Source organism: Equus asinus, chromosome 5, assembly GCF_041296235.1.
Source record: "Equus asinus isolate D_3611 breed Donkey chromosome 5, EquAss-T2T_v2, whole genome shotgun sequence".
Taxonomy (NCBI): domain Eukaryota; kingdom Metazoa; phylum Chordata; class Mammalia; order Perissodactyla; family Equidae; genus Equus; species Equus asinus.
In genome coordinates, this window is record NC_091794.1 from 59,201,886 (window position 1) to 59,490,243 (window position 288,358).

At 42.3% G+C, this 288,358-nt stretch overlaps 3 protein-coding genes and 1 pseudogene across 16 annotated transcripts in view; 3 read left to right on the forward strand and 1 right to left on the reverse strand.

Annotated features, from left to right (window-relative positions):
* Window positions 1–2,496: 2,496 nt before the first annotated feature.
* Window positions 2,497–215,094, forward strand: VEPH1 (ventricular zone expressed PH domain containing 1). 14 transcript variants are annotated; one of them, XM_014861910.3, is made up of 14 exons: window positions 2,497–2,831; window positions 10,432–10,725; window positions 44,472–44,687; window positions 53,589–53,763; window positions 77,697–77,863; window positions 89,092–89,301; window positions 111,119–111,339; window positions 126,207–126,416; window positions 127,278–127,675; window positions 162,714–162,853; window positions 165,878–166,012; window positions 191,039–191,156; window positions 208,215–208,351; window positions 212,381–215,094. In XM_014861910.3, the coding sequence occupies exons 2-14, from the start codon at window positions 10,588–10,590 to the stop codon at window positions 212,615–212,617; spliced, it is 2,502 nt and encodes an 833-aa protein (XP_014717396.2). In that variant the 5' UTR covers window positions 2,497–2,831; window positions 10,432–10,587; the 3' UTR covers window positions 212,618–215,094. The 14 variants fall into 14 exon arrangements, 13 of the variants coding, with proteins under 13 accessions (XP_014717396.2, XP_044626925.1, XP_044626924.2 ...); XM_014861912.3 differs by having other exon boundaries at window positions 2,500–2,633; XM_014861911.3 differs by lacking the exon at window positions 2,497–2,831 and adding an exon at window positions 6,518–6,657.
* Window positions 60,206–70,470, reverse strand: PTX3 (pentraxin 3). The gene is made up of 3 exons (XM_044770992.2): window positions 70,113–70,470; window positions 69,298–69,657; window positions 60,206–65,526 (listed from the first exon to the last, which is right to left on the reverse strand). Exons 1-3 carry the CDS (start codon window positions 70,240–70,242, stop codon window positions 64,913–64,915), a joined length of 1,104 nt encoding a protein of 367 aa, XP_044626927.2. The 5' UTR covers window positions 70,243–70,470; the 3' UTR covers window positions 60,206–64,912.
* LOC106844465 (PRELI domain-containing protein 1, mitochondrial pseudogene) lies at window positions 103,124–104,045 on the forward strand (annotated as a pseudogene).
* Window positions 215,095–281,612: 66,518 nt separating the features above from the next.
* Window positions 281,613–288,358, forward strand: part of CCNL1 (cyclin L1) — a 20,080-nt gene continuing 13,334 nt past the window's right edge. The window contains exon 1 of the mRNA XM_014861903.3: window positions 281,613–288,358. This exon is cut by the window's right edge and continues 512 nt beyond it. The gene's annotated coding sequence lies outside the window, so the exon portion shown is untranslated.

Genomic DNA, 288,358 nt, shown 5'->3' on the forward strand with positions numbered 1-288,358 from the left:
TCCGGCACACCAAAGAGAAGTCATTGTTGTTAACCTCTCACTGTGCCTAACTTATAAATTAAACTTTGTCATAGGTATGTATGTTTAGGAAAAAAACATAGTATATGTAAAGTTCGGTACTGTCCGCAGTTTCGGGCATTTACCAGGGGTCTTAGAACACATACCCTGTGGATAAGGGAGACTACTGTCTTCTGTTTGTGAGAAGCAAGTTGCAATTCCCACCTACATTCAAGGGGAGAAATTACACAAGGGTTTGAATCAGAAAATGGATCTTTGAGGGTCAGCTTAGAATCTACCCACCACAGACCATAAAGGACGCTGAGCACAGAATGGACAGGACCCAGGATGTGACATGTCCCTTGGATGTGAGGGGATGTGAGGGGGGTGGTGCGTCCTCTAATGGACTCTTGCAAAGCTGGGAGGCTGAACACAAAAATGGTGTACCTGCAGCAGTGGCAGTGGTTTCAGGCAAGAAAAATTCTTTATAGAAAGTGAAATCATCCAGGAATTCTCAGTGTTTAAATGGAATTTACCCGTTTAAAGTTGCTTTAGAATTTGTCTATTTTCTGTAAAGGAAGCATCTTAGTCTGACTTTGTGGTTAGAGAAAATGTTCTTCATTTCAAGTTTGCCAAGGGGTCGGGGGAGGAGTGGTGGCAGTTGTGCAGGGACAGAGGGAAAAAAATAAAGATGGGCAATATTCCTTGAAACTAATTACCCAAAAGGATTTATGAAAATTGCGCATGGATGGAAGGACTCTGTAGTCAGGTTTATTGAGGTCAAACTGTAAGTGGTAGAAAGCCCAGACAAGTCCAGGTGGTTAAAGTGGAAGTACCTGGGGAGGTAAGCAGGCAGTTGGTTAAGAGGAATCAATCTGGAAAGTCCCACTTTCAGGTCCACTGAATACCCACATTCTTTCCCAGGCCTCTCCCGCCTCCCTCTGCTGGTCGTCTATGGAAGCCTGTGGTTAGAGAAAATGTCCTTCATTTCAAGCACACCAAGGGGTGGGGGGAGGAGTGGAGGGGGTTATGCAGGAACAGAGGGAAAAATCATGAAATAAAGATGGGGCAATATTCTGTGAAACTAATTACCCAAAGGAATTTATGAAAACTGTGCATGGATGGATGTCATAGTTGGTGCCTAATGAATCCCCTAGTCTACTTCCTTTGCAAGAAGCTATGCTGTGGGGACCCGGAAGAGACCTCCCTCAAACCTGGGTTCACCTGATTCTGTCAGGTAGAACTTTTTCAATGGCAGAAAACCCAGCCTAAAATCACTTAAGCTATTAAGGAAGTGGCTTACAGTGGGGGGTACATCTTGTCAAGTTTAGGGGCAACTGGTTTAACGCACCCAGATGAAGTCACTAAGATTCGTTTTCTTGGTGGCAAGATGGCAAGAGCAACTAAACTGTGCATCTTCTTGTTGTCAGGTCCAGCAGGAAAGACTCTGTGCCCCCAAAGCCAAACATGCATCTTTGTCATGACTCTCATTCAGCTGGAAGGGTTCACACACCTCCCCTAAATTAATCGCTGTGGTCAGGGAAATGCAATTTCTCTGATTGGCTAAGATCTAACCTGTTTATGAGAGTCAACTCTGCCCAAAGGACAGGGTTTCCCACGGGAAATTTGGGTACAGTTTTACCAGAAGCAGGATAAGTGGCTGTTGGGCAGTAAACAGAGGACAGAGTCCTCCTCCCGCCATGCGTATACCTTTTAATGGAACCAGCGATTTGTTTATATGGCAGCATGACTGCCCGTGACATGGAAATATTTATATTTCCGGTTGTGCACCTCACACCTTACTCTCCCCACTGCACTAGCCCACCACACTCACAAACTTAGTTTGACTGAAAGAACAAGTATTCTTGCTAGAAGAGCCTCAGAAATATTCCATCACTTTATGGGTAGGCAAACTCTCAGATCAATAAGGGGAGAAAGCCCATGTCACACACATAACAGGGGAGAGAAGAGCCTGCAGATACAACAGTCCACTGGGCACACCAATTAATTTATGCATTAGAGGTTTGAGGAACATTCTCCTCAGAAGAGAGAGATGTGAGGAGGTGAGGAGTGATTGCAAGGGACCCCCTGGGTCTTAGGCCTGAGAGCAGGAGCTCCATATTTGGATGGTGAAAGGAAGTGAGTGAGCACTTTGGAGCGACACAAGAAAGAGCAGTGCTGGCTTGGAACAATGCCCTGCTCCAGCCGGCACGCTTCATTCGGTTGTTCAGTATTTCACTAGCAATTCCCGAAGCATAGTCAGACTTCCTGCTCCTTCCCACCAGCCACTTTGCTTCCCTTGTTGTATTTTTCTTCTATTATATTTGGCTTAAATACTATCTCATTCCACCATTTCGCTCTCTCCGTCCCTCCCAAGCCTTTTCGCTGATGCCTGCCTGATAAAAGGCCCCACATCTGATATTAACCTAAATCTCCCTTGATTACTTAAAGTGAGTTATTCATTAACAGAACCTAAATGACTGGTTGTTAGGCAAATCTAGTTCTTTCAAATGACTGATCTGCTCAGAGAAGTTTCTGTAAATCTCCTGTAGAAATAAGCAGAGCTTTGTGCCACTTGTGAGCTCGAAGCAGAAGTTTGGGAGAGGGAGAAGATACTATTTTGCCCATTCTGCAGGGTGAGTCCGGGGGAGGGAACCAAGTGTACCTCGGGCTTGACAAGCTGCACGGGGAAGTGCAGCTGTTGCCACAGGGCAGAGTCGGCAGAGGCTGCCAGGCTACCTCTGAGCGTGGTCGTGGGTTCCAGCCAACTTGCTCCAAACATCAAGCATTTTGCCTTCTGTTTCCTATGACGCCAGAGTTTCCAGTGCTAAGAGGTATGGCTATCTTCTTTCCTGTTCTTTTGTTCAGCAAAAACAAAAGCTAATTAAAGTAAATGTCAGAAGCTAGAGTGAGGCAAGGAGTGGCTGCGGGAGTAGGGCAGAGAAACTTCCAGGGGCTGGCTGATTATGCAGACAAAGTGCATTTGGGAGTTGTGTGTCTAGCCATGTATGCGTGTTTTTCACTTATTAGGGTAAAAAGCCACCTCTCTGTGGGTTATTAAAATATGTCTCTAGGCCTCAGGAACAGAAAAGTATGCTCCTAGATTCACAGAATGTGCATTCTTGTTTTGCTCCATAATAGTCTAGGCTCATTTCTGTGTCATACTTTTGTTTACCTCAAGAAACATTTTGCAACCAGGAAAGAAACTGGCTCTGACTATATGGTTTTCAAAGAAAATTCAACAGCATCATTTCAGTCCTGGGGTTGGCCAGTCAGCATTACCGTTTTAAAAATTGTCATTTTTAACTTGGATATTTCAGCTATCTTACAAATCATAATTGGATCTAACCACTCTTTTGTTCTTTTGAATACATACATAAATTGCTATAAGATCATGGTATGTATATATGTTTTCAATTTAAAGAATAGAAAAAATACTTAAGACATTACTTGAATTGGTCATACAGTTGTTTAATATATGGAATTCATATGTAAATAAAGATACATGTAACAATGAATTTTCCTTGTAATTTGAGAGTTTGGGTATGTTTTCTGGAGAAACAAACCCACAAAATTTGAATTAATTTTTTTTTAGCAAGATTTGTATCAATTCCAGAGCAAACATGACCTGAAAAGTCAGAATTCACAGGTGAAAATGCACACACCATGACATGATGGCAGGTCAAAATCCTCGGTGTAGAAAGACTGCTAGGCTTGAAGATGTTTCCCTCATTCCTGGTGAAGAAAAACATTTCCTATCTATTTGTGTTTCAATAAGTTGCAATATGTATTCAAAATTAAATGGTTTTGGAGCTCTTGCCTAAAGAGGTCACCAAACCTATTTCTGGTCTGCGCTTAGGGTAGTAAGCCTGCTCCGCGGTTAGGCTGTAGGGGCTCCAGCAGAAGCATCGGGCTGAGCCCTTGAGCGTTGTTTGGAACAACCCAGCCTCAGAGCCGTTCAGCAGAAGCAAAGTGTGGCAATGCGTCCCTCGGAGGGACCACGAGAAGCCGGGGGAACAATAGACATCTTGTGGGAAGGGCTGAAATGTATGCGGCCAATTCCCATGGGAACGCCTGTAGTTCCTTCACACTGTGTGAAAAAGATGCTCCTTGAAAAGAATCTTTAATCCTTTCTTTCAAGGGAAAATCTATCTGAGAACTTTATTGAAAGTTTCTAGAACCTAAATGGGTCTAAGATAGTCAGTGTGCATTTTTAATACAGATGAATAAAATGAGAATTCTTTGATGCACCGTAGTGTTGTTCAAAGCATAATGTAAATAAATATTACCATTCTAGAATTTTCTGAAGTGAAGAAACTAGAGACTCTCCTAACCTGGAGTTGGAAAGCTAGAGGATAATTTTCTCAGAATAAATTGGCCTCCTGTGTTAATAATGTTTATTGAAATCCCCCCAAAGAGCTTCAGCTTTTTCCACAGGTGCTATGGGGTAATAGCGGGGTGACTAAGTCCTCAGGTCTGTGTGCATTTTCATTTAGCAGAATCTACTGATGTGGAATAGAGCAAACCAGCAATGTTTTATTAGTGCCCACTGACTGTAGGTCACCTTGAAAAGTTGTAAGGAACATTACGCTCTGGTGCCCTGGAGAGAGTTATCCACGCCCTCCTCGCTAACAAGCATGGAGTGAGCACCACTCTCACAGGAAACTCAGGTATTTCCATTACCCAGCCAACTGAGTCTGAGACACACTGCCTTCCATTCGACTTCCACTCTGTGAAAATGCTCACTGCCGCTGTTTAGGCATGAGGCGGGTCGCACTGCAGTGAGACCGTCCCTTAAAAATCCAGAGACACATTCAAGACAGTGTATGAACTCCCCAGATTTAAGATTTGAGCAGAGTACAACCAGGATATAAATATGACACAAATGGAAAACACCTAGGTCTCTTTAATGCTGTGAACTCAATGTTAGGTGGCAGTATAGTAGTATGTTAGCTTTTAAAAAGTATAGCATGGGAACTTGTTAACAGAAGAATGACCTATAAGAAGAATGATATCATTAGGGATGTAATTGCTCTCCTTCCTGTCTGGTTGCTTTATGCCAGGCTCTGTGTTAAATGCTTTACGTAATCTTATCAAACCTCCCAACAACCCATATCGCAATTCTCAGGTGCAAGTAAGGAACCTGAGGCTCAGAGGGGCCAGTTAATCTGCCCAGGTTTACACTGCAGGTGACGGCGTGGCTGACCCCAGTTGGCTCCAAGATCCCGCACTCTTAGCACTCTGCTCTTCTTCCTGGATTCCCAATGTCCAATTCTGGACCCTACACTCTAAAAATGTGAGAAAATTGGATAAAACTAGTGATAAGAGCCGTTAATAATAAATAGAGGATGAAAAAGATGAAAGACTAACAAAATATAGTCTCTTCTATTAAAAGAGGAGACTTTTATCAGTATCTATAAGCCAGAAAATTACTAATGAAAGAATACACCTATTCGTGGATGACTGGCTTTTCCATTTTTATAAAGGAGACTTCAAGGGAACATCTCATATACAGATGGTGTAAAACCGATTTATCACCAGGCATCTAAGAAGATTTATGAGATCATTCTCCTGGAGCATATGACCTGGCTCAGTAGCAGGTGTGGGGTCCCCTGACCACACACCTTTGTGGGGCAGGATCCCCAGGGAGGGGGTGACATTCATAGTGTCTACGTCATAGTGATCAAGCAGAGGAATTTTTCCAAAGCACAGCTTCCCAGACAGCAGATATATAACCTGATGGGCAATCAAACTTCTACGGGAACAGACAAATAAGGGGTAGAGAATAATACAGTATAAAACTTTTTTTTAACGTGCCATTAATTACTGAAACAGCAAGGGAGAGTTCTAGTACCTTTTTCTCCTCTGAAGTGTCAATAGATTAAGCAGAATAAACATTTTCTCTAGTATTGCTGCAACATTTTAAAGTACAAATCTGACATATCTAGTTCCAGTGGATTTTCATGAATAACCTCCCAGCAAATAAAGTGGAAAAAAAGAGTGTATGCATTTTTGTTGAGTAAGTTTGTTCCATTTATAAGCAACTTCCTGCATCCTCAAACTTTTGATGATATTAACTAGAAGCAGAGCAAGAGGATCACTTCTTCAAGAGCTGTGACCCACACTGGACAAACGCTCAGTGTTTCAAACTGTGTGTGTGACATCTTGAGAGGGAGGGAGTGTTAATTAGGCCGCAGTTCTCTCTTCTCTGGGCTTTGTGAAATGGCTCCCAATAGCCACCCCGTTCACCTGCTCCAGTTCCTGTTGAAACCGTTTCCTCTGTGGGTTTTTTTTCTCCATTCTTCCCAGGGAAAGTATAGATTTTCACGAACACAGGGAGTTTTGTTTTCTCTGTTAAAAACAACTCTGCTTTACTGGAGCAGGCTTTATGTTTCGCCCCAGGAAACAGAGCATTTCACTCAGAGGTGACTCTCCACTGGGTGAGGTGCAGCCTGTCACCTGACCAGCTCTGGAGCTGCTGGTGGCATCAGGCTGCATTCCTTGAATTCTTCCACCCGGCTCCGAAATGAACAACTTCAGGTTCACTGAGCTGAGTGGATTCCACGGGCTGTGCCCTCGGAGTCCGCTGCCGGATCTCCCGCCCAGTCTCCAGACACACAGCTGAGTAACAGCAAGCGCGCCTGTGAGGAGTGGCACCAGGTAAAGCGAGTGTGGGGACTGCTGGGGCTCCCTGAGATGCGTCACGCTTGGTGTAGACTCGTTTCTCTTTTTGTGGTGTCTGTTTCTCTGTACTGAAACCTGACTTGTCGACCAATACCTACTTAAAAAATATGCTCCGAATAATGAGAATGTGTGCTTCCGATTAAGGTCCCTTAAGGGTTAGGGAAAGAAATTATGAGTGTGAAAGTTGGGAGTAAGAAGGAATTTTATAAGCCAGTTTTTGCAATACAGAAAGTACGAGATTTGGAGGCTGACCTACTTGGATGTGAATCTTGGCTCTTGGGTGTAACCTTAACCTCGCCAGTCCTGTTTCCTCTTTGGTGAAAATAGCTACCTGCAGGGTTGACGGCAGAACTAAGAGAAGAAAGCATCTAGCATAGAGCTTGGTGCGTGGAAAGCATCTGAGTGTGCGCGCATATATGCATGTGTGTGTATAGGTGTGTTTGTGTTTACGGTGGGTATTTCTGTGTACATGCGTGTAGGCCACAGGGCTATGACTTTCATGCGGGTGGGGAGTTTCTCTGAAGATGACATACAATTTGCTCTGGCTCTGACCTTCTCTGCTGCTGCAAATAGACCACCAGCAGGAGAAGCTAGACACCTGAGCAAAACATCGACCAGAGCTGCTGAAAAATGAATAACGTGCCTTGCTGATCCTCATCCAGAAAAGGGCAGTAAACTGCAGCATGGGGGCTCTCTTCCACGAGAACTGATGAGAAGGGAGACAGCTCAACGATTAGCACACACGCTCATGTATACCAGTATACACAGCCCTGAGAGGGCTTTGCCTGGGAGACCAGCTGCCTTCAATCCTGACTCTGGACTTTCTCTCCAGCTGCCCCTGGGCTGGTTATTTTGCTTGGTGAACATCAGTTTCTCATGGCATGGCATTGTCGTGAGAATTAAGTGACTCGATTGTTGGGAAGCACTTGGGGTAGTGCCGGACACGTGGCAAACACCCACTAAACATCAGCTCTTGGTGTCCTTGTTTTGCAGAGGGTCCTTTTACATGTTATCAACTTCGATCTTCAAAACAGCCTGATGCGATGGACTGGGCGTGCATTAGCCCCATTTTGCAGATGAGGAACTAAGGCTCAGGGAAGAGAAAAGCATGAACCAAAGGTCCCAGAGCTGCTGAGTGGCTGGGCTGGGTCTTGAATCTGGGTCCTCAGACAAGCAGCTGACTTAGTATGTACTCCTCACACGTGCATTGAATGAAATGTACTCTAAAAGGCCCAGCTCAAACAGCATGTCCCCTGCAAAACCATTGTACCGTCTTCCCCCAGACTTCCTTTTACAGTACCTAGGAGACTTTTCTCTGGTCATCCTTGAATTGTGGAATGTTTGGCACAAGTCTCATCTCTCCCGCCCCCACCCCCGGACATATGAAAGTTTTCACTTACGGCTGTGTGTTGAACAATCATGTTTTGCACACACTGGACACTCAAGAGTAACAGCTGAAGTTGGAAGCATGACTGTGGGGCTCCTCCCCAGGTGTCGTGTAAGTGTGGAGAGTAAAGAAGGAGCCCGGAAAAGCCTGGGGGGCTTCTCCCCACCAGAGTATTCTGCTCCTTCTCAGAGCTCTAGCTCTGGAATGTCTGGGGTGGCTGAATCTGCCTAAGGAAGTGTCAGATACTGGCCAACAAGCTGACGAGGTGAAGTCATTTCCATTCACTGTCTTCTTTTCCTGAATATTATTTCACTGAGACTCTGTCACTGCAAATGTCTGAGGGGAAGACAAAGTGTTAAGGGGAAAATTCAGGAAAGCATTGCCCTAATTTGTCTTATAGATATTGCAGTTCACCCTTCCACATTTGCCAGGGTGCAAACTACTCTGTAGGACCCTCACTCTGCTCTCTCCACACCCCCTGAAGCCTTCCCCACTTCTCTCCTTCTGTCCTCTTCCTCTAAGCTTCTCCTTACTGTGGTTCTCCTGCTCTCAGGTTGGCCTAAGTCCCAGGGCATAGCTGGGCAAGGATGCAGGTCAGCGAAGGAGGGAAGAGGAATTCATTTTCTTGCTTTATGACCCTGCCTGTGTCTTCACCCTCTAGTGTTAACAAGGCTCTGAGGGCCTTTACTCCTAGGAGTAGCCTCACTTGGAATCCACACGCTGTAGTGGTTATGAACTTGGAGCCTAGCACTGGACTCTGGCTCCAAACCCCAGCTATCCAGTTTACTAGCTGTGTGGCCTGAGCAAGTTAGTAATGCCTCAGGTTCCTCACCTGCGAAGTGGGGATGAAATAACCTCACACAGTTATCATGAGGGCTAAATGAGTTAGTATTTGTAAAGTATCAGCACAGTGCCTGGCACACAGACAAGCATACGTAAGTGTCAGGCGTTATTTTTCTAAAGCTGGTGAATAGCACCAAAGTTGCGTGTGGGTTATACTATCCTTGGAATCCCTTCCATGGCCCACAGATTGCACCATTTGGAATGCTACTGATAGCTTATTTCGTTGAGGGCCTGGTGAGGGATTTGGCTTGTGTTTGACACCATACTGCATGGAGAGCATGTACCTTTGAACTGTAAAATTGCATTCAGCACAGAAAGGCATTCCCACGCGATCCCTCAGAGAGGAAGACTGCCCAAGGAGGCAGCAGAGCCCCTCTCCCTTTTCACACTTGTTCTTGGAAACACATTCAGGGTGAACTGCTGGACAGAATCGCCTCTCGCTTGTATTAAATGACTCTTGCTCTCACTGTCTGCGTACATGGCTGCATTTGTAAGTTACCTGCCTGTATGTAATGACTCCACTCCACTGTTAACCGTGGCAGAAGACCAGTGGCCTGAAATCAGGAGAACAGCACTGCCACAGCTACCATGGGGCCTTGGGGAAGTCATTGAATCTCCTTGGCCATTAACTGATTGCTAAGGTCTCTACCAGTGCAAATGGTCTGTGGTTTTATTAGCCCAGAAGGGAGCTGATGAAAATAATCAGATATTTAATTTGTGCCAGTGCCCTACTCTCTGTGGACCGCTAATTGAGTAAGAAGTACAGCGGGACTTCATTATTTCAACTGTGGGAATGGGGAGATTGCCTCACCCGCAGCCCTTCCTCTTCAGCCTGCATTGCACTGCTATCACTTGCAAGTTCAGTGTTCAAGTTCAAGTTCACACTCACGTTCAGTAGAGAGTATCTGGCTTCATACTCCTAGGCAGAGTCCTTTGTTTCACTGCTACTCGTTTAGAGAGTACGTAAGAATAAGGCGAGTATTGAGATCACCTTCTGGACAGAGGGTCGGGGCAGCTTCTGTTGTCAGTATGGGAAAGAAACCCCGCCAAGAAGGTGAGCGCCGGTCTCCACACCCAGAGAAAAGAGGACACCAGGCAGCGGGTCCAAAAGATGTTTCTTGTGTTTCTTCTTTCCTTTCATTGCCCTTTTTTGTTTGGTTTTCATGGGAATCTGTTTGGGGAAAATCTGGCAAGTGTTGGGCCTGTTTGTTGCTTGTCCACTTGTTTCCTTGTGGCACGGAGAGAAGGACAAGGATATGGAAAGAAGAAAACTAAGTGTGGGATTTAAGCTGCTTTTTAAGGCTCAGATTAAATTCTGGAGAAACCTAATAATTTTTGACAAGACTTTTTGAGACAAAAATAAGGAAAGAGCTCGTTTGAAGATCATCAAGCCGGGATCTGTTACTCTACATACATTTCCAAATGTCTCCTTTTTTTTTTCTCTGCCGGGCCCCAAGTTCACAGTCTGAGCTCACGCCATCCTGCTAATGGCTATATTTTGTCATTTGTTTCTCTTACAGAGAGTGTCAAAGAAGACCTGAAAGTCTGGAGAAAAATGACATTTCAAGGAATACGGCGTATACCTCCTGCTACGTGTTTTTGTCCTATTAACCTCTGATGACGGAAACATACGGCCCCGGGCCTACAGAAAGTCAAGGATTACCACATTCCTCATCATGCATCAACTGTTCAGGCTGGTCTTAGGACAAAAAAATCTTTCACGAGCTGGAGACCTCTTCTCCTTAGATGACTCTGAGATTGAAGACAGCCTGACAGAAGCTTTGGAGCAAATTAAAATAATTAGCTCATCTTCAGTAAGTAAACAAGTTTTTAGACTAGATCTTTAAAATCACCTATTCTAGAGCCAAATGCTTGTACATATCTTGGGGGAAAGGATCCTTGGAGGGGAAAGGGAAGGGACGACTAATATTGGTTTCTCAACTCTGCTCTGTGGTTTAGTTTGGCGTCTAAGAAATAACACCAGGGAAGTCACTGACTTAGGGGCAGCTAGGCTCACTCACAGAGGCCAGAACTCTAGAAATTGCAGGCCAGGGTGGAATTCTCACAAAAAGCTTATCTAAGGGCTGTTTCTGCATCCTTGAAATAACATGGAGAGGTGAGGGGGCGTATCTGGGGAACAGCAGACCTGCCAAGCTGCACAACAGCGTCAGTGAATGAAGCAGGGTGTGCTGTGGAGGCTGAATAATGAAAGAAGGAAGGATGACACCTCCTGCCATGCAGGGAATATGAGACAAGGACAAGGATCACTCTGCTGCCAGAAGTGACAGTTGCCCAGGGCTTAAAAACGTGGACTGTCTGCTTCTATATCTTCTCTGTTTTATTTATCTTTCCTCCACTCCTTTTTTGGCCACTCTCCTTATTTAACTTAACTCACCCATTATTAGCCACCAGTGTGATCAGACAAATTTAAAATCTCCAACACCCCTCCCCCTCTTCTGCTCTCCTCAGTGTTGGGATAATATATTCTGAAAGCACTCCCAAAGAGGGTGGACGTGGAGTGCCCTGCATGGTTTGATGTTGACCTTCTTGGTCATGCTTTGACCCTCCCTAAGATTGGTCCCATTTCAAAGGCCAAGGCCACCAAGCATCCTCTGGCATCCTCTCAGCTCAATAGCGTTTGCCAGCGCTTGACACAAACACCCACTGGGCGGAGGAAAGAGAGGTAACTTGAGCCATAAAATACTGCATTAGCAAATGTGTGCCTATTTCAGAGATAACAGCTTTCTTCCATGTTCTAATGAAGAGATGTTTAAAAGGCATACTAGCAACCAATGTGGCTTCCTCCTCGAGCCTGTCAGCGTGTTCTCTTGTTGGCTGCCATTAACACGCCAAATCCTCCCACTGCCCAACCACTCTTCTCTGCCCAGGTAATGTCTTTGACAGCAACTACGTGTCCACATTTTTTCCAGAACATGAATCAACTTTATCTGACTCAAAATACAAAGTATTCCTGGTACATTTCCACTTTCTGGGTAGGATTTGTGTGCTATTTTCAGCAGCCCAATCCTTCACACTCCTCTGGAAATAAATTGGCTGAACATGCCACTGTTTTTCATTTAATCTAGTAGAAAATCTTTCTCTAAGTTCCCTGAAGCCTATTTCCACTAGAGGTCACTAGTGTCAGTGATTTCTTTTGTTTCCTTCATCAATTGCTTGGTCTCACAGATGTCAAATTCAGAATTTTAGGACTGGTGAGTTCTGTGTCCCCACTTTTTTTTTCTTGAGGAAGATTAGCCCTGAGCTACCATCTGTGCCAATCTTCCTCTACTTTGTATGTGGGATGCCTCCACAGCATGGCCGATGAGTGGAGCAGGTCTGCACCCGGGATGCAAACCCACGAACCCTGGGCCACCAAGGCAGAGCACATGGAGCTTTAACCACTTGGCCATGGGGCTGGTCCCGTATGTCCTCACTTTTAACCATTAAGGCTGGCAGGTCCCTTGTCATCAGGAGCCTTGTCCATCCTTTAAGCCCTCTGATCAGCATCCCCCAGGCCAGGTCTGGAGAGCCAGCAGTTCTCCTGTTCTTTCAGCTGCTAACTTCTTTTTTTTTTTCATTTTTTTTAAAGATTGGCACCTGAGCTAACAACTGTTGCCAATCTTCTCTTTTCTTGTTTTCTTCTCCCCAAAGACCCCCGGTACATAGTTGTATATTTTTAGTTGTGGGTCCTTCTAGTTGTGGCATGTGGGACGCCACCTCAGTGTGGCCTGATGAGTGGTGCCACGTCCACGCCCAGGATCCGAACCAGCAAACCCCGGACCACTGAGGCAGAGCACACGAATTTAACTGCTCAGTCACAGGGCCGGCCCCTCTACTAACTTCTATCACATCTCACTTCTTCCACTTCTGCCAGTAACCAGGGCATAGAGCACATGGGTGGTAGAATAAAAAGAATCATTTTTTAAGGGGCTCATGCACATCAACCTAATTTTTAAATTTGCTCCTCAATTCTAGTTGTAAACTTCTCTCTGTGTGGAGTTCCCTCTCACTCTCCATTCCTCTAAAGGCCGGCTCAAGTTTCATTATTCCTGGAATGATTTCTCGTGGTTCTAGCTCTTAGTGATTACTTCTTTCTAAAAAGACATAATTGCCGTTTTGCATTATACTCTGTCATTATAGAAAATTATCGATTCGTATAACCTCAAGTGCCATCTCTACATTACAGAATCCCAAATCTGTGTTTCGAGCTTTTACATCTCTCCCTAAGCTCCAAGTCTACACTAGTTGATGTCGATCACCTCAAACGCAATATATCTAAATTGAAAGTGATCACGTTTCTTCGGTTATACTATCATTTTCCTAGAGCTCCTCATTTGAGACTGAAGTCGCTCTTGGCCCCTCTCCGTCCCTCTCTCCTTCCCCTGTGCATTCTGTAGACATTGCCTGAGAGCTGCCTCCTCCTCTGCTCCTTCTGTCCCCATTCTGCTGCTGTCACCCGGGCTCAGGCCCGCAAAACAATTGATCTCCGTGCTTTTGGTCTTGACTTTCTCTAGTTCAATCTACCAATAGTTACCAGATTAAACTTCCCAGACCAGGTTTTATTACATGTCTCTCAATTGTGCAAAACCTGTCCAGGAGGCTTCAATGCCCGTGACATTCAATGACCGTGACATTCAATGACCAGTGCCAGCGACTGGTCCATGGAACCAGCATGCGTACTTACTCATGGCTACTTCCCCCTTCCTGTGTCACCTCCTTTCCTTATGACCAGGACCAACTCTTCCTTTCAGTCCTTTCCTAATGACCCTGAATCTTAGTTATCAATTCCACTTCTTAATTTCTCTTTGGAAACATAGAACTGAAGGGACCTTCTAAATCATCTGTTCAAACTTCCTTCCAGCACAGAAATACCTTTTATAGGATTCCTGACAAATAGGTATCTTCTCCTTCTGCATTCACAATGATGAAAATGTAGTAGATTTCTGATATTTTCTCCTGCTTCTCAATTTTCCTTTGATAGATTTCCCCTTTTCATTGCCTGAAGCCTTGATGGGGCCTTCAGTTAAGGTTCCCTACCTTGCCCTTGCCAGGGGAGTGGGGAGGGAAGGAGTGGGGACACCTGCCCCAAGCCATGCTAATCAGAATTTCTTTCCCAGTAATTCTAGGAAAGAAACCAGCAGAGGGTGATTTATCATGTTGATGGTGCCCCCAAAGCAGCAGGCTTTTGGTTGCTGCCCCTCCACCACCATAGCCGCCTCAGTCACTGCCCATCTAAGGCCAGGTCCTTCAGCTTTTCCTTCCAATCTGTGAGCCACCTCATACCTTTCAATTAGTCTTTTATGTTTTGCTACAGTTATCCAGACTCTTTCTGTTATTTATGTCCAGAGAATCCTAACTGACAGAGAGAGAGCTGTTCCACTGTTGGAAGTTCAAATTGTTCGCTTGCGCCTCCTTTTGGCCGGATGAAATCTCTCTCTTTGTGTTTTCTGTTTATTGTGCTTTGTTTTGTTCTTTGCCCCAACAATCAGAAGAATGTGACCTCTATTCCTACAAGAAGAACTTTAAACATACGAAGACAGTGTTGTCAGTCTCACCTCTGGCTTCTCTCTTCTCAGCTAAACATCCTTAGTGTCCTTATGTTTCTCATGACAAAGAAGGGGCCTTTGGCAGGGAAAGAAGACACCACATCACATTTCCAGTCTCAGGTCTGGAAACTCAGTTCTGTCAGTGCGTGGGAAATGCTACCCAAATCATGCTAGCCAAAAGTAAGACTCAAAAATATAAATTAGGATGCTGACTTATTGATCTACGATGAAGATTATAATTTATAACTGTCAGAAGTCTTGTGTGCTCCATGCTGTTCTTTCCAAGTCTATTTACCCAATCTTTCTCTAGACAAAAAATATGATTATTGATTAGCTTTCATCCTCCTCTACTACAATCACACTCCTGCTCTACCTCCCTGAGATTACATTTAACTCACCTACAGGGTCACCTGTGTGCAGATAGTATCTTGGAGTAGCCCTGTAGCAGGCTAATCCCACTTGTATAAGTGGATTTTTTTGGTTTAATCTTCAAAGGGCAAGCTTGTCTCCAGGTTCTCGGAGGAGCTTCATTGTAGCTCCCAATTACTGCCCACATTCTTAACATTCTGGTTACCCTCGGGGAATCTTCCTAATTTATTATTGTAATTTACCATTGCCCAGTACTTGAACCAATTGCTTGCAACAATTGCTGATACTAGTCAGATACTCTGTTTCTAAAATTTCTTGTCAACAGTAACATCACAGGGTTGGCCACATTTATCCTGTGATGACCTAAGACCTACAAGTTGAATCAATACTTGTAATAACATAACTTGATAAAAGGCCTAAGTGTATTATGTCACATTTTAAACCATTGAGATAATATTCTTGTCTTTAGGCCCTCATATTCATACCTTTTAAAAGCCATAATTCTATCTAATGTATTAGTAATCATTCCCAGCTTTGTAGAATCTGAAAATTCAGTAAGAAAACCTCCAATCTTTCCCCCAAAGTCATTCACAAAATAATTGTACCTTACCAGATTCCACTCTGCAGTCCATGCCTTCTTTTTCTACCAGTTACTCCAAAACATGGCTGGAAAATGTTTTGTCACTAGGTTTGGTTTGACAATGTCATTTCTCACTCAAAATCCTCTCCCAGTTGCTAAATGTGCCTTTCAGTTTTGCCTTTTCATTTCAAGTCCTTTCTAGACCACAGCTACCTGACAGTCATTTCTCTGCTCCCTTGGCTCTCCTTCCAGACTCCTCCAGCTGAGATTGTCTCCCTATCCTCTCATCTTCCTCCCACACTCTCAGCTCCAGCTTTCCCGTGATGTTCACTCATGCCTAATTGACCTACCCACCTTCCAGTTCTTTTTAAGATTTTTTTAACAATAAAAAATATTAAGCATACAAAAATCACTCAATTTAACAATTACATAAAATTGAAATCACCTGCATGTCTCTCTCTAATCCACTTCCCCTCTTTTCCTCCCAAAGGTAACCAGGATCCTGATTGTGGTGTTTATCCATGCATGATTTTATTCTTTGCTACATATGCATGGTTCAAAATTACTTATAGCATTTCGTGCTTTTAAACTTTACTTAAGTGCTGTCCTAAGGCTCAATATTATGTCTTTGAGGTTTAGCTATGTTGGTACATGAAGTTCCAATTCATTTGTTTTCGGTGGAATAGAGTATTCCGTTACAAGACTGGGCCACAATTGGTTTGTCTAGTCTTCTTTTGATAGACATTTACTATTTAAACAGTGCTGCAGTGAACATTCTTATAATTAGCAATTCTGGCAAATGTGCTAGTATTTCTAGTGTCTACAACTAGAACGAAACAACTGGTTTGGGAGTTTGGTATACATTCGACTCTCTGATATACCGCCAAACGGGTCTCCAATGTGGTCACACCAAATTGCACTCCCGTCGTCTACATACACGAGTCCCAGTGGCTTTATATCCTCACCAATGCTTACTTTTATTAGATTTTTTAAGTTTTTGTCAATCTGAGTGAAGCAGTATCTGATTGTTATTTAAATTTGCACCCTCATTATTAGGGACGCCGACCAGACCATTTTTTCATATGTTTATTTGCTATTTGCCGTTTGGGTTTCCTCTTCAGTAAAGCGCTTGTTGATGGTTTGGGGTTTTTTCCCTTTTGTTCTCTTTCTATTTTTCTAATGATTTTTTAACAAAGTCTTTCCTTATTAAGTTGAAGGAGTTTTTGTCTAGTCTTGTACTAAATGGTTGTCACCTCTGCGTGTCACAGATCTCTTACTCCGAATGTCGCTTGCCTCTCCCTTTTACTATAATAAGTCTTGATATCTGGTGAGACCAGTATCCCCAAACTCCTTCTTTAAAATTGCCTTGATTTGCTTTAGTTCTTTAACAATTTTATATTAAGCTTCTCAAGTTTCGTGAATAATTCTGTCAGTATCCTGACTGGAATTTCATGATATCTATACATGAATTTGAAGAAAATTAACATCTTTATAGTACTATCTTCTTATCTGTAGATGTTGTATGTCTATCCATTTATTTAGATCCTCTTAAATGTCTTTCAATAACGTTTTATGACTTTTTTTCCTAAGGATCTTAAGAGTCTTGTACATCTTCCTTTTTTTAGTTTGTAAGTATTTTATATTTTTTAGCTGAGATTATAAATGGCATCCTTTTTTAAAATTGTATTTTCCAACCATTTTTTTCAAGTGATTATAACAGAAATGACACATATAGTGATCTTATATCAGTAAACCCACTCAACTCTCTTATTAATCTTAATAATTGTTTATAAATTTTTCCACTTATTTGACAAATATATTAGGCACCTACTATGTGCCAGACACTGTACTGGATGCTGGGGATACAGGAGTGAGCAAAATAGACCAAAAAATCTCTGCCATCAGCCATTTAATTGGATGAGAACAGAGAATAAAATAATCGAGGGAAATCTGTCGTCTATTACAAGAGGGTAAGTAAGTGTTTTGTAGAAAATAAAAGAGGATGAGGATGGCGCATTGGAGTCTTGAAATCGTGCATTGAACAGAGAAGGGAGCACAGACTGAGAAGCTGAAGTTTAAGCAAAACTTGAAGGAGATGAGGGAGCAATACCTGTGGATACCTGGAAGAAATCATTTCAGGCGGAAGAGGTATTAGGGACAAAGGCCCTGAGGGCACCCTGGGAGGCCTGTGTGGCTGAAGCAGAGAGCAAGGCAGGAAGCTCATGGGACAACAGGTCAGAAGGAGTTGGAGGCTGGATCACGTAGGGCCTTGGGTAGCCATTGGAGTGTTTCAACCAGTGAAATAACATGATCTGACTTTCCATTTCTTGTTTTGAGAAGAGTCTGTGTGAAGGCACAGGTGGAATCAGGGAGGCCGATTAAAAGGCTACTGCATAATCCAGATAATAAGCCACGGAGACGGTAACTGTCATGGCACCATGAAGGTGGTGAGAAGGTGCAGATTCTGGATGTATTTTGAAGGTGGAACCAACAGGATTTGCTGATGTGGGTGTGACATGTAAAGAGAGAGAGAGAAAGGAGATTCAATGATTTTTGGTCTGAAAAACTAGAATATTGAAGTTGTCATTAGGTAAGATAGAGAAGACTGACGGAAGCACGGTTTTGGAGAGGAGGAGTAGGAAGGAATCAAGAGTTTTGCTGTAGACGTGAAGTCTGAGATGTTAGACGTCTGAGTAGAGATGTCGTGCAGATAGTTGGATATATGGGTCTGGAGTTGAGGAGAGAGGTCTAGGCTGCACATTCTCATTTTGGAACTCATCAGCCTTGAGACTGAATGAGATCACCAAGGGAGTGAATAGAGACAGAAAACAAGAAAGTCCAAAGCCTGAGCCCAGTGCTCAAATGTCGAGGCGATGAAAACAGACCAGTAAAGTAAACTAAGAGAAACTTCCAGTGAAGGAGGGAGAAAGTCAGCAGAGTGTGCCATCATGAAAGCCAAGTGGAGAAACTGTGTCAAGGACAGAGCAATGTCTAATGATGAGGACTGAGAATTGACCATTAGATTCAGGCACTTGAAGGTCACTGTGACTTGACAAAGGCAGTATCATTGGATAGATAGGGGTGAAAGCTGAGTTGGAGTCAGTTTAAGACAGAATAGGCAAAGATTTGAGGAAAATGAGCAGTAACAACTGTGCATTTTCCTACAAAGGGGAGCAGAGAAGTGGGGTGCTAATGAGAATTAGCAAGTCAGGAAAGAATTTTTTTAAATAAGAGAAACACATTCTTTGGAGTTTTTTATGTATATCATCATTATCTTAAAATAAAGACGGGGTTTTGCTGCTTCCTTTCCAATCTTGATGCTTTTATTTGATTTCTCTGTCTCCTTGTCCTGACTAACTCTCCAGAACCATGTCCAGTGGGATAGGAGAGCAGGCAGCCTTTTCTCATTCTTTAAAGGGAGATTTCTGCCTTTTTAATCTAAGTATAATGTTTTCTCCAGGCTTTTGGTTAATACCTTTTATCAGATTAAGGAGATTCCCTTTTGTTCCTGTTTTTGTAAGAATTGTTTAATTTTATCAGCAGCTTTTTCTGCTCTTTTAAGATAATCCTTTCTTCCCTTTTAATCTGTTAATGTGATGATTTGCAGTAATACATTTTTAAAATATAAAACCATTATTGCATTCTTGGGATAAAATAAAATTTGTCATTTATTTTAATACATTTCCTGATTTGGTTTGCTGTTTTTAAAGGAGTCTTGGAACGTAGAGATTGGCCTCTAATTGTCCTTTCTTCCGCTGTCTTTACCTAGTTTTGGTATCAAGTTATACACACCAGTCTCATAAACTGAGTTGGGAAATGTTTCCACATTTCTATTATCTACAAGAGTTTTATAAGGTTGAGATGATCTGTTCCTTGATTTCATGGAAAGCTGTAAACCTTCTGGGTACAATGAGTTTTTTTGTTTTGAGTACTTTTTTAAGTAGATCTTTAAACCACCGATTCAATTTCTTTGAAGAAAACTGGAAGAGTTTCACTTTAGTCACTTCTAGTAAAACATATTTTGTAGGAAATTATATATTTTATCTGAGTTTTCAGATTTATTGGCATAAAATTGTATTTTTTTTGTGTTCTGCTGCGTCTGTATTTAAATGCTCTTTTTCACTGATATTTTCTTTTATGAATATTTTCAGAGCTTTGTCTTTTTTTAAAAACTTAGTTTATGAATCATCCATATAGGATCTTTCTTTCTATCTCATTAATTTCTTTTTTAATGTTTACTATTTTCCTTTTGTTTTTTCTCTGGCTGTATTCTGCTATTTATTTTTCTAATCCCCTCAGTTGTATGACTAATTATTGATGTTTTTTACTTTCTTATTTTCTAATATAAGCATTTAAGATCATAAGTTTCTTGCTAAGTACCATGTAGCTTAATCCCACAAGTTTTTGAGATACAGTATTTTCATTAGGAATTCTAAATACTTTCTTAGTTTATTGTGATTTCCTCTTTGACTCATTAAGTGATTTAGAAGTTTGCATTTTAATTTCCCAAAGAATTTTTGTAATTATTTTGCTGTTAAGTTAAAATTTAACTGCACTGTAGTCAGAAAAGGTGAACTGCATGATACTGATGGCATGGAAGTGGCTGAGACTTGCTGTACAGCACAGGTTAAGGCTCTTCTGTGCAAGTGGTAGAGCTCACAGTTGTGTGGTGCTTGCTGCCTACCGGGAGCTGTTTTAAGAGCTTATCACGTGTTACTATATTTATTCCTTTCAATGAGCTTTTGAGATAAGTGTACTAATACTGTCTCCATTTTATAGATGAAGAAACTGAGGCACAGAGAGGTTAATAATTTAACTTGTCCAAGATTATATAGCTAATAAAGGGTAGAGCCAAGAATTAAGCCCAGAGAGTTTAGCTTCAAAAACTGTCCTTAGCCACCACACTATGCCGCCTCTTTAGATGTTTCGTATGTGCTCAAGTGTATGAGGTGTAGGATATTAGGTGTTTTGATTACAGAACTCTTGTTAATTATATTGGTCAAATTTCCTATATCCTCAATAGATTTGTGTTTGCTTGAAATGTCAATTTCTAAGAGAGGTGTTTTAAATGTTCCCGCTATAATATTGGATTTGTCAATTTCTCCTTGTAATTTTGTCAAGATTGCTTTATAAATCTGGAGACTTTTTTATTATATACATGCAAGTTTAATATTGTCACTTTTTCCTTGGGGAACTTTTCCTCTTATTGTTACATACTGAACTTCTTTGTTTTAATAAGCTTTGTTCTTCTTCTTTAGAGTAGTAGTTGCCTATTTTCTCTTTTTCTATTTTTTACATTTTATCTTTCCATGTCCTTGTAAGACTTAGATGTAATTTGTAAACACCAACTAAATAGATTTTTAACTATTGCAAATTGAAAATCTCTGTCTTTTAGTTGGTAAATTTTGTCAATTAATATTTTAATATATACTAAATTTATGTCAATTTCTGTTGTCTTTCTCTGTCTGTGATAAATGATATATTTGGATGTATTTCTCCATTTTATTTTGTGCTATATTTCCTGATTTTTAAAAATTTTCTATCTTCTTTTCGGCAATTTTTTTAGACTTGCAAATTTATTTATTTATTTTATTGCAGTAACATTGGTTTGTAACACTATAAATTTCAGGTGTACATCTTATATTTCAATTTCTGTGTAGATTAGATCACAGTCAGCACCCAGAGACTAATTACAATCCATCACCACACACCTGTGCCATCACCCCTTTCGCCCTCCTCCCTCCCCCCTTGCCCTCTGGTGACCACCAATCCAGTCTCTGACTCTATATGTTTGTTTGTTGTTGTTTTTATCTCCTATTTATGAGTGACATTATACGGGATTTGACTTTCTCCCTCTGACTTATTTTGCTTAGCGCAATACCCTCAAGGTCCATCCATGTTGTCACAAATGGCCAGATTTCATTGTTTTTTTATGGCTGAGTAGTATTCCATTGTGTGTATATACCACATATTCTTTATTATTTGTCCCTTGATGGGCACCTAGGTGGCTTCCAAGTCTTGGCTATTGTGAATAATGCTGCACTGAACATAGGGGTGCATGTATCTTTACACATTCGTGTTTTCATGTCCTTTGGATAAAGCATGTTTTCAAGTACCATGTCTGACCTGACAAGAGAAACAATAGAAAAGGTAAACAAGAGGGACTACATCAAACTAAAAACCTTCTGCACAGCAAAAGAAACCATCCACAAAACAAAAGACAATGCAACAATTGGGAGAAGATATTTACAAACCATATATCAGATAAGGGGTTAATATCCAAAATATATAAAGAACTCATACATCTCAACAGCAAAAAACTAACAACCCAATTAAAAAATGGGCAAAAGATCTGAACAGAGATTTCTCCAAAGAAGATATACAGATGGTCAATAGGCACATGAAAAGATGCTCAACATCATTAGCTATCAGGGAAATGCAAATCAAAACTACAATGAGGTATCACCTCACTCCCGTCAGAATGGCTATAATTAACAAGACAGGAAACAACAACAAGTGTTGGAGAGGATGTGGGGAGAAAGGAACCCTCGTACACTGCTGGTGGGAGTGCAAACTGGTACAGCCACTATGGAAAACAGTATCGAGATTCCTCAAAAAATTAGGAACCAAACTACCATATAATCCAGCTATTCTGCAACTTTTTAATTAATGGAATCTCTATCACTTCATTTTCCACCTCTATTGGCTCTGTTGGTTTGCAAGTTACACATTCTATTTCTATTCTTTTAGTAGTTACCTTTAAAATGTTAGCAAATATATTCACCATATTTTATTAATTCTAAGACATTTTTTACCTAGTTATATCTCTGAAACAAGTATATATTTTATAATTGATTGCCTTCTTGCAGTTGCCATTGGCCAGGCATTAGGCATAACATAGCTGCCATTGCTTGCATATGCGTGAACTTGCCATAGCTTTTCGTGTTGCTACTATTCCAACCGAATTAGGCGCATTATTGTTACTACTAATGTTGAGTTAAATATTCTTTTAAAATGTTTTCAAAAATTCTACATATAAGGTGGCACTGAAACAAAAACATCTTAGCAGTGCAGAAAGGCATGGAAAGAGAGTACCTGAGTAAAGATTTTATATTAGTGAGCCAAATATTCATCTGTGGGGCAGTAATAAAAATTCCACCTTTTCAACTTAAAAAGAACATACTTTTTTGTTACTGAGATATTGGTAAAAGATTGTGTATTACACTACAGTAAGTAATGCAACTGAAAGCAGGTGAAATGGACAATTGCCTTAGAACAGATGAAAGAAATTTCAAAGAAATGAGAGGCTGTACCATGAATTCATGTCTTACGTAACATTTCCTTTAAGGCATGGTGTAACTCATATTTACATTGGCAGTCTTTTCTCTTTCTTTTTTTTCTTTTTTTTTTTTGAGGAAGATTAGCCCTGAGCTAACATCTGCCGCCAATCCTCCTCTTTTTGCTGAGGAAGACTGGCCCTGAGCTAACATCCATGCCCATCTTCCTCTACTTTATGTGTGGGACGCCTGCCACAGCATGGCTTGCCAAGCGGTGCCATGTCTGCACCCGGGATCCAAACTGGCGAACCCAGGCCGCCAAAGCAGAACATGCACACTAAACCGCTGTGCCACCCAGCTGGCCCTTACATATTAATCTTAAAGCAGCACTTTTATCCCACCTTGTTTAACACCCTTGAAACAATTCTTTAAAATTACAGATTTGTTTCTGAGTTCATAATAGTTTATAACATTGTGAAATTTCAGTTGTGCATTGTTATTTGTCCATCACCACATAAGAGCTCCCCTTCACCCCGTGTGCCCACCTCCCAGCCCCCTTCCCCCTGGTAACCACTGAACTGTTCTCTTTGTCCATGTGTTTGTTTGTCTTCCACATATGAGTGAAATCATACAGTGTTTGTCTTTGGCTTATTTCACTTAACATACTACCTTCAAGGTCCGTCCATGTTGTTGCAAATGGGACGATTTTGTCTTTTTTATGGCTGAGTAGTATTCCATTGTGTAAATGTACCACATCTTCTTTATCCAGTCATCAGTTGGTGGGCACTTAGGTTGCTTCCATGTCTTAGCTATTGTGAATAATGCTGCAATGAACACAGGAGTGCCTAAGTCTCTTTGGATAGTTGATTTCAAGTTCCTTGGATAAATAACCAGTAGTGGGATGGCTGGGTCATATGGTAGCTCTATTTTTAATTTTTTGAGAAATCTCCATACTCTTTCCCATAGTGGCTGCACCAGTTTGCATTCCCACCAGCAGTGTATGAGGGTTCCCTTCTCTCCACACCCTCTCCAACATTTGTTATTTTTTATCTTGGTGAATACAGCCATTTTAATGGGTATAAGGTGATACCTTGGTGCAGTTTTGACTTGCATTTCCCTGATGGCTAGTGATGTTGAACATCCTTTCATGTGCCTATTGCCCATCTGTATATCTTCTTTGGAGAAATGTCTGTTCAGATCCTCTGCCCATTTTTTGATCGGATTGTTTGTTTTGTTGTTGTTCAGTTGTATGAGTTCTTTATATATTATGGAGATTAACTCCTTATGGGATATATGATTTGAAAATATCTTCTCCCAATTACTGGGTTGTCTTTTAAAACAAAAACAAATCAAAACAGAACCCAGTTTCCTTTGCCTTGAAGAAGCTCTTTAGTCTAATGAAGTCCCACTTTTTTCTTTTTTCTTTTATTTCCCTTGTCTGAGAAGACACGGTATTCAAAAAGCTTGTTTTAAGACCAATGACAAAGAGTGTACTATCTATATTTTCTTCTAGAAGTTTTATGATTTCAGATCTTACCTTAAAGTCATTGATCCATTTTGAGTTTGTTTTTGTCTATGGCAAAAGATAATGGTCTACTTTCATTCTTTTGCATTCTTCTGTCTGTCCAGTTTTCCCAACACCATTTATGGACGAGAATTTCCTTTCTCCATTGTATGTTATTAGCACCTTTGTTGAAGATTCGCTGTCAATGATATTGAACCTGTAGTGAGTTCACTCACCCATTACACATCAAGCCAATCTCTGACACCAGGGGTAGTGGAAGAAAGTAGGAATTTTGCTATTGCACAGCACTGAGCAAGGAGAGAGGGCAGCTAATGCTGAAATCCCAACTCCCTGAACAGCTAAAATGAAGGGTTTTTATTTGGGGTTTTAGGTAGGGGAGGGGGTGCATGTGGCCTTGCTGGTCAGCAGCTTTCCCACCAGCCTGTATCTCCTTGAGGGGAGGAGATAGTGAATCTAGGTGCTTGTCCTTGGCAGTGTCTGTCTTCAGGGAGGACAGTGGATTCTGGAGCCAGGAAGCCAGGGAGTAAGCAGGGAAAGAGTGTTTTGGTTTTAACCTCATATATGCTGGGTTTAATGTAGGGAAACTGATATCAGGGTTGGTATCATCCATAGGTGTGTGGTTTTATTTCTGGGCTTTCAATTCTGTTCCACTGATCTGTGTGTCTGTTTTTGTACCAGTACCATGCTGTTTTGATTACTATAGCTTTGTAGTACATTTTGAAGTCAGGGATTGTGATGCCTCCAACTTTGTTCTTTTTCCTCAGGATTGCTTTAGCTATTTGCAGTCTTTTGTCACCCCACAAGAATTTTAGGATTCTTTGTCTATTTCTGTGAAAGATGTCATTGGGATTCTGATTGGGATTGCATTGAACCTGTAGATTGCTTTGTGTAGTGTGCATTTTAACTATGCTTATTCTTCTGATCTATGTGCAGCGAATATCTTCCCATTTCTCTATGTCACCATCGATTTCTTTCACTAATGTCTTATAGTTTTCATTGCACAGGTCTTTCACCTCCTTGGTTAAATTTATTCCCAGATATTTTATTCTTTTAGTTGCAATTGTAAATGGTACTATATTCTTGAGTTCTCTTTCTGTTACTTCATTATTAGAGTATAGAAATGCAACTGACCTTTGTAAGTTGATTTTGTACCCTGAAACTCTACTGTAGTTGTTGATTGTTTCTAATAGTTTTCTGATGGATTCTTTAGGGTTTTCTATATATAAGATCATGCTATCTGCAATAGAGAGACAAACGCAGGCTCAGAATGAAAGGACAGAAGATTATACTCCAAGCTAATGGCAAACAAGAGAATACAGGTATTGCCATAATTATATCAGACAAAGTAGACTTCAAGATAAAACAGATAAAGAGAGAAAAAGAGGGGCAGTATATAATGATAAAAGGGATACTCCACCAAGAAGAATAACACTTATAAATATCTATGCACCCAACACTGGAGCACCAAAGTACATAAAGCAACTATTAACAAACCTAAAAGGAGATATTAACAACAACACAATAATAGTAGGGGACCTCAACACTCCACTCACATCTTCCATCCCTTCATTCTGAGCCTGTGTTTGTCGTTGGAGCTGAAATGTGTTTCCTTGAGGCAGAATATTTTTGGGCATTGTTTTCTTACTCCAGCCTGCCACTCCATGTCTTTTTATTAGAGAATTTAATCCATTTACATTTATTTAGAGTGATTATTGATACATGAGGGCTTAATGCTGCCATTTTATCACTCTTTTTCCAGTTCTCCTGCATTTCCTTTATTTCTCATCCCATGTATTTTGGACTACCAATTCAGTTAGGTAGTTTTCTATGCTGGTTTTCTTAGTTTTCTCCTTATTTATTATTTATGTCTCTGTTCTACTTATTTGTTTAGCGGTTACCATGAGGTTTGTCTGTGAAATCTTGTAGATGAGATAGTCCATTTTCTGATAACCTCTTATTTCTTTAAAGTAAGCTGATTCAATCCCTTTCTTCTTCCCCTCCTAAGTTGTTTTGGTCACATCTTATTCCATCTTGTGTTGTGAGTTTGTGATTAAAATGACAAGATTATATTTATTTTTGATGTTTTCCTTCCCTTTATCTTTAACGTTTGACTTGAGTGTTTGCTACCCTGTTCTGATGACTAGCTACATTTTTCTCATTTTGTCTACCTATTTATCTCCTTACTCAGGGCTTTCTAACCCCTTTCTTCTTTTTTTTTCAGGTGTGAGGGCCTTCTTGAGGATTTCTTGTGTGTGCATGTGGTGGGGGGGGGGCGGTGTGTGGTGATGAACACCCTTAGCTTTTGTTTATCTGTGAAAGTTTTTATTTCTCCATCATATCTGAAGGATATTTTGGCTGGATAGAGTATTCTTGGCTGTAAGTTTTTGTCTTTCAAAGCTTTGAATATACCATTCCACTCTATCCTACTGAGAGATCTGCTGAAAGCCTGATAGAGGTTCTTTTGTAAGTTATTTTTTTCTGTCTTGCTGTCCTCAGTATTTTTTCTTTGTCATTGACTTTTGCCAGCTTCACTGCTATATGCCTTGCAGTAGGTCTGTTTACACTGATATAATTAGGAGATCTGTTGGCCTCTTTCACTTGCATTTCCAGCTTCCTACCCAAGTTTGGGAAGTTCTCTGGTATTATTTCTTTGAACAAGCTTTCTTCTCCATTCTCCTTCTCTTCTCCCTCTGGGATAGCTATAATCCTTATGTTGCATTTCCTAATTGAGTTGTACATTTCTCAGAGAATTACTTCATTTCTTTTTTGTCTTAATTCTCTTTTTTCCTCCGTCTGAAGCATTTCTATATTTCTGTCCTCAATATTGCTGATTCATTGCTCCATGATATCAACTCTATTGTTTAGGTGATCCATATTCTTCTTTTTCTTATCCATTGTGTTTTTCATCTGCAATATTTCTGATTGGTTTTTCTTTATAGTTTCAACCTCTTTTGTGAAGTAGGCCCTGAATTCATTGAACTGTCTATCTGAAATTTCTTGTAACGCATTGAGTGTTTTTATGATAGCTATTTTGAATTCTCTGGCATTTAGAGTATAGATTTCTGTGCCTTCAGGATTGACTTCTAAGTACTTGTCATTTTCCTTCTAGTCTGGAGATTTAATATATTTTTTCATACTGCTAGACAGCATGGATTTGTGCTGCTGCTCTGTGGTAGTATTTGATTGCCACTTCAACTTGCCACCACTGGGTGGGGGTCAAGAGCTGAGTATTCTGAGCCCAATGTGATCTGTGGTACAGCTCCCAGGTGCTGAACCAGGGCACTAGGTGGGGGTGGGGTGATTTCATCCTCCTGCATGATGTTGGGGGCTTCTCTCTCTGACCTTGCTATCTGCTCTCCTGGGGTGTTAGCTTGATGAAGGCACCCCCACAATAGCTAGTCACCTCCGTGTGGGGATTTCCCCCAGGCTGTGAGGGACCTCAGAGGGCAATGGTGTTCCCATGGAGGGCAGCCCCTCTCCTCTTTCCTCTCAGAGCAGGGTGCAGTCACTGGGTCATTGCCCTTTGGGGAGGAAGAGAAGATTTCTCTTAGCTCATTCCACTTCCTCAGGGGAAGGGCTCCAGCACCTCCACCTTCCAACCTATGGCTGTGTGGGTCTCTCAGGTGTCTGTTGTGTTGTGTTGATGTCCTCTGTTGGAATATGAATGTCCTTTGCATTGTATCTTAGAGGGGAGAGTTTACTGGGAGAGTTCAGTCTGCCATGATGCTGACATCACTCCCCTAAAATTACTGACTTTTTAAAAATTCAGCCAATGCTTACTTTGAGTACCCTAATATTTCTGTTTCTTTTCTCACCATTCCTTTTTTATTCTCTTCCTCTCTGTTTTTCTTCTGAATGTAAGTTCTTACTTTACGAAGTAAACATTTTAAAAGTCCCTCCAGCGAAGGTCTGATAGTGATAAATTCTCTCAATGTTCATTTTTCTGAAAAAGTCCTTATTTTGCATGATAATTATATGGATATAGATTTCTAGATTGGCAGTCTTTTTACTTCTCAGTGATCTATGCTATTGCTGTTATGAAATCTGCTTTCAGTTTAATTTTCATTTCTTTATACCTAATCTACTTTTTCTCTGTTTTAATATTTTCACTGTCTTTAGTGTTCTATGGTTTCACTATTATCTGTCTAAATGTGATTTTATTTGCTTATTCCTACTTAATCCTCGTTGTGTTTTCTGAGTTTGAGTTTTATGCATTTTATGAATTTTGGAAAGTTCTTAAATATTATATCAAATATTGCCTTTTCCATCTAATCTCTCCTTCTGAAAATCCTATTTATTCGCTCATTTATGCATTCCACAAATATTTTTTGAATACCTACTATCTTCCAGCAATATTCTAGGCATTGGAAATATAATAGAAAACAAAGCAGACAAAAATTATTGCCCTCATATCCTTCACAGTCTTTCCTATTTTATCCTTCATGTCTCTCTTTTTAATTGAGGTATAATTCACATATATCCTTATATTAGTTTCAGGCGTACAATATAATGATTTGATACTTGTACATTTTGCAAAATGATCACCACTATAAGTCTACTTAGCATCTGTCACCGTACAGAGTTACACATATTTTTCCTTGTGAGGACACCTAATAATTCTATATTGCATATTTGAAAGTTGCTAAGAGGGTAGATCTTAAAGGTTCTCATCACAAGAAAAAAATTGTAACTCCATGCCTCTTAATCTTTTGTATTTTCCATCACTGTGTGACACATTATTTCTTCATTTCCTCAGCTCCATGTTCTAATCCATTGAGTCTTTTTGGATCAGAATTTGGTTTCCATCCAAATTTCATTTAGTTTCCATTCCAAGTTTTGTTTGGTTCTTTTTAACATCTTTCTGGTACTTTTTAAAGTGACTTGGTCTTTGTTCATAAAAAGAATTTTCCTTTATACATTGAATCATTTTGAACATGTAATTTGAGGTCAATAATTCCACTACTTGAAGTTTTTGAATATCTAATCTGGTCTAAGTTTCATCTACTGACATGTGCTCATATTGGCATATTTCCTTGAGCGTTTTATAATTTTGGATTTTTGAGTTCAGTTTAAGTAGGATTTTACATGTGTGAATACTGAATGGCTTGGGTTGAGTGTTTCTCCCCTCAAAATAGTTTATGTTTGCTTCTGCTGGGAACCCCACTGGTATTATCAGCTCTGGGAACACTTTTGTTGTTGCTGCTGCTAGTGTCTTGACTTTGGAGATTCTTGGAATGATAAAATAAACGAGATTATGTATATACATATATGCTTTTAAAAGTGGAAAGGGTGATATAAATATAAAGGATTATTAGTATGGATTCCAATCTAGAATGTGACTATAAGAAAGGAGTGACTGTGTGGTCTTTTTGTGTTGTTCATTAAGTGGTTGTGTAATAAATGCGTAAAAATTGTAACCACACAAGGAAATATTTGTGACTCAGTTTAAGTTAGAAACCCGAGGCTGGCTTTTAGGGTTCTGGTATCCTTAAGAGAAATAATAAAAATAATAATAGCTAACCTTTATCTGCACATTCTAAGTGTCAGACACTGTTGTAAATCCTTTCCCTATGTTAGTTCATTTAATCCTCACAAGTCATGGGAGGTAGATATTAGTAATATCTCAATTTTAAGGATTAGGCAATGGAGGTCCAGAAAGATGAGTGACTGCCCACGATTGCAGAGCAGATAAGAGCAGAATGTGGCCTTGAGCATGGGCAGTCTGACCCAAGAGTCCATGCTCTTAACCACTCTGCTATGCTGTCTCTAAAGGAAAAGAGAGAGAAATGATCCATCCTCTGCCTTATAACTTCTCTCTTCTTCTCTCCCAAACTTCCACTCCCATGCCACATCTGCTCTTCCCACCACTAACTCCTGTATTTCAGATGTTCCACATTCCCTGAAGACTGTTTAGCACAGAGAATAGTGACTGAAAGTTTAACAGACATTGATGTGGAGGTGTAGTGCCTGTGGCTAAGTGGGAGTTCTTTCTACATCCTGATAACGAGACCAGGAGCAGCGTGGTGTGTGGCGTTTTCATTGTCCTAAACCCCCGTTTTGGCTTCCCTACCACGTTAGGATAAATTACTTTAAAATTGACAATGACCAGGTCACAGTGAGAATGAATCTCTAAACCAGCTTGATGGGTTTGCTATTAAATAAATCTGGTCCTTAGAAGTTATTCATTTTAATATGCCTGGGTACTGACCCAACAGTGAGCTCAAACCTAAACACACGTGTGCACATGTATACATTTCACAAGAATATGGTGTTTCCTGGAATGTGAATCAGGGAAACCCTAATTACAAAGCTGATCCCTCACCAAAAAGCTTTAAACTATTTAACTACATCATTAAAAGAACTGGAAAAAATTTTTTTTTATCTTTTTGAATTTTTGTTGAAGAAAGCAGTGAACTGCTTATTCACGTTTTACCCCTTTTTAGAAGAAGTCTCCTCTTTAGAGAATAAGTTTTCCTTCATGTTATACATAAGTATTTGAATATATAAAATTTTTTCAAGTTGAAAAATCTCTTTCTCTTTTAGTAAAGTGGTATGGAGTAAGAAATTACTGGCTTCAAGAGGTTCACAATACTATCAAAGTTCACACCTGCTGCACTGATAACTAACATTTGAACCCAATCTGAAATGCCTATTCCAAGGGAGAAACAAAACATTGGGTGAGGCCATTCCTTTTTATCAAACAGTTTCAGGAGGTTGACTTGGCCATGAATCAGCAGCTGAGAAAATAAGTGCCTTTGTCTTAGAGGGGGATTGGGGCAGCGTACTGTAGCATCCACTACAGTTCACCCCGGCACCATTCCAATCCCTTTGTTTTATATAATAATTTCATCTCATATGGAAGCAGCTTCTGTGAGATGCTGATTTATCTCTTTTCCTGAAGAAAATTAGAAGAAGGTTAGTGAGAGGATATATTATCTGTACCACTCCAGCTGGTGTCAAGCCAGCAATTGGTGCTCATTATCTCCATGGTAAGCTGAATAATGGTCCCCCACAAATGTCTACATCCTAAACCCTGGCACCTGTGAATTTTATCTTACATGGAAAAAGGGATTTTTCAGATGTAATGTAGTTAAAAATCTTGACTGGGGATGTTATCCTGTATTATCTGAGTGGGTCCAATATAATCACAAGGGTCCTTATAATAGGGAGGCAAGAAGGTCAAAGGCAGAAGAAGGAGACAGGATGAGGAAGGCAGAGGTTGGTGATGCATTTGGAAGATGGAGGCTCCTAGAGGCCATGAGCCAAGAAATGCAGGTAACCTCTAGAAGTTAGAAAAGGTGAGGAATTGGATTCTCCCCTCAGAGCCTTCAGAGGAACAAGCCCTGCTGACACATTGACTTTAGCCAGTGAGACTAATTTTTGATTTTTGACCTCCAGAACTAGAAGAAAATTAATTTGTCATGACAAATTCTTGAGTCACTAAGAATGTGGTAATTTGTTACAACAGCAGCAAGAAGGCTAACAGAGTCTCCCTCCCTACCGCCTAGTCTAGATTTCTTTCATCTGTAGCTGGCACCTCTGCTGATTTAAGTTGCATTCTACTTGAGTGACTCAGATGCATCTTCCCGAGGGATCTGCATCCCTCCTCTCCATGTCCTTCTTAGGTTATGACTGCTCCATTGTCCACTTATCATCAAAATTGGGCAGGGCAGTGCCTAGAGATGCCCCCATTGTGTAACAGCAGCCCCACCATCTTCTGATGATATGGTCAATTACCCTTTCCAGGATGGGGACTCCTTTTGTTTTCTGCTGGTCTCTTGACATGGGAACCTGAAGTGACTGGGTTCCCAGGCTCATGTATTCTACCCAAAGCAAATTCAACACCATGTAATGGTCATTTCTTTAGTATGTATATTGCCTCTTGGAGGATGGTGGCCCATCCTCATAGAATATTAGATTGTACTCCTTCGAGAGCCTGTTCTGTTGATCTATTAGTCCAGCAGTTTCAGAGTGGGGGAGGAGAGGCCAAGGTAGGTGATAGGACCAGTGAATCCCATGATCATGTGCCCACTTGCTGGACCTCCTTTGCTGTAAAGTGGTTCTTTGGTCAGATGTAATGTTGTTTAGGATCCTGTGTCATCAGGTCACGTACTTTGTGATTCCTCAAATAGTGGTCCACACTTAGGCCCTGTGGGCAGGAAAGGCAACCCAAACCCAGCTTACATGTAAACTCTACTTAATGTAATTGATGTCTCTCCCAGGATGGAAAAGATCTAATGTAAATAACTTGTCACCAAATGATTGATGGGTTTCCTTGAAGGATGTGCCATTTTAGGGGCTCAGCATTGACCTCTGTTGCCAGCAGATTGCACATTTAGGCAAAGACAATCATAACAAGATGAACCTTGGTGAATAGGAGCTTACGGTGTTGGGCAGTGCTTAGCTTCTATCCCACCAAGGTTACTCCATTTATGCACCCATTGGATCACACTGTGGTGGCTATGACAAAGGCTTGACCGATGTCATCTGGCTGAGTCATTCTATCTAATTGTATTTTTTAGTGCCTCTTCCATGGTGAATGCTCTCATTGGCATTAGCATAGAATGAAAACTATACTTATACTTTGTGCCCAATACCATGTGTCTAGCCATGTACTTCTTATTCAGAGTTCCTTTTCTCCAATCACTCGATCTTTCTTCTTGTAGGCCCTTGGCCGTTCAGCCAAGCCATCTGCCACTGGTCATGATGCTTAGCTCTTACCTGTACATTCCTCTTTCCATACAAAGTTAATGACCAGGTGCACAGACTGGAGCACTGCCCACTGGGGGAATTTTTCCCTCACAACTCTCTTTCAGGGCCACCTCTAAGTAAGTCTATATTGTAACAGTAGTCAAATTTTGACCTTTACTCACATACTGAGCCAACCCATCAGTAAACCAAGTTCAGTCATTTTCCTCCTCTGTCAATGGATCATAAGGGAACCTCCCATATGGCCATAGGTGTGTCCCAGGGTAAGATGTCATTTCTACAGTAGTAGATGACTTAGGGATCTGGGCAACCTGTTCACACAGTTTATTTGTGTCCTCTGTCCTTGCCTGTGTCTGATCCAAGATGTACTACTTTCTAGTAAAATAATTCAACTCTGAAAGGTAATAAAAAACCAACATCATAATATAAAGTAATATGACATATCTAAGACCAAATATACATATCATATCATTTCACGTAAACAGTCAAAACTCACCTGTTAAAAGAAAAAGACATTTAGATTGGATCAAAAGGCAAAATCTAGCAAACAAGAGACATACGTTCAATAAAATGGTTTACAAAGTGTACAAATAAAAAGATAAAAAATTTTAAAAAGATTTACTTCGCCAATTAAAAATACATGTTAATAATTCAAATTAAAGCAAATCCTTTTGATATTTACAGTAACACTGTACCACATATTCAAACCTAATATAAAGGCTATTTTTTTGAACCATGCCAAATTACCAAGCAAAGAACGGGAAATGACACTTTGAGATAGGAAATCAACGCTGATCCAAGATTAATCTTCTTTGCTGAAAATTCTGAGAAGCAGTTTGTACACACATTTGCTAAAACAAGGCTCTCTGTTCTCAAATGAAGATCTGTGAAGTCTGCATGGAGCCCCACCATTCTTCAATTGCTGTTTGTGACAGAATGGTTTGGAATCGTATGATGATCAAGTACTACCTCCTGATTTTTCTATAACCTGTATACTAGGTATACCATTGGCTATTAAGAAGTATCAAAGGGGCCATCCTGGTGGCATAGCAGTTAAGTTCTCATGCTCCTTCAGTGGCCCAGGGTTGCCAGTTCGGATCCTGGGCATGGACCTACACACTGCTCATCAAGCTATGCTGTGGCAGGCATCCCACATATAAAATAGAGGAAGATAGACACAGATGTTAGCTCAGGGCCAATCTTCCTCAAAAAAAAGAAAGCATTGAGAGTGACGTCAGCATCATGGTGGAGTTAAGTTGCCTGGGATTCTCTCCCCTCCAGCATACAATGAAAAGGGGCATCCGTACTCCACAGAGGATATCCTAACACAACACAAAAACGTCAGAGAGACACACAGCCACATGACAGAGGACGGAGAGGCTGGAGACCCCCTCAGAGGAGCTGGAATGTGATAAGAGAGACCTTCTCTCCCCCTCCAAAGACTGTGATCCAAAACCACAGGAGGATCCATGAGGGAAAGAACAGGTGAGGGGAAGTTCATTCACGGGAACATCAAGGACCCCCAAGGGCCCACGCAGCCTAGAGGGAAGACCTCTACCAGGGTGAGAGCTTTTGCGGGGGAGTGACCTCATCAAGCCAACACCCCAGGAGACCAGATAGTGAGAGCTGATCGAGAAAGCCTGGAGTGCACACAGGAGAAAGCACCCCTTCCCCCACCAGTCCCACACCACTCCAGTGCCTGGGATCTCTGCTGAAGGTGGTGGGCTCAGAATACGTGGCTCTTGACTCCCACCCAGTGGTGATAGGCAGTAACTGGAACCAAATAATATCAGGATGCATAAGATCCAAGCCACCTCCTCTAGCAACATAAAAAATTTTATCAAATCTCCAGACCAGAGAGAAAATGACAAGTACTCAGAATTCAGTCCTGAGGACACAGAAATATGTAATCTAAATGACAATGAATTCAAAATAGCTATCATCAAAAAACTCAACGAGGTAAAAGAGAATGTAGAGAAACAATTCAACGAGTTCAGGAGCTACTTCACAAAAGAGATTGAAAATATAAAGAAGATTGAAAATATAAAGAAGAATCAATCAGAACTATTAGAGATGAAAGACACAATGGAAGAGATAAAACAAAATACAGATTCCCTGAACGCTCGAGTGGACATCGTAGAGGAGTGTATCAGCATAATCAAAGATAGACATGTTGAAATGCTCCAGACAGAGGAGGAGAGAGAACTAAGACTAAAAAGAAATGAAGAAAGTCTCTGAGAAATGTCTGACTTAATGAGGAAATGCAACATAAGAATTATAGGTATTCAAGAAGAAGAGAAGGAGAATGGAGTAGAAAGTTTGTCCAAATAAATAATAGCAGAGAACTTCCAAAACCTAGGGAAAGAGAGAGAAATCCGTGTGGAAAAGACTTCCAGATCTCCTAGATATGTCAATGTAAAAAGACCTACTGCAAGGCATATAGTAGTAAAACTGGCAAAAAATGAATGACAAAGAAAGAATACTAAGGGCAGTAAGGCAGAAGAATATAACCTACAAACGAACCCCTATCCGGCTTTCAGGAGATTTCTCAGCAGAAACCGTACAAGCTAAGAGAGAATGGAATGACATATTCGAATCTTTAAAAGACAAATATTTTCAGCCAAAAATACTCTATCCAGCAAAAATATCCTTCAAATATGATAAAGAAATAAAAACTTTCCCAGACAAACAAAATCTAAGGGCGTTCATAGCCACAAGACCCCCCCACCCTTAAAGAAATCCTCAAGAAGGCCCTCATACCTGAAAAAAAAAAAGCGAGGGAGAAGGGGGTCACAAAGCATGGAGTAAGGAGCTAAATAGGTAGACAGACACAGAATAGGATAGCAAATACTCAAGTATAGCATTAAAGATAAAGGGAAGGAAAACACCAAAAACAAAGATAATCTTGTCATTTTAACCACATACTCACAACCCAAGATGGGATCAGATCTGAGAAAAACAACTTAGGAGGGGAAGAGGAAAGGAATTGAATTGGTTTAGACTAAGGAAATAAGAGGCCATCAGAAAATGGACTATCTTATACACAAGATTCTGAATACAAACCTCATGGTAACCACTAAACAAAAAAGCAGAACAGAGACACAAATAATAAATAAGGAGAAAACAAAGAAACACATCATAAAACTACATAATTCAATGGATAGACCAAAACACACAGGACGAGAAACAAAGGATATGCAGGAGAACCGGAAAACGAGTGATAAAATGACAGCATTAAGCACTCATACATCGACAATCACCCTAAATGTAAATGGATTGAATTCTCCAATAAGAAGACACAGAGTGGCAAGATGGATTAAAGAACAAGACCCAACAATATGCTTCCTCTAGGAAACACATCTCAGCTCCAATGACAAACACAGGCTCAGAGTGAAGGGATGGAGGACGATACTCTAAGCTAATGGCAAACAAAAGAAAGCAGGTGTTGCAATACTTATATCAGACAAAGTAAACTGCAAGATAAGACAGGTAAAGAGAGACAAAGAGGGACAGTATATAATGATCAAAGGGACACTCCATCAAGAAGAAGTAACACTTATAAATATCTATGCACCCAACACAGGAGCACCAAAGTACATAAAGCAACTATTAACAAATCTAAAAGAAGATATTGATAATAACACAGTAATAGTAGGGGACCTCAACACTCCACTCACATCAATGGATTTATCATCCAGACAGAAAATCAACAAGGAAACAGTGGAATTAAATGAAAAGCTTAACCAGTTGGACTTAATAGACATATACAGAACACTCCATCCAAAACAGCAGAATACACATTCTTCTCAAGTGCGCATGGAACATTCTCAAGGATAGACCATATGTTGGGAAACAAGGCAAGCCTCGATAAATGTAATAAAATTGAAACAATAACAAGCATCGTTTCTGATCACAATGCTATAAAGCTAGAAATTAATTAGAAGAAAAGAAAGGGACAAAGATGTGGAGACTAAACAACATGCTACTGAAGTAGCAATGGATCATTGAAGAAATTAAAGGAGAAATCAAAAAATAACTGGAGACAAATGAAAATAATACCATACCATACCATACCATACCAACTCATATGGGATGCAGCAAAAGCCAAATCACAAGGGAAATTCATTGCAATACAGGCACACCTTAACAAATGAGAAAAATTCCAAATAGGCAATCTCAAATTACACCTAACTGAATTAGAAATAGAAGAACAAACAAGGCCCAATGTCAGCAGAAGGAGAGAAGTAATAAAAATCAGAGCAGAAATAAATGCTATTGAAACAAAAAAAGGCAGTAGAAAGGATCAATGATACAAAAGCTGGTTCTTTGAGAAGATAAATAAAATTGACAAATGCTTAGCCAGACTGGCAAAGAAAAAAAGAGAGAAAGCTCAGATAAGCAAAATTAGAAATGAAAGAGTAGAAATAACAACAGATTCCACAGAAATACAACACATTATAAGAGAATACTATGAAAAACTATATGCCAACAAAATGGATAATCTAGAGGAAATGGATAAATTCTTAGACTCTTACAACCTCCCAAAGCTGAATCAAGAAGAAACAGAGAATCTGAGTAGACCAATTACAAGGAAAAAGATTGAAACAGTAATCAAAAGCATCCCAAAGAATAAAACCCCAGGACCAGACAGCTTCCTTGGGTAATTCTACTAAACTCTCAGAGACGACTTAATACCTCTCCTTCTCAAGCTATTCGGAAAAATTAGGGAGGACGGAACACTTCCTAACACATTCTACGAGGCCAGCATCACTCTGATACCAAAGCCTGACAAGGACAGCACAAAAAAAGGAAAACCACAGGCCAATATCGCTGATAAACATAGATGCAAAAATCCTCAACAAAATTTTGGCAAACTGAATACAGCAATACATCAAAAGAATCATACATCATGATCAAGTGGGATTCATACCAGGGACACAGGGATGGTTCAACATCCGCAAATCAATCAATGTGATATACCACATCAACAAAATGAGGAATAAAAACCACATAATCATCTCAATAGATGCAGAGAAACCATTTGACAAGATCCAACATCCAGTCATGATAAAAACTCTTAACAAAACGGGAGTAGGAGGAAATTACCTTAACATAATAAAGGCCATATATGACAAACCCACAGCCAACATCATACTCAATGGGCAAAAATTGAACGCCATCCCCCTGAGAACACGAATAAGACAAGGATGCTCGCTATCACCACTCTTATTCAACATAGTACTGGAGGTTTTGGCCAGAGCAACTAGGCAAGAAAAAGGAATAAAAGGAATCCAAATAGGGAGTGAAGAAGTGAAACTCTCACTGTTTGCAGATGACATGATCTTATATATAGAAAACCCCAAAGAATCCATCGGAAAACTAATAGAAATAATTAACAGCTAGAGTGAAGTTGCAGGAAACAAAATCAACTTACAAAAATCAGTTGCTTTTCTATACTCTAATAACGAACTTACAGAAAGAGAACGCAAGAATACAGTTCCATTTACAATTGCAACTAAAAGAATAAAGTACCTATGAATAAATTTAACCAAGGAGGTGAAGGACTTATACAATGAAAACTGTAAGACATTACTGGAAAAAGCTGATAATGATATAGAGATGGAAAGAGATTCCATGCACATGGATTAGAAGAATAAACATAGTTAAAATGTCTATACTACCCAAAGCAATCTACAGATTCAATGCAATCCCAATCAGAAGCCCAATGACATTCTTCCTGGTAATAGAACAAAGAACCCTAAAATTCATATGGGGCAACCAAAGACCCAGAATTTCTAAGTCAATACTGAGAAAAAAGAACAAAGCTGGAGGTATCACAATCCGTGACTTCAAAATGTACTACAAAGCCATAGTGATCAAAATGGCATGGTACTGACACAAAAACAGGCACACAGATCCATGGTACCGAACTGAAAGCCCAGAAATAAAACCACACACCTATGGACAGCTAATCTTCAACAAAGGTGCCAAGAACATACAATGGAGAAAAGATAGTCTCTTCAATAAACGGTGTTGGGAAAACTGGACAGCCACATGCAAAAGAATGAAAGTAGACCATTATCTCAAGCCATACACAAAAATAAACTCAAAGTGGATCAAAGACTTGAAGGTAAGTCCTGAAACCATAAAACTCCTGGAAGATAATATGGGTGGTACACTCTTTGACATTGAACTAAAAAGGATCTTTTGAATATCATGTCTTCTCAGACAAGGGAAACAAAAGAAAAAATAAACAAGTGGGAATTCATCAGACTAGAGAGCTTCTGCAAGGCAAAAGAAACTAGGATCAAAACAAAGAGACAACACACCAATTGGGAGAAAATATTTGTAAATCATATATCAGACAAGGGATTAAACTCCATAATATATAAGGAACTCACACAACTGAACAATAAAAAAACAAACAGCCTGATCAAAAAATGGGCAGAGGATGTGAACAGACATTTTTCCAAAAAAAATATACAGATGGCCAATAAACACATGAAAAGGTGTTCAACATCACTAATCATCAGGGAAAGTCAAATCAAAACTACGCTAAGATACCATCTTATAAGGGCTTAAAATGGCTATCATCACTGACTAAAAATAAATATTGGAGAGGGTATGGAGAAAAGAGAACCCTCATAAACTGCTGGAGGGAATGCACACTGGTGCAGCCACTGTGTAAAACAGTATGGAGATTCCTCAAAAAACTAAAAATAGAACTACCGTATGACCCAGCTATCCCACTACTGGGTATCTACTGAAACAACTTAAAATCAACAATCGAAAGTAACACATGCACCCCTATGTTCATTGTAGCTCTATTCACAATAGCCAAGACTTGGAAACAATCCAACTGCCCATTGACTGATGATTGGATAAAGAAGATGTGGTGTCCATATACAATGGAATACTACTCAGCCATAAAAAAGACAAATTCATCCTATTTGCAACAACATGGAAGGACCTTGAGGGAATTATGCTAAGTGAAATAAGCCATGCTGAGAAAGACAAACACCAGATGATTTCACTCATATGTGGAATATGAACAAAGACATGGACAAAGAAAACAGTTCAGTGGTTACCAGGGGAAGGGGGCGGGGGGTGGGCACAGGGGGTGAAGGGGAGCACAGTCAAGAAATAATGTACAACTGAAATCTCACATTGGTGTAAACTATTATGAACTCAATAAAAAAAAAGCATTGAATAATGACTACTAAGTTGTTTTATACAAAGTTATATAAACAAGCTTAACAGCCATTCATTTGATGTAACATAGGCTGTAAAAGGAATTTTAAAAATAAGAATAAAATGGGCAGATGATTCTAGACAAATGTGATAAATGCAAACCAAAGAACCAGGGATCATGATCTTTCTATCAGACAAGGAAAACTTCATGCCATAAAGCATTTAATGAGACAAAGAAAGGCACTTTTTATGATAAAGATTCTGTTCACAAGTTATAAAGCTCCAGAATATCTAGGTATCAAATTACATAGCAACAATATTCAAAAAACAAAAACTCCAGGAGATACCAGGAAAAACAGATAAGACACATTAGTTGCAGGAAATTTTAATTTACTTCTTTTGGGGCATGCGCACTAAAGTAAAAAAAATTAGTAAGATTGTAGATAATCTCTTCCAAAATCTTTTTATGAAATTATCATAAAATTGATATGTAACCTGACAGACATAAAGATCAATCCCTCTAATACTGATGCAAAAATTTTAAATAAAATATTAATAAACCAAATCCAGCAGCACATTAAAAAATTAATTTCCCAAGATCCAATGGGATATATTCCAGGAATGCAAAGATAACTAACATCAGAAAATTGTTTTCTATAATTTATCTTATTAATAGATTTAAGGGAAAAAATAATGTGATATATCTATAAATGCTAAAAAGGCATTTAATGAAATTCATCATCCATTCTGGACTAAAAATAAATTTAATAAAATAGAAATAGATTGGTACTTCCTTAACATTATAAAATATATCTATTTCACACCAAAAAACCATCATAATGCTTACTAGAGAAATTCTAGGAGTGTTTTTATTAAAGTCAGGAACTATATAAAAGACTTTCTAGTATACTATGCTTATTTTACATTTTTCTAGAGATGCTAGCCAAAGCAATTAATAAGAGAATAAAATTAGCAACACAGGGTTTTGAAAGGAAGAGGTAAAATTATCGTCTCTTGTAAATAATGTGATAACATACCTGGAAAACCCAAGAGTATCATGAAAACATGCTCACGGTAAAATAATTCAGTGTAGTGGTAGGGTGTTAAATTAGTGTGCAGAAACTGGTAGATTTCATATAGTGGCGTTAGTGCCAATAACCAGTTGGTAGAAATAATGGCCAAGAAGGACCAAGTTAGAATGTCAACAAATAGATAAAATACCTAGATATATAAAAAATCTGCATAAAGAAATGTGCGTGCTCTAGATTAAGGAATCTTTAAAATCTTTCTGAGGGACACAAAAGTGGACTTGAAAAGTAGAACGGCGAGCAATGTTCTTGCACAGGAAACTCAGCATCATAAACATGCCAGTTATCCCAAAGTTAATTAAAATAGCTTAAGAAAAAAGCCATCACAAATTGTCTTTTGAAACTAGACAAGCTGTGCCTATAGCTCCTGTGTAGTAATGATAATAATAGAATAGAGTAATTACAACTAGGAAAAAAACTAAAAAAGAAGAGTAAGGAAAAGAGACCCGTCTAGCAGATACTAAAACACTTCCACTTACGGGAGCTTGTCCTATGCGTGAGCCCTATAAGTGTAAAGTAACTTGCACATGAGGTTGGTCATTGCAGCATTTTTTGTAATTCCAAAGATGGGAAACTGTCTAAATCTTCATCAAAAGGGGACAAATTAAATATCCCATAGTACATCCTTACATTGGAATACTATTCTGCCATAAAAGGAAGTGGGGAAAACTCTTTATATGTTAGTGGAATGATCTTCATGATTCAGTGTGAAGTGAAAAAGCAGGATGCAGATTTTTGTGTCTGTTATGCTACCATCTGTGTGTAAAGTAAGTAGGTCGGAGTATGTCTGTTTATGTCTGTGTATGTATGTATATCAGGTATTTCTACAGGTAGGCACATACGCTTACTTGAATGTGTATGAGCAATCTTTGGAAGGATACACAAGAAAGTAATAGCTTGGCTCTTTGTGGGAGAGTAATAAGCAGGGGGGAAGGGAGATTCTATGTCCCATTTTTTAAATTAAATTTTAAATTAAGATTCATAAATATATTTTTTCAAATAAATAATTTTGAAAATTATTGCGAAGGAAAACTTCTTTCCTTGAGGAATGTCTATTCAATTAAAACTGATGAACCATTACTGAACGTCAACTATGTACCAGGTACTATTAATGTTCCAGAAGGAATGTGCTGCACCATTTCTTCCTTTCCTTGGAGTCCAGAAAGCTTAGAAAAAAATCTTATGGATCAATCACATTAACCATCTTAGCACTTACAGTTGGAATACAGGCTTCCTTCTGTCAATGACATTGGTTCTCTGTTCCATCTACCTTTGTGTATATTCCCTTTATTACGTAAAAGTAACCAATATGATATTTCTTCATATCTGAAGATGATGTCATTAAAAGTAACTGCTATTTACAAGGAGAGTTGTGGCCAAAGATAGTGATTTTAGCCCGAGAGTGTTCTCTGTTATTTTTCTCCCCAAATGATGGTTTTAACTTTTCATTGCTGCAGAGACTTTTGGAAGAGTCAGCATCATTTTTTGCACTTCATAGTCTGGTTTTTCTCTATGGTTTGGTTCTACAAGAATCTACTTGCTGCAGAGCAGGATTTTATTCTGGCACAAGTAAAAATTCTGCTGCACTGAAATAAAGAATACACTCATCAACAAAGGAGGAAGATAAAGAAAATACGCTAAAACAATCCACCAAACCAAGTGGTGCTCATTCTAGGACTGCGAGGATGGATAACATCTGGAAATTTCATCCCGTGTGGTAACAACATTTCACATCCACAAGCCAGCTAAGAAAAAAATGCTTGGTTATCTCCATAGGTGCCAAGAGGGCATTTAAAAAAATTAAAATGAATATGGAAACTTTCAAATTATGAAGAAAATGATGTGTCCTATATGATTTAATACTTTATAGTATTTTTTGCTTTGGACCACAGAATTTTATATCAAAAATCAGGAACTAAAACCAGGAAAAAAATCAGCATTCTTGCTTTTATCACTTTTATGTGAAAAGCTTAGGAAATTCTAGTCGACACAATAAGCCATGTAAAGATATGTAAAAATGTATAGATAAAGAGATGTAAAATGTATAGATACAATGCAGAAATCTTTCCAGAAAACCCAAGAAAATGATCTGAAAAATTATCATAATTAAGAAGAGCTGAGCTAAACAGCTGGATACAAAATAAATACAAAAATGCTATAAGTTGACTTAATCAGCAATAAGAAAAAGTTGTGATGAGGAAAAACAAATTTTGTTAACAACACTACCAGAGAGAAAATACACTAGGAAACACCTTTAAAAGTTCATGGAGCTTGGGGCCAGCCCCGTGGCCGAGTGGTTAAGTTCGCTCGCTCCACTGCTGGGGCCCAAGGTTTTGCCTGTTCGGATCCTGGGCGCAGACACGGCACCGCTCCTCAGGCCACGTTGAGGCGGCGTCCCACATGCCACAACTAGAAGGACCTGCAACTAAGATATACAGCTATGTAGCGGAGGCATTTGGGGAGATAAAGCAGAAAAAAACCAAGATTGTCAACAGTTGTTAGCTCGGGTGCCAATCTTTAAAAAAAAAAAAAGTTCATGGAGCTTATATGAAAATACTGACAAATTAATATTGTAAAGAATTGAGAAATGGAACAAGCAAACAGAAAAGACAGACCTGAAATGGAACCTGGTGTGTATAAAACAGTTCCTAGGAAATGAGCTATTCCATAAGCATTGGGGGTGAAAATTAGATTAGCTGTTTAGTAGAAAATGTACCTTTACTTATTTGCATAAATACCAGATAGATTTAGAGCTAAGTGAGTGGTTAAAAGATTAATTTTTAAAGTACCAAATATTAAATGTTTTGTCAAGTTTTTTTTAAATCTAGAAAAAATGCAGGTGAATTTTTACTACACCTTTGAATAAGGAAACCTCGAAGTTAAGAAACAAGCCATTAAAGGCATCACACAGAAAGAAAGGAGCGTGTGTAGATGGCTACTTGCGTGAGCTTGGAGCACCCCTGTCAGGCAGGGGGCTGAGGAGAGAGGAGCCAACTTTTCACTGCAAGCCCTTCTTGTGTATCTTTTGTATTTTTGTACCATGTCCAGGTATTATCTTTTTAAAAAAATAAATAATTTTGACAAATTTCCAATTTAAAAAAGAAAAAGCAATGAAATCTCAAAAGATTGACAGATTTGGCTATCTAAAAACTTAGCGTGTCAGTGAATAGCAGCAAAAAAACTAAAAGTCATGAAACTAAAAGTCTGTATTCTGTCGGTCCTTTGAGGGCTAACTTCCAGAGTGTTGTTTAACATGAAGGTTTTCTTTCAAACAGGATTACCAGACCAACAGCAATGACCAGGCAGTGGTTGAGATCTGTGTCACGCGAATCACGACAGCCATCAGAGAGACAGAATCGATTGAAAGGCACGCCAAAGCCCTGGTGGGGCTCTGGGACTCCTGCTTAGAGCACAACCTGAGACCCTCTGGGAAGGACGAAGACACCCCTCATGCAAAAATTGCTTCTGACATCATGAGTTGCATTTTGCAGGTACGTCAGTGTTCAGCATCCCGCGATCTGGTGCTGGTTTGGCAGCTTAGGTGAACACGTGGTATCTCTGAACCAAAAGCCAATGTTTCTGTAGCGTTTAGGTACTGTAAAAAGACACCACACACCATCAACAGCTAAGCCCGACAAGGTTCTGCCGAGCCCCTATCATATGTAAGACCCACCATGGGGAATTCAAAGGAATACCAGAGCAGGCTCTAGTCTATTTGGAGAGATAAGACATGTACATAAAGAAAGCTAACAGTGAAGTAATGTACACCAAGATCCAGATGAGGAAGACTGGAAAAGTCAGAAAAGGAGACCTCTTTCACCCCAGGAGACCGAAGAGGGGCTGGAGTATGAACTGAGGGGCAACGAGCTTGGACTATGTGGAGAGAAGTGACTAGGTCATTTTTAAGTGTATTTCTATATGTATTGTGAATTTTGCATGATAATAATATTTACCTGTTCTGACCGTGTTTAAATTTCTTTCTCTGGTATAAACATAAATTTGGAGTTTTGGCTCAGCCACAAACCAATTATATAAGATTGAAATGTTGGGTGAGTCTCTTAACTCGCTAAGCCACAGTTTTCTCCTTGTAAAATGCAGATGAAATGATATTGTCTATCATAAATTTTATGAACCAGCAGAGATTGGTGATGTTAATAGGTATTTTTCAAAAAAGGAATTCAGTGGTCAGATAAGCGGGGAAACATTGAATTCAATGTTTCCCTTTTGAGCTGTCATAGTGTTTCATAGCATGTTAAAGGCTCTGAAAAGTCCTGCAATGAAGAAAGCTGATTAACTTTGTTGGGTACAGCATGTTCAATATGATTTGACCATGGAACTTCCTTTCCCCTCCTTACCCCTAAAACATTTATGACCGTCTCTCAGAACTATGGTTTCACTGAGCAAAGTTCAGGAAATTCTGGTTATGTTTAAGTGTTGAGCACTGTCTGGCAGCTAACATTAGTTCCTTTCTCCAGCGTCTTTCTTTTTCTCTCTCACAGTTGTCTGTGCTTGACAGGAGCATATTCCATTTTATCTAACCAGCTAGCAACCGGTCGAGTGAAAAGACTCAGCACACGCTATCACGCTGCTTCTCCTTTGTCTCCAGGGTCAGGGATGGGAGGGCAGGAAATGGGGATTTGAATATGTTATTGACATATATCAGAAACAGATTATTTCCCTCCCAAGTGCCACTCCACAGACATTGAGACAGAAACTCCCAAATCAGCCAGACTCTCCGGCTCCCACTGTGATTTCAAAACCGCTGGTCTGGACTCCACAGCTGCACTCTCCAAGAGAAATAGGGTAAAGCTGCAAACACGAGCCACATACGTAATTTTAAATTTTCTAGTAACCACGTTAAAAAGAAGTCAAAAGAAACAGATGAAATTGATTCGATGATATATTTTCCATAACCCAATATATCCAAAATATTACTATTTCTACATGTAATCAATATAAAAATTGGAGATATTTTACTTCTTCGCGGGCAGAGTCTCATAAAGCTGGCGTGTGCTTAGCGCATCTTACTTTGGAGTCGTCACGTTTCTGGAGCTCAGGAGCTTCACGTGGGTAGCGGCTCCTGCGTTAGCTCAGTTCCACAGTCAGGAAGACTTTCCGACGGAGCTTGCCTTTGGAAGGGGTTCTGAGCAATGAGCAGGAATTTCACCAGATGGGGAAGGGCGAGCCGGAGGCATTCCCAGCAGACAAAAGAAGCTCATACAAAAGTCCAGATTTGGGAAATAAGACCAAGGTCAGAGAATTATAAGCAGGCTGCTCTTCAAAAATGCCCCAAATTCTAACATAAAGAGAGAGTTCATTCTGGGTAAGGCATTCTGTCTTCTACTTCAAAGGGGTGGAGGGAGCGAATGCAAACAGTGAACTTCTTGCTGATCAATGACTCCATGGAAATGAGTTCGTAAGATTATTGAGCTCAGGGCCCGAAGACAAGCTCTGATGTTTAGGGAAGGGACAGAGAAAAGGGCTAAGGGTTAGGCCTCCTGGTTGAGAGGGATAAGTGAGTCACAGAAGTGGTCGACTCCAGCCTGTAGGGCCAGTGTGGGCACAAGGTGTCCGGGGTGCGCTCTCCGAGGAGGCAGAAGGTATTATAGAGGGAGGCAGAGAGCCCTAAAGACACACTTGCCTTTCAGAAAAGTTCAGTGGTTTGTCCAGCCACCCCTAGGGATGTGGTCCCAGAAACTCGGCCCTAGGGACCAAAGGCAAGGCTGCAGTCGCAGCTTTGGCATTTAGCTGTTATCAAATTTGAAGGGGAACTTTTCGGCCTGCAGTGAACATTGAAAAGCTGATTTTGTCCTGTTTGTAATGGTTCTTGTGGGAATCATACAGAAATCCAGATGACTCATATTCTGCTTTACTTTTTCAATAAAACAAAACAGCAGATCGACTTTAAAGTCAACCACTTAGTGTTTTCAGCTTTTACACACACACACAAGAGGGTGATTCCCCCTCCAGCCACGCCGCCTTCCAGATAAGCAGCCCCAGCATTGCGCTATCTAATCAGGCAAGGGCCCACAGGTCTTCTTCCCGCATCCTTGGCCATTGTACTTGATCTTTTCTTCTAGCCACTTCACTGTCATTTCAAGCTAAATGTGTTCACACACATACACACACAAAAAAACCTGTCTTTTTTTCCCCCAAAATTTCTTTTTTCAACCTACACTCAAACCCACTTCAGATGACCATTCCTATTCCACTTTTAATTAGTAATTATATTGAATTCTTTCTTTTCTTGGTTCCTAAATTTATGAACTTTCCACATTTACTTTAAAATAACTTCTGACATTCCAGAGTTCACTGTCTCTGCTTTTCTCTGCATGAAATCAGTACATGTGTGTTGCACGCGCCTGTGAGTTCTGGTTTCTTTTGCCTTAGGTGATATGCTTCTACCAACCCAGCCCGTGTCCTTAGACCTCCTGTCATCTATGAAACAAAAGATGAAGCAGATAATCGCTCAGATCACTGCCAGTGTGGAATCCTGACTCCCTGAGGAGATGCTGAGAGACAGGAGAGCAGAGCTTTCAAGCTTGAGGGCCTTGGGGTCGGATGCTCTTGGTCTTATACAAATGAGAGATTGGCAAATTATTTTCTCTCTCTGAGCCTATGTTCTGCCATCTGTAAAAGTGGCGTAACAATACTCGCTGCTCATGAAGAACATCTTTTGTTATAAAAGCAATCTCCATTTGTTGTCTAGCCACTATCTGGAAGTATTTCAAACTACAGCTTCCTCTGAGCAGGTTTCTAAATGGAGTTGGACAATGCCTATTTCTTTGCCTCTCGAAAAATCTTGAAAGGGAAGGTACCCCCCACAAGTCACATTACATTCTAGGATAAATCCAAACCTGGAGAGGGTTGAAAAAGTAAAAATGCACCTCAAGGAGGTTGTAATCATTGACATAGCTGATGTGACAGAATGAAATTCCCGAGACTTGACAGGCCAGCCAGTGCCTGGGTTTGTCCTCATTCTACCAATTGCGGCACTTACTGCCTCTTCCTCAACCAGATGGCTCAGCAGAGCCCTTGCCAGGCGAGCTCTGTATTTACTCTCTTCCCCCGTCTCTGCTCACTCTGTTGATGAAGAGGGAGAGAGCCCAAGGGGGTTGTTTGCGGGGAGAAGGGAAGAATAGAAATAATCCCCAAATCCACTATTGGGAAATCAAAAAGCATCTATTTTTCCTTCTTTATAGAAGGACCCGCTGTCCTTTCACCCTGATTCCACACTTCATTTTTCTTCACTCCTCTTCCCCAGTTAATGCTGTATGAAGATTCAAAGTGTGTCCCTGGCTGGCATTGCATGCAAAGTGCCTTGGACAGTTTTGAGAACGCTTCCTTCACAACCCTTAGAGGCAGGACTGGTTATGTTGCTCTAGAAGTTTATTCAATGGGCAATCCCAGCTCTACCATTTACTAGCAGTGTGATCTCGGGCAAGTTAATGTTTCTGTGTCTTAATTTCCTCATCTGTAAAATGCAGATGATACAAGTAGCTGCCTCATCAGTTTGTTGTGAGGATTAGATGAAAGATATTAAATAACAGACGTGAAATATTTAGGACATGATACACGCTGCATGAGTGTTAACTCAGGTTGGTGTCACCATCATCTGCAGAAACTCTCAAGTAGCACTCAACACTTTCTAACACGCTGTTTATTTCATTATTTATTTTAGCCATTGTTCATTTCTTGTCTCCCCCTCCCCAAAATAGAAGCCCTGCTTTATTCACTGATGTAGTCCCAGCACCTAGAATAGTGACTGGCACAAAGGAGGCGCTCAAAATAATACTTATTGAACGAATGAACAAACGAACATATGATCGGCTCAGACGACCAAATGACATCGTGACTGCCCTTTGGCTTCAGCACCTGCCGCACTTCTCCCTAGAGCAGACCTGTACTTACTGCTCAGTTAATGCCACACGAGACAGTGGCAGGAAATGAGAGGAGAGTGGGACACCCCCAGGTTCCTGAGACCCACTCGTCCCCTGTCAGAAAATACACTGGGAGAGCGTAGGCGTGGGTGCCATTTCGATTTTCTAGAGAGCCATGCTGCTGAGAGCCAAGCATTTTATATGTAAATCCAAAATTAGATTATCTGATTGACGATGCAGAATAAAAAATCATAGAATGCCTATTTTAATAAATAACATTTAATATTTCTTGATATTACTTTCACGGCTCTTAGTTGAATTCAAAGCCTGAGAGCCGAAGAGCCTTTAGTTGCTGTCACCTCAGATTTGCATCTCTTTTACTTAGTTTTATTCTTTTCAGTTTTAAAACACTGGGAAACTTTCCCAAAGTGCATTTTCAAAAGGCAAATCTCCACCAAAAGCTCAAATTGGTGCTAATCTAGTTAAGAAATATAATTCTTGGCATCCATGGAACAAAGCCCTCTTGTTGGGCTTCTACAGCTGGATATAACTGTCCCCGTGAGCAAGTCTTTATTTCCACCCTGTACTTCACTGAATTCGCGCCCTGAGCACTGAATTGTGTGTGACATGACACGCATACCAGCATGCTCGCGCCTGCACTGAGCGGCAAGATCGTCACAAGCTCTGGCGTGGCCGCTGCCGTTAGAGTGGTGAATTTGTACGAGGGATCAGACGGCTTTCTCTGCACGTGTACCGTCAGCAGCCCTGTGATCCAAACAATCCTAGAGATAAAACAGTTTCATGGGGCTGAGATCTACGGCATTAGCAACTCCTTTTGCTTCACTTGAGAGCGAAGCTCAGTCATTGGAAGGAGGTGGTATGGTCCCTGTCAAGTCTGTGTGACCCATGTCTGTCCAGCCTCACCTTGGCCTCCCAGCCCCTGTTCATCCTGCTGCTGTCAGCGGTGCCCATGGCTTCCTGCTGCACCAGGAACATCCAGACACTGTTTGGAGACTGAGAGCCTCTGGTGGCCTCTCCTTGGTGCTTATATGAATCATTTGCTCTTTGCTTAATGTTTCGCTTCTCCTGTCATTTGAGAGATTTCCAGATAACATATGTGGGAGCAAAACAGAAAAACTGAGTGTGTTAAAATTTTGTTTTGTTTTTTTGAGGAAGACCAGCCCTGAGCTAACATCCGTGCCCATCTTCCTCTATTTTATGTGTAGGACGCCTGCACAGCATGGCTTAATAAGCAGTGCCATGTCCGCACCTGGGATCCGGGCCGGCGAACCCCGGGCCCCGAAGCGGAACGTGCAAACTTAACCGGTGCACCACTGGGCCGGCCCCTTTTGTTTTTTTTTTAATAATGACATTATACATATTTTTTTATTTTATACATTTCACTTGGAGCCACACTCCAAAAACTTTAACTCTTTGGAGTTAGTCTTTCAAGTTAAGTCTTTAACTCCAAAGACTGTCCACTCTTTTTTCTAGAACATCTAGAATTACTGTAAGAATAATAAGATCAAATTGGTTAAGACAGTCCATTCTTTAATTGTTGCTGGCAAGTGTTAGCTCACATTCAAGGTTTAAAACCACCAGTCTCTGGGAATACTGATACTCGCTGATCTCTCACTGTGCCTATCTGTGCTCACAATGAGCAGGAACACTGGAAGTTACTTCCCAATGCCACCCCCTGTGCTTTCTCAGCAAGTTACAGTCAAATGTCCTTGCACACGCACTTCTCTAATGGAAGATGTGTGCTTCTCTAGCTGCAAGTTGTTCTTGGCTAACGACTCAGAGTAGACAAAGTAGATTGGGCATGAAGCTCTTTGTCAGAAAGCTCTGAGAATTGCGTGATTGTATTCCACTCTCAAAACCAGGGCTCTCGCCAGCCATGCCAGGGACTGGCTCCTGATAGCCTAATAACGTGAAAGGGGTGCCCTATGTGTGACCTAGGGAAGACCCTCACGGTGGATGAGTAAATTGGCGTGCCTGATTATACACCAGGCTTTTGGAAATCCCTTGGTGGGAGTTAGCCTCAGTGGATCCAAACAATTCTATATGGCTGACCAAGCACATGCCATGACTTCTAAAGCTGAAGGGAGGGGAGAAGCCAGCCTCCCAGGGAGCCTCATGGTTCATCATATCAGTAATAACCCAGTCCAATCACCCCAATTAAATTCACCAAGAGGTGAGCAACTCTCGATAAAAGTGAAGCCTGGTATCAGAGAAGTCTGGCTGCAGGCCATGGTCCTGATAGTTAGATGGTGCTAAGAATTCTAAGAAGAATAGGACAGAGACCCAGTGAGTGTAACTGCTATATAAGCACATGATTTGTCACCAGGGAGAAGGGTCAGAGCTTTCAACATGGCTGACTTAAGGGTAGGATATCAGGTCACTTAACAACGGGGATACGTTCTGAGAAATACGTAGTTAGGCAATTTCATCATTGTGTGAACATCATAGAGTGTCCTTATGCAAACCAGCATGGTACAGCATACTACACACCTAGGGCTTATGGTACTAGTCTTACGGGACCACATCATATAAGCGGTCCATAGTTGACTGAAAGATTTTTGAGGTGCATGGCTGTACCGATTTTCTCTGCTCAGGAGTTGGATCAACCCTTGAGTCTGGAAAATGGATGGACTACATGAATGGATTAAGGATTTAAACGGTCTGTTTTTCTTTCTAGGGACTGGGCGGAAAAAAGCTTAAGCATGAGAGACTTAACTGGCTCACTTAGAAAAGTTTAGGGATGTAGCTGGCCTCAGGGACAGCCTAATGCATGGGATTCAAATGGTGTCTCCAGGACCTGGTTTCTCTCAGCTTATCTCTCAGATAGATCCATGTGGCACTGAATCTCATGCAGATTCTCTCCCCCTGAGATCAAAAGATGGCAGCAGATACTCTTGATCTTCCACCCTCGATACTTTGAATTCAGCAGGAGAAAGACTCACTTTCAGAGCTCTTTAATGCCTCCTTAATTATAATCGGATAACTTGCCCATCCCTGAACCTATCATTTGGACTGGGGGTGGGGGGGGGGGTGTGATTCTCTGATTGGTCAATGTCTAAGTCATTTGACTACTCTTGAAGGCAAGGGTGGAAATGCCTTCTTTAGAAGTAGGTGGGATCACGGCCTTGGACGTTGGACTCTGCTAAGGAGTACGTAATAACTCACCTACCCGAGAAACTAGCTCTGAAAATGGAGGACACTGGAGCGTCAGGCCCATACCCGGTCTGTTGCTGGCAGTGGATGAGGCAAGTGAGATGGATGGGAGAAGGTGGAGCCCCCGTCCGCTTCCCCCTTCCCACCACATTATGTTCCCAATGACAGTTATAACAATAGATTTACATTTTCTTCACTGGTTATTCAATTGGATAGATGTTTATTGAACACTTCCCATAAACCCAGAATTATAGGAGGTCTTAAAAGGGATAATCTATGGGTGGAAAGATATAAGTACTTTTCACATGAACAGTTAGAGAAAAACCACCACTTTTTATTTCTAATAAAATGAAGTCAGCTCCCTAAACACATTGAGCACTGTGCCACCCTTGCTCTGTAGGTACCCTAAGGAGTGAGGTTGATGATCAGAGTGGTTGATGATAGTGAAGACGTACCATTCAGTTTTATGGAAACAATTTGTATTTTCCAAATATTATTCCCTAATTAGATAAGTAAAAGCCAATTGCATTATTTTTTGTGTAAGATATTGATGTTCAGTCTCAAAGTAAATCAAAAAGAGAATTATTTTAGGATCCAGAATTCCTTTAGTTTTTAGTCTGAAGTTCATTCATTTGATTCTTCTGCATCTCATTTGCTGAAACTTTAGTTTTTAAGATACAGTCAGAAAGCAACTTGTTCTACAGTCCTGGGGTTGTTTTCTCAAGCATAAATCTGACGAGTTATTCCTCTCATCAGTCCTGCCTGAACACCCTGAAGGTCAATTCCAACTCCTTAGCATGGCATGCCAGACCCTCACAGTCATACGCCTGTTTACTTCTCCAGTCCCTTCTCTCACCTCCCTTCTCCACCTTTCCCGACATGTACCACACTCCAGCTACTGAACTATTTGCAGTCTCCCAGATGCACAAGCTGTCTCTTACCGCTGACATGGGCTTTTCCTTCTGTCTGCCCCTTGCCTTGCCATCACGCAGCCATCTCCTGTTCATCTGCTGTGTCTCAGCTAAGACATCACCTCCTCCAGGAAGTCTCTCTGGACAGCCCCAAGACTGGATTAGGCGTTCCTTCTTTGCTCCCTTAGCACCCTGCACTTTGCCATCATGGCCCTCACCAGCCTATGCTTTTAACTGCCCGTTTGCCTGCAAGTCTCCTAACAAGACAGAGAGTTCCCAGAGATGCCAAATACCAAGGAAAGTAGGTGGGTCTGTGTTTTTACAGCTGCACTGTGGGAGTTCAGCTTACTAAATATTTTTTTGATAAATGAATAAATGAATGAGTAATGAGCCACTTATTGTTTGTTGTTTTCTTCTATTTCCTCAGAATTACGATCGGCCCCCTGTGATGGCATTAGCCATCCCCATCGCAGTGAAATTCCTCCACAGAGGCAACAAGGAGCTGTGCAGGAACATGTCCAACTACCTGTCTCTGGTTGCAATTACCAAGGCAGATCTCCTGGCCGATCACACAGAGGTTATAGTCAAGAGCATACTCCAAGGTACGATGCAAAGGCTGAGCTGGGGGACAAGTTTTAGGAGCCATTTTAAAGTAGTTTCATGAAGCGGTTATGGTTTGTGGGAAATGAGACCTGGTTTATTGAGAGGCACGTTAGATTCTCAGCTTTACCGTTAGTCAACTTATGAACGTGGGTAAAGTTACCTGGGCTGGCTGAGTCTTTCTTCACTGGGCAGGTAAGTTATTTGGACTCATTAGATGGGTTGTAAGCTTCCTTCGAGTTCTACTCGTCTCAGTTTGGTGTTGCCCACGCTTGGTTACCCTGTCCAACTACTGATTGTGGAGAGCCGTCTGTCTGTACCGCGGGGAGTGCGGCCCTCCACTCTCAGTGGCAGAGGGAAAACCGCTTCTTCCTTTGGGTTCCAAAAGCGAAACATGTTAGGTAAAATACAGCAGAGAACCTGTAAAGACTTCGTAAATGTGAATGTGATTTGGGACTGATTTATAGTTGTGTTAAATACTGCCATTAAAAATCAAGTCGGGGCACCTCTGTTAATTATTGCACATTTGAATGAAAGAGCAAGTTAGTCTGCTCAAAATATTTGCCCTGTCTTGTATTTTTTCCTCTTGTTTTAGATCTATCAGAAACCATGTTTTATGGATTTTGGATCAGAGAACAATATATGATATTATTTGATAAGCACCCAAATGTCCCTCATTAATAAAAATGCACGAGATCCATGAGTATCTTAGCCTACATTTTACTGACACCGCCCGACATGTCAAGTTGAGCATCAATGCTCTGTGCTCCCAGACCAAGTATTTCTTAGAGTCTCTGTGGGTGTCCTGCACGTGCTCTCTTCCTGAGGCGTCCAGATCCGTCCACAAGCCCAGGCTGCTACTTTCTCCACGCTTCCTGGCATGGCATGCTGCGGTGTGATCACTCCACCACCCTGAGCCCGGCAAATTCTGTGGCTGCCATCATGGAGGTTCCAGGAATGGACTCCTCTCCACACTGCTCTGCCGCGGATGGCAGCCTCTGTCTCTTTGTGCTGCTCCGCCTGAGCCTTCAAGAGCCACCAGTCCTCAGTCCACTACCCCATGTGGCAGCCTGTGGCAGGATGGGGAGAAGAGCTGTCTTTCTCCTCGGTGTCACACTTCGGTAGAGAGGCTCAAGAGCGGGGCTGCTTGGCTCCCAGTGCAAAACTGCATCACTGAGTTTGCAATAAAACACATCATTCTGTTTTATCTAAAAGTCTCTCTTCCCTGGGCTCCACTAACTACCTAAGAGTCAGGCTAGTGGCAAATTAGTCCTCCAGTTCTCAAAATGGCTATGGCCTACCCAGGACTAAGGTTTTATTCACTGTACCAGACACTCCCAAGGAGGAGTTTTTAGCACCACCACCCCCTGGACATCTGACCAGCCACCCAGTGGTCTGCCACGTGCCAGGAAATGTCTGAATCTCAGCCACGACAGTGGAAGTCCATCACTCTGCCTGTGCTCCCCTCTAAAGGTTTGTCATTGATATTAGCAGTCAGTTTCATTCATTTCTCATTTTCTTTGGCTACAGGATTAAATTCTAATTTCACTTTATTCGTGCAATTAAATTTGCTAAAAGTCCAGGAAAGCAATTATGCTTTTTTCACCACCTTGGCTAGATATTTGGAACAGATTTTATAGGAATTACAAACACAACACACATTTTAAAACTATGATAGTTAGACTTGCAAGTAACTGAATTACGAAAAAAAAAATTGAATTGTCTCTTTGCAGCTGCCAAGAACTTAGCTCACGTGTTTTTTTTTTGGAAATGCACTCTCAGTGACAAAGAAATCTTTTGAAGCACAAAATAGACTTTCCGAATTCACTGCAGGCATTTGAAATAAACAAACGATTTGGTTTATTTGATCTGGCACTATGAAAATTACCATAAAATAAATGATAATTTGACCTATAAAAGTTTGGGGCTACATATTTCAGGGTTTAGATTTTTAGGACTGATGTGTCTGTAAAACTCCACAATCACCTACATGAGTCCATCAAACTTAGAGCTGCAAAGCAGAAAGGATCTTGCTGTCTCCAATTAGTAAGTTTCCTGCTCTGCAAATCTGACATATATCCTCTGCCAGACAGCCTTAGGAGGCATCACTGGGATTCCTTTTTCTTTACCTACAGTTTTCTCCTCTTTAGATCTTCCTCCTTGACTTATATTATCCTAATTGTCATTCTCCCATTTTCTACTACTATAGATATGCTAAAGTAGTTCAGTTATTTGATTTCATCTAAGTTTTTACAAGCCTAGAATTATAAAATTGTAGAATCTTATTGGGACATTAAATTGGGATATTAAACATGATTTAGCTCGGTTACCCAGGCAACACTTGAATCCTCACTAGATGGTCATCCATTCAATGATAACAATAATAATTATAATAACTACAATGACTACAATTTTTTTCATGCTCTCTTTATGCCAAATACTGCGTTAAGCACTTTATCCCAATTATGTCATTTAATCCTCACAAAATTCCATAACACAAGTCCTATTATTATTCCATTTTACCAATTAGTAGTATTTTAAGTAAGAGAAACTGTAGGTATAAGTGGCTTGATGATGATGATGACAAAGGAAAGGAAATGGAAGATAAGAAGGAGGAGGAGGAGAAGAAGAACAATAACAAAAAAAAGAAGAGGAGGAGGAGGAAGAACACCTCGTTGGAACACATGACTGAAAAGTATATGAGAATATCAGACTTCCCACAGAGCTTGATTCAGGACTCAATGGTGATCCCAACAAATTACTCACCTCTGCTTCCTGTAGATTGGTTTCACTTTCCTGTTCCATGTTATGGGCCTCTGCTGCTTCCAGCTCACATTACCATGAAGACCAGTTGAGCAAAAGGAGCTCCATATCCAGCCTCGTCTCTGTTTGACATGACACGGGCCACATGCCCATTTCTAAACCAATCCATGATTGTTGCCAGAGGATACAGTACCTCAGTTGGCCAGGCTTCTGGCATGAGCTACCCTCAAAGCCAAAGATGGGAGTCAATTGCAGCAGAACCACATGGATGGGGAGTAGATCCCCAAAAGAAACCCAGGGCTGTTGCCAACATTGATGTAAATGAACAGTGGATACCAAAAAGCAGCCTTATGTAAGTATTTACTTTTATCTCTTCACAATTTCTTCTTAAGAGATTCAGCCCATTACTTTGGCATGCCAAGATCTTACTGGATAATGATGCTCCATCGCAATGTATCAGCAGTTCTTCCAAGGTTCTTGTCATCTGTAAATTTTAGGAACAGAATCACTCTAACTTCATTTTAAAACACTAATGAAAAAGTAGACCGCGTGGGGCCAGGCAAGCCTTGTGGTGTACCAGTGGTGACCACCCCTTACACTTGGTTGGTATTATTCCATTGATCATATTTTTTCATTTGTGTTATACATGTCTGTCCCTGATTCCAAACCAAATGCCTCATTTATGCTTCTAAATCAATCATGAGAGACTTTGTCAAATGAGCTTATGTGTCTATCCCTGAAGTTCAGTAGTTCCAAGCCAATTTTTTGCTACTTCTCATTATTAATGATTAGATATGAACATTTACTTTTACATTAAATGTAAATACAAATTCATTTTATTCAAATTGGCTAGACTCCATTTGTCTGCTTCGTATTCTCTGAACTCTCCCAGTGAGAAGGAAATTGTGAAAGGGTCTTCCATTTGGAGAAAGGATTAAACACCTGAGCAGAGTATCCCCTTGATTTGAACTTGAGAGCAAAGGGGTTAGAAAACCTGACTATCCCTACATCAAATAGTATTTTAAAATCAACCTACCAAAAACAAAACAAAAACTGCCTTACATCATTTTACAGGCAAATGAGAACAAATGTACAAGGAATAATTACAATCTTATCTAAACTTTTTCAGATAATTAAAAAAGAAGTACATTCTCCAACTAATCTTACAAGGCTAATACAGCCATGATATCAACACCAGGCAAGGACAATATAAGAAAAGAAAACATAGGCCCATCTTAATTATGAACATAGAGGCACAAATCACAAATAAAAATTTTAGCAAAATGACTCTAGAAATGCTTAAAGAAAACAATAGTTAACATTTTCTGAGTGCTAACTCTGTACCAGGTACTAGTTTTTCAACTCATATAACTCTCCCAACATCTTATGAGGGAGAAACTATTGTTATCCTCATTTTATAAAATTCATAATGGCTAAGTTGAATTTATCCCAGGAATGCAAGGATGGCTTAATATTCAAAATGTAATTCCTCACAGTAAAAGACTAAAGCAGAAAAAAGTCATGTGATCACTAAAAGCATCTCATGAAATTCAGTACTCATTCATGAAAAAAAATTTTTTTGAAAACTAGGAATTTTGAGGAGCTTCCTTAAACTTATTAGGAGGAGATATATATATATATATATAAAGAGCATTTATATGTAATGGTGAAACATTAGAAGCATAAAGTCTGGAATGAGGCAAGAATGCCACTATGTCTACTTCTATTTACTGTGGCACTATATAATTCTGATTATAAGAATCAGAAGGGAAGTGACAAAACAATCATTATTTCTAAAAAATATGATTACCTATAGTAGAAAATCCAAATACTCTCTAGTCAATTCTTGAACATAATAGGAGAAATTTTAGTAAAGTTCCTGGAAGTGAGATCAATTTACAGAAAACGGTTGTTTTCCTATACACCAGCAATGATAAATTGAAATGTAATATTGAAAATATTAAAGTAGCAAAATACAAGATATCTAGAGAAAAAGATGTGTGCGAATTTTGAGAATAAAACAATTTTTTTGAAAGTAATTAAAAAAAGATAAGCAAATGGAGCAATAAATCATGTTCATGGATGTAGCAAAGATGTCAGTTTTCTCTAAATTAATCTATAAATTCAATGAAATTTTAATAAAATGCCAACAAAGATGTCCAAGAAAGAAGACAAGCTGACTTTAAAATCACAAGTAAGATAAGGTGGAACACAGAGCCAAAATAATTTTGCAGAAAGAGAAGATGCGAGTTGTTGGAGAGGAGGGGGAGGTAATAATTTCCATACCAGACATCAAGTTGTTGTAAAATCATAGCAATTAAAAAGGAGTGGCACTGGGACAAGAACAGCCAAACAGCCTGTGGAATAGAATAGAGAGGCAAGAAATAAGTCCTTGCATACATGTAATTGCGTATATGGTGGAGAATCTTTGCAACGGATAAGAATGGATCATTCAATAAGTGGTTCTGGGACAACTGTCTTTATCAGAACATGCATAGATTAACTTCATGTGGAATAAAGACCTAACCATAAAAAGCAAAACTTTAAATATCTTCTTTTGTAAAATGCAAAGTCTGTTCATGATTTTAAAAAGTGTCTCAGGGGCCAGCCCCGTGGCCAAGTGGTTAAGTTCGCAAGCTCTACTTCAGCAGCCCAGGGTTCGGATCCTGGGCGTGGACATGGCACCGCTCATTAGACCATGTTGAGGCGGTGTTCCACATGCCACAACTAGCAGGATCCATAACTAGAATATACAACTATGTACTGGGAGGGATTTGGGGAGAAAAAAAGCAGGAAAAAAAAAAAAGAAGATTGGCAACAGTTGTCAGCTTGGGCGCCAATCTTTAAAAAAAAAGAATGAAGTGTCTCAGCAAAGCAGCAATAGAAGTCAACATCCTTAATCTAATAAAAGATATCTACCAAAAAACCTACAACTAAAATTATACTTAATGGGGGAAATGTTGAATGCTTCCCCTTGAGTTAAAAAATAAGACAAGAATGTCACTTGGATAATGAATTTGTTTTCTGTTTAAATCATATCAGAGGTAATTTAATATTTTGTACCAGAACCTTTTCAGAGCAGGAGGGCTGTTTTTCAGTGGTGCTGAGTAGTTCTCCGATTTGTTCTCTGCCGTGTGAAGATGCTCTGTAGAATGCGTCCAGTGCTGCGATATAAAAGCGTCCCTAATGCTTAGTGCAGTGTGAGTTAGCACATCTTTCGGCTGAGAAGTTTACAGTATTATTGAAAATCCTTAAAAGGAGGGTATCTGCGCCTGGGAGGGGTTGCTTGAGGGCTTGTGGGGAGCCCCTCTCCAGATTTGGGTTTGGAACTCTGTGCTACAATTCACAGCACCGCTGTCAGAGCTAAAGCAGCGATGTGCCTTCCTCTGCATTTCTGAATCAGTGCTCAGGATAAGGAAATACGTCTCTCCATCGATATGCCTTTACATAGTCCTCTGGCACAGGTAACAGGATGACCTCAAAAGATTTGAAAGTTAAGTCGAAAGTCTTTGGAAAGAAAATGTGGTATTGTCTCAGCAAGAGTCCAAATTCCTTTTCGATTTACTGGCAAAGCCTAGAAAAGACTGTCTACTTAATTATGATAAATTCACCTCATTTCTTTCTTGATGTGAGACAAAATTTAAACCACTGATTGGTGAGCTGTCTCAGAAAAAATGGAGATAGAAAATTGACCCCCATTTGTTATGGCAGCAGTAATATGTACCACATAGGGTGGATGCGAGGCTTAAATAGATAAAGCAGCTACACTTCACACAAGGCGGGGCCCGTAGTTCATCGTGGTTTCTACAATTCTTCTTAATATCATCATCGTCATCATCGTCGTTGTGGCCATCATCACCATTGTCATCATCACTAATTGAGTATCACATGCCATGTGCCAGGCCCATATGAAAATACTGAGGGCAGAACCATACCTATTTGTGGAGTTTCATAATCCCTGGGAGATACTTGGTCGTTAAAAATTCATGATACAACTATTCTTTTTTTAAAATTGTTTTTGTATCTTTTTTTTCCGTTTCTTTTTTTAAAGATTGGCCCCTGAGCTAACATCTGTTGCCAATCTTCTTTTTCTTCTTCTTCTTCTTCTCCCCAAAGCCCTCCCAGTACATAGTTGTATATTCCAGCTGTAGGTCCCTCCGGTTGTGGCGTGTGGGATGCCGCCTCACATGGCTTGAGGAGCCGTGCCATGTCTGCGCCCAGGATCTGAAACTGTGAAACCCCGAGCCACTGAAGCAGAGTGTGTGAACTTAACCACTTGGCCACAGGCCTGCCCCATGGTACAAGTATTCTTAAAGGAAAAGATTGTAAGTCTGCCATACTACAGGCTGTTGAGAAAGAATTTGTTAATCAAGTATTCCAGGAAACGGGCTCCTAAGAAATCTTATTAAGAATATTCAACCTGAATATTAACACACACAAGGAAGTGTTGAATGTAGTGTTGTGAAAAGTCAACCCAAATGTGGATCAAGAAGTAGAGACACATCTTGAAACAGGAAAGCACCTCTTCTGACTTGCTCCCCAAGTCTTGGGTCAAATGCCTGCCCGGGTTTGCACCTGCTTGACTCCACCAGCAGATGTTGCTGTGAAGTAGAGTAAGGCCTGTCCGGATATGAACACACAGAGCTGGGTTCTGGGAATGGCTTACCCACAATGTAAGGGAATCTTCATGGTTGTTTATTTGTTTGTATTTTTGTTTACTTATTTTTCTATTTAACCCACTGGGAACAACTTGGAAAAACATTTTTAATATTAACTATTTTATTTCAAATATTATTGTACAGTTTAGAAAGCTCTTTTTATACACTGTTTTTATGTCATCTTCATAATAACCCGTCAGCAAGGAAAGCAAGTCCTATTAGAGCTAATTTCTTTGCTAATTTGAAATTCATAGTTGGCAGGCCCAAAGTCTTATAGTTAGTAGGTGATGGTGTGAGGACTTGAATGCTGGATTTCTGACCCCAAGCCCAGGAAGCTTTCCTCTACACTCTAGATTTATAAAACATTCAGATTTGCATGCAAGGGTCAGCAATCTAAATTTTCAAGTTCACCGAATCCAGGAATATATAAGTGAATGTGTACAATTACTTTGACCAAGATTTTTAACTTTACGAGTATTATTTCTTAAGTGGCTAAAAGATAGTTCTGGAAACATTTGGCCTTAGTAAGCTTCTTAGCAAGCTTTCAATATAAAATTTAACAAGAGAGGTAATAAAAATCAATTATAATTTCTTTGTTTTCAGATCCAATTCTTTGTTGAAGCGAAGTTAATTAAGTAATTGTAAATACCAAGCTCTAAAATTCTACAGTATGAACTTAGTAGTCAAATGTTCTTGATATTTTTTAAAGTAATTAATACTTAATTACAAGCCAATCTATATTGTAATAGACAAGGAAAACATCAACTCTGTTTCGTTCATATACTATCACTGCAGAAACATTGCTCTCCTGACACATAAGTATGTACTAGTGTGACAAGTTGATAAACTGTCACAATTTGCCTGGAACTGAAGGGCTTCCCAGGACACAGGACTTTGAGTGTTAAGGCCGAGATGGCCCTATGAGAACCAGGACAGCTGGTCCTTCCAGCACACATGTGCCACTGTATATATACATGTATACGAAGTGTTATGCATTAGTTCCACACATATTTTTCCTCCTAATAACCTGAGTCACGTTGCACACTAATTGTCCTATGCCACAACATTGCAATGCCCTCACTGGCTATTCTTGTGAATGAAACTCTTTGCCAATGTGCTAAAGTAAGCCAACTTGCTGATATTTCTTTTTAGATATTTTATTTCTGTTTTACACATTTCTTACTTCCTCCTTTTGCTGGCACTATGTATTCTAAAGCTCACTAAATGCTACTAGTTAGTAAAAAGAAAAGTCAGATAGCTAACTTCCTGAGAATTTGTAAAAAGTATTTTCTAAGTATAGACAATGAGTGTTTTGAGGGAATAAAGTACATGGTTTCTTTAATTAAAAAAAATTCTCTACTGGATTGGCATTAGATTAGGTGGACAACCAATAGTGGATTAAAGAAGAGAGCAGTATATTTTTCTCTCACGTAAAAGAAGGCCAGGGCAGGGAGCCCAGGGCTGGCAAGGCAGCTTCACAACATCGGAGACACAGGCTTTTTCAATATTGTTCTATTTCATCTCATGGTCTAAGATGGCTGCTGAAATTCCCGTCATTACTATATTCCAATCAGTTGGAAGGAGGATGGGAAAGGCAATCATCTCCAATATTTCAGCGTCAGCCAGGACTTAGTCACATGGCCACGCCTAGCTGCAACTGATGCTGGAAAGTATAGTGCTCTGGAGTGGCCATATATGCCATTAAAACTAGAATTCTGTTCCTTAGGAAAAGAGGGAGAGTAGATATCAAGGAACAGTTAGAAGTCTCTGGAACACTTCTCCAGACTTACTTCTGTAGCAGATGAAATTTCTAGTTTTGCAACCCATGAATTACTTTATTTTCTTCTGTTTCTTCTCTGCCCTCAACATGCAATTCCTGTAAAAAAAAAAAATTTCAAAGTTCCCTTACATTTAACGCCGTCAATGTATGAGTTCACATATATTTTGGCCTGCCTTATCTTGGGTCTCTTGAACAGATCTAATTCATGCTGAAATGTGGAAAGGAATTGAAAGCATGCTTAATCTCCCCTTAAGGTTTGTCCAGTATTTCTTCTTCCAGCTAAGCATTCAGGCTGTGCCCACAATGGCTAAACAGGGCCTTGCACACAACCGCTGTGCCTGCAACTTTGAATTATGTCATCTCCAAGGGGCTGAGACTGGCCCAGCAGCTCAGAACTGTGAACGATTTTCTTAGAGACTCATCAGTCAGGTTTTGTGGGTCTCACGAGTGGGATGAAGCTATAGTGATATCACGAGCATCCTCAAAGGCTCCTAGATACATGGAATTTTATTGCTGAAAGGCACTAAAAATCCAACCCCCTCCCTTTCCTGAGAAGACCCAAGGGAGTTAAGTAACTTGTCTAAGGACACACAACTAGTTAGTTACAAAATGTGGTTTGGTAATTACTCCTGGCCCTGTTCTCCAAACCTCACGAGGAGATGACCTGTGGTTGTTCAGGCCCCATCTTTAGGCGGACACACCACCTCTACGGTTGTACGATATCTCCACTGATGTTCACAAGTGGCTCTGTGCTGTTCCCTCAGGCCTGCACAGCCAGTACAGGGGAGAACACTGGTGTGGCGGAGAGTTACCTCCCGTCTGCAGGGTGAACGAGGTTGGCCGTCCTCTCCTTCCTGCAGAAGGAAGAGAATGGGGTGTGCTTTCAGGGCAGGAGGCCTTGTTTCTTTTCCAGATTCTTAGATCGCCCAAATAACAGTCCTAAGCCACCTCTTGCAGGTGCCACATGTATCTGGGAACCTTTGCAAATTCATTTGTTTTCCATGTTCCACAGCACAGACAGTTGTGGATGCTCGTAGAATCATCACATTGGAAGAGATCTAGAAATCATTATTTACTCAATTCCTTGATTTCTCAGTTGAGAAAACTAAAATCCAGGGAGATGAGTTGACTTAGCCAAGATCATATTTCTTGCTTATGATTTACAGGATCCTAAAGCTTAAACAACTCCATAGTTTGTCTCTAACAATGTTGACTATTACTATTTACATAATAGATTAGTATCTGAAAACTAATTGCCTGCTTTAGATGAAAAAAGAAAAGTGTGGATTTGCTCCAAAACATCTTTTAAATTTAAATTTAGACGACACGGGCTAGTTTTAGAAAATATTTTATTTACAGTAGGGCTTTACAAAAATAGTCTTAATAAAATTAATACAAAACCATTTTACAATATAACTTATATAACTATCTTCTCAAAAAAGTGACATTCGATTATAACATATAAACTACATTTGTATTTGTTACGTCAGATTGTAGTATAAATATGTTTTATCCTCATTTTTTTGTAATAAGGTACATACCAGTAACAATGAACAATGGACGACAAATGTTATTTTATTATTCTTCCAATGTAAAATTTATCTCTGGCCAAAACAAAAATAACCAGAGAAAAGTAAAACAATTGTCCTTCTGTTCAACAATAGAGTCCTTTTTAATTATTTGAGAGTTTATCTGACAAAGACACAGCATTCATCTGAAAGCACCATGGCATAAGGTCTAGTAACAATATCCCCAAAAGGCTTCTCCAGCGTCTTCCCTTCAACTGTGTATTCAATGTTTTTCCAAGACAAATAAAAAATGGATCTTAACTCTCTCCTTCATTAGTCTCAAGCATTCTTAATACGCACTGAGGTTTCTTAGACCTTCCCAACTGGCATATGTTGAAAATGTGAGTTTCCTTCTTTGGCTTCAAGCAGAGTTTCACAACACTTATGAAACATACTGAGCTCCTCCGTGTGGCTGAATCTCTGTGACTCCCCACCCAACAACATTTCCCCGGATGTGACAAGACTCTGCTCCTCCGGTCTCCCTTATCTCTTCATTGCTGAGAACATGATCCCAGATATTGAAGCCTGTGAGTCTTCCAGAAAAGGCTAATGTTTCATCAAAGCCACCACCCACACAGCAGCCGTTCTTTTCTTGGCCGATCTGCAGGATTCCTCCCTCGGGGACAACATGACCTGTGGCCATCTCGACAGTGGAAGCCACCAGTTCACCGTCTACCCACAAGGACGTGCGCCCTTTCTCTGAATTCCAGGTGCTGCACAGATGGGTCCACCTCCCCAGGGAAACCACAGTATCAGCGACCAGCTTGTTCTCCTCTCCACCCACCACAAACACTATGGACTGGGAGCTGAGGTACAGCTGGATCTCATATGGATTCCTCTTTGTGCCATAGGAAAACAGGATGGTTTTGTTTAATACATCTGTGGCTTTGACCCAAATGCAGGCACTAAAAGACTCAAGCCTCAGTGGTCTCGCCGGATGCACGCTTCCAAAAATCTTCTTGGAACGCATTGGGAATAAAACCGCTGTTTCACAACCTAGAGTAGCAAGAAAGTAAGAAGAATATGAGAGAAAATATAAATTCATTCAGAAATGATTCTGGCATTTAGGCATTTTAATGACTACAATTGAAAATTATAGGCAGCATCACATTATGACTTGAGGGCCCCCAAGTATGCTCTCTGCAGAGCATAAGCAAAGCACACAGGAACAAGGAAGCCAGCGGTCTTAACCAGCGAGCAGCTAAATGGAGAAGAAGGCAGGCAGAGGAGCCAGGCTGTCCAAACCCACAACAGAATGACAACCGCGTTTTAATAACTACTGCCCCCTCCAAATAGCTTATTTTCTTTGTTACAGCTTTTTAAAAATGTTGAATGATGCATTAACTTTAAACAATGACACTGTAATTTCCAAGAACTTAGAGCCAAACTTGTTTCCATCTCCTTGACTTCACCAAACTCCTAGAACAAAAAATCTGTGAATGCAATGGACCTAGCTCACCCCATTTAGCCATTGCCAACATGCAGTTTTAAACAAAACTCGAGGACAGGCATGTTGTTGCTGAACACATTTTAACATAGCACATGTTCTCAGATGTTTGTAAACTCTGCAGTTTATAGAACACCACTTGTGAAGGACGACAGTGTGTAATAATGATGACTAACTCCCATCAAGTACTAACTATGTGCCAGATACTGCTCTAGTCACTTCAGATGTCATTTTAATCCTCCTACCAACCCTAAAAGATAGTCTTCATAGTCCCATTTTGTGGATGAGAAAACTGAGGCATAAAGCCCTAAGTCATTTGGCTATGCTTATATAGCTGGGAAGGGGTGAAACTGGGCGTTGAGATTGGGCACACTGGCTGCAGAGGCCACATCCTTAGCCAGCACACTGCCTTGCTTCTTAATGGTAGAAGAAACCTCGGGTTTGGCTAGAAGAGCTGAAATTCAGTTTGTTTTACTACTAGTAAGCTGTGCAGCTTTTCATGAGTCCCATAATCTCTCTGAGCTTTACAGCTATCTGTAAAAGCCTCTTCCCTTCTCCTTCTAATGCTCTGCAACTCTGTAAGCAACAGGTCTGCAGCCCTCAAGAAGAGCTGCATAGACCAAGCATAGGCTTAAACACTCTTACTTTGTCCATATGTTTATAAATACTATTTAAGCAGTAATAAAAAACCTTTAAGGAAGAGTGAATGCTTCCAAGGGGCCTGGTGGAGAACATATTTCTGCTGAAGAGCAGTTAGAAGGAGACTTTCAAACTTGGGGGTTGGGAGCTCAGTAAACTCCCACCTCAGTGCATCTCCAGGTCACGTGTCCAGTCAAGGAGCTGGAGATGCTGAAGTGAAGGCCTTCCAGGTGTCTCTGGGAAACGATGTGATAAAACCTTTAACAAGTGAGCTGTGCTTTATGCTAACCTCATGTATGTATGAAAGATCAGATAAAGAATTTTTTTAAAAAATCTAAGTTAGGGCTAAGTATTCACTTTATAACAACCTAAAAAAGATTTGCCGTAAGATAGCTTTGAAAAGCAAACTCCCGGAGCATTTAAAGACTAACTGCTGAATAGACAGAACTTGCAGGAACCAACACCCATGCAGAGTGCAGTGAAGTAACGTAAACACCAGCAAGGGGCTGAGGGCAGGCTCTGTCCTGAGAAACTGAGATGTGGACCTTATCCTTTAGAAATAGACAAAGAAATATTGAGATTCAGAAAATCCTCTAAAAGAAGTTACAATACCAAAGCTCAAAATTGGCCCCATCACGCTTTGTTATTAACTTTTTCACTGAATAATTTGAATTTTTGAAGATTCTTTAAAATTAATTTTTAAAGAGGCATTGATTCTTTTTCTCAAATGAAATTGGTAGGTTCATTTAAATCAACAAACTGGGTTAATTAAATCAAACGAAGGTCATGGAACAAAAGATCAGCATATACATGGGCATTGAAAAATTCTCGGTAACGTCCAGTAAAGTCGAGTTCAAGAAGGTGCCTACTGCAATCTACTATAGTGATGCCCTGTTTCAGTAAGCCCAGCGGTCAGCACTGCATTCCAACCATCCCTCGCTGGCCGCGCTGGCCTCTTGGAGACTCAGCTTCCTCTGGAGGCTGCACTGGCTCTGTGAGTTCATAGAGGGGAACTGCATGCTGGTGGGGTTTTTGTGGCTTCTTTTGGGGACCAGTGATTCTCTTGATATTTCTTTAAAATATGAGAACTTTCTCATGAAATAACTTTTAACTAATAGGTTTTTCTGATTATATTATCAAAGACCAAACAAAATTCCAACCAGGTTCTTAGGAGGCCGACCAGAGAATGATTAGGAATCCCTCAGGAGCCAAGCTGGCAGGAAACAAGGGAGGGGAAAGCAAAGCATGTGGGGAAAGTACTACTCGAGGTAATAAGAAATTAACATTTTAGAATTCAGAAATGCACCCTTCTTCTGCTCTAACTAGTATGCAGAAGTGATGATGAAAATTAGCATAATGCTACAGTTGTTTTGTTATATGTAAAATGATTATACATGGTTTGCAAAAGACAAGAAATTCCATCCATTAAAATAGCCACAGAATTATAATTTGCCTCTTTGTCACTTACACTGTGGATCTATTGTATATTTGGTTTATGCTTTTCCCCCTGTGAAGCCCTACTTAATATTTAAGAAACTATGCTCTGCACTGATAAACAGTCCTCAAATCTTTAGAAAAAACTGACATTCCAGTCTGACTCCTGTAATTCTAAGTGAAACACGCTCTCACACCTGCTATGATTCTCCCTCCCACCCCGTGCAGTAAGAGCTGTTGTACTGGAAACATAAGGAAGCATGGCATTGCTTGCACTTGTTTTCTGTTTATGAGATTTTCAGGAAAAGTATAAGCTATATTTTCCTACCTAGGACACTGATTTTCTAATATAAACCATAAATGACCGTTGCATCACCATTTCTTAGAAAGTTTGCCCTATAATGGAGTGTCACTTGGCTCTAAATCTTCTCTTTGTTTTTTAATATCTTTAAAATGTATTATTTCCGGCCCACACGTGTTTGGAGATTCAAATAGCATCATATGAACTTTGACAAGATGCAGCTAGTTGGAAGGGCCTCTCTCCTGTTTGGCCCTGATCCTCCCATCCCCGGGGTGGCCCAGATACCAACTGGCTCCTACACCTGACTGTTCCCCTTTGGATCCCGCAGCCACCGGTTAATCCCAAGCCGCACATCCTCCGCCCTCCTCTCTCACGCTAATTCAACAGACCTCTGGGGGCTGGGGGATCCCTCAGGAATAACACCAACCCTCGGAGATATCAGATCCATCCCAGGTCTCTTGCTCAGAAACAGCAGGGAGGAGGGGCCGGCCCGGGGACTGGAAAACGTCCCTAAAAGTTAGTCTGGGCCTGAAATAGCCCGGGGAACCAGAGCTCCCCCCAAAAGAGAGACAGGCTAAAATTAGAAGAAGTGGAAATCCCTAACGGAGGGAAGCAGGACAGTGAGAGAGGTCACGGTTATGATCGGTCAAGGGAGCTCCTGCAATGCCTGGTAGGATCGGGTGTCAGTCAGGGTCAGGGGCCCTTGACGTCTATTTCAAGACTATGATGGTGACGTCCACGGCTATCTTCTGGGATGTCTCGGGGCTGGAGGAGACCTTTTAAAGCCAGTTTTCCTGCCTAGCGTGATGCGTCTGAGCTCTGTGACCTTGCGTGGAGAAGCGGAGGTCCGCGCGCCCGTTTCCCCCGGGAAGGCTTCCCCCAGGGGACTGCGGGCCGCGGCGTCCCGCAGAGCGCGCTCGAGAACAAAGCCGCGGGGGCTCCTCACCTGCGGGCAGCCAGCGCGGGGCCGCCCGGGCCTGCAGGGCGCGCAGGTCGGCGCGCGTCTGCCGCAGCTCCTCGAGCGCCGCGCCCTCCAGGCGCGCCAGCCGCCGGCCCGCGTCCCGGCTCTCCTGCTGCAGCTCGGCCAGCGCGCGGGCCAGCCCGGCCTCCGCGGGGGCGGCGGGCGCGCACGGCCCCGCCAGGCGGCCGGCCATCCGGCCCAGCTCCTCCCGCAGCCTCTGCAGCTCGCCGCGCAGCACGTCGTCCGTGGCCTGCAGCAGCATGCCCTCCCGCATCTGCGAGTTCTCCAGCATGGTGAAGAGCTTGTCCCACTCGGAGTCCTCCCGGCGGCAGTCGCACGGCGTGGCTAGAGCGCGGGACACACACACGTTACCGACCCGCCCAGGCCTTCCTTGGGTGCTCTTTGTAAAAAGCTGACCTCCCTCGGCGGCCCCAGGTTACAGCCCATCCCCAGCAACCCCCTTCCCTTTAAGGACACCTCCGAAAAACAGTGTGTAAATATCTTGAGAATGACAGAAACCACTCATGCAGGTATATATTAAGTTGAACTCTATGAAATTGCCATTCATGTAGCTCAGAGCAGGCAAATATCGGCGATTTCATACGGTTCAACCCATTGTGTATCTGTGATAGAAATAACTTTTTGAAACCTCCCCCTTTCCTAAAGGGCTTCTCTCTTTTGCAAAATAAACTATAATTTTTAGCTTATTTCATTGGCTATAAAGTATATGCATAATATTTAGACCCAAAGAGGTGGATATGTAATTGGGGTTAGCAGAGAAACAGTTAAAATGAACTTACGGTCCTCGGTGGGATGGAGTCCATTGTCTATTTCGTTGTCCAAGTTCACATACATGAGCTCATAATCGTCCGAGTTCTCGGCCGACACTACAGACCAGAGAACACAAAACAGAATCGCAGGGAGATGCATTGCCGGAGAGAGACGAAGCTCTTGCCACAACCGGCGGTAGGAACGAGGCCAGAGGCTCTCCAGGGAGCGGAGAAGGAGCGCGGACTCTGAGAGGCAGGAGGCGAGAGCCCTTAATAAATGCTGGGAGAGTCTGAATGGGGATGAATGAGTAATGCCGGTGGCACTGCGGCAACGGGAGTTCCCTGAATTTGGGGGAGGGGGCTGGCGGGGACAGGGAGGGAGATGCGCACGTTGCACAATAGTGAAAAGCAAAGGTTTACACAGCAGATTAATTGGAGGAGGGTCAGAGGGGAAAGAGGGGGGAAACCAGGGCTGGGAGTGTCCCCTGAGGACCGGCTGTTGTAACTTGAATTGGTAGCCCTCAGGGATGAAAGGGCGGGAGGCGGGTTAGGGAGAGAAATAGTTCAGCAAGCATAGAAGTGTGAAGCAAGAGCATCGTTTCAGCATTTTGTGTGTGCCTTTATTTCACAACCCGTTATGTACAGAAAACTTTTTTTCCCTTTTCACTTGCACACAGTTTTATAGGTCTAAGCTGAGCAAGGTACTCGGTGATTCCAAGACAAACTATTCTATGGCTCCAGAAGCCAAGTCCATTCTGAGTTATTTGATCGTGAATCCTTCTGGAATTGCAACTATACTTTTACAAACATGTATTTTTTAATGACAAACAATATGGCAAAACTGGCAAACCTAGAATAAGAAAGAGCTGGGGGACAGGAGTAAACTGATTTTAGATACGCTTCTTTTCATAACCTGGTATTATATGAAAATTATATTATTTCACCAGGCTTAGAATCAAAGATCATATTTTTAAGTAAATTTAGGGTAAATTCTGCCAATATATGGGGTCTGTTTAAACTGAAAACTTTCTGGCACAAAACACCTAGAATTGTGTCTACATAATAATAATAATAAAAACTTTAAATATACAAATGAGTTCCCGGTAAAGTAAGGGAAATTGTCCAGGTGCCAAAGACAGAGAGGGAGCTGAGACAGAAGGTGAGCCCCAGAGCTGCAGCTGGGGCTCCCTTGGAGGGGGTAGGAGTGGAGGTTATCAGGGCTGTGACAACCACCAAGTGGGGGCTAAGCTTAGGCCAGGTGAGGAGGTGGAAGTGAGACTGGCACGTAAAGCTGGACCCTTAGAGTTACCTCCTGCATCTCAGCAGGCACAGCTGCACTCTCTGCCCAGCTCAGGAAAGTGAGAAGTCAGCACGTCCCTGTGACTGAACTCCACAGGGTCCCTGAGAGTTTGTGACTTGAGGCCTGCCCTCACACATGTTTGAGATTCAAATGTATATCGTCTGCCACAGTAAAAATAAACTCACAATGAAAAGTACGTAAATGTAAGAGGAAACAACTCACCATAAATGAGAATCAGCAGAAACCAAAAAGGACTAGACACTCCTCCCTAAAGAACTTCATTTATTTAAAATGTCAGCTAGAAATTAGAAAATAAATGTGTTTAAAATTATTTAAGATCAGCAAGAAGGAATTGGAAACATGAAAAAAAGAAGACATTGTCAAAAGAAAAAGACTAGGCAGATTTTTTAAAGAACCAAATATAACTTCTGGAATTTTTTAAAACGTTAATTAAAATGTTTAAAAACCCTCAAGGAATGGGTTAAACGGCAAAGTAGGCAAAGCTGAAGAGAATGTTAAGGAACTGGAAGAAAGATCTAAGGAAATAATCCAAAATGTACTCCTTAAGTTCAGTAAAGTATTCTAAAATCCTTTCATTGTTCAGGGGGTGATAGAGAAATTAATTAATTTTGCTTTGTTAGTTCAAGAATGTTTATCTTTTAAAGCACAACCACCAAAACCAAAAGGAAATAGAACATCCAAATAGAGGAATTTAAAAAGAATTTAAAAAAAAACCTTGATCTGATCAATAGAAAGCAGTGAAGGAAAGAAGAAAAGCATAGACAAAGATAAATAAAAAGCCCAACATAATGTAGTAAAAATAAATCCAAATATACCAATAATCACCATCAGTATTAATGAAACAAACTTTCCAGCTAAGAGACCAAGGTTGACAATAGGTATATCTTTCAAATTGCAAGCTATATGTCACTTATAAGCACCACATATAAAAAATGAGAATATAGAAATGTTGAAAGTAAAACATGTAAGAAAGCAGGGATGGAGCAGGGAAAGTATACCAAAAATATAGCATAGCCATATTAATATCAGTCAAAAATAGACGTTAAGGCAAAAAGAATAATTAAATTATGATTTAAAAAAACCACTTTGCCAGGAAGATATCTCAGAATTATCTAGCAACATAGTTTCAAAAACTATATATCAAAGATGGACAGAATTATAAGGAGAAATTGACAAATCCATAGTCATGGAGGTCAGATTTTAGCATACCTCTCTCATAACTGATAAGTCCACTTTTGTCATAAGTGATCATTCAAATGCTAAAAAAAAAACTGCTGAAAAATACAGAAACTTAAACTACATCATTTAAAGTTCAATATAATGAAATAGGTAAAGCATTGTCCAGAAGGTTTGATAAGCAAATTCTGCCAAACATTCAAGGAACACATCATCCCCATCTTATGCAAACTGCTTCTGAGAATAGAGGGTGCAGGAACGTGCTACATTCTTTTCATGTGTCCAGCAAGTATGATACCAAAAAGAGACAAGGACAGTACAAGAAAGGACAAGTGCAGGCCAGTCTCATTTAAGAACATAGATGCAAAAGCTACAAATCAGATACCAGCCAAATGAACCCTGCCATATATGTACAAAAACACATCATAACCAAGGTGAGTTTTTTCCAAAACTGCAAGATTGATTAAACGTTAGAATATCTATTAATTGATTATATTAATTGATTACATTTATTATATTACATCATATGGTTATGTCAACAGATGCAGAAAAATCATTTAATAAAATTCAACACTCATTCATGTTCAAACTAGGAAACAGACAGGAACTTTAATAAACGTAAATACCAAAAATCTGTAGACACATAGTCTAATAATGGTGAATTCTTAGAAACATACTCTTTAAAAACAGGAATAACAAAAGGATTCCCATGAACACTGGTTCTATTCATCAAACTATTAGGGGTCCCAGCCAGTAAAGCAGGACAAGAAAGGAACATAAAGAATAAAGATGGACAGAAAGAAACAAAGCTGTTACCAATTTTTACAATTTGATTACTTATATACAGAAACTCTAAGAGACTCTAAAGACATTGTTAATAAGAGAATTGAAGAAATTTTGCTGGATGAAAGATCAACATACAAAAATTAATTGCTTTCTTAATACCAGCAGACAAATTGAAAATATCTTAAAAGAAAAAACCCTCCATTTACAATAACAACAACAAATATGGAATACCTAGGGATCAGTTTAATAAAAGATGCATATGGCACAGCTGATATCACAAATCTTTATTGAAAGGAGTAAAAAAAACTACACAGATGGAAGGTTATGTCATGTTCTTGAATGGGAACACTCAGTTTCACAGAGATGTCAGTTATCCTAAATTAGTCTATATATTCAATGTGAAAAAACAGAATCCTAACCCAGTTTTTCAAGAAAGTTTACAAAGTAAAGGTAAAATTAATATAAAGAAGCCAAGAGGAATTTGAAGTAGAAGGTGAAGAAATTTTCCCTATGAGACATAATGATTTATTATAAAGTTATTATAATGGAGAAAATGTATAATTGGTAAACATATAAGTACCCAGAAACAGACCCAGACGTGTGGGAAGCCTTGTAAATGCAAGAGTTACTACAAATCAGAAGGGGAACAATTGACTACTCAATAAATGGAGCTGGGACAATTGTTAATACACACACAAAAAATTATTTATTTATTTATTTATTTATTTATTTAAGGCAGATTAGCCCTAAGCTAACATCTGCTGCCAATCCTCCTCTTTTTTGCTGAGGAAGACTGGCCCTGGGCTAACATCTATGCCCATCTTCCTCTAATTTACATGTGGGACACCTGCCACAGTATGGCTTGACAAGTGGTTCTAGGTCCACATCCGGGATGCAAACCGGTGAACCCCAGGCCCTGAAGCAGAGCATGTGAACTTAACAGCTGTACCACCAGGCTGGCCCCCAAAATATTTATTTAGATCCCTTCCTCATATGTACAAAAAGTAAATTCCAGATGGATTAAAGGCAAATATGAAAAACAAAACCGTAATGCTTTTAGGAGAAAATATAGAACAATATTTTTATGAACTTGGGATAAGGAAAGATTTTTCAATAACAAAAAAATCACAAACCATAAAGTAAAGAAATTTTAAAAATCAACTACATTAGAATTGCAACTTCAAAATTTTTAAACAAAAAATTAGTGTCCAGAATAAATAAGGAAATTCTACAAATCAATAAGAAAACCCAAGCATCGAAATCAAAAATAGGCAAAGGATATGAATGGCCCAATCATGGGATAGGAAATGACCTGTAAACATGTAAAAAGGGTACTGGGCCACTCAAATAATTAAGGAAATGAAAATTAAAATGAAAAAATCAGATATCATCTCACACCCCATCAGCTGGCAAAAACCGATGTCCGTGAAGACCAAAGGTTAGCAAGGATGTGGAGGGTGCTGGTGGGTGTATAAATTATTGTAATCATGGTGGTAGGCAGAATAGTGCCCCAACCAAAGATGTCCAGGTCTTTATCCCCATAACCTGTGGACATGTTATGCTTCATTGCATTGAAGATAGAATTAAGGCTGCTGTATAAGATATGGAGTTAATTCTAGATTATCCAGACAGGCCCAATGTAATCACAAGAGTCCTTAAAAGTGGAAGGGAGAGGTGGAAGAGAGCATCAGAGGAGGAGACGTGACACCAGAAGCAGGCTCAGAGAGATGCCATGTTGCTGACTGCAGAAGATGGAGGAAGGGAACCCTAAGCCAGTGTCTCTAGAAGCTAGAAAAGTCAAGGAAACGGACTCCCTTCTACAGCCTCTGGGAAGAAACCTAGCCCTTCCGATGCCTGGATTTTAGCCCAGTGAGACTCATGTTGGACTTTTGAACTATAGAAATATAAAGTAGTAAATTTGTGTTACTTTGGAGCACTACGTTTTTGGTAATTTCTTATGGCAGCTATAAAAAACTAATACATCCACTTTGCAAAGAAACTTGGAACATCTAGAAACTTAACTCTCAGAAACATAACCACTGCTTTGCTACTTAATTATGCAGTCCAGGGACCATCAGCACCGCCTGAGAGCTGGTTGGAAATTCAGATTCTCCACTTCTACCCTCAACCTGCGGAGGCAATAGCTAACAAGACGCTCAGGTGGTTTCAAAGCACATGAAGTGCAGAAGCAGCGCCCTCGGGAATGTCTCCCATTTATGCGCAAAGAAATAGGTATAAAAACGCAGCACTATTGGTGAAAGCAAATAATAGTCATAATAATAAGAAGAAAGATTTTAGCCGTAAAATTTTATGGTCTTTCAGCCATAGAGTGTATGAATAAATTGTTGCATAGTTATACAATGGAATATCATACAGCTGTGAGAATAAACAAAGAAGAGCTTCTTGGAGATAAAACTTCAACAAAATGTTGAATGGGAAAAAAAACTTTGTGGCAAAGAGATATGTACAGTATGATACTATTGATATAAAATTTTAAAGCATACAAAACAGCACTATGAAATGCTTTTTGGTATGTACACATGCAATCGAAGTGTAAAAACATTCATGAAGATGATAAGTACCAACTTCAGGATGGTAGTTGCCCCGAGGGAGAAAAGGAAACGCATGGGATGGAAAACAGTTACGGCACAAGGTTGAATTTTGACAAAGCTGGTTGGTGGGCACAGCAGTGTTCCTTATATTATTGCCTACATTTGTCTAATGGCTTGAAATATTTCATAATTAAGAAGAATACATTAGTTTACAAATAGAATTTATACGATTTCTATGCTGAAGCGTCTTCATCAATTTCTAACTCAAAAAAAGTTCTTAGCATTTATTCTTGTATTATTTGATCGGAATTAGTCAGCTAAAAATGACTAATCTGGAGTTTTCCCCTTCAAGCCTCCCAGGGCATTAGTGAATATTGCGCCAAAAAGCCTTATGCCAGTTTGCTGTCTTCAGTTTCAACAACAGGCCCATTTATCATGACCTTCTCCAGCAATTGCTCAGTATGTCTACATAATCTAGTTCTGTGATCTAATGCATTCTGTACTGACTGGGCATTACGCTTAAAATTCCTGATCATTTAAGGAAAAGCGCTTAGTAAAAATAAACAGAAAACAAACAAACAAAATAAAACAATGTTTTCAGATGAACACAACATTTTTTTAAAAGAAAACCTTGAGTATATCCAATACCTTATACTCTGTGGGCATATGTCTAAAATCTGTTTGAGACTGACTCTACCGACCCACATGTGGAAAAAGCAATTCCATTATTTATTGTCACCCAAATACATTCAATTCGATCCAGAATCTCCTTTCATTAAATTTACTCACTGATACTCTGAAATTGCTGGCCCTCTTTCCTTAATCCTTATATCTAAGTGGCCTTTACATATGGACATGTCCCCACCATTTAATAAGGGTCTGTGTACATGTTTTCATTGCATATTTGATTCTTTCTGTGTGTACCTTCTATATACAAAGCCAGATTCAAAGTAAATTGAGGCAAGAAAATTCTTTTTCCAGAAATCCCTAGAAACCACTTTTCCTGAGACCTTTAAGTACTTGAGAGGATTTTGAGAAAAAGTCCACACCATAAAGCGATAAGCACATGTTCCCCATATGTTTGCAGAGAAGTCCCTGTAGCTTATGTAGTATTTTTTCTTTAGATTTTGCCATTTTTAATCCAGTTGTCCATACATGTCTTTGAGACAAATCACGTGTGACAAACAAACTGAGTCTAAACTGCGCTTGAAATAGTGCAGAAATTGGGGCTTTAGATTTGCATTGCTACTTTTCTAACTATTCATAAAAATACGGCACACTTTCCATATGTCGTCTGTCTAAATCATGCCTCGGTATCTCTCAGGAACGTGACTGCATTCCTCTGCGCTATTTTTTTTTGGTTCAGTTGCACTTAGATTCACGCTCATGGCACTGGTTACTTTTCATTTAAAACAGCATCCAAACTTTGTTTCTCGTCAGGAATTCTTTATCAGAACTGTTTCCTTCTCAAGGGTGTGGTCTGGTTACTGTCAAATGTTCCTCTTTCCTCATGGGGCATTACTCAGGAAAAATTTTCATTAGATAATAGTACTGATTGTATCATAAAATATTCCCTTTCGCGGAATCAGTTTAAGTCACGCGTTAATGATCTTTCAGAATAAGTCATCATAAGGTACTGCGTTATTTTTAGCAGAAATCTTGACCATCAGTCTGTGCTATTTAATGTGTAAGTGCAAAGTTTATTGCGTTGACAATAACGGTATTTCTATTGCTCACAGGCTGACAAAGTCATCATTCCTTTTGTTGTTCCCTCAATAGGTAATGCCATGTTGTTGAGGGTGTTACCTGCTGTGTATGAAAAGCAGCCTCAAGCGATTAACAGACGCCTGACGGAACTCCTGGCCTTGATGTCTCGGCTGGAACAACCAGAACAGTACCATCTTCTACGGCTTTTGCACGTAGCAGCAAAGACAAAGCAACCGGAGGTAGAGTACATTGTATACATGACGGTCCACACAACCAGGCACGTTTCTGGGTCTGTGACAGGATGTGTGCCTAAGGGTTCCTGTCTCATGAGTCTATACACACCCAGCTTTAGATGAAAGCGCTCATCCACTTTTTCTAGAATCATAAAAGTGAGGAGGTAATGGCAGAAGCTGGGTACTGTCTTAGGGTTCTCCAGAGAAACATAACCAATAGGATGTGTGTGTGTGTGTGTGTGTGTGTGTGTATTTATATAATTTATTATGCGGAACTGGCTTATGCATTTATGGAGGCTGAGAAGTCCCACAGTCTGCCATCTGTAAGCTGAGGACCTGGGGGAGCGAGCGGTGTAGTTCTGGTCCGAGCCTGAAGGCCTAAGGACAAGGAGAAATGATGGTGTGAGTTCTAGTCCACGTCCAAAAGCCTGAGAACCGGAGGGCTGGTTCTGTAAGTCCCAGTCCGAGGGGAGGAGGGGACCGATGTCCTCAGCTCAAGCAGTCATATCAGGCCCTCAGTAAATGGGATGCAGCCCTCCCACACTGGGGAGGCGACCTGCTTTACTCATTCTATCAATTTAAATGCCAATCTCATCTGGAAACACTCTCACAGACACACCTAAAATAATGTTTAATCAAATATCTGGGCACCCACTGACCCAGTGAGAGTGACACATAAAATCGACCATCACAGGTACAAACACAGCAAATGTGCAAATCCATAGCCATTGTAGGATAGTGTCAGTGAAAGTTTAGTGTGGCCATGCAGTCCTAGGGATCTACGGTTTCTCAGACAGGACCAAAGAAAAGACCTACATATGCCTTGATTTATGGGGAAATGAGCCTGTAGTGAGAGTAAAGTCTCTTTTTCTAGATAGTGAATTAGCTGTTTTTTGGATTCAAGTAAAAGATCGTAATTAGAATGTTTGTGATTATCAGTAACAGAACACACAACCCACAGTGGTTTAAACAATACAAGGAATCTATTAGCTAATGTATTGGGAAAAAACCTTCAGATCAGGCTTGATCCAGGGGCTCAAATCATGTGAACAGAACAGCTTCTCTATCTCCATTTTCAGATTTGATTTCTAGGTTTTAGCTTCCATTTTCTGCAAGCTTTCTCATTGCGGACTCCAGATGGGTGCTAGGGGCTCTCTAGGCATTATGCTTCTCCTACCTCAACTACCACCACCAAAACTCAAGTGGAAGTCCTGATATTCTCTGTTAAGGACACATGCTCTACCCCTGGAGATTCTCCTGAACTCCAAGAATATTCAGATAGAAACTAGAGGTCTGCTAGGAAGGGAGAAGTAGAAATGGACTCTGGAGAGTACCAACATGTGTGCACAGTGAAGATTAATGGTCAACCCAAGGTTCAATCAATTATGATTGTATCTCTGCTCCAGTTCCTGATAAAATCAATATCTACTACTTGAAAAACCAGTTAACACTAAGGTGAAGACTGGAACATTTGCATTCAACATTAGAAGTGTTCAAAGAAAGGAAGGAAAGAATGGTCACGTGCATAATGAAGCACAGTAGACTGCAAGCTCTTGGTGGTAAGGCACGATTTCTTCTTTGCCTCTGGATCCCACACCTTGGCATAGTATCTGACAGCACTGAATAAAATTCATAAAACCAAACCGAACTAAACAGAGTGATAAGTGTTCTACAAGTGGTATAAACACAGAGAGAGGGGCAATGAATTCTGTCTTGGGAGAAATAGGTGCCATGCATACCCACAAAGGGAGCAGCATTCAGACATTGAAGATTCCAAAGGTTTGTGCCAGGTGGAGCAGAGGAGCAAAGGGCCTTCGGGAAATGGAGACAGGGCTACGAGTCCTGGACACTGGAGAGCAGGCTTGAGCCCCACCCTGGAGATTTCCATTCAATATGTCTAGGGTGGGCCCCCTCCCCACATGCTGCCTTTTTACAAGTTCTCGGGAGATGCTGCCCCTGCTGCTTCCGGGCCCACACTTGGGATAGCAAGGCTGGAGGTCGGGCAGAGGTCTGGGGATGTCCGTGTCATCTGTTTTGTGTAGAATGACTGTGCAACTATGGAAGTTTAGAGGAAATAGGGAGGGTTAAAAAAATCCAGTAAGAATAAAAAGATTGAAGATGTGAGAGAAAATATTAGCTAGAACAGGGTGCACGAGTTAATTAGGGAATGAATTCCAGAGCACACCTGGGGGCATCAATGTCAGAAAAGACGAAGGGTAGAGAGGATGAGCAAAGCTGCAGGGCAGTGTGGGTGGGAGTGGAGTGGAGAGTTCACTGGGTCACCTAAACGGAGGCTCAGGGTGAGGGGCACGGATGAAGCGGCGCACTCATTTCCTGTGCTGCTGTAAAGTTATCACAGACTTAGTGATTTAAAGCCACACGAGTCCATTACCTTACAGTCCTGGAGGTTAGAAGTCCAAAAGGGGTCAGAAGAGCTGCATTCCGTCTGGAGACTCCAGAGGAGAATCTTTCCTGCCTTTTCCAGCTTCTAGAGGCTGCCTGCACTCCTTGGCTCATGGCGGCATGACTCTCACCTCTGCTTTTCACATCACATCTCCTTCTCTGACTCTCACCCTCCTCCCTCTTCTGAGGACCCTGTGGTTGCACTGGGGCCAGTCAGATGACCCAGGATTATCTCTCCATCACAAGACCCTTAACTTAATCCATGCACAAAGTCCCTTTTCCATGTAAGGCAACATATTCACAGGTTTAGAGGTTAGGATGTGGACATCGTTCAGGATCATTATTCTGCCTACCACAGATAGAGTCTGGGACCAGGTGTTACAGGGAGTAAGGAGGGGTGACTAAAGGCCAAACTTGGTTTCATAAAGGAGGCGGCTGGCATGCCGTTTTATCCGCAGCCTGAGAGCAAGAGAAAAACAAACAGTTTTTGAGAAGACAGGTTCAATAAGAGTTCAAGGGGATCTGGAGAGAGTAACTGAATTCAACTTATTTCCCATGGGGTGAAGGCTGGGCATGACAGTAAATGAAACCAAGAGGAGGCTTACTTATAGAAAGGGGGGGGGAAAGGACTTGGGTTCACCCCATCCAAAAAGGCAGGGTCGGAAAGTGAGGGTGGCATCGTGTGTGGCATTCAAAGAGGTCCCATCAGACCCCTGGCTACAGCCCTTCTGTGGCTGCCCAGAGATTCAGAAAGGGCTTATGAGACCATTTAAAACCAGGCCCTGACCACTGCCTGGCCTCCTAGAGTCTCTTTAACCCCAGCACCTCCAACAACTATAGAGTCCCAGGAACCAAGAGATGGGCATTCTCTCTCTCAGGGCACAGTTTTTATATATATACTGTGTTCTCCACCTGGAATTTTCTTCCCTCACTACTACAGCCCTTTCTGGGTGGTCTCTTTCTGGTCCTGGTCCTTTACACAGCTGCTTAGATGTCGCTTTCTTGCTGGGAATCTTGTTTGACTCTTTCCTTTCCCCTAATCTCTGCCGCAGCAAATTTCACCCTGTAATGCATCTGCCTCTACTGTTCTCTCTCCGTCTGGACCACCTTAGCTGTGATGCGAATGCTCGGGATATGAGGACCATCTTATTCGCCACTGTATCTCCAGTGCCTCGCACAGTACCTGGCACACAGAAGTCATTCCAGGAATATTTCTTAACCCAGATGAGTTACTGCTAGTGCCTAAATTTATCATTCACAAAGGACTTTTTTTTTTTGAGGAAGATTCGCCCTGAGCTAACATCCATTGCTAATCTTCCTGCCTTTTTTTTTTTTTTTTTGCTTGAGGAAGATTAGCCCCAAGTTAACATCTGTGCCAGTCTTCCTCTATTTTGTATGTGGGATGCTGCCACCGCATGGTTGATGAAGGAGTGGGTCCACGCCCAGGATCCAGACACGCAAACTCCAGCGGCTGAAGCAGAGGGTGTGGAACTGTAACCACTCTGCCACAGAACCAGCCCCTACAAAAGACTTTTTCTTTAACATCTAATATCTTATTTAATCCCGCATATAACTCTATGATGTGTTATTTTTTTCTTCATTTACATCAGTCAATATAGATGCTCTGAGAGGTTAACTTGCCCCCATCACATGGGTAGTAAGAGGTAAGTGACGGTCCAGGACTCTGACTCCCCACCCCCTCCTCTCTTGGCCTTGAGAGGTAACCAAGCAGGCTCCGCTCGAGAAGGCCACAGTGGGAGCAGTGTTCTCAGCTGGTTACAGGAGGCAGGGGAGGGTGGACAAGGGGCGCTAATAGTGGCCAAGCTCACTCCAGGTACCAGACACTGTGGGGGAGTCCTACAGACATTATCTCCCTGTTCCCTGCAACAAGCTTCTCATTTTGTAAACAGAGAAGTTGAAGTTTGGAGAGGTTAAGAACAGGGCTGGTACCAATGAGTGACTTGGTGAGGTAGCTTTCCATGCCCCCTCCTCTTTATCAGCCCCTCCACTTTTCCTATGGGCAGTGTCCATGTCTCCTACTGGCTATATAGTCACACTGCCCTTCTTAAGACTGCCATTTACAAAAGACCTGGGGCTGATACTGGTTGGATAACTTTCTCAAAGGCATACAGGGGAGGCCAAGCTACATTGTAAACCCAGTCTAATTCCAGCCAATGAGATGTTTTGACCTCAACACACTGAACAGTTGAGGCTGCGGCTAGTGAAGCAAATGGGAGTGCCAGAGGACACAGTGGAAGGTGGCAGTCAGAAAGGTGAGCTAGACAAGAGGAGGAGGAGACTTGAACTGAATGAGGAGGAGAGGGCGAAAGCAGATTCCTGTAGGTACTGTGGTTGCTGAGTGTGGATCCCAGAAGGAAAAAGCAAGGGGTTAGGAAGCACCCATAGTGATGTGAACAGACCCTACCTGTCCCAGGATCCTAACCAATGGGAAGAAGTTGTGACGGGGGGAACTGCCCAACCTTTTGTTTTCCATCAGCGCTTCCTTCGTGTTAAAGTAGCTTCCTTTGTGTTAAAGTTTGCCTCCTTCAGCTCTTTAGCTCTTCATGAGCTCACACCTGGTTACTGAGTCATGCGGGCAGTGAGCAAGAGAAATGCCTGACTCACCTCCTCTCTCTCACGTTCATCAACCAGACAGCGGGCAAGGGGAATGGGAGGAAGGATGGAGAAAGGGTTTACTGAGAGAGGGAAGTGAAATCTGGGGCAACAATCAGAAATGCAGACTGAGGCTTTCAATTTAAGTCCAGTTGATTTAATTTCAGATGAAATAAGAAGGTAAATAATGAGGTTTTTGACCCTGTGAAATTTGGGTTAAAGTGGAGCTTTTATTTCTGCTGTGCTCCGTACTTGGAGGTAAACTGTGCAGGTTCTCCATGAGAGCCTTATAGAGGAATGTTTCACACTTTCTTGAATGCCCTCCTCACCACCCTTCTTCTGTGACCAGTGAAGCCTGGCTCTCCAGGGCTGGAGGGTCAACAGTTGGCCCTTGAAAAAAGATTTTCTGTGTGTAAAGCTAACTAGTCCATGAGATTGCAAAGATGGCATAGCTTCAACATCCATACATCTGCGAACTTCAGATGTGGTTGGTCGGGCAGTTGGGTCCTCTTTCTCCATCATTGCCCTCTGGGTGTCTCTCTCTAAGGAAACTAACCTTCCTAGATGGAGAGGGGCAGTTCCTGGCTGGTGATTCACGGCTGGAACCTCCAGAGAATCCTCAGGGTCCATTTAAGGGAAAGACTGGGTGGTCAATTTTCCAAGTGGCCTTCTGGGGCTAAATCTGTATTCTTGGCTGCCATAAACCGTGCTGTAGTCTAGCCAACAAAAGATGGAAAGGAATAGAATTTAGTAACACATGTGAGCACATCTGTTATTATCCCCAGGACATGGGCTTCTAGCCCTGACCATGCAGAGATGAGTGGCAGAAAGTGGCAAGTTGAGCCCTCTGCTGATTAATGTCTGGACCCGGAAGAGCTGCTTTTGTGGTCGAGTCCCTAGAGAAGAGAGTCCTTTTCCAGGATTTTCTCTGAGCAGCACAGAGCATTCCTGTTCACAGACCTAATCTTATAGCCGCTAACACAGCATCACCAGGCTGACAATACTCACAGGTCACTTTTGGTATTTGTTTAAAATAAGAAGCCATTTGAAGAACATTAAGGAGATGGAGTGAAAGAATATATAGACTGTTCTAAAACAGTCTTTGGAGCAGAACCATGGTTTTCAGAATGTTTATTTTTTCAGTATGAGTAAGTAGTAAATGAAAAGAGTGGTAGTTATTTTACAGATTTTTGGAGATTAATAGAGATTGTTAGTGCTAACCAAATTCATTGAAAGAGAAAATTGGCCTGAGGACCATTTTAAGAGGCAGCGCACACACACCCATGTACACACCCACGCACACAATAGGTCTACCTTTTATTCTATACATAAGAATTTAAAAGTCACTCGCTGCCAATCAAGTTATGGTGCTGTGTTTTCAGATGGCCCTACCCTCAAGGTGCCCATGGCCTCAGTTGATGAGATGTGTCTACAAAACTTCAGTTCAATGACGAGATGCTAAACCTGTCAGCAGACTGCTAGGGGAGCCCAGCAAAGGCAGTGATTGATTCTGCTCAGGAAGGACCAGGAAAGCCAAGGATAGGACCTGTCCCTGGGCTACTTGCTTTAGAGGGCTCTGGTTTGGGCCTCCTCTACCTGCACCCCCAGTTCCCATCCACTCCCTTGCTGACTAAACATAGTCTAGGTAACTGGGACCTTAGAACCCCTTTCCTATATGTCTCATCCTGCTCCCAGTGCTTGTACAGCCTGGTCCCCGGATCTGTTCTCCCAGGGACAGGCCACGTCAACAGTGTGACTCCGTAGGCCTAGGGGGTGGCCTTCATGAGCTTGCATATGTGGGCTGGGGTATTCACACACATTCATATGAGATTCCTTGCAGGGCAAAGCCAGGGGTAGAAAGAGAAGGGAGGGGCAAGGAATGGGGGCTAGGGGCATTTCTCTCTGTTCCCTCTACAGAGGCCAAGAACTCTAAATTCAAATCAAGCCTCTCAGGTTGTTATGAAGGTGTATGTCAGGCAGGAGGATAGGACATTTTGTGTAGCTGCTAGATATCTGGGCGTGTGGTCTGGGGGCCTCCATCTGTACTCTAGCCCAGGTCCTGCATGTGTTAGCGTGGGCTGGAGGGAAGGCTTCCCAGAAGTAGAGATATTTGAGATCAACTTTTTTTGTTGTTTTTTTTAAAGACTGGCACCTGAGCTAACATCTGTTGCCAATGTTTTTTATGTTTTTTTCTTCTTCTCCCCAAAGCTCCCCAGTATATAGTTGTGTATTCTAGTTGTAGGTCCTTCTGGCTCTGCTCTGTGGGATGCCACCCCAGCACGGCCTGACGAGCAGTGCTAGGTCCACACCCAGGATCCAAACCGGGGAAACTCTAGGCCACTGAAGCGGAGCGCACGAACTCAACCACTCAGCCACGGGGCCAGCCCCTCAGCTTTGAAAGTATAAGAGTCTTCTCCATGTTCAAGCCACTCGGGGTGGTCAGTGGCCTGTTGCTGGGTCAGGGGGTTAATGGGGAAGAGGCAGCAGATAAGCCTGTCCATGAAGGCCCTGGAATGCCATGGCGTTGGGATCCCGGCCGCGGGCCATGGGGAACTCTGAAGGTCTGTAAGAGGATTGCTGTGATCAGTTGCGTTTTAGGACAAAGCCTCTGGTGGTAGTGAGGAGGCTGAACAGAAGGGAGAGAGGCTTGAGGCCGGTGTGGAAGCTTGTCCAGGGGGCTTATGGCCTGAACAAAGGCTGTGTCAGCTTGTTCTCTGCCAGCTGTGTTGTCTTAGTGGCTACTCTGCTGTCAGCAAAGGCAAGGCTTTCCCTGAGACATGAAGCAGCTCCCAGTGAGGTACCTGAAGAGACCAGCCAAAGGAAATGCCCTGTGTTTGGGAAATAAAATTCCTCCTCATCCAAGACTAATCCATCTAAGGCCCAAAGCGCCACTTCCCTTCCATGTGAATGGCAAACTTCAAGGCATGTCTCTCTTTTCTATCACCATCATCATAAACTGTGGGTTACCAGGAAATCACAGCAAAATAATCAACTTTTGTTTAATTGGTAAAATTGTTATTAGTTTGCTTACATTATTCAGGGCTTCTCTTCTTTTTGGTCTTTCCAAGGATTCAGCTGTACCCAGGCATGTATATTTGCCTTGAGCCGGCTAGCTTTCTCTCTCTTTCTATCCTTCTTTCTTTGTTTCTTCCTTTGTTTCTTTCTTTCTTTGTTTCTTCCTTTGTTTGTTTCTTTCTTTGTTTCTTCCTTTGTTTGTTTCTTTCTTTGTTTCTCTCTCTCTGTTTCTCTCTTTTCTTTCTCCCACCCTCCCTCCCTCCCTCTCTCTCTCTTTCTTTCTCTCTTTGCCTTTTTTATTTTTCTTATAGGGCAACAAATACAACACACTCTTGTGCGGCTTGAGATGTATGGCTGGAGTTTAAATAAAAAAATTAAATTGGCATGACTAGAGGCACATGTCACAGAGACCTCAGTGTTCCAGAAATAGGACATGAAGAGTAAGGACTGAGAAATGGAATTTTATAGAATGGGGTAGGAAACGTGTAAGCATTTTCCATTTCTAAAAGCCTCAGGTTAGGTATGCTGCCCCAACCCGGAGCAGCTGGCTGACACTTCTGCCAGATGTGCCAGGGATCTCACGGCTTCTCCTGAAGGACACACAAGTGCCCTCCATGCACAGGCAGCACTTATCAGACTGTTCATTCATATATGCCATTTACCAGAAACGAGCACTAGCTTTTCCTCCACGAGTACAGGATATGAATATGAAGTCCATTTATGTGTAGGATAATTTTAGCTATCTCAAAATTGTCTTCTTTTATGTCCCTGTTATGTTGTAGATGGCACACGCAGTATCCGTGTTTAAACATTATGTGCAACTGTTCAGCAGCTCTGCGCTGGAGTGCTGCCTGTAAATCAGATTTGCTCCCCTCTAGAATCATTTAGATTTGCCTTCTTTTGCTTTGTTCCTCAAATTTTTATTGACTCCCCTCCTGGCGAGGCTCTGTGCTACACACTGGATATACAATGGGGTACAAATTAGAACTGATATTTGACCTTGCAGAGCTTTCAGTCCAGCCTGCAAGACAGACATCTAGACCAGCAATAAGAAAGGAGCCAGGGAAGGACCTGCTCAGAGCCACATAGGGTCTGATGGGCACTTCAGCAGGGCCCTGGACTGGAGGGGGTGGAGGGCATGGGGGAGTCAGACAAGGCTTTTAATGGAAGTAGCAGCTAATCTGAGACCTCAGAAAGATTAGGAGTTAATTAGTCCAGCAAAGTAGGGACAACAAAAGTTCCCACAAGAGAGAATCAGAGTATAATCCCAGATACAAGAGAAAATTTAGCAGGTCAAGAAAATTTTCTAAAAATTCAACATGGCTGAAGCGTGGCATGCCATAGAATTTGGATAGAGGGAGAGTAGACTAGCTGGGCAAGGAGATAAGTCTGGAAAGATGGATAGGAGTCAGTTCAGAAAACGTATGTTAAGCCTCTATCTTGAGAGCACTGGCAAATTAGTGAAGCATTTTAAGCAGGGCAGGGTGACCATTGCGGCCACAGGGTGGAGAAGGGACTGGGTGAGCGGGACTGAAGGCGCGGAGAACAGGATGATGGGGTCAGCGGCGGCAGTGAGATGTTCCTGCCGAGAGACAGCTCCCCTGACTGCAGCCTGAATGAGAGCCCTGGGACAGTCTCTCACAGCACCCAGGATTTTCCCTACATGGCGATTATTATCACTTATAATTATGCATTTCTGTTGTGATTGTTTCACTGAATGTCTCCTTTACTAAACAGTGAATTCGTTATGCCATGAGGCAGGAACCCGTCAGACTTGTTGGCAGCTATAACCCCAGTACCTAGAACAGTAGCTTGCTGGTGGGAAGGACCCCGTGAACATTTGTGAGTGAGTGAATGGATAGACGAATGGAAATGGAGGGCAGTCCACCAATCCGTGAGGCACTTGGAAGGTGGAATCCATAGGACTTGGTTGTTGCTCAGACGAGGCTGCTACTAAGGGAAAAAGAGTAGTCAGAAATGATTCCCAGATTTCTGGCTCAAGTCGCCAGGCAGATAACAGTGTCCTTCACGGAGAAAGGAGAGCCTTGGGGCCAGGGAAGGTGGTGGGAGAAGCAGATTTCTGGCAGAGGATGGATTATGAGTTCAGCAGGTTGAGCTGTGCATCAGATTCAGTTTTAATACTAGAAGCCACATTTCAAGTCTACCTTACCAAAAAAGTAACAAATCAAAAAAGCAAACCAACAACAAACACAAGAAACAAGCATAGTAGAAATATGGATGGGGAGATAGCTTTTACTTTTACTGTTCAGTTTCCCACGGATTGCCCTTTCTAATTCTTTTATTTCAGCAGACAAAACAATTCAATAAATAGTCAATATTCAACATGTCTTTTCCACAAAAAAGTCACATATTCTTTAATATAAATTATTGTATCCTTATATTCATAAAAGCACTAAAAATCAAGAAAATATTAGAGTAGTGTGAATATGGTGGAAGTCATCCTACTTTAAAAATGTTCTTTATGTTATTTATTACATTTTTGTGATCAAAATGGAAAATTGAAGAAAATGTGGGAGCTCTTTCCTGATTTCTTATTTTTATTATTAAATATTTCCAAACCATATTTCTCCAATTTTAAGACGATTAAAATCAAGAAGGATCTCTTACATGCTTATGTTGACCTTCAAATTACAGCTCTGACGGTGGTTTGGAGGAAATGGAACATCAAGGTCAAAACTTGATATATGAATAGGAGCACCTAAGCATTTTGTAAACTAGCAGAGTCCAGGTTTTAAAAAGAAACAGAAAAGAAAGTAAAGCTGCTGAAATTTTACTGTAAATTTTAAATTCCAAACTTGGGAGTTTTTCCCCAGGTTTATTGAGATGTAATTGACATACATCACTGGATAAGTTAAAGGTGTACAGCATCATGATTTGACTTACATATATTGTGAAATGAATATCACAAGAAGTTTAGTTAGCATCCATCATCTCATGTAGATACAACTAAAAAGTTTAAAAACGAAAAAAATGTCTTGCCGTGTGGTGAGAACTCTTAGGAGTTACTCTCTTAACTTTCACATATATCATATATGAGAGATTTACTTGAGTTCCAATAAGGGTAATAATATCAGAATGTGTTGAGTTCAGATTTAATTTAATCAAAAACATTAGATTGCTTTTGATTTAATGAAAGTTCCTCTTTGTTTCTCTTTGTTTCCTCCTCGGCTTTCTTTTTGTAGATGGTTCAGAAGTGTGTTCCTTTTCTAATCGGGCATTTGCAGGATTCGACCCATACTGATGTCATCTTGAGCATCCTCACAGAGATAGCAGGCTACGCGCCAGAGGCTCTGAACAGTTCCCTTCCGGTGCTGAAGGAGATGGCTGAGAGACGCCCCTACCTCATTGGACAAATGGCAAGAATCTATGGAGCTGTTGGGCATGTAGATGAAGTAAGTTTTGCCTTTTTTCTCTCCGTTTCTCTAAATTCCATCGCACTTAATCCACTGGAGCTCTAGAACCTACAGATTTGTCCTAGGACTTCCGAGGACTCTCATTTCTCTTCCAAACCTTTTTCGCCGCCAGCAGCCTGTAAGGTGAAGGGCATGTTGTGGCAGGGTTACATGGAAGATTCAGGAAGCGAGGCTTTCATTGCTGGAGTGTCACGAGGAAGGGAAAGGGTTGAAATGGAGAGAGCAATATGACATACTCAAGACTGCTTCGTAATAAGAACAATCAATAAAAGAGTTTCATCTCATTTCTGGTTGCAACTCTGCTTAACCCAGGAGACCATCAGTCAGCACGGAATGAGCTCTCAGAGACTGCCTAGTAACGAGAGCCCGTGGCTGGCCTGTTAATAATGCCTGCACTCAGTATGTGTGGAGCCCTCTGGATGATGTGAGTTGGGAGAGGGAAATAACCCGTCACGGGTGTTTAAAGGTCCTAGCCTAAATATTTGCATAATGGGATCTTCCAGCAGAGCAACAGGATGCTCTCAGTTTGTGAGGGTCAAGTGACTAAGAAAGATGTTCCAGAAATGCAAGTTCTGAAGGCACGTGTGTCTGATTGATGATTTTATATTGAGATTTAGGATTTTTATTTTTTTTAAATAAAAGCAAGTCTCTCATTGAGGGGTGAAGCTTTTGCCTTCACCCACTTACATATAATTAGCTATAAGATAAATATAAAATCGTACAACTCTTAAAAGCAATTTTGTAATTCATCAAACTCAACTCCTCAATCCCACGTAGGAGAAAATTGAAAACTGGAAAGGTTAAGTGACTTACCCAGACTCAGACTGGGTTAGTTGGTGACACAGTTGGAATTAGGTCTTTGGTATCTTGGCACTCTTTTCAAATTTTGTCTAAAAAATGGGTCTTTGGTTCTGTTTCGTTTCATTTCTGCTGAGAGTTGTGGAGAGCCGTGAATCCTGGCTTCCTCCTGGTGGAGGGCCTTTCTCCTCCTAGAAGCGGGTGGGAGCTGAGCTCCCCAGCAGCCTGCAGGTCAACGGGAGGTGGGTCTTGTCAGAGGATTACTTGGTACGGCCGTGCTGCTTACTATGATCCCTTTCTACTCGCTGCTGACAGTATGTCTCACGCCTGCTGCCACAGCTGCCTCTGGTCACGCTTTCCGTGCCCGCCCCCTCTGCTGCCAGGAGAACCTGCTGCTGAGCCCAAGAGCTTTGAGGCCAACTTCAGCTGACAGCTGTTGGAACAAACTGCTGACCTTGCAGCTTTTTGCATGGACCAGAAAATTCAACCTCTGATGCGTGAGGCCCTGGAATCTTTAAAAAGTGCACCCCTCCTGCACTTTAATGATATACTTTGTGGCACAGATACATTTACGATTCCTTAATATGTAGTAATATGCATTGGAAGTGCGTTTAGTCAAACGTCCCACAGAAAATGTAATCTGTAAAAAAATATACACCACTAGCCACATGCAATTATGTAGGCTTGTCTGAACTAAGGTGAACCCAAGAGAGAATGGTCTATTAGGTGACATTTGTGTGACTCCAGATGGATGCAGGAAGGAGAGGGGATCCAAGTAGCCTGAGGAATCACTTATTTCAGAATTCAGGATATCAAAAGATTCTCCTCTCTCTCTCTCAATCTTTCATTTTCATGTGCCCACGGAGGCATCTATGTTTAGGGGAGAAAAAAATTTTCTGGTGCTTCTAATTCAGTATCAGATGATTTTGTTGCTAGGATTTAAAAGATTTTGGAAATGCCAAAAAGCCAATCCAACTTTGAGTATCTTGCTCCAACTTTTGAAATGCACAATCTGTGACTAACTGGAACCTATTGTTCCATCCCTCCCTTGTTGCCTGTCTTCCCGCAAACCACGTTGATTGATCTTCAGAGGAAGAGGGAAGTCTCCTGGGGTATGCAGTCCTCAGGCCAGGGACAGCCTCTAGCGGTGGTGTCACCCTGGAATCAATTGCACAAGTTATTAATCGACTTATGCCTCACCTTCTGTGCTAGCCTGGAGCCAGGTGTAAGAGCTGCAGGGCTGGCTATGAGGATCCAGGTCGAGTGCGTCTGTCTTTCAAATCAGGGTCCATCTGGATGGGCAAACTGTTTTCAACAGCTTGATAGCAGTGTCACAATTCTTCCATCTGCATTACACCCAGCAGAAGAGAGTTGTATATATAAAATAAAAAATAAAACCCTCACATTCTTATTTTCTCTACTTCCCAAATTACCTCGAGGATCTTCTTTTGCCGAAATTCAAATGAAACTATGCTTAATAGCCTCACAGTTCTGTGTCTACAGGAGACTACCTGGTGACTCACAGGCCATTTTAGGCTTGTGCTAAAGGGTACCCATTGGATGGAGAGTGAAGCCAGGAGGACCAAAGGGCAGAGAAGCCCCTCCTGGGGCACCTGATGAGTTGTTGGCCCTGAGGTGCTCCTTCCCTGGCACTGTCCAGTAAGGGACACAGCTTCATCAGGTGCTTCATCAGGAGTCACCCCACTTCTGTGATATGCTCAGTTGAAGCAAATGCAAAAATGAGAAATACTATTTTATTAGATATGTCCTCCACATGGCAAAAATACACAGGTCCTTTTGTCTTTCTCAAATGGGAAGATTGCAGACAACAGCAAAAATGACTTCATAGCAGCTCCTAAGGAAGGGTCCGTCCCCAAATACGCATCCAGAGCATTCCTATAAAGCCCTGAGCACAGTGCCTGGCATATAGTAAGTGCTTGAGGTGTTTCCACTAATAATAACAGCAGCAGCAGCAGCGATAGAATAAAAACCTGCCTAGCTAGAGAGGGCTAATGAGAGAGGAAGATGCTTCCTCTCGCTCTAATGCATCTCTTGTAGTGTTACCCATTTTCTTCCTAAAAGCACATGTGTGACCCTTCTCCCTTGCACACGTCTTCTGCTGACCCATCTGTTGCCCACAGAGAGACATCTAAACTCCTTGGCTTGGCCTCAGCCTCCTCTCTAGCCTTAGCTCTTACCTGTCCAGGCTACTCCATCCCGCTACATTCTCTCTACTAGCATTTTACGTCCTTTGCTGAGCACGCCTGCTCCGATGTACATCGTGCTCTTCAGCCTCTTCTTCTGCCTGGATAGTCCCTACTCCTTCTTCTGCTTATCTTTCCTGACCTAGCTCAAATGTTGCTTCCTGCATAAGGTCTTCCCAGTTCCCTTAGGTGATTGGTCACCCCCTTTAGCCTCCCCGCACAGTTTAGTTATATCTCAAATGTCAGACTGACTTGCCAAGTTGTAATTTGCCTGTCTGTGTCTATTTCTTTTCCATGAGTCTATGAGCTCCCAGAGAAAAGGAATCATACCTTATCCATCTGAATTCACCTGTGGTCAAGAGTGGACGTGCACTCGGGGGCACTGTTAATCCAGAATTTGAAGGTTGGGTTCTCACTGGCCACTTTCATTCAGTCAAGTCTCATCTAATTCTTCTATTATATTTATACAATAGAAGACATAATTATAGCTTAAGAGAAAGGAGAAGAAAACATTGAGAGAAAGGCTTGTTGATACTTCAGAGCCTACACAATTTATCTCTGATATCTAACAAGTGAAAGATGAGGATGAGCTTGACAGTAACCACAAAGTACGTGATGAGGCGTATCCATCTATGATTCCAAAAGATCCTGGCTCCTTAGTAGGTGACTTAAGAGAAGGATGATATTGAGTGGATCATGAAAGGTTTTCATATACGAGGCCTCGGCAGGCAGCAAACAGGTTGAAGTGCAGCCCCGAGGATCAAGGTTCACCATCGTGGACTGAGCAGTGGTCACCGCCTAGGGTACGTCTGTGTAAGGATCCGTCGTGTGAATGATTGTACTCACTGTGGGGACATCCATACAGTGAAACATGGTGACTAAGAGGGTGGGCTCAAGAGTCAGACTGCCCTGGTGTGAAGCCTGCCTCAGCCACTTACCAGCTGTGTGGCCTTGGGCAAGTCACGTCACCTCCCTTGACTCAGTTTCCTCATCTGTAAAGTGGGAATAGCAATATTATTCAGCTCATAGGTTTGTTGTGGGGATTTAATGAGTTAACCATGCAGAACAGTGTCTGGCAAACGGTAAACATCCAGTAAATCTCAGCGCTTTAACCTATTACTTGCTCAGTGTTGCCCAAGGCTTTCTCGGTGCATTTATTTGGATACAGATTGAATCTTAGGCCTGACAGACTGAAATTACCGAGGACAGAAACTGGGCAAATGGCTCACCGCTTCCGTGCGGCTCCAAGGAAAGAGACCAAATGGAGAGAGATGCGTGGGACAAGCCAAAATAAGCAAGACAGACAGGGCATGAGGTACCATGGATGAGGATGTGTATCAGGAAAGGGGTAAAACAACCTGGCTATCTCCTTTTTCTTTTTGGAGAAATAGCTGCTGTACGTGGACTTTTTTCTCAGAGTGAAATGTCTCTCTGCTTTATAGTTATATTGCAGACCATTATTCCTGAGGGCAATAAGAGTAAGAAACAATAATAAAGTCACATTCTGTAAAAATTGTATAATTTAAAATAGGGCTTGTCTTCCCAGGAGCTCTGGTAGCGCCCTGTTTTCCACAGAGAGCAGGTGGTCCCCGGCTCCCCGCTTATAAGAACAGCTTGAGTAGGTTTGCAGCAATTTTTTAAAAACTCTTGTTAACTAAATCTGAAGTGGCTTAAATGAAATCCAGGCCGGACTGACTTTTCTTGTCCATGGAGAACTGAAATAGAATGTTTCAATTCTAGAGGCTTTTCTTTCTTTCGTTTTCTTCCCTCATTGGACGCTGTCAGCGTGCACGTGGTCCCAGCCCCCTTGTTTGGTACCAGGGTTGTTACAGCTGTCTTCACTAACATGAGTCAACACGGAGGAGCCTCCTTCAGGAATAGCTTTGATTTTTTTGAGAGGCTGAATTGAATTCATCTGTGCATCTACTTAAGTCTCAAATAAATGAACGAAAACAATTTTAGTTTAATAGTCAAATCCTCATTAGGATCTAGTCTTATTAGAAGGCGCTAGTATATAGCACACACTCCACAGCCATGATTTCCCCCCGTGCCAGACCTACAAGGCAGGAGACCTGTGTGGTGGAAAAGAGGCAAGATGCTTTAAATGCCCTTTATGAGAGTCTCATAGCACATGGAAAGATGCTTTGGCAGCTGTTTTCCTTAGCTGGTGACCAACGGTCTGCACCTGTGAAGAGTCACATGGCGTGCCCTCCAGCGCAGCCGCTGCCATGGTGGGTGTTAAATCCTGTGCCCTCTGCCTTGTTTTTCTAACAGGCTGGAATATGCTGGCCAAGCACCAGGGCGTGTTTATTACATCCTCTCTGGGCTCAGAGTCATGGACACTTTCCAAGTAAAGAAATGACACCCATCTTCCCAGGTCGCGTTTCTGTGACATCCGGCAGGCCTTCCCCAAAAACACTTTCAGGAGGAAAAGGAAAAGAATGACAAAGGCAAGTGAGAACACATTCCTGTCCTCATCCTGACTGTGGAAAAACATCCTGCAAAGTAGGTGACGGATAGACCCATCCAGTGATGGATGATTTATGCCTTCGACTTGCAAACCAAGACTGAAGGATCTGGGGCCTTTCCACAAGAGGAAGGACCCATGACTTAAAGACACAGTTTCCCCGAAGATGGTGAAGTTAGTTAAAGCGTCGGTAGACTCAGTGACTTTGGGGATTCATTTTCTCAAGCCTTGGTTGGTGCCAGCCGGCTGCTGCTTAATGCGACAGAATTGTCATCAATTAGGGAAGCTTTTTTTGCCTAAAATGAAAATAGCTTTATTGTTTTTTACACTGTAAAAATGTTACATGCTAATGGTAAATAATATTAATAATAAACCTCTTGCAGAGTGTAACGAAAACAAGAACAAAATACTTTGAGTATATACAAAATATGCTTTCCAAAAACAGAGCTGACATTCCATCTTCTCTCTTCCCAATGATATAGGGTTGAGTTGCTGGTTCTTTCTGGGTGCAGGACCCAGTGCTGGTGATGGGGACACAGAGAGGAAAAAGACATGGTCTCTGCCCTAGAGGGCCTCACCGTGAATGGGGGCTAAGGAGATGTACGAAGAGATGATTCGAATTTCATTTGGTGCCTGTTACTGCTGAATTCTAAACGAGATCAAGAAGGAAGCAACTAAGCTTGCCTGGGGGAGTCTGAGAGAGTGTTACCAGCTTGGCTTGTCGGATGATAGGGTTATGTCGGGGGAGGAAGAAGAAGGCACCCGTGGGAGGACACAGCACACCCAGCAGCAGGCAGCTAGACAAAGACCTTGAGTCTCCTGGAAACCACGCAGAGTTTCAAAGGCCTGGAGTATTGAATGAATAATGGAGGAGAGGGAGGGAGAGGAGGCCCGACAGCAGACCGGGGCCAGATTGTGAGAACTCCTCATTGGTTAGCTGACAGTTCTGTCTTCTACCTTCTCTCTCCAAACTTATTCATCTCTGGTGCCCAGGTGACCTTGGAAGAGTATTTTGTTTCCCTTCATCTTGCAGACAAGTAAAGGAATACAGTGTACCTCAGAGTTCCCAAGAAACCAAAGAGCCTGGTAAAAGGACAAACAGTCCCCACAAATTGTTGCAAGCATAGAATAGTAAATAATAGTTACCAAAGTTACATGTTGCAACAGTTTTCAACCATGTCTTATAATTATCAACTGTAATTTAGGCCAATCGACCAAATCCGCAAAGGGCTCTCAGTTGCTCTGTGAGCAGGGCAGCTTGGCAAACTCTGCAATGGGGCAGCAGAGCCTAGAAGGGGCCTCTGCTTGACCAATCTCCCCTCAGGATTGACCCCAGGATGGTGATCCTGGTCCCTGCAGATCTGATCTCCTCCCTTCAGAGGAGGACCATCTGACTCTTGCACCAGGATCTGTGAGGCAGGAGGCTAGCGTGTCTGCCCTGGGAAAAGCAGAAAGCTTCCACTGCCTGCCTCTTCTAGCCTTGAGCTCAAGTGGCTAAATCCTAGATTCACCTGAAAGGACAACTGTGCATTGGCAGCAAGGGGGCTGCGAGGATGAAGTCGCTGCTGACTCTGGTCAAGTTCTGCTGCTCTTTTAAGACTGCAGCAGTCCTTGCCCCACTCCTAGCCCTCAGACGTACATAAATCACTACAGCGTAAGCCAGCTACTTCCACTGCCAGCATCTGCATTTCTTTGCCTATGACTTTCCCACCTCACAAGCCGCTCTGCTAACATGCGTGGTGGGACAGACGTGTGAGGCATTAATGCTCCCCCAGCAGCCCTCCACCAGTGATGCGAATTAGGGATCCCTCCCCAAATGAGATACACTTTTTTAGCATCTTCTGGTTGCATTTGCTTTCCATTCACTTAGTGTATGAATACACACCCTCCCAACTCACTCTAAGTCCTCTGACGGAGGGAACCCCACCTAACACTTCCTTGTGCCCCCTGCACTACCCATCCCAGCAATGGGCTCATAGCAGGCGGCCCACAGATACTTGCCGACTAACCGTTCTGTAGAGGCTGGAACACGACTGAGTGTCAGTGTCTCATACTACTAAACGGCGGCTGATGACCTGGCGGGCTGTGTTTGAGGAGAGCCAGGAAAACTGTAGACGTTGGGTTCCAGTCATGGGTGGTGGCTACTGGTTTTCAGGATCTGTCAGTCCACTTCCTATGTGGTGGCCTAAGTGTGGTCCCCAGACCAGCAGCATTGGATATCACCTGGGAACTGGAATCAGAGTCTACAATTTAACAAGATCTCCAGGTAACGTGTATGCTCATGAAAGTGGAGGAGGCCTTGGTCTCAAAGATTCAGGCCCTGCACGGTTTATCTGCCGTAGGATCCTTCAGGGGGTTATTTATCAAAAAACTTAAGCCTAGATTTATTAGTGAGTAGGAGTTGGGAACGTCGTACTGGTTCACATGGACTGACTTAAAGCCCCTAAGAAAAGGCATGCCCGACAGGTAGCTGATCAGCAATGGACTGTTGCGCTGAAATGTTCGTATTACGATTTTTAGCATTAACCAGAATGATTCTTGTTGCCTACATGAATACATGCAGATAACACATAAGAAATTACACTGAGAAGGGCATCTTGACATCAGCTTATTTCTTGTTAAGTAATAAATAAATCTAAAGTAAAGAAATAGTTGATGCTATTTAACAAATTTGAGTTGACTGGAAAATAAATGTTCCCAGAACAAGAGTAAATGCAAATGATCTAGGTAATGTTTCCCAACCTTCAGCGCTATGAGATCCCATAGAGTTTCAAATATCTGTCAGTTCACCCAAAAAAATAGAAAACAAACTTTCCTTACTATCTCACATCACTGATATCTTTACTTACTAAGTATGGTTGATTTGAGGCATCCCTGAATTACGCTAAGCTCCTACTGCTCCCTCCACTCTCTCTGGCTCTTTTTACTGTCTTCTGCTTTGGAAGGCAAACTTGCTTCAGCTGTAGGTAGCATTCTCTGTGACAATGGCCCCTATCTCATTCAAAAGTCCCTTTCTTCCTTCAAAACACTTCCAAGAGTCCACCTTCTCTATGACAGCGCCACATTCTTTTTTCTTTTTTTTAATTGGCACCTGAGCTAACAACTATTGCCAATCTTTTTTTTTTTTTTCTGCTTTATCTCCCCAAATCCCCCCTGTACATAGTTGCATATCCTAGTTGCAGGTCCTACTAGTTGTGGCATGTGGGATGCCACCTCAACATGGCCTGATGAGCAGTGCCACGTCCCCGCCCAGGATCCGAACTGGCAAAACTCTGGGCCGGCCCAGCAGAGCGCACAAACTTAACCACTCAGCCACGGGGCCGGGCCCAGCTCCACATTCTTAAAGCACTATTTTGTACCAACTCCTTTCCAACCGGTAGGTGCAAATCAAACTGGCAGGGGAGGAGAGAGATGGGAGGAAGCAGGAGAAGTCACAATGGTTTCCTAAAGGAAATACTCTACCTTCCTCACCTTAGAAAGTGAGAATGACCTTGACGGCAAGATGCACAGATTTTAGTATCTCATACAGTAGATAAAATGGAAACAGTAGATACAATGAGGGCTCTTCTGTTCCGTTGAGAAATGGCAAGATTAAACCACGCTATGGTCTGAGTGCCACGCCCTCCCCGCAATTCATGTGTTGAAACCTAAACCCCAAGGTGAGGGTGTTTGGAGGTGGTGCCTTTGGCAGGTGATTAGGTCATAAGGGTGGAGCCCTCATGAAGGAGGTTTGTACCCTTATAAAAGAGATCCCAGAGAGCTCCCTTGCTGCCTTCCTCCATGGAACCAAACACCAAATCTGCCTGCCCCATGATTTTGGTCTTCCTTACCTCCAGAACGGTGAGAAATAAATGTGTGTTGTTTATAAGCTACCCAGTTACAGTAGACTGAATGGGTTAAGACAACCATGAGTCCCTTCAAGACCTCAACGCAACCCTATCTAAAAGTCAGATGAGGATATTTTACTCTATGTCCACTGTTTACATGAAGATGAGCTCACAAATGAGTAGAAAGCAATTGGGAAAGTAATTGTTTTCTCCAACTAGTATATTTCAGCCTTTTTCTTTTGAGTATACCCTGGCGAGGCGTACCTTCAAAACCCATCCTATTAGCTGCAGTTTGTTTCCATATTTTATTTACTTATTTATTTATGCCCTACTTACTTCCAGCAAGCAGTTAATGCAGTTTACAATGAAAATGTAGTTGCTATGAAACCAAAAATAATTAATCCAAGGCAAAATCCAGGAACTTTTTAGTTCCTAGCACTGGAGGGATTGCGGGGGAAGGTACCAGAAAAACTATATCAAATTCTCCTAGCTAAGAAAATTACTAATCTCAGGCAAGGTTTACACTTTTGCGAACTGTACTTTTCCATTTCATTCTCCCCTTTAAGTAATGAAATAATATCCAACTATTTCTGTCTAACCTGTATTTTGGGAGTTACATCTCAACTACCATGAATTAAACATCCTGGCTGTTTCTTATGAAAATAAGTAGGTGCAAATAAAGATAGGCATCCTGTATTTAATTACATAATGAGTCAGCTAGGGCAAGTTCAATTGGAGCTGATTCGAGCTGATTCTAGTTCAAATGAGTTAAATAATGAGCCCATAGCACTTGTTTTTTCCTGACAAAAGGCTCAAACACAATTTCTCTTTCTTTCTTCCTTTTTTTTTTTCTTTCTTTCTATTTCTTTTCTTTCTGTTTGGACCCATAATAAGCATCTTTCTTCAAAATCGTTTCCATGATCGGGCCAGGATTTCTGTGGTTACTACTTTTTTATATCATTCTGTGATTACACCACATTTGCTAAACAGATACTGTGTCATTAAAGATGGGCTGCTGCTCTGAGTACTCTAGAAATGTTTCAGTGTTAAAGTCCCCAAAGGTCTTTCAAAAAGTTTGCTTAATTGAAGCAAAAGAAATAGTGGAACCATTGTTCAGGATAATCAATGAGAGGTCATTTACATGAGGGGACCATGGAGCGGTGGGAGAAGAAATTCTGGCTCAGTATAATTCACTCTGGGTCCCTTGAACCCACACAAAGGATTTACCTTTAAGAGGCTAAGTTCCCAAGCCCCCAGTTTTTAAAGAGTAAATCTAAACTACAGAACCTCTAAATCCTTTATCAACCACAAAATGACACTATGTTCAAAGTTCAAATTAGGTGGACTTCTCCAAGTTTTAATGTCTGTAAGCATTTGGGGGTAATTTTGCAAAGAAAGGATGCTGGAAAATAAACTCTCAGCACAAATAGAGAGAGATTTGGGTTTTCAAACATAAATATGGCCACACTGAATGCTCTTCTGGGAAAAATAATCTTAAATTGGAAAAATTTATTTGACGGCGGACTATGTTCAGTTTGCGGCCCTTTAAAAAAAAAATCATACTAAAAACATAATTTATATGGTTTATCGTTGTCTCACATGGTAAGGCACAAGGGTAAATGACCTTTCACACTCTGTGGTTTCTATTTTAAAACCTAAGTCAGTTTCACTCAAATATCTTTCTAAGGAAGATACAGTAAGTTCCATATTTAAATAAAAGCCATAATTGCTTTATAAATACAAATATTATACCTTTTTTTTTTCTTGACAGAGGTGGGGTTTACTTTAGCATTGTGTGCCAAATGCATAGAGTTGAACTGAGTCCAACTGGTCCTTAATTTTGCCATGTTACAAAATTTGAGGTTCCTTCAAAACAAAGGATACATCTGTTTTCATCAGCTGTTTCTTGACTTTTATTACTGGGACTTATTTTTAAAAATTGTTTTGCCTAGACAGTATTGTTTTACTAGACATGATTTATTACTCTCCCATGTGCCCACAGAAGCTATGTTCCTGAAATCATGCAAACTGAATCAAAAATAATAAGGGAAGGATGCAAACTTATTCCATTTACATCGCATAAATGACCATTTAGAATATGTAAATATGTTTAAATTCTAATAGAGTTTTTGTTTATCAATGGGAAGAAAAATATGTTCAATTACTCCAAGCTGATAGAAAGATTGAGGCATGGTCAGAGGATAAAAGAAACAATTGAGGAATGTGACTTTTTGGAATGCTGTTGGAAAAATCAGCTCAAAATTGGAGGATTATCTGCCAAGGAGAGACATTTACAATGTTTTTTGTTTATTTATTCTCTACTTTGTTCCACAAAAAAGGCCTTCGGGGACCATGCCCTCTCAACATTCTGCTAAAAAAATTATTGAATCTTAGCTTTTGAATATGATAAACTAACAACATTTGCTGCCTACTTACTGTGGAAGCATTTTGTGCATTTTTTATGCTAATATTTTAAGGCTAGAAGAGCATATCCTTGTCTGACTGGCATAATTTTTAAAGAATTAAATTTATTAATTGTATAATTAGCTTGGAATTTATAGATTACTGGATAGCTTGACCATTACTGCCTTGCCTACTTCAATAACAGCAACTTTTTACAGGATAGAAAATGTTATAACAGTAGAACATTTTTACTTCAGACACAGAAAAAGATTGAAAAAGACTGAGAAATAGTTGCAAAGAGCAAAGGATCTAGCTGTCTACAGATTATGAGCTAGAACTGGGTTGAGGTCACTAAGAAAATCTTAAGTTGTATAGTATTTTGACTTAATCATGAAACATTTTTAAAAAGGGAAACAGTCTTTCTCAGTAAAATGCTGAGTATACTTCACTTCTAGGTAAGCTCTTTTGCAGGTTACCAAAACATCGGCCCATATTTACTTATACTGAGCCGGTAATGGGTTTTGGACATTTCTAGTACTTCCAAACCTCTATCAATTCACAAAATAAGTTGACTGGGAAAAATTAAGAGGATATACTGCTTGTGCGACAGCTTGTTTTAGTTTTCGTGATAATTCAAATATGTCTGCGCTTGCATGTAGGATTTTTGACACTCAAGCAATAATAGGCAACATTTATTTGGCCTTTCTTGTGCCAGGCATTGTTCCAAATGCGTCGTTTTCAACTCGCTGAATCCTCACAGCCACTCTATGAGGCAGGCTCTGCTGTTAACCCGTGTTATAAACTGAGCCATGGAGAGTCAAGCAGCTTGCCCACGGTCGGTGACAGGCCACCGCAGAGCCGGGCTGCAGACTCCGGAGGAGCTCCTGGGTCCACCCCGAGACCGCCCGCCGGGAGACAAAGGCCAGCCGAGGGGTTTCACGCGGCGCCCGCCTTTCTGCTGGCGGTGGGTGGAATTTTCTCTGTGAATATTTATCCAAAGAAAATTTTTCACGTTTACTGACAATTTAAACAACCAGTACTGTTTTTATTCGCCCTGCTGGTCTCACGCCCCCGGATTCCACCTTGCATGCAGTAAAGAAAGCACCTGGAAAGCCAAACGCTTAACCAGCCCTTTTTCAAGGGGACATTTTAGGCAGTGAAAGCATTCGGGCTGTGAGTGGAAGGCGCCTCAGAAAGAGCCTAAATCTCCAGGATGGGTCTGAGCAGAGGCCCAGAAGGAGAAACTTAACGCTGCTCGGGAGGGCGCTCCCGTCTCCATGACCTTGACTCCAGCGTCCTTTCGGCTTTTCTAAAAGGGTGACGATAACCTCATCAGTCACTAGAATATTTGGAATTCTATTTTAAAGGTTAATGCCTCCAATTCTGAGCAGACGGCAGAACAGGGGGACCAAACGTCTTCTAGTGTAGCAGGACAGAGTCAGACACCACGAGGCAGGAGCAGGCCGCTGTCCGGAGAGATTCCCACGATGAGAACCTGTTGCAAAGCCGGCAGCGGGTTCTCTGCGAGGAGGGCTCCCGGGGAGACAGGGAGAAGCGCAGGGGCGCCGGCGGCGGCGGCGGACTGCGAACGTTCTGTCACTTAAATATGTTTACATACCTTCTTTCCTTTCTGGCATACATTCAGTAATGTCAAAAAACAATAAATGTTTACTATATGCCAAATAGTATGCCTGGCATTGAAAACAATAACATTTATAGTAAAACACTAGGGCTTTACCAAGTGGCTTATTTTTTAATTCACTGATATTTCTGGTATCACCAGACCTTAATAAAAATAATACTTATGATGACAATTGATTGCTACTTTTTTTTTGGTCATTTGCTCTGTGCCAGGCCCTTTAGAGGTACTTTTTCATCATTCCTTAAAGCAATGTCGTATAGTATTCGTGTCAGCTGAGTCTGGTAATAGCATACCCAGCTAAAGCTGGCTTCGATAATAATATTTCCTACCTCATGTAACAAGAAGTCTGGAAGACATGGTGGGCCTAAGGTGCACTCAAAAGTTCCACAATGTCGGCGGCTGCGCCGCAAGTGGCGCTGTCCCGACAGCTCCTCGTGGCGGCGGTGGAGGCGGGCTGGGCGCGGCGCGGTGGTGACTGAGCTGCGAGCCTGGCGGGCGTGCGCCGAGCCCCGCCCGGCCTCCGCGTGCCCCCCGGGCTCCGCACCCCTGATGCCGCGCGGGTGCTGAACCTGCCCCGGCCGGGACGATGGTGAAGTATTTCCTGGGCCAGAGCGTGCTCCGGAGTTCCTGGGACCAAGTGTTCGCTGCCTTTTGGCAGCGGTACCCGAATCCCTATAGCAAACATGTCTTGATGGAAGACAGTACACCGGGAGGTGACCCCTGACCAGCAGCTCCTGTCCCGGCGACTCCTGACCAAGACCAACAGGATGCCCTGCTGGGCCGAGCGACTGTTTCCTGCCAATGTTGCTCACTCAGTGTACATCCTGGAGGATTCTATTGTGGACCCACAGAACCAGACCATGACCACCTTCACCTGGAACATCAACCATGCCCGGCTGATGGTGGTGGAGGAGCGATGTGTTTGCTGTGTGAACTCTGATAACAGTGGCTGGACCAAAATCCGCCGGGAAGCCTGGGTCTCCTCTAGCTTATTTGGCGTCTCCAGAGCTGTCCAGGAATTTGGTCTGGCACGGTTCAAAAGCAACGTGACCAAGACTATGAAGGGTTTTGAGTACATCTTGGCCAAGCTGCAAGGCGAGGCTCCTTCCAAATCCCTTGTGGAGACAGCCAAGGAAGCCAAGGAGAAGGCAAGGGAGACGGCACTGGCAGCTACGGAGAAGGCCAAGGACCTTGACAGCAAGGCCGCCACCAAGAAGCAGCAGCAGCAGCAGCAGTTCGTGTAGGCAGCCTGGGCCTTAGGGCAGCAGCCCACCAGACCGCCCAGCTCAGGCCCCCTGCCCTCTCTCCCTCGTACTTCATGATTAAAAGTCAACTTCCAGCCCTCTCTACTGTCTGGGCGGTGAGCTGGGGGTGTGTCCTCTTGGGCATCTACGGTGCACCAGGCACGCTACCAACGTCTGAGCCGAGTCTGCTTATTCTCACATTGGGCAGCTGAGGACAGAGGCACAGAGAGGTGCAGTGACTTGCCCAGGGTCACAGACAGCGTGTGGGTGACATGGTCATAAATGTTAGACTGTACGCTCCACGAGGGCAGGACCTGTGTTTTGTTGTCTGATGTGTCCCAGGTACCTGGAACAAGGTCCAGCATATAACAGGCACTCAATAAATATCTGTTGAATTAAAAAAAAAAAGTTCCACAATGTCAGCAAGTGTCCTTGTTGACCAAGCTCTTTCCATCCTCTCTCCATCAGCCTTGGTGTATTGACGCGGCCTCATAAGTGTGTCCCCTGTGCTTGCAAGATGGTTGCCACAGATCCAGGCAGTACATGATGTAGACACAGCAATGTCTGCCTAAAGAAAAGGCGTGTGTCCTTCCATGTATCTCTTTTTCTTTGGGAGGGAAACCTTTTCCATCAGTCTCTCACCCCAGAAAACTTCACCTCAGGTCCAAATGCCCAGAATAAATTCATATACTCATCCTCTAGTTAAAACGGAGGCTAAGGAATTGAATAGCGATCACTTTCACTTTATAGCAGGATGAAGGTTCTACCAATAAGAAAGAAGCTGATAGAGAGAGATTCAGCTACTGACAGACAATCAAAATTATCTGCCACCGAACTGCTAGCTCCAATTTACAGATGAAGGAACTGAGACTTGAAGTGGCTAAATAAGATGCTCAAAGTCATACAGCTAATAAAAACACTGAGCCAGAAATCATCCCAAGTTTTTCTCAATATAAATCCAGCCATACCAAAAACATCTGTCAGTACAATCATTCCCCAAAAGGAGATAAGAAGATCAAAAGTCCTATTTTGCTGAAAGGCGTTAGGTTTCCCATCTCGTGGTGCCAGAGGTGTGTCTAGGAGTGAGGGGGTGTTGGTAGTGATTTTCAACAATAAATATTACTCTATGCCAGGCGACACATTAAGCACTGGAGGTGCAAAGATGAACATGACATGTCCAGCCTTTGAGGGGCGCGCTGAGGAGAGGGAGACAACTGGACACATGAATTGCAGGCAAGGATGTCAGCGCTCTTGTGAAGATACAGCCAGAGGTCGGAGGAGCGCAGAGATGGAACAAGCAGCTTTGGCTGGGAGAGTCAGGTTGGCTTTCACAGAAGAGGTGACATTTGAATTGGTTTAAAGACACATATGGGAGTGTGTGAGGAAGAGAAAGCGGTTGATCCTCAGCCCGGGCTGCACGTTAGAATTATCTGGGAAGTTTAAAAAATTCCTATGCCTGGCCACCACCCACCACAATGAAATTAGATAGGAGTCGGGGGAGGGTTGTTACTGCTATTAGAATCGTTCTAAAAGCTTCCCAGGTGATTCTAACATGCAGGCAGGGCTGAGAACCACGCACAAAGAGGATAGTGTCAAGAAAGGGTCTCAAAACAGTTCGGTAGAGAAGAACCCTATAATCAATTGGTGATGCCTACTGTGCATGGAGGAGAGAGGAAGGTTGCAGCCTACAAGGCTGCACTAAATGGTCTTTCTCAGCCCTGGCAAAGTGGGACATTCAACCTCTGGAATCAGGCAGATCTTGATCCATCTTGGCTCTGCCGCAATGACTCCATGACCTGTGTAACCTAGCTCAGGTGATTGGCCCTCTTATCACCAGTACCCTCAACCTGATACCCATTTTGCAAGACTGCTGTGAGGATTAAGTGAGGAAGCATATGCCAAGTACCTGGCACACAGAATGCTTAATAAAGGGAAACCATCAGCATCATAACCAGGCACCACTTTGTCATTTTTGGCCACTTTCTCAATTACATTCTGTCATCCTGACAAAGAATAACAGAGGAGCTTTATGAGATAGGAGTAGTGGTATTTTAAAAACAAAATGACTAACACTGATACAAATGAATGGTATGGCCAAGGCAATTTTGCAAGCGTATACTCTAGTTCAGGGGTCACCAAATTACTGCCTGCGTGGCAAACCAGCCACACCCATTCATTTCCTCATTGTCTGGAGTGGTTTTCCCACAACAGAGACCATATGGCCCATAAAGCCAAAAATATTTACTATCTGGTCCTTTACAGAAAAAATTTGCTGACCCTTGATTCTAGTTCATCCAATCTCAGTGTGGTCCAGGACCCCCTGAGACCCTTCAGGGGGTCTGCATCGCCCAAGCTACTTTCACAATGATGCTTGTACATCACTGACCTTCTTCACTGTGTTGACATTTGCATTGAAAGGACAAAAGCAATGATGAGTAAAACTGCTAGGGCCTTAGCACAAATCAAGACAGCCGCACCAAAGTGTCCTTACAGTTGTCTTTTTCACCACCACATAGTCCCAGGAAAAAACAAAAGGAGCCAGTTTCACTTAACTCAGGGTTTCTCAACCTTGGCACTGTTGACATTTTGAGCCAGGTAATTCTGGGTTGTTGGGGCTGTTCTGTGCATTGTAGGATGTTTGGCAGCATCTCTGGCCTCTGCCCAGCCCTTCCTCCCGTCCTCAGCTCTGACAACTGAACGTGTCTCCAGATACTCTTTTCAATGTGTCAGGTTTAACTTAACATATGGTAAATATCAATAGCCATAACTCGAGACAACCAAAAACTCTTTGGGACCTTCTACAATTTTTAAGAGAGTAAAGGGGTCCTGAGACAAAAAGTTTTGAGACCTGCTGGTCTATTTTGTATTTACAGAGTATTTGTGATGTTTATATTATGAAATCAAAAATAATTAAATGAAAAGGACCACATAAGTGATGGTGAATACGATATAGAAAAAAGGAGTGGAAAAATATGGGCCTGGGGGTGGAGTTTTGACGGGAGGGCTGGGGTGTAGCCAGTGAGGACACAGCTTAGAGGGCAATGCAACCTGGAGCAAGTTGGTCTTCTATCTGTGCCTCAGTTTCTTCTTTGCGAAATGGCAGTGATTACAGTACATACCTTATAATACCACTGGGAGTATTACATGAATAAATAGGTAAAAAGCATGTAGAATAGGCTTGGCACTTAGAGGAAGTGCCCTCTGTGGGTCAGCTATCATTATTTTAATAATAAATAATCAATTCACATCAGAAGAGATGAAGTCGGACCTGCAATGAAGGCAGACAGGTGCTGCTGCCGCCGTCCCCACAGTGGGGGGACTGAAAGCAGAAAATCGCAGTCACTGGCCCCCACAGACAGAGTATCATGGAGCCGAGAGGGAAATCAGAATCTCCTAACCCCCTTCTTACCCTAACATCACGCTTTCTAATCCAAAACCACATCTGTTACCCCTGTGAGGTACGTGGACGTGCTCCAAGTTTTCAGAACAAATGATGTGAGGTTGGCTTGGTTTCATACGTGAGTTCCTGAGCATCCGTAGGTTTTCTTGTTCCCACCCTGTGATTAATTTTCCCTCCAGCTCAGTTTGGCTGCCTGAGGATCCCCCAGAATTATGTGGATTTCAGCAACTACCCACTCAGTCACCTTCACCTTGAGGAAGACATGTGCTTTAAAGAAAGGGCTTGCTAATTCTTATAACGAGAAGAATTCATAAGGAAACCATAGGGAGGGACACTTCTGAGATAAGCAAATCAACTATTTGTGGCATGGCTTTAAAAAATTGCTGAAACAGGATCTGAAGCTGAAGCTGAGGAAGCTACTTGGAATTTGAAGTTACATTCTTGTTGTAAATGTCACACCTCCCGTGTCTCAGTTCTTGTATCTTCTGACCCTGTATCAAGCAGCACAGATTTTACTGTAATTGTTTTCTATGGTTACTCAGAATGCTGGGTTTAGATTCTAGAACCTTGTTGACTTCAAATGTTGCCTTCTCTGTGAGGTCTGACCTGACTGCACTGTTGAGCGTGGACCCCCTTCCTGAGACCCCACCCAGCCTCCTGCGTGTTTCTCTGAGGCACATCCCTCCATCCAACACTCTATAGCGTTTACCTACGTATTTTGCTTATTGTCTGTCTGCCTCATTATCATGGCAGAGACTTTTATCCTTTTTCTTCAGTGCTGTGTTCCTGGCTTCTAAAACAATGCCTAGCACGTGGTAGGAATCCCCACCTCCAGCTTTTGCCTTTAAATGGGGAATGGAAAACGTCCCTGTGGTGCACTGCATATTGTGAATTCACATATGGAACCCTTGCATGTATGAAAGCATCTATGTTGCAAAAACAATATTAGACTCAAGAGTATTTAAATGTCCTTCTGCAAGCTGGCAATTGCATGAGCCAAAGTATAAAATGGGCTGTTAGAAATGTGATCCAGTGCTCTTTACTTTTCGTTCATCTAATGTTGTTCTCCTTTAATGAATAAATATCTCTTCAATTAGCTGCCAGTTGATGGAAGCGTCTCACACACCCAGACAGAGCACTGTGCCCTAGTGAGTCTTAACAATGATGAAAGGGTGGATTGGCAGATGTAGCCCACTTCCCCAAGAGACGTGTTCCAGTGCAATTGTACATGGAATCTTTGAAAATCAACTTAAGCATTAAGACCAGGGAACTTCACTGCTTAAATCTGTTCTGTAATAAATATTTCCTGTAAAGCTCAGAATTCCTTTGCAACTACATACTTTATACATAAAGTCATCTTTTGGCATATAAGGTTTGCTTAAATCAGTGAATCGAGACATGCACGCTGGGCGTGGACTCCACAGGATCAGTTCCGTGCCAGGCTGGTGATTGATGTGTGAGAAGTAGCCCCTTGAGTGGTACTTGAGGGGCACGTATAACCATCAGGGAATTATAAATGAAGGGGGAACTGCACGTCCCTTAGGCAGAGTCCACCTCTCATTCACCTTTGTCATCTAGCGTCTAGCACAGGCATATTATAGGCAGGCAATACCTATTTGGTGACTGAATAAAAGCATGAGTAAATAAATGATCAAATTCAATGAAGTACTAATAAGACTTTTAAAATGAGTCTATAATGTGGTAAAAATTCAGACAGAAGAGATCACTGGGAACAACTTCGTGGAGGAGACATGACAGGAGCTATATCTCGAAAGAAATTAAGGCTTCAAACCCTAAAACAAAGGGTAAAAGGGAATTTCTAGCTAGAAAAGTAATTTAGACCTGTATACCTATCAGTGAAAAGGATTTTGAGAGCCAGCCCTGGTGGCTTAGTGGTTAAGTTCGGTGTGCTTTACTTCGCTGGTCTGGGTTCTGTTACCCAGGCACGGACCCACACCACTCTGTTAGTGACCATGCTGTGCTGGCAGCCCACACACTAAAAAAAGAGGAAAATTGGCATAGATGTTAGCCCAGGGCAAATCTTCCTCAGCAAAAAAAAAAAAAAAAGAATTTTGAGCATCAACTGCCAGTACATGTTTATTAATAATTATATGTATGTTCTACTACACTAACATTATGAACAATTTTTAAATACTTTAAAAAGTAAGATTTTAAAAGAGGAGTTAAAGATGAAATAAACTATATTTTAAATTCTTTTTATTTATTTATAATGGCATATCATTATTTATATTGGGTACAAATCTACGTTTTGAATAACCTCCTTGATAACTTTGAATTTTTTTGGCTAACTTCTAGTCATGTTGGGTTAAATCGTGTTACCTCATAATATGGCTGATGAAGAGACAAGTCCGCTAAGCCATTTTCTTGTTATTCACTCGTGCCTGCATTATTCATATAGTCCTTCATCTTCCATTTCTTTGAAGGAACCTATTGAAGTCACTTGTGAGAGAGAACTTGATTAAAGCTAGATAATATAATCTACTCACTCAACCAGGCACATAAAATCTGTAACATGATGAAAGATGCTTCAAGTGAACGGGTGAGTGAGAATGCCCTGTGGAGAGGAGTAAGCTTTGCACACCCGTGTGCTACCTGGCGTCATCTGACAGATGGACGGATGGAGGGTGCCATTGATCATGCTGTCCCCAGGCAGGTGGAGTCATCGAGTCAGGTGTGGAGACTGGCCCAAGGAGGATGCGAAGTTGGGAAGGGTAGTTGTGTGGGGCCAGTACATGAATGGTGGTTGAGAGGTTTTGGCAAGACAGGCGAATGAGACTATTTATATATTTCTAGGAAAAGAGTAAGAGAATAAAAGTTTTATTTAAAAAAATTTGTCCTGGAAATCAGGAAAAAAAAATTAAAACCTCAAAGAAGCCGGTTCAGAGGCACTATGAATGAAACATTATTTCTCTTCAGCTTGCTCTCTAAATTCCCCGTTGTATTGTGGCGGGACTCTGATTTTCTTTTAAAACACAGACCTTTGTTCTTCATTGTTCTTTTTTCCCCCCAGCTTTATTGAGGTATAATTGACAAGTGAAATTATAAGATATTTAAAGCGTACGATGTGTAGATTGTGAGAGGATTCCCCCACTGACTTAATTAACACGCCCATCATCTCACAGATTACGTTTTTTTGGTGAGAACATTTAAGTTCTGCTCTCTTAGCAAATTTCAATAATACAATACAGTATTATGAACTATAGTCACCCTGCTACACATTGAATCCTCAGACTTTCTTCATCCTATGGCGGAAAGCTTGTACCAAACTCTCCCTGTTTCCCCCCTGCCCAGCCTCTGCTTTCATGAGTTCAAGTGTGCTCATTTGTTTGTTTTAGATTCTACATATAGGTGAGACCATATGATATTTGTCTTTCTCTGTCCGGCTTATTTTCTTAGCATAATGTCTTCTGGCTTCATCCATGTTGTCGCAAATGGCAAAATTTCCTTCTTTTTTATGACATGGTTTATGACATGACTGTGGGTCGAATAGTATTCCATTGTGCATATATAGACCACATTTTATTTATCCATTCATCCATCCATGGATGTTTAGGCAGTTGCCATGTCTTGGTTGTTGTGAATAATGTTGCTATGGAAGATGAGAGTACAGATATATCTTCAAGATAATGATTTCATTTCCTTTGAATATATACCCAGAAGTAGGATTGATGGATCATACGGAAGTTCTATTTTTCATCTCTTGAGGAACCTCCGTACTGTTTTCCATTGTGGCTGCCCCAATTGACATTCCCACCAACATTTGCACACTGTTCTTCGTTGTTCTTGGCAGGAGAGAGCCAGGAGCTGCCTGCCATTCCTGGTGAGTCAGCTGGCCAACATGGAGCATTCATTTCATCATATTCTCCTGCTGGAGATTAAGAGCATCACTGATGCCTTCTCCTCCATCCTGGGCCCTCAGAGCAGAGACATCTTTCGCATGAGCAACAGCTTCACTGCCATTGCCAAGCTCCTTACCCAACAACTGGAGACTGCCAAGGCCAGAAGTGGCAGGTGAGCAGGAATTGTTATGGACCTCAGGGGTCTGTTGTAAATCCATAGAGGCATAGCACAGACAGCAACACTTTGTTTTGTAGGTGTGAAACTTCCAAAAGAAAGCCAAACCCTTGGGGCTGGCCTCGTGGCAGAGTGGTTAAGTTTGCGCACTCCGCTGCAGCAGCCCAGGGTTTCACTGGTTCGGATCCTGGGCGTGGACATGGCACCGCTCGTCAGGCCACATTGAGGCGGCGGCCCATATGCCACAACTAGAAGGACCTGCAACTAAGATATACAACTATGTACCGGGGGGATTTGGGGAGATAAACCAGGAAAAAAGAAAAAAGATTGGCCACAGTTTTTAGCTCAGGCGCCAATCTTTAAAAAAAAAAAAAGGAAAGCCAAACCCACTGTCTCAACACAGAGTATCTTCTGAATGGATTATGGCATTTGCCAGAATTTTTTTCTAAATCTGTGAAAACTAGAATGTAACAAAATTATTTTTTAAAAGTGCATAAAATGTGGTAAAAGGATAAGAATGTAGTACAAATACTAATGTTTATATCACTCATTTACTTAGTCAACAAGTATTTAACAATTGCTTACTCTGTACCAGGAACTCTGCCAGAAGCTAGACATATAGAGAGAGATAAAACACGTTCCTTGTACCCAAGGAGCTCTCTGTCTAGTCGAGGAGATAAGTACTTAAGTAAGTAATTCGAGAATAGTGGGGAGATTATGCTAATCAAGATGAGGTCAAGGATTCTAGGGAATACAGAGATGGGAGTATCTAATTCTGCACAGAATGGAGAGGAGTGGGAAACTGAGAACAGGGAAGACCTCTCAGAAGAGTTGATATTTTGAACCAAATCTTGAAAGATGACCAGATTGCACCAGGCTGTCTTTTGGGCAGCATGTGAAAGAGCACAGCACTTTTTAGAAACAGGAGTCGTTTTGTATGGCTAGGGTGTATGTTACAAGGAGAGCAACATTAGGTAATGCTGATGAAGGAGTGAGCAAGGACCATCATGGTAGGTCTGACATTCCTTCCTCAGGAGTTTGAATTCTACCCTGTAGGCTATGAGGAGTCATTGTGGGGTTTTGTACATGGCAGGATATGGACAGAATCCGTGTTTCAGGAAGCTCACTCTGGCCCCAGTGCAGAGAATGTCTCAGGAAGAGGCAGCCTGGAGTCAGGTCCAGCGAGGGAAGGACACAAAAATGTCTGTGGCAACTGGCCATGAGGAAATTACAGATGATTGTGGAGTGTGAGCTCCAGAGGCATGGCTGGGCAGAGGCACAGTACCAGGGGTTGAAGGAGGAGAGTGGGTACAATGCACAAAACTGACCCTTTCAGGAAGTTTGTGGAAAAAAATAAAGAAGACCATGCAAGAGTGAGGGAGGGGTTTATTTTGTTTTGCTATATTTTGAATAGGGAGACACTTGTAAAGCTTTACGACCTTTAGAAGCTACAAAGTACTTTCAAAGACATGATCTCATTTGATCCTCATGATCACCCGAAAGGTGAGGAAGGCAGATATCACTATTTGTATTTTACAGAAGAAACAGGCTCAGAGGCGGGTTAAATGTCTTCCCAAGGTTGCACAGTGAGTAGGCGGTAAGGACGGCCTCAAATCCCCATCTCCACCGCTCAGATCCCATGCACTGGAAGGCATTCAGCTCTGGAGAAGGAGCAGAGCCCATTTGTGACTAGCGTCAAATGTTGTCAGTTTTGGGGCTAACAAATGATGCATACCATTTCCATGAAATAAGGATTCCAAAAATATGAGAAGCCGTCTTGACAAAATAGTAATCATTTAGTCACAGGGTCTACTTTATGTCCAGCATGGCACAGAGCCTGGAGGTCCCAAGTTCACAGTCAGGTACGTGACAGGGTTTGGGGAGAAGCACATACAACAGGTCGTGGAGCGTGAGAGATGTGCTGACCAACAGCTGGGGAATTAAAGAACGTTTCACAGAGCAGGAGAAATTTAAGACCATTCCATATTTATTGAGTAGCTTCCATGTGCCAAGCATTTCTCTGGGTACTAGACTAAGTTGCAAAGGATGAAGGAGAGTTCCTCAGATAAGAGTAGAAAGGACACTCCAAATACAGAGCAGAACACGCGCAATGTGCAATACAAGGGCTTAAGCGTGTGTGACCCAAAGGGAGGAAAAGCAATTAACCATTGTGGTTGGAGCAAGTACACCAGGGAAGGGTGGGAAAGTAAGCTGAAAAGTTAGGTCAGAGGCTTTGCATGCTGTGTCAGGAAGTGAGGGGTCATCCGATAAGCAATATGGAGGCTTGGAAAGATTTTAATCCAGTGAAAAATCACAGGCCCTAGCACACTAGTTAGCAGACAGTAGGCACTCGTGAGTATTTCTTCACCAAAGGACTAGGAGAATGAGGAAGTGGCTAACGTTGTGGAGCACTGAACGGATTTGGCTGGAGCAGCAGGATGGCGAGTGACAGTGGCCGGGATGCTATGCTTGGAGCCTTAACAATAGTCTCCTCCAATTGTGAGGGAGGCCTAGCCTAAGCTGGTGGTGGAGACGTAGGATGTCAGGACAGGTCATCATAGAGGATGCAGAATTATGAGGAACTGATCACCAATGGCAGGTAGGGTGAGGAGAAGGGAGGAGAGTGGATGAAAACCCGGAAATATCTAGCTTGAGCTACTGCATACATGTGGAAGGTGGCACTAGTAATCAAGGAAAGAGGCAGCAGGAGAGGAGCCCATCCAGGAAGGTCTCTTAGCCCGCTACGCACAGAGAATATTATCTGGCCAATATGATCATCACAGTCAACAGTAGCTTTTCATTCGAGGAAGACATTGCAGTTGTTGCCCTGTTCAGTGTATAAAGGCCTACAAACCAGGTTTTCTAACTTTGGCTCTGTTGAAATTTGAGCTCCATAATTCTTGGTTGTGGGGCTGCCCTGTGCATTATAGAACATTTACCAACATCCCTGTCCTCTACCCATTAGATGCTAATAGCAGCCTCCTCCTCAGTTACGACAACCAAAAATGTCTCCAGACATCGCCAAATGCCCCCTAAGAGACAAAATTCACCCCAGTTGAGAACCGCTGCTATATACATATTCCATTTAAAAATAGCATTTTCACAGACCCACGACCTGCCTAGCAACAGCCTAAACACAGCAGCATCCAAGAAATCCAAGGCCAGCATCATGAAGGGATCATTTGTCATTTATATGCAAGCCCCAGGTCCCTGGTGGCCAGTTTTCATGATACAGTTTTAGAAATTTGGTCTAGAGCTCTACAGCTGGTGTTTGGGGAGCCATTTTGTATTCTGCACACAGCCAGCCTGCTTATTTCTTCTGCCAGTGATGACTGCCTTGTGCATCGGATTTCAAAGCTTGGGCTCACATTCTAGCCAGCGGTCCATCCATTCTCTGCTATTGCTCTGCAAATGCAAAGTTGCAAGAGGCCAATTGGCATCTGTGAGGTTACATGCACAAAAAATGTTTATATAAAGAAAAAACAAGTTATACAAGGCTTTCATTAGGCGTTCTAACAGAAAAATTGATCCTTAATACCTCGGCCCAATCCAATCAGCAATAGACAATTTTCCCATGAAAAGAAGAATTTAGGAGATATGTAGATAGGAGAAAAAATAAGGCATCACTATCAAAATGCGTCTTTATGTATGAGAACACATTTAAGTTTCTCCTTTTATTTCTCTGAGAAAAAAACAGAGAAAAATTAAATGTGAAGAGATGAAAAGGTCACCTCTCACCTCACATACCACCACCACCGCCATCGCCACCACCTCAACCTCTCAATTTCAAATGCTTCACCCGATTCAACCCTCACTGTAAATCCCCTTCTAATCGATTGTAGTTACTTCAGTGGGAACTTCGAAACACTGGTGTGGACAGCAGACCTTTTGTATCAGCTGCTCATCCCCTCTGGGGTAGTTGCTGCGGCTTCTCTCCTAACATCTTTTCCCTGAATAGCCTGCAGTGTGACTGTTTGGCCTCAGTAATCTTAATCTGTGCTCCTCGAAGCAGAAAGGTCTATACTTTTGTCGAAAGCATTCAGTAAAGTCTGATCCTTACAATTAAAGGGGAAATGAGGAAGTGAAGAGAGCTTGGAAGAAAATTAAAGATGATACAATTCAAAACAGGTGTCGTTTAATTTACAAATCTGACACATAGCCCAGCAGGCCGTATTTTAGACTTCAGGCCAAAACTACAAGATTATCAACAGAAAAACAATTAACATCCTGGAGAGAATGAAAAACTGAAGTGGACAGGAGCCCTCCTTGTGCAAAATGACTCTGAATTGATGGGGTGAGCTCACTTAGAGGCACCTGGTAAGCACACCTGCCCTTTTCTTGTTCCTGTGTTTTAGAGAGAATATTCACATCCAAGTAGTAAACCCACAGAGACTAGATAACAGGACAGTCAAGCAAAGCATTTAGATTTTGAAATTAATTCTGGGGAACCGAAAGGGGGAGAACAGCACTGTGGATTGAGAAACAAGAGTCAAGATGGAGGAGACCATCTATATACCTTTCAAAACAGCATGAGCCCTAAGTAGCCTTCTGAGCAGCCACTGACCATTGAACTTTGGCCTGCCAGGATGCAGAGGAAGCTGGGGAAGGAGAGGTGACTCCAGGTGGCTGTGTGCTGGCTGAGCAGTTGGTGATCAATCGGCTGGAAGATGCCTTTGCCGAAAGAACGTAGTGCCGGGGAGATTGCTCTCATCAGGCCTCATCAGAACTGGGGACGATTTGCCCCAGGTGGTCTTAGTACAAGTCTCTGGGCGGGGCACATAGGAGGCTACAGTTCCCTCAGATCCAGCTTTCAAACCCTAGCCAAAGTCAACAAAGTCATGGGGAATAAAAGTTGCTTATAAGAAAGTTTTAACACACAGCTTGTGATTAAAGCTTTCCCAAACCTCTGGCTTGGTTAAATGGGTGGTATGTTCTTCTGTTGTTTTGGTGGTGATGGTGGCAGTAGTGGTGAGACTTTGTGTTTATTCTTTGTTTTTGAGAATCTGTCCTGAAAAAAAAGCAATGGGGAGTGAAAGGTAAATTATAGTTAAAACCAACTGAGTAGGTGTAAATCTGATTTCGGTATAAATGGGAAGAGATGACACAACAGAGGGAAGGAGATAACAACAAAAAAAAACAGTGCGTGGGGGAGAATGAAGGGAGGATAGAATGAGGAGAATATATTCACAGGAGAATGACTCCCGGGTATCTGCCCTCCTTCGGGTGGCCCCAGAGTTTTGGTTTATTCTAAATTCCATGTGATGAACATCAAAGAAATGGATTACAGGCAAGAGCCAGGGATGGGATTCAACGCGTGGCCCTGGTGTAGAGCTGAGGAACATGGTCTGCAAAGACCCTCTCACACTGTGAGACCCTTTGCAAACTGTCATTCCAGAGTTCCCACCTTGACGTCCTGGAAGTCACATCAGACAGAACCTGACCCTGGGGTAACACACAGTCCCTGACGACATTGCCCAGGAGCTTGAGAGTGAAGGCTCCTTACGGAGTCTACAACAGAAATTGCAGAGAGCAGGAAGCCAAGTTCTTCTCAACTTTGCGAAGAAGGCTGTGTCTGTAGGTCTGATCAAGCTTTTAACTAGCTCCTACCACAGGTGCTAGGAGCTTCTACTGTTGTGTTGTTTAATCATCACAACACCAAATCTTCTAGTAATGTTAGGGTTAGAGAGGCTTCATATTAAAGCGTAACGGAGTAAACGTTGTAGAGAGGCAAGAACAAAGTAAAATTCTGTACCCAATCCCAACTCCCCCGGAGGTCCACGGCAGTTCTCAGAGGGGCAACAGCACGAATGCCCAGACACTGGCTCATAGAGTTCCCTTTCATTTCTTCCTTTAGTCAAGACCAATGAATCTCAAATTTTAGCGTGGATGAGATTTACAGTGTTCATGGTGCTTCATGGTTAATTTAAAGGAATTTTAAAGGAAAGTCAAGGGTGACTTTTGCCTATTCCTCCCAAAAGTGGTACTCCACTGATCTTTATCATTACCTTCTAGGATGCCCTCTTTATGCCTTCCATCCACGCTGCCCTTCTGCAAGACTCCAGTGTGGTACCACTTCCCTATGTGGTCTTCCCCACCCACCGCTGCCCACAGTGACCTTCTCTCCTCTGAGCCACTACAGCTCACACTGCCTCTCTATGTCCTCGGACCCCAGTCCTGCCTGAAGTGTTAGGTATCTTCCTGTGTGCCCCTCGAGTCTCCCCCAATCTTGAGAAAGCTAATATTCAGAGCCTATGCTCTACACAAGGAAAATAGAGTCTTAAAAGTACTTATAAGAACTCCCACTTTTTAGGCAAGACATGTTTATACAAAGAGAAACTGATTCTTTGAGAGCAACTGTTGGCTCAGGGAATGCACATGAGGAGGTTCAGGACCATAATTAAAAACATGTGATGTTCTGGTCAGCGTTGCCCCCTGCTTAGGAAAAGCTGAATACAATTTCACCCCACCAAGGTAACCAGCGTTTTAATGAAAAATGAGCACATCTTTTCAATCCAGAGAAGTCTACACTGGTCACTGGTATAAAAAGCACATCCTAACAGCCATTTGTGGCAGTAGCTGTGGCTATTGTCACTCCTCCATGCATAGGAAAGGAAGGCAGAGCTTCAGTTTTTTTGCCGTCTTTTTACTGAAGAGGTTAAGTCTGACATGTGGTACCATTTATGTTCCATCTGTTGTTCATTTACTCCACCATTTGTCCTTCCTTAAAGCAGCATTTATGGTGATGGGAAGGTCTGTGAAGGTATGTTAGGAATTCGTTTATCAGCAAGAGATGTAGGTGGGAGACATCATTATCAGCTTTGGAGACAATGAAGCAAGCCCAGGGAGTGAGGGGCCCCAGAGGGGCTGGCTCCACCAGTTTGGACAAAGGGGGTTTGGGGGTGGGGCAGCCCTGCCAAGGAGTGTGAGCAATGCAATTATAGCTTCACCAGGGGGACCAGGCCCCTTTCCTGTAACGCAGCAGTGTTCAAAACACAGGATACACCACAAAGGAAGATAGCTTTTTGTCAAGCTCCTATGGCTTGGCTTCCCATTTCCAACAAGACAGGGAACAACAGCTTTAGCCTGGAAAAAGGTCAGCTGTGCTGTGGGAGAAGAGGTGAGAGGGATGGGACCCTCTGCAGCCCCTGTGGAAAGGGTGACAGCTGAGGGCAAACAGTTCTGCTTGACCCTGATGGCCTGGCTCTTTGCTCTTCTGGTTCCCCAGAAGCTCCCTGTTGCTTTCTGGCAGCCATCATAATTCAACTCTGAAGTTGCTGTTTGCATGACATTCCCTGAGTTTTGAACACCTTTTCAGTTTTTGGTAAAGTGGATGCCAAAATTCATTTTTCAGATCACTGCAAAGGGTTGGTCAATGATTATATGTCAGCTCAGTTCTGGTGTCTGTTCCCACAGGATGATGCTCAGAGATATTAGCGTACAGTAATTTTTGTTGGTTGCTGCACTGTCACCAATCCCGTAATACACATTGCTTATTCCTGGGTAGGTTCAAATGCAACCTGAACCAAACACCTACTGAGCAGCAGCGGGGGAGGGCCGTGAAGTGGGTGAGCTCTGGAGGCAGATACCTGTGTTTAAGGCTGGGTTTGCTAGGTGGCCTTCAGTAAGTTATTCAGCATCTCTGTGCCTCAGCTACTCCATCTGTGAATGGAGATGGTCACAGGGCCTGCTTCACTGGATTCTGTAAGAAGCAGTGCATGCGGTGGACTAGAGTGCCTTGTGCATAGAAAACCCTGGGTAAATGTGACCTGTTGGCATTTGTCCTCTGTTCCAGGTGCACATTATAGTAGGCAATTTCATTTAACATGTCCATAAGACCAGAGTTACTCGAAGCGTAACTTGTGAACCAGCTCCAGTCTGCAGATCGTGTCCTCCTGGCCTGCGACAAGGTTATTCCAGAGATTGAAAATGAGACTTGAGAACTTTTACAGCAATTTGACATTGCTGCAACATCTAAGTGCATGACCAGTGGGCTTAGACCCTGTATGTCTTTGTTTTATTTATTTTATTTCTCTGGTAACTTACATTTATTATATTTTACAAAAATACTGGTCCATGACATAAGAAAATTAAAAAACCCGTTCTTTACCACCGGCAGTTTGAGCATCATTGCATTAGATTCTTAGTGCAGCTGAATGTAGGCAAATCTCAGAACTCTCCTTAGTAACTAACATTCTGCTCCCAAACTTTCCTTTGGGACCTAAAGCAAGAGATTGAATAACTAAAACGTAATGAACACATGCCACTTCAGGCATGACTCAGATATAGCTAGTGGGATGGCTCAGCTGGGGAAAGAGTTCTTTACGGTCTTCATACTTCCCGTCAGGAGGAAGGTGGGCTTTGTATTAGTCGGCAAGCTGAAGGCCGTCAGCTAGAGTCTGCTGTGGGGAAATGCTGAATTCTAGGTGGACTAAGAATCGAATCATAGGATTTTGTGCTGAGTTCCATCCCCAGCTCAGTCACTGGCGTGTTCTGACTATCACCCTCCACTTCCGGGTAGCTATGTTTCTACCTATTAAAAGTGAGGTAGGATGTCGTATTGGGGTGGAGACTATAAGAGGACGTATCAGAAAGGAGAACGCAGCAGTTTCCTGCCCTCCCAGTGTCAAACGCGGGGAGTGACCGCGACCTATTTCCTCTCCAGACCCAGTGTGGCAATTTCACAGAGGGTCCCCTCGCCGTCTTCCTCACTGCCAGACCCTGTGACCTGCTCAGCTTCCCAGAAAATACGGTTAGTCTAGGAAAAGAGGAGCGTGTCTTTAGAGTTCTCAGCCCTGATCCAAAGTGCCCTGATGACATTAGTCCTTTGCATTCTTGTACTCCTTTATATGTACAAAGTGCTTTTGTAATTGGTGCCATCCAGAAGACAATTCATAAGGATGCAGCAGCCTTCTGTTAAGGCGGCTGCTCTCCCGGTCTGCCCATTTTAGTGTCGGGAATCTCGACTAATGATTTGGGGTCCATCTGAACCAGTATCTATCAGTGGCAAAAGCTCAAAAGGCACCTTAACCTTGGAATTGATAAAAACCCTGAAAGGCTTGAGGATGACAAAGCTATGGAACGGGAAGGAACTGCATACGGTTTACCACTGACCAGCTCCAGATAAGGCATGGGTTATTTAGTCTCACCTCACCGTGGAATTAGTAAAATCCTCAGCAGCCACGCTTGATCAAGGGAAAATGCCTCTGCCCTGGCCTGCTACACATTCTGCTCTTTTGTTGTCTGGGCTGATGCTTCATAAACTTGAATGTGCCACTGAGGCACCTGGAGATTGTGTCCAAGTAGGTAGGTCTGGGGTGGGGTCTGAGATTCTGCATCTCCAGCAACCTCTCAGCTGATGCTGATGCTGCTGGTACAGTGACTCCACTTTGAGTAGCAAAGGCAAGGGCTTTGCACTTTTTTTTTTTTTTTTTGCAGAGGAAGATTTTCCCTGAGCTAACATCCACTGCCAATCTTCCTCTTTTTGCATGTAGGTCACCACCACATCATGGCCACTGACAGAGGAGTAATGTATGCCTGGGAACCGAACCCTGGCCGCCAAAGAAGAGCATGACAACCTTAACCACTAGGCCGCTGGGACTGGCCCAAGGGCTTTGCCCTTTTTGCTGATGCTTTGTCCGTGTCCCATTGAATCACTGAGCCTCTGCATTAGAGTGGTCACTTCCTCATATTAGGGCTTTTCAACTTTTATTCTGACTGCAGGGAATTCTCTCTCTGTGCCTTCAGTTGCTCAGAATTCTTACTGGAAGTACAGAGATTTTTTAAGTCAACCACTTCTATGTCCCCATGCTCGTGTGCTCGCCCAGCAGGGAGGGCCGCTCTCCCGCAAAGCACATTCCACAGGCTGCCGCCGTGTGCGGGAGGGTTTGTCCTGTCCTCCCTGGCTGTGAGCAGGAGAGGCTCACCGTCCAGGTTTGGCATTGCCTGCACAAGCTGTCTTCTTCCAGTGTCAAATGTCCACACTGGGCAGCCACCCAGGGTTTTATCATTTGACTTGTTCGTCCCCATTCTGAGTGGGCTGTACTGTCAAATGCATTATATGATATAATGCGTTCAGCAATCTGGTGATGTGGTATCATTAATTCTATTTCTAGATGACAAAAATGAGGCTTACCATCACAAGGACAATTGCCACATCACTAGAGAACAGGAGATTGGAGTCAAGGCCCTAGGTCTTTTCCCTGTGAGGCCGAGCTCAGTCCATTTCCCTACAACCATCTCTTTTGGAAGCCCCTAAAAAAAGATCTTGTGTGAATGAAGTAAACCACGGAGTCATTTCATTGCAGCAAACTTCTGCATCCTGGTGCCCATCTATAACTGGGCACCTGCTGGTCTCTGCTGTTGCCCACGGAGCAGGTCCAAGGCAGGAGAGAGTACCAAGAACCTAGACTTAGCGCTGTCTGTTCCCTCAGTGTGTGAGTGGAGCTGTTCCAGCAGCATTCCTCGCTGCAGTCCCCGGACAGATGGCAGCACTGTGGAGCTGGGGCATGACCTCTGCCATTCTTATGATGACTGGTGACCCAAGAAACTGCTGAAGAGTAAGGACCAGGACACCCTCAGAATGGAGGACTCCTCGTGGCTTTGACCCATGTGGGCTCCTGCTTCCCCTCGAACGAGCTCAGCTCTTTTTGAGTACATACCCGGACGTGGGATCAGCAGCCAAGCTCGTCAAAAGTTAACTCATATTATTTTCTTTGCTTTAAGGACCCAGGAAGAGAGCTGCCAATCTCTCCACCTCTGCCAGCTCTAGTGCCCATCTCCAGCTGAGCAAGAGCAGTGAGCTGCCCAAGGGCCCGCTCGTGTCTAAGGGGAGCCCTGCTCAGCCGGAGGGAGGTAATGAGGCCTCCCCGAGCAGCCCTAGAGGGGCTTTTAAAAGTTTTATCTTGGCAACAGAGACCAGAAACTGTTGAGACTGGAAATCATCTGAGCCTCTTGTCATGTGGCATGTTGAATTAAAGCCAAGTTAATATTTAGGGGATTACAGAACTCTGACAAAGATTTCTGTAAAATCACCTCTGGGGTTAAAAGTGACAAATGGGAAGAAATAAGAACCCCCTTACATAAACCCAACCCACTGGCCCCCAGCTCACTCCCCCACAAGTAGGCGCACAGGACCAATGGCCCCACCAGGGCTTTCACATTTGTGAGCACTTCTTGCTCCAGAAGGAATGCAGAATTTATCTTTGTAAAAGGTCTCTGGTTTTGAACAAATTCTCTCCTATCTGTTTGCGCTAAATTTAAAAACGAAGAGGAGAAGAGAAAGAGCAATGCATGTTGATTATAAACTCAAATTTCCCTCTGTCATTTTCTGAGCTTCCATCCTGAACCGTCCCAGCTCCCTGCCAGCAGCACTCTGTGACAAGCCCAGGTGGACGGATGGGCAGTGAGAGAGAGTTCTCTTTGGTCTGTCTTGCAGATCTGGATGCCTCGGTGACTCCTCATGACCGCCCCGTCCCCTGACTCTGTGTCATACACATCTCCAGATCATCAAAACAAGGAGACTGTGTATCAGAGAAAGTCTTTGTGGTGAGAATTCTACTCATCAGCAGCCCTCGTCAGCCTCGTATCTAAGGATCACTTTTCTGGGCCATTTGATTGTTGCACCTTCACTCTCTTATTTGGCCCTTTGCAATTCCCTCTTTTACTCCCAGTCTCATTCCTTGCTTCTCTCCACATTTGATATTTACCAAATGACACCGCCCCACCCTCCACCCCCATAGGCCAGCAGAAGCATCTGGTATCTTCTCATGGGCATCTGGTAGACCTCTGGAGGTTTTTGTGGGAGCAAGGAGCAGTCTCACTTCGGAAACCAAGGTGGTCTCAGTTTATTTATTCCACAAACACTTCAGGTACCTGTGGGTGCCAAGCACTGTGCCAGCACAGGGGAACGAGGAAGAGCAGTCCAGATCCCTGGCCCCGAGCAGCAGGGGTTTACCCTGGAGTAGAGTTGCCAGATTTAATAAGCAGAAATACAGGACATGCAGTTAAATTTCAGATAAAGAACAAATAATTTTTTAGTGTCATAGAATACATGTTTAGCATGTCCATCTAGAGACATACTTATACTAAAAAATTTATTTGTAGTTTACCTGAAATTCAGATTTGCCTGGGTGTCCTGTATTTTACCTGGCAACTCTACCCCAGAGACACCTGACTTCCCCTCTTGGGATTGGTGGACGTCTAGGGGTAACCCACAACTGCTCTCATGCCCAAAGTCCCCTCATTCAGGCCCGGGTGCTTAATAACAACACCTGGCAACGGGAGACAGGAGCCGGGAAAGGGGGCTGAGTGACTGTCCTCTCCTAAAGCCTGGTGCCACGGCATCACCAGGGGACGTCAGTTCCCTTGGGGATATGAATTACTGATCTGCCTGTGTCCGGGCCACTGATGTCTTCTCTATATGTTAACGCAAGGCATAGACAGGGCAGATAAAGTTGCCAAAGGAATAGCAACAATAATAAAAACAATTAGTAATAATAGTAATGAAATCAAATGTCCATTGACTGCCTGTTACGTGCTAGGAATAGTGTTTCACAGTGATTCCGTCGTTTCATCTTCCCAAGAAGTCTATGAGTTAAGTATAGTTGTTATCCCCGTTTATTGATAGGGAAATTGATATAAAGAGTACAATAAATGAAAGAAAGATCTCCACAAGTATGAAAATTTTATTAAAACGATCAGAAACTGATCCAATAAAGTTGTCTACTGAGATTTACTATAATCATCTGAAATTCAAAGTTCTGGGGGAGAAAATGTGATTATTTTAACTATTGTTATAACCCAAAGATTTATATAGAAAGAAAAAAAAACTAAATTTGTGAGAAATTGTTCCTCTAACAGCTCATATGTTTTGAGATTTAAAACATTACATAATGCTCAGTATCTGATACATGGATATTGAGGTATACTTTGTGCTTTACAAATTTTTAAGTTTTAATAATCCCAGCTATAGAAATTTCTGAAATACAGTTCAAAAATAAAGGCATCTTTCATTTTTGAAATGTGATCAGGTTCCCAGGAAGCGGAGAAATACTTTTAGTTTGGTGACTATGCGTGGGCTAACATGAACAGAAAATAAATATCCCCCAAAGTTCTCATCTTGAGAGAGTTCACTGGATCTTTTAAAATTAATCTTGGTAATCATCATGGTTTGTAAAATAACATCCAGTGTTACGGCTATCTTGGTTTCATTTGTAATACGAGTAAACGTTCCGCTTTTAGAATCCTCTGGCTAGAAGATGTCAAAGCCTCCCATCGTTTGTGGGCAGCTGCTATCATATATGTGTCAGGAAAGGGAACGTGTCCAAGGTTAGCCTTTATTCCTAACTGCTGCTTCTCGAAATCTATTCCTGTATATTTCAGTCAAGCATGGTATGGATAATAAATGAACATTGTGTACGCAAAACCATAGGAAGCCTATAAAAATATATTTAAATATTATCAGCAATCACTTATTAGACAATAAACAATGTCCTGGCTACCTAACGGGTCATCTACTCTCCTTCCCAGTTTGCACCATCAGCAGCTGCCCTTGGGCTGGACTAACAGGGGGCTGCAGACCACGGCGGACCCGAACTATGAACCGTTCCTCAAGGCCAGGACCCTCTCCGGGCCACCAGAAAAGCTGCAGGATCCTACCTTGCCAGCTAGCCCACACCAGTGCCTGCCACAGATGTGGCCCCAGAATGAGCGGACGGTAGCTGGAAATACTGTTACCAGCCTTCTGCATTGGTTTTCCCTAAAAACCAGAGCATTAAAAACAACAAAATTGTGTCTTCTCACTCTCACCTAAGTACTGTGCCTGGTTTACTTTGGCCCTTAGAGAAAAATAGCCATATATTTGAAAAGCCAGGACTTTTCTAAAGGCTTGAGGCCCCTGTCCTCACCATCTAAGAATAACGCTAAAGAGAGCCAAGTAAATATACAGCCAAACCAAAAGAATCATTAGTCCCTGTTGATGACTGGATGTCCAGGGATTACTGACTCTTGCATTTATAAGGAAATAACTAATGCCGAGCCTATATGATATGATTGATAGTGATTGCTAAATAGATAGAAAGTAGTTTGAGCCTGGCTCACCCTCAGAAGACAAATAAGGGGAGACAAATGGACCACTGCCTTGACCATCCAGCACCTGAGTGAGCACGATGGGCTCTTTCTGAGTTTATCCGTCGGCTCTTTCTCCGTCTAAGGCACTGTGGCAGACCTTGGGAAGGTTCCAAAGCCACACCGCAGACAGCCCCTGCCTCAAAGGAGAGAGTTTTAATGACCTACAGAGAGTTTTATAAATTCTGCTATGAAACATATATGGAACTATTAATATCATCCAGGAAAACCTCTTTCCTCCAACATATTAAAGTTCAGAAAGAATTTTCTTGCTTCATAACACTGATTTCCGTAAAAGTAACAAAACCGTGAGTTTGCACAGTCCTTTTGAAATGTTCTTATTGTATCAATTTCAGCACAAATACATCAGCACGTGTATATTTTCTAGGAAATACCTGGCATGAATTTCCTATGGAAGCCGTGCGTTTGGAGAGCTAGCTAAGAACATGGTAGATGACCGTAAAAAGTGCTTTTTATTCTCGGAGTCCTTCAAAAAGTATTTCCAATACTAAGTCGGCATAAACACCAAGGTTCCTAAACCTCTGGCAAAATAAGTTTTTGAAGCAATTTCAAGTAGTAACTAGTATGGGCTATGTCCAATAAATATTTGTTAAATAACTAATAAAAATTTTACCAGGTAAAGCTTTCGGTTTTAAAGAAGAGGCAGTTAAACAGAGAGTAACACTGTTATAAAGGGTATATGTGAGCAGCATCTAATGCAGTGATTTTTATCCCTTTAGGAAAAAAGCCAGTGCTGAAATCGAATTCCCTGAGAAGCTGAGAGAAGCAAAGCTCACTGTAGCTGGAAATGAAGACCATGAAAAGCTCCAAGTTAAAATACAGGCTTTTGAAGACAAAATCAATGCTGAGAGCAATACCCCTGGCTCTATCAGAAGATATAGTTTGGGCCACGTTTCTAAGGAAGAAAGAAAAGACATTAGATTTAGCAGGTATGAGCTTGTTCGGCTGGTTTTTAAAGTGTGCTCTCTATGTTTGCTGCTAGTCTTGTTAGCACCCTGCTCTGGGGTCATGTTTAAGCGTCTTTTACCAACAGTCACCCAAGTGCCAGCCTTTCATGAATGAAGTTTATCCACAGTGCTTTCATCATCCAGAGAAGCTCGCTATTTTAAAGGAAGAATACAAATGGAAAACAAACCTCTGGCTTATTTTTTCAAAATACTTTTTAAGTATAAATATGCCAATGTTAAGAATGACTGTCAAAAGCATCCCTTGGCTTCTGATGAAAAAGCAAATGCAAAAGTATAAAAAAGAATGTAAGGGGGCTGGCCCAGTGGCAGAGTGGTTTAGTTCGCTCGCTCCGCTGCAGGCGGCCCAGTGTTTCGTTGGTTCGAATCCTGGGCGCGGACATGGCACTGCTCATCAAACCACGCTGAGGCAGCGTCCCACATGCCACAACTAGAAGGATCCACAACAAAGAATATACAACTATGTACCGGGGGGCTTTGGGGAGAAATAAATAAATAAATAAAATCTTTAAAAAAAAAAGAATTCACTGTTTAAAAAGAAAAAAAAGAATGTAAGTGTGTAAGTCCGCTATTATCCGACCAGTTTTGCCATGAAATTGATTTTTACATCTTTGTTTTTGGAGAGGCCTAGACCTTCAAAATTTTGGCTTATTACATAACTTGTTGGTGGTCTGTTTCATCAAATCTGTTAATAGCACCAATTTTCAGTTTCGTGCTCTGGCGGAAGTATGTTGTTGTCCGGTGTTATTATTCTTTCTTTTCCTTGTCAGTGAGTGGTAGCTCAACCTCCTTACTATCTCAACTTTCCTTTTGTTTGTGCTGTAGGTCAAAGAGTTTGGCTTTGCACACGGTGCTAACGAAGGGCATGAATTCAGATGATGGGGAAGTCGTGGAGAGTGGAGATACACCAGCCAGCATCTCTCTTTCAGACTTAGACCCACTTAGCCAAGGAAATGACAAGTGGTCCTTTAAGGCAGATGCTGATGGATCACAGCTGGGAAATTCTTCAGTTTCACACTCAAGTAGTATACATATAGAATCAGAGAATTTGCCAGAACTGGTTAAAGAAAACTACCGGGAAGAAACTCCAGAGGCAACCACAAGTCCTGTAGAATACCAAGATAAGCTGTACTTACACTTAAAGGAAAACCTCAGTAAAGTGAAAGCATATGCTGTGGAAATCGGAAAGAAGATTCCCGTCCCTGATCAGTGTACCATTGAAGGTAAGTGCTCTAAGCGCCCCAAACTTGAGAAATTTCAGACATCACTGGGGGAAAAAAAATCTCAAAAAACTCAAATCACATAAATTGCCATCCTTTTTTTCTGGATCTTTTGCAAAATAGATCATTTTGAAACACTCTTACATTATTTTAATTGCTTTTTTATCTAGTAAGTTTGATCATCTTTTTGTTTTCCATTTGAACCTACTCAGGTGCACCAACTCTGATTTTTTTCCAAACCTCAAGATATATTGTTCCTAGCTCCCTGGTGTTAGTGTTCAGGAAAATCCTGGAAGGGATCTGTGGCCCCCAAAACAGGGTCTGAGACAGGGGCCCAGCCTCAGGCATTTTTCCATCCACATAAGCATGCGAGGAAGCCATGCACAGCATTGAGCTCCAAGAGATTTTCTTCTATTCATTCAACAAGCACTCAGGAAGCAGCTACTGTGTGCCAGGCACTGTGCTAAATGTTCTGCTTTGTGTGAGTCTCAGCTATGACCCAAACAGACACAATCTCTGAACTCTCCGAGATTATAGACTGAAGAAAGCATAAGCAGAGTCAGGAGGTGATGCAGCCCGGGACCAGTGAAAGTGTGAGCCTGGCAGAAAACATAGGACAAAGGGATAAAAGGGTGTCAGGGCGGGCCTTCCCTCGGTGCACAGTCTAAGGAGGTGCCCAAAAAACTCAGAAAAATTTTAAGTGAAGACTTAACAGGATCAGTAATGATGTCTTGCCGAGCTATATTGGAGCTGAGGCAAAAGGAGTAGGTAGTAATATGGATCGTGTCTTTACTTACAATTTTATATTTTTGTTCATCGTGGACTTTTTGTATTAATTTTGATTTTTTTTAAATGTTAATTTATCTTCGCTACTAAATTTTCTGGCACTTCCTTGAGTTTTGTGCCCTAATCCTGGTCCTGGGAAAGGCGATGGGTTCGAGACACAGGTACTAAATGGCAGAGGGCTAGGGCAGCTGTGCTTCTGGCATGGGTTGAACAGGTCTGGCTGGCTCGAAGGCACTGTCAAACTAATTAGACGTTTCCCGTGATCGTTCCTAACCAGCAGCTGTGTTCTTCCCTTGAGATTCACATGAAGGTCCTAGCCCTCTAGCAGACACGCCGTCTTTTCACACGCATCTTTTGCCCTTCTAGAAAAAGCTAGGCAGCGCATCTTCCAGAAGGAAATATAGCTGAAGAATAGTGAATCCAATTCATATTCACCCACCCTCTCTATCATCTCTTTCCAGGTTTAGGTTCTAGGAGGGTCCTGTTTCCCAAACTCTACTTCCTGCCTTTTCTCTGGCCCCAAATCAGAGGAAAGGACGTATTTTCAGGCTAACAAAGGAAAAGGAGGGGTCCAAGAATTTGGTCATGACAAATATTATTATTTAGCATGTCTGTGTAGAATCTGACATTTTCAAAGGTGTTTACTTACTCAATTGATCAGCCTTCTTAAAATTCTTTTTTTAAATGGTGACAATAAAAGTGATATTATTTGTATTCAATACGAATTTTAGATAATTAAGTATACCGGAGGCTTGGAAATAGCTAAAATCAATAAAACTCAATCAATGCAAACCCTTTATAATGGCATGTTTCCCTAATAATCCATGTGTTTAATGTACAGGTTGGAGAACTTTATATAATTGACTATGAGAGGAATTTCCCAGTTTGACAGAGTCTGTAGCAAGGTTAGACGTGCTTCCATCTACTAGAACAGTTTTTGGCTTGGGTTTTTTTTTAAAGTTTAGACTAAAGCATTAAAGATGTGCTGTACCATGAGTTTTAATCTTGTGAAAACGTGAAGTCCAGCAGAGATACTTCAAGCATCTAGTTGTCAAAAACATGTTATTTCTTATTGCCTTGAATTCGTTTGGGAGTTTGAGAGTTAACTGGGTGACTTGGGTTTTTTTCCAAAATATGGAATGAATCCATCATCTTTACTTTAGAAAAAAAAAAGGTATTTCCTTTTGATACCAATGTTTCCTACTAGGAATCCTAGAACTGAGTACATATTTTTTTAAGTTGACATTTTGGAATTAATTCATACTTTTGTAATTTCCTGGAAGGTCCTGGGAAGTTCCTTGCCCAGAGATGTGTGAGGGATGGAAGATTTCTATGACTCACTGTAAATATACTCACCAAGAAAGTACTGGCGCTGCCTGTACTGACGCTGTGGCTCTCTCAGGGACTGTGGAAACCATTCGGGGAAATGCCAGCAAGCATCTGGCTGACACAATTCTGCTTGTTGTCATAAGATCGCTTGATTCAGCAATATTGCATTTCTTTCCTTAAAAATGTATTGAAGAAAGATTTAGGCTTAGATATTCTGTTATGTTTAATGTGTTGTTGGTATAAAAGCGACATATTTGGTCTTTCTTGCTGAATTTTGCAAAGTAATCAAGAAACAAAGGGAGGAAGCATAAAGACCACTTCCATAACATTTAAAGTTCAAGAGACAGATAGCCAACAGGAAACAAGAACAAGAACAAAAACAAGGTGTTAAGAATAATCTTAGACTGATGTTAGAAAGTCCACACTTTAATAACATGACAAAACAACCCTTTAAAGAAGCTCTTTTGGTATTAGTTTGAATCATATGAAGAAACTGATGTTGGACTTCCTTATTTTGACCTACAAAAACATTGCTTTCATATGGTTCAACCTAATACCTCAGTAATAAACTCTGTTGAAAGAACGTCACTAGTCACTGTACAGCAGAATTGGATATGAGGAAAATCAAGGTCACAAATGGCGTCCTCAGCCCCACTTAGATGTCTTTTGTTTGCATGATATTGATCGCAGTGGGGACAGACAATGGAGTGTAAATTGATCAACGCAAACCTATCATCATGTCTGGAAAAATTGTGACACCCTAGGTCTTACTGAGGTTGGGTCAGCAGCGTCATTTCGGGTATGAAAGAACCTGTTATCGCCAGATCAGATATACTCTCCTGAGCCTTAGAGGCCTCTGGCATGGGTGCAGGTTTGCCAACCACTGAAAGTTCTGTATTCAAACACAGTGGGTCTAATATCACGGCCTGATTATATTGACATACAAGACACAAGGAATTTAGTTCATCTGCCAAAGGGCATTTTAAAAATATGAATCACTGGTATTCATTTACGTGAACAAAAATGATTAGACATTAAAAAAAAAGAAAGAAACACATGATATTGAAATAAATCCTTGAAAATCTGGCCCATCGCTGGAGTTCTGTAAAGGGTGATATAAAAGCTTACAAGAACCCATCCGTGTTATTTTGGTTATTTTGACGTATTTCGTGATTGGGTAGAAATTCATGCCATCTGTAGAGCATGTCAGCAAGCCTGCCTCGCAGAAACCTAATTTGAAAGCTAGTGATGTCGTCCTTTCTCTAATAGACTCACGCGAGTTGATTTTTCTTAACTTGAACAGATATAAGAACACACAAAAATAAAATAAAATGAAGTTTATTGTAAATATCAAGAAGCAGGTGCTGTTTTCCTAATTAATTACCGACAAAGCTTCCTTATGGAAATTGTGTGTGTAGACGGTCCAACCTCCTGTTAGTATGGCTGAGAGGTGAAGCCAGCACCAGTTCTCACCTCTTTCTCCTCTGTTAGTCCATCCTTGGGGTGATGATGATAACACTCATCCACTTGATGGTTCTGGGGAGGTTTTCTTTTCTCTTTCTTTTTTTTTAATAGATTGGCTTTATCATGGAGTTAGGATAATTTCTCCATGGGGAGAATTGTAAGATTTGGAGGCAGGGAAAAATCTAAAGCTTTTCACACAATTTGAGAGAGAAAAACAGCAAGTAGGAAAATGTTACAAATTTCCCAGAGCCTTATTTCATTGAAGTGGTCACTTGGGCCCCTGTCTGAAAAACGCTTGTTAGGAAAAACTTTTCTAAAGAGTTTTTCTTGGCGCTTTGGAATTTATCTTGGATTACGTGCTCACCAGTTCCCATTTCTCTAAAGAGTAGATTTTAGTTGAAAGAAGACAGGTATAATGGTGGCTGGGTCTTTCCTTGACTTTCTCCTGCCACACATGTCCTGGTTCCAGTCATCCGCAGTGGCCCATGAGAAACATCCAGATAATATGGTAAAGGAGGATCTACAAATCTTTTTGAAAAGATGCCCTCCAGACTCCTCTGTGGAGCTAGCATCAGATTGCAACCCTTGTTCGTCCCCAGCTAAGGCGAGCTGCACAGCTGGGCGGGTAACCACAAGTCACTGGTAAGGATGTCATACACTTAACTCCACAACTTAACATGTTGCAGAGTTCCGCTGGAGGACATCAGGTAACTTTATGTCCCCTTAATTATATTTTCGAAAGTTCCTCCCTCTTAAGAAAAATTTTGATTTTCTTTGAACATCCAAATAAACAATTAAAGAAAGATGACCTAACCATGCTATCAGACAAGGGAGTGTGTTGCTTGTCTGCATCTTGGTTTAACTGATATTTATCGACAGATGAGATGTATATTTATCCAACTAGAAGACAGTTCAAAGTCAAATTGGTAAGCACATGTACACGCTTGGGCCATTTTGTATGGAAATCAAGGAGAGATTATCTGCCCGTAAATGAAATGAGTCATCCAAATCCTTGAAACGGTCAGTTTACCTAATGTAGTGTCCACCTTGAGTATGTCTCTAACACATTTAAAGGGACCTTGCTAATAAATAGAGACAAAAGTAAATACATAAATGTAGCAAAAATGCACAGGAATGCATTTCAGTATACCTCACCCTAAAGGTAGCCACGTTAAAAGCAGAAAAAGGAGGAGGAGGTAGTTTAGAAGCTGAAGTAGTTTGCTGTGACTTATTTCATATTCTTAAATATGTTCTTCTAAATGTGTTATTTTTTAAATGGGAGGTTATACGGCATTATACTCTGATAGCCGCAGTAAGTATTTTTATCTTTTTTTAGGGAAGATTATCAGTCATCCGTTACTGTGTCTGGGGACTGGCTTTACTCCACAGGACACAATGCTGTTGTGAAATGGTCCTGAGCCACTGACAGTTCCCAGCAGAAGAGTACATTCCAATCCAGTTTGCCACAAACCAAATTTCAGGAAAGCAAGTGTTATTTTTCTTATTACTTCCATTATGAAACTGGCAGTATGTGCCCTGTAGGGGAACAAAATTCTCCCTGGATATCATCAGATCTCATTTAAAAACTGAGCAGATCCCTATTTCTGAGCTCTGTTGGTGATGAAGAGCTGGTAGCCAGGAAAGTGAAAAGAGATTATATGGCTGCGGAAAGGGTTTTAATATAACAGAGGAAAAGGGAAAAGAAAAAAAGATAATTTTCACTTGTCTGCTCCACAACAGCCATCAAATTTCAGATGATGGAGGATTTTTAAATGTTTTTCCAAAAACATAGGCAGTGGCATACTCGGCAATCAGGAGTGTAGGCATCCGATAACTTGGTAGCGTGGATTTATGTTACAGTCCGTTTTCAGAGAGATGTGTGTTTGCAGACAGCAGATGAGTCTATCTGAAGCGGAGAGAGCCTCATGTGTTTGCAGACAGCAGATGAGTCTATCTGAAGCGGAGAGAGCCTCGTGTCACGTGTTGGCAGGCCCACTTGAAGTGAGCTCAGTAAAAGATGCCAAATTCCTGGGTTTACTCTGTCTACATTTTTCTCCTGTCCACGTTAGAGACCAGTAAGAAATTATAAAATGCAATTTTTTCTTTTTCTTAAAAAAAAAATTCATTGGACTTTTAAAAATAAATTGTTTTACAGAAACTAATCATTTTTCAGATGAAATATTCACATCAATTATCCAACAGCCATTAGAATATTATTCTACCATTAAAATAAGCCACAGATGTGCATAATGCCATTGCAGAGACTCTGAGTATGAATCCACTTCTCATATCAAACACCCAATTTCTAAGCAGCCTTTTCAGATCAGCTTCTTTCACTAGGAATATGCATTTTAGGTGCCTCCGTGTCTTTTTACAACTTGATAGCTCATTTCTTTGTAGTGCTGAATAATATTCCATTGTTTGGATGTATCTACCATTTGTAGCATCATGCAGAATAGCTTCACTGCCGTAAAAATCCTCTGTGCTCCGCTTACTTGTCCTGACTGTTCATTCTTCATTCATTCATTCTGCAAAGATTTCTGAGTTCCTGCTACATGCCAGCAGCATCCTAGGAACCTGAGAAATGTCAGTGGACAAAACAGGCAAATATCCTTGCCCTCACAGAGACTGTTCTAGTGGGAAAAGACGTGACATCAGTAATAGAAATGATAAGTAAAGTATATAGGATGTTGGAAAGTGTTAAATCCTATGATAAAAGGAAAAATAGAGCTGGCTAAGAACCAGGACAAAGAAAAGGATTTAGATAGATGATAGATAGATAGATAGATAGACAGATAGATAGATGATAGATAGAAGATAGATATAAATATATGGTGGGGAAGAGTTTCAGAAGGACACACAACAAACTATTACCACTTGTTTTCTCTGAAGAATCAGATTGGGGATAGGGAAAGAGAAACTTGCACACTCTAATGTATACATTTCTGCAAGGCTTGGAATTATTTAACAAGAGTATTTGGCGTCAGTAACAGAGATGCTGGTAACTTGGACCCTGGTGCTAACTCAGAACTCTCAGCATCCTGCCTGACCAGTCTGTGGAACTGGGTGTCAGTTCCAACCCTGCTGTTGGGCAGTTCCAATTCCGCCAACAGATTACTTCATCTTCTTGTGCCACCACTTCCCACGCTTATCTCAAAAGCATATACAGGGTCATGGGTTTTCAACCTGTGCTCCTTAAAGAGCTTCAGGGGCCCCTTCAAAGGACCCCTAGACCCCCTCTTTCCTCCTTTCCCCTGCCCCGCCAACAGAACAGCTCTGATTTTGCTGGATTTACATTGGCCTTCCTGATAGATGTTTAAACCAAGAATTCCCCAGCTTAAAGACACTTGAAAATCACTCAGCTGGATTATTTTTAAGGTCATTTTTAAAGGTCTTTTACGCTCTAAATGAATGAATTCTAAGTGTCTTATGTCAGAGCTGGCAAAATGTAAAACATTAGTTATTTGGCCAAGTTTTTCATCAGCCTCAACTTTATTGCTAATTTTATATCTTTAATGAGAGGTTAAAAAAAACCCTCACTTTTCTTTCATGTTAGTTTCCTGTCCTGTTTCCAGACACCTGTGTCCCTCAATGTACCTCAGTTTGTCGGGAGAAAATAGGCCAGATTGTTCAATATTTTTGAGGCTTGTCTCACTATCTCCCAGATTTATTAATATGTATCAAACAGCAAATGATCAATCATGGTCAGCAAGTGAATGCATTGTGCCTGTCCTGCCTGGTCTATTTCCATTCAGATTGTCTGGTGTACCTTACTTAAGGGAAACCAATCTTATTTCAAATTAGATATGACCGCCTATAAAAATATATAATAAAATAAAAAGAGATGATTCACTGAATGTGAGGGGAAAAAAACAAACATAGAGAAATAAAATAAATTCAGTAGTTATTTTCTAGAAATTTTCACAATTGCTAAATGTGGTTTACAGATTTACTTCTGAGCACCTTTGTGGCCATAGAAAGGAGGGAGACAAAATCAGTTAAAAATCCACAGTGACCGTAAATAAAAGCATGATAATTGCTCAGGAGAAAAAAAAAAAAGGAAAGCTGTTTATTTATTTGGTTGATGACTACTGCACGCACTGGAGCTGGTTCCACAGGAGGTGTTTACATTATGCACTAGACATTTAACCACTAAACAAAACACTAGAGCAGTGGTCTCAACCAGAGGCAAATTTGTCCTCAGGCTGAGGACTGTTGGTAATGTCTGGAAACAGTTTCGGTTGTGATGACTGGGGAGGGGAGGCAGGTGCTACTGGCATCTAGTGGATGCTGCTAAACTTCTACAATGAAGAGGATAGCCCCCTAAGACAAAGAGTTTCCAGCCCAAAATATCAGTAGTGGTTGAGAAACCCTGCAGCAGAGCCTTGCTTCTCAAAATGTGGTCCATGGACCAGCAACGCCAACAGCACCTGGGCACCTGTTAGAAATTCAGATTCTCAGGCCCATCCCAGACCTGCTGAGTCAGCATCTCCGGTTGAACAAGGTCCCTCAGGTGATTCATACACACATTAACGTTTGAGAAGCACCACTACCACAGGAATGAGAAATTCCAGCGGGTTCCAGTAGTAGAGAAAAGAATTCTCTTCCTTACAATGAATTTGTGATTTAATTGACTGACTCTTCATTTAATGATCACTTCTTAATTGAAGAGATGAGCTTTCTTCCCAAGGACACTCAAAGATATAGGGTTCAGTCATCTGGACTGTTCCTAGCACTCAATTTGTGGTTCCCATTGTCTTTTGATTCTTCTCATGGGATATGAGTTTTAAAAAAGGGTAAATAGGCTTAGAAGCCAGGAAGCTCTACTTCTCGGTATATGGTTGAATTTTTAGTGTGTGACCTTCTGGCTTTTAATGAATATGGCATTTAGTTCCTCGTGGTAGGTAATTTTAACAGCTTCAAAATACCTTGGATATCAAATATGTCTTTGTAGGGGAGGTGGACATTTCCTCTCCCCAAATGGGGGTTCATCTGGCCGGAGAACGAATTAAATTCACATGAGACAGAATAGCAAGAGAAAATTAAACAAAGCTTTATGAGGAACCATGGCCCGGGGCCTTTCTTCCCGAAGGAAGAAAGGGCACTGAAGAAGTGGGGTGCACAGAGTGGTTATATAGCCCCCAAACGGGGTGTTTCACATGTGATTGAAAAGTCCCTTTTACAATAGTCACGAGGCTGCTCTGTCAGCACAGCGCTTGATGGAAACGGCAGATAGGTCTGCTGTCTCAGTGAGCGCCGCAGGGTGGCAGGTGTGTTGCCTCGGGTTGGGGGGGGGGGGTCACAGATGAGCACCGCAATCGGTTCCCAGCCTAAAGAAAGATGCTTAATCCTTAAAGAAATGCCAAAGTTGGGAGGGGGAGGGAAGTCAGTTACAGGAGGTTACCAGACTACCACAATAAAATGCAGATTTAAGTCCTTGCCTTTGGTATTGATTAAGAGTTTTTAGAGAGAAGGTCATCTCCTTTCTTCTTCCTGGTACAGAGAGGGAGGCACCTTTTACAGATAGAGATTTACCTTACAAATGTAAATGTGTCCTAAGGAAGGGCAAGTTCCATTCCTCAGAGCCTCCTTCTCTGTCCCAGTTTATCAAAAGCAACCAACCTCAAATAATCCTGATGCCAAAGAGACATATCTTGGGGTGGCCAATTTCAGGTCCCCACATCTTCAATGATGCTTAGCCAAGTTGTGTGAATGAATTAGAAACATATGGATTACATTTCCCTTAAAATATGCATAGAATTAAGATTAAGCAAAAATGTGCTGGAAGCAATGTGTGCTTTCCTAAACCTCAAACATTGAAAAGTGGATTGAGACAAATATCTACATGTGAATTCTCCCACCATTGATATTTACAGATTAATCCAATAGGCCCTCATTCCTTTAAACAGGAACTGATGTTGTCGTACTTTGGACCATCTTTTCTCTACTAAATCTACATTATTTTTTTTCTAAATTCTTTTAAAAAGAAGCTTGAAAACACTTAAATAAAAACTATCTTTTCCAGTAAATGTAGACAGCTAAGACTATTCCTACTTCCATACCATGTTGTAGGGGAGGAAGACATTTCCTCTACCAGGTCTGGGTCCTTCTGGCCAGACAATGAATTAAATTCACATGAGACAGAATAACAGCAGAAAATTAAACAAAGCTTTATAACATGTATACACAGGAGAGACCCAGAAAAACTGAGTAACTCGCCAGAATGGCCAAAGCTCTCACCTTAAATACCATCCTCAGCTAAAGACAAAGGAGGATGTTGGGGGTGGGGGGAGTCAGTTATGGGACATCACCAGAAAAGCACAATAAACAAGAGTAAGGTTATTATGCAGATTTAAGTCCTTGCCTTTGGCATTGATAGAGTTTGTAGAGATAAGGTCATCCCCTCCCTTGTTCCTGGTACAGAGAGAGAGACACATTTACAGATGGAGATTTCCTTTACAAAGGTAAATGTCTCTTAACAAAGGGTAAGTAAATTCTACTTTCCAGAGTTTCTCTCACGTCTGCAGTTTTTAAAAAGTAACCAGCCCAAAATAATCCTCATGCCAAAGAGACAAATCTTGGGGTGGCTAATTCCAGCCCCCCACAATGTCTTACTACCGAATTTTTACTTTACAGCTACACAAGTTCATAAATACAGTTACACCCTGGGGTTTTTTATCTGTCTGTTTGTCTGATTAATTGTTTTTTAACAAAGCTTTTGAACTCTTATAAACAACTGAATCTACAGTAAAAGAATCAAGACATAGACATCCTTTATGTTATTACAACACTGATATTGTACAATCTCTCCATAATTCCAATGTCAAGTGTACACAGAACGAGTACTTAAGAGGTTTGTTAATGTTTCCAGAAGTTTTGTCCTGTTTAGCTTTGCATTCCCTGGACTCTTAGATATTTTTACTTGGTGTGCAACAGGAAGAAGAATTATTCTGCCTTCTTAAAGTAATTATATAAATTAAAGGGTTTATTTGAGAATTTAAAGCAGAACAATATGAGGAAATTTCCAAAACAAATAATAAAACCAGAGCATATTGCCAGCCCTGGTTTGTTACAGTGTTCTCTGTGAATACCTTTAACGCAAACTTTAGTGCCCTAAAGGGGAAGGGAACCCAACTAAGTTCAACTTAAAAACTGGTTTTTCAAGCACGTGGGTTTAAGAAATTCCCAAAAGCTTCTAGTCGAGCACTGCTATTGTTAACTTTTGAACTCGTGCACATCTTAAGGAAATGTAATCCATGTGTTTCAAATTCATTTTCACTTTATTTATCAAGATACAGTTTGGTAAACTCTTCTGATCCCTATGAGCTGTTTTACTGATAATAGAAATCTCATCAGGCTGGGAACTACCACCACGATGCAGTAAGGATGGGGGTTAGGTACCATAAAGAGTCTAAGAAGAATTCCCCTTCTTTTTTCCAATCCCGAGTTTTACACCATCACCACCCTCTCAGGCAGGAACCTCAAATAATTTCTTTTAGTGCATTCCTTTGTGCTCTCATTCTTTGTCCCTTTCCCCTAGACAGGAGGGGCTGACATTCTCCAGACAGATAAGGGTCTGGTGACATAAGAACTTAAAAGGGAGAGTGTGGGGTGGGGTGCCTCCAGTGCATGGGCCAGGATCATAGGGGCAATTGGAGCCCATAAGTTGTCTGTGCTCCTGCTCCCTGGACAGGGCCCAGTGCTTGCAAATACCATCCCAGGAGGAGGAGCTGGCTTGACATCTTTGGTGACCAGCTGACCAGAGCAGAGAAATCCACATAACGACAAGTCCAACCAGAGTCAGCCCTTGCAGCCAGCTTGGGCCTTCCCAGGTCTGAGGTCACTGCCTTCATCAGATAAATGACTTCCCCAAAATACTTCTTTGTGCCCTGGAAAGGGGCTTCCTTTCACTATCCTCATATGAAGTTCCCAGCTGGGCATGCAGAAGCCTAGGGTACTAGATATGGTCTTCTCAACCCCTGGGGGGCTCAACTGGGCCCCAGGTGGGACAAGAATAGCACCTAGAGCCTGAGGAGATTCCATGGGCCCTGGAGTAGGACTCAGGATGCCTTTTTTAGGTTTCCAATACCTTGGCTTTTAGGGCTCTGGCTTAAATAACCCAGTTATCTAACATGCCCCACACTCACACACCTTGTGCGCTACCTGCTGAGAGGAGGGGGAGGTTAGAGTCCCAGAGCCAGAGTTAGAATGGGGTATCCTAACCACAGCAACTGAGACAAGAAGCAGTCAGCACTGTGGGTCTGAGTCAACGTCCTCGCAACATTGCTGCAGGCTCTGCACCTTCTCCATCCCCAGAGCCTAGCACAGTGCGGGCAGAGAGTGTGCCCCACACATATGGCTGAGTGAATGAACGAACAAGTGAACCAAGAAGTGAAGAGCAAGGAGCAGGCCTTCCCAGGACCTAACCTAACGATGTGACACCATTATTGTGTGACTGGAGCGCAACTCTCTGTCCAGTGGACTCTAACATTGCACGTGACTTTTCACTTATGGCTAGGCTGACAGCCTTTATTTAATTAGGAAAAGAAAAGGGAATTGTCTTGTTATGCAACATATAAGGTTGAAAACCCACAGAGACTGCCACAAATAAAGAAATTGTATCTCAAACTCAGCATTTAAAAAGAGGCAAAATGGTTAATCATTTGCTGGGAATATGTACGTGGTATTTTTCAAAACATTTGATATATTGAAGAAAATGCTGAATTAGTGGAAACTGATAACTGTTAGCTCTTTTTAAATAAATGAGCTGCATCATAATTCTTCATAACGTCCCAAGAGAAGGGCAGGATGGAGGCCATTGGGTGGCGTGGTTGGGAACTGGGGCTCCAGCAGCCGGAGTAGGAGCCAGAAGTCTCTCTTCTACAATGATCGCAATTGATTGCCTATTTGAGAATTCAATGAGGTGAGCATCCGAAAAGTAATACTCCTAAAAGCTTTTAGTACTTTTACCTGAAATTCGATCAGTATTCACATTGCAGGCTCCAGCTGTCATGGATGTTAATTGCGTATGAATTTCTATCTGTAGGAAAATGTGGATGGGGGGACGAGGGCACAGGATAACTCCCACAACCTCACCACACAGATCTAGGAGAGGCAGGCGCTGAGCAGGGTTCGAGGTGAAGACTTCTCCTCCCCAGAAGTGTTGCACAGGCTGTGTCACCTGTGGGGAGAATGATCTTATTCTCCAAACTAAAAATGGTACATGTAAGCTGGAGAAAAAACCAAAACAAAACTAGTTGCCAATTTATTTATATCCAAAGGTTTTCAGACACAATTCTTAGTTTCTGAGTATTTGGCACCTCTGAGGTTGCTATCACCTGCAATTGTTTGGTATAGAAAACAAACTTACCTCATGTCTTGTTCCCCAGAAGGTTTCTCCCTGCCGTGATAACTTTATGACAGCTGATACGTTAATGGAATCTATCCACTAACAGCACAGCCCAATTCTAATCCATTTCCTGGTGGAAAAAAATTCCAACTGAATTTTTTTTACAATTATGAAAGTATAATATTCACTGTAAAAATGCGGAAAATAGAGAAAAGGATAGAGAAAGTCATCCTTAATCTTACCGTTTTACCACTGTTGGAAATTCGGTTCATTTTCTTCCGGGACATTTTCTATGTTGCATAATATTTTGACCTTCTGGGAAGGGTTATTTCTCAAAGAGTCTTCGCTTTTTAATCATGATGGTGAAAATTTGGGTTTGAAAAATGTTGACTAATTTAGAAGTACAATTTAAAGATCTAAGCCAGCAATATGCAATTGTAACTGTCTTTTGCTACAAAATTTTAGCAGGACTTGCTAGTCAACTAATATTTCTTTAATTTAATATGTGAAGAGGGGCCAGCCCCATGGCCGAGCGGTTAAGTTTGCGTGCTCCACTGCAGCGGCCCAGGGTTTCGCCAGTTTGGATCCTGGGTGCAGACGTGGCATTGCTTGTCAGGCCACGTTGAGGCGGCGTCCCACATGCCACAACTAGAAGGACCTGCAGCTAAGATATACAACTACGTACCAGAGGGATTTGGGCAGATAAAACAGAAAAAAAAAAAAAAAAAAAGATTGGCCACAGTTGTTAGCTCAGGTGCCAATCTTTAAAAAAAAAAAAGTGAAGAGATATCAAATTTCCCTCTATGAGTAACATTTGCCTCACAGCTATATTGGATACAAGACATTGTATCTAGATCAGTACTTTTCTCTAAAGGATATTCTTTTGCCATACCTTGGTAAAACATATTTCTTTCCTGCCTGTGTCATTAACACTAAGATAAATGAAATAATCCTCAAAATTTTAACATTCTTCAGACAAGTTTGAAGTATAGAAAAATGTTTACATAAAGTCTTGCAATAGTTATCATTGTTATCAGCTTGTGTTCTAGACAAGAGATTGGCAAATTTCTTCCCGTAAAATTCAGACAGTAAATATTTTTGTACAGAGACAGGCCATATGGGCTCTGTTGCAACTACTCAACTCTTCCATTGCAGTGTGAAAGCATCCGTAATACATAAACAGATGGGCATCACTATGTTCCAATAAAACTTTATTGACACAAACAAGCAGTGAGTCAGACTTGGCCCACAGCCATAGTTTATCAAGACTTGTTTGGACTATCAGTTTTTGTTGGCTGCCACATTCACCTGCCGTTTTATGTTAGATGGTGTTTAAGGGTTTCGGACATCTCCCGCCACCACACACACAAACACACACAAGACTTCCAGTAAACATGGCTGGTTGAAGACATGTTTGTCTCCGCTACCACTAAAATTCCACTTGAATGATAATCAAGGAATTAAAAGGTACAAGCTTAGGAGAATGCAGGAGAAGACAGCAAACAAAAAGTTCGGCAGAGTAAAGGATGTGTAAACTTGGCAGCAGACAGTGCCTAGGTCATACCATTGGTGGTCCAAGAGAGGCGCCACGTGAGAGGCATTTTGCACAGTCTGCTGAGATCTAGTGATCTAGTGTTGGGGGCACAGCAGACTGCTTCTCAGGGAAGCTGGGTCCTAACCCGATGCAGTCTCTGTCTGCGCTGCCACAGCTTATTTATAAAACTCCAGTAGTGGGCTGGCAGGGGCCTGACTTCGATTGTAAACGTTTTGGCTCTCAGTAGACTTTCGGAATGAGAAGAATAGTGCCAACGAGAACCAGCAGTTTAACACCCAGTGCTTTGACTGCTATTAAGCTATTCTGAAACCCTTTCCTTCCAGCCTTCTCTCTAAGACCCAAGGGGAATATTTGTTCATATTGCAGTGTCACTCCTACTACCCATTGATGAGATTCCATCGTGTGAGGAAGAAGGGGCAGAAAATCAAAACACAAGAAATGGTGGAAAGGAGGCTTCTGGGATGCTGATTTGCATGTCTGGGTCTCTGTCCACAAAGGAGGCACAGTCCGAGGGAGGCTGGGAGCCATGGTGCCAGGTGGGCTCTTCTGTGTCTCCCTCCACAGCCCCTTGAGAGACTGGCAGAAAAAGGCAGCGTGAAGCGACAGATGCAAACTTCAAGGGTCACTGGGGTCATATACAACAGGCTTCACCAGCTTGGAGCCAATAACTCCCATCTCCTTTTCCCAGCAGACTATTTGGAGAATTGATGAGAAAAAAAAATATGCAGAGTTGACTGAGTATTTTTTGAGACAGCCATTTTTTGTACTCTGTTCTCTTTTTTGTCCCAAAGCAGACACTAGTTATATTCAGGTCCTGTTTGCTCTGTTCAAAGGGGAAGAGAATTGAACTTCTTGAGTTATTACTAGCACCATCACATTGTTGCCATTCCTTTGATTTGACTTCCTTTCCTCATAATAAATCTTCTTATCTTCTCGCTTTCTTTGATGTTCTCGTCTCCTGTCTCAGTTCATTGTATTCGTATTTCCTTATCCCATGTACATTCCTTTCATTCTTAGTTTGGTCTGCTCTCTTTGAGGATATCAAAGAAAAAAACACATCTTATATCCCATATGCGCAGACTGGGCTTTTCGACAGCAGCTTTTCAGAGAACGTTTCCTCGAGCACAGAGCATCATAATATTGATGATGGCGATTATGGGAGGGGGCTGGTTACTGATTTTCAGTTTTGGCAGAAGGCAAAATTAAAATCAAATCTCCTTCAGCAGCCCCTGCTCACCACATAGATTCAGAAAGGCATGGGATACAAGGAGCCGCGAGCCTTCCCTGGGCGTGGAGCACCATCCCTGCCATCACTGCCCACCAGTTGCCATCTGCTCAGGGTGGTGTCTGGTTCTCCAGCCTACTGGATTTTACATTAATGTGGATGCCTAAGGCACACGCATATCCAGGACTGTCTGTGAGGACATCTGTGGACAACCTGCCGTGGTTTTCCCTTGGATTTATGCTGAGTGATAGTTGGATTTGGGGAAAGGCTGACTTGGCAAGATCAGAGAGCACGGCCGTTTGCCATGTTGGACCTGCAGGGAGGGCTTTGGCCATCCCACTCAGAGCGAGGTACATGGTGGTTCAAGCAGGGAGGAGGAGTTATAATTTTACAAAGGAAATAAAATTAACCCTACCATCTTTGTTACAGTGTTGACTACCATTTTATTCTTGGAACAATACCACCGCATCATTTCCTATGAATTCACCGATCGCCCTGATTTGAGTTGCTTCTTGTGAATGTGATCTCTTGAAGCTGGAGGGTCTTTTGTGAGTCATACTTCTGTGTGTGATGGGGATTAGAGTACCCCTGTTGCCAGAACTAGTTTTGAAGTTCTATTCCAAGAGTTTCCAATGGATCTTAGACATCATCCAGGTCAATTTGGCTTTGAAATCATCTGCTGTGGTCAAGCTTGCACAAATTTAAAAAGAAAAGAATACCAAGTCTGGCATGGTCTTTGAGAACTGTCTACACCAGCCCTACTGCCCAGGTTCTTTCCTGTCTCAGGGCCTGGACCTGGACCTCTCTGCACCTCACCTTTCACGTCGCTCACTCCTGCCTGTCCTCAGAGCAGCCCTCTCTGAGCCCCACCCCAATCTAAATGAGCTATTCCCACATTGGTCTTTGGGGCGTTTTCCTGTTTTTTTCTCCTTTGTAGCAGTTATCACATTTGTATTTTTGTGTATTATTCTTTATTGAATAGAGAAACTAGGTAGCACATCTTTTATTTACTACTGCACATCCAATATCTATGCAGTAGGAGCTCCGTAAACGCACGGTGAATGAATGAGCTTTTGAAAATTCCTGTGAGTCTGTGTCTATAATCTATGAAATCCCTTTGAATAATTATTTTTTTACTGCTTAAAAAAGCCAAATCTTCATAAGGAGCTTTATTAGTCCAAATTTCACTTTTGTATGTCTGGATATTTTGGAATATTTTTTTTAACATCTTCATAGCCAATGCTTATCCTCTTAAAAACAAACAAGAAATAGGGAATTACTTGTAAATTGTTGAACAAAGAAATATATGTATTATAAATAATAGAAATAGACCACCGTTTGGTTTCTGCTGTTGGCTTGTCTTGTGTCAGTGTTAGAAGTGACAGTCGTAAGTTGGTGGTGACGCCGTTTGTATTGGGAGGTATCTCTGCCCCTAGTTTCAGGCTCTAGTAATTTCTCACATGGATTTTTTCTTTTCAAGTGGGTCGACTTATTATTAGTAAGAATTGCTGATTTTACTGAGACTCTTTATGCTGCCTAATGAATATTTATTGAATAAATTACTTCCTTTAATCCACATGGAAAACCTCCAGTCTAGTTATCATTGTCCTCATTTTATAGATGAGAAAATAGAGTCGGAAATTCAAAACGCCTGTCCAAGGTAACGCCATAGCCCACAGGTGGCAGAGTCAGGACTCGACCCTAGATTCGTGCCTGTCTACGCCTCGGCCTCTGTGGACGACGCATCTGCATCCCCACGTCTGTGCCTTGCCCGTGCCATTGCCCCTGTAGGTACCTCCCGCTCCATTTATCTCTGGATCCACCTGCCATTCAGCAAGCCTTATTTCCTCTGTCCTCAGTGATTCTAGGCACTACTTAATCTTGGATTGTTATTTTTTTGTATTCATATCTTACTAATATCTACCTTTAAACTGTAAAACTCTCAATAACTCTTTCTACAGTTTCAATCCCCACCCCAATGCCCCTTACCTGATAAATCCCAAAGTATTTATTAGTGATCAGGATGATGTTTGATGTTTCCCTGGTGCAGGATAGCAAACGAAATCTACCTTCTTCAAGCTTAACAACTCTCCCTAGTTTACGGCAACTGCACCAGTGAAAAGTCATCTGCAGCATCTCTCAGAATCTATGCTCTAAGAGTGTTCATGCGAAAATGCCTTCCTCAGAGGCTTTTAGTCATATTTGTAGGCTGCAGTCCTGAGTTTCCCTTAAGACTAGAATTATGTTCTAAAATTATCTTCCAAATTCGTGGTACACCCCCAGAACTCGCTGCACACAATTAGTTGCTTTCTATTCAATGAAACCTCATTTAGCAGCATATGAAACAAGATTCTCCCTGATTTCCCCATATCAAACGCATGATTATAAAATCAAGGTAGAACAGATCCCTAGTGGACCTGCCAGGAAAGCCATGTTTGGTTAAATGTTGCTAAAGGCCACTTCTTGCGAAAACGTCGGAGAGTTTGAGACAGTTGAGATATGCTATGTGGAGGCCTCGTGCATCTCGCACCAATCTATCTAACATCCTCAAACCTCTTGGTAAATATTTACCACTCTCCTAACAGCGTTCTCTTGAGGCTTTTGGGTGGCGGCTGGGCCAGAAGGTCTAAGATGCGCACATGACTCACATATGGACAACCTTAGGCTCATCCTTCTCTTCTCAGAGGGAAGAAATGTATACAGGCCCATTTTGGTGGAGTTTAATAATAAAGCTTCCTAAAGTTTTCTGTGCCGTAAATCTGGTTGCTGTTACACATCTTGTGGAATCGTGAGGTAATTGGTCACACGTGGAATGGTACCTGCAGCGGGTACAGCTGGCCTGCCTTGTTCGCCTCTACAACTCTTGATAAATCTCTGCTTGGTAGAGCCAAATGTTTATTTGTAACACATGGGCTTCCACTGACTCACTGTAACCACAAAGTGACTCTGTGACATTGCCAGAAATCAACTGCATTAGCATCATTCAAATATGTATACATGTGTGTATATATATATATATATATATACACACACATATAAATATATATGTTTGTATTAGATTCAAAATCCATATAAATTCCAAAATTGTACCAACACCTATGAAAATCCTCCATATTTATTTCTGATCATATTGATGTTGACTATTTTGCATTCTTACTATTTGGACATCTAACTCGGATTTGGCAACCATCAAGAATGCATGGGAGGGGCTGGCCCGGTGGCCGAGTGGCTGAGTTCGTGCACTCCACTTCAGAGGCCCAGGGTTTTGCCAGTTTGGATCCTGGGCACAGACCTGGCACTGCTCATCAGGCCATGCTGAGGCGGCGTCCCACACAGCACAACCAGAAGGACCTACAGCTAGAATATACAGCTATGTACTGGGAGGCTTTGGGGAGAAGAAGGGGGGGAAAAAAAGAAGATTGGAGACAGATGTTAGCTCAGGTGCCAATCTTTAAAAAAAAAGAATGCATGGGAGAAAACAGTTAATTCTTCCAAATGAACTTCCCCTGGAGGGCTCATGATTGGATAAATGCTCCAGTTCCTCTTCCCAGAGCTGAGTCAGACTTGTCATTGTTGGTAGAGAGTGCATTGTTTCTAGTCGTTATCAAAAATTCACTGGAGAAGTAATAGAAATGTCAATACAGTCATTGAAATCAATTTCTATTTTGGGGGGAGAATTGGTTAAGTTTCTGAAATGTTAGAAACAACACTGGAATTAATCCAAAAAGTATGCACAGTGTTGCCACAATAAGTCTTTTCTGTGATTACAGGCAGTCGGTCCCTGGCAGAAGGGTTCTTGGTCTGAGCGCCGTCTGTCAGGGTTGCTCTCGCCTGTTTGTGCGGTCAGGGGACTGAGAAGGGACTGCAGACGTCACTTCAGCTGCGTCTCCTTCACACTAATATGACAGTTTCACTTTTAAATTTAGATATTGCGAGGACAAGAGAAGAATTGTTTAAAAACATATGACCATTCCTTAACAAGTTAAACACAGAATTCCCTTAGGACTCAGCAATTCCATTGCCAGGTATATGTTCAAAAGGATTGAAAACAAGTGTTCAAACAAAACATGTGCATGAATGTTCATAGCGGCTCTATTCACAACAACCCAAAGGGGGAAACAAACCAAATATCCATCGATGAATGAAATGGATACACAAAATGTAACATATCCAATCATAGAATTTTATTCAGTCATCAAAAGGCATGAAGTACTGGGCCAGTCCCAGTGGCCTAGTGGTTAAGTTCAGTGCACTCCACTTTGGCAGCCCAGGTTCAGTTCCCCGGCGTGGACTTACACCACTCTGTTAGTGGCCATGCTGTGCTGGTGGCCCACATACTAAAAAATAGAGGAAAGATTTGCACAGATGTTAGCTCAGGGCAAATCTTCTCCAGCAAAAAAAGAAAGAGAAAGAAAGAAAAAGAGAGTGAGTGAGGGAGATGAAAGGAAGGAAGGAAGGAAGGAAGAAAGAAAGAGAGAGGAATCACAAAAACCCACATATTATATGACTCCATTTATATGAAGTATCCAGAAAAGGCAAATCTATAGAAACAAATTGCAGATTTGTGGCTTCCAAAGGCTGGGAGAAGGAGGAATGACAAGGAACTGCTTAATGAGTATGGAGTTCCCATTTGAAGTCATGAAAACTTACTGGAACAGGATGGAGGTGGCGGTTGCACAATGTCATAAATGCACTTAATGCCACTGAATTGTACACTTGAAAATGGTAAAATGGTAAATTTTATGTTGTGTCTTTTATAACAAATTTTTCAAAAATATATGACCATACATTCTGTGACAAACTCCATACTTAATAATCATTAAATACTCCATAAATAAATGTTACAAGCATAGTTATAGAATGGTTCTAGGTTAACCCCTCTGTGCTACTAGGAGCAGCAAGCGCTATGTGCTAGGCATCATTTTAAATGCTTTACTCTACCCTGAGTAATGTATTATTATTCTTAAATCACAAATGCAGAAACTGAAATATAGAGGAGAAACAAAGTTGCCCCAGGTCACATATCTGGCCGTCGGTAGACCTGAGCTTTGAGCCCAGGGTGTGCAGCAGCAGAGTCTGTCCCATCAGCTGCTGTGCACCCTATAGGGTGCGCTGACCTCGCTCTGTGATAATAAAGCTTTTGGCAGCATGTTCTCAGGCTCTCAGAACAATGTTGATAAACTTTCAGTTCCCAAGGAACAGACTATTTGAATATTTGAGTAATGTTTTTATTCAAATCTGCAAAGGACAAGCATATTTCTATTGCCTCTATTATTTATTTGCCTAATTGCTATTGAACATACACGTGCCCTGAAGGAACTACAAGAAGCACTGTTCCCTTTCAGTGCAAATTCACCGCGCTCTGCCAGGCCATTTGCTGTGATCAGAGGTAACCTGTGGCCTCTGCAGTCTTCTTCTGGAACAAGAGCTACGTGCACTTTCTCAAACGTCTCTCTCCCTCCCTGTCTTTCATTCCTAGACTCAGTACGCTAAACAAAGTTTGGTTGAGTCATAAAGCAGGGTCTTGCCCACAGAGGCATGCAGGGGGTTGAGAAAAGTACAGAATATCATAAGCACAGAGAATGGGGGTAAGAAGTCATGGCTGAGAAGAAACCAACTAGAATAGAATGTCAGCCTCCTCCAGGGATCTCCACACAATCCCAAATCACACTGTCCAAGGAGTGTGGCTCACTTGCATGGGATGTGCAGGCCCTTTGCCTGCCCACCTCCGAAGGGCACCTTTTATACAGTGGCCTGTGGGAATGACGCCCCCTGGACACACATAGTGGAAAGCGTGTATGGCTATAAGCAGTGGCTCTGCAGATAAGGCCTAAAATCATATCTAAAAAGATGAAGCTTGCAGGGCAACTAGAGCTCTTGAACAGATGTAGTTCCTGGCAGCAAAGGAATGCCAAGGGCATGTTTCCAGCATAGTCCATTCAAGTGGATACAGGGAGACCCGCGAACAGGCCAGTCTCCAGATGGGAAGGCACTGGCAGCAGCTAGGCAGAATTTAGAGCCAGCTCCCATTCCAGTGAGGACACGGAGTGGGAGAAAGTGAGGACCCAGGGCTTACTGTTCATGTATCTCCATCTCTGTTCATCTCAACCTAGTCTCTTTCCAGCCCAGCAACATTAGTGGTGACAGAGTTCCTAGTTAACCACCAGGTCTGCCTCCTTTGGTTCTGGAAGTGGCTCAGGCAAAGCCTGTCATGGGATATTGTTGCTCTCCATAGGTGGCCAGGGTTGGCATATGCAAGGGTGTGTTCTGTGATATTTATACCTGGAGCACATGGCTGTTTTAGGCTCTTCGTAAATGCTTATGGAAACAGCACATCAGCTACTTCTTGACTTCTGCCATCCAAATCCTGGGAAAGACCCCTTGTCATGTATCCCACCTGCTCTTTTGTTGCTGCTTCTCTCAATCCAGGACCCCAGCCCAGGGCTTAATACTAATGAGGGTTTCCTCATAGAGTTTTTTCATACAGAACAATACCAGTTATCGCGTGGTTGCTCAGATGGTTGTGAATTCATGAATCTCAAAGGTCCTCTCCTGGGAGGACCAGCCCAGTGGTTATCTGCTAAGAGATTTCCTTTGAGCAAGATGCTATCATACAGTACAGATGGGTTTTAAATATCTCAACCATTTTCAGGCTGGCTCTAGGTCATAAACGCCTTCCATCTGAACTTTCTGATACCCAGATTCCCCTTCGCAGGAAAGGGCTCTCAGTGAAGCAGAAAAATTGACAATGAGGCCTTGCCAATGTAGAAACACTTCATTTAATTTCAAAATGAAGCCATTATAATCTAAATACATGGGGAAAATTGAATCAGTGCTTCACCATGCTTTCAACTGTTTTTAGATCTCAATATTTTAAAGAAAAGAATAGCTTTCCAAGTCTTTCCTGACTTATATGAGCAAGCCTACCACTCAAAGTCCCTTTCAGCTCTGGAACTTTATGATTTTTAACTGGCAGTGGCATCAGATACGCCACACAAGGCAAATGGCATCAGATACGCCACACAAGGCAAATATTTGAGATGCCAGAGCTTCTCGGGGCAGTAGCCCACTTCTGCCACCTCTGTTGAATGAACATTGATTGTCTTCTCATCCCAAAGTTCATGCCACTCCATGGACCATCGGAAATAGCCCGTTGAGGCAGCAATATCCAACCCTGGTAACTCTCACTGTGGTCCTCCAAAAGACTTTCCCATCTCCCTTCACGGGACGAGAATATAACCAGCTGTTCCAAATGTACAACTAGAAGGCTGAGTTTCTGGAAGCTGAACCAGTAGCAACCAAATTGCTACTCTATGATATAACTCTTTCTCTGGGCAGCAGTAAGAAAATGATAGTAGAAATAATTGATTAACCAGAAATAGAAAAAAGAAGTTGACTCTATGTAATGTTAATTTTGATGACTAACGTCATCATCGCTGGATTTTAGGTCCCATAGGAATGAAACAAGTTGTGCTTAAATACAACTTGAAAGAAGCAATGGGTGAAACTAAGGCTTTCAAAGATATATTGACCTCTGTTGGGTGTAACATTAATTTATAGAAAAATAATTTTGACATTTGCTTCTACTATAGCCTTTCTAACGTCTACTATGGACTTTCTAGTTTCCAAGCTAACTTGACAGAGGCAGTTTGTCTCCTCGATTGCTATGCTTCCAGCTCAGGTGGCTCTCACTGGGGAACAGCGATAGCCTGAGGTGGGACTTCATGGGTCAATCATCTGGGTGTCCCTCAAGAGAAGTTTGAGCGTGAATGGAAATGAGCCACATAACTCATCCAGTTGTCCTATAAAGATCAAAACTGCAATCAGAACCAAAAGTAAACTATCAACGAATCTCTAAATACTGTGTAAATGAAAGTGATACAAAATTTATAAAAGGATTTACATAATTAAAAATATATAAATTAAATCTAGATATAAATTAAATCCCTCTTTTACTTCAACTGTTATTAATTGCTGCTTAGTCTAAGCATAGTAAATTACTTAACATCTTTCAGCCTCAGCTTCTTGCTCTAACCTGGAAGTATCTCCATCATAGGATTGTTGGGAGCATTACATGGCAATACACACATAAGCTCTTGAACAGTACCCGACATAAAAAACCAATCAATGTTAGCTATTTCTCCCCTTATTCTGCTGCAAGAAAGTTTTTCTCTCACCTATCCTTTAAATACTGCAAAATAGCAAGCCTACCTTAGAGCTTTCTGATGGCATTCTTGCCACATTTCTAGGCTTCCGAGCCTCAAAATAGCATTAGCATCAAAAGCCTCACTTGCTCACGACTTGGAGTGCTGGAACTTTGGAGGATTTCGGAGAGACCCAGTGGATGGCTTCACGCAGTTATGAGATTTTCTTTCTTCTGTCATTTCCCCAGAGAAATTTATTTCCGTTGTATAGAATTTTATTTCAGTCTACACTTCAGTACTATCTCTGTATGAAGTTCATTCTAAAGTAAACAATTAGGATACCACTTCAGGTGTCCAAGAGACCCAAATTTCAGGACACCAAGAGACCTAGAGCTTCCAAGGGTCATTACGCAGCCCCATTTCTCGAATCAAAGTAGCATTATGGCAACATTCAAATATTTCCTCCTGACGGAAGGATCATTTCTTTCTCCATATGCAATAGTAGTAATTGTCATAGTGATAACCACGATGATGACAAACATTAAGCACTCGCTCTGTGCCAAGCACGCTTCTGTCTGAAAGCCTCACACGAATTAATTCCTTTTATGCTCAGATTAACCAGGGCGACCAACTCCTCTTGGTTGGTCGGAGACTTTCATAGTTTTGGCTCTGGCAGTCTCAAGTTCCAGCAGCCACCTCAGGCCCAGGCAAAGCAGGATGCTTGGTCACCCCTCAGAAATGGCGGCTCTTCTTGTTGTTCCCGGTTAGGTCACAGACAGGTTCTGGAAGCTGCCCAAGGACACGAAGCTGGTAAGTTGGAGGGTCTGGCTCTTCACCACCACCTTGGAGCAGGAACGCGCTGGATGCCATTGGCCCTAGAGTGGCTTCTGAGGGGAAGGCTTCTGCCTCAGGGCAGCAACATCCGTGTGAGAGCATCAAGATTCTCCACCCCCTGAAGGTTAATGGGCAAGTCTCTGTTCTTTAATGGCAACATAAAACAGCAAGCCGGCGCAGCTTTCCAACAGTTCTCACATGTGAAATTCGCAAGCTTATATGCAACAAGAGACACTGCATCTCACTGTGTGTGATTAGGTTTCAGCCGTTCTTGTGCAAGATGCTCGACTCCCTTCCTTGGCCACTCCCCACCCTTTACCCTTTGCTGTGTGACTCTTAATAAGATTGATTTTTTTATTAGGACAAAATTTCTTTCTCCACTCCAGTCTTCTTGTTCAGTGTAGTTTTGTTCTCTATCGTTACTTTTTGCTTATTGTAAGCTCGCCAGATTTCATGTTACAACTCAGATTTGCAGAGAAAATGCACCATGATTTTGCCTAGAACTCATCATGAGCAACTAACCACAGGTGAGTACGGGGGAAATTAACTGAGTCCCCATTTAAATTTAAACTCATCTGATCACTTGAATAGTACATTTAGGAAACAATCTGTCATTTGGATGAAAATGTTCTTTCTTATACCCCTCCCATGCTTATCTCCCTAAGGTGGCATCTGGGCGCGGGAGGAAGTGGGCTCTGTTCCTTGTGGTGGTGGAAAAGCATTGTGCCTGGGGCTGGGGGCAGGGAGGGAGTGTCTTCTTGCCTAAAGGATAATGTCCTTTGCTTGATCCCCTCTCCCTGCTGGCGCACAGCTGAAGTCTACGGTGGTGCAATTTATCACCCAGACACTGTGCATGGGCAGGCCCATAGCTCTGCCTGGCCAGTCTGACCCCACCTCGGCGTCCCCTCTGAGGCCTGGCTTGGACAGCTCTCACTGCAGTCACTGTGCTGAGCTCTTTGCCTCCGTGGTGATTGCTCTAAGAGCCGTCCAGCAAGAGCCTCAGCTTCTTCCACCTGTTCACTCCATAACAGAGGCACGGAGAGCTAAACCTCAGACCTCCTCTGCCTGCTCCGTGAGCTGTGCCTTTAACTAAGTTGGCTGCCCTGTGTTGGTGCTGAGGGCCACCTGGGAGTGCATCTCCTTCCTAAGGGTCATCCTTGCCCTCAGTGTTACCATAACTTACGTAATATACTTCCCCTTCTCCAGGCTGAAGTTTAAAGATGGGGAAGTTAGGACCCACTTCTAATGGCCTCACACTTGTCTCTCTCCTCTCCACAAGCTCCCCTGCCAGAACTGAAAAGTCTTCTCTTTCACTACTTTGATGTTCTGTTCTCCTCCCTACCAACCTTAGAGCTGACCTGGCTGCATCCCCTCCACACCACAGGTCTGTAATGTAAGCCCTCCATGTTCAGAGTTGATAGACTAAAAGGAGCTAAAGAAATTTAGAATATCCTTCCTCAAGACATAAGCGTTGCTTGCAAGGCTATTGTCATGCTTCATAACCCCATTTTGGCAGATACATTCTACCTTACCTTGTCTTTCTCTTTGAACTCCTCTAACTATCTAGTGTCTACCCACCACCACTCCCACGCCCACCCAACTGCCAGGTAGGCAGAGGCTTAATTGGATTAGGACAAAGGTTGTGGATTCAGGAAGGCAAAAGAGAAAAATACTTTTAACACTATTAATATTAGCCCCACTGCATGGTAGTTTAGTGAGACATCATTTAATTACTTGCTTTAACCAATATCAACTTTTTCATTGTATATGATTTTCTTTTTAAATTATGCAGGTATCACATGAATATAAACCCATAAGGACAGGATTACAATGATACGGAAGTATATGGAATAAAGACTGTGTGCTCCCCGTGCCCAGTCCCATTTGTGATGTCAGAATAACCGTTGTCCACGGTTGATCTAGAGCCTTACAGACTTTCTCCCACGCATTTATAGAATACATGTGTTCATACACCAATGTATAATTTCAACTTCCCCCCCCCCAAATTAGGGCCAAAGAATAGGACTTGTACATCTACAGTTTGTACATTTCTGAATAAACAATTACCAAATTTCCCTTTTCTTCTCTGAATTTTGTTTTCATTGTTAAAGCAATCACTTGCAAAAGAACTTTATTTCGTTTTCCTGATGATTCAGAACAAAAGCATCTGTCACGCGTTTGATGACTGGCTGGAATTTCTGCCGTGAGTGCGAAAGCGAGCTCAGCGCTCCTGCTCTGGGCGGGGAGGTTGCACATATGCGTGGGATGTGGCCAGTGGCCAGCCAGCTGCTGAGAAGGAACCGTGTGTTTCTCAACCGATAACATCATAAAGAGAACTTAGTGAAAATGAGACAAAGTCTTCTTTCCCGTCACCTTCCTGCCCTAAATTCTTGATCAAATGAGAAATTTTGTAGTTTTTCCTTAGGTACTCACCAATTCAACCACTCACATTTCTGAGCACCTTTTGCAAATTCAAGACCTGGAAATACCGAGATGATTAAAGCAATGTCTACTCTTGAAGAGTTATTTGATATCATTTCAAACAGTCATTTCAGAAATTCACCTTCACTTTTGAGGATCTTTTTCTTTTTTTTGCCTTGGAATATCTTTTGTTTTATTTCCTACATTGAAGCTATGAAATTGTTATTCTGTTCAAAACTTCCTTAATTTAGGAGTGATGGAGAGTACAGTTTTAGTCTAACACAAAAATATATTCTACAAATCATATGCAATTAAAGTTTAATAAGTGGCCCACACTGGTTTGTGATGCCTTCTTCCATTTTTTTTCAGGCAAAAGCAAAATGTTTTAAAGTGATAAGCCTGTTCTACATTTTTCCACAAAATTGTAATTATGGTTGACTTCAAAAACATCCTTTATTCTACCTACTTTGAAAAAGCTCTCATCAATAAATTACCAGTTTCATTTCCTCCTCCTTCTTTTCTATCCAATTTAGGATATTTATACAGTTAAATGACAGTATTATTTACTCATTCCGGGTCAGTATTTTGAATTCCATGTCTTTGAAATACATCAAAGGAGAATTAAATGGAAGATGGCAGAAATGGCTTCTGTGGTTCCTGTCTGGCTAGTGTCAAGCAGGGGGAGGAAATCTACTCTAGCAGATCCTGTTGCCGTCTGTCCTGGATTCATGCTGAGAGCAAGTCCCAGTAGCCCTGGGCAAACATCCGCCCTGCTCCGGGCAGTCATCTCAGACACATTTCTTCATAGGCCTCTTTACCTCTCATTGAACCACAGAATTTCAGAGCTAGAGAGTACATTCTAGTATGGCAGTTCCTCAAAAACTTAAACATAGAATTAACAAATGATCTGGCAATCCCATTTCTGGATATATACACAAAAGAATTGAAAAAGGGTCTAAAAGAGATAGTCGCACACGCAGGTTCATAGCAGCATTATTCACAGTAGCCCAAAGGTGGAAACAACCCAAATGTCCCTCACCAGTTGAACGGATAAACAAAATGTGGTACACACAGACAATGGAAAATTATTCGGCCTTAGGGATGAAATTCCAATATATCCTATAACATAAATGAACCTTGAAGACATAATGCTAAATGAAATAAGACAGAAAAGGATGAATATTGTATGATTCCACTTATTTGAGGTACTTAGAGTAATCAAATTCATAGACACAGAGCCAGGGGCTGGAGGAAGAGCGAATGGAGAGTTATAGTTTAAGGGGTGTGGAGTTTCAGTTGGCAAGAGGAAAAAGTTCTGGAGATGGATGGTGGTGATGATTGTACAACAATGTGAAGGTGCTTAATGCCACTGAACTGGACACCTAAATATGGTTAAAATGGTAAATTTTGTGTTACATTTATTTTACCACAACAAAAAATACTTACCCTCAGGGAGCTTACAATCTTGGAGAGAGAGAAAGATAGTAAGCAAAAAAAAAAAGTAAAATTAAAAATAAGTACATTCTAGACAAGCTTTTGATCTGCCCCCATTTTACAGATAAGAAGCCATAGGACAGAGAAAAAAGATAACAAGAGCCTACCCACTGATACTCTGGTGGTCCGACTCCTGGGCCACTGCTTCGTCCATCGAGCCGCACTTCCTCTGTGAGGCACTGCCTCTAATGTGTCTGAGCCATTTGATAATATACTTGGAGGGAGAATATGGTCTGGAACCTGGGTTCAAATTCCAGCTCAACTGCTTCCTGGAGGTTTGATCTTAAGATTTCCTCCATACGATGGGGATACCAACACCTCCTTCACAAACGTTCGTGTCATTTATTACACTTACTCCTAGGTACAAAGTAAGGAGTCAACAAGAGTCAGCTCCCTTCCTGCGAAGTCCCTCGAAATGCCTCCTCTGACTCTGGTGCTTATTTATAGGTGATGTTGAATGTGTAAATACTTTCAATCTAGCAATTTCAGCAAAGATATTCCTGTATTTGAGTTTTTATAAATCATTCTAGAAATATAGTTTGGATATGAAGAATAACTCAGTTAAAAAACCTGGGAAACAAGCCAGATACATTTATTTGATCCTTATTTAGCTGGGAAAGGACTTCCAAAGTGTACGTTTGGTAAAGAATTCAAAACAAGAGCTAACATTCTTTTTTCCAAAAAATAAAGCCAATTCTTTAATATTTCTATTAGCTATAAAAAAAACCAAAACCACATTCTCTTCTTTATTCTTAAAAGGCACTTATCTCTAAATAAAAAGTATATAATGGCATAGACTCTATGTTAGTGACCGCTGTGCGACACGAGTTATAATTGTCTGGTCTCCCGAGAAGAACAGTGTTTCTCAGATCCCGTATCGCTGTTTAGAAAAACAGACACACTTACAAACTGACAGCAGAGCATCACAGGGCATTGAAGTCACCACCACAGCCCTCCCTTTACCCGATTCCACAGCTTTCTCTACCTCTAAGGAACTCAGAGCCCAGGCATTTTGATTATTTCCTCTGGTTTCAGAATGCTTTCCTACTTCTTCCTACCATATTTGAGGACAAAAGACACGAATTATTCCCATTTTACACCGAGCTTCTCGTTACAGATTTGCCGCGGCTCTTTAGACTTGTGAAAGATTTGTCCTACTCCCAGGTTAGAAAGTTTCCTGACTGTATAATAGTCGCCTAAAATTAATGCCTTAGGTTTTATTTGTGGGCTGGACAATTTATGTGGTCCTGTTAAAGATATTGGTAGTTTATTTTGGATTGCCTGTCCTGTCCCCACGGAAACTGTAGATGGCCCAGCTGGGGAGGCAGGTTCAAGTCCGTTAGCCAATGTGACTCTGAAGAAAGCAGTATCACTTTGTGAGGAAAACGTGGGCCTTGCATTTTAATGAACTTGAGTCCAAACTCTTGTTCCGCATCTTACCTGATCAAGTCACGGAACTCTCTGACCCTTTGACTTCCTAAGTGAAAAAAATAGATAGTAATAGATAATTACGAAAATTAAATGATAATTAAAGAAAACATCTAACAGAGTAATTGGTACAAAAGTAAATGCTAACATTAGTTATTCCACACATTAACTTTCTCTAATATTTTAAGTAATTCACACATACACACACACATAAACTAGATCTGATTTTTATTTTTGATTATGGTTTTGCTTGATTTAGAATTTCCACCACTAGACGTTTAAAATATTATTATAAAACTATAACTCCCTTCTGAAACATCATGATGTCATTTAGGACTATTTCTAATTTAAAATGTTTCCCAAAACGGTAATTAGTATACCTTCTAGATTCTTTTTTAAGAATTTAGGATGACTGTTTTTTTTTAAAGATTGACACCTGAGCTAACAACTCGCCAATCTCTTTTTCTTTTTTTTTTGCTTTTTCTCCCCAAATCCCACCCAGTAGATAGTTGTATACGTTTAGTTGTGGGTCCTTCTAGTTGTGGCATGAACTTTCTAGGTGTCTAACAAGTTTTTTTTTAGCATTTTCAACCATGAAACAAATAAAGAAGTATTTCTTTACCAGGATCCTAACATTACCAAGATTACTCCAGTTGGAATACAGCTAAAATACAAGTGGGTAAACTAAGGAAGAATGTTCTTATTAACAAATAGGTATATCTCTCATGCTAGATATACAGTGTGGAGTGTTTAGTTAAAAGTGAGATAAAATTTCAACATGAAAATTCATATCGTATTATTATAATTTCTTGTTATTTCCATGGGACTATCCTACTAGTTTTATCTTTCTTGCTCCAGAAAAAAACCAGAAAGTATAATAAAATATCATTATTATGTTTAGAAGGAAACTCTCTATGCCAAGCATTATGGTAGGTGCCAAATACACAAAAATTTTTGAGAGAGAAAGAGAGGAGGGAGGGGAAGGTGCAGGGCTGGGGGTCAGGAGAGAAGTCTGCCTTCTATAGCGCACAGAGATAAAAATACTAAGAGTGGAGCTAGGCTTCTCCCTGTTGATGTGGAAGCTTAGAGATAAGCAAGCGGAGGAGGCTAGGACGATCCATGGGGAAATGGATTAAACTGAAGTCAGTATGAACTCATGTTTAGCTTGATACACATACATGGTTACATATAAAAAATCTATAGATATGTGTACGTACACAGGTTAGCGTACACACAGAATTTCCTTCCTTGCTCTGTCAGCTGAGAAGGCCAAGGAACAATGACACCCTAGTAGCAACAAGCACACCCAGCACCCAGAGCTTGGTTTCTAATAACATTCTCCAATAAAAGGAACCAGAACTCCTTGGAGAAACAGCTGATTCTAAGACAGGGGTAGGAAACATACAAAAATGAGCCTAGAGCATCTTTTAGTGCCAGAAAATAAGGAAGTGCTCAAAGAAAAAGAACCCACATACACAATGATGGGGGAACATCAAATGGACAAGAGCCAGCGGAAAGAGCTCCCAATGGCCAAAGCTGGAACAATCAGAGAAAGACAACAGACTAAAGAGTATCGAAGTATGAAATAAATATCCATGAGTAAATACTGATAGAATAATTGAGTAAATAATTTGAACGAAATAACTGGAGGAGGAAGAGACCAATCTGTGCAGAGGAACTCCACTCAGTTTATGTAGCTATTCAGCCCTCGAGGAGTGGAACCAACCGCCCACTTCTTACGTGTTGGCTGCACAGAGTGACTTCCTTTCAAAGAGTACCGTGTGGAAAGTGGAAAAAAAGAGTAACTGCAGTGGGGAAACCTGGTAACCACCACCTCAGCCAGGTGATCAAGGTCAACATCAACAGTCCTGAGTCAGGTTGATCAAATTTACTCCTGATAGGACACGATGAAAACCGCAATTTACCTGCGTGGTCTTCCTCCCCAAAACTCAAAATCTAATCATGAGGAGAACAGACAAATGCCAACTGAGAGACAGTCTACAAAACACCTAACAAAAGTACCCCTCAAAACTGTCAAGGTCATCAAAAACAAGGGAAGTCTGAGAAATTGTCCCAGCCAAGAGGCACCGGAGGAGACGTGAAGAATAAACCTCAGGCCAGCCCTGATGGCCTCAAGTTCAAATTCCACGTACTCCGCTGGGGCAGCCGGGGTTGTCCCCCTCAAACTTTTTCTAAGTTCAAAATCTTGATCATCTTCCAAGGTCCACCTCGCATATCACCTCCCCCGTGAGAACAAGCTGCTCATTTCTCTGAGCGGTCACAGCAGTGTGTCCCTCCCTTATCTCACGGACTGAGAACAATTCACTCCATTGCTCATAGGTGCTTCTCCCATTTGGCTGGAAGCTTCTGAAGAGCAGTGTCAACACTGCGGCCCCTCTTGCTCCCTGCAGTGTCTTATTTCATTCATTCAACAACCAGTATACAAATCAATATACAACCAATATACAAATTCTTAGTTTCATTCATCCAACAACTGTTTATTGCATGCCTACCGTTCCATACCATAGAATGAACAGGAGGGAGAAAATTACAGAGAAAAATTAACAACAAAATGTTAATGTTGTGGGGAAAACTTTCCACACCAGGAAAGCTCTGAAAAAAAATGAGGAGAAAAATATCGATACAGATCACGTTTACCGAAAGCATTAATAGAAGCCTTACATCACAGAACTCATTTATTTTTACAGCCAGTGTGTATGCTTCTAAGTTCAAAGTCTCTCTCTTGTACCACTTTGCCCATCTTCTGTGATCTGGGATCCCTGTGGTTTGTATACAGAAAGCTAGTGGACTCAGAGTGAGTAAAATAAATCTAATCAATGTCCATTTTCAAAAGAAAACATGAGTGAGCAGTAAGAATTTAGAGGAAGGAAAAAGACAAAAACCGTTTTTATGGCAGAGGCCTGAAGTCCAACACATGACCATCAAGCTATTGTGTGGGTTCTTGAAAAAGAACTTGTTTGCTTTTGAAACTTCCTATTAGAGCAAACGCATTGCTATCTCAATGTCTGCCTTACAGCTAGATTTATTTCAAACACCGTTTGTGTGTGTGTGCTCTCCTGGAATACTTGGTTTCCTATTTCTCCAGCAATAATTAATTTAAGTTCAATTTTCAGAGCACCAGTGCCAAAAGCAAAATATTTTAATTACCATTGTCAAACAATTTCTGATTTCAAGCCGCTATTGTGCTCCCGTCTATTCTCTGAGCTCTTGCTTTCTCGGCGCCGGGCCTCCTGTCTCTGCCACAGAATCTTCAAGCACTCTTTACATCTCGTGATCCATTCTCCCACAGAAAGTGGAAATGATGTCTGAGTTTATACATGGATATCGAATGCTCAGCCCCCCATTTTTTTCATTCCCCAAAACAATTGAGTTTATGAAAACTAGCCCTTTTTTATACCAGTGTTTCAGAATCGTGGAAAGCTATTATTAAGATTTCTGTATATATTTCTAAATCGCTCTGCAACTTTATTGTTTTGCTCCCAACATCTTCGCCTCTAGTCTATCATTGGCCACTCTCCCTTAACTCTTCCAAACTCTTTCCAAAAACCTATTATTCCTTCTCGCCTGAGCCCCGACTCCCCCATTTTCTAGGGAAGCCTGTGCACTCTCTTAGGCGGGGATTGATGCCCGCTTATTAGGATCCCCGTTAACTTTTAATAAACTCTAATCCATTTCCATTTTTAAGAGTAGGGCATATTGAATCTATTAATTTTCAAAATATTTCATTTAAAATGTCAGATTAATTCTGAAACAAAAAATACCCTATTAGCTATTAGTATGACTACAGATTTTAAAATCTCCAGTACGGTAGAGCCCAAAGCATCCCGATGTGGCATCAGCTTGGCTGAGTCCAAATCCCGGCTCTGATACAGATTGGGCAGCTTTGAGCAATTCTTTCAGGAGCCCTGAGCATCAGCCATCTGTCCAGACACGGTAAAGCATCTTCTGTGTGCCGCCTCCAAGGTCATAGTGGGGAACACTGCAGTCACAGTGGTTCACCAAGCTGAGCCTCTAATGGGCTAAGTTCCCTCATCTTTTAAATGGGAACAACAATACCCATCTTGTAGGGCTGTAAAACTTAGATGGCTCCTCCCACGTTCGGCTTCTCCCCACCTCTGCTCTACGCTGCCACCACCCTGCCCCACTTTCTTGTCCCTAAAGAATGCTCTCATTAAGTCTCCCTGCTTGAGCTCTTCAAGGTGAAATGACATTTTCAAACCAGAGCAGGCCAGTTCACAGGAAGCCACACTCTGGCCAGAGTTTTGGAGGCTGTCTCTGTGGCCCCCACACAACCAAGAGAAGAATGCTCCTGGTTCATGGGGTACCATCCACTGCCCAGAAAATGCCTGGGTTTCCCTCGTCCATGCGCTTATTCTTCCCAGGTTACCATGTCAAGGTCCCAGGTATCATGTCAACCATCAATCAGATGGCTACGACATGGTGTCACCCTTTTTACTGGCAAGAGGTTTTTTTCTTCCACATGAGTTGCTTGGAGATTCTTCATGCATTGTTAATTAAGACAAGAGAAAGATAAATAGAATACAACTTGTTTAAAGCATCTTCATTTAAATCTACCTTCCATGGAATGGATCTACTCCCAAATACACAGTAGTTTGGAGTTATTAGTTCACAGACTGAAAAATGTATTTTTTTTTCCTGACAAAGATTCACCCTGATCTAACATCTATTGCCAAACTTCCTCCTTTTTTTTCTTTTGGTTGAGGAAGATTAGCCCTGAGCTAACATCTGTGCCAACCTTTCTCTATTTTGTATGTGGATAACGGCCATAGCATGGCTGACAAGCAATGTAGGTCCACGCCCAGGATCTGAACCTGTGAACCCGGGCTGCCAAAGCAGAGTGTACCGAACCCAACCACTATGCCACAGGGCCGGCCCTGAAGAATGTATTTTTAAAGGTGGTGGTGTGTTGAAGTATAAAGCCTAACTCTGGTAAGAATCTAACAGTTAATGCTATGTGTATTTGTTTCTAGATTCTGTTAGAAGCTGTGTAGCAAAATTGTTCTTCACCTGCTCCCTGAAGGGTCATTACTGTCTATACAGCAAATCCAGTTTCATCCTCATCAGCCAAGAGCCTCAGCCCTGGATCCAGATCATGTTCCTGTTCCAGCAGGTGCGTACGATTCGTGTTCATAACGCCTCCTGAATGAGGCGGTGGGTGTACGTTCATAGTCATTTTTACGGAATGATTCTTTGACCTGAGTTGATAACAGCAATACATACACATTCCATTCATAATTGTTTAACATAGATTTTCTATATTTTAGGATAGTTTTCTTATAAAAGGCCCTGGATTAGTAATCAAGAAACTAAACCTATTAATATCTTAAAGATCCTTAGCTTTAAAAAAGAATGAAAGGGAAATACTTTTTGTTAAACAACAACAAAAACAGCTTATTTGGGGCAATAGCACTCCTTGTGGAGAGGTGTCTCTATTTGTCCACAGTCTTTCAATCTCCAATTAATTCTAGTGTCAACACATTATTTTTGCCATTGCTAAGATCCTGGAATGCCACTTTTCCCCCATGGAATAAAGGTATATAGGTAAAACTACATAAAGAAGAACTTTCAACTTCACAATGAAGAACTTGATGCAAAGATTTTAGCATCAAACAGATTCTTATTTGGAAATACTTATCTTGAAACATTAAATTTTCACTTAAAATTCAAATATAGATTGTAAAATGTTAGTAATAGAAAGGATCTTAGACATCTTTCACAGATAAGGAAATTGAAGGGCAGAACTCAGACCTCCTGCCTCCTGAGCCAGTGGCCTGTTCTTTGTTGCACGTGTTAAGCGTAAACTGGGGCGATGCAGGCAGAGAGGGCAGAGGCAGAAAAAAACAGAATGCAAATGTTAAAAGAAGTTTAAAAATTAGGCCACGTGATAATATAGTATTTATTTCAATTAATAAAATGTTTCTGTAAGCCCATACAGAAGTTACCAACCAGATAGTTATAGTTCTTTAAAAAGAAAAGGCAGGGGGCCGGCCCCGTGGCACAGTGTTTAAGTTCACACATTCCTCTTCGGCAGCCCTGGCTTCGCTGGGTATGATCCCTGGTGTGGACCTACGCACCACTTCTCAGGCCATGCTGTGGCAGGAGTCCTGCGTATACAGTAGAGGAAGATGGGCACGGGTGTTAGCACAGGGCCAGTCTTCCTCAGCAAAAAGAGGGGGATTGGCTGCAGATGTTAGCTCAGGGCTAATCTTCCCCAAAAATATTTAAAAAATAAAAGTAAAGCCAGGCTTATTAAGAAAATGAATTTTAATCCTGAATATATCACAATCGCAAAGTGGAACTATAGTAATTAAGAAGAAACAGCTTAGACATGACCTAAGAGTACCATCTTTTCCTGTCTTGTCTTCTTAAGAACACCTAATAACATCTCACATGTGAATCAAATTGTATGTGAAGATAAAAACAACATTGATTTTTCCTCCTTTTGTTGAAATAATGACCTTATTTTTCTTCTACTTTATTACTTTTCAAATAGTTTTCATCAGTGATTTTGTATTTGGTTTCATCTTTGGCTCTGTTCTTAACAGTTGTCAGTTTTCTGAAAACAAACCAAGAAAGCTTGATTTTATTTGTGTCCCTTCAGTCTTATATTTTTGACTTAGCCTGATTCCTTGTCTTTCTCTTTAAGCAAAATCACCAAAAACTATCTGTATATGTTGCTTTTCTTCTTTGTTCATTTTATTATAATGTTTCCTTTTTCTCCCCACACCCTTGATATGGTATGACCTGGGTGAATCCTGACTTTGGGGTAAATGAGAATCAAATCTGTGACTTGCTAGTTATAAACCCAGGTCACACAATATGTGTTGCGTGCTGGGGCAGACTCTTTCTCTGTTCTGTCAATTTAACACATTCCTAGAGTTCTCAAATTCACAGATTGATCTAAATGGTCCTCTTTGGCGTGATGTTTAATTATATCAGAACTTGCTCTTCTTTAAGTGAAAAATTATGTGCTATATAAGTTTCCGATAACAATCAAGAAGTCCCCAGATGTGTCCACATTATGGGCTGCATAATCTGTTACCGGCTCTTAACCTTTTCTAATCTGTGGGCCACTTACTCGGAGTGTAAGATCCTCCAACTTTTCCCACTCAGTACAAGAAACAGTTCATCTTGATAATAATAGATTTTTCTGGAAAAAATGTATTAATCTTTATTTACTAACTAGAAAATTTGTACACACAGACTACCCAGAGATTCTTCTAAGTCTATGCTCAGACAGTCATTGACGCAGAAAATAGGATTTTATAAGCCAATATGATTATTTTATCAGACCTCACACGTAAAGGATAATATATATGGCATTATATGTATATAAATAATACTTTATGCCCTTTATTGAGGTTCTACATGTTTTTATAAAATTGATCCCCTGAATTGAAACACTTCTCACATTTATAGGTATAACATCACAATATGTAAACAACTATTAAACACATAATTCATTAATAAACATACAAATAGTTTAAATCTTCCTTTGAAAATTTTATTTTCAGTGGCTTGAGTAAAATATATGTAAATGTGATTTTCTTTACATTAATAATCTTATTGTCCAAAACTCAGAGCATCTTAAAGCTCTAAGAATGTTCACCCATTATACATTTCAGAAGTAAAAGTGTTTGTTTCCCCCAAACACCCCCTCACACCGTTTGTATTTGAGTAGTTGCATAATGAACTCTTAGTTATTTAATTTCTATTCTTCATGATCTAGTCTGTATAAAGAGACTTGATATTTGTACTCTAGTTTTAATTTTATACCTAATTCTTAGATCTTTGAAAAATTAAAAATGAATATTTATATTAACCATCCTCCCATTAAGCTCATGCTTGGGAAATGGTCAAGGTAAATACTATGTTACAAAGGTTAGGCATATTTATAGAGATCAATATCAACTGCCTTGAAAATTCTATTCAATAATTTTAATTTTCTGTTAAAAAATGAAAAGCCTGGAATGTATCATATGTTTGATCTTCAAGATAGATTTCTTTGTTGTTTCATTTAAATTAAACCACGTTAAAGATCAAACCCAGCCTAAATAGTGCCTTGTAGTCAATCTGACAGTGTTGTCAGGACGAGAGAGAATGTGTCCTGTTTCTCTCATTGATGCCGTTTCAGAGCCTGTTTCCTGAGCCCCTGTCCATAGAGAGTCGATCTGTGCAACTTCTCAGGGCTTTGTGGGAGAAGACGCAAGCAGAGGGGGCCCACAGCTTTGAAACAGCCATGATGGAGTCCACATTTCCACAGCAGAAGGTAAATACTTCTTTCCTTAGACATGTTATTTTAAACCAAGATTCAAGATTATCTTGAAACAGTTGCCTTTTCTTAACAGTTCACTCTTTTTCCTTGTTTCCTTTACCCTCTTTTATCATTATCAGAAAACCCTTAGTAGCTGACGATTTTTCCTGTGGTGCCATAGTGGACTCGGGACAGAGTGAGATCACCCGACGGGTCACTGCCTGTTAGGACCTTGTTAAATTAACATTTGTTAAGTGGAGCACAGGGTGCCAGATGGTGGCCAGAAAACCACAAGAGAAGCTGCAATAGAGAAGTTTATTACACACAGGTCCTGGAGGAAGTACGTGGCATGACGCAAGGGGCCGCACGGGGAGGCTTAAGGAGCCGAATAGGCGGAAGAAGAGGCAGGACGTGGGGCACATGCCCTTATGTCCTCCGTGGGTGGAGTGCTTTGGGATTCCCGGGCTAATGCTGGATTGGTCAATTCAAACCGAAAGCCGCAGGGGTTTGGTGCGCTCCACAGGGGTCTTACCCAAGGGTCGCGCTAGGGCAAGGGCTGGGAGGTGGGGGAGGCTGCTGATCCAGCAGCTGTGGAGGAAGTCGTGTTGGGAACTTCCATCTGCTTGTCACTCAGGGGCTGTGATCTAGGGCGTGTGCTTGCATGAGGGCCTAGTGTCCGTTTAAGGCCCCCCGCAGGCGGCTTGACCAAACAAAATGGACGCCAAGGCAACAATACGATAGAGTAACTTAGCTAAACTCTCAACATTGCCCTTTAGGCTCATCGACTGACATTATACAGCCCACTTAGAGCCACACAAAGACTACACGCGTGGTATGGAATAGAAAACATTTTACAGAAGACGGAGGACTCCAGGATTGAAAGGGAGACAGCCTCGGGGAATTGGGCTCTAGGTTCTTTGGTGCTTTTCATTTTTTCCTTCCAGGCTTTCTCTCATCCCCTTGTCCTCTGCAATCACCAGGAAAATGAAACATATGGTGGGCAGGAAAAGAGGAAGCACGGTCAGGGTAAGAAGGAGCCCTGTTGAGGCAGGCAAGTGCCTTTTGAGAGACAGAGCAATTTAAGAATGTGGAAACAGGGGTGTCGTTCTCAGGACACAGCTGATGGAGACCTCCTGAGCAGGGCCCCAAGCCGGGCACGGACCAGAATGTGGAATTACACCCATCCACTTGATAGGGTAAAACTGAGAGTGGACATGCACCGACCTGATCAGCTTTGCATGAGAGAGGTCACAGGCCTGGGTATGGAGAGAATGGTTAGAGGAACCCCGACTGCAGACAGGAAGGCCACGCGGGCAGCTCTTACTGTAATAGGTCGGAAGGAAGGGCTGACTAAAAGTGGAAGTTATAGGAAGAGGATGACTTCAAGAGCTATTAAAGAAGCAGAATCAATAGGACGGTGCCTGATAAGGAAAAGGGAAGAACCAAGGATGACCCCAGGGGCATCATGTGGCTGAATGGATGATGGCACTATCCTGAAAAAGACACCACAAGGGAAGCTGGTGTGGAGGAAGAAGAAAAAGCATTCTGGTTTACGTATTTTGAGTGTGAGTTCTTTGTGTAGAAAACCAGGTGGTGATGGTGGTTGAAATGCCAATGCGGACCCTGGGAAGAATGCCATGACTGGAGATATGGGTTTGGGAGTCCTCAGGTAGCACTTGATGACATGGCAGTAGCTTGGATCGCTCAGGGAGAATATGTATAATGAGAATAGAGGATGGTTATTGATCTCTCCTTAGTAAATATTACCGGCTTCTCTAAGCCCTTCCATGCTCAAAGAGTCTGATGATTCTTTATTTTGCCTTTGAAAGCCCAGTAATAACTGTTAGATGTTACTGGGCAAACCAGAGGTTCTGAGAGTATATGATCATGGTCTCTGTCCTTGTTTTACTGTTGAGAAGGGGAACATACCAATAGTTAATAAATTCAAAGTACAAACAAGTAGAAAATTAATCAAAAACTGTTATATTGTGAAACTATCTCAATACCGCTTAAGTGCTGAAAGGGTTGTAAAAGGATGAGAAATGGGTGGGATTAGTCAGAAGGTTATTTAGAATGGTCTGTATGACACAAAAGACGCATCCAACTATTGCGTCAGTACTTCTTGGCTTTCGTTTGAGAATGAGACACGCAGTACTAAGAATAAAGAAAATGCCATCGTTGCATCAATGCAAAGTAGAATGGAATTCTTTGCATATTTCATTCAAATTTTAAGCTGGTGCGTTATGTTTAAAGACAATGCTCAGATTCTTATGAATTTTTCATTGAACTGTATTTTAACTAGAGGCAACTAGTAAATTAAAACTTGGCAGGCTGCTTCAAGTCCTAAGAGATTTCAAAAAAAGAAAACTTGGCAAACCAGTTTTGTGCATGCTTACAAGTATACTTATTCATATTTCTTCTATTTTATACCAATAAATATTCCTCCAGGGAAAAATTAACTGCAAACCAAAATGTTTTTGAAATTTTTAAAGTTTTGTAATTTGGTTCATTCATAAGTAATAGAAAATTATTTGATATCTGGAATGTACATTATGTGGCAAAGTCATCTGTCCAAGTTTTTCTCAATTAAATTGATTTTCTTCTATCTGTTATGAAGTGTTCTGCCCATTAACTTCACAGTAGCTGTGAGAATGGCCCAAAGGCTGCTTTATTTTCACCAAGTGAGAAAATAGTGACTTGGAAAGGAGGAACGCGTGTGCATCTGTTGCTGTGTGTAGGTAACACTGCAGCCAAATGGATTTAGGAACACAAAGAAGAAAGAAATTCCTGAAAAAATGCCTGAGGCTCTGGAATATAATGCTCTGGCGGGTTTCTTGCTGTGATTGCTTTTTAGTCAAATCTTGGAATTTTAGAACTAAAAATCAAAAGTAGGATAATCTATTAAACTACAAACTACCTGAGGGCAGGGATTTTACTGTGTTTACCATTGTATTTGTAGCATCATATGGTGCCTGGCAATTGGTATGCTCTCTACAAACAATGGGTACCAATTGAATAAGTGAATGAATCTTGTCATTTTCCAATGTTAAAACTGGAAGCAAAGGGACATGTTGAAGGTCACGTAGCTAGTCAGTAGCAGAGCAAGAGTGCAAGCACAACCATGGTGACATCGGGGCTTTCACCAATATATCTGGTTCGTCTCTACGCTGGCACGTAAGAAGATGACATTTCCCTGCCTCTTGAAGCAAGGCTGGGCCATATGACTTGCTTCAGCCAGTGAAATATGAGAAGGGATACATGTCACTCCAGGCAGAAATTTTTAAAAGCCAGTATGTTCCCTCTTTTCCCTGCCATAGTGATTGTAGAAGCAGATGTTGATACCCAGTTGGCAGAAAATGGACACAGCCCAGAATTCCAAGCCACCATGTGGAAGGCGGCTGCTCTGGAGAGCCACCCAGACCTACCACACGCTTTGCGTGGGGAAGAAACGGTCTTTTGTCTTGTTAAAGATTTCAGTTCTGGTGTTCGTTATGGCAGGGTAACCTGCCTGTCTCGACTCATACTCCTACCAGAGCAGAAGTACGTCGGCTTAGAAGCCAGGCTACCCGGGTTTAAATACAAACCAGTAATATTTTAATAACTAGAAGGAAAAACGGGTGAGGTTAGTTTTAAAATTTCTGAGAGAAAAAAAGAGAGGACTTCCCTATACATTAAAACATACTATAAAAACTGTAATCGTTAAATCCTTCCACTTTTCTGGCAAGAATTAACATAAAGATAAATGAAACAGACTATGTGGTCCTGAAACCAACACTAATATATCCATATAATCAGTTATTGTTATATAATTGTTTATCTACATATAAAACAAGTTAAAGTCTTTAAAAAAAAACTAGACTAGTTAAGCAAGATGAAGAAGCTCTAGCAATCTGAGTACAACACTGCACCCATGGTCAACAATAATATATTGCACACTTAAACGTTTGTTCAAAGGGTAGCTTCGTGTTAAGTATTTTTTCTACAATAAAATGAAATTTTAAGTAAATAAATTTTTAAAAACTAGACAAAAAAAGAGAATAGGTGTCAAAATCCTAGAGCTAACTTTATACATTTAGAAAAATGTAAAGACATTTTCTATACTGGAAATTAGACACAGACGCCTGTTCTCACCCTCAACAATGAACGTTTTACTGGGGGTCCCACCCCATGCAGAACGTCAGGAAAAGCAAGTAAGAGATGGAAAGGTTGAAAGAGAAGAAACCAGAGAGAGACAGCAAGAGAGAAATTATTTACGCATAATAAAATTATTGGTATAGAAAATTCAAGAGAATCTAACCTTTAGAATTTGTAAGGGAGATTCATAAAATTACTTGATATAAAATCAACATAATAAAATCAATAATATACCTATACATGAATAATAACTATTAAAAATTCAAAGAATATGCGATTTATAATAGTAACAACACCTGTAAGGGATCCAGGGATAAATATAAGGAAAGATGTGAAACTCTTTGATGAAGAAAATTTTTTAAATAGCAATAAAAACGTTTTTTTAAAACCTGAATTAATGGAAAGATATGCCCCTCTTGTAGCTAGGAACCCTGATTATTACACAAATGGAAATTTTCTCCCAAATTAAAATATAAATACAACTTCATTTCCAATCATAATAGCAACAGAATTTCTTCATAGCGTTCAACAAATGGATCCTAAATTTGAGAATAACCAAAACAATTGTGAAAAAGAACATAGAGGAGGACATTTTTCTACTGAGAAAAGAAAAGTTATTCTAAAGCTGTAAGATGAGGGCGTGATTATTGCTGCAGGGATAAATCGATGGTAAAGAATTAAGAGTCCAGAGACAGTTCCAAGCACATACAGATGCTTGGTAGATGACAGAAGGGAGATTCAAATCAGGAGAAAGTGAGATATTTTACAAACAGTATGGGGACATGTGACATTCCAGATTGAAAAGACAAAATTAGATTCCCCCCAGACACTCTACAGGTCAGCTAGCTCCAGATAGATTGAAGACCTAAATGTACCCAGCGAAACCTCATGACATTTAGAAGAAAATACCAAAGGCTGTCTTCATGACCTCAGGATAAGAAAGAACTGAAGACAAAAGTGAGCAGAAATCATGAAGGAAATATGAATAGATTCAACTACTTAAATGTTTAAATTTCTGTGTGACAAAACACACCATAACAAAATTAAAAGGCAAGAATAGCTGGGAGAAGGTATTTTAAATATGTGTAACCAACACGAAAATCTCCGACAAATCAACAAGGAAGAGACAAACAACCCAACAGAAAACTGGGCAAAGAATATGAGCAGAAAATTCACTGAACAGAAACTCAAATGGCAAAAAAAATAAGAAAAGATGTTTAGACTCACTCACAGTCATTGAAATAATTGACTTACATTTTTAAAAATGATACATCATTTTACAATGATCATACTGGAAAGAATAAAAAATTGTGACAATGTAAGTCTTGGCAAAGACACGAAGAAATGAGAATGTTCATACATTACACATGAGAATAAAACAGGTTTACCCACTTAGAAAAAAAGTACTCAAGAAAAAAATATATGTAATAATTAAATTAGACTCCTGAATGACAGCTAGTGACAGTCAAGGGGGGTGAGTAACTAGCTTTCCAGAAGCCTTAATTCCATTTAAAGCTTACCAAAAAATACGTAAGCATTTCCTCCCCCTCATCCCCCCACCAAGGATTTCTCCTATCCAGTTAATTAACATATCCATCACCTCACATATTTATCTTTTTTTTTTTTGGTGAGAATATTTAAGTTCTACTTTCTTAGCAAAGCTTAAGCATTTTATCAGAAATGCTCATTTCTTTCCACAAGGAGGTTTTGTATTATAACATACAAAATTGTTGTGTCCTAGACAAAGTTTAAAGCTAATTTTCCTTTACAACCTTTTTAAAAGAGCAGTCTGGCAATAGCTGGTTATGTCATCAATTCACGTACTCTATTATCCTGCAATTCCATTTCTAGGTGAAACACTCACTTACCTGCACTCGTAGACACGTGCAGATGTTAACTGAGCATTGTTTTCACCAAAAGATCAGAAGCAATGCAAATGCTCGTCAGAAGAAGAATGAAGAAAAGTGGTGTGGTACAGTCATGCTATACAGGCAATGAAAGTAGATTAATTAGACCTGTACATAGCAACATGGGGTTGAGTTTTAATAAGAAAGTTGGAAAAGTATGATATGAAGAGTATGATCACTTGTGTAAAATTTTAGAACACAGTAAGCAGTGTCATGAATGATCTATGGTACATATGCTTGTGATAAAAACAACACCATATTTAGAATCACACTAGATTCACAATGGGGTTGCCTCTGGGTAATGAGGACGTGGGGAAAGGAGAGGGAACTGCGACTGGGAAGGGAATTAAGGAGACATCAATTTAATCTGCAATTTTGTTTTTTAAAAAGAATCAGAAGCAAAATGTTAGCATTTGTTAAGTTTGGCCAGCTAGTGCATGGGTATTTGTTATCTTATCCTTTGTACATGCTTCTCTTTGTTTTTTTAAATATTATTAAACCTGTAAATAATGTCTGAGTAGAGGATTGATAGATTTGACTACATAAAAATATAAAGTTTATAAAAAGCAAACCTTATCTTACACAATAACTTAAAATTAAAATATGCGTAACAAGCATGAAAGACAAATTTTAATATCCTTAACATACCCTAAGTTCATGCAAATCAATAATCAATGGGCCAAGGACATGAGCATATTGCTCAAAGGAGACTCAATCCAGAAAAAGCATTAAGCCTCATTAGCAGTCAAAGATATAAAAATTGAAATTAAAATAATGTTATCCTGGGGCTGGCCTGGTGGCGTAGTGGTTAAGTTTTTGCACTCTGCTTTGGCGGCCTGGGGTCAGAGGTTTGGATCCTGGGCATGGACCTACTCATCACTCATCAAGCCATGTTGTGGCAGCATCCCACACATAAAAAATAAAGGAACATTGGCACAGATGTTAGTTCAGGGACAATCTTCCTCAAGCAAAAAGAGGCAACAGATGTTAGCTCAGGGCCAATCTTCCTCACCAAAAAGAAAAAAGTAACATTATCCCTTTTAACCCGTTTTTTGAAACACAGTAATCCGTGCTGGCTAGAGCAAGGAGTTTAGACACTCTCACAAATATCTAGTTGAAGTGTAAATTATTTCAACATTTCTAAAAAACAGTTTAGCAATACAGGTCAAGAGTCCTAAAAATATTCATATCCTTTAACACAGTGTTTCCATTTCTAGGAAACTGTTCTAAAGAAATAACCTGAAATGTGTACAAAACTTAAGATACATACATGAAAAAGTATTGTGCAGTAATATGTAAATAACCTAAGTTTCTAAAGATGGGAGAATGAAAGTATTTTATATATATATATATATATAAATCTCCATCCCTACAGAAGAATATTAAAAAACCATGAAAAATCATGTTTATGAGAAATGTTTAATGATACAAAACAATACTTATGTTAAATACCACATTGCAGGATACAATATTATTTATAAAAGAAAATTATTTGGAGGATTACCCAATAAAACAACCAAAAGGAAATCTATCAAAATGTAGCAGTGGTTAGCTCTGGTTGATGGGATTAGCATTTCCTAAATTTTCTCTAAGAAGTATATATATTTTCTATAGTCAAGGAAAAAATATCATTACTGAAGTACCACTTTTAGTTATATTGCTTTATGTAGCTTAACATAAATGAGCAATTTATAATAGAGAAAATTTCATTTTAAGATAATCACTTTTCATTATAAAATAAGAATTTTAGGAAGAGGGCAGAAAATCTGTTGATTTATTTAAGAAATGAGGAGAGCGGCCTCTGTGGACAGCTAGAAATACTGTTAACGAGTTCTCGCCGGTCCACATGCGGGCCAGCCCTTCAGGGAGCTCACTCTGATCATCAGAGGCCCCGACAGCTTGTAAAGTTGAGTGAGGGATTGGTAAAGGACTAGAATTTGAGAGAGAAGTCTGCTTTATTAACACAGGTTGCCGTTCCCAAAGCATGGAGAAATTCCATATGCCATAGAAATGAGGTCTCACAGCTATGCCCATTATGGAAACAACAACAACAACAAATGAAATTTACTGCTGAAATAAAATGTGCCCATCTGGCTAACATTTGGAGATTTATTTTCAGTCCACATTGCTACAGACACACTCGACAGTTCTCTGGGTAATCGGCTGTAGTGTCAAAGCGTAAATAAAACTGAAGCCCCAATTCTGGGTCGAACAAAAGGAGACCTTCTGATGCCCCGAAAGGCTTAGATTTAGTGTTTGAGTTACAGTGTTAATATGGTGCTTGAACAAATAAATGCGTAAGTAAGTAAATAAGGGGCGGGCTTATTATATATAGGCTGTAACTGTTCGAATTCTTAGAAGAAATTTAAGTCTCCCTGTCTGATGTAAGTGACAGGTGTGGGTCGGCCCAGAGAGAGAGCAGTGTGAGTCACGGTGTTCGAGAGGGGTTGGTTATGTTGAACCCTCCTTTCAGAGCAAGCTAGGTGGGAATGGGGTAAATAGGAATTGGCTTTGAGATTTCAAAAGCCTGGAGAGGGGTGGGGGCTTTTAGGGTTTTAGGCTATAAGCTCAGAACCAGGAAATTCTGAAGGGCGGTATGTAAGAATCCAAGATGAGGTAGAGAGATAAGAAGGCATGAGTAAGAGTCTGCAAAGAAGCCAGGGCAAGAGTGTGTCCAGTGATCAAGGGGTAACCTGAGGACTGCAAATTGTGTTAGAAAACCGGAGGAAGGGGGTGGGAGGCACATGGAAGGTGGAAAGTGGCTGCACACACAAATGTCTGGGATCCTCCTTGCTTGCAGAGCGAGCTGGTTGGGAGGATGGTGGAATTAAAATACAGAATCTGGGTTTTTTAAACAAAGAGGAAAATGGTTCCACATAAGGAGAATGACCTGAGCAGTAACGTTGGAAGAGGAGGAGGAGACCAAAAAACAAATCACAGTGAAGTCATGGCAAATAATGACTTTAAGTTCATTCATTCAGTGAAAACTATTTCTTGTGAATGTCTGCTGTACGCCAAGCACTGCAGAGACCGGACATAAACGCTCCTGCCCTGCCCCAGGGAGACGGGCAAACACACAACTCGGCAGTGAGAGACTGTAAGAGGGGGAAACGCCTGAGGAAAATGAGGAAGAACCGGAGCATTTGGTGGGCAGTCAGGAAAGGCTTCTTGAGCTGGTGTCTGATGAGTTTTTCTGGCAAAGAGAACAATTTGCACAAAAGCCATGGGACCGAAAAACAAAGCAAAACAAAAAAAGAAGAAGAAGAAAAGAAAGGCAAAACCTTAGTATATTAGAGCATTCCCCTCCGAATTTAAATCACACATCCCGTCAGGAAAAAATGTTTGAGCAAGCACTCTCCTGTTTATATTTATTTGCTTACAAATTATATACATGTATTAGTACACTCATTATTTTGATTATAAAACATATGCAAAAAGAAATTTTAAAGGATGAGGTGAAAAGTTAAAAGCGGAAGTTCTAATTTCTTCTTCTTCCTACATCTCTGTGGATGGCCACCCCCACCCCAGGAGCCGACTCAGCCCGTCCCACAGTGTTGGGACCAGGGAAGGGATCAGGGTAGAGCCCAGGAAACAAAGGGGAGAGTGAAGCCGGGAGAGTTCGTCTGGGGAGCGTACCGCCGGCCTGTGAGCCACGCCCGGAGCTTGGACTTGACCGCGGTCTGTGGGAAGTCCCAAAGAGTTCTGAGCAGACATTACCCAGACTGTTTTCAAAAGATCACTGTCTGCTGCGTGGAGACTGGATCAGAAAGGGGCAGAAGCAGAGTGAGGGGCATCACAAAGGAGCCCACTGCTGATCCAGATGAGAGGAGAGAGTAGCTTCAAAGGGCAGAAAGAAATGACACACTCAGTCTAAAGTCTGGAGGTAAGAAGGACCTAACAATCTAGTGGGCGGGGTGTAAGGGTGAGGAGACTTTCGAACAGCTTAAGTTTAAAATGCCTATGTGATGTCCCAGTGGAATTGTCTAGTAGGCAAATGTGAGGTGGTTTAGGCCAGAAATAGAAACGAGGGCACGTCAGCAGAGGGATGATGAAAGCCACCGGAAGATTAAAGCGACCTGGGAAGAGAGTAGAGAGAGGAAAAGGACTCAGTTCAGAACCGAGTCCAGACAGCAGCCGAGAGACAAAAGGAACCCAAAGAGTGTAGAGGTCACAGGTCACAGGTCTCAAGAGAGTGTCCAAGAAAGACAGAGGAGGGGAGCGGCTGGAATTCGGCAGCCAGATCACGGAAGACAAGTACGGAAGCATAGCCATCCAGTTTGACAACTGGGAAAGAGCAGTTTTAATGGTGTTTTATTGGCAAGGTTCAAATGGGAGTGGGTAGAGAAAGGAGAAGGAAAGAATGAGGAGGGAGACAGCGTGTCTTGGTGCTGAATGAGTTGTTAATGGAGGGAGTATGAAGATGGGCTAAGGGGAAGCCGCAGAGCATGTCTGTGAGTTGTCGGGATGATGCAACAGAGAGGGTGAGAGTGATGAGCGGTGAGAGGAAAGGACCGCATACAGAGCCAGACCAATTAGCAGACTTGGCGGCGGAAAGATGAGTGAGTTCACGTTTATGGCTTTTCAACTTTTTCAGTGAAGTAAGAGGTGAGGCCATCAGCTGAAAGTGGGCTGAGGGAAGAAGGTGGAATGTAGGAGGTCTGAGGAAAGAGGAAGTCTGAAATGAAATTCTCAGAGAAAGGAGCCATGAACTCACTCGAGAAAAACAGCAGGACTGTCAGGCAGTGAGGAACATCCACTCGGGATCCCAGATAATGGATTAAAGTAAAATAGGCAAACGATGTTCTCTAGCGGTGATCATCTGTCAAAGCCGCGGTGGAATTCACCCAGGCGTGGCTTTTGCCTTTTGGTTGAGTGGTAATAAGACGGTGGAAGCTTTCAGGGTAGGAGACATCTGTGTTTGAGAAGATAGAGGGTAAAGATGCAGACCAAAAGAAACAATTTAAAATGCTGACGAGGAAGAGTCTACACGCAGGAGACCCGATTTGGGAAACAGAAAGATGGTCTTTAGGGCCCAGAAAAAAACAAAGTTATTTTCTGAGTGAAGAAGGTGGTGGATTTGTGCTGAGCTTCTCTTCGTAAGAACCCTCTGCTTCTCCTCCCAGCCCACGCACGCTCTCCTGTTCCTCTGGGAAACAAGGGCACCAGCTCGTCCATCGCTAAGGCAGGCAGACCGCGGCCGCGAGGCGAGGCGGGTCTAACTCTGACCGCGGTCACGTTTACACCATGCTCCCGGCCTCGGGCTTGCGAAGCTAGGTAGCCCTGGGAGAGCATTGGCTTAGGCACCAGACGCGTTTTTACCACAGTTTCCTAGTCTCAGTGGACTCGAGCTCTTCCAGCATAACCACGTGCCAGTTCTTCTGGGCTTAGTGCAGTTGATGCGAGAGGCTGGAACGTGAAGGGTCCTGGAGACCTCACACATCCTCTGGGGACTTTTACAAGCAGGACCCTTATTGATGCCTTAGGACCACTGAGTTTGGAAGTCCAGCCAAATTCTAAACTTTGCCTCCCTGAATACCGTCTCTACCTTCATTTGGACTCCTTTTTTTCCCCTTAACAGCTATACACTATAACAGGCTAACATTATAAGAATACATTATAGGGCCCCTCATTTAAACAAGTCCATACACACAACTCATTACATTAAGTGATTGCATGTGATTTTTCTAAACACATTGAACTGTGACAGTTCCATTCACTATTAAAAAATTAGGAAATTATTAGTCTTATACTTGACTAATTAATACAAACTATTAGTATCTCCCTAACCACCATCCGCATCTACTGTACTTATGTTGTACTTATGCTTTTTAAAGAAATTATAATTGGCATAAGAAATATGTTCTCAGTTTAGTTTAAATCCTGGTTTATCACATGTATTGTATTTCCTTCATGTTTCACAACCCAGACTGTCCCATAATGAAGCGTGTCAATTTTACTACTGTAGTGAACATTCCTTCACAGTCAGCCAGATGTTCTGCATCAGTCAAGGAAATTAAAAAAAAAAAACCTTTAGAAAAACGTTAACAAAATAACTCTATTCCTGGGGGAACAGAGGCATGCAGTCCCTCTGAAATGTCTGTTCTAATCCAAGACGGGTTTAGGTTCTTTTCTTAAATAATCAGTGCATGGCGCTGGCCCAGTGGCATAGTGAAGTTCTCACTCTCCGCTTCAGCGGCCCTGGGGTTCCACAGGTTCAGATCCCAGGCACAGCCATGCTGTGGTGGCATGCATATACAAAATAGAAGAAGATTGGCATAGATATTAGCTCAGGGCCAATCTTCCTCAAGCAAAAAAAGAGGAAGACTGCAACAGATGTTAGCTCAGGGCCAGTGTTCCTCACACATGCAAAAAATCAGTGCGTGAGCAAAATCTTTTCCTTTTTCCCTCAAAGCTGTCATCGACATCGTGTGAATGCCTACAAACCCTGGGCACTAAACTGTTAGAATAAACAGCACTTCTTTTCAAGCAAAGTGGAAGTGTGGCAGTTAGAAGCTCAGGATGTGGGTTGAATCCTGGCTCCACTGCTTACCAGCTCTTTTGTTTACGTCCTCTGTGCCTTGTCTTCTTGACCCGTGAAGTGTAGGAAATACTGGTACCCTCCTCACAGCAATGTTATGAGATTTAGAAGACGCGATACATGTAAAGCCCCTGGAACAGGGACTGGTACATCGTAACAGCTCAATCAACGGTAACTAGTATTATTTTATTGCCCTTCCTCTGCAAGACCCCTGTAAACAACATGAATGACAAAACTTTCATCTCTTAAGAATAAGCTCTATTTTCACGGTAGCCAAAAGTTTATCTAGGCCTAGGACTGTTATAAAAGGAGACTATTCAAACAGAATAATAATTTTCCAAGTTAAAAGCTGGTTTTCACTAAAGTAATGAAACTTTCTCTTGTGTGCTCATGAATATACTCTAAAAACAATTCTGAAAGAGATTTCTAAAAATGTTTTGAGCAGAGGCTGGGTCACTAAAATGTGAGTGGTCATCCAAGTTTAACACTCATTTCAAAATATAAATTCAGGGCTTTTTAAATCTAAAAACTCATAGCAATTTAGATATCTCAATACTAGACAATATCAAGAAAGAGAAGTCAATGGCACCATTGGCTTTTATTTTTAGGACCCTGAAAATTGCACATAGGTTGGCAAATTTTTGGTTCCAAGGACACACTACCCTCCTCCCCTTAGGAATTACAGACCATAGAATAATCTTTATTTTGTCTTGAATTCAGTAAACAGATATTTCCTAGAGTCTAATTATTTTCAATACATTTTTGTATTTTATACTATTTTCAATATAACTTGGGGTTCCTATTGAAAACCAATCTGAGGGGAAGGGGCCTTTTTTTAAGTCCTCTGCCAAATACGGAATCATTTGATGCCTCACTCCAGGGTCTGGCAATTCCTTCTGTAGTCTCCCTTGTAGCCAGTCCAAATTGCTCATGCTGAATGTAAGCCCCTTTCTTCATGATCTCGCACCAGAGCCCATGGAAAGCAGCAGGACACCCCCAACTCCAGTGCCGTTTTTGCTAGTAGTTCCCAGACCTTAGTGCCTGCGCGAGACCATAGAGAGCTTGTTTGAATGCAAGTTCCTGGGCCTCTGTGGGTCCACAGTATGCTCCTGCAGAAACACCAGAAGAGAGGCAAAGACAACAGAAACCCAACTGACTTGGCCTGAGTCACGTCTCCACCACCACCGACTTGCTCTGGGAATCCGGGCAAGCTGGTTAACCTCACTGAAGTGCCATCTCTTCACCTGAGACCTAGGAACAAACCCGCCCGCCTATAATAGGGTTGCTAGGAAGGGAAACGAGATGATACATTTAAACCCCCAGCAGAGCACCTGGCACGGGGTAAGTGCCCATAAACAGCTCCTATCAAACACTTATTCATCAACTTTGAGGCCGTGGTTAAATCACCTGTTTAGTTTTCTCTTTTCTGGATTTGTAACGATTTAGCTATCGTTGCGGCCCTGCTCTGAATTTTTTCCATTTTCACCTCCTTCATAAGAACTGAATGCTATGGTCTGTGTCTGATCAGGGCCCAGGTACCCCATTCTAATGAGTCTCTCATTCTAATCCCGTGTGTGGGTCTAATTATTCCCTAAATGGGCACACCTCATTGCACCCTTTAATCTCAGCGCCTCATCAGAGTCCTCCATTTGCCCATCTTGTTATTTCCCGTCCCTTCCCCAATGTCCCTTTTTTCTGCTCCTCCTTTCAGTCCTCGCGTCTTCTTATGCCCACTTCTTTATTCACAGTATTAAATCCTTCCTTTTATGCTTGTCATTACTCCCTCCTTTCTGCACAGCTCATTACATCCCTCCATCTGGAACTTCATTATGCCATTCCATTTTTATCTCATTACATCCTCATCGCACACATACTATTAGCGCCTCCATTCTCGCAGAGCGCTGCATTCTTTCTCTCTGCTTCTTATCACAACCTGCCCTTTCCACCCTCCCCATTTACTGCTTCCATTTAGAAATCACATTACATCCCCCTAAATGCCTTTGCCCTTGCACTCATCCATTTATGCATCTCATTACACCATTGCCATGCACATTTTTATGTGCATTTCTATTTGTATGTCTCATTATGGCCCCATCAACATGCACATGTCATTATTCCCCTTTCAAAGGTTCACGTTGCATTACAGCCTTCCATGTTTGCATCTCATTACATCCAATATTCCCAGGTTTGACAACAAACTAACAAAAACAGACAGATAAGTAGGTTACTTTTGCTTTTAGAAAACGAAATATGTTTCTCAGGCACCTAACATCAGTGTTTTTTTAAACAAGTCATTCATTTCAGAAAGATTTACATATATCTATCTAGCCAAGAGACAAAAAGCACTATATTGTATATGCATAAAAAGGAGCTTCTTGGGCCAGCCCTGGTGGCCTAGTGGTTAAGTTCAGCACGCTCCACTTTGCTGGCCCAGGTTCAGTTTCCAGGCACGGACCTACACCCCTCTGTTAGTGGCCATGCTGTGCTGGCAGCCCACATACTAAAAAATAGAGGAAAACTGGCACGGATGTTAGCTCACAGTGAATCTTCCTCAGAAAAGAAAGGAGCTTCCCATCTTGCTTTGTTCAAATCATCATCATTATCACTACTTTGTATTATTTCTCTACAAGTTACAAAGTAGCGTAATCATCCGTGAACTGATCTGTGGCGAGCCATCTCTGAAGGAGACAGCTCAGGAATCACAGGCGCTTTACAGTTTGAGGAGTATGCTGAAAACACTGAGAAATTAAGATGTTCCCCCAGAACTGGTAGTAAATGACAGTGGTGGGGCTCAAACTCAGATCTTCTGGCTCCAAAACCTGCCTTCTTTACACTATCCCACTCTGCAGAAAAAAACTCTTCTTCCTAAGTATCACTTGTGTCATTTAGGCCACTCTGTAACATCTCCCTAGGACAGAACTTGGGGTCAGCATGGTTTGGGTTTGGTTTGTTTTGTTTTCTAAAACCAAACAATAGAACGTATTTCAAACACTGCATTTCATGTTTATCCCTTTTTCTCTGAATTTGAAGAGCTAGATTAAAAGAACCTTTGCTATGGAGCCCCCAACAAGAATTAATGCAAAACTCCTGAGAAAGAGATGACCCTTTAATGACCTTCACCATCAAGGCCTCACACAGGCGAAATAGGTGGACTCCTCTACAAGGGGTGTGAGGGGTTCCAAGGAGGCCCCCACGTGCAGAGCTCTTCTTCCTCAGAGTCTAACCCCTGCCAGTCTCTTTGTTTCACTGAACTGTGTTCTCTGCCTCACTTTAATTTTTTATCAAATTATGAAATAGCTCATAAATTCAGAAAAGTACAGAAAGATGATACCCATTCCCACCGCAAGATAGAGAGATGTGTACATTTCTTCTATATTTACTTCAAATATTTCCCTTTACAAAAAAGAAAGAAACTGCTGCAAATACTCTCCAGAGGTTGGTGTATATTATTTCCATGAATGTTTTTGTACTATTGTTTGAAAATTTCACATATGTGTTATGAGATTGCACATATCTTTTGCAAAATGCTTTCTACGCTTAATGTTATGTTTTAAAAATATATCCATTCGTATAATTTATATATTTTCATATATCATAGAGCTAACTCATTCATTTTAGCATCTATAAAATTTTCCATTGTATAAATAGACCAAAGTTTACTTTATCCATTTCTCTACTGAGGGGTAGTTCAACTTCTCCCATCTGCCTTGATCTCTGTTACTTCAACAACACTTAGTCCTGTGCTCCATCTGAATGACTAAATGGAGACATATGAAATTCCCACATCATGGGAAGCAAAGCTTCCTCCCTAAATCCATGATAGAGTCAGTTTATCCCCTCTGTAACTGCTCCAAGTAGTAAACACGTCAACAAAATGATAATTCTTAAAATAAAACTAGGCTCTGGCCAAAGGTTGATATGAAGTAGTGTATTAAAATGATTGTACCTAAAAAGGGTGGTCAGAGTCCCAGAACCTGAAATACTTCTTATGAGAGCAAAAGGCAATAAAGATGGAGAAAAATACAATGTTTTCCACAGAAGTGTGGTTGATTTTTCCCATGGTTTAAGAAGCAATGGTTTAAAAAGTCGTTGAAGACTGTTGCCAGCCCCTGGTGCCGTCAGACCAATGTGGCTGGGCTTATCAAACGCAGGGCCTGTGTCAGACATGAGCAAGGGTTGTTGTAGAGCCTAGGAAGACCTTCCATTGTGATGTGGAAAAGGAATTTTTCATGGGGTGCTGGTGGGAATGGAAATTGGACGGCCATCCTGGAAAGTAATTTATCAGAACCTACTGAAGTTAAGGATATGCATAATGTCAAATTTTTTAATGTATCATGTAAACAAAGTTTCTGGAACAGAGCAGATTATTGTTATTGACAGCAAATAACCTCACCAGTTCCCCTTTGCCTCAGTTCTTAACCCTGGGGCCACACGATGACAGCCAGATGGCATCCTCCACACACTAGGGTCTCTACTATAGATAAGGAACTTTGAAAGTGTGAATCTAGGTGTTTATATAGAGGAGCGACAGCACCCCCACTTATCTGAAAGAAGGGGAGAAAAATCTTTGCTTCCTGGGAAGGCTTCTGGGCTCTTACTCTTACCTTTGGGATATAAATAAATCTCTCCAGGGGAGGATAAGACTGGTGGCCCCAGCTTGACAACCAGGGATGTCGCCAAATCTTGGGTCTCATCCCCACCTCGAAACGTAAACATGTACTTCTGGGAAAAGAACTCTCTCTAGATGGTCTCTTACTTTCTAATTAGTCGTAAATTAACTTCTAAATGTTGTCCTTTTAGCTCAGGTCCCAAGTTTCAGTAAAATTTGCTCAGAAAGGCCAAACTGCGCAGAAACATAAAAATATTTTCTCTACAATCTTACACGTACCCTGTGATCCAGCAATTCCACTCCTGAATGATTATCCCAGAAAATTCTTGCTCAGGTCCACTAGCGAACGTGTATGAAGACATTCACTGTTGCACCGTCGGTGTGAGTGCAAAGCTGGAGGCAGCCTGGTGCCCATCCCTGGGAGAATGATTAGAGGAAATGTTGGGGGTGGGAAGAGGCACACAAGAAATCACTTTTTAGCAGTAGAAGCAACAAACTAAATACACATAAGACACCATGGAGAGATCTTGAGGGAAAGAAGCAGGAATAGAATGTGGTCTATGGCATAACATCATTGGTGAAACTGAAAAATACACTGAACATTGCTGTATATTTTTTCAAGAATACATATCTGTTCAAAGACACGTATCAAACCCAAAGGAGTGAGAACTTAGGTAAAGGGGCAGTGGAGGAGCAGTCTGGGAAGAAAAGTGGTATCAAGGATAAAGGGGAAAAAAATAAGACAACAAGAGAAGGACCTCACCCCCAACAAGGTAACCTACATGACTGAGGGGCACGGTTATGTCACCAACTGAGTTCCAAAGGAAGAGAAAGAAAGCCGCTCCAGTGAGCTTTCTCCACATCAGCCCGCTCTGTGGTCTGGTACCATGTAGTTGTACAAAGTAGTACTATGTGCTCCATTCATGGTTGTTAAATGCAGGTAGCAATGATCGATTAGAAAAAAAGATCACTGCAATTCTTTGCTTTCCCATATGACAGGAGATCCCACGTGAATGCGGGCTGCCGTTGCCCACAGTTCTGGGGGTTACATTTTACTGCTGTCACCACTGTGGACTTGTCAAGGTTTTCTTTTTTGTTTATTTTTTGTAAAGATTTTATTTTTTTCCTTTTTCTCCCCAAAGCCTCCAGGTACATAGTTGTATATTCTGGTTGTAGGTCCTTCTAGTTGTGGCATGTTGGATGCCACCTCAGCATGGCCTAATGAGCCATGCCATGTCTGCGCCCAGGATCCGAACCAGCGAAACCCTGAGCCGCCAAAGCAGAGCGCAAGAACTTAACCACTCGGCCATGGGATGGGCCCCATGTCAAGGTTTTCTTGACATTTTGGACATTGGTATTCTTTTGCCCTTGCTTCCACTCTGACGAAAAATACTTTGCTGGTTTTAATGGGCTACAATTTAAAGGAAATTGGATTTGTAAAGAAATTAAGTAAGAATTTATCAAACATTTATGAAGCTTCATCCAATTTGCCACCTTTTTTTCTACTCCATCCATATGCTTATGTTAGGTTTTCCGTAAACTACCTTATTTAGCTCTTCTCATGTTTACCACCAACATTCTATAATCAGATCCTCAGGTGAGTGTGAAAATTTGACTTTTTGAATCAAATCAAATATTCTCTCATATCTGTTGGTTCTTAAATGAAAGAGTTCTTCAGAACTTCTCTCATAAATGAATTAAACATGAGTGCTTTCTTCCAGCCACTTGGAGCAGACCTATAGTCAGAATTGCCGCAACTTGCCAAGAAGTGACTCGGTTCTTCCCAACACACTGGGACTCAAAGGATGGGAAGAAAGTCAAGTCTATTTTGTTATCTATTATGGTAGTAAGAAGCTTGCCACATTGACCTCATATACTCATGTGTACCTAAAGGTCCCTTACTAATCTCGGAGAGAAAAAGGAGAGACAATGGAACATAGCACATGTGTGACATCCGTGTTGAAACTGAAACACACACTGAGTTCTGACAGGTCCGCGCTCTTTCTGCCTCTGTTCAGAGTCTGTCTCCACCTGTTGCCCACCTCCCTCCCCACATATCCCCCAGCCTTCTGCCAAGTTTCAAATAAGGCCCAACAAGTTCAATTTTCATGCCTCATCTCTTCCTTCCATATTGTGCAATTTGGAATAATAACCTCTCTCATTTTCAAGAATGGAATTTTTCCTCTTGCAACCAGATTATATATTTTGTCACATAAAAGCAAATTATTGTGGAAAAGTATAAAAATATGCACAGGAGGATTGACAAACTCCTCAAATACCAATTAATGGAGACAGATCGGCCATCCGCACATGTGTTTCCAAGGGTGTAAGATCAATTTCCCAGTTAGTGAACGTCAATGTAACTTGAGGAGCTTGTTCAGAAATGCAGATCCCTAGACCTGAACACAGACTTAGGATGAGGGTTCCCGGGGCGGAACCTGTGTCTGATGTTTGTAACAAGTTCCCCAGGGATTTCTGACACCAACACCTCCTGAGAACTGGTGCTCTGGAACAGCTGAGGGTCTTGTAAAGAAGCAGTGCTATATTGATGAATTCAGGCAAATGTTCTTCTTCACTTGCTGACATTTTGTTCTAAAAAGTTGTTTTATAAAGTTAAATAAAATAAATTCCTATAATATGTGTAAAGTACAGGCATTTTTAAAAAATAAATATGTTCTGAAAGGGCTTAATGGTCATAGTTGAATAGACATGAAAATTGAAAACCTAAATGCTACTGTTGGTGTAAGCTGGAGACAAAAATCTCTGTGTCTCAATCAGTGAAAATTTATAAAAATTCATTGGACATCTACTATAGGCAAAGTGCTAAGTATTTTCAGAAACTACACAATAAAGAAATCAGTCTTCTTGCTAAAGAGCTTTGATCCAGCTGAGGACCAAAAGAGTCACACCAGAAGAAGCTTGATAACAATCGCAACCAAACAGAAATGAAAGTGTCTTCAAGTTTTCCTCTGGGAGGAATACTGTGGACCCAAAGAATTCCCTGCTCACGTCTTTGGCGTAGAGGACTGTGTCTCCCTTGTCTATTTATCCTTGGTTCCTGACGCCAGGTGCTATGAATACTAAGTGCCATAAATTGAATTCAATAGTAATATTTTTCAGAAATTGAAATAAATTTAAAAATTAAACTAGAGCATAAATAGTCTTCAGACTCTCTTTTGCTAGTTTATTCATTCAACATAGTGTTTCTTACAAGACACTATGCCTACATAATGTAGGACAATATAAATCACATAAAGATGAACAATATAAAGATAAATCATTAATTTTCTTCCCTCAATAAGTTTATTTCACACCCTGTACTCCATATAGTTGGAATACGTATACTAGAAATAACCATAAAGACATAAAGCCTTACTATTATGTGAAAATATTGGGGATTGTTAAAAAAAAAACCAAAATTCTTGTTTATGTTTTTTAAAACATACTTGAAGTATGTGCCTAGAGTTGATCCTGTTAACCACAGGCACATGAGTACACGAGGTACCTATATTTTGTATCTGTGCAAAAACTGCTTTAGAACAGAATTTAAATGTGCCAGAACCCAAAGTTCTTCCAGATGTATGCTTTCACTGATTTCTGGAAAATTCTTTCCCAGTACCCTCTCGCAGTACATAGACCACATTATAAGATCCAGAGGCCACTTTGTGCTTTTACAGAATTCTTAGCGTTGACTCATGCTGTCATTGTCATCGAAATAACGTCGTAAATCTCCTCTCATCTTTCCATGCTCCTGGCTTATTTTTCCCTTAAGAGGCCTCTCAAGAGACTTTTTTTATAGTTTTCAAAATTCCTATTCTCGTTAAGGGATTTTTTCTAAAACTGGGTAAACACTAATTTAATTAGCTGTTTAAAAACATCATTTTCCCTCCAGAGGTTTTCTCGCTTTTGAATTAGGTAGTGTTTATCAGGAAAATCCTTCTTAGTGCATGCTTACTGTGATTATATATCTTTTTCTTTAAGTCAAGAGAAATCATTTGTACTTCAATATTTGGGTTTTATTGAGGCCTGATTTGGAGTGTACTTGGTAGAATGTGACCCCTCTAAACAGAATCATCCTTTTCATTGAGAATCGGCCAACAGGGTATCACCTTCCCTTCTTCCTTATGGCAGAATCTCAGTATGGACTCTTGATGCTGCATAACAAATTACTACCGACCTAGCAGCTTAAGACAACACATATTTGTTATCCTACGGTTTTCTTGGGTCAGGAGTCTGCTTGTGACTTAGTCAGGTCCTCTGCTCGAGGTCTCACAAGGCTGCAATCAAGACACTGGCCAGGCCGTGTTCTTGTTTGGAGGTTCGAATGGGAAGGGTCTGCTTCCAAAGAAGCTCCGGTTGTTGGCAGAAATCATTTATTTGGGATTTGAGGACTGAAGGCCTGGATCTTTTATTGGCTGTTGGCTGAAGGCTGCCTGTAGGTGTGAGAAGCCACCCACAACTCCCTGCCACATGGCCCTCTCCACAGGAGGTTCACAACATGGCAGCTTGCTTCTTCAAGGCCAGCAGATGTCTCTGTATGCATCAGCTAGTAATCGTGGGATTGATATCCTATCATCTTTGCCGTATTCTTGGTTAGAAGCAAGTCACAGGTCCCTCCCACACTTAAGTGGAGGGAATTATACAAAGGGATGACCATCAGGAGATGGGAATTCCTGGGGGAGTCACCCTAGGATCTGTCCACCACAGTCCCATTGAACTCAAGTACTCAGGGAATGACTCTTCTTAGAGAGGAATGATTTTTATTACTCCCCTGGAGTCAAGTTGTCTTAAAGGAAGTTTGTAATTCTCTAAACAAATCAATTTTCATTCTCTTGTCTTTAAAAAAAAGAAGAAGAAGCCATATAACAATTCTTGGGCAAGGCCTGAGGAAGCCACAGGACCCAGCAGGGTCAAGAAGAGAAATCATGACCTCAAGCACATTTAAGAAGTCAATATTCAATGGGCCGGCCCTGTGGCCAAGTGGTTAAATTCACAGGCTCCGCTTTGGAGACCCGGGCTTTCGCCAGTTTGGATCCCAGGTGTGGACATGGCACCGCTCATCGGTCCATGCTGAGGCGGCGTCCCACATAGCACAACCAGAGACACTCACAACTAGAATCTACAACTATGTACTGGGAGGCTTTGGGGAGAAGAAGAAGAAGAAGAAAAAAAAAAGGTTAGCAACAGATGTTAGCTCAGGTGCCAGTCTTAAAAAGAAAAAAGTCAAAATTCCAAAAATTTAGCTATCACTAGTTGTTGGTTTGTGTTTGCTGGCTTTGGGATTCATTTTGCTTTGCTTTTCCATCAATATCTGGAGCTACATGTGTTTCATCTGTCTCTCCATTCAAAGCTGGCTGTTACTGCAACTTCAACAGCTCACAGACTCTCCGTCCACCTTCCCCACTCAGTGCCCTTGGCCCAACACACACCTCCTCCAGGAAGCCAGCCTGCTCTGACTTCAGAACGTAAACACTGGGCTGTAGCTTGCCTTCTTTCTTCCACTCTTTAACTAACTTTTTGCCAAGACAAATGTGGATGTTGGGCAACAACCAGAGACGTTGCTGGTCTCGGAACAGGAAACATAAAGGCACCTCTAAGTATCAGTCTCAGCGCTTAGTTTGCTGCAGTGTTTGTGGCGAGTGAAAAATGGAGCCTGGCTGTGGTGGAGAGAGAAGCACTCTGTGTGCCAATGGAAGTATGCACTTCAGAGACTTCATAGTTTTGAAACTGCTATTTATGAACATCTGCTTTTCGCCCATTAATGTTAATATGAATTTCATCCTTTGAAACCTACAAAACTCCCAGGTGCTTCTTCAGTCTTTATCTTGGGCATATGCTTTAAAAAAAAAAAAAAAAAAGCCTCCTTTTTTTCCATCGAACACATTTGAAATCACTTTTGCTGAAACAACATTCGTATGTGCAGTGTCTGTTGGCGTGCCTAAAGTATGGTATTAAATGGTAGCAACTGGAAACGCTGTATGCAGCATGACGGACCTGCAAATGTCCAATCCCAGAGCGCAACCTTGATCGTCTAATGAAGCATGTGGAAAAACAGCCATTTCTAGTTCCAGTATGTGCCTTTCATTATTCCACAAACATTTAAATGCTTGCTTACGTGACAGGCATTTTTAGCGCTGAGGTTATAGCAGCTAATACAACAGACAAAAATCCCTGCCTTCATCGTATTTATGTTCCAGTGAATGTAAATGTTCTCTAAAAAGAATTCCCTTTAAATTTTCATAATACTGGGGCCAATCCTGTGGCCCAGTAGTTAAGTTCCTGTACTCTGCTTCAGCGGCCCAGGGTTTCACCAGTTTGGATCCTGGGCACAGACATGGCACTGCTCATTGGGCCATGCTGAGGCGGCGTCCCCCATAGCAGAACTAGAATGACTTGCAATTAGGATATACAACTATGTACTGGGGGCCTTTGGGTAGAAAAAAAAAAAAAGGAAAATTGGCAACAGATGTTACCTCAGGGCCAATCTTCCTCACCGAAAAGAAAATAAAGCATGGGCTCTGAAGCCAAAAAAGAAACAATTTCTTAACACCATTCCTATAGCTCATTGGAAATGTTTACACGGGGCCTGCAAACCGACAACGTTAATCCATTCCTGACACAGGACTGGACTCTGGAGCTACCACTGGGAACAAAGTCGATGTGCTTCTGCTCTCAAGGAGCTTGGAGTCCAGCACACCTCACCTCTGTCAGGAAACGAGACCTGGGACACAAACTCTGGGGAGGATCCTGGTAGCTGCTTGGCCATTCTCTCTTTTCGATCCCCCATAAGCAGTGCAAACAACGCTTCCACCCATCAGCTCTTGGGCCCCCCGGGAGCAGTTATCGTGGTACAAGAGCCTGCGGGTCCGACGGAAGGAAATAAAATGACAGCGAAACAGAGGACAAACACAGAAGTCCGCTGGCTAGGTGCAAGGCTAGGAAAGACATCAAATCCCTCTTAGGAAAGCAGGCTTTTAAGAGTGCAGTTCTGGCCACCCTGTAGCAGAGGCTAGAAGTCATTTACATAATAGGAAAGCCTCCGGAGGACAGTAGAACTATTTAATTTGGTTAGGCTAATCGTTTTCCCCCCATTTACAACGTAATGGAGCCTCTCTCCTCTGCCTCTTAAGCAGGAACACGTTGGCAGGATGCCACAGGGCCCGTAAAACACGGGCAGTCTTCTTGGCGTGTCAATTCTACTCAACCATTTGGAGGGGGACAAGTTAATTAATTTACTGATAAGTAATTTAAGACATTATTTTTCATTAAAACCAATAGAGCCATATTATGGAATAGAATGCAAAATTTGCATATACTTTTAAGGTAAAGCATAAAACTAAAAGAATGCTGGAGCCAAGGGCTGAGGGAGTAAGCTGTCCCCTGTATTTTCCATCAGCCCGCTGCAAAGCCAACCTGAGAAAAACAATTTTGTTGATATGAATAACTGATTCTCAATTTTATATGAAGCGTAAATAAAAGACAAATCCCCCAGCAGCATTCCTTTCAACCACACTGCCGCTTGGATACCCCTCATTTTTAGAAATTCTGGAGCTGTTACTGGATAGAAAAAACATCCTGGGCCCCTTCAGGCTCTGACACCTCATCCCTGAGCCCTGACACCCAGCCCCGGGGCCCAGGCTCCCGCCCGCTGTATTGAAGGGTGCTCCCCTGGAAGAGTTTGGGTGGCTGCTCTTTTCCAAGAGGTGCCAAGAGAGGTTTCTCAGTGCTCCTGCTGGTCTTCAGCGCTGAGTTTGAGCACTGGCCCTCCCACTTCCACACCCCTTCCCGGGCTCAGAATGCCGTGAAGCAGGCAGATCAGTTTATCTTCTTTGTGCTCTGTGTTCCTGAAACAGGCTCTGGACCAGGTACAGCTCCATCTGGAAGAAGTGAGGTTCTTTGACGTGTTCGGCTTCAGCGAAGCGGCAGGAGCATGGCAATGCTTCATGTGCAACAACCCTGAAAAAGCGAGCGGTGAGGCACCCCGCCCCTTGCTGCTAAGAATCCTTTGTGCCCCTGGATTTACAGGGATCTATGAGCCCGCTCCTCTTCTCGCCCTCTTCTTGCATAAACATCCTAGGTTGTAATCACGCACAGAGGTGTCCCAATCACCTTGGCTTCGTGCTGAGAAAGGCATCTCACCAAAGTAGGAGTGAGAAAAAGGGAAGAGGTTGAAAGAGAGAGAAACGCAAACCTGAAATGAGTGAGAGAAACACCTTCCATAGATGTGGCTTTCAAGAAAGCAGCACTGGCCATTTTGCCACGAAAGCATTCTTCATTTCAACCCAGACGACCCTGAGGTTAGACACAAACAAGCATTCTGTCAAGAGCCTCACAGCCATGAGCCCACACTGAGTGAGGGAGTGAGGGAGTGAGCACACAGGCCGTACCATGTCATCCCTTACACTTGATGATGGCTGACCGTGTGAAAAGGGAAACACTTAAAGAGGAAGGAATTATTGGAGAAATAACTTCATAGCTGGTTATTCACCCTTCCCCTTCCTTTCAGCTTCCCAAGGAATTTGGTCTACTGACTTTGCCTAAAAATAATAATTGTCAGTGAATATGAGCCAAGCCTTATGCTAAACATGTCAGAAATCTCATTTAGCCTTCACAGTAATCTTATGAGGTAATTACTAATATTATCTGCATTTTGCTGATGGGGAAACTGAGGCTCTGAGCGATTTGGTAACTGCCTAGATCACACAGGTAATAAGTTAACAGCGGCAGGGTTTGAACCCAATCTGAGTCAAGAGCCCATGCTCTTAACCATTCACCATCCTGCCCCCTGGTTACACTTCCCCAATCTGTCCAATGGAAATAGGTTGATAATAAGTCCATCTTTAGAAAGTTATGCTGTGCTTGGAAACAGAATATTTCATCACTAATTTGCCCTCTGAGAGGACACAGGGTTCTCAACAGTGACTCTGCTCAGGAACCACCGTTTAGACCAAGGGAAGAGTGTTAAACACTGCTGAACACAGAGCCACTTTGTGGACTAGCCATCCTCTAGCGAGACGTGGATTATACCACCTGTACCCATTCCTTAAATTCTAGGACTTTGTGCATCTTAAAGATTACCCATTGTGGCAAGTCCATTCTCTTGCTACCTGTCAAGAAGTTGAGAGCGAATTTTAAAAAATGTGTTTATTTGGCCAGATGGAGATGTGAGGGATTCATGGAGAGGCACGAGTTAAAATGCATTACCTGCCGGGAAAGGTCCACAAGGAAGAAGCTGGTGGTTAGGGTCAGGGTTAGGGTCAGGGTCAGGGTTAGGGTTAAGGACAGAAGCCTTTGTGAGGCTCTGATTGTTGGTTGATTAGAGTCTGGATGGAGCAGATGCTGGAGGGAACACCCCACTTTTGAAAAAGTTAATTCCAGCCAATAAGGAATTGGGAAATGGAATGTCTCCATTGTAACACGTTCTAATTAGACCTTATTTCATCTATAAAACAGACAGAGCATCAAAGAAACTTTATTTGAGAACATGGCGAAGTAAGGTGCTTATCTTAGGTGGCTCTGAGAGGGCCTTAAGAATTTTCATTCAAAGTTAGCAGAGTCCTCAGTTGAATAAACATTTAATGTATCCGTCCAACGGAGGCTGCGGGAAAGGGGCCGAAACTTAAAAACACAAAGTGTTCCTTTAATACATGTTTTCTCAAAGTCACTGCCGTGCACTTGAAAAGGACGTTTTGCCATTCACTGTTTCTCACAGTTAAATATAGACTGGGAACATATAGCAATAAAAATTCAGACAAGGCCAAATATATTATCACAGAACATATTGAGTCAAAATGTTTGGCCCTGAAACTTCAGTATGCTTAGATTTCTTTGCTCATTTCCTTATGCTACACAAAAGAGGACTTGAGTGAGAGAAATCCTATTTTAAACTACTATTTTCACCAAAAACTCTTGACTCCCTGAAAAGTTTATATAGGTTGTTGATTTCACCTTATTTTTATATAAGTGTACAAATTATATATTTAAATGAAAGTTCTAACATAATACTGCTGGCACATATTACTCATGGAGATGGTACTTGCATTCATGTTTTGCTTAAATGGTGAGTTTAAAGATGATAAAGACCTAGGAATAAAGATCTTGTTATTTGGTTATGTGCAGCTAGCGTTGTACTTGCATCCCATTTTTCTCTTATGTAATGTGTGTTTGTTGCATTGGTTCAATGTCTTCTACAGGCAGGGCCTTAGGATAAAGTATGAATAAGGTTCAACATCCCTGCTCTGAAAAGATTCAAAGTCCAGTTAGGGCCAGTAGGCATATATGGAAAAATCTAGCATACTTCTTTGTATGTTATTAGTATGCAATAAATACTTGTTGAGTGGGTGAATGGATGAATAAATAATATGTGAAAGTGGGTAAGTCAAAAACACCTTGAATATTAAAATAAGGTGTTTCAAGATTGTGATTACGTGTTAATCATATCGAATACATCACTATACAATACCCACCGTATTTTGAATCTGGCAGTGGAGGTTAGTGCTTCTTTCCTCCTTGAGAGAACTCGCTCTATATGAAACACAAGGTCCGCCCGCCGGCCTGTCTCAGCACCAGGCGCACTGCACCAGAGTCTTCTGACTCCCCTGGGTTTCATCAGTGTCCTCACAGGGTGCAGGCGACCTGCCAGCCTCGGGGAGGAGGATCTCAAGAAGTAGCAGTGGAGTCTAGGACAAAGGCTGAAGAAACTGGATTTGAGTTCTTTTTTGCTATAAGGTACTGACAAATAATACAATAACTGTTGTCAAGCATTCATTGTTCAAATATCAAAAAATAATAATGCTGGCCAGCATCTCCATAACTGAAGAACAAAACACAAGGCAATTAGAAAATTTGAACTAGACCTCCGGAAAGGCGTCCTGAAATAGAAATCCTTCTTAATAATGTGTAGACTAAACTGTGGACCCCTTCAGAAACTGACAGCAAATCAGCTGGCTTACGTGGTCACCTCAATACATTCCCCTCTTCAGGCAAAATTCTCGTCACCATACCAACCCCCACTCATCCTCCCACCAACTCCGCCAACACACAGAAATTCGCAGGAGTTTAATAGCTGGTATGCGATAAAATGTATTTTTATCCAATTAGGTGCAGATAAAGTCAGAGGAAACTGAATACTAGAATTGTCCTGAATAGTCCTGGAATAATTATAATTGCTGGCGTTTATCATGCTAACTATGTGCTAAGCTTTACATGCATTTTTCTCATTTTCTCATCATTATTGACTCCATTTTACAGATGAGGAAACTGAAACACAGAGGTTAAGCAATTTCCCCAAGGTCACACAGCTCATAAGAGGTAGAACCAGTCTTTCAATCCAAGTTAATTCCTGGACCTGAAATCTCAACCTTTATGGCAAATCCAAGTTAAGGACGTAGAGTATTGGAAATTCCATGAACAATTATTTCATAATGTTATAATCTATTGGGAAAACCAAGAATCGATCTGCCTCCCAGATGACTTCTTCTACTTACAGAAGACAGGGACTTTGGTGCCATGATGGGTAGGAAACAATTACAAGCGGGAAATGATTACATAGAAGCTGTTTCCAACCCCTCCAACTGCTGACTGGGTTTCCGATAATCATTCTATACAAGTACAGAGAAGATTAAAAACCACTGAAATAACTCAAGAATCCTCGGAGGCTTGCCTCGTGGTGTTTATTGCCAATCCCATTATTCCACATGAATGAGAGAATAGAGATTGAGCAAGTCTGTTTAACAGAACAGAACTTACTTCTGGAAAAGCAAGCAAATTTCCTTTATCAGTCGCCCCTGTGTCTTGGAACTGCTAGTGCATGTGAACAGTAAGCGTTAGTCAGCGGGGCCGTCCCGGAACACATCTGGCTCTCCGTTCAGTCACATTTTGTGAAAGGAGGCGGAAGAGCTGGGTCGTGACTTTCACTCTTGTTTCTTGAGACACATGGGATGCCTTTGTTCTGACGCCCAACAGTAAACAACTGAGAGAGTCTCGGGTTTGGCACTGGTGTCCTCCTCCGTAAATCTGAGCGCTCCTCAGTGTGATGACTCTCTTAGTCACCAGATAGTTAGATATTGAATGTGACTGTCAGTAGGAGGTCTCATTAGGTTATAAAAGAAAATGAAAGACTTTTTTTCAGATAATCTTATATCATGATTCCTTTTTAGAACTTGATTTGAAATATTTGAGCGATAAGAGCATACTTATATTATTGTACCATTAAATCACATGGGCAAATAGAGATGGTTTCAAAATGATATCAGGATAAGAAAGCCCTCTGTAAGGAGATTTTCCTCAGACTCTGCAAGCCGGTAATGGTAGTGTGCCCCTCCTTTGCTGGACCCTGCCAGTGTGCGTGAATGCACTTTCCATTCCAGATGCCAGTGTGGAAACGAACTAAACGACCTCTGAGGACCATAGGACACAAATAGCCTTGTGAGTCCATTAATATGAAACTTTCCCATTTAATTTCAGTGTCAAGTTCCACAGAACTTTAAAGGTGACCAAAAAAAACCATTTTGGATTTCTGCAGCGGCTGGGTTTGCCTTAGGATGCCTTCCCTCCAGCACATAGGATAGAGTGTTGTCTTCTGGGAAATGTTGGAGCACCAAAAAAAGCGCAGTGCTCCTGGAAGGTCCCTTCATGCTTTCACATAGCTATCCCGCTAGTGACTACTAAGTAGGTATTGAGTACATAAAATCGAACCCCAGCTTTTTGTTCAAAGACACTTTGAATTACCTAATGACAAAACAAATACACTCTTATCAACTCAGATAAGTTATTATGCTCAAATCTTTTTCCTTTTCTCTCTCTTCCCATCTTCCTGTTCTATGCTTCTCTGGCATGGGCATACCTCTCTGTTAACCTTCCCACACACTCACCTTCTCTCTCTCTCTCTCTCTCACACACACACACACTGGCACACGTGGACACACCACCCCGAGACAAAATAAATCCTCTCCTCTCGTCCTTTCTGTTCTCTGCCCACACTTCTGTAGTGTATACAGCATGTTGCCATCAATCTCCCCGAGAAGACAGTAAACCAGAGGAGGAAGACCCACGGGTCATTCACCTCTGTGTGCCCTACCCGGTACGTGGCGCACAGTAGTATTTCACAATATTTGGCATACAGATAGATGACTGAGTAATTCATGGATCATGTAAGTGATAGGATGACTATGGAAGAAATAGGACTTGTCTTGAAATGCAATTTTAAAATCTAATACTGTCTCAAAAATTTTTTTAAAACTTACTGAACCAAAACCTTGAAATAGCATCTTTTGCAAAATAAGCTTTTATAAGAAGAAAATGTTGCTGTGTACAAGGTTTCAACACCTTACGGACACCCAGTTTTAATATTTTACTAAAAGGTTTCAATTTACACATACACACAGATTCCTTATAAACTTGCTAATAACCTGCTGAGCATCGATGAGAAATAAGCTAAGATCTGTAACCTAACACCCTTCAGGGGTTAATTTCCTTGTTTCATCCAGTGTAACTATCCTAATCCTTGTGCCTTTCCACACTGAGTCAACAATCTTATCCTGAAATAGGGTAACAGTGTCTGATAGGCCTTGTGTTCTCAGCAAAGCCTTAGTCACTCCACAGTTATCCACAAACAAATCATCATGCATGGAAATGTGGCCTTTTCCACTGGGAAAACAAGCTGAGTCAAGCCAATATTTGGAGGAGAGCCCAGGGGGTAAAGCAGCCTCTTATCACTAGACAGGCTCAGGATGACGTTGATTTAAAGAATTATGTCATTTTTTAAATAAAGCACTTCATATATTTTAAAAGAGCTCTAGTCATCACCTTTCAGAGTATTCCTAAACTTTTTATTTACCTATATAAATACATCAGGAATGAAATTTGGTTTTCAGCCACAAACTCACCCATCTAAAAGACATGCAGGTGCTTTTGGCAACCACCGAGAATGAAGTCATCAAATATCTCACCAGAGTGGTCATATTTTGTCTTGGATCTCATCCTTCGCACCTTCTCAGAAATTCCACAGTACAGATCACTCTGTCCCTCTTCTCTGCTCAACTTCTCCCTCCCGACGGAATCCTCCCAGTGGCTTGTAAACACATTCAAGCAGCTTAACCTCTCCTTTCCCTTCACGTACTGCCCAAATCTCTCACCTCCTCTTTGAAACCAAGAGTCTGGTTTTAAGTCTGTATTTCCTTGCCTCCTTCTCCTTGTGACTCAACCCTCTCTAATCTGGCTTCTAAAGCCATCATCTCTATGGTCATTAAAGTCATGCAAGCCCCCCATGCACTGGATATGTTTCAGTCTTTGCGCTACTTGCCTTTTATCAGCATTCAATTCTGTTGACCAACTCCTCCTCCTGTGTCGAACATTCTCTTCCTTTAACTTCTGTGACACAGCACTCCTTTGGTCCCCCCCCACCCCCACTCTCTAGGCACTCCTCAGCCCCCTCTCTGGGCCCACCTTCCTCTATCCAGCTAGTCGTTGTTAGAGCACCTCTCTTCTCCCAACTGTTCACTCTCTGCCCAGCCAATCCTTGCTGGTTCTGCAGCTTCAGAAGCCACTGCTCTGAGACAGCTCCCAAATGTGCGTGTATCTGCAGTCCAGGCCTCTCCTCTGAACTCTGGATTTACATCTCGCGTTGCCTACTAAGCTGCTTCAAAGGCACCTCAAAAGCACTTCATTTAAATTAGAACTCGTGGTTGTCCTTCCCTTGCCCCTAAAAAACACTAGGTCTTCTTCCAGTGTTCCCTGTCTCCGTAGACACAACATCACTCACTCTGGTGTACTAGCCAGAGACCCACTGCCCTCTCCCTCAACCCCACCCAATCCATCACCCAATATTATGGATTTTACTTTCTCAGTTGCTCTCAGCTCTGTCCACCTCTTTCCATTGCCCTAGAGCAAGCTGCCGTTCCCTTAACCTCAAATGATGGCAGTGGCCTCCTAACAGGGATAGCCAGGACCCTTCTGATCGGCTCCCACACTGCAGCCCGACTGATCTCTTCAAAGCACAAATCTGATGGTACCACCCCCTGCATAACCCTACAGTAGCTTCCCACAGCTCTAAGCTAAAGAGCACGCTCCATAACACGTCCCTCAGTGCTCACGTGCATGGTCTCCAGCCTCGCCTTGTCCCACCTGCCATCTGCTCCTCTGCTCCCGCCAGAAGGACCTTCATTCAGCTTCCTGTACCCACAACGCTTCCTCTTGCCCCTGGACTTTCATATGCGCTGTTTTTCTGCCCAGGGTCTTTTCTCCTCTCTTCATCTAGTCAATGTGATCTACCCTGCCCATTACAACTCAAATTCACCACCCCAGGGGAGACCTTGTGACCCCTGACTGATGCTACGGTCCTCAGAGCACCTCAGCTGTCTCCCCAGAACACTTGTTACAGTTGCTGTCTGGTTTTTGGCGGGTGATTATTTGATTAATATCTATGCCCTCCAGTTAATAGTAAGTTCTACGAAGGGAGCTCTCCTCATCCCTCCATTTGCAACCCCTGGCACGCAATAGATGCTCAAGAAATATTTACCAAATAAGTGAATGTCCAAAGTTTGTATCTTCTTGGGAAACTTTAAGCAGTAAAATTTTTCTCAGTGAAGTGGTGATGAAAAACCAATTAATGAATTCAGAGTGATTTATTTTAAGAGAAAAACGGTATTCATATGATGATATCTCCAGTGTACCCTTTGTACCAAGTGTATTCTTTGTATAAATAGTTTTTTCTTAAATAAGTTATTTTCAAAAGTTATAAGAGATCATTTTATTTAACCACGTGAGGTATTGTGTGTGTTTACGTATACATATATATATGTATACATATATCTCAAACACACACAGAGTGTGATGGTGTATATCTTATAGATAAAGCTTCCAGTGCAGACATTGTAAAACATATTTATTGCTAAAAGGTTTGAGGCCAAGTGCTGAACCACAGAAGATGGAACTTGAGTTAAATAATTCCACAAAAGTATTGTAGATAACACCTTAGAATATTCTAAAACACCACGAGTGCAGGCCAGGTGGATCAACGGCTAGCATGTGCTCAGCTTGTAGCCCAAACAAGTTGGCCCTTCTTATCACAGACCCGGAACAAGTTATGTCAGATCAGTTTTTCCCCATGCAAGGAAAGCTTACAATGCACAGGCAGAATGGGAAAGCAGTCTACATTTGAAACTGTCTTAAATCCTATGGCTAGATTTTGCCAGTAATACCTACTCAGGAGAGCTTATCAATGGGGTGACAACATGGGACCAACATGGGAACTGTGGAATCCTTCCTTTTTCAAAGTTCAAGTCTAAGACTGAACAATTATCTCCATTCTTTTTCACCATTCCTGATGTCATCCCATTAGTCTCTATCAGTCGTTACTGGGCAGGTCTGGGCCAGTCTTCCTTGATAACTTCCTACAAAAGCAGAAAGGTGACCACACTTACTTCTCAGAACTACTGAACGAGTTACTTTCTTGGCAAGTGGCTTCAGAATTTTTATTTTACTGATGACACTGTTGATCCAAAATAACCAACAGCATTCTATAGATAAGAGAGATAAGGTGGCTTTTACTTGAGCCAGAGTGAGGATTGTAACCCAGGAAGGCCTTTTCCAGAAAGTAAGAAAGCATTCTGGAGAAGCATAGTGTTCAGTACAGTCATATATCTTTTTAGAATAAAGAATCAGGGGCCAGCCCAGTGGCGCAGCAGTTAAGTGGGCACATTCTGCTTTGGCGGCCCAGGGTTCACCAGTTCGGATCCCGGGTGCAGACATGGCACTGCTTGGCAAGCCATGCTGTGGTAGGTGTCCCACATATAAAGTAGAGGAAGATGGGCATGGATGTTAGCTCAGGGCCGGTCTTCCTCAGCAAAAAGAGGAGGATTGGCTGCAGATGTTAGCTCAAGGCTGATCTTCCTCAAAAAAAAAAAGAAAAAGAAAGAATAAAGAATCATATATTAAACATGCCCAGGATGCATGTTCAGCAAAGTTTCAAAAAGGTATTCAGTTGCAAATTAGGAGGTCAACGTGACCCCAATGATGTCAGGAAAGGGACTAAAGTGGGCGTTGCCAATAGGATATTACCGTTAGGCATGGGGGGTAAGTCTGCATTTTTATCTTAGGAGAGTGCATTCTTTGCTTTAAGTTGAGCAGATGTACAATGTATGTTTGATAGGCCATAAGTTAGGCTTCTTTGGTTGAAGCCAAATCAGTTTTGAACCCAAATAGCTACCCCATACACCTCAATATGTGAAAATCTCTTGTCAATACAATAAACAAGCCAAATTCCATAAACATTCATTCTGTGCATTTTTTCTGTAACTCTGGTGACTGAAGCCAAAGACATGAATGTGGTCTTATACTGCCATCCTATTCTTTAATTTCATGGAAAGGTCATAAAGATTTTCTTCCCACTATTGGTTTGCAGGTTTACTATTCTGTATGTTATATGACCTATTACTGTATTCTACCCTGAGGCGACTGTCATTTTCTGGAAGCTCTTGAGCTACATTAGAATCACCTGGGCATCTTGTTAAAAATGCAGAGTCCCTTATCTCCCCCCAAAATTCTGATTTAGTAAGTTTGGGGTGCGCATTGGAATGTGCATTTTGACAAGCCAGCAGGTAATTCTGATGTTGGTGGCCCTCAGAACACAGTTTGGAGAACACAGTTCTAAAGGCTTGTGGAATAGTAGTTCTGAGGGTCTTTTAGATCAATATTTCAGCAATTGACAGAGAAGCCTAGGAAGCGTACCACGTTTTGATGGGTGTGAAATTATTGAGAAAGGAAGCCATTCAGTCACATACGGAATTGCCCTCAAAGGGCTGCTGTCAAATTGAGTTTGTCTGTCCTGTCTTAGATCCCACAGCCTCTTATAGGATGTTCCAAAGTCAGTGCTGCATTATGCTTCCTTGTTTATTCACTACGGAGAAGGAAATACGGCCCTCTGAGACATTGCTTGGATATTCACAAGAAACATGCCATTCGTTACCATCCTTAGGGATTTCCAAAAACCACAGATACTCAGTCTACTAAATGTGGCTCCTATGACCCCCTCATTTAATGCTTCTCTCCCTCTTTAAGCATATCCTCTGTAAGCATAGCTGGCTTTACTGGCACACACACAAAAATCAGTAAACTCATGGAAGGGAGCTCAAGTAAATTTGACACTCTCAATACATACAAAGAAATTCCCCATAAACTGTACAGGGTTTGTAATTTCCAGAAGCAGTGATTTCAAGGGGAAAAAATGACATACTTTTTCTAAGTTTTTATTTAAAAACTAAGTATTTGGGGATTATATTTTTCTTCTTTCAGAATAGGCCTTCGTTTGAAGATATTTATCTTTAGCAATCGAGAAATAATATCTAAGAATTCAAATATCACAAGGTAAACTCATGACATTCTCAATTATGGTTTATTCATGTACAATGAACTTTCCAGACAAAATTAGCATAAGCCGAAAAGCACACAGTATGAGGAATTCTAGCCAGGTTGGAAGTCAGTGTACGATGTGAATGGTAATTATGTGGGGGTCACCATCTACTGTCGTTCCTTCCAGCCTGTCACAAGAACAAATGGGAAGTCTGGAAAAAAGGGAGCAACCACAGATAACGTGGAAAACGCTCCCAATGCAGCCCAGTCTATGATGGATTGGCTTGAAAACGGCAGTCTTGGTAAATAAATGGATCAGTTACTCAAAAAGAGAGGCGGTAATCTCCTTTTTGGAACTCTTTGAATTGCTTGTCACACCTTAAGCCTGGAGGCCTTGACCTTGGGAAGGATCCCCTGGCTCCCTCTGAATTCTCTCTCTCTTCCTCACACTTTCATTAGGTCTCATTTCATTCTTGGTAGGAGGGATGGGGCAGGGGGCCGAGTTTTGTCCTAGAGCCATTACGGTATGGCATTTCTAAAAACTGCTTGTTTATCGTCACAATAAAAGGCTGATGATGGTCATTTTATGTTGATGATGATGATGATGACGATAGAAGCTACTATTTATTGATCACTTACAACGTACCAGGCATGTGGCTAAGCAAGGCCACTGTTAACCTTGATGGCACTTTTTTGTGTGCCTTTATTGATGGTGGATGCAGTCCACTTGGGGGCGTATGGCTTAAACAGCCCATCAGGCTGCATTTCAGGCCCTACTTACCACCTGGGCTGAGTGCTCTTGTGCTGTGAACAATCTGCACAGCCATTCGTGGTGGCCCTGTTGTTAAGCATAACAACCTTAGAGAAGAGGAACCTGGAGCTCAGTGAGCTTAAATCACTTGCACAAGACCAGTCAGCTGTTACGTAGCAGATTCTGGAATTAAGCTGAGGTCTGGCTCCATAGTCACTGCCCTGACCTCATAAACCATAGGCCTATACCAGAGAAAATTTTGGGTACAGTCCTATATGATCTATTATAGGAAGGAGTAAACATGGCATTCAACACACTATGTTTAAATAAATTCTAATTGGTTAAAGACATATTTAGAATTACAACAAATCTTAAAACAAGATGGAGACTGTGAATTATTGAACTCCTGTGCTCTTGAGATAAAAGGGGTTGTATGACTACAGAAATTATTACTTCTCATTACGTTACATTACAAAGCATTAGAGTTTGCTTTGCATGATGATGTCCTAGGATCTTTAGGATTGGTCTCTCCTTCAATCTCACACCTCATCTCTTGTTCTCAAAGTGCCATCAGGTTCCCATCACATAGAATGAGCTACAGTTCCTGGAATGCATTTCATGCCCCCTCTCTCGGCCTTGGCCCTTTGCATGTGATTTTTTTTTTTTTTTCAGAATACCCTTCTTCCCTTCATCTTCATGCTACTTGTCCCTCAGAATTCAGCTCAGACAGCATCTACTCCAGGATGCTTTCCTGCCTCCTATGCCCCAGTTTAGAATAGTGGCCCTCCAGTGTGTTCCAGTCTCCCTTTCCTCTGGCTTTCAGTTACACATGGGCCGCTGGGGACACCAGTGCGAGATCAGGGGGAGAGAGGAGAAGGAGGTCGGGTTATTTATTCCCAGCTCCCCCCCTGCTTGGTCACTGCAGGTTGACAGGCCTCTGTCCACAGTCACGGCTCCTGTCCCTTAGCGCTCTCCACACAGGTCTCCCTCTGGGTCCTAACTGTTCCCCCCCTTTCCTCTTCAGGCACAGGAGCGTGAGGCCTCTCCATGGTTCCCGGCCCTAGACAAGTATGGTGCTTTTCCTACATCTTGCCCACATCTGTGTAAACAGTCCGTTGATGAACTCCCTTCAGTTGCCCAGCGTGAGATGCCCTCTGTTTCCTGCCAGGACCCTGTGGGATACGTAGCTGATCCCATCTGGGGTCCCTGAGGCTTCATGCCCGGGCTGGCTGGACCTTCACAGGCTCCAGGCCCCTCCTTAGTCCTTAAGAAAAGGAAGCTCCTTCCTAATGGGGCTTCAGAAGAACTTTCAGGGGCCGGCCCAGTGGCACAGCGGTTAAGTGCGCACGTTCTGCTTCAGAACTGGTTCGGATCCCAGGTGAGGGCAGGGCACCCCTTGACAAGCCATACTATGGCAGGCATCCCACATATAAATTGGAGGAAGATGGGCACGGCTGTTAGCTCAGGGCCAGTCTTCCTCAGCAAAAAAGAGGAGGATTGGCAGCAGATGTGAGCTCAGGGTTAAGCTTCATTAAAAAAAAATAACATGCAAAAAAAATTTTGAGAAAAGAAGAACTTTCGAATAAAGTCAAATATGACCTCCCCACGACTATTTGATACCCCCATCTCCTTCCTGGATCTTACACTTAGAAAATCTCGAATCACCTTCAGACCCTCAGCCCATGACTTTTTCCCAAAGCAACTGCTTTATGAACTTGGTCTGATTCATTGATTCATTGATTCTTCCGTCTTTAGTTTCTTTTCTCGTGCTTTCCCTCGCACACCCCTCCTGTTGCCTCAGTCCTTTTCTGACTCTTCCTAGAATATCCATTGTCCCTTCTTCAGCAGGGGCCCAGCTCTCATGTCACCTCCTCCCAGCCAGAAGTAGAGTTTCCCTCTGAGAGTGCTGTAATGCTTGGCTCTTCCTTCTCCAGTGTGAGTCACCAGACTCTTGGCCGAGCTGCAGAATTTGGAAAATGCTTTACCTCTCCTACAGATGAGAAACTCAAGTTCCCTCTGAGAGGGCCTTTGTGACCCCTCAGCTCTAAACAGTGCCTTACAGGTTATCTGTGCTCAAAAGTCTGTGCTGGCCGGCCGGCTGGCTGATGGATGAACAGAGGAATATTCTTAATTGCTTTCTCTTCCTGCTGTGGGCTTCTCAGCTTTCAGGCTGCTGCCTGGTACTGCTTCCCTCTTAGGCACCAACTTCACGTTGAGACATGTTGAATTAGCACCTTCAAAATTCATTTTTATCAAAGTAGATGTCTTCAACTCTTGGTTCACGAAATACAGTTAACATGTAAACATTTGTATTAGCATTCCAAAAGACTTTTAAGTTGATAAATATGGTAACAGTTTGGGTTCCAATGGCACCAGAGAATTTAGTTCAGTATTCCATAGTTTTTTCAGCCAACTGATAATTAAAGAAAAGAGCAGCTCCAGGTTGGTGGAGAATGTCTTAGCCAAATTGTGGTGCTTTGAATGAAATAATGTGTTAATTAGCAAGTGAGAAAATATTTAAATATCTTGTATGTGTTACGTGCGAACAAGGTAGTTTTCGATACATGATCATTCCCTCATAGTCTCGTTCCACGTGTTATTTTTCAAATGGAATATGATCGTCCTCAGAAAGAATTAGTTCCCGGTTTTGACCATGAAGAGACTGTGATATCATATCACAAGGACTTACTATGGACTTGCTTACAAGGACTTGCCAGGGGCAACAGACCTATTAAAATGACACATGGCCAGTCATGCATATGCTAGACATAATTGAAAAAAAAATTATTTTTAAGACATGGGATAGCAGCTGGAAAAAATTCTCTTTCTTTTTTTGCCTTTTGAAACTATTTTTAAATTAATCCTACAGCTACAAATAGCCTGGCTTTTATGGAATTATCTGAAGCTGACTCTGATGCCTAAATTTGGGCCCTAACACTCAGCGACCGCTGTAGAGTCCTGCTAACATTGCCTTCCTGAGACCCTTTCCACAGGCTTTCCCTGGGGTTCAGTTTTCCTTGGACCACACTGAAAGGCTTTGCTGAGCAGCATTTCTCTATAGGCCTCATCCTTTTGTTCTCAAGTAAGCCCAGCATTTTGTCTTGAGTCTCCACGGTCATTACGGGCATGTGGTATGTGGGGGTGATATCCCACCCACTCCAGTTCTCAGCAATTCCTTCAACTATTTTGCCAAGTGCTCCTTGCAAACTTTGTCACATACTCTCCAAGGGAAACATTCGGATCTTCGTTGAACAGAAAGACTTGTAGCTGATCCCCTATGTCAAATCCAGAAGGAGCCATGTGCTTAAACATTAATATTTAAATCAATGTGCAGATCAATCATAATTGGAAGTCAGCTCAGATATCAGGACTATTTCAAATGCTTCTTTGAGTAAATATGGAAGACTGAGACCAGAAGAATGTGCTGTTACTACATGACATTGCATTAAATCATCTTCCCATTGAAACCACGGCACGAAAGCAAAGCGATTACAAACTGTGAAGTCAAATTCTCAGTAACAATGATGCCAGGGGAAGTAGTTCTCTCTGCTTACCCAGTGTCCTCACATAAATTTCCTTACAGATTTCAATTTTTGATCTCTCGACATCCTTGTTAAGCACGTGGGAGCAATTATTATTTCCTCTTTGCTGATGGGAAAACTGTCGTTGAGAGGACTCGAATTCCTATTCAAAATCCTTGAACTGAATTCTCATTCAAAATCCTTGATCACTACAACTAGATTAGCAAATTTTTCTAATTGGAAAGCATGGGAAATGGGTGTATTAAGAAAAAAAAAAAACTGGGGGGGGGAAGACTGGCCCTGAGCTAACACCTGCACCCATCTTCCTCTACTTTATATGTGGGACGCCTGCCACAGCATGGCTTGATGAGCGGTGTGCAGGTCCGGCCTGGGATCAGAGCTGGTGGCCACCAAAGCCCAGTGCGAACTTAACCACTGTGCCACCAGGTGGCCTGGGAAAAATTTTAATCTCATTTTTGGCTTGGATGTTCCATTGTTGTTTGTTAGTTTCCTTTTCTCTTGGCTCTCCTCTTGGACTTTCCCTTCCTCCTTCCAGCCAGGCTGCTGCGCCCTCCATGACTCCACTGCACTCTGGTGGTAAACACTTGCTGACCCTGGCCCAGGCCTGTGCTGTGAGGCGGTTCCTGCTCCCTCGGGACACGGAGCCCGTGGGAAGACAAGGTGTCCTACGTGCTTTACCTGAGGCGACTGCAGAGCGTGGAGGCTGCACAGAGGAAGCAAGCATGAGCATGACTAGCTTTAAGATGCCCTAAATCAGACGATTCCTAGCAAAGCGAAGCAGAACACTGAAATAATTTTCTTGATATCGTTTGTTGATACTTCTAGTTTTCCTGCTCTCTCCACCCTCTGCTATGCACAGTACCGTGGAGCTTCTCAGAAGATGGGAGATGCTTCTCATCCCTGAAGCCTCAAATCAAATGTCGCCTCATATGTCCAACCTCTTTCCTGACGACTTAGCTGCATGTGCACCACCCCCGAGGCACCCTTCCCTCTTCACCATGGCCCTATCACGCTCTAACAATGTATTTGCTATATATTTCCCATTATTGGCCTTACGTTGGGAGTGCCAATGGACATCCAATTGAATAGTCATGAGACAAGAAAAAAAAGCCAAACTAGCCTTAATAGAACTTTGTTTATGAAAACTATACATTTCATTATTCTTCCCCTGAAAATGCTTTCGAGGTGGACAAATCCTCCTGCCTAAGGTAGTTATCTGACCTACATTAGAAAAGAGAAATTGTGGGGCAGGAAGGAGATGTTGTCTCATATGGTCAAAGAGGCACTGTCTAAACTTCCAAGTGATGGCACAAATTTCCTTCCTTTCAAGGTGCTATGAGAGTTGAACACAAATGTACACAAGTAAATATTGTCATACTCCACAGAAATCAGATGCTTTCATATGAATTTGAAGAGTGAATCTTAGATAGTTGGTAAAAGAAATGAAATCCTTCAGTTTGACATCTAAACTTCTCACATATAATGGGTCTTCTAATTCTATGATTACATGTACTCATACACACTTTACTGCAATGTCAAATTAATCCACTCATTCAACAAATATTTATAGATGCCCTACTATTTACCAGGCACTGTGTTAGACACTGGTGATACAACTGTGAACAAAGCAGAGACCTTGTCCTCATGGAGCTTCCATTGAATAGGAAAAAGACGTTAATTGGACAAACACCAATAACTATCTACAAATGATGGTACCTGATATAAAAGGAGCATGCCAGATGCTCTGAGAACATGTAGCAGGGAAGCCAGTCTGGCCTGAGTTTGGGGAAGGTCTCCAAAAGGAAGTAACGTTTGAGTTGAAACATGAAATGATTCGTGGTTGACTAGGTGAAGGTGGGAATATGGGGTCTGGGGAGAGAGGGTGCACTCCGGAGAGTGGAAACACAGTGTTCAGAAGACTTGGGTAAATCTGCCTGTGCAGCTGTTCTGCCTTCAGGAAAGCATGTCTTTTAGAGCATTGCATCGACTTTGCTGCCAAATTTCTAAATATACTTCGTTTATGATTATTTATAAAGCTATATTTCTAAGCAGCTCATGTGAACAGGATATCACGAAACAGAGGAGGTAAGAGGATGGAAAGCTGGCTATCTGGGTGAACCTTAAACGCTGCTAACCAGATGCTCTTCTTATGAACTGTATTCCTTTTGAAAATCTCAATGAGGGTTTTCAACACCTTCCCATCATCATATCTAAACTGTGCATTCTTTCAGGGATAAAGGCGGAAAGGTTAACCAAATTCATAATTTATTATCCCACTTTCCAGATATATTTACTGGGTTCTGGTTCACTATACATTTCTGACTTTTGATCACTTGCCAAATAAATAATGGAAAATAAATGGCTCAATCATTCTATTACCTTCAACAGTTGTAAATCAAGACGGCCAGCCTCTCATAGAAGGAAAACTTAAAGAGAAGCAAGTCAGATGGAAGTTCATCAAAAGGTGGAAAACTCGTTATTTTACGCTGGCTGGAAATCAACTTCTGTTTCAAAAAGGAAAGTCTGTAAGTTCCTCCATTGTCTTTCACACTTGCATTTTTGAGGTTTTGGTCTCCATCAAAACCTGTGGGCATTCTGTCTTGAGTTAAAATGCCTATAATTTTTTTCCTACTCCATTTTACGATTTTACAGTGTCATTTAATTCCCTCTGTCCCTTTGACTGTCTATTCTGTTCAATCCTTTGTTAGACGGTTCACCGGCCCTCTTTAGTTTATTATGAGAGCCCTCTTTTGTTGACTGAAGTTTTCGAAGATGAACTGCAGAAGGACTATCCCGTGATCTTGACTTGAACTGTGTGCCTGTGGTTCCTTGTGGAACCCCTACATTTATGATGGGGTTCCACAATATCTGTGATATTCACTTTGATTTCTTTTATAACCGTAGGTTAAATTTGGAGGTGGGACCCCAAGGAAGGGGGACAGCAGGCAGGGAGGAAGAAAGAAAGGCTGACTTATTTCAAGTATCTTTTGTAGTCAACTAAGTTGAATTCTGATTAGGGAAAAATATGAGTACCTTTCATTCATGTAATACTCAGTTAATAAATAGAATAGGATTCTAAAAGAGTTAAATATTTATTTAATATAATTTCCCATGTGAACTAGGATACTCAGTAAATATCTGTATTCTCAATTTTCAGTGGGAAACCTCTGAAATAGCATTCTATTCCAATCAACAATGAAGAATTCTCTCCTTCTTTTCAAATCAGTTTACTTTGTCATTAAACTCTACTCACTCAGAATCAGGGGGAATGAAAGCTTGAGCTACTTCTTGGCTATTTTGAAATATAATAATAATACTTTATCAGTGCTTACTTATCACATGCCACGTAGGATAGGCTCAAACCATCCTCAAAACAATCCTTTAAGGTCAACACTATTGTTATTGCCCTTTTACAGATGGGAACAATGAGACTCAAAAAGACTTATTGGCTTGACCAAGGATAGAGTCGGTAAGGTGAGGAAGGGTGAAACCGGAGTCAGGCTCAGGCAATGTGACACCAAAGCATGTTCTTAAATGAGTGCACTGTCCTGGGTCCCATGTCCATGTAAAATACAGAGCCAGTGGCAAACTGGACAGTGTCTGAATTAGTTCATGAAAGGCGTTAAGTTACATAAAAATTATGATTCACTTGAAGCATATGTATTATGTCTTTAGAGTGCTCATTATAAAATTTATTGGAATTGGCTACTCAACAGGAATCAAGTATGGTGTATCTAAATTATGACAAATTTTTCTCTGTGCTCTTTTAATTAATAAGACTTCATGTTGAGGCCGGCCTGGTGGCGCAGCAGTTAAGTTCGCACATTCCACTTCGGTGGCCCAGGGTTCGCCAGTTCGGATCCCCGATGCGGACATGGCACCGCTGGCAAGCCATGCTGTGGTAGGCGTCCCATATAGAAAGTAGAGGAAGATGGGCACGATGTTAGCTCAGGGCCAGTCTTCTTCAGCAAAAAGAGGAGAATTGGCGGCAGACGTTAGCTCAGGGCTAATCTTCCTCAAAAAAAAAGACTTCATGTTAACTTTCTGAATGAAAAGGAACATTTTGGTGGCACTTTGAATTCATGTTATCTGTATATCATGCTATCATGTTATAAAATATACAGAGGGACTTTCTTGTGCCTGAAGATTTTTTTGAAAGGACAGTATAATGGTGTATTCAATTTAGACAGTTATTGGAAGTTTAAAGAAAGATCTTTTTAGCATAGGTTCACATTGAAGCATTGTTAAAGAATTTTAAATGACCATCTAAATTTCCTGTTTTTATTAAAGAAACCAGGAATAAAAGTTAAGATGTAGTGATTTCTCAGATCCCTTGAGACAGAGCAGAGTTAGTGCATAAGAATGATCTTCCTGAATTCAAATAATAACCTTCATACTTCTTGATTCAGAGCTTTTTATTTTATTTTATTTTTGCTGAGGAAGATTCGCCCTGAGCTAACATCTGTTGCCCATCTTCCTCTATTTCGTATGTGGGCTGCTGCCATAGCATGGCCACTGATGAGTGGTATAGATCCACACCCGGGAACCAAACCCAGGAGACTGAAGTGGAGCATGCCAAACTTACCCACTAGGCCACCGGGGCTGGGCCCAGAGCTTTTTAATAAAGTTTAGGGAATAAGCTATTTTATAATTGGCTAACTTGTTTGACATCCTTATAGGGAAATTATGGCTTGACATTCCAAAAATCTGACAGAACACGTGGCTCAAATATTGGGAAATAATATAACGTAGTATGAGGACCACAGCAAAATCCCTCATCCCCAGGCACACAGTACCCTAGCAGTGGTCAGCAACCCGGCCAAAGTTTCAGCCACATGGTAAAGGGTCTTTCTTGTAAATGAGGAAAATGTGCATTTTAAATAAGAACTGTAAGACTGCAGTGGTATCTTTTACTTTTCCATTCTTGAGGTCTTGGTCTCTACCAACCAGCTGGGCGCCGGTGTCCTTCGACTCCTGTCCATTCCTCTCTTGGTTAATTCCCTGGCCCTCTTTAGATATTGATGAGAACTTTTTTTTTGGATCAGTTCCCCCATGTATCAACTTCTGTACCATAGACTAATTCAAAGAAATATAATTTTAATACTGTCAGATACTTACTATAAACCAAATTAAGCTAACAATTTTAAAAAGTTAATTATCTAGTGCAGTTATCTTCAAACTTTGTCCTGTATATTCCCTAAAAGAATTTTGAAAAATCTGTCTAATACCTTTTAGCATTTTAAGTTGCATCAGCATTTTTACCACAAGTTTAAACAGTTGTATAGACTGTAATTTCTGTTGAATTGTAAATGTTGTCGTTTTAGAGCAAAAAAATCACATCTTTCCTTTAAATGTAACCATTGGAACACCATGGCAATTTGACACCTAACACCATCCATTTTAAAAAATAGATAAATTAGTTCTTCTTCAGTAGAAATGTTTACATTGCTTTATTTTTCTTTGAAATCATATTTTTATTCTCCCTGTCCCACAGCATTTTATCATCACCTCACCATTTTTCACTGCAATAAAACTATGTATATAACTTGAAATTTAATTATTTTAATTTCTCATGACCATCAATCTCTAAGTGTCGAGATCTTTTTAAAAAATTATATCATTTAGGAAAATCCATAAGTATTATGCCAAATGTAATAAAGTTATTGAACAGTAAGAAATGAAATGCTAAGAAGTCATCTCTGAATGAAATAGATGGGGAGTGATTAAGTTGCCTTGGTTGAAGGACACTTCCTTGACATCAATATTTTGAATTGCGTTTTTTGTTTGATGCTCCTGAGATTTTTCCAAGTTAGACAATACACCAGAGAAAGTTTGGGATGAGTGAGATGGGTGTCTTTCCATTGCAAAGTGAGAGAAGGGCAGTTGAAAAGGGACGGTGTGAAAGGAGAACTGGCACGATTCTCGACCACAGGCACATTCTCCAGTAGACAAAATGTGTTCAGGGATGTTAAAGACCTGAGATTGCTTTAAAGAAGTATCAGATCTGTTAAAACTATTCCTGCTAGCCCACAGTCATGGCCCTGGTGCTGTAGAGACCCTTAAGTCTCTGCTTTGATGCAAACAAAATGTAACGTCATTAAACATTCGTTCACTTAGTGTTTGTAGACAAACCACGCCTGCAAAGCTCCAGAGAGTCTCAGAAACAGTTCCATCTACTTAACACCGGAACCCTGTTTATTCCATTAATACCCTTTCTCAGAGGTAGTACAAAGGAAAATTCAATTGCATGCTCCCCAAATTATCTTAAATTCTGAGTTAACAGCACCCCAAATTGTACAGTTGCACGATCCCACTGTCTAATAATTTTCTGTAAACTGGCTATCTTGTGCCAAGTTATGATACTATAACAAAGGACCAGTTGCTCACTCCTTCAGTTGTTCTAATGACTCTGAGGCCTTAGCACCCAAAATAACAAAGATCTTAAGCCATATGAAGTGAAAGGATTCTGGTCCTCTTGGAAAATTCTCTGGGGACCAGAGATCTTTCCATAGTCTGGGAGCCAGCTTATGTTCTCTCCTTCCCATGCATTTCAGAAGGATGACCCTGATGACTCCCCAATAGAACTCAGCAAAGTACAGAGTGTGAAAGTGGTGGCCAGGAAACGCAGGGACCGCTCTCTCCCGCGGGCTTTCGAAATCTTCACAGACAATAAAACCTATGTTTTCAAGGCCAAGGATGAGAAGAATGCAGAAGAGTGGCTCCAGTGCATCAATGTGGCAGTCGCCCAAGCAAAAGAGAGGGAAAGTAGGGAAGTAACCACATATCTGTAGGGATTTGCAAGCCGACCTCACACCGACTATACAATGGGCATTGCACTATCATTGCCAATGTCAAGAAAAAGAGACAAATTCACTGCCATGCTGTTTTTTTACTAAATACCCTGGAACAGTTTTCCCTAAGAAGCAGGACCTAAATGTGGCAGGATTCTCCATACATTCCATATCCTACTGGCATTTGCATTAACTCCAGAAGGTCTGTGTGATGTGCTCAAGATGAGGAGCTCCAGATGGTATGCAGCCAGAAAGCGGAGATTCAGGGCCCTAGAAACTTCTATAGATATGTCATTGCACATTGTAAGAAAACCACCTTAAAAGATCCTGGAACCACCTGTCCTGAGGGAGAATAGGCACTTCTGATGAAGAACAGTCTGTCAAAAATACTGAAAGGAGAAACACCTACTAGGAAAAGACACTGAGGAGAACCATACAGCTTACTTATAGACATATACTAATTACTTTTATCCTCTCCTAATAGGAATGAGACAAACCCGTGATAAAATGGCTCTTCAGGTTCAGCCAGTTATGTAACTAAATGTCTGTCTTTCAGAACTACTTCTCTGATTATTCCTTTTAGGTTCAGATACCATAATATGATCTAAAGTTTCGATACTTGGATATATCTCCTGCCCAAGGCAGTAAGTGTAAGATGGAATAAGCATAGAAAAACATTTTCTCCATCTTCAAAATACGTGCCATTTCCCTTAAACTTTGAGATTTTAAAATTCTATACTTTTCTTCTTCGTATTCAATTTTTAATACATCTGAATTACAAACATTGATTGGTTTTTGCCATTACTCAATTTTTTTAAATTAAGCTATGGTAGGCAGAATTCTAGGATGACTCTCAATGACCCACAGCCTGGTATAACCTATAACCTCCTCCCCTTGAGTATAGTGGCGCCTGTAACTTGCTTCTAACTAATAGAATATGGCAAAAGGGATGGGATAACCTCTCTCATGATTATGGTACATTATATGGCAAAGGCAGAGAAATTTTGCAGATATAATTAAGGCCCTTAATCAGCTCGACTTTGAGTTAATCAAAAGCAAACGATCCTGGGTGGGTCTGACCTCATCAGACGAGCCTGTTAAGAGAGTGAACAAGTCAGAAACTCTCTCCCACTGGCCTTGAATGAGCAAGCTGCCATGAGTGCTACAGCGTCAAGAAAATGAACTTTGCCGACACCCAGGGAGTTTGGAAGAGGATCCTGAGCCTCAGAGGAGAGCCCCGCCCCAGCTGAGACCTGGATTGCAGCTTTGCAAAAGCCTGAGCAGAGGACTGGCTAAGCCAGGCCTGGACTCTTGACGCACGGAGACTCTGAGATAATAAATATGTGCTGCTTAAGCTGCTAAGTGTGTGGTCATGTGTTACACAGAAATAGATAGCTAATACAAAAGCTAACTTGGAATACACAGAAAGAGTAATTTTTTCTTGAAATTTATTAACTATGTAGTTATACATAGTTAATTTAGTAATAGTTAATAGTAAATAGTAATATTAATAGTAAATTTATTAACTACATAGTTACAGTATAGAAAACTGGAGAAAGATTCTAAGTAGTGAGCATCCTGAATCCCCCCCCCCCAGCTCTACCGCTAACTCAGTAGCAGAGGAAACAGGACAGAGGCCAAGTCTGGGGAGGAAACAATTCACTTTTAACTTGTAAGGTTTGAGGGTATTGTGCGATAGAGAAGTTATTATAAGTTGAAAATAGAGTTCTGGAGGTCAAAATTGGGGTTCATTGGATTTGCAGATGGTCATGAAGATGTGGAATTAAATGAAATTGCTCAGGGAGAATAAGACAAAAGAACCACAAAGGGCTTCCTTGGGACATCCAGCATTTAAGCAAAGGCAGGCTGGAGAAGCTGATTAGTGTTCAGACACCTTACAGACCCAGGGAAACAATGTCACAAAAGCCAAATAAATAACATTTTCAGGAAAAAGGAGGAGAGCAACAATGTGAAATCCTGAAAAGTAATCACGTAAGTTACAGAATGACTTTTGCAATTAAGAAGCAATTGGTGGGGCCAGCCTGGTGGCACAGTGGTTAAGTTCGCGTGTTCCACTTCAGTGGCCCAGAGTTTGTGGGATCGGATCCCAGGTGCAGACATACCCACTGTTCATCAAGCCATGCTATGGCAGCATCCTACATACAAAATAGTGGAAGATTGGCACAGATTTTAGCTTATGGATAATCTTCCCCAAGCCAAAAGAGGAAGATTGGCAACAGACGTTAGCTCAGGGCCAATCTTCCTTACCAAAAAAAAAGAAGAAGAAGCAGCAATTGGTGTCATTGGTAAGAACAGTTTCATTGGAGTGATGGGGTAAAAGTCAAATTTCAGTAGGTAGAAGAATCAACAGGAGGTTAGGAGTCTAAAGTGATAATTGGACTACCCTTTCAACAAAATGGGGCTAAGATGGAGAAAGTGTTTTGTTTTTCGTATTAAAGATGAATTAGACTTAAAGGAAAGAAGTTTAAAATATAGAAAAAAAGAGGAAAAGTAACTTTGCTTGAGCAAAGTTTCCAAAAGTGATAGAAAAGGAATAAAACTCTTTCATTCCACAGCAACTTATGGAGCAGCTACTAAGCTACCATGCTTGGCCTGGAGATACTAACATACAAAGACCTAGCTCCTCCCATCAAGGAGTTTACAGCATGGTGGGAAGGACAGACATACACAACAAAAATTACAGGGCAATGTGGCAAGTGCCTTGATGGAGGTATGCACAGGGGCCTGTGGCAACACACGAGAAGACACCACTGTCGCTGACTTTGACTCAAGTAGGCTCCCTCACTGTTTCCCAGAGGTGTCAGAGAACGAGCTCATCTTAAGAACCAGTAAGAGTGTCGTGGGCAGACAAGGAGCAAATGGTCAGTAGAGCGAACCACCTTGCAAAGGCAAAGGAGGGAGCTGGAACATGGTCCACTTGCAAAACAGCAAGTCCTTACCTGGGATTGGAACATAAGGGGCCTGCTGGGGAATGGTGCCAATGATGCTGGAAAGGCCTGGGGGCCATAGCATGAAGGACTTGCTTCCATGGTAAGGATCTTGAACTTTTTCCTTAAGATGGTGATGCACCATTAAAAAAGGTTTTAAGAAGATTTGCATTTAGAGAAATAACTGATAGAGAATGGATTGTAGGAATATCAAAAATCATAGCAGGGAGATGATTTGGGAGGTTCTTGGAAGGTGGTGAGGACGTGGACTGATGCAGTGGCAGAGGAGATAGAGGGCAAGGGAAATGCGGGAAAAATACTGAACTAGTCAAATGGACAGGACACTAGTGGATCGGATGGACTAGGGGATAGGAATGGGAAAGAAAGAGTCTCTGAAGACTCCTAGGTGCTTTCCTGGGACACTTGATGCACGATGGTGGCATTTACTGAGATAGAAAATTCTGAAGCAACAGTTTGAGAGGTGAGGCACACAGTAAATTTAAGTTTGACATCTACTTTCAGAGTATACATAAGCGATTCAGCTTGGACTAGAAGGACATCTCCTCCTATGAAGTTGGGCAGGCAAAGGGTGACAATAGGCATAGTCATAAATGATTCTCTAATATTATTTTAAAATCTATCAGCTCATTCTTAAGAGTCAGTGAGTAACCCTAGATGGTTTAATCAATTAGGAAAAACTGGTAACGGACAGATAGAAATGGAGTAGGAAATGACTTTGAATTTATTATTAATAATTTAAATGCCAACCATGTGCTCAAACCTTTCACAGCAGAGACATTACAGTAAAGTGCTGCTTATGGACTGATTCTGTTTTCACTGAATGCTTGTCCTAAGAAAGAAGAGAATAGCCCTACCAGCTCAATTTGGAGGAAAAGAATTATTTTTGCTAGTTGTTACAAAGTCCTTGTGATTTAATTAACCTGATTCCTCTAGTTAAGAACACAACTCTCAGAGCCTTTGAACCATGTTTTAAAAAAGTAAATGCAAGAAGTTTAAATAATGATCTTTCTGGCTTCATTCCATGATGCAGTAATTTCAAATTCAAGGCCATTCTCCTGGGTTCAGAGTCACGCCGGGAGCCCCGGGACCCTCGCCCTCCCACTGCTATTTCCCTCCCTTCCCCTTCTCTTGGCAGCCGGCTGAGCACAGACTGGCCTTTCCTGAGAGGGCTGCCGTTCCTCATCCGGACCAAGGAAGAAACCGCTTCTCTAAACATGTGTAAATCTTTAAAAATGTTGGTATGAATACAATTATAATCACAGACAGAAATTCGAGTGGTTTTCATTTTTACTTCATTTTGGTTCTTTTTCCCTCGCAGATAACTGTGGAAACATAAATGTTTATGTGTGAGAATCTCATCTGGTTATTGTTTTTGAGAACTTGGAATTTGGGAAAAATAAATGTTCAATACTCTTCTAATATTGAGTTTTCTATAAAATCTTTGGCTGGTGATGTTGAGGGATATTTATTGGGTCATCTTCAATTCACATATTTACCTATTTTCTGTAGGCACTTCTGGGCCTATCTGTGGGCTGACTTATTCTCAGGCATAAAGACGACATGGTTGAAAAAGCATTTCCCACTTTAGGAAACAATTGCAAAATGAAGTGTGACAATATGTGAGCAGAATTCAAGGTGTATTGCACAGAAGTAAATATCATAAATGCCCCAGTCAGGATTTTAAATGCTAGGCATAAATGCCCTAGTCAGGATTTCCAGTCCCCAAAATCTAACTAAGTTTTTAGAAGAAAAACCCAAGATGTCATCTTGTTCCAGAATACTGCCACTGTGTAGACCTGTTGGGGCCATTCCTCCCCAAAGATGTGTCTGAAAGACAAAGGGGCTGGGAAAGCAGGGACACTTCTACTGCGCAGTGGAGTCCAGAGACAATGACACGGGCTCTGGGCACCGACACCTGAAGATTCAAGTCCCAGCTCAACCAAAATTAAATTACCAACCTGAGTAGATTATTCATCTCTCGTCTCTAGGTTGGGAACAATATCTATGGGGCAGAATCAGTATGAGGCTAAAATGTCGTGTAAAAGCATCCAGCAGAGAATCTTTAACTTATGAGGTGCTCAATAAGGACACTCCATTTTTAACACACCGCTAAGGAAGGAAAAGATCCTACCAATGAAACTATGATGCAATGCCTCCATGAAAGCCCGATGAGTAGAGTTTTACCTCAAAAGGTCTTTTACCTTTTCTGAGGGATTTGGCAGTTCCTTCTGACTTCAGTACATTGCATGGTATGTGATTGGTAATTCTTTTATATCTATTTCAGCAACAAAATAAAACATGGCTTTATTTACATGTTGAAGCTTTATTTACATGTTGGATAAAATATTTAGTGGCTGATTCGCAAGACCATGGGGAGCTGTGATCATTCTTCCAATGAAGGCTCTTTGGTTCACTAAAGTCACATTTCACCCCACTCCTCTATTTCTGTGCTTTTCTATGTATGCGATAACTTTTTGTTTCAAAGTCAAATCGTATTGTAATTATTTTAAGGTATGCTAAACAGCGATTAACACATGTGGTGCCCACCACGCACATAACTCAACTGAAGTGACAACACAGAGCTAGGACCAAGTTCTGGCTTCAATAGGCAATGGCACCTAGTCACATCCATTCCTGGCAGACAACAGCTGTACACCACCACCAGTTGTAAGACACATCCCAATTTCAGAGCTGTTAAAATATGGGAGGAAAAAAATGTAAATGAATGAGCAAAAGTAAGTACCCAATTAAGAGTTCCACAAGGGTTTGTTTCACAGTAATGAAAGCTGTGTCTGAAATTTTTTGTGAACAATAAAGCATATTGCAAATGTAAGAAATTTTGAAATCTTTTAAGATGGTTAAAATGTCCTTACTGCATCCATTCTCAAAGCTATGAGATCAGCCATTTCTGTGGATGCTTACCCTCTGTATTAGTCAGGGCTCTCCAGAGAAATAGAACCAATAGGAAAGAGAGAGAGAGAAGAGGAGATTTATTACAGAATTGGCCCATGCAGCTATGGAGACTGAGAAGCCCCACAATCTACCGTCTGCAAACTGGAGGCCCCAGAAAGCCGGGGATGTTACATGGTCCAAAACATTCAGGCCTGATAACCAGGGGTCTGGTAGTGGAAGTCCTGGGGTCCAAGGTCCCGAGAAACAGGAGGTCCAATGTCCAAGGCAGGAGAAGATGGACGTCCCAGCTCGAGAAGAGAGAAAGAATTAGCCTTTCCTTCACCTTTTTCTTCCATTTGGGTCCTCAACAGATTGGATGAGGCCTCTTTACTTGGTCTACTGAGTCAAAAGCTAATCCTTTCCAGAAACACTCTCACAGACACACCCAGGAATAATGTTTTACCAGCTATCTGGGCATCCCTTAGGCCAGTCAAGTTGACACATAAAGTTGACCATCAGACCCTTTCTTGTGATGGGAAAAAGATGGCTAATGTCTACACACACCATGTTTCTGGTGCTCTGTGTCCCCCTCCTGTGCTCTCCTTTATCCAAGTCCTCGTCCCTGGCAGGGAAGCCAGGTAGGAAACGGGCCAAGATGGCAGGGGTGAGGGCAAGAAGCACATGGTATGTCTTTTACCCACTGAGACAGACTGGGGAGCCTGGGGGTGAAATTAAGACTGTCTGAGGAGGAATTCCAGACCAAGTAGGAGGAGTACTTCCAGAAGAGGTCCTCGAGGCCAACCACACCAGAGACAAGAGTAGGAAGGCAAGACCTGGAGCCAAGTTGGAAGGTGGAGATCCGGGGAAGAGCAGAGGGAGGCATAGAGCCGAGCAAATGGAATGGGTGGCAGGTTGATGGACTTCCGAGGAGCAGGACATTCCCAAGGATGGGTTTTTATAGGTACCTGCCTGGGCGAGGAGGGTTGTGTTCAGTGAGCTTTGATGAGACACGTTTCCATGTCCTCGTGTGCATCCTTCTATCTCCAGGCTACACAAGTCCTCCAGCCACGTACTTGGCAGAAGCCTCAGCTCCTGGGTCCTGCTGTGAGAACTCCAGCCTTGCAGAGCACTTTCCATAGTAACGTGCTTCTCATTCTACACCCAACCCAGCACATACTGAACTTGTCTAGTTCAAAGAAAACTTTTCTGGGGTATGGGAAGGGGGAGCCGGAAATCCTGGAACTTTCTTGTGCATTTTTCTGTAAGATGATAACCAGACACACTGTGTTTACATAGCTCCTTATGCCTTTATAGACAGTTTTTTTTAAACTTCCATCAAATAGAAAGAAAATGCAATTCCTCTGTCTTTCAATCAATAAAATGATTAAAATTCACTTTGGAACTGAGAATCAAGAGGAGTCATAAAATATTCAAATAATGCAAAAATGTAAAGAGCTCAAACACATGACAGACTTATTTGCTTATAGGAATAGCAGTGCTCCATGACACCTCCTTGGAAACTAAGGAGAGAGTAATAATAGTAAATTCTAATTTTTCCTGCTTGACTTCTTTTAGAATTCTTTTCTGCCTTGTTTTATTTTTTGACCTCCAGTCCACTCTTGTCAGGATAGCATCCATAGCACATATTTATACACATGGACATATTCTTTTACACAGGTGTTGTGACGACAAAACAGTTCTTTTCATACGCGCTTTGTAGAAATCAATCTCATTAGGTCATTATCTTAGATTAGATTTCTCTCTCTCTTTGTCTGTCTAGGCTGGGATTTCGTGCAATCAGAAGAACTTTGCGTGTCCCACCATTCTTAACAGAGACTCACTTCCACACACCAGATTTCCTCTGGGAGGGTTCTGTTCCTTTTAACTCCAAGCTGTTGTAAAATGGAGGAAATGGCCTAAAACAATGATCCTGTTTGCCAAAGTAGCTCATAAGCACAAAAGGCAGAATAGTGCCTGTCTTTTGAATTTAACCAAAACCACAGTTTGGAAATGTCCATCTTGGACAATTAACCATTAAAAGTAATACTTAGGGTATGTGTGCTTTTCAAGTGCTGACTGGAGAACACTTTAATCAAGACTCAACCGAACATTTCACAGAGGGATATCTTAGGCTTTTCTACACAAATCCCTCTCACCCAAATGTTCACGTTCTTGCCCTCACTACAACACCGTAAGCTCCTGAAATCCTGCTGTTCTATCAGTCTCGGGTGAGTACATGTCGAATTCCACCAAGGCCGAGTAACCTGGACTGAGTTCCTCGAGAAAGGGGACTCAGCATTTATCACTCAGTTAACAGTCTCACAGGCTGCTGCAGTTGGAAGAATCTTACAGCACGTGGGGTCCAACCTCCACCACCCCCACGGAGGACTCCTTCCTTGTCATCACTGGCAGGTGTCAGGCCAGCTGCTCAGACACGGTTGGGGACAGAGAGCCCGCTACTCTACCACCAGTCAGCATATTTTTTAAATAAATTCTTTCTGATTATGAAAATAATATCTATTGTGGAAACTTTAGAAAATACAAAAAGATGATTAAAATATAATAAAAATTACTCATAATCCCAGAACCCAAAAACATTCAATAGGAGTATTCAGATGTGATTCCTGTTAGATTATTCATCATGTGTTTTTTGGAAAATTGTGCCTCTCTGTAATTTCTGACCTTTAGCTCTGGTTCTCTCTCCTGCAGCCGCACAAAATGTCTGCTCCCTCTTCCCCAAGATAACCCTTTAAATACTTTGATTCAGGCATTCACTTAACAAACACTTATTGCGCGACCAACATATGCCGATACTATGCTAGAGCTTGGAGGCTCAAAGATGACTAATAAATTGTCCATGCCTTTAAGAAACTCGGTAAATAAGTACACATGTATCCAGTCAGTAAATCAGAACATAGAGCACCTCCTATGTGCAGTTCCTGTGCTCGCCATGAGGAATGCTGAGGTGATAAGATGTCCTAACCTTTGTGGAAATTATATCCTAGAAGAAGAGAAAGATTGAAAGTCTTTGCTTAGTTAACCAGGAAACTGCCGTGTGACCAGACTAGAAAGAAGCACGACAGATAGAGACTGTGAGACGAGGGGTCCGACCTAGTCAGGAAGTTAAGGACTGCTTCCAGGAGGAAGATATCTGACCCAAGATCTGGAGGATGAACGGGAGACGAGTCTATGGAGGAGGTCGGGGCGAAGCAGACCAGAGAGAAGAGAACGAAGGAAGAATCTGAGGGGAAAATGTGCGCAGCCCATTAGAGGAATCAAGACAGGCCAGTGTGGCCAGATAATAGAGGGAGGAGAGGAAACTGATGAGGATGGTGAGGCTGGGGAGGTGGGCAAGTCCTGCAGGCCTGGGGACAGCTATTGATAGGCTTAAAACAGGGTGACCTGATTCCATCAGCATTGTGATAAGAGGACTCCAGCTGCTGTGTAGAATGGGTTGTGGGAAAACAAGTATAGAAACTGGGAGAAAGATAGGAGGCTACTAAGATAGTACAGGCAAGAGAGATGAGAGCTTGAGAGAAGTGAGAGGCTCTGGAGATGGAGAGAAGTGCAGGGTGAGAGAGAGATTCTGGAGCTAACAATGGCAGGACTTGGTGAGGTGTGAGAACCCACTCTCCAGAATTCTGGCTCCAGTGGATTGGTGGTGGCACTGTCCTTGAGAAAGCGAACTCAAAGGGGGACAGGTATGAGTGGAACTCTTGTCTGCAGGGAACCAGATGCATAGAGGGATCAAGACACTAGGATGTGGGGGCACGGCAGAGACAGAGGGGAGGCAGCTGACTGCAGAGGTGATAATATTCCGGGCCTGGAGGAAGGAACCGATTTTCTTGTATTTTAGACCCCTCCTTTCACACTCTCACAGTCCAAGAAGCGGAAGGACATTCTAGTCTGAGGGAGCAGCATATGCAAAGATTTAGGATCAAAGTTAAGAGACAACATAAATGAGCAAGGATGAGAACAAGGGTCACTTATTTTTAGCTACTTATTTTAGTTGTGACCTTGTTCCAAAAATTATATATAATGTTTTCTCTAATATATACTAGATTTTTTAAATTAGTGTGGTGGACACCGACTGTCTTAGTCTGTTCAGGCTGCTATAACAAAGTCCCCTGGGCTGGGTGGCTTATAAACAGCAAGCATTTATTTGTCACCGTTCTGGAGGCTGAAAGTCCAAGATCAGGTGCTGGCAGATTTGCTGTCTGGGGAGAGCCTGCTTCCTGGTTCATGGGCAGTGGTCTTCTTGCTGTGTCCTCACATGGTGGAAGGGGTGACGGAGGGCGCTGATCCCATTCATGAAGGCTTTGCCCTCAGCACCTAATCACCTCCCGAAGGCCCCACCTCCAAACACCATCACACTGGAGACTAGGTTTCAACACATGAATTTTGGGGACACAAACATTCAGTCTGCAGCACGGATGCATCACCAGGGCCCCCCTCCGATGAAGAGCTTGGGGGCCTGGCTGCTGTGAACGCTGTCGGTAAACACCCTTCAGCTGTCTTCTCTTCAAGGCTTGCCTCAGCTGCAGAGAACCACTGGGCCAATGTCACACCTCTTCCTGGGGCACCTGACATCTAATGAACGGTTGCTGGAGGAGTAGGAGGACCTGGCCATTCAGACCCAACATAGGACAACTTTGAGGGGCCATTCTAGCTCCAGAGCTCCCCCTGGGGTCAGCTGAGGCTGTCACTGGGGCTGTTTCGAAGCTGGAGTTCCCCCCCTCCCCAGTCTTGATTCCTCTCCCCACCTTTCCACAGGTGTCGATCCCAAGGGTACTCCTTAATAAACATCCTGCACCTTAAATTCTGTCTCAGAGTCTGCTTCCCAGAGAGCTCAAGCAGACTGGAGTAAGTACAGGCATGAGGCAAAAAGAAAAACAAGGCAGGAAGGACAGTCACCAGGACGAGGCAAGAAGATGAAATGCCTGCCATAAGTTTCTTCCGCTAGCAAAAGGGAGTAGGTTCAGAGCTGATTCCGTGCTTTCATGCAGCCTAAGTGAAGAGCGACATTCATGCGTCACAGTTTTCCAGACTAAAAGCAAACCAGTTACCGAGAGAAAGAACATGCTCCCAATCCTGAAACCCAAGCCTTTTTCCCTCTAGGGCTACACAGAGAGAACACCCTACTACAGCAAGGACAGCCGCAGCCTCTCCTGCTAGGGCAACAGCACGCGTCCCAACGGTGTGCAAGGGGACGGACACCGGCTCACGAATTCAAACACATAAACAATGCAATTTCTTTATTTCTTTGTATTGGAACTTAATGTATGTTTTGAGCCCTGGTCCCATTTCACCCAGTGGCAAAAATGTAATCTTAGTCAATTCAGGGAAAATTCGGTCATCTCAGAGTATTCTCCATTGCTCAGGTTTTTTCTAGTTTCCATTCTCCACAGTTTTCCTACATGTATTATTTATGCAACTAGGTTCATATCCTGATTCTTCAGGTTTGTGAATTTTTTAACCTCAAAATCCTGCCTTTTGAGACTTAAAACCCTATTTTCTCAAAGTATTATCTCTGCCATGAGTTTCAGAAGTCTGTTCTGAAATTCAAGGGCTGACGATTCACTGTTGTTCTCTCTAACTTCTTTCCAACCTCTCTTCTCTGAGGAAGTGGATGCCCCCTGTCTAGTCTGAATGAGGGAGTGGGGAAGGCAAGAGGGTGCCACAGGAGAGAAGGACAATAACAAGGGATTTTTTTCTTTCTTTCTTTCTTTTTTTTTTTTTTTTTTTGCTGAGGAAGATTCACCCTGAGCTAACATCTCTTGCCAATCTTCCCCTATTTTGTATGTGAGCCACTGCCACAGCATGGCAACTGATAGACAAGTGGTGTCTGAGAACTGAAGCCAGTCTGCCGAAGCAGAGTGCTCTGAGCTTAACCACTAGGCCATGGGGCTGACTCAACAAGAGATATTTTTAAAAAGCAAATTGGTTAATAGATTGATTGTCATGGTTTTTAAAAAATAATGTTACTTAGCTAGTGTGTTCAATAGCACAACACTATTATATAGAACACATAAAAGTAATCTGTGTGGGGGTTCAAAACCATGTGGTGCCTGGCGAGGCAGCGCTGAGTCAGGAGCGCACCCTGGAGAGGATGAGTGGGCGGGCAGTGCTGCTCTCCAGCAACCTTCACAGGCTCAGCCGAGTGATTTCTGGAGACAATTCCGTATTTAGGATATCTGCTTCAAAAATGCAAAGAGTTGTGAAGGTTTTATCTTTGTTGTTTGTTTTAAATAAAAGCCCCTGAGAAAAATGTGAGATCGTCCCCCAAAATGAAAAAGTCATTGTGAAAATGGTGTTTATTTTGGTCTTTGCCACCCCTAGCTAAGCCTGGCCAGTTTGTTTCAAATTTCAATCCACTGGAAAGGCTGGGCCCGGAGTGGGGGTGGGCGAGCATGAGAGTCCAGAAGCTGCTGAGGTTACAGGGACAGTCACAGAACAAAACTCATCTGTTTTGGTTACAAAGTTCAAGAGGGCAAGGAGCCCCCTGAAGGGGGAATGAAATCAGCAGATGCGTGCAGAGCTCTGCGGAGTGTGTGAAAACATCGAGGGACCAAACAGATGCTCTGGAACACGGCAGAGCAGACGAGCGAGGCCCACACCCACAACAGAAAGGAGGGACTAAGAGATGCCCTCTGCTAACGAGAATGGATGATGTGGGGGTGATCTTAAACTATCCAAATAGTGAGTTTGGTAGTCATTATCTCTAAGGAAAGCAAGCAGATGCATGCAGCTGAATGTCTTTTTGGTGTTACTAAGGAGAATGACACCGTTACTGAGAATAGTCCCTGGCTTTCTATCTGCGTGCTAAAGTTTCAATAGCAATGGGTCACTCACATGACTGCTCAACGCCACAGCAAGTATTTGAAAGAACATGATTGTAGATAGGCTGTTATTTATGACAAAATTCTTTAGACTAGAAAGAGCTATAAAGAATAATATAATCAGCCTCTTACAACCACCACTCGGCTTAAGAAAAAAAGCATTGCAGAGGCATCTGAAGCTCTCTGCGTATCTCCTCCCCAAAGGCAATTCCTTCTCCACCGCACACAGGTGACTACTGTCCTGAATTTGTTAATTATCCTCTGATGCATGTTTATATAAGTGTACTACATATGTATCTCTCTAAAATCACACAGTGTTGTTTTAGACGTATATAAACTTTACGTAAACGGTGTTATACTGCATGAATCTTTCTCTATTTTTAACTCACATTTGTGAGACTCATCTATCTTGATATGTTTATCTCTAGTTGATTTTTCAGTGCTGTATATTATTCCCTTGCATACCATTCTACTTTTTTATTCATTTTATAGGTGATAGTCTTTGATAGTCTCTTGATTCTGGTCTTTGCAGTGACAAAAAATATATGAAAATAATCGGTTTTAGATGTGCAAAGTCAAATATTTCTCGGGCCAGTGATTCTCAAAGTGTGGTCCACAGACCCCTGATGGGTCCAAGACCCTTTCAGGCAATCCATGAAGTCAAAACTGTTTTCATAATGACACAAAGATATGCTTACCTTTTTCATTGTGTTGACATTTGCACTGATGGTATAAAAGCAACGGTAGGCAAAACTGCTGGAGCCTTACACAAGCAAGGCTTTGCTAAACACAGTAATCTTTGCTAAATATGTCCAAAGTATTCTCCAAATGGATTTATCAATGTAAATCCCCCCTTGCTGTGTATGAGAATGTCCATTGCTCACATCCTCCTCAGCAGTTTGGAATTGTTTCAGACTTAATTTTTTTTTTATATCTAATAGGTGCCAAAGAGGTGTTTTAATTTGTATTTCTCTGATTATTGGTGAGATTATGTGCTTTCCATGTATTTATGGGTTCTACAGATTTTCTCTTCTTTGAAATTCCTGCTTATATTTTCTTGCGTATTCTTCTATTTAGCTGTTTGTCTTTTCACATTAATTTTTAAGGATTCTTTAATTTTCTAAGCCTGTATCCTAGGTGGTGTCTCTTTTTTTTTCACTTTTTAATTTTCAATTTTTTATTGAGATATAATTTACATACAATAAAATTTACGTAAGTGTTCAGTTCGTGAGTTTTGCCAATTGTATAAGCTCATGTTATCAACACCCAAAACAAGACAGAGAATATAACTATCACCTCCGGAAAGTTCCTCATGCTCCTCCCCAAAGGCAACCACCACAGATGAGATCGGTCTATTCCATAAATTCATGTAAACGGTATCGTATCCTGTATATTCCTTTGTGCCTGGCTTCTTTCTCTCCACATGATGCTTTTGAGATCCATCCGCGTGGTTATGTGTATCAGTAGTCATTCCTTTTTACTGCTGAGGACAATTTCATTGCATAAACAGACCACGATGTGTTTCTCCATTCTCCAGCAGACGAACATTGGAGTTGTTTCCAGTTTTTGGCTATTGCAAGTAAGGCTGCTATGAACATTCTTGAATGTATTTTTTTTGTGACATATGCTTTCATTCCTTTTGGGTAAAACACCCAGGAATGGAATGAAACACCTTCTAAATGTATGTTTGACCTACACATTTTATCTTCCATATGTTTTAATCTATCTTTCATATTTTTTATCTCCTTGTTCTACATCATACATGACCTCTTTAGATTTCTCTCCTGGTCCACTCATTCTTTCTCCAGCCGCGTCTACCCCACTGCTTATCCCATACATGAATTGAGCTTTCATTTCAAGGGTTATATTTTCATTTCTAGGATTTCTATTTTATTCTTTTTCAAATCCTCTAGGAATTTTTTAATAGTATCGCATTCCTTTCTCTTATTGTTTAGTCCATGTTTTACTGTCTTAATAATTTAAAACAAAATATCTCATATGCAATATTTTAATTGTTTTATCTTTTGGGGGGCTCTGAGCACACTGCTGCTTGTTTCTATTAGCTCTCACTCTTGGTAGCTTATTTCCTCACGTGTTTGTAATTTTGTTTTGAGTGCATGTTGGTGAGGTTTATCTGTGGGATTTATGCTTTGGGGTTATTTTGATTATTTATATTTATTTTATTTTTTTAATTCAAATTAACGTCCTCCACCCCTTCTGGATCTGGAGATGAAGAGCGACACTTGGAACCTGCAGCAGGAAGGACTTAATCTGAACAAGAGGCAGGATTTCCCAGAGGTCCCTCCATCCTGGAAGCCTTGTCCCTGGTGGGCAGGGACAGGGGGACAGTGGAGAGACCAAGCTGTCACCTTTACAATGCTAGGGCCAGGGTAGTGGCTGACCCCCATCTGAGCCCTGGGGCTCTGTCTTCACCTGGATTCCCTGGGGGCACGAGAGATTTCTTTGTGGAGAGAAGGGAGGCCGGGATCTGGCCTTTTTGGAGCGAGAGGGGGGCTCCTAGCCTTGAGCTTGAGAGTGAAAGCCTGTGTGCACACCTTCTTTCCCTTGCTCCCCACCCACAACATGCAATCACCACAGACCAGCCAGTCACTGGGTTGCCTCAGGGCAAGAGGCGACCACGATAACCTTCTGTGGGGGTCGGGGTAGGGCAGCGCAGGGAGCCTGGGTAAGCTCACATGGAGCCAGAGAGGTTTTCTCACTTTCGAATTCTACCAGGTGGCAGAGGAGCTGTCAGACCAGAACCACTTCATGTTAACATCTTGACTTGGGGTTTCTGACCACTCAGGTTTTATAAATTCAAACCTCAAAACTACATATGGGCAGATCTGAATCCCTTTTTTATACTCAGAGCCCAGATGAAGCAATTTCTCCTGTCATTTCCCTTTGCCTGGACATATTTTTTCCAGTGGCATAGCCTTTTAAGGGTCCTAGCAATCAGGCAGACCTCCGTTCTACCTCCCTGCCTTGCACAGCTCAAGGCCTTGCCGCCTGTCCCCACGTGTCAAAAACCCAAACCTCTTGATTTGTATCCAAGCAGGGTTGGGGCTAGTATGAGCACTGCCTCACCACTTTTGATGTCTGCAAGTTTCTCCTGTTTTCTTGAGAGTTTGATATTTTAGAGACCATGCGTTATATTTGATCCACTAGGTGTTTCTAGGTGTTTTGTATTGAGAGGTTTTTCAGGGTATCTAGGTTGTTCTGATAACAGAAACAGGAGTCCACAAGCTGTTGTTTCCTCCCACCGAAGTCATCAATGAGTGAGGGCCACTATTCTGTCTTTCTCCAGGTCAGAGATCAACTGCTCTGTGGTGAGGAAGGACACTTCATCCATTAACACATAGATATCCCTGACAGAGCCATCCTCCCCATATCTGAAAACTTCCCACCTTGTCCCTTTATTTGATGAGTCTCCAAGAGTTCCTGGATTACTCAGAAAGTTGATGAGTGTGGAGAGCTTCCTGAGGGAACATTCCAGGAAGTTGAATTGGGAACAGCAAAATACAGAGCCATTTGAAGTGACCCAGGGGTCTCGAGCAAGTTCATTTTGTTTTTTGTTTTCAATCAAAGAAGCAGTTGAGCCAAAAACAATTAAAATCTAGATCTCAGCAAACAAGACAAAATTTTCCTAGTGAATCTCAAGAGGCAGGATTCGGGAAAGAGAATACTGTTAGTTTGAAGAAATTGCAACACGGCTCGTTTAGCAACGAGCTGTTGGGCGGAGGAAGGAGGGTGTGCCATTTCCCTGTGAGCTCCAGCCCCCACATGAAGCGCTTTCTTTCCTAATTATTGTTTCAAAACCAAAACTTCTGTGTTAAAGGCCTTTTGCTGAATGGCAAATAAGAGAACAAGCATAAACAACTGGTCAGAGAAGAATGGTTTTTAAAGGCCCAGCCATTTATGCAGTTCCGGAGAGCAAGATCAAGCTACTCATGGCACAGAAAACACATGACTGTGGCTACCTCCTGGTAGGAAGGAAGGAAGATCCCTATGATAACTAAATACTCAGACCTGAAGGATATTCAGAGGTTGGAGACGAACCGGAGGGAAGAAGGCAATGTCGTGAAAAAGTCACTAGCTACAGAAATGTGAGCAGTCATCGTTAAGGAATCACAGACTGACCTTTCTAAGCCAGTCTGGGACTCATGGGGTGACATTATGATGCTTTTTTCTTAGAGACCCACCTTCTGCCCATGCAGCCTTTCTTGCAGGACCTCTGTGGTGCCCTCCTCACAGACTGCCTCCTGCCCTCTCTGACCCACCTCACACCCCTTTCTCCCTCACTAGAATATTCTGTCTGCCCTCCTGTCAGTCAGAGGGGCTGGGTGATGGGAGGCTGCAAGCTGGGAAGATCCAGCAGCTGCAACAGGAAGCAGATGGAGAGCTGCATTAGGAGGCTCCCAGAACAGAGAGGTAGATAGATTTGCAGTCAAAGAGATGGCCCAGTCAAAGAGGGTAGATTCTGAAACTCTGGTCCCTGGGAGGACTGGTGGTGAGGAAAGCCAAGCAGGACCCCAGTTCAAAAGACACTAAGGACTAAGCAAAAGCAGAGGAAAGGAACTGAGAGGACCAGAGAGCACTTAGTTGAAATAGATGACACAACCAATGGAGTGACCACAGGGATGGAGCCAGGAGTCCAGGTGCGGGATCAAGGACTCAGTGCTGCTGATAGCTTTTGAGATGCTCCTCCTAAGCATCCTTCCCCAGGGCTTCTTTGTGCCCATTACTCTTCCTGACTCAGCAAGAACAAAGAATTGAATTCTTGGCCATGAATTCCAAAATAGGCTCTTAAAATTCATAACAGAAATGGTCTTATTAAAAGCCAAAATATTTTGCTTTGTATGAATTGAGCTTTTTGAGAGACAAAGATTGTTTTGGTTCTAAAAGCTCAGCTTTGAATACCACGATTCAAAGTTCTGAACAAAAAGTTTATACTATAGTCAATGTTTGTACTATAAACAGTGGCATTGGAAAGATTGCAGCAGGGAGGAATCAGCCCTTTTCCTCCTCCCACCATAGCCACTGCCCCCTCTCCAGGACCAAAGGGAAATCTCACATGTTGGAGGAAAGAAGACAATTGGGAAAGCAGAGCAAGACAATGAGTATATGAACTCCTGAGAAAAGGGCCCCCCCGCACCCTGCACGTCCCGGGTTCAAATCCACAGTGCTGAAGTGAGGGTCTCTAAGAGAAATCCAGATGGCTTTTTAGGGTGACCTGAGAGCAGAGAAAACGTCTGCCTCCCTTCTTAGGGTGTAGCCCAGTGACACTGAAAGCCTCTTGGAGAAGCCGCACCCGACGTGAGGCCAGTGCTGAGAAGTGGCAAAGGCTGAAAGGCCCAGGTGGATGGGCCTGAGCACAGCTTCACAGAGACTCAGCACCTCGGGTGGTACAGGGAAAGCAGCCAAGAGTTCCCAGGCCTCCCTCTGAAAAGAGCTCAGATAAGCTAAGAGAGATCCTGGGATGGGGAAGGAGGGCACAGGTGCCAGGAACGAGCGAAAGAAGGCCCATGACAGGGACATCAGCATATGCCAGGACATGATGATAAGGACCAGACAGATTGGGTTACATCTTATAGATGCCAGCAGAAGACAGAAGATGTCTATCAAGCCGATTCACCCCCTCCAAAGCCGGGATGAGAGAGGAGGTGTCGTTAGCCCCACCTCCCAGAGCTTAGCTCACCCATGGGAGACAGAGCTACCTCGAAACAGCCAAACTAAGTTTTCTGCCACAGAAGGGACAAGGGGCTCAAGGTCTAAATTAGGTTTAGTTATAGAGAAAGAAGGTACATGTTCGCACATCTGAATTTTGTGACTGTGAAATTTATAGCTGTTAACAGATCTGGATCCAGATAACACGGATTTAATGCCGGGTCACCTAAAGAAGTGGTTCAGGGCGCTACAAAGTTTCTCTAACTGAACTGCACAGAGTTCGGAAATACACATAACTGAACACCAGAATTTAGTATAAAGGCTACTTCGGATCAGTGAGGAAACGATTATTCAATAACTGAAATTAGTGTAACGAGAAACTGTTTGGGGGAAAAATTAAGACAAATCTCCATCTTACTCCTCATACCAAAGCAAAGGTCACACAGCTCAAAGATTTAAACTCTGAAAAAAAAAACTATACTAATACTTGAAGAAAACGGTGCATTTATTTATTATCTTAGAATGGAGAAGATTTTCTGATAATGACACAAAACTTAGAAGCATAAAGAAGATTGATAAATTTGACTACAAAAAATATTTTAATTTCTGTATAATAAAAAATAATAATGAACAAAATCAAAAAGCAACCGGTAAACTTGGTATATTATTTACAACCCATACTGTAGCCAAGGGCTAATGTCCTGAATTTACAAGGAACAGGTATAACTGATAAAGAAGAAGATGGTCAGCCCAGGAGAACATTGAACAAAGAGACATGAACAGGGAAGGCAGAAAAAGAGATACAAATGCCAATTCACATATGAAAAGGTGCTCAACCTCACTATTAATTAAGGAAATGTAAACTAAAATAATGTTTTTTAATCTATAAAATTGGCAAAAGTCTAAGTTTGATAACACTCACTTTTGGTGAGGGCATGGAAACCAGACATCCTCATACACCTTTGGTATAAGGGTCGTTGCGACCATTGGGCGTCGTGCATCAAACATTTTAATCCATGTTCCTTCTTATTCAGCAATTTCAGTGCTAGGAATTTACACTACAGATATGCTTTAAAAAGTGGTCCATGAAAGATTTCATTGAAGTATTGTTTTTAGTAGGAAAATATGGGAATTCTCTTTAAGTAGGCGTGTAGGGAAGGGCTGTTCAAGGCAGGCCGCACTAACGGCAGGGGCCTGGGGGGAGCAGGGGGTCGCGGGCAGCAGACTTGACTCACATTGAAGGTAAATTCAGTTCTGTTTCTCAGCTAATGAAATAATCCCCCATCTTCTATTTGTACCACAAGGTTTTCGTATCTTCTTTTTCACTAAATTCAGCCCCCAAAATATTTGCTAGAGTCCTACTATATTCTAACCAGATTATCTTACGTCTTTCTAGCGGAGCTGGACCTTGAGGGACTGGTAGAACGGGACTGAGCAGAAAAGGCAGGAAGGCCGTTATGGGAGGGCAAACCAACATAGGCCTAGGGGAGTTCGTGGTGCACTTGACGAGAAAAAATAGCACATCTGAATTACTGTTCAGGGAGGGGAAAAGCATATATGTAGCCTGAAAATGAGGCTGCAGCCGCACTTCGCTGGAGGAGCCATGGCTTTTTCAGCAAAGGACAATGTTATCAGACTTGTGTTTTAGAAAAAGAACTCTGGCAGCCATGTGCAGAATGCAATGAAGAGGGAAGGAGGCTAGGAGGCCAGATAGTGGTCGATGCAATAAGTGATGTGGTCAGAACAAGGGCAATAGAAGATAGAATGGAGAAAGGAGAGAGGAATTGGGGCCGTTTTAGAGATGGTATAGACAGAATATGGCTACTTATCAGATGTGGGAAGTGCAGGAGGTGAAGCCATGTGAGATAGCACTAACAAGCCCGGGTTGCTGACTGGAGGTGGGAGGCAAAGACGAAAGCCTGTCTAGTTTTGTAGACTATGAAAAACTGATGTGGTTGATCAACATAAGGAGTCAGGGAAGGAAGGCATTTTGATGGAGGGCTGGAAAACAGGCTAAATTTTGGAGGTGCTGAGTTCGAAGTACCCAGGAGCATGTCCGATTGATATTTAAAAATATGCTTGGAAACTCCATGGTGAAAAGACGGTTCCTTGGGTGATGCAAGAAGACAAGATGGTGGAGGCAGAACTCTGGAGAATACCTGCCTTTCAGGGCTGGGGCAGGGAAGGGGAGTCAGCGAAGGTACTGAAGGAGGAACAGTTAGAGAGGGTGGAGTAGCCCCAGAAGCCACACGCGGAGCAGCCCAGAATGAATGCAGAACCGCCAGGTGAGGCGAACTGTCGACGAAAATAATCCATAACCAATCCATAAATGAAAATTTGGGTGAGTTTATTCTGAGCTTAAATCTGAGGATTATAACCCAGGGCCTTTCTTCCCGAAGGAAGAAAGGGCACCAAAGAAGTGGGGTGCACAGAGTGGTTATATACCCCCAGAGAGGATGTTTCACATAGGATTGAAATGTCCTTTTACAATAGTCGTGAGACTGCTCTGTTGGCACAGCGATTGATGGAAACAGCAGGTAGGTCTTCTGTCTCAGTGAACACAACAGGGTGGCAGTCTGCTGTCTCCAGCTGAGTGGTCACTGGTGAGCTGGGAGGTGAGTGCAGCAATCAGTTCCTAGCCTAAGGAAAAATGCTAATGTGGGGGGAAGTTGCACCTTTATCTCAAGGGCCTTTGTTCTGGCCATAGGAAATGTCTAAGCAGATATACAATGCGTGCTCAACAGCCACAGTCAGGCCTTTTGGAAAAAAAAACAAAGTCAGGCTGAATTAGGTTTATACCAAATGGCTTCCTCATATACTCCAATATATCCTATTGCTTGCCATTTTTATTTGTCACTGCCAAGCCCCAAAGGAGGGTCAGGGGCCTCAGCTGCCTCCTCAGCCCCACTCTGATTCTTTCCAGCCGCTCCCTGGATTTTGAAGTACTGTTCAGCTTTTCGTATACAAACTCTCAAATGCTTTCTAAAAAGTAAGTGGTATAATCCCCTTTGTCCTGGGATTTACAAATATAAGAAGATGGAGCACTTTTCACTATACGGCTTGGAAAGTCAAGGGCAGTGGAGCTCAGAGTTCTGATTCAGGCCTTAGCCCAAGGCCCAGCAGCCAAAACTCTCCAAGCAAATAAACAAACAAAAGCAACAAAATAAACCAGAGTCAACAAAACTCACACAAATTAAATTTCATTTCTTTTTCCATTTTTATGAGGAAACTTGCTTCTGACAAAAATATTGAGTTCCTTCCCTGTGTTTTATAGCACCGTGTTCCTGTGCCCTTTCGAATCTCATAAGAATTTCCCAACAATCTTGGTGTTCCTTAAATACTGACAAAGCCAAGGACATTCCTCAAGGCTGGATTTAGCTAGCATACTGAGAGAACAATTTCTGGACATTTCACTCCACGGACTTTTTTGGGAGTTACTAAATGTTTAAGCACATAATTAATCTGAAAGCCCTTCTGGTTTTTTGTTTGCTCAGAAAAAAAAAATTGATTTGGATTACAATGACAGACTCTTGGACGTGCCTTGGAATTTATATAAGAAACCAACGAGTTATTACAAAAATAATTCAGATGTGTATATTATGACTTAAAGCTGTCAAAACAAATAAACTTGATACAAAGATGTTTTTAATAAAGACTGTTTTAAAAAACAGCCGTATAAGATGTATGCAAAGTAAGAGTATTTTATTAAATAGCTTTGTTAGAGTCAGAATACAAACAGGCGCTGGAAGTGAGCTCAAGCAGGTGAATGAATAGTTCTTTCCTAAAACAAAGTACTAAAGACTCAGGAACTTAACTTGGAAGAATTACAATAATTTTGTTTTACGAACCCAATTTTCACCTATAAGTTTAAAGAACAGTCCTTATATTTTCACAGCCTGTCAGATATTTTAACAGCTGCAAAATTTAATTCTGAGCTAATCTAAATTAAAATTGGCTTTATTTGGTATCAGCCGAGTAAAAGAAACTTCAGTAAATTCAAATAAATTGAATAGACACCTTCTCGAAGCTGCTCTTTCCCTCCAGTCTGGTCTTGAATAAGCTATTGTCCTTCTCCCTCCCAGAGCTGGCCCCTTCCCCTGGACTTAAGATCCCAATCTTCTGATCCTCCTCAAAAAATTACCAACTCAGTTGGCACCCTCTCTGCGGTACCTTCATTCTCTGGCACTACTGGATCCCTTCATTTTGTCTGCAAGTCATCTCTCTGTCTTAGAAATAAATACACCCATGAACTTAGCCCTGAGATCCCTCTGGGATCTATTCCTTTCTATTGTTCCTTTCACCAAACATTGTTTTTTGTTCAAACATTTCTTGATTGATTGTCTCCACCAATTCCTGGCACATCAACTCTGCCCACTCATGCCTGTGCCCCTGAGTGGGGCTCCTGCTCCATTGGTCTAATCAGTGGACTTTCCTCAAACGTCATTCCTCTTGAATTCTACAGCATCTGGCCCTGTTGGCCAGCCTCTCCTCAGTAACAAGCTACCATGCATTGGGTCATGTACAACTTAGACCATCTGAATTTTCGCAGTGGTTAAGAATGTAGATTTTGTTGTCAAGCAGACATCACCATTTAGTAGCTATTTGACCTTAGGGGAAAATTTTTAAAGTGCTCTCGGTCTCAGTTGGCTCATCTGTAAAGCTGGATAACTCTCTCCTAGGGAACACTGTGCGGATTAGATAAGAAAATACAAGTAAAATTCTTCATACATAGTTACTGATCAATAAAAATGACCAATACTATTTATCCCATCTTTCTGATTACACCCAGTCTCCTTTGCTGACTCCTCTCCATTCTCCTGTCACTCGGTGTGGATTCCTCCCCAAGCCTGAGGACTCCCTCTCCACAAGCTCTCCCTCAGACGCCTCACCTACTCATTGTCTCCAGCATGACCTCTACACTGTCACCTTTAGTTCTGGTGTGACTTCTCTGCCCCCCTCCACCCAGTCTCACTTCACAAACTGCCCCAAGGACATTTCTCCATGGATAAGCTGTCATCTCTCAAATACTACACAGAACAAAAGGATCTTATCACCTTCTGCCTCCTCCCACCTCCCCCAGTGGCATCACAGACAGGAGACCTCAGAGTCGTTCTTAAATCTTGCCTCTTCCTCACCTCCCCACCCCTTACCTACCCAATATCCTGTTTTATTTTCTAATCTCTCTCATTTCTGATGCGCCTTTTCATGACAATCACCGGCACACCGGCTTGGGCCCTCCTGTTCTCACACATAGATTACTGAAATCGCCTCTCAGCTAGTATTCCTGGACCTCCACCGTCAGTAGATTAACTTTCCTAAAACAACAATTTAATAGTAGGGCTCTCCTACTCAAAATCTATTCATACTCTCCTCCCCCCTCACTACGAGATGAAATTCTTTAGTTTCTAATTCAAGGTCCTCCACACCCTTCATACCAAACGTTGACAGAAGTCAACCTTTCCACTTTTATCTTCCAACTGAAATCCTCCAGGTTAGAAATTGTGTCTAATTCATCTTTGCATCCCCAATGTATATCACAGTCCCAGTCGATAAATGTTTGTTGAACTGAGTTAATCTAGCTCATCCCCCCCTACACTTAAAGGCATATGTTAATTGAATGCAAATTCATTCTTCTTTCAATTCATTTAAGTAACTAGTATTTATGGTCAAAGTGTCTGAAACTGTACAAACACCATAATTATACAATATTTACAATGAATTAGCATCTTAGTCAGGATAGGTCAATTTATGCTGTGGTAACAAACAGTCCCAAAATCTCAGTGATTTTACACACACTTTATTTATCGCTTGCACAAAGCTGGGGCAGGTGACTTTCAATGAGGCTGCCCTCCATATTGTTGGTATTGGTGTTCCTGCACGCTCCAATCATATGGTTGTCCATATCAAAATATCCTTCCACAATCGCCTTGGCCAGAGAAGAAAGCCTGGAAAATCATATGCTGACTCAAACCCTTCCACCTGGAAGGAACACACAGCACCTCCTCTTACATTTTATTCAGCAAAGCAAGTCACATGCCTAACATCAAGGAAATGGAAAAGAGAGATCCTCCCATTTATCCAGGAAGGGAAGGAGAGCCAGAAGGATTGATGCATTAGGAATGGGCACAGTGGGCGAGTCAGAGAACCAGAGTTTAATACAGTGGCTCTCAAACTTTAGTGTGTCTCTGAATCGCTACAGAGTTTGTTAAACCAGAGATCACCAGACTCTACCTGCAGAGTTTCTGGTTCAGGAGGTCTGAGTTGAGAATGGAAATTTTGCATTTCTAACAAGTTTCCAGGAAATGCTGATGCTGCTAGTCCAGCGACCTCACTTGGAGAGCCACAGTTTCAAAGTATCACATATAAGCAATCTTTTCCTATTTTCAATGGCCTCTGAGAGAGCACACAATCTAAATTGAGTTAGAGTGAGAAGAAATGTTCCTAGTGAATTGAGAGAAGTATTGGCTTGAAATGAGCAGGATTGGCCTACACCAGCAAAAATGACAGCTAGAGGTGTTGCATCCCACTTGCTGACCCTCCACCATCCTCTTCCTCTCTTTTCTCCTCTTTGACAAAGGCTTCCCTTCACCATCCCCCCTGCCCTTACTGTGCCACCCTCCCATGGACCCATCTCTAGAATCCTACCTTTCCCTGCCCTCCTCATCCTCTTTTTCTCTCAGTCATCCTGAGCCCACAATTTTTAGCATTTACTCCCACCAGTGACCAAATACTTAACCACTTAATAAGATCCAACTCCCCAAGACACTGCTTAGATGGACTCCTGTGTTACTGAAAGCAGATTACATGGAAAGGAAGTTGGCAGAATCATGGGGGGAAAGTAGAAGTAGTTAAGGTAACGCATGGGGAGACCATCAACATCTCAGAAGGAGATTGTCCCAAGAGAAGCAATGCTTTGGCTAGATCTACTAGTGTAAAGCGTTTGTTGTGATCATTGAGAGTAAAAGGGAACATCAGCCACTCTATGACCAGTGGAACTGACCCTCAGTCAGCCTAAGCCCCATTTGGGTGCCTCTGCATTTGAGCTCCTATGAACTCACTTTTTCCAAAATATTTATTCCTTCTAACCAGTGTGGCTCTCTCTTTGGGAAAGGTGGATACAAGATGGAGGAAATTTGAGAGAGTATAAGACTCAAGATAGGTGGCTCAGCAGGTTGGAGACAACTCACATGAGCAGCCCATCACTATTGTTCACAAGTCACCATTCATCAGTGACCTTGTGGAGCAGATCTCATGGTCTTGTTGGAGACTCTTTGGTTCCCGTGGCAGGCACAACTATCTAGTATCAGCACAAGCTCTGCAGATCTCTGGTCACCTTTGCAGGTGTCAAGACAGTCACAGCCAGGGCAACAAGGCACACTTTCCCCACACCATATGTAAGGCACCATCCATGGCCTCAACTCTGACCTGGAGTGGCTACCTCTGGGGCTGACCAAGCTGCACCAAATGGAAATGCAAAAGTCTGGTTTCCCTATATTACGTGACTATACCAGATTTTGTGGCACCCAATTCAGCTGTCCAGGGCCTAACTGGGTGCTTCTGCATTCGAGTTCTCATAAATGCACTTTTCTAAAATATTTAGTTGGCTGCATAATGAGCAATTCACCAAATTCAATGAAATCTGTCAAATATCTAAGGTACAATTTCAAATTAGCTCTGCTGTCAACACTAACCTGGCCCATAGGGGACACCCCGAGCCCCATCTGCTACTCCCACTCATGACCCCTCTGTGGAATTTCTGGATAGTCAGCAATTCCAGGTTTTAAGTTTGTCAATTTTCAGTTTCTACATTACTTTATTATCAAGCTGTGACTTTTTTTCATTACGGTATTGTAACAGCTTTCTGTGTTCAGCTGTAAACAATGAGTTCACTATCCAGTTTTGTAAGTTTTTTCTGTTGTTTATTTTGGTTCTTGCCCATGAGTAAGTTCTCTTACTCAGAACATTAGTTCTGTTTTGTCATGAAAAGCTAATAAGGGATTATTAATATACTTTACTTTGGTTCTTTAACGTCAAGAATTTTTCAAAAAATGTAAAAGCTGGGCTGGAAAAGAAATTGAGGGGAAAGCATATATAAATCAACTTTTTTCTGACCTTAAAAACTAATATGGGGGCCAGCCCTGTGGCCGAGTGGTCAAGTTCGCATGCTCCGCTTCAGCGGCCCAGGGTTTCACTGGTGGGTTCTGATCCTGGGCGCGGACATGGCAGTGCTCATCAGGCCACGTTGAGGCAGCGTCCCACAGAGCACAACCAGAGGGACCCACAACTAAAATATACAACTATGTACTGGGGAGATTTGGGGAGAAAAAGCAGAAAAAGAAAAAAAAGATTGGCAACAGTTGTTAGCTCAGGTGCCAATCTTACGGAAAAATAAATAAATAAATAATAATAATAATAATATGTATTCTCCAAGCTGACAGGTGAAGTTATACAGTTGCATTTTCAAAATGGTGATATGTGAGGGACAAAAATCCACTCTCCTGGTGCCATCGGAGCTGTGTCAACCCAGTGGTGGGGGATGACTTTTTCTAATTTGCCCAAAAACTTCACATAGGCTTCCAGAGGTCCTGCTTGTTACTCCTACAAATGCAAACTATACAGACAGGTACAAAGCAGAAAACCAAATCCTAACATCTACCCCCTGGGAAGGAACCCCTGTTAATATTTTGGTGTATATGTTTCCAGACCTTTCTTTTTACTGCTCAGTTATTATATCTGGATAGGTAGCTATTCTTTTAAAAAATACAAGCATACCATAATACTCTTCTTCAACTTGCATTTTTTTTTAATATGTCAGAAACATCTTTCCTAGAAACTTGAAACTCTATATCAGGCATTCTTCTAGAAGCTATGAATACAAAAGTGAAAATAAAAAGATGTAGTCCCATTTGTTTTTGTTTTTGTTTTTGTATTGTTTCCCCTGCCTGGGGAAACAGACATAGTACCTGAAAATATGCTGCTAGGACCAATGTTGAAGAGAGTATTGACTGTAGTTTCTTCTAGAAGTTTCATGGTTTCAAGTCTTATATTCAATTCTTTAATCCAATTTCAGTTAATTTTTATTCAGGGTGTAAGATAATGGTCTACTTTCATTCTTTTGCATGTGGCTGTCCAGTTTTCCCAATACCATTTATTGAAGAGACTTTCCTTTCTCCACTGTATGATCTTGGCTCCCTTATCAAAAATTAGCTGTCCACAGATGTATGGGTTTATTTCTGTACTATCAATTCTGTTCCATTGATCTGTGTGTCTGTTTTTGTGCCAGTACCATGCTGTTTGGATTACCGTAGCTTTGTAGTATATTTTGAAATCAGGGAGTGTGATACCTCCAGCTTTGTTCTCTTTTCTCAGGATTGCTTTGGCTATTTGGGGTCTTCTGTTGTTCCATATAAATTTTAGCGTTCTTTGTTCTATTTCTGTGAAAAATGTCATTGGAAATTTGATAGGGATTGCATTGAATCTGTAGATTGCTTTAAGAAGGATGGACGTTTTAACTGTGTTAATTCTTCCAATCCAAGAGCACGGAATGTCTTTCCATTTCTTTGTGTCTTCTTCAATTTCTTTCAACAATGGTTTATAGTTTTCAGCGTAGAGATCTTTCACCTCTTTGGTTAAGTTTATTCCTAGGTATTTTATTCTTTTTGTTACAATTGTGCATGGGATTATATTCTTAACTTCTCTTTCTGCTACTTCATTGTTAGTGTATAGAAATGCCACTGATTTTTGTATGTTGATTTTGTATCCTCCAACTTCACCATATTCATTTATTATTTCTACAAGTTTTTTGATGGATTCTTTAGGGTTTTCTATATATAAAATCAATCATGTCTTCTACAAATAATGATAGTTTCAGTTCTTCCTTTCCAATTTGGATCCCTTTTATTTCTTTTTCTTGCCAGATTGCTCTGGCTAGGACTTCCAATACTATGTTAAATGTGGTATATGTACACAGTGGAATACTACTCAGCCATAAGAAATGATGACATCTGGCCATTTGTGACATCACGGATGGACTTTGAGGGAATTATGCTAAGTGAGATAAGTCAGAGGGAGAAAGTCAAATGCCATATGATCTCACTCATACATAGAAGGTAAAAACAATGACAAACAAATACATAGAGAGAGAGACTGGATTGGTGGTCACCAGAGGGGAAGTGGGGAGGCAGGAGGGTGGAACGGGTGACTAGGCACAAGTGTGTGGTGATGGATTGTAATTAGTCTTTGGGTGAACATGATGTACTCTACACAGGAATCAAAATATAATGATGTACACCTGAAATTTTTATAATGTTATAGACCAACGTTACCACAATAAAAAAAGAAGAAGAAGAAGAAAGTAGAAAGAAAAGCCCTTTGAAAGCTCCCTTTTTAGAGGAGGGGAGAAAGGAGAAGAAAAGGAAAAGGAAAAAATAGATAATAAATTTCAGTTATGAAAAAAATAGTTAAAGGGATAAAAAGCGGAGAAGAATGGTATTTCAGAGCGGGTAGTGTGTCGATGAGCATGCTAGCAGGAAAAGAACTTCACCCTTAGGGGACTCAGATGAAGAGACTGATGAAAGGGCTGTTCATGGGGCATGAAGAAGGATGCCAGGCAAAAGAGAGGGGGTGATACCATCCTGAGGGCTGAAGGAGCAAAGGAAGAAAGAAATAGTTTCACAGGAGAGCCCAGTGCCAGTGGGGCCACAGAGGGGAGGCCACTGGAGTTGGGGGGATACGGCTCCAGCTATAGATACAGGTCTGAAGCCGAGAGGGAGCAGGGGAGAAAGCCCCTGACCTTTCCTTGTTGCCACTCGCTGCCTTCCTGCTGGTGCCTCCCATTAACAGAACCCAAAAGGAACCCAGAGAATGCGGGAGGTGGGAGAAGCAGTCAGATTTCAGATAATGTGAATGCAGAGCCAATAGGTTTTGCTGATTGGATGTGGGGAGTGAAGGAAAGAAAAGCACCAGGATGACACCTGGGTTTTTGGCCCGAGCTACTGATTGAATAGAGTTGCCATTATTGAGATGGGGATGGCGGGAGAAGAAGCAGGGTCTGGAAGTTAAGAGTAGTTTGGTTTTGGACACGTCTGGTTTGAGATGCCTATTAGGCATACAAGCAGAGATGATTAGGAGGAAGATAGTTGTATGAGTTTGGCACTTAGAGGAGATATAAATTTGAGATTAATCTGCAAATAGATGACCATGAGGCTGGTTAAGATCACCTAGAAAGGGAATGATACAAAAGCAAAGAGTCAAGGATACTGTCCCTGTGGTCTTCCAACATTTAGAGGTCCAGGAGATCAGACGGAGCCAACAGAAGAGATGGGGAAGTGTCCAGTAAAGTAGGAAGAAACTGAGAGAGGATGAACTGAACCCCAAGTGAAGAGAGTACTTCAAGGAAAAAGGAGTACTCAGCAGTATCACGTGTTATTGGCTATGAGACTTGGCAGCATAGAAGGCCCTCGTGACCCTGAGGAGATGGTTTCATTGAAGCAGTGGGGACAAAAGCCTGAGAGCAGTGAGTTGTGAGAGAATGGAGGTGAGGAAGTGAAGACAGCAAATAACTGTTTCTGTTTTGAAGAAGTTTTGCAGTAAAGAATGGCTGTAACAGAGGAGAACTCGGCTGGAGAGAAGGTTGTTAACAGGAGACACAGCACGCATTTTTGCACCGATGGGAATGATCTCTCAAGCAGGTGAAAAGTGATGGTGTGGAAAGCAGAGGGCACAAGTTCTCGAGCGGGAGGGACGGGACGGGCTCCAGTGACTCTGTGCACTGCGGAGGGTCGTGCCGTCAGGCACAGAGACTGCTGGAGTGATACAGCAAAGGGAAGATGGTGTGGACACACAGGCAGGCGGATTTGGGGGGAGGAAGATAAGGTAGATCTCTCCCGATTGCCTCTATTTTCTCAGTCAACTAAGAAGCAATGTCATCAGCTGAGAGGGGAGGCCAGCGGAGAGGGTTTCAGAGGGCTGCGAGGAGAGGAGAAAAGTGAGACAGTCCCGCTTGGAGGGAGGAAAAGATAGCTTACCATAAATGTGTGCGATGACTGTCTGACCATGGTGACAACGAATCTGACCTGAGACCCGCCAGCAGAGCGGAATGTCTCCACCTGCTCCGCCCTCCACAGTGAGCGGCTCAGGCACAGGTACGGGGTATGTGGACAACTGGGCTGTCCTTTTAGGTTTCTGGGTTCCCCTTTACAATGGCTGCATGGGAATGTACTTTTTGTGTGTAAAATGGTTTCCAGTTTTGAATGTGGAAGTCCAGTTACAGTTATCCATCCATCACAGTAAGAAAGTGAGCTGAAATGTCGCAGTGACATTAACCACAACTTAATCTAGGATTCAATTGTATTTTTTTTATTGGAGGCTTTGAGGCAATTTATTTTTAAAGAACATTAGAAATATGTAGAGATGATGACGCTATTTGTAATGTCATTTGATCTCTAGGATTTACGCTAAGAAGTAAATTTTGAAGGCAAGCTTGTGAAGTAGTTTATCGGCCGGTGGCTAACCGACAAACCTTACACACCCACAGGGTCTGCGGGCTTGGTGGGCGCAGAGGGGACGGGCTGAACTTGAGGCTCCCAGCTGGGCTCAGGTCTGCTCCTCCTCTCCCTTTGGAGGCCTGGGCTGGAAGGGCTGCCGCTCCCTTGGGCACATTTTTCTCACAGAGCCGAAGGAGCACCAGAGGTGGGTGCAGAAGCAGGCAGACTCTCTTAAGGCCCTGGCCCAGAACTGGCACACTGTCACCTCTGCCCACATTCCACTGGCCAAAAGAAGTCACATGACCAAGCCCAACATCAATAGTGTGCGAAAGTATAATCTGCCCACTGTGGGAATCACTTCAAATTTCCATGGCAAAGAACGTGGATGTATCACTGTATTATAGGAGAGAGCCAAGAACTGGGAAGAATAATCCTGATTACTGCTGGTAGGATAAAACTTTGTCTTTCTCTTTTTTTTTTTTTTTGAGGAAGATTAGCCCTGAGCTAACTGCTGCCAATCCTCCTCTTTTTGCTGAGGAAGACTTTCCTCTACTTTACACATGGGACGCCTACCACAGCGTGGCGTGCCAAGTGGTGCCATGTCCGCACCCAGGTTCTGAACCAGCAAACGCTGGGCCGCGGAAGCAGAATGTGCATATTTAACCACTGCGCCACCGGGCCGGCCCCAGGATAAGACTTCTTAACATCATTGAGAACCACAGACTTCACAGACAGATGACTTGGGTTTCATCTGTATGAGAACTTGATATTATGCACGATGCAATGTATTTGAAACCTCAGAAACTCTCTGGACTTCTGAGTCCAGAATGATTAGTCAGTGGTCTGAACCTCCATCCATTCCTTTCCTAATCTCCTAAACTGGCATTGAATTGCCATCAGATGTGCCCCAGTGATTTTATATCTATGAACTGAACACCAGCTGACCCTCAGAAAGACAGCCCCTCCCTCCCTCCTAATCTGGTATTGTGCTTGGAAAATTCCCTGTGTCAAATCCTAAAACTCTGTAAATTTAAAAGAACTCTATTTCCTCAGGCAAGCATTTTTCAATGCAGACAGTTTCAGAACGGACTTGCAAGGCATGTTGCAAATGACTGACTTAAAATACTGGGAATAAGGCAGTTGTTCCCAAAGGCCACTATGCCATTATCAGACACAGTTCTGTCACTGAGTTCTTAACAATTTAAACAAAAAGAAATGAAAAGGCAGACAGATAAAAACGTTTTCTTTGAAGTCTCAGTTGTTTGCTTCTGCAAACAAAAGTGTTGTTCCTACCTCTTAGCAAAGTACTTTTCCTCTTGATTGATCACGTTATCGCTTTTCTGTCTTCCCAGAACTCAGATAGGGTCTCATTCCACGCTCAGGAACCTTTCTTCTTGACTGTTCCCAGAGACTGCTCTTTTCATCCTTGTTCACAGTTTACCTCCGTTTGTTTCTTTTGATTCTGTTCTTCAATGCTCCTCAAGGATTGTTGAATCCTGGAAACTACATTCAGACTCTGTTTAATGTTTTTAGAGACACACACACGTTCATTTAAAGACAAGTGAAATGTATTTGAAGGTCGTGGTGAGTCGCTAAACGCACTGTCGGGTGTTTTGGTCATCTTCCTTTTCAGTGAGCTTCCTGGGTTCTGGGGATCTGCAGACGCACTTAACTTGTTTGCAGGAGCCCTTCGAAGCCCCTCACTGAGTTACCAAGGACGAGACGTCTCCCTTCGTTCTTGGTCTGTGAATGCATGACACAATTCCAGAATCACGGCCTGCGTGAGGGCCCTGCGATTCTCCCACGTTAGCAATAGTCAGAATCCTAAGCCAGAGTCACAGCACAGTGCAAGCTTAAGCCAGTCAGAGACAGAAAACCTGTATCTTATGCTCTATCATTACTTTAGAAAATTGCTTGGTTTCTTGAGTTTTAAGAGAAAAAGAAAGGGATGGGCTTCTGGCCATTTTAAGCTTTCTGACTTTAGGTTCTTTACCTTAATTTAATCTGAACTCGCTACTACTTTTTACATTAGAAAATAAACAACTGACTATATAGACACATTTTTAAAACCAGCTTATTAGCTATATATTAAAATTCTGAGACAAGGCAATGGGTTTTCCAACTTTGTGAATTAATTTGCAATGTTTGCTATATTAAAAATCTGCATAAATAAAATTGTTATTCGGCTCCCCTAAGCTATCCCAGTTCCCAAGTATTAGGAAAACATTTCGTTTCATGAGCATTATTGTCTTTTCACCTAAGTAGAAATGATTGTTCCTCCTCTATCAGCTCCCTCAGGATAATTTCTTGAAGGTAGATAGATATATTATATTCAATTAATTTCCAATATAATATCCTAGGACAGGTTTATTAACTCAGTGCTTATTCAATTAATAATAATTAAGTGCATTTCTCAGGCTCAGTCACTGATCACTTGTAGTAATTACCTCAATAGAACAGCAAAATGGAGTCAGAAATAACTGTTTGACTTCATCTGGACTAAATTAATAGGGTTTACAACTCATTTCGATGGATAAAGACAAGGATAAATGCCTTTGGGGTGAAATTGCGTGAAGTGATTAAAGGGAGCAATGCTGACCCTTATTTTAATCTGTAATCACTTTACAATGTAATCTCTTCACCAATAATTGTAAATTCCCAATATTTTCCAATCCTTCTGGGAATATTAAAAAAGGAAAGATCGTATATTGAAAGAGACTTCCCTTCTGGCCCCAAATAAGAATATAAATGAGGAACCTAAGTCTAATTATCCAGCATTAGCGTTAGTCCCCAGAAGAAAATAAATTTAAAGTTTAAAAACATATTTAATCTTTTAGTCTTTTTAGAAGACCTAGAGAAGACTTCACTTCTCATTGGTATGGAAAACATATACATAATGTACACTGTTTTATCTCTTTCAAATTTTAGAATTTATAATAGACCTTACTCTTCTTTTCCTTTCCTCTCTCCCCTTCCCCTTGGCTTCCCCTCCCAACAACATGGTCCTGAATCCATGAAGCGCAGCAAAGGAAGGTCGGCATCTGCCCATGAAGGAGAGAGCCAGGGTGGCCCAGAGCAGGGTCAGGGCCCAAATGGAGCAAGGGAGTCAGCACGCAGGATGGCTGCCCCGCACAGGGTTCCGAGCCGGAGTTGGGTGAGAAGGGTGCACAAGAAGGGGCAGCCCGGTGCAAGCTGTCAGAGCCCAGACACAGTGAGGAAGGCAGCCAGACACAGGCCGATCAGCTGGAGGGCTACAGCCCAAGCAGGGTAAACAGGTATCCATGAGGTGGGGTCAGCCCAGCACAGGCTGTCTCAGCCCAAGGGAGCGAGTGTCCACGTGAGCAAGAGGGTGGCAGCAGAGATGGGTTACATACCAGGGATTGACGGACTGAGTATGTGAATTAAGGATATTAAGAGTCAAGTTCCTCAGTGTCAGAGAAGGAAGGTATAAATACAGAAAGGAAGAAAACTAAAATGAACCCGCGGTGTTGGAGTGGATTTGGAGGTATCAGTGCAAACTCATGATTTCCAATATATATGGATCTAAAGATACAGAAGATATATAAATAAAACCCTATGTGTATAAAGACACATTTGCATCTATATGCTTTACATATACATACTCTATTCCCTAGCTCTTGTCCCCTAAGAGGGCCTGGGAACAGCCAAACTCTCATAGCAATGAACACACTTTAATACCCACATCTTGGGTTATAAATATGATTCTCCACTAACAGCAACCTATATTTCTTGGAGAAATGGGTGATTCTAGAGCTGGGCAGAAAGAGTAGAAGATGAGCCTATAACATCTTATTATATCAGAAAGCAAGGAAGTACTCAAAGAATGATGGGAAAATGTCAAAAGGACATAGAAGCCAGCTTGAAGGGGCTGCCACTGGCCAAATCAGGGATAATTGGGGTATCAAAATAAAAATAATAGTTGTAACCTATTGAATAAAATAGGAAACCATGAGTCCAGACAGATTTAAATAAACGAACGCATTGAAAGTGTGTGAAGAAATATAGTTTCAAAGTACCAAATGGAATAAGAGAAACTTTGACTGGAAAGCCTGGCAGATGCCACTTAGTCAGGTGATCACAGTGAACTTCATCAGTAATGGGACTAAACTGGACATCACCTGAGAGGATGCAAGAGAACATGTTGATACCTACCGACAGCACGTAAGCGGAATGTAATCATGAAAAAACACCAGACAACACCAAATTAAGAGACATTTTACAATATAATTGGTCTGTGATTCTTAAAATTGTCAAGATTGTGAAAGTCACAGAAAGACTTCCAGACCGAAGGAGACAAACATGACAGCTAAACACAACATGTTATTCTGAACCGGATCCTTTTGCTATAAAGCACACAATTAGGATAGTATTGGTGAAACATACATGGGGCCTGAGGATGAGAAGTTAGCAACGATGTAGTGTTATTTTGCTGGTTATTTGGGTTACGTAGGAGAATGTGCTTGTAGGGAAATGCACACCAGGCTATTTCGGGATGACACAGCAGGTCAGCAACTTACTCCCAAATCGGTCAGGAAAACAAAAAGTTTTCTGTCCTGAGCTGTACTTGCAACTTTTCTGAAACTTTATTACTGTACCAAATTTTAAAATAAAATACGATGTTTATAAAATAAAATAAATCTCATCATTCAATAAATCTTACTGTTCCTACTTTTTATTTTTGAACCCTCAGTATTAACGCAAAATGCGTCTGAGCTCCTCAGGCACACAGGCTGCATCTCAGTCATCTTGTCACCCCCAAGTGCCTGGAACGCAGCAGGCACCCAGCAGTGTCCCCGGACTGAGAACGAATGTCTCTCTCTCCACTTCCTTATGTATCTCTCCAGTTGATGCTACTTTTTCCTGTCAACTTTAATGAGGCTCCAGGGAAAATACATTAAAATGGCAATGCCTCTGAGAAATATTTCTCACCCTTCTCTTATTGTATCAACACACATTTCACCCCCAAATAAAATTAAATATTAGCGATCTATATCCTAAACATAAAGGCCCTTATTGTGCTTTCAGCTGAGCCATTTTGTTGTTGTTTAGATTTTACTTTTATACTATTTTTTTCTACCTTCCATCTCCTTATACACATGGTCCTCTATTTCCCCAAATTTAACTTCCACATACACCTTTTTTTTTTTTATAAACATACGTTAGAGCCCTTAAACTCACTGTTGTTAGCCACATTCTGAATTTTTTCTTGGCTCCCAGACAAACACTTTGAGCCATGATATAGGGGCTGCCTGAGGCCAGTTGGTCACTCACTTTGGCCAGCACAGACATCTTTGTCAGTGGGTAAATGCTGTAGAAAGAGTTTGACTATTTTACCCTACATTGGCCAACATTAGTATTTTATAAAAAGTAGTGGGAAATGGGAAAATGGAATGGTTTATATTAGTGAAAAATATAGGTTTCATAAAAGTAACGCTATTGAGACAAAGAGGGAAATGAGTGGACATGCCGAAAGCTATAGATTTCATCCTTATTTGGATGTTCATAGAACTTAACCCAGGTGACAGGGTGTTCTATTACAGGGGAAAAAAAGATCAAAATTTGAGCACACATATGATACGTTAGAAATATATCTTTGAAGATTGTGTTTAAGTTGGTATAATTAGACTTACCTTATAATTTATCTTTGATATTCAATTTTCATTGATACTTTCAGGAAGGTTTTATATATGAAAGTAGCAAGCTGCCTATAGGGCTCACGAGAGAAAAAGTCTGCTCCTCTCCTACAACTCAGACAACTTTTCCAGGGTTGTGATTTCAGCAACGATGCCTGCAAATGGAGGGACGGTTGAGAGCCACAGGGGGCCAAGACGGTAACCCGCACCCTCAGCAGTGACTCTGGAATTTATAATTCCTCAACAACCCACAAATCTCATATATGCGTGTCCAGGAGAAAGGATCATCTTTAGCTGTGCCCTGGTTCAAGCCAAGATTTTCATAGATTTTATACAAGTGTTTCACTGGGATTCAAAATGCAAATTGAATTCTAAGGGCTGTGTCCTACCTTTCTTTTCCTGTTTTAACATAAAATGTCTAGGATGCAGGTCAGTTAAAGACAGAGGACAAGGAGAAGAAGAGAGGAGGAGGAAGAGGAGGAGAGAGATGAAGAAGGGGGAAGAAGAGAAAGAAAAAAGGGGAAAAAAAGAAAGGAAAGTGGAAATGGAGGAAAGAAGAGGGAAAAGCTGAGAAGGATAAGAAAGAAGACTTGCTGGGAAGAATTCAGATCTGACCTCATGACCTCGAGATCTGGTCACCAATTCAGTGTTCCATCTAACTTCTTCTCTTTTTTCCTCCTCTTTTCCCTCAATATTAAAGGGTCAAGAGCACGTGGTCAGTGCCTCCACAGCACAGTCGGCAGCGCGTCAGTCTCATAAAGAGCACGTGGTCAGGAACCCGGTCACTGGGTTCTCATCCAGCTTCCAAGCCACCATGTTAGTTACAAGGACAACTATGTTTGCATATGTACTTTCTGAAGCACCATCATTTTAGTAATATTTTTACTTTGTGGAAACTAAGACCTAAAAGGATTTAATTTTTTAAAAAGGAGGAGGTGCCAGTTGTGAATGTCAGACTCTATCTCAATCTCTGAACTTATCCTCAAAGCTTTGTTTTTTGTTTTTCTTCCCATTCCATAGAATCTTAGGATAGTCTGTCTGTGTGTTCAAAGCAAATAGAAAATCAATAGTTTCACTTAATCCTAAGTAGAGAAGCTATGGTGCTAGTTGCTACAGCTGTGGTTAGGTAACCCTCATGAAATTAGAAAATTAAGCCAACGCATATACCATACACACAAAGACATACACTACATAACATGTCAAAGTTATTTCTTTTTCTTTTTCTTTTTTGTGAGGAAGATTGGCCCTCAGCTAACGTGTGTTGCCAATCTTCCTCTTTTTGCTTGAGGAAGACTGTCCTGAGCTAACAGCGGTGCCAATCTGCCTCTCCTTTGAAGGTGGGACGCGGCCACAGCATGGCTTGATGAGTGGTGTTCAGGTCCACACCCAGGATCCCAACCTACAAACCCTGGGCCACCAAAGCAGAGTGCGCAAATTGAACCACCGTGCCACTGGGCCAGCCCCCAAAGTTAATTCTAGATGGTGATATTTTAGGCCATTTGTCTGTTTCTGTATTTTTTAAAGCTTCTACAATGAACATGTATCACTTTCATAAAAAATATTTGAGTCTAAAGCAAACGTAAGAAATGTAAGAAATTTTTTTAAATCTCTCCACCTCTGCTCTCTCTCCTTTATACACATACTAGAAGGCATAGGAAGAATGTCCAAATAAACAACATCAAGCAACAGTAAGCAAAAATAATAATAACTCCTCAGTAAAATTAAGAAAAATTGTAATTACTTCTGGAATTAAAAATATATATGCAATTCTTCTGAACATACATTGACTTTACATCGGCTGCCAAAGTATTGTTGCCTATTTTAACCTGGTGTGGGGACCTGAGGTTGGCCACCCCAAGATATGTCTCTTTGGCATCAGGATTATTTGAGGCTGATTGCTTTTGATAAACTGGGACAGGGAAGGAGGTTCCGAGGAATGGAACTCGCCCTTTGTTAGGACACGTTTACATTTGTAAGGTAAATCTCTATCTGTAAAAGGTGTCTCCCTCTCTGTACCAGGAAGAAGAGAGGCGATGACCTTCTCTCTAGAAACTCTTAATCAATACCAAAGGCAAAGACTTAAATCTGCATTTTATTGTGCTAGTCTGGTAACCTCCTGTAACTGACTTCCCTCCCCCTCCCAACGTTGGCATTTCTTTAAGGATTAAGCATCTTTCCTTAGGCTAGGAACGGATTGCTGTGCTCACCTGTGACTGCCCAGCTCCAGACAATCGACTTGCCTCCTGCTACGCCCTCTGAGACAGCAGACCATTACCTGCTGTGTCCATCAGGCGCTGTGCTGACAGGGCAATCTTGTGACTATTGTGGGAGGGACATTTCAATCACATGTGAAACACCCTGTTTGGGGGTATATAACCACTATGTGCACCCCACTTCTTTGGTGCCCTTTCTTCCTTCAGGAAGAGAGGCCCCGGGCCATGGTTCCTCATAAAGCTTTGTTTAATTTTCTCTTGCTATTCTGTCTCATGTGAATTTAATTCGTTCTCCAGCCAGACGAACCCCCATTTGGGAAGAGGAAATGTCTTCCTCCCCTACACTGGAAAAACAATAATACTTTGCCAGCCGCCCTCCATCCTTCAAAGATCCTGGAGCACGTAAACCACAAGCAGCTCCACAAACGAAAAACCCCTGTTTCTGGAGGGGCGCGGACCGCCAGCCGCAGGGCGCGCGGATCGTGGTTCAGCCAAGTCAAACTTGCCGCGCCGCCCCGGGACTTACTTGAGCGACATCGCTGAGGACTATCATTTTATGACACTCTCTTTATGAGAAATTCCTCTTGTTCTCCTTAGTATCAGCAGTGGCTTGGGCCCTGCTAAGTCAGTTTCAGGCCTGTGTCTCCCTTTATACTCGGTGCTGGGCACCGAGAGCCGACACGCAGCAGAGAGCTCGTGCAGCCCGGCGGGAGCAGAGACCCCTCCTGACACCGCGCTGTGCCGGCTGAGACCCGCCTGGCTTCGTCTGCCTCCTCCCGCCCTCAGCTAGGGCCTGGTACCTTCTTATACCTGCTTTCTATTTTATTTATCTCTTTGTGTTGTGCATATTTTGGTGAATAATCTGAACTCCTTTCTGGGTTAAGACAGGCTATAAATAGATATACGTATGTACGCATGTATACATAAGACATTCTAATCGTGAAGATGTGAAGCACTGATCTTTGGCCGTGTCAGTTATGTTTTTCACACCGAGTCTACCTACCACAGGCAATACTCAACGTGTAACTCAAATATACTACCCTCAATTCTTGTTATTGATAAACTTTGCAGCCCACAGCCCTTACACGTCAGAAACAATTAGTGGCAAAGTCATGTACATGCCAGGTCACTGCTTCAGGATCTGAAGTCAACCATAGGATCCCTCTGCTGTGGCTGCACTGATTCACGCCTCTTAGTGTGTAAGCAGAATTTGCTAGACTGCCCTCAAGAGGAAAGCGAACTATTTCATCCCTCAAGGCACTCTGACTATCAAGGCACTGATGGTTTGTTTCCAGAGTTGGAGGTGGGAGAGAAGAGGGGACAAGAGTCGGAGGAAACAGGGAGAAAGGATAATTTTGACATAAATCTAACTATCTGATCATAGAAAGACATATGTAAGGATGTTTTTGAAAAAGAAAATCAGATGAAAGTTAGGTAATGGTAAAAGTTATACAGCATGTTTACCACATTGGTGAGTCAATGAACGTTGACGTGGGCACTGACAGCACGGAGACCACATTTTCTCAAAATATTCTGAACAGAAACAAACAAAAACAGTGTGTGTGTGTGTAATAAGGTAGGGCCGCTAGGAGAAATGAGGACCAAAAGGGACTCAAAATTTGATGTAATGCTAAGCCCTCCTTTTATTATAAACAAAATACGGAGGATCCCCAGCTTGATCTTCATGAAGAAATTGTTTTCTAAGAAAAACATGGTTTTGATTTCTTAAGCTCTGATGATTACTCCTGTGTGGAGCTAACCCTCGGCAGATTTATTTCTAACCAGTCATCACTTGTGACAAGTATGTTTTCAAAATGCTTCAGCTCACAGGGAATATAAAATTGTGATCCCACACCACTTTCTTGAGATGAGGCTTAGGAAAGATTTGAAGGGAAACTGCTGATATTGCAGGAAGCGACTTCCAGGCTTGACTTTCAAAGCCTGGAGAGCTGCTGGCTTTGGTTGGTTGATCGGTTGGTAGAGCCTGCCCCTGACAGCAGAGCTCCAAGACAGACAGCACAGCCTGAAATCTCAGGGCTTGGCGTGAAGGTTCCTGAACTTCCACAAACCTTGAAGAGGCACAACGAAACCATATTTCCTCAAGTCATAAGCAACAGGGGGCAGAGGGAAATTGCAATCCTAGAATTCATTCAAGACATTCAAAGAAATTGTTAGAATATTCCAGGAAAATGTCTAAAAATACTTTATACACAAGTTGCACAACTCGTTCCACTAAGCACAGGACGAAATGAGTTTAAGATTCTGCTAGCAACGAGAGGCCACTGGCTAGGGACATCAAGAAGGTGATGGGGTGACGAAGTGCAGCGTCCGCTGGCCCAGGCACACGGTCCCAGTGCACTCCACCCTCTCTATGGAGAGGGCTACCCAACATTCACTGCACATTATCGAGTGCCCGACCTCTCTCTAGGCTTGAGGAATACAGAGATAGATAAAACTCTGTCCTCAAGGCCCTTGTTATCTAGAGCAAAAGAGAGAAATCAATCAACAATTGATGCAAGAGGCAGCACAACCTAGTGACTAAGAGTATGGACTTAGAAGTCAGATATCCGAGTTCACATCCTGATCTGGCTTATGGCTTATATTGGCTGTGTGACGTTGAGAAAGTTATTTAACTTCTGTGCCTTAGTCCTTCATACACACGCACACACACACACACACATATATACACACTAACCTACATATTCATAGATATATACACACAAATCACTACCTCCTTCATATGGTGGTCGTGGGAATTAACATACGTTCATCACTTAGGAGATCGTCTTGCCCTTACTAAGTGCTCTGTGTGTTTGTTAAATAACTAGATAATTAATAAAATATAAACAAGATCCATAAGAGAACCATGCAGGGCTCTGAGAATGAGGGAGACATCTCCAGCAGCCCAATACCATCAGGAACGGCCCCTCAGAAGGTGCTGTGCTAGAGCGGGGTCTGTATCAGACTCAGGAAGAGCAGGCCCATGTTGACCAGACAGGCGAGGGAGAGAAGTGCTGCTCCTTGGACTCCTCCCCCAGGACACGCAAACGGCCACGGAAACCAAACTAGAAATGGAGCGGGCATTCCATCCAATTTATATAAGAAATTTTCTTGTAGTTCTGAATTTAAAATTCAAGAGGATTTTACAATCTACTCCCTAACATATTTATGTTTGTTCCAAAATAAAAATAATAGCTTTTCTTTCTCACTAGTGAGTAAAACTGATGTTGAGGCAGATGCGCCAGCCTTTTCTGGGGGTAGATGGGCCCTGATCTGGGAAGCAAGCAAATCCTGCTAAAAGGATTAGAAGATAGAAAGATAAGGAATTATTAGAAAGGGTGACACAGTCAGGGTCAATATTAGAAGGTAAGCTAGTTGGAGCTTTGGTGGCCATGGAGTATGCAGCAGGACCTCCAGGCAAATGCCACTCCAGGCTATTCGAGGAGACTGCACAGCAGGCATCCTACAAAAAGCTCAGGAACTGCTATGGAGAACAGGACAGGAGTCTACTGGAGATAACTAAGGAAGACCCGAAAAGTCCATATAGATGGATAGAAAGTCTGCCCCTGGTTCACACTACTGAAAGCCCAGCTAAGATCAGAAGGAAAAAGTATATTATAGACCCTGTGGTGATTCCAAGAAAGGAGCCAACTGTGACTGAGCAATTTCATTTCAGAGTTGGCTGCCCCCAAGATGTGATTTCATAAAGTGGTGTTTCTAGGTGGTCTTTACATATTCAGACCCAGAAATGTACTGTTATCAATACTCTGAGTATGAAGAGACCTCTCTGACTTTGGCTGGCATTAACCAAACTCACTGAAATACACAAATATAAAGTGGAATGCTAATTCATCAACTTACAATGAGAAAAACAACCTTCACCAAACTGGAATTCCAAACTATATTGAGAAAACTACCTACTGAGCACTGAGCTAAATACTTTATAAATGTTACTGTATTTAATTCTCAAGACACTCTTACAAGGTAGATGTTGAAGAAATTCTGAATGCTCACTAGTATCTCTGTGTACAGCTACGTTTTCCTGCCTCCCTTGCAGCTCTACTGGACAACAGAATGTGAGTGGAGTGACATGGTTAAGCACCTCCCCCATGTTCTCTCTTTCCCAAACATGCAGCTGGAAACAAAGGAAACGGTGGCCAACAGAGTGGCAGAAGAGGGAGGAGTTAAGGGAAAGGACATCACAACGAGATCAAAGCTGTTCACCTTTCTAAACACATATTCTCGAGGACCAAGTCTGGCCCAGACAAGAGTCTGGGCCCCAAGCAAGCAGAGGGAGACAAGAGGCTGGAGTGGGCCTCACAGGCTACATGGAAGAGTGCCAGGGGTGGAAAGGAAAGAAGAAATATCAGAGGGTTTGAGAAATTGGAGAGGTTGAAGGAGAAAAGGTTGTGGCCAAAGGAAAACAAACATTCGGAGGTAAAGTATTCTCAGGGGATGACAAGGTCTAGGGTACAGGCACACCAAGGGTTGTCAGAAGTGGAGAAGTAGAAGCTTTGGGATAGTCAAGGGATGAGGAAGAAGGGGTGTGGATGAGTCATTAAAACATCAGAATCTCAAAACTAAGTCAAAGGCCTTAGATTTATGAAATCACAAACCCAACTTTTAATATATAACATACACAAATATGGAGATCTGATGCACTTGGAATCCTGCCTTATTTTCCTTAGTGATTTTTCTGCATCATACCCATGTGTCATCCAGACTGGTTTATTTTAAATCCTATAGGACAGAGGTTTGATACAAAACTTTGATTCAATATATTCGCCCTTGTTAACAAGAATAAATCATATGGAAACTGACAAATCCTTGGAACAAACTTAATGAATTTATATTGTGATCATGAACTCTACTATTGTCTTCAATCAAGTATTTCCGTTTGTATTTTATCAGAGAGAATATGGGTGATGTTTCACAGATAGAACAGTCACTCTTTTAAAACAATTTTCTTAGATAGCCTAGATGTTTAGCATATTGTATTTTCCAAATTTTCTACTTTTTTCTTTTTTTTTTTTTTTTGCAGAAGATTAGCCCTGAGCTAACATCTGCTGCCAATCCTCCTCTTTTTGCTTAGGAAGACTGGCCCTGAGCTAACATCCGTGTCCATCTTCCCTTACTTTATATGTGGGACGCCTGCCACAGCATGGCTTGCCACGCGGTGCCATGTCCGCACCCAGCATCAGAATCAGGGAACCCCGGGCCACCGAAGAGGAACATGCGAGCTTAACCACTGCGCCACCAGGCCGGCCCCTCTACTTTTTTCTTTAACTGTAAGTATCTCCAAAAAAAAGTCTCTCCCAATACTCTTGGGGTGGGGGAAATGCAGAGGAACTCACTGAGTTACTAACTCAGTAACACAGGCTATTGTAACCTGACCAGGAAACACACCCAGGAAGATTTCTTGGCTTATGTCAGGGAACGGCCAGAAAATTCTTTTAATAGTCAACCATCTCAAAGTTAACTGATGAATTTCCACTTAATTAGCTGGACTCTCTCTGACTTTTTATATCTTACTCATATAAAGAAATATTTACAGGCAAAAACCATCGATACTTACAGATGAAGCAAGCAGAACTGTGCTAGAAAGGACTCTCTACTTCCAAAAAGGTTCTCTGTCACCCTCTTTTGATTTGAAATTCCTTTTACTGAGGACAACCCTATCTTTCACAAAAAAAGAAAAGGCTTAAAATATAAATACCTCTGGAAGAGGCAACATACTGGTTGAAATTCACAAATCTGATTCTAGAAGATTCCTAAGAGCAGGTTTAAAGAGATCTAAGAATTCTGAGTCGTTGGGAAGTGGAAAGAGGAAAAAAATGAAGTAAGGTGAGAACTTGTTGGGATCACAATTCTGCTTTATTTTGGCCAATGTCGTTAGATTTATGTACATTTCTTCTTGATTTTTATACTTCTTACCAACTAACAGCCTCATCTAGCACTAAACAATGCCTTGAAAAGTTACTTTAATCCTGTGATTCACTATTTCCACTTATATTAAAACAGAACTATAATAGCAATGCTGTTTCTTGAAAAATCTCCAAGATTCTTAGACCAAAACTCTTATGCAAATGTAAAACGTTGTAACGGTGGGTGTACTATGATGCGATTTACTGGAAGGTCAAGGTCCCCAAAATAGGCACTGTTTGATGTTCCTTTCTTCTCTGCTTACAAGATTGCTCTCCGACCTCAGGTCCAGCTCTCCAGAACTGTCTGGAATGTCCCCCCTCGGTGCTGACCAATGATGTTGATCACACCTCAAATGTGATGTCACCTCTGGTCTGCCTACAATGATGGAAAAGACACAATTACATGCCAAAAAAGACAGGAGGACTCAGGGCAGCTGAACTGCACCTTGTTGTAGTTTTAAAGATGCAATTCATCCTGCTTGTGAGTTAATGATTTTGTGGGGGTGGGTGTTGGCAAACATGTATTGCTGGGTGTGTACGACCTAGGCACACATTCCGAGCCTAAGATGAGCACAGTGTCAAGGGGGACTGAACCTGCCCCACCTTTCTTCCATGCCCCCATCTTGCATTCTTTCACAATGCACCTGTCTGGTCCTCTCTCCGGATTGCACGATTAATGAGCTCACTGACAGTCAGAAAATAAGGAGGCAAACTCAAGAACTAAACCACAGCCCTGACCTTTCTCTTTCCATTCTGAACAAGAGAATTAATGGAAAGAAAGAAGGCAAGAGTCAAAGAAATTAAAATAACCAAAGTGAGTATTTAGAGAAAACACTTCCTAATGGCTAGGTACCTTTCAACTAAGCACCAGATAAGCTGCTTCCAAAACGATACCAACAAACAAACACATGTCTAATCTTATCACTTTCCCAGTTTTGAGGATGATTCTCCACAGAGAGAACAAAGTCAACTGAATAAAGGACGTAATTTGAACTCACTTTTGCCTCTAAGGGAATACTGCAGACTTTTGTATTTCAAGAATCTAGACAGTTAACTCACATTTTCACTTTACTTTGCACCTATAACACATTCCTAAGCATGGATTTACTTTTCAATTCTTTTGGTCAAAGACAAAATAAAATACTTGATATTTCAAAATGCCTTTGACTTTGTCCAAAAAATTTCAACAGACCCTCCAGAAAGCCTTTCAAACTGCATCTCCTACTGTGTGCCTGGGATCATGAGCACTGAATATTTGATAATATTCTCCAGTGTCAGAGGACTTATCTCCAGACAGTCTTTGACGGGGAAAGATGCCCTCAGGATACTAAGCCAATCAGCTTTTACAAACACTATTTGCAAGCCTTAAAGTGGACCACAAAATCTACCCTGAGATGTAAAGGCAGTATATTTTATATATTCTGGAACTCTTTCCTCTACTTTTCTATACAGAAAAAAAATTCTTCAATTTTTTTTCCCAGAAAATTACAAACTTACCATTTCCTTCTTCCTGTCTCCTCTTAATTGTATGGAATTTTCTCATTCCTCATGCTGAAATTTAATCCTCAGGAATTCCCAGTTTGTCCCACATGGTTGAATGGAATGTTCAGCATTTCTGTATATTATGCTGCATTAGGCAAGTAATCAATCAAAATGGACATTTATGATAAACTCAGTCCTCTCGTTTTAAGTAAACACACATTCTAAACTTTTTAAGAAACCAAGCTTCTAAATATTCACTAAGAGTTTTGAAACACTGAAAATAGACTATCAGAAAAATATATAACACCACTGTCCTCTAGCCAAGGTTGTTGCAAAAGGAGTGAGTTCTAAGTCTGAAGGAGTCAGAATAACTCAGCAGATAGTTGAAATCACTGGGACCATTATAACTAAAATGTGACCTTTTATTTAATTAAGCAAATAGTCTGAAGAAATGAATGCAAAGAAAGAGATAGAGCACAACTCAGAGCTGCACCAGGCCCGCCCGCGTGCGGCTGTGCTAATCCTACGCCAGGCTAACTAGCTGAAGACGACAGCACAAATCCCGGCTGGCTCCAGACGCCGCCGAAGGGACTCAGAAGGAAAGCCTAAGGCAAGCGAGGAGAAAGGAGTAAAGAAACTGGCATTACTCCCACTAGGAGAGAAAGCTGGAGGCCAGCTGCCTCTCAGACGTCACTTCAAAATGGCTGTTAACCAGGTCAGGGACAGACTGCTTTCCAACAGGGCAACACAGGAAGGGATGTCATCAATGCCAGCAGAAGGGACTAGACAAAAGACAGCCTCCATAGGAATGGGGCCTGTGACACATTAGCCCGGTCACTCTGTGTGAACAGTGTGTGACACTAGAGTTCCCAGGTCCCAACACACTCCAGAATCAAATGCAAACAGGAGAGCAGCCGCCAGACAATGGGCAGGCACGGGCCCCGGACACAGGGGTCCTGAGAAGATCAGGTGTCACATCACACAGCAACGGCCTGAGACTCTCTAATTGCTCTTTCCCCCGAATTCCAGTCCATCTGGCAAACTCCACTGCTCCAGTCAGCTCCGAGCCCCTGTCCCCCTCAGTTTCCTCTCTCTCCTTCCCTCCTTCCCGCTGTCTCCCCTTCTCCAGGCTTCTCCTCTCTCCATCTCCCTGTAATTTTCTCTTTTTCTTCCTCTTGCCTCTTCTTACTTCCTTCTCTCCCCCAACCCGCCCTCTCAGTCTCTTGATCTATGCACACACACTGTTCCCATGGGTAGGGAGGTGGAACTGCAAATACTTGCAATAGGACTTGTTTTTTAATGACACACTATAAGTTATACACACCAAAAGATGGTGGTATCATGCTTTTTCTATAAACGGTATAAACTTCCTCACCAGCCCACTGTTATGGACTAAATTGTGTGCCCCCCACTCTGACCCCCTACTCAGGCTGAAGCCCTAACCCCCCGCGTGATGGCATTTGGAGATGGGCCTGTGGGAGATAATTGGGTTAGATGAGGTCATGAGGGTGGGGCTCTCAGGACGGGATTAGTGCCCTTACAAGAAGATGAAGGGACATGAGAGCACCCTTTCTCTGCCTTGTGAGGACATAGAAGGCGGCCATCTACAAGCCAGGAAGAGGATCCTCACCTGGAACCAAATCTACTGGCATCTTGATCTTGGACTTCCAGCCTCCAGAACTGAGCGAAAATAAATTTGTGTTGTTTAAGCCAATCTGTGGTATTTTTTCATGGCAGCCCCAAAAGACTAATATGCCCCCATTCCCACATCTGGAGATGGTGGGATGGGGTGGGATAAGCGGAGATACAAACTTAGCAGTTAAGAATCAGTCAGTGGCTCTGGTTTAAACAGTGCCAGATAAACACGCAGTCAGTCAAAGTTCAAGTTCCCTCGAAGACTGGTCTCTCCTCTCTTGTTCCTCCCTCCTCCCAGGATGGGAAACTTAAGGGTAGGGCAGAGATTGCATATCCCTGGCGCCAGCTAAAGGCCTCCTCAGAGATATAGCTGCACCACCTGGTCACACCCTGCTGGAGACATTCATGGTCAGTTCTCCCGGCAAAGCTGGGGGCCTCAGGGGTCGCTTCATCTGCTAACCGGCTCCACCTTAGCCCAGGCTGGCCCTGCAAGTCCTCCGAGTCCATCTCGACCTCGTCTTCCAGCAGCACCTGGAAGAGGCCCGCTCGGGGCCATCCCACCCACGGCTACCACACCTGGAAGAGGCCTGCACTGGGCCATCCCACCCACGGCTACCACACCTGGAAGGAGCCCGCTCTGGGCCATCCCACCCACGGCTACCACAGCCCTAGCAGGCCTCTGGTTTCACTTCCTTCGTTAGGACACATAAGAACTTCTGGACCCTTCTACATAACACAGAAGCCAAGGAATTCTTGGGACTCTATATTTGACCCCGTCTATGCTTAGAGGCTACCTTCAGCCATTTCTACTTCGCTGCCTGACTGGTTCCATACTGGATATTGTGATTCTCTTAGATGTCTTAAAGTTTTCCCAGTCTGTATCTAGGAAAGTAGAAACAAACCTCCTTGCTCTGAGAATACCTCCAAAAAAGATATGGTTATTTTTAACTCCCTCTCTCCTTTGGCCATGAAGGTATGGGGAGAAAATCAGGGGCCTAGTATTTGAGCACTTACCTCCCTTTCTCCTGCGGTTTCCTCTCTCTCTGTCTGGGGTGTAGAGTCTGTGAGTGTGTACACCGTGTGTGGGGTGTCTCTGCCTCCCACCCCGACCCCCACAGACACAGCTTCCTAGAAACTAGAAGTGATATCTACTTTCTCTTCCCATTGGGTGGAAAACACTGATTGTCACGATTTCCTTCAGAATTTCTTTGATATCATCATTTTCTTCCCTGGGAAATAAGCCTTAAAGGTGAAGGATGGAAGAGGAACAGGAATTAGGAAAAATAAGAATTATATCAGTTTTTAAATAGCATTCCCACATATACTTACGTAGCCAATTTGTCTCTACTTAATGGGACATAAATGTGAAATAACCTAACTTTTTCCTAATCCCTGCTGTGATATGTGATTTATAATAAGAAATATATGTTTGGTCTTCATCCTTCTCCTGGCACAGAGCTCTGGAAAGCCTTGGAATTTCCTAAGTGAGAGAGATAAAGGTGTCTTTTGTTAGGTTAAGGAAAGCACCTAGGAGGGGGGCTGGCTGTCAGAGAACCCAATCCTGTGAACAGAGGGTCGGAAATTTCAGTCCCACCCCGCTGACCTCCCAGGAGGGGAGAGGGCCTGAAGATTGAATCAGTCACCCATGGCCATTGATTTAACTAATCATGCCTATGTAATGAAGCCTCCATAAAAACCCAAAAGGACGAGATTCAGAGAGCTTCTAGGTTGGTGAACCAGAATGCTGCCACGTGCCAGGTCTCAAACTCCACAGGATCAGAAGCTCCTTCATTTGGGACGTTGTCCTGTGTATCTCTTCATCTGGCAGTTGATTCATATCCTTTAATGTCCTTTATAACAAACTGGTAATCTAGTAAGTAAACTGTTTTCCTGAGTTCTGTCAGCTGCTCTAGCAAATTAATTGAACCTGAGGAGGGGGTCCTGGGTTCCTTTAATTTACAGCCAGTTGGGCAGAAGCACAGGTGACAACCTGGACTTGGGATTGGCATCTGAAGCGGAGGCAGTCTCATGGGACTGAGCCCTTACCCTGTGGAATCTGACGCTATCTCCCGTAGACAGCATCAGAACTGAGCTGAATTACAGGATACCCTGCTGGTGACTTGAGAATTGCTTGGTGGTGTGGGGAAAAAAACCACACACTGGAACTGGTGATCAGAACTGCACCCGCCTTCGTCATCTTCCACTTTTCCCTTTGCCATCACTCCATGACATCCTGGGCAGACTGCATCACTTCCTATTCACTTTCGGATACTAAAAGAAGACCATCTAAGACTTCAATTTCAAACTCTACGTAAGTCTATCTCATCCCTCTCCCACCCCTGCAGAGAGGGCACGTGTCGAGCCCCTGACTGCTTAGAGTGAGATGAGGCTGGAGGGAGTCCAGGCTCTGAGACACTCCTTCTTCCCCCTCCCAGGCCTGGCTCCCTCAGGATCGGAGTCAGGAAGAAAGGGAAGGAAAGAGACAGCTGTGGCCCCCGCTCTGTTGACTGCTCTGCTTCTCCGGCGATCTGAGTGTGCATGCCAGCATCTGAACTCTGCCTCATGGGGAACACATGTGAAATTTAGCCAGACGGGTCTTCCCAGTGTGCAGTCCCCCAATACGGAAGATTCAGCTCTAGCTGGACCTCTCCCACCCACCCCTCAACTAGCCCAATAATATACCCAAATCGTGGTGCACAGTCTTTGGGGTTGTGGGGGGCGTATAGCCAGGTAGCTCAAGGATAGCTGCCTTCCTTACGTCCTCTGGTCCTAAGGAATTTCCTGCACCCTGGTCATGCGACATAATAGGCGGGCAAGCTGGCTGCTCCACGGTCGCCAATTCCACCGGGCCAGCCAGGTCTCCCCAGCTTCCATCTTCTCGGCTCGGGGAGGAATGGCAGCCCAGCAAGTCTGCTACCTAAGCAGAGGTGACCAGGCTCAGCCCTGAAAGCCACTGTCAGAGCCTCTTTCGTTACTAGGCAGTGGGAGTCAGGAGAAGTCCCTCCCCAGTGGGAGGGGAGGAACGGCCCACCTCACTTCTCCTCAGGCTTCTTCTGTAGACCCTGGACTGGGTGTTAAGGGGCAGGGGGTGTAGGTGGGGACTGAGGCCCAGCCCCTTAGAAAAACTTTGGAGAAAGTTTCAGATCCCCATTACCGTTTTTAGCTCTGGGCCTTCTTTCAAATCCGGGGCAACAGAAAAAGCCCCCCTCCCCATCCGATCATTCTCATAATCCTTATCATTTCGTTTCCCCATCAGGTTGGAATCCCTTTCTTCCTAATTCTTTGAGAGCAGATAGACTCTCACTTCCCTGGATGGATGAAATGAGTTCTGACCTGCAATCACTGAAATGTGTCACATGAAATTTCAAGGTCCCTTATAAAGATCCCATGATAATATGACATCAAGGAAAGAAGTAGGTTACATGTATGAAATTAGGCAGACAATTAAAATGAATTCATTATCCTTATTTCTCAGTGAATTAACGTTTTTCTCTCAAAAGTTCGTTTCTTATTTACCAAATATTTATTTCCTACAAGTTAGCAATAACTGAATCATTCATTTTCCCTTTCTTCTACTCCATCTTCTGTTCAACTCTGTTTTGATCAGCATCTTTCTTGTGAAAACAGTTCCGGTCAATGAATTTGGCCACTATATATGTTATTTGTAACTTTAGACGCAGTTCATCTGGGCAGGGTCTGGAATTTACACCATTTTCGGTATGCAGAGCTCTAGTGATATCCAGGAACCTTTGCCCTGAAGGTGTGGCCATGTGTGATCAGCTCGTCCACATCTTCAAAGGAAAAAACAAAAATACTTGTTAGAATCTTTGCAGAAGCATCAATTTAATAGTAAAATGCTGCCTCCTTCTGGATAAACTATGTTAGGGATGATAAGCTCGTGAAACGGCCGTAGAGATATGTCATTTTATGAATAAACTTTTTTTAAAGAATTAGAATTCTACTTTTTTAATGGAAAAATAAAATTAGAGGACTAGAGTTAACCTTGAAAGATTACCTAGATTCTGCCTTTGGGGCTGTAAAATACCCAACTATCTACCCTAACTGATTTGGTTATCTGACTTTCTTTCTAATATCTCTAAATAGTAACTGGGAAAGCAGAAAATAGATGATAAAATTGGAATTAGCACAATTTTCACTTTTACATTAGGCTACCTTACTTCACATTTAATTGGCATTGCCATTAACGCATGCACACACATTCATACTACAAGCCTGGAAAAATGTGTGTGTGTGTTAATAAATGCAGTGAAATACCCAGGTGTTCCAGTCTTAATTCTATGGTCAATAGTCTCAGGAACTTTGGCAAGCCACTTAATCTCTCTGAGTCCCAGTTTCCTTATCTGTACACCGAGGATAATAAACCTATTGTTATTGACCTCAAGAGCACTTGTGAGTCTCACTGAAATCAACAAAGCAACGTGTAAAGTATTAAACTCACTTGTTATCTTTGAGGCTTTAGATGGTCACATGCCTGAAGTGAAAGAATAGAACCAGATTTGGGACCAACAAGAAGAAAAATCCTTAACGATGTCCTACTTATTGCATAACCACAGCTAGTTTGGTCACACTCAAGTCAATCAACTCTCTACTCTCTGTGGAAAAATGCTGGGGAAGCAGGTCACCAAAAACCCCAGACAACAATTACACAAAAGGGAAATCTACTGTCAACCCTCCAGGGGCAGCTGACTCCACAGAGCCAGAGGAGCAGAGGGTCTGACCAAAGCCGACCTGGTCAGACACCGGAGACAGCCCTGTTTGCTCTACCTCATCCCTGAGCCAAAACCCCAAACCCCACCTGGAGGCCAGCTCAGACCGTGCCCGGGTTGTACGAAAGGGGTTTTCACGATTCTCCAAGGATCCTTCGACCAAAGCAGGACTAACCAAAATCCAAACCAGCCAAGAGACCAAAGGACACTCCAAATATTCTGATCCCTACTCAGCCTCTCACTAGTGGACACGCAACTTAACCTCTCTGTGCCTCGATTTTGTCTATAAAATGGGTGTAACGATAGTACTGAATTCATGATGTTGTTTGCAGAGCCAATGAGTCGATACAAGCAGTGCACTCAGAACACTGTCCAGCATTCAGCGGAAAACACGTTAGCTGCTGCAGCCACCACCACTGTTATTATTGTCACACTAATTTGCTTGTCCATGACATTCACTTTCAGACAAACGACGTGTCTCTCTCACAGTTCTTCAATTTTCTGAGACTGAAGGTTGATTCTTTAACTCCTCTGACCATCAATATTTAGAATTTTGTTCCTACACTAGTCACCTGACATTACATCTATTCTTCTTTTTATTTTTCAGTTTTAAAGTAATAAATCATAATTAAATACTGGTGCTATTTAATGACCTAGTAGCCAAACCAAGTTACAACTCTCTGTTTTGCAGCCAGATAAGCATACGTGCCTAGAATAAAGAGCAGGGACTTAGGCACACTGTAAGCTGTTAAACATCTTTTATGATGAGGAAATATTTCAATTCCCTTCACTCCAAGAGCAGAAGCAGCTCTATTTGGTAAATCACCCTAAGGAAAATACTACAAGGCACCAAAACCATTTTGATTGAGAACTAAAAATGACACTCGGCCACTAGATGGCATTTAAATTAGGTAGCAGGTTTCAGCTCACACTTGATCTATTTAAAAACTTAATCGGTTTACGCCTGGCCCAAGCACTGGCGGGTCACACATTTTGACAGTGTGGGAACTCTCAGGAGTTGGCTGAATTGAGGCTTAGGAACACCTACAGCAGGTTCTACAGCTACAGACACAAAATCCTTTTGGAGTTATGAAAAGAGAGAAGTAGTTTTAAATTTCTGCCTGAATCTTCAGATCAGGGTTTTTTGTTTGTTTGTTTGTTTGTTTTTAAGTAAATTATTGAGAGTAAGATTGATAGACTGGGTCGCTCATGTCTTTTCACTTTACCAGGGTAACAAGAAGTCTTCCTAACACAGAGCAGCAGAGTTCCCTGGCAGCTTGTCTCAGCTGGCCCCGGCGACCTCCAAGCCTGGCCTCTACTGGTTTACCAGGCCCAGGGGCTGAATGGTATCCGCCATTTCCTTTTCAATTAATTCCTAAGAAAGGTCAGCCGTGGACTAGGGAAACATCCCAGAGGAGAAAGAAATAGAATCCAATCCTTGCTGAATAAAAACACTGTTATAAAGAAAGGAGAACAGCTATATGAGTTATTTTTATCATCTCCCACAAGGATATTAGGAAACATTTTAAATTTCAACGGCAAGACGAAGAAAGTCATAAAGATGAAATAAAATAGGTAATAAAATAAACTACAAAATAAATGTGTGTGTTTTCTTTCCACATAATAGAGGAGACACTTCTCTTTGGGGAGATTCTGCATAGAGACACCGAGGACACAGTAGTGCCGCTTTCTGGCTCTTTCCGTGCTTTCGGGAGGCGCCCGGTCAGACGTAAAGCCCGCGGTGCTAAATCCGAGTTGTCCACTAGATGGCGCGAACACACACTGAGTCGCTTTGACGGGTGGAACATCCATTCCCAGGACAGAGTGCGGCATATTGAACTAGTTAGGAGATGAGGAAGTCCTCTTCTAAGGGAAAACATGCGGCGACATCTAGGAGTTTAATAATGAATGATTATTTACCTAAAAAGATGGATAATTCAACACATGCTTTTTATCTCCACTCTTTTCCAACTCCCCCTCACAAGACAGAAAAGGAAAGTAAAAGTTATAAATCTACAAGGAAATACAGAAGGGAAGAGAAAAAAACAGCAGAACAAATCACATTCTAGGAAGTTGGCAACTGACGGCTGAGTGTGACTAACCTGGGAGGAAGCTGAAACCCAGCACCAACAGTGGGGGCCCAGGAGAAGCAAGCCTATCCCACTCCCACCCCTGGCGGCTCAGGCTCAACAGTGCCCCCTGGGCCTGGACAGGCAGGGGCCAGGGCTGAACTGAAAAATGGAATTAAACTTGGGGAAATCTACTTATTGGTCCACAAGACCATCCAGCCCTTTTGCCCACTTATTTCCCAGAAAGCTGTCAGACTAGGCTGATTTGCTCCCTCCAAAGCTGGAGAGTGACAGGTCCTTCTGTGCTCTGACGCTGAGCAAGTCCTCCAGAAGTTGGCTCACTCCAGCTGCTTAATCCTCCGGGGAAGCTCCCCACGCATCAGGCTTCCCCCTCCCCACGAAAATCCACTTGTTCCATCCTCACGCTTAAATACAGACAGCCAGCCAGACAACCAAGGATCACCAGACATTTTAGGAAAGCTTCCCATATAAGAGACTTAGACCAAAGCAAAGAGGAAAAAGAGAAAAAAGAACTTAGAAGAAACAGAGAAAACAACTACTATCCTCTGAAAAAAGAAGAAAAGCTATTGGACTCATGATGCAAGAATAAGGAGCTATTAAAGTTTTTTTAAAAAGAAAGAAGGAATCAGAGAAAAAGAAAAGGCCTTTGGAAATTAAAAGTATAATAACCAGAATGAAAACTATTTCAATAGAAAAGTTAGAAGAGAATTTTAAGGAAAAGTCCCATAAAACAAAGCAAAAAAAAAAAAAAGGAAGAAAGAAAATTTTAAAAAAATGGTACGAATATTAGAAGATAAATCCAGGCTCCCTAACACTGGACTAACAGAAGCTCTAGAAAGGGAAATGAGAGTAAATCAAAGGGAGGAAATTATTGAATAAATAATAAAGGAACATTCCCCTAAACTGAAAGAAATGAGTTTCAAGATTGAAAGCATCTACCTGGTCCCCAGCTTATTGAACTTTAAAAAAGATCTAAGGCATATCATTGCACAATTTCAGAACATGAGGGTTAAAGAAATAATCCTAATAGCCTTCAGAGCAGGGGAAAAACAGGTGTGCCTGCAGAACAAGTAATCAGGACAAACTGGATGTCTAAACCACATTGGAAACTAGAAGTCAATAGAATAACACCTCCAAAATATTGAGTAAATTACTTTTACACCTAGAATTCTATACCCAATTAAACTCTCAATAGAGTTTGAGGGTAGAATATAGGTCTTTTTAGACATGTAAGTTCTCAAAAAACTTACCTTCAATGCACTCTTCCATAAGAAGCTACTGGAGGATGCTTTCTACCAAAATAAGGGAGTAAATCAAAACAGAGGGAGAGCTGGGATCCAGTACACATGGAATACAACCGAGGAGAGAGGTAAAGGGAATTCTCAATGGTGGCTGATAAATAAATGAACAGCAATAGGATATATTGGAGTAAATGAGGAAGCCATTTGGCTTAAAACTAACTTGGCCTGACCTTGCTTTTCCAAAAGGGCCTGACGTGGCCTGTTGAGCGTGCATTGTAAATCTGCTTTAAACATTTACAGTGTCCCAAAGACAAGAATGATGTCCTTAAAGATAAGGATGTAATTTCCCCCCATATCGGCATTTCTTTAAAAATAAGCATTTCCTCCTGGAAACTAAAGATTAAATACTGATCTGCTGTGCTCACCTTGTGACCACCAACCTGCTGTGCCAGCCAAGCATCTCGTGACAGTAGTAAAACAGGTATTCTGTCATAAGTGATGTATACTCTTTGTTCCAAGATGCTATATAACCGCTTGGTACACCCCACTTCTTTGGTGCCCTTTCTTCCTTGGGGAAGGAAGGCCCCAAGCTCCAGTCCTCAAGCTTGGCTCATAATAAACTCACCCCAATTTTGACGTATAGATTGATTATGGATTATTTGCATCAACATGGTGAAGGGAAGCGCAAGAGGAAGCTGTGTGGCAGACCTATAACACAGAACTCTGTTTGGATGGAGACCTTTGGGAGGGGCGTCTCCAAGAGAAAAATAGAACAGATTTTCTCATTTATCTGACCTTGCTGAGAGGGGATTCTACTCTTGTCCTGGGAATTGTGGGTATGAATTAGTGATAAGATACATTAAAAACTAAGCAAATTTTAGAAACAAGATAATGTGTGACCCTTGATTAAATCTTCAATTTAAAGTTTTTTAAAGACATCACTGGAACAGTTGGGGAAATTTGAGTAGGGACTATGTATTAGAAAATATTTTTGTGTCAATGTTAAATTTCCTAAGTATAATAAAAGTATTGTGGTTAAGTATATTTGAAAGCACGGGTGATAGAGAAGAGAGACTGCCTAGGGAAAAAGATTTTTCACCAAAAAAGGTGGGTCTAAAGAAATGAATACTTTCCAGGTGGGAGGAAGGGCACTCCAGGCCAAGGCAATAAAACATGCTGGAAGGCACAGGGTCAGGACAAAGCATGACATTCTTCCAGTCATTCAGCAAATACTGGATGAGGGCCCATGATGTGTGGGACACAGTCCTTACACTGTCCTCAGCACTGAGATTACGGCAGAAAATGAAGAGACCAGCCTCCCCACCTTTCAGGGTGACATTCTGGCGGTGGATGTGGAAGGAGGGAGGGAAGGGGCAGAGAAGAATGGTGGCGAGCCTTCAGGCAGAGCAAACTGCCTGCAGAAACGTCCTGAGGGGAAGCACACCCAGGTCTGTCAGAAGAACAGCTGGGAAGCCAGCGTGGGTGGAGAGGAGTGGCCAGGGAAGGAACAGCAGGAGAAGTTTCCAGAGTTCCTGAGAGGTCAGTTCAGGGGAGCTTTTAGGACATGGTATGGATTTTGGCTTCTATCCTGAATTTATTGAGTAAAGGAATGAAATGAGCTAATTTAGGGGTTAAAAGGATCACTGTGGCTTGTGTGTTGAGAATAGACTACAGAGAAACATGGGTACAAGCAGGGAAGCCAATTCGGAGGCCACTGTGTCATAGGTGCTGGTAGGTCAAGAAAGGTGAGGTGTGAGAATCAACCACTACACGGAGGCCATGCTGACCTTGAGAAGAACAGGTTTGGTGGCATGGCAAGGGCGAGACCCAACTTGAATGGATCCATGAAAGAATGGAAAGAGAGGAGGTGGAGGAATGTCGAGGTGTTTGCTATGGAGAGCCCAAAAATGGAGTAGCAGCTGGAAGAGATGTGAGAAATGTGTTTTTTAATTAGGCAGAGTACAGTTGTATACTGATGAAAATAATCCATTGATTGACCACTGTATGAACTGATTGATAACTGATCTTGGGCACAGGAAAAGGGGGCACCCTTAGCTAGAAACATGGACAGTCCATCCACAGGAGAAACAGGCAGGAAAGCAGAGTCGATACTCTGCCCAGTGGCGGATGGTGGGTGCCATAGTGGTGAGAGCTGGAAGTTCTGTTCATTCAGATCACTTGTTGTTTTCTTAGGAAAACTGAAGGAGTTAGGATGGGAGAGGCACTGGAGGTTAGAAATAAGGGAAGGTGTGAAAACTAGTTACCTAGGAGAGTGTGCATGTTATCCAGAGAGGGCAAACGTTCCAGGCACATGTGTGGTTGTCAGACAGAATAGCTCCACCTGGGGGTGGGCTCATGCATTTAGAGCAAGCCCAGTTGTCGCTATGTTATGCTGAGTGAGTTTAGATTAGGAGCTGAGAGTTATGCAAGGAGTGACTATAATGACTGATCATGGAGTTTAAACCAGGTAAGCAGAAGAGTGAGACTACAAGCGAGGTGAAAAGAACTGCTAGAAGGAGCTGGCTGCAAAGATTGGAGGTGGTAGAATGAGACGGAGGGGGAAGGAGAGGAGGTAGTATAACAAAGTTTAGAGCAGGCCCCTGGGAGCTGAGTGGCTGTTACAGGGGAGAGGACACGGCTACTCACCTGGAGGAGGGGGAGTCAAGGCATCACTAAGTGTGACTAATTGCCCTGAGGAACTCCAGGGAGGTTTCAGCAGCATTTAACTGTTTCTCCAAATTGTTTGTTGTTGTTAAGACATGCAGTCACCCACCACCCGGAAGCAGACCGAGCCTCACCTCAGGAGCAGCACTGCACGGGTGAGCTGAGAGAAGACCTAAAGTTGCCCTTTGCTTCATTTTAATACTAAAGTCTCCACCCCAAGAGGACACTAAGCCTTACTACCATAACATGCCACGTATGTGGAAGCATGTTTTTCAACTGAGCCTGCGCAAGCTAATACCCATCTCTCCCTTTTGAATATTCGTTCCCCATCCCAAATAAAAGGCCCCTGCTGTCCTATGCTTGGGGAGCCATGCTTTGAGAAATAATTCCCTGTAGGCTCCTTATTTGCAGCAAATAAACTGTGTGTGACAACTACTTCTGGTGAAGGCTCTAATTTCAACTCACCAAGAAGTGGACCCACTTTGGTTCCGTAACAAAGGAACCATGAGGCCTGGCTATTAGAAGATCATCCACTTGGATACTGAAATCAGGAGTTGCTTCAGAGAGTGGCAGTGAGCCTGGAGATAAGAATCTTCGAAAAATGAGGGGTCCATATATGACTGCACTATGGGTGAGCAGAATGTGGTACAGTCTGATAACATAAGACTAAAAACAGGTGTAGGGGCAGAGAGGAGGAGAACTGGTCTGGAAGTAACCAGGAGGAGAAAGGAGACATCCACCCTGCCTCCAGGGGCAGAGGTGGCAGGAGGCCTGTGAACAGCCAAGCTGGGGGCCCTGGAGGGAGCAGTGCCCCCAGGGAGAACGGGGTTTCTATGAGAGCAAGGAGGTGAAGGGAACACTTACAGATGAGAGAGAATAGAAGGAATTTGCTTAGGATGACCAAGGTTAGCAATACCAAACATCAAAACAATGTCCAAGTCATGCTGACAACTACAAAATTATCAATACGCTTCATTGTACTTTTAGAGCCAAAATATGCCTAGTATCTAAACCTATAACAAAGTCACAACACTACTTCTTATTTTCCAAGCAGACCATGATCAATATAGTATTCTATGGGAACATCTCCATGTCCAGGATGATACCCCCTGACAGAGACCTGTGAACTACTGCAGAGGATGATGATCCAGAATCATCCCTGAGGTGGAAGAGAGATGCTGGGGGAGAGGGAGAGACCAGAGTCAAGAATGACTCTCAAGCACTTGTGTTGTGGGGGCAGAGGGGTGATCATGCCAATAAAGGACAAGAAGACACAAAAGCTCAGTGAGATGCAAGTGAAATTTGAGATGCCTGCAGGCTAACAGGTTGGGATGTCCAGGAGGCACTAGAAAAGGAGTCTAGAACTCAGGAGGGTGATGAGGCTGGAAAGAGAGATTTCAGAGTCATCATACAGGTCTGTGGAAGCTGAAGGAGAGTGGGTGAAACTTCTCAGCAAGAACGTACAGTGCAGCCTTCTCAGTCTCGGGCCCCAGAGCTGATGTAACAGCAGCTCACCTGGCAGTAGCAGGCCCATGCTAGTGCTAAAATAGGGGACGCCAAGCTGAGCCATACTGGATCTTGAGGCAAAAGAAAAAACCAGTAATACTCATCCTGTCTGTACTGTTAAATAGTATCTCCCCAAAATTCATGTCCACTCGGAGCCTCAGAATGTGACCTTGTTTGGAAATAAAGTGAGATCATACCAGATTAAGATAGATGCTAAATCCAATGACTGATGTCCTTATAAGAAGAGAAGAGAGGCCGCCCTGTGGTGTAGCAGTTAAGTTCGCATGCTCCGCTTCAGCAGCCTGGGGTTCATGGGTTTGGATTCCAGGCATGGACCTCCACATGGCTCATCAGTGATGCTGTGGCAGCATCCCACATACAAAATAGAAAAAGATGGGCACAGATGTGAAGATGGAGGCAGAGACTGCAATGATGCAGCTACTAGCCCAGGAACACCAAAGACTGCGGCCACCACTGCCAGAAGCAGGGAGAGAGGCACAGGGTTCTCCCTGAGGGCCTCCAGCCCCCAGAACTGGGAGACCATACATTTCTGTTTTAAGCCACTCAGTTTATGGTACTTTGTTACAGCAGCCCTAGGAAAGTAATACACTGCCTTTATTTAAAATTTTGATGTTTTATTCTGGATTGCTTGGCATTAATTTTAATTTTTTAAAATACTGCATTAAAATATTTGTCTTGATTACTGAGCTTTTTGATGCCTCCTTAAATCTTGCCACTGGAGCAAGTGCCTTGCTTGCTTCACCCTAATCCAGGCCTTCAGGCACGCTTTCACCATTTTTATTGAGATTCTAACGGACAAGCTCCTGCTCAGTCAGACTAGCTGCAGGGACATGTCTATTCAGAGAACAAACCCTGAAAGCAAGAAGTACGATTCCTAAATGAAAGAGCTGATCTCTTCACAAGGGACGATTACACGTTCTCTCCCTCACTGCAGAAGTACAGCCCAGCTCTTGGAAGCAGGCACAGATATTGGCAAGCCTTGTTTAAAAACAGTAGGCACAGTCTGATAATTCCATCTGCTTCCCCGGAGAAAGAAAGATCATTACATGGTGGTTTCAGTGGCCTTAAGACCTCATGTAGGGGATTTTATGAACATGTTTTATTCACTTTGAGAAAATATCTAAAGGGAAATTCTTTTTTTTCCGAGGAAGATTAGCCCTGAGCTAACATCTGCTGCCAATCCTCCTCTTTTTGCTGAGGAAGACTGGCCCTGAGCTCACATCCATGCCCATCTTCCTCTACTTTATATGTGGGATGCCTACCACAGCATGGCTTGCCAAGCGGTGCCATGTCCGCACCCGGGATCCAAACTGGTGAACCCCGGGCCACCGAAGCAGAGCATGCACACTTAACCGCTGCGCCACCGGGCCAGCCCAGGAAGATTCTTTTAGAGTTGGATTTGAGTGAGAGAGAGTAGGATATAGAGTAAGTGGGAGTCTCAGCATATGGCCCCAAGTCTTCTGACATTGCTCTCCCCCTTGGGGTGGGGGGAAGTTGCTGTGGGCACACTTCTTGAATCAGGGCTGGTTTATGACCCCTTCAACCAATACAGTGGACACAATAGGGAGGCTGGGTCATAAAAGGCAGTGCAGGGGCTGGCCCCGTGGCCGAGTGGTTGAGTTCGCGCGCTCCGCTGCAGGCGGCCCAGTGTTTCGTTGGTTCGAGTCCTGGGCACGGACATGGCACTGCTCATCGGACCACGCTGGGGCAGCATCCCACATGCCGCAGCTGGGGGGCCCCACAATGAAGAATATACAACTATGTACTGGGGGGCTTTGGGGAGAAAAAGGAAAAAAATAAAATCTTTAAAAAAAAAAAAAAAAAAGGCAGTGCAGCTTCTGCCTCATGCACTAGAACACTCAAGCCGTGAGTCCTGAGCTGCCCCGTGAACGTCTGATGACCCTGAGAACACCAGCTGTAAGGAAGCCGAGAAGATGAAGAAGCCAAGTGCAGTCGCTCCTGTCAGCAGTCCTGGCTTCTGAGCCAGCCCAGCCCCAGGGAGGAGACCTGAGACCTGGAGAGGGAGAGAGCCACCATCCCCGCTGTGCCCAGTCTGAAGTCCTGACCCACAAAATCCGTGAAGACAATGAAATGGTGGTTTCAAGATGCTAGATTTGGATCAATTTATTATGCGGCAGTAGTAACCGTAATAGAGTATGAGGGTCAAAGACAAATCAACATAAATGAATAAATTCATTATTCAAAAATACTCCAGGCGTCTGCAGAACAGAAGTTCACACTACTTTGGATAAAAGTTTTTCCAAACAAGCTGAAGCAGTCTTTGCACATACATATTGTCCCATTTGATGTTTTCTATTATAGCCTCAGAGCAACGAAACTCATAAAGCCCACTGACTAGTCTTGCTAATGCTTCTGTTCAGACTGCTTGTCAATTGTGAAAGCTTCTAACTTTGTTGTAGTACAGGATAAAGTTAGCAAATCTTGCTCTTCAAGCCTGCCTTTCAAACTTTGTCCCATGAATGCAGGTGTTAGTAAAATGTATCCTCAAGCTTCCCAATAAAAGACTTGATTAGCACAACTTTTTTGGTGATGAGATTATTCATATCTGTATGTTTTACAGTTCTAGCAGTAAAAATGTCAACACTATTGCTGCCATTTTAAAGACTAACACGATCATTACCTTTAAGCCACAAAAATAAAACTCCCAACAATGCTCTTGCTTTTTTTTTTTTTTGGTCCTCAAAACACTATATAAGGTAAGAATAATAATAAAATCCTATAGATAAAAAGTTCTTTGGGGTAAGCAAGCTTTGCATTTATGTAACCCCCAAAGAGGGTCTTCTACTCACCACTAGACAGGCCAACAGTCAGGAGGCAAGGTGGTAGGAGAGAAAAGGCCTTTTTATTACACCCTGCCAGCAAGGGAGAAGATGGTGGACTCGTGTCCTAAAGAACCATCTTAAAACTACAAAATTGTGAGGCAGTTTTATAGGGCAAATGGGCTGGAAAAGGGGGGGTCTCGGGACGTTGACCATCTGGAGCTGTAGTCCTTGAGACCACAGAGCATCCCTTTCTCTCTTCACCAGGGACAGATAGCAGAGGTTTTTTTCCCGAAGGTCATTACATCCCTAGGAAAGCTGAAAGAACAAAGTGATTGCCTTATCGGAACAGGGAGGTCTATGTATAAGCCAAGGCTACAAAAATAGCAGAGCAAGCAGATGTGTACTTCTCTAAACTACGTGCAAACTAGAGCTACTAACGAGGAAAAGGGGGAGTCTTGTTATAGTCCCAATGTAGTTCCCCTCTATAAGATGGTTTCCCTTATGCTAAGCTGTGTTAACCACTGGCTGTATTTATCTTAGCTATTTAGGCAGCACTAACAACTCTACTGTTGTGAGATCCAGGTTCCCAACTTCATGGTAAGGCACAAGATATAAAAGTTAAAGAATCACCACCCTACAAGGTAGAATTTTGGGGGGAAAAAATAATATAGAATTATAGCGTTTCTCTGAATTGTAGATTTCAGGTAGACTTACAGCGTTACACAGACATTATGGGATAAGTTATCCTAACATAAATGTTTGGATTGAAGATCATGGAGTGTATCACTTTTTCTGTTTTCCCTATCCAGCTACCAAATGTCACTGAAATCAACAATCCTTTTTTTGTTTTCTTTCTTTTCCCCAGCTTTATTGAGACATAATTGACAAATAACATTGTGTAAGTTTAAAGTGCACAATGTGATGATCTGATACACATATATATTGTGAAATGTTTACCACAATAAGGGTAGTTAAAACATCCTTCACCTCACGTAATTACCACATTTGTTGTGGCTGTTATGTTGAAAACTCTGAAGATCTCTCTTATTGGGAAAACTAGATAACCACATTCAGAAAAATGCAACTGGACCCCACTCACAAAAATAAACTTGAAATGGATTAAAGACTTAAACATAAGATCCATAAAACTCCTAGAAGAAAACACAGGACAAAGCTCCTTGACATTGGTCTTGGGAGAGACTTCCTGGATATGACACCAAAGGCACAGGCAAGAAAAGCAAAAATATCAATAAGTAGGACTACATCAAACTAAAAAGCTTCTGGACAGCAAAGGAAACAACCAACAAAATGAAAAGGCAACCTACAGAATGGTAGAAAATATGCACAAATCATATAACTGATATGGGGTTAATATAAAAAATATATAAAGAATTCATCTAACTCAACAGCAAAAAAAACCCAAACACGATTAAACATGGGCCGAGCACCTGAATAGACATTTTCCCAAAGACAACATATAAATGGCTAACAGGCACATGAAAAGGCACTCCACATCATTGATCTTTAGAGAAATGCAAATCAAAACCACAAGTTATCACCTCACACCTGTTAGAATGGTAATCATCAAAAAGACAAGAAAGGGGCCGGCCTGGTGGCACAGAGGTTAAGTGCGCACGTTTCACTTCGGTGGCCCGGGGTTCGCCAGTTTGGATCCCGGGTGCGGACATGGCAGTGCTTGGCAAGCCGTGCTATGGTAGGTGTCCCACATATAAAATAGAAGAAGATGTGCACGGATGTTAGCTCAGGGCCAGTCTTCCTAAGCAAAAAGAGGAGGATTGGCAGCAGATGTTAGCTCAGGGCTAATCTTCTCCCCCCTCCCCTCCCCCCCCCCCCCAAAAAACAAGACCACAGATAACAAGCCTTGGCAAGGGTGTGAAGAAAAGAGTACTCTTGTGCACTGTTGGTGGGAACGCAAATTGATAGAGCCACAGGGAAAACAGTATGGAGGTTCCTAAAAATTAAAAATAGAACTGCCATATGGTCCAGCAATCCCACTTCTGGGAATATCGCCAAAGGAATTGAAATCAGGATCTGAGAGAGACATCTGCACTCCCCTGTTCACTGCAGCATTATTCACAAGAGCCAAGATATGCAAACAACCTAAGTGTCCATCAATGGATGAATGAATAAAGATGTGACACATATATGTCACATCTTCTTATTCATGTCCAATACCTATCTATCTATCTAGGAATACTATTCAGCCATGAGAAAGAAGGAAATTTTGCAGTTTGTGACAAGTTGGGTGAAACTTGAGGGCATGATGCTAGCGAAGAAAGTCAGAGAAAGACAAATACTGTGTGCTATCACTTACCTGTGGAATCTAAAAAACCTGTTAAAAACAAAATTCAACCAAGTAAATCTGAAGCTCTAATTGGCTTTATGAAGCAATTCTTGAATGGAGCAGTATTCCATCTAGAAAGTAGAAGGGCACTCCCAGGTGTTGTACAAAAGGGATGGTTTTTATAGGAAGAAGGGTGGGCCAAGGAAGTCATTAGCAAATGAAAAGAGAGGGTTAGTTTGGGCCAGGACCTCTTCTTGGGGAGGGAACTGGCATGGGTTTTACCACCCAGATTACCTCTTCTTCCTCTGGAGGATGGAGACGGCCTATGCAACAGATCACCTTACTACTGCTTGACCAGAAAATTCCAGACTGGTTGGTTAAGATTACATTTCTGGGAAAAGTTAAAACTGCAATTAGATCAGGTATTAAATCTAGGTTTGGTTTCATGGGCTTTTGGCACAAGTGATACCATTTTGGGCTGTGGTTTTCTTCTTAACAAAGCCAAACTCAGCCAGACAGTAGAGTGGTGGTTACCAGGGGTTTGGCGGGGGGGGGGGGGGGGGGGTGGAAGAAATGGGGAGACAGAGGTCAAAGGGTACAAACTTCCCAGTTATAAAATTAATAAGTTCGGGGGAATCTAATGTATAGCATGGTGATTATAGCTAATAATACTGCATTACATACTTGAATGCTGCTAAGAGAGTAGATCTTAAGTATTTTCACTACAAAAAAGAAATGGTAATTATGTGACAGGGTGGAGGTGTTAGCTAATGCTACGGTCGCAATTATTTTGCAATATATAAATGTATCAAATCAGCACTTATACAATGTGACTTGTCAATTCTATCTAAATAGAGCTGGGAGAAAAAGATTTACTCTCTAAGCAACTTTCAAGTAAAACTAAAACATAAACCAGACTTCAGGAGTAATTTCAAATGCTTTAGCAAAATACGAAATATGTTTCCAATCAATTTCTGCAAGTTTCTGTTCACCAAGCAGAATAAGACAAACACCAAAGAGATAAATTGGTGGTAAGAGAGCATACTTCAGTCAGTTGGCATGAGTATGTTGTAGTGAATTCTATTTTTCATTTTAAATTTGATAGTCTTTATCATCAGACATGTTCGCTCAGAGATGAGGTCACTGGAAACAGCAGAAACTGGGCCTCCTTGGAGGTCTGTAATGTCAGGCAAGTGACTCACCGGGCTTTAGGTTCCCCGAGTGTAGAGCCAGAGTAACAGCATCCGCTGGCAGAACTGGGAACAGGTGCTGCCACACTGAGAGGCCCACAGGGTGGCCTTGTAGTCTGGAAACACTGATGCATTATTTTATTTCACACAGAGCCCCTGTGATTACTTCCTCTGGGGAAGCTAAAGCTACAGGTTTATCCCAGGAAAGCCCCAAATCCTCTGAGGAAAGGCATCACTGAGGCCTGCGCCGGGACTGAGGGGGAATAGTGTGTGTTTCCGGAGTTTTACAGAACCTACAGCTCCGCTGTCATTTCGAACTGAGTTTGGCATCATTTAGAGCACCTGTTTATGTATAGATTATTTTTCTCCTGTTTCTGATTCTAAACAGCTCACCACACACTCTTTTCTTCACTATTCACACACACACACAGACTCCTACCCTCACTGAACAGCTATGGAAGCGGAAGGCAGCTCTTACTAGAGGAAATTTTATATCTATCTATGAACTCCCCTCCCCAAAATCAAACCTTAAAGCAAGAAAATAATCCTTATGAAAATCAACTTAAGTTGGTCTATTTCTCTTTACGGCCATTTAAGGGAGAGGCATTTAAAGGAGAGGAAGGAAAGGCTGGCTCAACTATCAACAAAACAGGGGAAGTTAAAGAAACAGAGGAAGTAGAAGGGCGCGCGAGAGAAACACACACACGAGGAGAAGTCAGGGGGAACCACGGTTGCAGAAAGGGGAACAGACGCGGGAGGGCGACGGCCGGAGGGAGCCGGCGTAGCCCCGCCCGGCCCGCGGCGCGTCGGAAACCTTCCAGTCTGTTTCATCATCTGTAAAAGGGGGACAAAACCTGCGCCCTTTTGAAGCTTAAATTCTTACTTTACTTCCAATATACCTTGATTTCCATTTTGGCTTCAAATAGCTTACAAAAGGATTAACCACTCCTGGAAGCTCTTTAACCGCTTTTTACACCGAGCCTCTCCAGATGCCACTCCTGGATAATGCAAACGAAAACTAGATTTCATCTAAAGTAAAATTACACTGATTTCATCAAGCCAGACTAGGTACTGCTTATCCCAGCCTCTATATACAAAGTCGTCATTTTATGGATGCCACCCTTTTTTCCGATTTATACACTAAGAGAACACATAAAAACGACAAGTAAAAGCCTCCAAATAAAGCCGAATAACAACAAATTCTGTAGTTTACTTGGATCAGAACTCCCAGCTTGCAAGTTCAGAGGTGCCCGCATTTTCACCCTTATTAGGAAACCGTAGGAAATTACAAAAGACGGGTCCTTCCCCACAGAGCTTCCGACAGGTCACGAGCGCCGCCCGCCCCGCCGCCCCGCCGCCCCGCCGCCCCGCCGCCCCGCCGCCCCGCCGCCCCGCCGCCCCGCCGCGGCTCGGGACGAAGCGCGAGGGCTCGGCTGCGACGTCACAAGAAGCCGGCGCCGCGGGGGCGAAGGGCGGGCCGGCTGCGTCAGGGCGGCGCGGGGGCGGCAGGCCGGCGGCGGCGAAGGCCGACGACTTAGATCCGGCAGCTGGCGGAGGGAGCCGCTCAACGCGACCGGGTGCGGGAGGGGCGCCGCGCGTGCGCAGGATGGTCCCTGACTCGCCGCCCTTCCGGCTCGTGCGCGGCCTGTCAGGCTCCGGCTTCCTCGAAGTGACGGGGCGGGCGTGCCCCTCCCGCTGGGCCGCGATGAAATGGTTTCGCTCCCGCCCTCGGCAGCCCAGCCAGGCGTCGCCCATGTCCGGTGGCGGAGCTGGGCGCGGCCGTCCCCCGGCCGAGCGCCGTGAGGCCTGGCGTGCGCTCGGTCACTCGATGCCGCGGCGCGGGCGCCGGCGCTGCCAAGCCCACCGTGAGGGGAAGGCCCCCCGACCAGCCCCGGCGCCCTCCCCGCGGAGAGCCCCCTCGAGAGGCGGCCCTGAGTCACCGCCAGAGCCCTTCCGGGAAGCGCGAGCTGCCACCGGTCACTTAAACGCCCTCACCCCGAGCCGCGGGACGCCCGGGGCGCCAGATCAGGGGAGAAAGGCCAGCCGGGGGCGGGCGCCGCGGCCCTCGCGTGAAATCGCTTCCCGCCCAGTATGCCCTCGGCCCAGGGGGAGACCGGTGGGATGGCAGCGTCTGCAGCCCAGAGCTGCTCAGAACAGATTAAACCCCGGGATTCCCCCACACAGTGCCTAGAACAGCGCCCCTCCGGCGGCAGCTCTCAATCTGAAGCCGCGCCGGCCCTGCCGGGTGCCTAAAGGCAGCTCCATCGGCGGCCCGCCGCGTGTGAGGACGGGCCCCCTTATTCTGTCCTGAGGACCAGGTGTACGCTAGGTATTCTTAAATCGAAAGGCGAAGCAGTCAGTGACCCCGCCGACCTGGCACGCCGGCCCTGGGCCCCGCTCGAGCGAGCCGCTGTCACCAGACTGAGGGAGCGCGCTGCGCTGTGCAGTCACGCTGTGTCGGCGGGAGGCTGCCCCCGGGGCGGAGGAGTTAGAAACCTCGAGTCCTTTCCCGATTTGTGAACAGAAAAACCTTGTGTGTTAGTTTCAAGGTGTGGCAGATGAGCAATATCCGGTTACGCAGTGTGTGCGTGTGTCACTGTCGCTGTGAGGAAACACGTCCCTGAGGCAAAACCAGACTGAATCTCCATGGGTCTAATGTCACAACGTAAATATTTAAATCAGCCCAAATAAAATTTCCTCTGAGGCGCCTTCTGGAGGGTCTGGAGAAAGCTTGTTGAGGTTGCACAGTGAGCTGCCCGAGCTGTCCGCGCGGCGTGGCAGGTGTCACGCCTGTGCTGGGGAACCAGCCTCCCGACGCCCGTGGGTGCTGTCAGGACGGGACGCTGGGCCCGCCGGCGGGAACCGGAGTCCTCCTCTGGGCTCTGCCGTCCGTCTGAAACCTCGGCCGTGGCTTCGATCCTCAGCTTCCCTCCCCGCGCATTTAGCGTGGTCTGTGTCCCGCTCCACATTCTCCGGGGGATTTTGCCCTTTGTTTTAGCATTTGATGTCCCGTGTGCTGGTCGGTCTTCACCACTTCCACTTCCATCTCAGCACCGTGGAATAACACAGATTAACGAGGACTGACTAGAGATTTGTTGAAATGAGTCCAACTCGAAGAAGTTTCCTTGTGGACCATTTTTCTTGGAAACATTGTAAGATTTGTGGTTTTGTGTTTTTTTCTGGTGGGGAAGATGGTCTCTGAGCTAACATCTGTGCCACTGGTCCTCCATTTTTGGATGTGGGGCACCGCCACAGCATGGCTTGATGAGCCGTGCACAGGTCTGTGCCCAGGATCCAAACCTGCAAACCCCAGGCTGCCGAAGCAGAGCATGTGAACTTGACCACTGCGCCACCTGGCAGCCCTGAGACCTGTTATTAAGAATGCTATTTGTTGCCAAAGAATCATCCCACAGATTATTAATTACAAACGTTTTTTTCTTTTTGAGGGAGGTTAGCTCTGAGCTAGCATCTGCTGCCAATCCTCCTGTTTTTTGCTGAGGAAGACTGGCCCTGAGCTAACATCTGCATCTGTGCCCATCTGCCTCTACTTTATACGTGGGATGCCTGCCACAGCATGGCCTGACGAGTGGTGCATAGGTCTGCACTAGGGATCTGAACTGGCAGACCCCCAGCAGCCAAAGTGGGATGTGTGAACATAACCACTGTGCCACTGGGCCAGCCCCTATTAATCACAAAGTTGTAAAGGTACCTTTTGTTGTTAGTGCCATCAAGTCGATTCAGACTCCTATGGATCTTGTGTACAGCAGAGTGGAGCCCTGCCAGCCTTTTTTGCACCATCGTCTCACCATCCAGCACTACATCAGACAATGCTCCACTGCTGTTCACAGGGGTTTGAGGGCCAATGTTTTTCGGGAGTCGGTGGCCAGGTCCTTCTACTTAGTTTTAGTTTGGAAGCTCCACTGAAACGTGTCCACCATGGGTGACCCTGCTGGCATGTGAAATACCTGTGGCAGAGCTTTCAGCATCACAGCAACACGCAGCCACCACAGTATGACAACCAACAGACAGGGTGTGGTGCCCTGACCAGGAAAGGAACCCAGGCCGCAGTGGTGAGAGCGCTGAATCTTAACTACTAGACCACCTGGGCTGGCTAATGGTACCTTTACAGTGGATAAATCTGGTGGATACCATCTTAACCAAATGGTTAAAAGTAACCAAAAATTGGACAATAATTGGACATCATGTGCCCCTTGCTGTAAAGCTTGGAGAATACCACACCATCTATGGAGTATTCCTGGAAAAATGTTTAGCCTGAATCTAATCATAATGACACAGTCAAATCCAAATTGAGGGACTGCTCCAAAACAGAGGTCTGTAATCATGAAAAATATCATAAGACAAAAACGCTAGAGAATTGTTGTAGATTAGAGAGACATGACAACTCTATGCAGGGAACTTGATGTGGGGCGCTTTTATGTTTGTTTCCTAATGTTCAAAATGGCTAAGGTGTCCTTTGGAATCCCAGAGTTGCTTCCTGCTCCTGTTGATAAAACTAATTAAATGTGTAGGGAGCTTTAGCAAAGCTGATTCTTACTATTCCTAAAAGTTTAATCAGTGAAAGTCTGCTTGTGTTGAATGTTTACTGAAAACAGAAATACTAAAAACAGAGTCAGCTACTTCTTTGCTCAAAATTAAATTATAACTCAATCCTTGCAAGGAAAATGGAATCATTCTTTAAAATGTCATTTTCAGGAACTTGCTAGGTCCTTCCTATTTTAAATTGCCCAGCCCCAGAGGGAAACAAAGAATAACAAAATGAAATTACTAGAAAAGCTTGAAGAAGTAAATGTTCTTTTTTTTTTTTTTTGAGGAAGAGTCGCCCTGAGCTAACATCAGTTGCCAATCATCCTCTCTTTTTTTGCCTGAGGAAGACTAGCCCTGAGCTCACATCTACGCCAATCTTCCTCTACTTTGTATATGTGGGACACCTCCACAGCATGGCTGATGAGTGGAGCAGGTCCACACCCAGGATCCAAACCCAACCAACCAGGGGAGGAGGTGAAGGGGGGTGGGAGACACTGATTAGTTTGTGAGCTAGGGTAGAAGTCAGCCCCACCCAAATGACCTACCCTAGGAATGGAGAAGTTGTGGGTCCCCAAGGGAAAACGGAAGAAGGCAGACTGGACGCTGGGCAGGCTAAAACAACGGTTGTCCACCATATTTCTCAACACGCCCAGCAGTCTCATACCTCCCTGACCTGGCTCCTGTTTTCTCTCTGCCTAAAACGCTCTTCTACAATTATTCTCCTGACAAATGCCTATGGAGTCTTTAAAACAGAGGCCAGGGGCCGCCTCATGGCCAAGTGGTTGAGTTTGCGTGCTCCACTTCAGTGGCCAAGGGTTTCACTGGTTCGGATCCTGGGCACGGACACAGTGCCACTCGTCAGGCCATGCTGAGGTGGCATCCCACATGCCACAACTAGAAGGATCTACAACTAAAAATATACAACTATGTACCGGGGGACTTTGGGGAGAAAAAGAGAAAACTTAAAAAATCTTTAAAACAAAGACCATAAATAACTTTTTTGCCACCTTCTTTGCTTGTCCATAAAATTATCCCATCCTGGGAACCATCTCTCTACCTTGTACCTATTTCTATTATCAGACTGAATTGGAAATTCTCTCAAAACAATTGCTCACTATTAAAAAAAAAATTCAAAGAGTAACGCTACTCAGAGTGGCCCATGGTCTGGCACCAAACTCTGAACTGTTTCTTATCAGTCCTCAATGAGATAGATACAGAAATGGAGAGTAAATGTCTAGGAACTTTTATGGCAATTTGACAGAATAACTTTGTCTGTTAAACATAATAATAAATAATTCAGGCTTTCATTTTCAATGTTTTTTAAAATTTCATTTTACTAGTAATACATCTTTATTGGATTTTACAAAAGTATCATTCCAAACCAGGTTGGAAGAATTGTTCCTTCACCATTGGCAGTTTGAGAAGCATTGCAATAGAGAACTATACAAAGGAAAACGTGAAAGCCCCTTCCCACCTGTCTGTATTCCCCAATCTCACCGAAACCCTCGCATCACCTTCCCCAGAGGTAACAGCATGCCTATCCTTCCACATATCTATCTATGTACAATATATATATAGTTAATTTCATATAGAAAAGTGATCACACTATACAAATCATTGAGCTGGAACTTCCTTTTGTTCACTTAATAATGTATCCCATAGATCCTTCGAAATTTAAAAAGCATTAGCCAAAATTGTCCCATTTATATACGTGTGAATTACCTGCAAACTCCTTGAAGGCAGAATCTGTCTGATTGATCAACATCCCCAAAGCGAGGAATACTTACGAGCCTGGTACTTTCTTGTCAATAAACAAATAAGAGTTTAAAAATAAATGAATGAATGAATGAATACAAACTGTTCACAGTTGGCACACCAAAAGTCCCTGGTGGCCAACATCAGGTAGACAATGTGCATTTCCAAGGATTGGAACATGAATTCCTGTATAACCATCTCACTCGACAACAACGTATTGCGGTGTTGTTAATATCATCATTTTATTGGTGAAAAAACTGAACTTAAATAATTGCCTAAAGAATTTAAGCAAATTAAGTAGTTTGCCTAAAGTTGCAAACTGTTAAGTGATAGGATTTCTTTTCCTCCAGCAAGTTAACTCCAGAGCCTCCAGCACGCTCCACCACTGGTTCTGCTTTCTCCATACCGAGATTTGGAAAAGAGAGCAAGTCATCTATGCTTTCAAGCCTCGCTGCCTAGCAGTTGCAGCATCACCTGGGAGTCTGTATGGAAATGAGGACTCGGGCTCCACCCAGACATACTGAATCAGAATTAAGTTTAACAAAACCCTCACGTGATTTCTATGTATCCTAAAGTTTGAGAAGCATTTCTTAAAGAATATCAGGAAATGGTAAATCTCATTGCATTAGTTTTCTGTAACTACTACAAAAAATTACAACAAACTTACTGGCTTACGGCAACACAAATTTATTCTCTTACAAGTGCTGTAGGTCAGAAGTCCTAAATCTGTTTCACTGGGCCAAAATCTAGGTGTTGGCAGGCCAACACTCCCTCCATCTGTTTGGAGGGCACACCAAAAACCCGTCTCCTTACTCTTGAATATGAGAGTCATAAAAAATTTTTTTAACCCTTGTCCTTAATACAACCTTGTGGAGCAGAGCCACTAGACCCATTGCTTTCCATCCTCCGAATCAGTCATAGATTTTTTAAAAAAGAAATTAAAATTAAAAATAGCATCACAGTTTGATGAATTAATGCTAAGCAAACAAAACGTTGGTCAACCCCCTCGACCACCTTTGTTGAAGCTGAAGCGGGGAACAGTGAAAAGTCATATCTATTGGATATCGTTTGAGGTACAGCCAGAAGAGAGTGAAAAATGGGCACAAAGATGTGGAATAGTCTGGGTGGTTCTGCTCTTCTGGAAATGACTGCCAGACACAGCAGGTGGGGCGCAGGAAGGTCCACTGGGAAGATATCAGGAGTAGAGCACATGACCCCTCCATGTCCCAGAATTTCTCCCTTCTATGCTTGTGAACTTTTTTCGGTTAATCATGGACCTAGAGGGTAAAAATATAAAACATATCAAGACATCACCAAGTCAGCTTATTGGAGAGGCGTGGTGGAAGACCCTCAAAAGAAGAGAAAAACTTCCATTAAGAAATAGTCTTGGGGAGCCAGCCTGGTGGTGCAGCAGGTAAGTTCACTCAATCTGCTTTGGCGGCCTGGGGCTCAACGGTTTGGATCCTGGGTGTGGACGTGGCACCGCATGGCAAGCCATGCTGTGGTAGGCACCCCACATATAAAGTAGAGGAAGATGGGCACGGATGTTAGCTCAGGACCAGTCTTCCTCAGCAAAAAGAGGATTGGCAGCAGATGTTAGCAGATGTCAGGGCTAATCTTCCTCAAAAAAAAAAAAAAAGAAATAGTCTTAAAAACAAGTTAGATCATATTACTCTCAAGTCATTACAAACATAGGTGTTGATTTCATGGAAGCTCAATGTTTCAGTGAAGCAATTATCAACTAGTTTCTTTTTAAATAATTGAAGACTCACAAGAAGTTGTAAAAACAGCAGAGTTCTTGTGTACCATTCACCCAGCTTTGGGCAATGATACTTGCACAACCATAGCACATCATCAACTAGTTTTTAAAGACTTCAAAGTTTGTTACAGTATTTCAAATCCTTCCCGACTACTGGGGAGGGTAGTTTCTGGGGAAGCAGCCTAGTCAGGAAGGTGAAGGAGGTGACACGCAGACGTTAAGTGCTTGGGCCAGCACCACAACTACACTCTCCCGGAGGAACGTTTCTCAACCTGGCTGAACATGCGAATCACTGGAGGATGGGCAGAATCCCCCCTGGCTGGGCACACCGCAAGTCAGCTACATCAACCTCTGCGGGGAGGGCTCAGGCGTCCGTATCTTTCAAAAGCTCCTCAGAAGCCCCGCCAACGTGCAGCCAGGGCTCAGAACTACTGAGCAAAGGCTTTACTAAGGTTGACTGGATACTTTTTTTTTAAATGAGGTTTTCAAGTATGTTTTACTTTGACATCATTGAGAAATACTGAAATGTACTCAAAGTCCCTTTGCTCTATAGCACTTATCATAACTAAACAAATTAAGGCTTAAGACCGAGCTATGTTACCAGAAAGACACGGGGCTTCTCATCCCTGGGCAAAAGTCTGAGAAGTTCAAGCGTGGGATAAACGGATGGCTGGAGTTAACCGAGATCTACTCCTTTTCCTCCAACTCTAGACTCCCGCAGTTTGGATCAGTATCATTGTTTCTACTCCAAATTTGAGGAAATTTTTGTGAACTGCTAGCTAACATCTCAGAGAAAATATAAATGAATGGGTTTCTCCTGTCCCGCCCGCTGGCAGAAACCACGTGACACGCAGACTCTGCAGAACCAGACCACCTGGGGAGAGCCCTCGCCCGGGGGACCGGCCGCATCACCGCCAGCCGGGCCCGCGCCGCGCGGCCGAGCTTCCCCAGCGACGCCCGAGAGCAGCCCTCCTCCAGGCCCCCGAGCTTCTCGGCCGCCGATGTAGTCCACAGCCCTCTTTTCTAGGCATACTGTAAAGCAGCCCTGTCCGGATCCCTCGCCGGGCGCTTCAAATGACAAGCCCGTCCGCGCGCACACAGTGACGCGCCCACCCGCCGGCGCGGCCGAGGTCGGCCGACCAGGCCTCTAGACGCGGGCCCGCGCGAGCCGGGGAGCGCGGAGGGCAGCGGGGCGCGTCCTGGACACGCTACGGCGCCCTCCAGCTTGGAGAGAGGGCGTCTTGTAAAGCTCCCTTATTGTTCCTGTGGCTCAAAATACGACAAGCAAGGAGGCTCGGACCTGTTTTAGCCAAAGAGACGGCCTCTGGACCACTCGGGCCGCAGCGGAGAGGTCATCCAACACACCCGGAGGCCCCCAGCTCGCAGTCGGCCCAT

Bases quoted from the DNA above. Each gene is read 5' to 3' on its own strand.
- VEPH1 (XM_014861910.3), top strand. From the start codon at position 10,588: ATGCATCAACTGTTCAGGCTGGTCTTAGGACAAAAAAATCTTTCACGA. The intron at 10,726-44,471 runs GTAAGTAAACAA...TCTTTCAAACAG, and splicing joins AAATAATTAGCTCATCTTCA to GATTACCAGACCAACAGCAA. The intron at 111,340-126,206 runs GTGAGCAGGAAT...TTATCCCTTTAG, and splicing joins GCCAAGGCCAGAAGTGGCAG to GAAAAAAGCCAGTGCTGAAA.
- PTX3 (XM_044770992.2), bottom strand. From the start codon at position 70,242: ATGCATCTCCCTGCGATTCTGTTTTGTGTTCTCTGGTCTGTAGTGTCG. The intron at 69,658-70,112 runs GTAAGTTCATTT...CCCGCGCTCTAG, and splicing joins ACTCCATCCCACCGAGGACC to CCACGCCGTGCGACTGCCGC. The intron at 65,527-69,297 runs GTGAGGAGCCCC...TTGCTACTCTAG, and splicing joins CCCGCGCTGGCTGCCCGCAG to GTTGTGAAACAGCGGTTTTA.